This window comes from Tenrec ecaudatus, chromosome 14 (assembly GCF_050624435.1).
Source record: "Tenrec ecaudatus isolate mTenEca1 chromosome 14, mTenEca1.hap1, whole genome shotgun sequence".
Lineage (NCBI taxonomy): Eukaryota > Metazoa > Chordata > Mammalia > Afrosoricida > Tenrecidae > Tenrec > Tenrec ecaudatus.
Genome location: NC_134543.1, coordinates 96,943,340 through 97,231,697, shown reverse-complemented (window position 1 = coordinate 97,231,697; position 288,358 = coordinate 96,943,340). Strand labels below are relative to the sequence as shown.

Sequence of the window (288,358 nt, the reverse complement as noted above, 5' to 3'; positions counted from 1 at the left end):
TCGTACCGGCCGCCAGCTGCGAGGATTTCGGGCAGAGCCCTCTGGCGTCGTCTGATGAAAGCCACAAACTGGAAGATGACGCCGCTGTGCTGCTGCACCTTGTAAACCAAGCCCAGGTTGACTAAGACCTGCCAAGGGAAAGCCACAGACTCAAGACGGGCTGGGACCTGTGGACTGCGGTGCTGGATGCAGAACACGCCCTCCAGCGAGCACACACAACACGTCCAGTCCAGGTCCGGCTCCGCCCGCCCGCCAGGTCAGAGAAACCCACCCGCCTCTTGCGGACAGCCCCCTCGGACGCTCAGGTACGCAGCACGAATGGCCGCACAACGGGAGTCGTGATTTGTCACGGCACAGAAAAATCCTGAATGTAGGCCCGAATTCTGACTTAGATAGCAAGTACTCTGGAATGGAGGGAGCAGAGTGTTTGTGGGAGAAATCAAGGACGCACCAGCCATAGAAAAACAAAACTCCTTTCCCGCTAGCGTTCTCATGGATGCTCTACCCTTACTGAGCCAGAACCCAAAGGGTCGCCAAACCTGTAACTTTATGCCGAGTTTCTTCATCAGTCCAACCACGTCTTCGAGATCTTTTACACCGTATTTCACTAACTGGGCAACGCCTGTTTTCTGCTTTATTAACAAATTTATTGTTGGTGTTAGGTCTTGCAAGTCTCCCTTCTGCTCAATAAACTTGTAGAGCCGACACAGCTGGAAAGCAAAAGGCACAGTTAGCTTCCAGAACGTGGTAGGGGGAGCTGTGCTTCCCACCCGGTTTTGTACACATAAGGGGTGGGCAGAGCTTTTACACCTCCACGAGGGGGATCTCGTGGTCTAAAGTCACCCGATCCCTTGCACAATCCCGGCTGAGGATAATTTGTTCCAATAACCACGGAGGACCTCCCCGAAGTGCGTTAGATGCGCGCCCACAGGCTATGCTGACCCCAGGACAGCAAACCTCGGAGCCAGCAGAGCCCCTCCCACCCATTTCCAAGCCCGTGCCGTGCCTCTGTAACCTTCTCGTCCCACTGCGTGGTCACGCGCTGCTGCTAGTAGAGCCATTGCCAGTACTGCATGTGAGGGCCGGAAGGCAAGGCCTGACGCATTCCAACACTACACCCAATGTGTCGGGAGCACCCTCTTCCCTATTTGTAGCTGTCTGTGTGATGCGCCTCACTGTCCGCCTGCAGCCAGCCTCCTGACCAGGCTTTCCCCGGCTCAGGGCTCCACCCCAGAGCCCAGCTCTGACCCGCTGGGCCCAGCCTCTTGCCTGGAACAGGGCAAGGGCGAGGGAGGCTCTCTCTGTGGGCCTGGCCCATTCCTTGGGAAGAACTAAATCAATGACACAATTAATCTTCACATCACAGCGAGGAGAACTGGGCCAAATGCAAAACAGTTGGCACTCAGCAACGGATGCAGCTGGAGCATGTGCAACTGTCTACATGCTTGGGGGACTGGTTGAAACGTCAAATGAGGTCAACAGAGCCTTTGGGGCTGGCGCCTTCAAGCATCCAACGCAGTCATGGTAGTGGAGAACTGTCCTGGGTTAAAATGGTACCGCCATACATTCAAGCTTTCCCTGTACCCGCGTCAAATCTCCGTGCTCTTTACGAACGGGACTTCTGCTACACAGATGTGTGTGCGTGTCAACAACACGAGTCCCTGGAGAACCAGTGCAGAGAGTTCTTCCTATCTGACTGTCTACCACTGGGCTACCTCGCAGGTCCCTAATGCCCACGATTAAATACTTAAGTTTAACCTGGCACAATGCGCAAGACTCCTCGCGCCAGGCGTCTTGTTTAGGTTCCCCACCTGTAAGCGGAATGGGAGGTGTCTGTGGACTGTGGCTGGGCCTGGCCCTGGGAAAGCTGGCCTAGAGCTGAGGGTCAGCATCTGCTGCATGCATCTTCTCCCGGCTGCCTGTGGGCCACCAGCCATTGAGACAGTGAATTCAGCCTGTGGTCCCAACGCATTCCTCTTTGCCTGCCTGCCCCACCGCAGGTGTCTGAGACGCCAAATGACAGCCTCACCTATGTACAATCACATGGTGATCCAACCCGTCTGTGGATTTTGCTGATCACCACGGGACCATGGGCTTGTGTGACAGAGCAGGGGCTAGAATGGTTCTTGGAAAGTTAGGGGGAAAACAAAAAACCCTTCTTATATGTAAACAGGCAGGAAGGAAGTAATCCCCCATGGTCTTCCCCTGCTCAATAAAGTGCGGGTTACCTTGCCAAAGATTTGGGACCAATCCTTTGCCTGTAGAAGGAATGCAACAAGCTTGTTCCCCCATTGGCCTTTCCATATTGCCAATGGGCTCAAATGCAAAATTTTAGGAGTAGGAAATGGGCCAGGGTGGTAAGAGCTCTAGTTCAAGTCGGAGGAGCCAGGGGACCAAGAGTAATACCCGAATGGATTTGCTGAGCTTCACTCCTGTCCCCAAGGGCCGATTTCAGGAGAAGACAGCTAGTTCTGGATTAGCTCCATGGGGGCTCTGCAGCCTTTACCACGGTATCTGGTGACCACGAGCAACCAGGGCGATTACAGCAGGTTAGGAGACATCCTGTCATCACCCGCGTAGGTGCGTTCTTCTCCTAACCCCGGAGGAGGTTGCCATGGCACCTACCAACATTCAAGGGGGAACAAGACCCGACTGCGGAGTGGTGGGAAGGGCTGCTTTCTCCCCACGGGAAGGATCTGGGCTCACGACAGTACAGAGAAAGCTGCACCAGCACCGCTGGGAGGCACTTACGCTGTTAGAAGACAAAGACAGATTACAAAATTTAGCTTCCACTTCTCTTCTCGTCAGCTTTTCCGTCTAAAGGAGAAGAAAAGGGGGCACTGAGTGTCACCACACCTGACTGGAAGAAGACACCATTGCCAGGGCAATTTAGACAGTCATCCAGCATCTTGAACAAACTGCTCCTGAACTTACAGGATGCATCCTGCAATTCAGAGAACCTTATTATTCAATTCCTCAAAAATCTTGCTTTAGAAGTCACCATGACTGCAGTTGTTTCAAAAATGTGAATTCAGTCACACACACACACACACACACACACACACACACACACACACACACGAAAGAGGAGGATGACGGCCTTGTTGGATGACCTGGCCATCGTGATCTGAGTGGGCTCAGTCGGGGGCGTTTCTGTTGGGCAGGAGGGAACAACTCTGAAGCACTGAGAGCCTCTGGGCACGTCATCCCACACTGGCACACGGCGCCACGGGTGGGGTCAGGACAGGGCAGCGCCAGAGGCCCTCTACAGAAGCCTTGGTGTCTCTGCCAGCGTTGTGACTGGCAGATGATGCTGTGTCTGCCACCGCCAAAGCAGCAGCCACCCTTTGGGGGAGGGGAGGCCCATTCGGAAACTGTCAAGCCAGGGTCCGCCAGTCGGAAGACAAGGCAGGTGAGCCTCTGGCGCATGAACAAGCCACAATGGACTTCCACTTGAGTTCTGCCTGAGCAGAGGCGGTCTGACATGGTTGGGCACTGCATCTCCTGAATGTCTCTCAGCTTCTTTGTGTAAAATGATACTGAACATAAAGGGAAGCTGGGAAAAGATAAACACCTGCGTCCCAGCACCATAAGCGAGTGGTGATTTCAAACGCTCACTGTCCCCCTGTGGGTTCTGTGTGTGCAAACACATTATAAGGCGTGCTACCTCAGTAATGGCTAAAGCAGGGGAGAGCAACTGGAGGTGCCACTGCCTCAGCCACGCAGGAAAGGGACGACAAATGAAGCTGCAAGAGGGGCCCAGCCATTTCAGCCGACCCAGAGCTCTAACTCGATCAAGTGATGCGCTCAGGCAGGTTGCCAGAGTCACGGGGAGTGCACGCACACGAACACTCTCACGGCCTCTGTGCAGGACAGAAGTTGAAAGAGCTTTGAACACGACCTGGCCCATGGAGGTGTCCAACGAATGCTAACTTTTTTATGACTGGCACGTGTCAGGACCAATTACTGAGCTTTTGCCTTAAGAAGTAGGTTCATGAATAATGTACAAATTAGAGGAGTCAATCCTTTTCTGCAGGAAGGTACTCCTTAAAAACCACCCTAGAGGACCTTAGAAACAGAAGAGTTCAACCAACATTTGTTAATCAAGCAAATATCTGTGAAAAGAACCAGTAGGCTCTTTTACTTTGAAGCGATGAGGGAAGAAGTTAAAAGCTCTCAACGCATCAACTTCTGCCGTTCGTTTTGAATTCTGGCCCTGTTCATGGTCTCGAGCAATTTTCTCGTAGGTGACACACGTCGACTGTGCTCAAATAAAAGCCGCTTGTTGTCGTTAGGGGCTGCTGAGTCGGTTCTGCCTCACTGCGACCCCCTGGGCAATACAAGGAAACACTGCCTGGTCCCGAGTCACCCTCACAATCGTTGTGTGGCAGCCAGGGCCACTCCATGTCCTGGCACATCAGGTGCACCAAAGCAAGCCGACAACCACTGCCGCTGGCTTGTTTCTGACTCACAGTGGGCCTGGGACAGAGTAGCCCTGCTCCAGAGGGCCTCTGAACTGTAAATCTTTCCAGAGGCAGACTGCTTCATCTTCCTGCCGTGGACTCACGGGTGGTTGAACCAGGGACCCTGTGGTTGACAGCCCAATGCTTAACCCACTGTGCCACGAGCTCCCTTCATTTCCATTTCTGCATAAACACATCAGTGCGACGAGTCAAGACATCTTAAAGTAACTCGCAAAACAGATGAGGCCAAGGGAGAGTGCTGCTCTCTGTAGCAGTGATTAGCGTGTCTGCTAAATTCCATGCCAGACAGTGCTTGTGCACTAAGGGCCCTGCGGGCAGAGTGGTTAAGGACCTGCCCATCAGAGGCTGGAGGTCAAGTCCACCACCAGCAGGTCCGTGGGAGAAAGTTGTGGCAGTCGGCTTCCACAAAGGTCACAGGCTCGGAAACCCCCTGGGCCAGCTCTACTCTGTCTTCCAGGGTTGCTGAGAGTTGGACTGGCCCAACGGTAATGGGTTTTGGTTTTATTAGGTAGCCGAGTACTGACAGCTTATCCATTTCCTGCGTTCCAGTGCGATACCGAGAGAAGATTTCCTTTGTTCTTGGGGTGAGGGTGTCAAATCAACCTAGAATTGACCACCAGTTTCATGGTTCTATCATTATGGAAATGACCATGAATCACCACCATCCTCCCCTATGAGTCCAAGTAACGCCATGCTTACCACGACATCATACAAAATAATGTAGACTTGACCGAGCTTATCCTCCGGGATCCCACAGTGCAGCAGGATGGCTTTCAACAACGCGGTGTGGTTCAAGTGAATGCTGTAGTTTCTCTCCTAGGACACAGAGAAGGTGACACGGGGACTTGCATCACGAAGGCAGCACAGTCACACGAGCAGCCCTCCGCTGCACCCCGATGCTCTGCAAGGCTGCACGGGAGCACACGCCTGTGACTCAGTGCAGGCACGCTGGTCTGCACTGGCACCCCGCTGCTTTTGTCCATCTCATCAGGAGCACTGCGTACGAGACACAGAGTTCAGGGAGACCTGTACATTTGGGGTACGATTTCCAGGCCCAATGACAAATAAAGGTCAGATTGCTTAAAATACAGACAATAAAAGGCAGGAATAACGAAAGCTTAAAAAAAAAAAAGAGGTGCGTAACTTACACCAGAACTGGTTCCTAAAGGAACCGGTGGTATGTTAGGGATGACCTATGCTTTCTTGTAGTTTATTTTTCCACAGGCATTCTTTTTACGCTGTAGTCTAAGGGAAGCAGAGCACCTGACACTTCCTTATGTGCATCAGCCAGGCGCTGACCGGCCGTCAGCCATCTAAGAAAGCGGGGATTGAAGCAGGGGTCTGAGTACGAGGATCGGGCTCGGCAGTAACTGACCTAGAAGCACAGGTGTTGGGATGGCCATGCCTGCTATTTTTGCCCACCCAAGCCGGTGAACACTTGTGCGCAGTAGTGTGGTGCGGAGGGCTACACACAAAGAATGACCACGCGGGCTCTGCCCTGAGAGAGCACGCACTTGGATTTGGGGAAGCCAACGCATAGAACTCAGGGTGAACAACGGGGAGGAGTCCCTTCAGGTGCTGTGGGCGTTGAGAGGAAAGGGCGCCAATAAAGCAGCGAGGGGCAGGGGCTCAGAGCAATGGCCACCTGGAGAGCAGGCTTTCCAGACAAAGCCACGCTGTGATCGGCAGGACAGGCGTGGGAGTAAACCGTGTGTGTGTGTGTGTGTGTGTGTGTGTGTGTGTAGGGGAGGCCCGACTAGAGTAAACCAGTGAGCCAGAAGTGGTGCCCACTGGCCCCAGGAGTGTGCAAGCACCCGAGGAGCCGTGAAGCTGAGGAGCTACAAGATGAGGAGCAGTAGGAGGCAGCCATGAGGGTGCCGCAGAGCACAGGAACATGCTGAGAGCATCCAGAGTGGAAGCATAGCCCGGCTTCTGGCAGTGGGACGTGTGGGTACAGACAGAAACAACGCCCTCCCCTCCAAGCCAGACAACACAAATCGGTTCCTGTCGAAGCAGAGGCAGGAGCCGGAGATGAACTGCAAGGGCCACGCCACCCAATTGTTCTCAGTGACTTCACTACGAACAAGAAGCAGTTCTGTAGCTTCTCCCAGGTCGGTGAAGGACTGGGGCCCGGGGGGCAGGGCGGGGAACTGGAGGTGGTGGTGACGGATCTTAGACTAGAAACCATGGGCAGGAACCTGGAGCACGGGGAACTCTTGGATGATTTCATAGATGGTGTAGATGGCCTCAGCAGTGGGCAGAGAGCTGTTGGTGGTAGACGTGATGATATCAAAGGCACATTCCAGAAGCTCTTTGGGATGACATCGGTCTAACTTGCGAGGCCTGAACACACGTTCTATACAGTATCTGGAGAGAGAGAGATTTACTGGAAGCAAATCTAGGTAAGCGACCTACTATCAGACAAAAGAAGAGAAACAAAGATGGAAACCATGACTGGTATGATCTGCAAGGGCGTAGTGACAGACTGCACTCTTGCTCTGTGATCTAGGTTCTTTTAGTTAATTAATTGTTTAATAATCTTACTGGGGCTTTACAACTCTTAACACACTCCATACATACATCCATTGTGCCAAGCATATCTGTACATTTGTTGCCATCATCATTTTCAAAACATTTTCTTGCTACTTGAGCCCTTGGTATCAGCTCCTCATTCTCCCACTCCCACCTCCTCCCTCCCTCATGAACCCTTGATAATTTATAAATTATTATTATTTTGTCATGTCTTACACTGACTGATGTCTCCCTTCACCCGCTTTTCTGTTGTCCATCCCCCTGGGAGGGGGTTATAGGTAGATCATTGTGATGGGTTCCCTCTTTCTCCCCCTACCTTCCCCTTATCCTCCTGGCAAGAATGTTTTAATTAAAAAAAAAAAAGTCTGAAGGAGAAAGGAAGCGACCATCACCTACCTAAAGTGCTTACTTTCTACACAGGGAATACCCAGACCTTAAGACCAGAGCTACTAGCTGAGTGCTTTGTGGCTACAACAAAAGCAGTCCACAAAGAGCCGATTTCACGGGAGAAAAGAGCTTGGGAGTTAGAGTGCCTTGTTGACAGCAACTGCCCCGTGTAGGAAGGTGGAGGGTTTTAAATGTGCAGGAAAGCATTTGGCAATGCTAAGTGCTCAGAGGCGGTCCTGAGCGGCCCTCCTGCTGGTTCCACTCCTCTACAAAGAGCCTTTGTTCACTCCCCTGGGTAGGCAGTGTTCACACAGAGCCCATGGGCCACTTGTCCCTCCAATTAAATTTTAAAAGGGGCCATCTGTGATCAAGAACAGCCAGATGTTTTTGCAAGGAACCTTTTGTGAGAATGATTAAGGCGGCTGCCTGGAGGGAGGCCTTTTCAAAGCCTGGGGCAGAGAGAACCCAACTGAGACCGTTCTTCCAAAGAGGGAGAGCTTGACTCCAGATCACCCACGAATGGCAGGTGGTACTGGAGATGGACACTGAAGCTCAGAATCTTCACTGTGCAAGGATCACTCGAGATCAACCATCAGTCCTTGGGTTCTTTCCCACGGCCACTGAACGAGAGCCACCCCCGCGCCAGTCATTTCTTACCGTTTTAAATTCACTATGTTATTTCGTGCCACATATCTTGCAAAAGGAATCTGAAAGATAAAGATAAAGGCAGATCAACGCCAAGTGATGCCAGTCACCACACTCTTCAATTCACATACCATAACTTTCACCCTGTTCAATTGAGGACTAAGAGACATTGGTCCCAAGCCTAGGGCCTTTCTAACCACCTCATATGCATGTGAAAGTTGGACAAGGAACACGGCAGGCTGCCAATCGATGCACCTGAATTACGGTGCTGGTGAAGACCATGGGACGCACCGCCAATCTGGGAAGCGCAACCAGAAAGCTCCTTAGAAGGGATGTGGGCGCGGGGAGGGAGGGGGAGAGGAAAAAGGGAAACCGAGCTGATTCCAGGAACCCAAGTGGAAGGCGAATTTTGAGAATGACCAGGGCAACGAATGTATAAGGGTGCTTTGCTCAATTGATGTATGTATGGATTGTGATAAGAGTTGTATGAGCCCCAATAAAAAGATTTATTAATAAAAAATGACAAAAAATAAATGAATAAATAAAAATTAAAAAAAGAAGTGACATGGGAGGGCGACTTTAGGTAAGTTGTCGGGGGAGTAGAGAGTCTGTGAAAAAGGAGACCCCCAATGACAGGGCTCGAGACAGTGGCTGCAACAGTGGATCTAAACAGCAATTGTGAGGATGACGCAGGACCGGGCGGTGTTTTGTTCTGTTGTACAGATGGGCCGCTACGGCTAGGAGCCGACTCAACAGCAACCAACCACAACGTGTATAACAGAGTGGCTTCCAGCGCATCCTTGTGGTGGTGCACCGAGCACCACTCACGCGCTTTGGAACGAGCGCATGAAGCTTTAATCAGCGTTGGAGACTCAATCGCCCAAACTCACTCACTGTGACATTTCATAAGAGCCCTGGTGGCCATAGTAGGTTATGTGTTGGGCTGCCGACTGCCGCGTCAGCTGTTCAAAACCACCCACTGCTCTGAAGAAGGAGGCTTTCTATTCCCATGGAGATTTGCCACCTAGGATACCCACACGGGCCGTCCTATATAACCTGTCCTATAGGGCCACTGTGCGTCACAACTGACTCAAAGGCAGTGAGTTTGGTTAGGTGTTTGCTGATATTTCCTAGGTTTTTGGATTTGAGAAAAGTTTACTTTTGAAATTGAAGCTGTAGGAGGTTCCCTACTTAAAGCTCTTTCTCTGCCAACATTTGCTATGCAAATCAAAACCAGTACAAATAAAAATTTAAATCTTTTGTGACAAATTTTTCAGAGTATCACTTAAAGCAGTAAAATAAAATGGTTATCATTTTTCATGGTGGATTTCCTGATTCTCCTACAGCTCTTTTAAGAACTCTAAGCAAAATCCTTAATAATACAACTTATTAAACTATTGTCAGATTACCTCCAAGAGAGCATGTAGAACAGTATTAACTAATGGGTCAAAATCTCCAAGTGCGTTCTATTTGTTTCTATTGCTTTTGTGTAACTCACAGAAAGGTTGGTGATATTGATAAACTTGCACTTTGGCCTGCCAATGTTTTAAGGAATAAGAACTCAATTTTAAGTCTAAAACTACGCAAATGCTTATGTTTTATCCTTCCTTTTATACAGTTGCTATGTCCGATACACGATTCACCTCTGAAATATTGTACTTCCTGGGTGGTACAAATGGATAAGCCAGGCCATAGGTTCCTAACAGACTTGGCCTACTGCAAAAAAAAAAAAATTAATAAAAAGAATGCTCTCCAGGCAGTGAAACACATTTGTACTATCGCCCATCACCTGGGATAAAGTACAGCTGTCTGCTTCGGCAGTTCCTAAGACTCCCAGGGAGTGCGATCTCCCGCTTTGGGAAGCCCTGGCTAGATGACTACCAGACGAAAGGCTGGTGATTTGAACCTGCTCCCGTCTTTCTTGGAGTAAGGCCTGGAGACCCGCTTCTGGAAAGGTCACAGACTTGAAATTCCATTGGAGCACCTATACTCTGCGCACCACGCGACCAAATCCATTCAGCCACACGCAGCAACTTCCTCACAAGTCACTTTACTTTCTACAGAAGAACATGGAGGAGCCTTCTTAAACAATGAAGGCAAATTACGTTACCGCCATAAGCCACGCACACAGAACATATTAAAAAGGACGACTCTGATCCCACTCGTTGCCAGCCCAGAAACTCAGGTGAAAGGCCTGTGTACCTTCTTAGCCACTGTACTCTGCAGCCAGACAAATGAGCCGGTGCACAGTCATTCCCACCTGCAAGGGAGCGGTCAGCCCTGCAAGTGTGCAATGGCCCTGATGTGTACACACACGTTTTTAAAAAAGCTCTTCACTTCCTTTCTTTAGAAATGGGATACTAGGTATTCTTGGAAATGTGTTTTTTCCTAGCTGCTGGAGAAATTACTAAAGATCAAACATAACTAAGAATTTATATGCATTATTTAATTACACATATAACAAATGTGTATATGTATATATATCATATATACCCCCAAAACCTGGAATCGCCCCCTCCAAAGCTATGCAGTATTTAAATTTTTTAACAAAATATTCTTGTCACCTGCAAAGTACTCTCCATTGCACTTAATACATTTGTCAAATCCACTCTTGGAAACATTTTTCAAACTCATCTGTTTGGATGGCTGACAGCACGTCCCTGGCTTTGTTCTTCACCTCTTCTACAAAGTCCTATCGCTGTCCTTTCATGTCCCTCCTGATTTGTGGCAGCAAAATGAAGTCTAGTGGAGCAAGGTCAGGTGAGTCAGGTGCATGGGCATGCTGTTTTTTGCCAAACACTGCTGCACTGAGATGGCAGCATGAGCAGGTGGGTGGCAAAACCAGTCCTGTCTGCCACAATCAGGCCTTTTTTGTTGCACACTGTTATGCCATCTTTTCAGGACCTCTAAATAGAAAGCTTGATTAACTGTCTAGCCTGGTGGAACGAGCTCCAAATGCACTACAAGTCAACATTTTCGTCCATTCAGGAAGGTGATTGCCGTCCAGAATGCAGTTTGTCATCAATCAACATTTCACCATTTTTGAAATGAGAAAACCACTCATATACTCAGGTGTTTCCCATAGGCTGTCCTGTTCAACATCACAACAGTTACTGAGGCATATTTACCGAGCAGGAAACAAAGTTTCACAGCTGCACACTGTTCTCTTAAATTAGCCATTAAAAAAAAAAGAGGTTTGAGAAAAACTGCTTTTATGAAAAAATTCACTGTGATTAGAGAGACTCTTCCCAGGTGACGCCACTGGGTGCACTAACTCAGAGCAAGTTGCTTGATGCTCACCTAGTGAGAAAAATGTGTACTATGCAAGCTCCACTCTGCCCAGCACAATACTGTTTTGGGGGGGGTAGCCCTCGAATATTTGGTCTCTATAAAACACAGATGGTTTCTTTTTAGTAGCTAATATTCTCGATGCACTCTAATTACTTAGCTGTTTTTCGCCTGGAGAGCATGCCACATTTTCAGTTTTGACCCCCACAACTTTGCAACAAGTATCCTCTGACACCTGTGCCCCAACGTGCTTTCCTTCTTTGGATAAACTCAAGTTGGGATTGTTGGTCCAAAGCATACACAGTATGTACACTTACAATGGTTTCATCTCATTAAGTGCTCTTAGGTTGCCTTTCTAAATGTTTGGCAATTTACATTTCCACCAGCAACGCATGAAAGCACCCAGTTCCCGGTGCCCTGCTGCCCCATGGGCGTTATTAAATAGGTTTGCCAGTCTGCTGGGGGAAGTTGGTAGAGTTCTGATTTGCATTTCCTTCTTAGTGAGGCGGGCCATCTTTTCTGATGTTTATCGGTTTTGTGTTTCTCCTCTTCTCACGACTGCCTGTTTGTACCCTCTGTTCACTGATCCACAGGCTTCTACCCTTAAGGAAAAATTAAAAAGAGACGGGGCGGGCATTTGTAAGCGCTTTGTCCATCAGGGGAGTTAAACTCGGCCCCTCCTGCGCATTGCATTTTCCTTCCAGTCTACCGTGGGACTCACAGAGGAACGGCTGGCAGCCAGCACTTAGAGAGGCTGCCAGGGGGCCCCGAGAGGTCAGGGGAAAGCAAGCAGGAGGAGGGTCCTGTGCTAGAACAAGAATTTAATTGTTCTAGATGCTAACAAGCCACGAACTGGATGGAGCCAACTCCCAGCCTCGGCGGACAGTAGCCCCTTAAAGATGACACTGAAGATGTGGCCCAGATGTGAAGACGCAAAGGACATGTCCAGGTGAACCTGCAGGACCACCTGACGCTGAGCGCGCAGGGCTCCGGCCTGTAGAGTCAGAAGCACGTGTGCACAGCTCGGTGGGTCCTCACAGGGTCACAAGTGCTTACTACATTCTAGATCTGTAGGCAGTCTGAGAACACTCTTCAGAGTCGTTTCTTTTCTTTTTTTTTTTTTCAGCCAGTTTGTTTTATTGATGCGCACCGCTCAGGCCTTGACTGCGTACTTGCGCAGTGGGTACAGCCGCTCCTTCTGTTGCTGCTTCCTGGTCTTCAGGCTCTCCTCATGCTTGTTGAGGCGGCGGCGCATGGCTCGCGTTTTCTTGGGCCGCAGATCCAGGGGCTTGTACCTCTTACCCTTGTAAAACTTCCTGAGGTTCTCCTTCTGAGTCTGGTTGATGACGGTGAGAACTCAAGCAATGGATTTGCGGACAACTCGGATTTTGGAGAGCTTGGACGCCGCGCCGCCTGTCACTTTGGCAACGCGCAGCTGCGACAACTCCACCTTCAGATCGTCGAGCTGTTTGAGCAGCTCTTCTTTCTTCTTGCCGCGAAGGTCCCGGGCTTTAATCTTGGCCATGGCTGAGCTTTAGAATCCTGCCGCCGCCTGCTCGGAGGCCGAGGGAAAGAGTCAGAGTCGTTTCTTAAAGGGGCATGTCGAGGAGTAAGTGCTTAGAGAAAGGGCTGACGGGGGGGTGGGGGGGAGGTCCTCCTTTAACATCGACACCCGCACTGTGACCAGACATGGTGCCCGTGGGCCAGCAGAGTGTCCCCAGCCTCACCCGCAGGTCGAAAGGGAGCATCACCAGCATCCCACTGTGGTCCATGAAGAAGGCGGCTTCGTTGTGCTCGTACATCAGCCGATTTCGGGGGAGCAGAAGTGGGGTGCACACTTCGACAGCCCCTACACCAAATTAAGAAACAAGAATAAAAAAAAGTATCATCGTGTCGTCAGCTTAAAATGAACACAACCCTGACCGCTAAGTAAGCGGGGAACACGGAATTCAACCTCTGTGCATCTCCCATTGCGAGGGGCAGCAACTCTCTGGATAAGCCTGCTAGTTAGGGGTAGCTGTGACTCACAAACCCCACTGAATTTCAGGAGCAAGGTTGTCACCTTCAAATGAGCTTTCCCCATCAAGCTGACTTGGGGAAAGCAGCGTGAACGTCACATGATCCCCTTGCGTACAGCCGAATCTAGCGCGCCAATCCACTAATGGCACATTCGGGTCGCGAGAAGAGAAGCAATAACACCTATTGAGAAGAAACGAGCTCGTTTCCAAAGGACGTACCGTGTCTCTTAAAGATGCGGACAATGGTTTCACACACGTGCTGCTGCATCTTGGCTGTGCGGATGGAGAAGTTCCCCTAAAAACACGAACAATGACAATGTCATCCCGCCGCCTAATCAAAGAGATTGCCTGAAACTTTCATACATGGCTTGCGGCAGGCAGGCCACTGCGGAGTCCCAGGATCTCAAAAGAAGCTCACTAAGTCTCGAAACAAGGTCAGGGAAGGGGAAGCCATGTCTTGCGGTGGATCCACTTTGCCACGGGACAGTCCGCTTCCCAGCCAGGGCAAGACCGCCAGGGCTTAGGAGTCCACACTCTCAGCCACTTGGATGTGTGCCTTCAGTGAGCTCCTCACACGTGCATGTGTGCTCTTGGGACTCTTGGGGACACGGTGCTGAGGTCATGCAGACCAGAGGGCACCAGGCCAACTGTTACTCCCACATGCCGTAGGAAATCTGGTGGAAGCTGTGTGGCATCACACATTCTATAAAGAAGTGCTTGCTCCCCCACCCCCCACCCCTTGTCAAAGAACACAATTACACATTTACAAACAACAGAGAAGTAAAATGGTAGAAAAAAAAATTTTTTTAAGTAGCCTGTAATTTTCCTATATTCAGACAGTTGTTTGGCCTCTAAAATCTAAACTGATACTCTCATTTTTTCACAAATGTTACCACCACTCTCTCGTACTCTTCTAATACTGGCACCCTAGTTAAGCACACAGAAACACGGCAAAGAGAGCATCTGCAGTGCTTCAATAGAACACGCAATTATGCTTCATCAGAAGTTCACATTTCGTTATATTGCTACCGGCCTTTCATGGTTTGTTTTGCTCTCAAGGAAAATAACATGCTGCCTGCCTGGGCTTTCAAGCACCGGACACTTGTCAAGAGCCCCTCCTGCAGGTTCAGGTACTCCCACTGCTGGGTGGGCCAGCCTCTGCGTGGCCAGGTGCGTGCATGTGCAGCCGGCACCGAAAGCTCCTGCAGACCTGACTGCAATCGGAATGGCTGCAGGTGATGGGCTCGGGGGGCTAAAAGTGTCGCTCTTCGACACAAATTAAGAAGCGGACGCCTAGCTTCTGCCTATCCTTGTCATGGCTTCATGGACTTTCTGTTACGGATTTAGGTCGAATTTGATGTGACCCTCTTTCGCACACATCTCAAAGTACCGGCAATTTAAAAACAAAACAAAACAAATGTGGATGAAGCTTCTGGCGAGATCCCGATCCTACAGCAGGGACATGAACAGCGTTGCTGTCTACAGGACGCATTGGCAGGCGGACTCTGATAGAGGCAACTCAGTTAAAATCCAATACTTTCTCACATGACACCTCCCCTTGGATACACTTTAGAGTTTTCCCCAGTTTAACATTTGTTCTGTCTTCTTTCTAACTGGGGGTTGGCCCTGTTGTAGTTTGTTATTGCTGGGAGCCCTCTTGACTCGCGGTTATGTATTTTTCTACATCTTCCGGTACATGAAACCCAGGATGGGTGAATCTATAGAGACAATAACTGGATGAAGGGTTTGGGGCAGGGAGTCGGGGTGGGAGGGATAGCAGGGAGGTTGGGGTCAAATGGGGAGCTAAGAACAACAGAAACCGTGGGGGGAAGGGAGACAGGTCGGTGGGTGATATGAAAACAATAACCCGCAGTCTATCAAGGGGTCACGAGGGTGGGCAGAAGGTTGGGAGGGAAAACAGAGGAGCTGATAACAAGGGCTCAATAGAAAATAGATGTCTAGAAAATAATGATGGCAACCAAAGAATAAATATGTTTGGTACAATGATGTATGGATTATTATTAAGAGCTGTAAGAGCCCCTAATAAAATGATCTTTGAATTAAAAAACATACAATCAAGGAGTACAAGAAGGAAGAAAATGGCCACCAACAAAATGACTTAAATAAAAAGAAGAAGAAGAAAGAAAGGCAAAGCCCAGTGAGCAGATCTAGGGGCAAGGCTAAAAATAAATGAACCAAAGATTGTCTTTTGGAAAAACAAAAAACCGAAAGAGGGAAGAAAACGTTCTCAACATGCCTGTGGTCGCGATTATCCAACGCGTGTTGACCTGCCTGAACTACGGAGGGGATGCTTGCTGTCAGTCAGAATCAAAACTACATGTGAATGGAAGATACGCCATGTGAGAACAAGCCATTTCTTAACGATACGTTCAACTTGCTTGCTGCCTGAACTAGGGAGCTGTGTGCTGTCTGGGTGGTGCCCTATATGTACGGAGAGATCGTAGGTTGAAGGCCCGAAGAAAAGGCCCATCAGGAAGAGGGCCTGGCCTGGTCCTCTGGTGGGCCAGGTGAGGCTTGCTTGGTGCAGCCTGGCTTCGGCGCACCTTGAGGATGTCGCTGTCGTAGGTGAAGTCGGCAGCAGGCGAGATGTGCTGGGAGAAGATGTGGCCCATCATGGTGCGGTAGGCCTTCCCGTCCACGTTGGCCAGGGTGTGGTGCAGGACCTCGTGCAGCTCGGACTCCTCCATCTGGGGCGGGGGCAGCAGCTCGCTCTTCAGCAGCTCCGTGGCTGTGGGCCGCTTGGCTGGGTCATGGTTCAGCAGCCAGGAGATGACGGATTTCTGGAGGGAAAGGCAGGCACAGCGTTGATGGGGGCAGTGGTTGGTCCGGGCCAAGCAAAAGATACCCTGTGTATTAGCGGCCCCGGGGGCATTTTAACTGGTACTTCAGAGGCCTCTAGACTTCCTTATGGCCAGAGTCACATGACAAGGCTGTATAGTGTCACGTAAAAGGTGAGGCTTGTGTTTACATCTTATTGCCACAACCCAGACAAGTTCAACTCAACCACTCTGTCGAACCAGAACACACACAGCATCGGGCAAAAAACGAACATAAAACAAGTAGTTTTAGATGTTTCCTTTTGGTAGAAATGACGATGCGACGATGCATATAGCTGGAAATCCTTCCAATGACATAAACCACTTTGCTTTTGCGTTTTCATCATCATTCTCTTGACTTGCTACTCATTTGTTTTACGTGTACCAACACCGGAGTAAGCGGGGAGCCATTGGAAGACCATCTAAACCCCTGAAAGCTTGCCAATTCTCTTGTTTATAACAAGGCGTTATAAGGAGTTAGGGGACCATTTAAGAGATCAGAAAACTTTGGTTTCTAGAGGCTTATTCAGTTTCTAATGATCTCTTTAAAGATTATTCCCCCTGCCCCCATCCCCTGGCCTGGTCTCAGCTGAAATAAAAACACAAATGCTCTCATGTTAGCAGTTTGCAGTTTTTAAAAGTTCCCGAGCCACAGTGGCTTTCAAAAACCCACTGTGGTCAACTCCACTGGGCCTCCGAGGGCAGAGCAGCGCTGCCCCGTCTTTCTGAGAGCGACAGCTTTCCTTCTCCGCTCACAGCCCGCTGGCATCCGGATTGGGACCGCCTGTGGGCAGCAGTCCAACATTTACCCAAACGCACTGCCTGTGCAAAGCCAGCACCGAGGGAAATAGAGCTGGGACTTACGCCCTGACTGGTACGGAGGGACTCTGGAAGACCAGTGTTCCACGGCAGGAAGACCACCACTGGTAGTTGGAGATCAGTCCAGGTACATGTTCCTGCGGTTGTCTATCGCTTCCAGTTTCTCCCTTAAAGCTGTGCTGCCTTAAAGCAAGCCCGTGGTTGGTTCTATCTCCCCATAGAAGCAGACATTCCTATTGGCTCTATTTCTTCCCGCCGCGGCACCCAACTCCTCTCAAATCTTCCCCAGAGAGTAGATGGGCACGGGAAGACTTTATCCCCCATTGTCTGCATTCAAATATGTGCCATAAACCTGAGTGTTGGGCTGAGTTATATTAATTTGGTCATTAAATGTGCCTTGACAGCTTTTAAAGTATAGAACAGAGCCACGTCGCCCCACAGCTGCCCACTGCCATGGAGGAGACTCTGATCGGAGCTGTTTAGAGCTGGAAATTAATGAGGAAGACGACTCTTGTTAGAGATGGAAGCCATGAAATGAACAATTAACTTATGACATCTAGAAACCCAGAAAGGACTCTCTTTATTTTAAGGATTCTGTATAAGTGATCATTGTGAACAGAAGCTGTAGAAACATGATTCATTATGCTTTCTGGGGTTTAGATAACGAGGGAAAAATGGTGCAGAGTGCCATGAACGCAGTGCAGAGTTGGTGCTGCGACCAAGGAAGAAACCCCGGGCTCCCTGCCACGGAGTCCACCTGGCTCCCAGCGACCCTACAGGGCAGGGTACACCTGTTAGTGTGGGCCCTTGACACTGTAACCACTGACGGGAGTAGAAAGCCTCATCTTTCCCCCAACGAGTGGCTGGTGGTTTTGAACTGCATAACTCCTGGCTGTTGCTTGGTGTCACAGTGGTTACGAGTTGGGCTGTTAATCTCAAAGTCAATCACCCCTGAGATGGGACACCAGCCACACAATGCACATTCACTTTATCCTTAGTGAGAGGGCAGTGTCAGCAGCAGGATTCACACACACACACGTTTGTGGTGTGGAGGAGGACTTTCATGCCACAAGCATGGCGATACCAGACTGTGCAGACATTGCGGCCTCCCCTTTGACAGACTGAGCCACTGCAGCGGAGTGCACACAGTTTCCTTCTCCAAGTCCCACGCTGTTTCTTTTCCTTTCTTTTTCACACAGTGAACTGCATTCTCTTTTTCACAACGGAGAAGCCACAGGCCAAATAGTTCTTCAAGAGCACCACCATAAGCCACACACAGGAACCCTGAAGTTTGCTGTCATTTTCTACATTAGCCCTTGACGTTTTTTATGGTCTATTGCGACTCTAATACCCCTTAGGAGATTCATCTTTTCATATTTCCCCCCACCTTGCTCCCAGGACACAAGAGGAAGCGAGGCGAAGGGCAGTCATTGAAAGAGAAGCGGGGTGAAGGGACGGCAGGTAAAGCACCGGCAGCTACCTGTTTCGAGTGCTCTCCATCATTGAAGTCTTCTGGAAACCTGGGCGAAGTGGCCTACAAGGACATGACATTCAGGTTAGCAAACGCTGGCCAGCTGGCCACAATGCAAGCACTGACCAACCAGCAGCCAGAAAAGCCAATACAGAAGCGAAGTCCCGCGGACCCAGACAGGGCGGACCCCGATGTCCATTCTTCCAAAATACGGAGAGTAAGTCAAAAAGTATTGCTACGGGGGGGGGGGGGTTCAGTTCCCACACGCCTGGGCTTTATTCATTTTAAAATTGGGATTTAATACATATATCATACATTCCAAGCAGAGTGTGCAATTGCTATCACCGTTTCCAGACACTGCTTCTACATGGGGAGCATTCTAAAGCAGACGTGTTTGAACACAGCTCTGTGATCAGCAGTCACACCTTTGTCTCAGGGTCACGAGGACGCCTTTGGAAGAGGCACTGTCAGAACGGTGCCTTCCCCGGGCATCTAGTGGGCTAGTTAGTCAAGGAAGAGTCAGCTCCGAAGGTTACAGTGTCTGTTTCTCAGGAGGATTTCTCAGAGGACACAGGTCAGTCATGGGCCTTGCTGTGAAGACGTCTTAAGGGAATTGAAACTGCGTGGGGAGACGATGACTAGGGAAGTTGTAAGGAGGCATTTTCCCATCACGACAAAGCACCTTCTCGCTCGCTGAGAGCAGAGCTGGCGCCGTCTTGTTTGGAAACCGCCCCCCCTCCCCCCGACCTACAGCCTGGTCTTCACATCTTTTCTGCTCCCCAGACGCAAAGAATATTCTAGAGGGACAGGACTTGAGTCCTTCGAGGATGTCAGCACTGCCACTGTATAAATCAAAGGGCACAGAATTCTTCAGGGAAGGCTACCAGGGAGGGACACACTGTCTTCACAAGTATGTAGATGTAGAGGGCATGCCAAGAAATAACAGCGTCCCATTTGGATATTTCTGCTTCGTCAAGGCTTCTATGATTTTTGCAGCAATGCCTTTTGACTTGCCTCTGAATGTGAATGCAGCTGCTCACATTGCTTGGGCACTAAAATAAGTGCTTATTAAAATATCTAGAGGCACGCACGGTTTAACCTAACGGGTCCTCCTGCTTGGGTCTGCTCAGCAAGGAAGAGATGTGCTCTGCAGTCTTCTCGCTGCTCACGGACTTCTGAATCTTAGCCATCCTCACCCAAACCTTCCTCTCCTCTTAAACCCCGATGTCATGCTCCAATGCCCACTCTTAACGCATAGACTGCCATCTTACTTTGTTCCTGCTGGTTCAGGCAATGACAGGCAAGATTAATCCCAAGGACACAAATGAAAATTGCACTTGGTGAACAAACAAACAAGCCAAAGCCCAGTTCAAGGGACTGACATTCTCCCAGGGCCCCGTTTACTTCCGCTCAAGGTCTACTTTAGGTGCTACTACCTCAAGTCTGGCCAGCTGTAGCGTTTCATTTCTAGAAAGAAGTGTTCATTGTCTTTATGGCCCACCCTCCCTGCTGTAAGTGTATCGACACAGTAGTTTTTGGTTTGCTAGTTTGGATTCCTTCTCAGTTTAGAAATCAAGAGTAACTCTGACAGATCGCCAGGCCTTTCCTCTGTTGCACCACGAGGGGATATTCAAATGCCAACCTTTAGGCTAGCAGACAACTGCAAACCACTTTCACCACCCAGGGACCCCTTCTGCAAGTAAGATTTCCAGAAACAGACAAAACCAGGGGCTGTTTCTAATCATTGGCGGCAAGTAGCAGTGGGAGATTTCCACTGACAGGCACACAGAGAGCCCAGATGAGCCCTTCTAAGTAGGGACAGTCTTTGGCCAACAAAACCGCTGCTGCTCAGACGTGAAGACAGATGACTTCCCCTGCTTAGACAATGTTTTACGGCAAAAGGGCGACCTGGTTAGCCTGGCGAGTAAGTCACTGAAACTAGAGTGGAGCGGCCTCTTCTCTAGAAGACACCCTGCCTTCAGTTCTGACTTCCCTGGTGAGATCCACATCAGTGGAAATGCAGACGGTCACACACCTGATACCTACATCTCTGAGCTGGTTGAGAACCAAGATCCTCTCCGAGGCTGTGACCATGGGGTGATAGGACATCTCAAAGAAGATGATACCCAGGCTGAAGAGGTCCACTTTCTGAGGGGGAAAAAAAAAATCGTATCTAATGAGCCTTGATACGGAATCACAACTTACCACAGACGGGGGGATGCTTGCTGTTAGTTGGAATGAAAACTACACGTAAATGGAAGATACGCCATGTGAGAAAAAGCCATTTCTTAATGATACATTTAACGTCTAGTGAGACATCTTACATTTAAATGGTGATAAAATATGTGGCCTCAATTGTCGCAACATTTTCCTTGAAAATGAATTGCAAGTGCTTTAGCTGAATACAGACTTGGTTGAACACTGGTGTCACTGAAAATCATGGCTACGGAGAGAGGACAACTACGATTTGCCATTAGATTTTGCTTTGTTTGGCATCTTAAATGCAAAACACAAAGTTGCAGCTCAGAGCAAAGGTCAGCTGCTGACAGCAGTCACCCCAGGGAGGGCAGAAAGAGGACACACTGGATAATTTCCCAGGAAAACTCTTGACATGAATTTGGACTCAAGGTCTAGCGGGAGAGCCCCTGGAATGATCACCACCGAGTGACCACTGAAGTCTTAGAAGCAAACCCGCACCCAGCATTTTCTGTGCATGCTGGCTATAGAAAGTCAGAACAAGAATCGAGTCACCAGAACCCCACGACTCAGGGATCCTTCTAATGGTGCTTACTGCCTACCCACTCTGGTTTCCATCCGTTTACACACGCACGTGCGTCTATCACAAGATAGAACTGCACTGCTATTTATAACTCTCAGTCACTTAATAGGCTATTGTTCAATATTATTAATTCCATCGTTTTCCCAAAATAACATCTTAATTATATATGGCACTCAGTTATAAGAGTGTTCCTTAACTTATTTAACCATTTTCTGTTTTTAAACAAGCAAGCGATTTCTCACTATTAGAATGTTGAGATACTGCTCTTTTTGTTGTTGTTGCTGCTGTGATTGTAAAAATACAGGTACAACGAAGGCCCCAGGGAATAGAAATATAGACTTTGGGGCCAGGGCTTGTGCCCCATCAGACTGGGCTGGAAAACACTCCTAAAGGCCAAAAACCAGTCCTTGAACTAACTACAAGCTTTTCTCTTTTTTTAGGGGTTTCCCGGGAAAACCAGAAAACCTGCTGGACAAATTCTAAAAGAGCTGTAACACTCTACAAGCTTTTCTTTTGGTTGTTGCTGTGTTGTGCGCTTTGTCATTAGTTTTGTTTTCTTTTGTTGCTTGATTTTGCTCTGCCTTGTTTTTGTAAATGTTATTATCTCCGCAGGTCTGTCTAAATAAAATAGGCTGGATGAACAATCTGGAGGACAAAAAAATGGGACCGGCAGTCCCGGGGGGATATGGGAGAGGGGGAGGTTGGGGGAAAGGAAGTGGTGTTAACAAACTCAGGGTCAAGGGAACAACAAGTGACCCAAATCAGTGGTGAGGAGGGTGTGGGAGGCCTGGCTTGATCAAGGGTAATGTAACCAAGAGGAATAGCTGAAACCAGGTGGGGACTGAGCATGATAGTGGGACAGGAAGAAAGCCAAAGGAAATAGAGGAAAGATCTAGGAGGCAAAGGGTATTTATAGACGTCTAAATAAAGGCATGTAAATATGTAAATATATTTATATATAAAGATGTGGAAATAGATCTATGTGCATATATGTATAGGTTTCATATTAAAGGAACAGATGGACATTGGGCCTTCACTCAAGTACTCTCTCAATTCAAGAATACTTTGTTCTATTAAACTGGCACTCCATGATGCTCACCTTCCAGACACAGTTGCTGAAGATAAAGCGGGTGCATAAGCAAATGTGGCAAAGAAAGCTGATGGTGCCCGGATATCAAAAGATATAGCATCTGGGGTCTCAAAGGCTTGAAGGTAAACAAGCGGCCATCTAGCTCAGAAGCTACAAAGCCCACATGGAAGAAGCACATCAGCCTGTGTGATCACGAGGTGTCGAAGGCATGAGATATCAGGCACCGAAGAACAAAAAAATCATATCACTGTGAATGAGTGGGAGTGCGGAGTGGAGACCCAAAGCCCATCTGTAGGCAACTGAACATCCCCTTATAAAAGGGTCGTAGGGAGGAGATGAGCCAGTCAGGGTACAGTGTAGCAATGATGGAACATACAATTTTCCTCTAGTTCCTAAATGCTTCCTCCCCACCCACTATTATGATCCTAATTCTACTTTACAAATCTGGCCAGACCAGAGAATGTACACTGGTACAGATAGAAACTGGAAACACAGGGAATCTAGGACGGATGATCCCTTCAGGATCAGTGGTGAGAGTAGTGATATTGGGAGGATGGTGGGAGAGTGGGGTGGAAAGGGGGAACTGATTACAGGAATCTACATGTGACCTCCTTCCTGGGGGACAGACAACAGAAAAGTGGGTGAAGGGAGACTTTGGATAGGGCAAGATATGACAAAATAATAATTTATAAATTATCACGGGTTGATGAGGGAGGAGGGAGCAGGGAGGGGGAAAATATGAGGAGCTGATGCCAGAGGCTTATGTGGAGAGCAAATGTTTTGAAAATGAGGGTAATGAATGTATAAATATGCTTTATACAATTGATGTATGTATGGATTGTGATAAGAGTTGTATGAGTCCCCAATAAAATGATTAAAAAAATACAGGTAACATTTTCCAATTGAACATTTTCTGTTTATATTGCTTGGTGACATCAATTATGGAGTGAGTGAGTGACAAACCCCTAAGGCCTTGATTGTGTGACGTCCTTCCTACTAAGCTCCCCTTGAGACCTCCACAGCCCCCTACAGGCTTCTCCTTTACCTGGTTGTACGCAGACCTGGTGCTTCCTTGGACCTCGGGGCTCACGTACAAAGCGGTGCCAACCATTCCAGTCAAATGACCTACATGGAGGAATGAAAAAGGACAGTTTCCCGGGAATATGCTCTGTGGATGAGACGGCTTTTTATTTTATTTTTTAAAGAACCCCAGGAGTGGAGCAGGTCACAAAACATGATGTGCCATTTGTAACAGGATTAGCTGTAAACCACATGTGACCACACACTCTGTTCCACCCAAAGAATCTTCCCTGGTGCAGAAGAGGGCAGTGCCTGATGAAGATGATTCTGGCCTGGCCCGGCCACAGGGCGGGCTACATTAGCCCTGCGGTGAGACAAAGTATGACTGCCTACCTACGGGAGACAGTGACCTTCCACCTTCAGCTCCCAGTTCCTGAGGGCGCCGAAGGACAATTAACAGAGTGTGGGGAGAGTGAGGCCATTTTAATAATGCTGCAAATTTAATACATAACTACAATTTGCTTTGATGAGAATCTTTACAAATGCAAAGCAGAGCTCTGGTTGAGAAGTTCGTGGCCTGGCTTTTAATGTGTGAGTCAAGTAGCCAGCGTTCTGGACTTACCGGAAGGGTCTGAGTTAATCAAGCGCTCTCCGGCTGGATCGTCTGGCTTACCCTCAGCCTACAAATAAACCAAATGCCACATAAACATGCTGTGCTATTTCTTAGGAACGGCGTATTCATTTCTAAATGAAGGCTCAGTAAAAACATGACCCCGAAATAAAGGAATGACAAACAGTGCTATTGTATGAGTTTGAAAATTTTGCTTGTTTTGTTAACTCACTTATCTAAGGCTCACAGCAAATGCAACGGAATCGAGAGAGGCTCATTCCCCATCTAACTGTTTTCAGTGGAGGAACACTTGAAAGTTTACAGACAAATTTATTTTCAAATACCAAAGTAAAATCTATGTGCTAAGGAGATTATTTCTATGAAACAACTACAACAACAAGCAAACAAAATATCAACAGAGTCCTTTCTATTTTCCCCATTGTTGTCACTTTCTTTGGAACAATTTTTCTTTTTCTTTCCTAGAGGCTGGTCCCTAATTCTGTAGGGAGCCTTCTCTCTTCCTCCACTGTGGTTGTACTCTAACCCACTATTTCATGACGTCATCACACAGTTCCCTTTAGCAAAGGCAGCTTCCCCATCGCTTCAGGCGTTTACCTGTATGTGGGCGATCGAAAGAGGTAGAAACTAGCAGGTAATTAAAATTGCCCAAGGGCACACCGGAGATAAGTGGTAGGGCTGGGATTCTAGTGGTTTTTGAGTCAACCTATGATGAGAATTTGCATGTCCACTCCAGATGTATGGAATCAGAACTACAGAGGTGGCGATATTGTTAAAATGGTGCTTTTTATTCCATCTCTCTGGGATGGAGAGGGTGGCGGTGTGGTAAGCGTTGGGCTGCAGACTGTGCGGTCTTTGTTCAAACTCACCAGCTGCTTAGAGAGAAAGGTGAGGCTGTTTTCCACCACCCATCACCCCCCAAAGATTGACACAGCCTCAGAAACCCTATGCAGGGTGGCTATGAATCAGGTGGGCTTACTGGCAATGTGCTTGTGTTTGGTTTAGGGGTGGAAATGCAAATTCTCAGCCCGAGGCTCCACAGGAATAGACGGTTAGAAGCTCTGCTTACTAAAGCCTCCTGGAGCTAGCCAACTTCATTACTCTGGGGACTAAGAACACGCCATTAGCTTTCTCTGGTCCTAGGGCTGCTTCAACACCAGCTGCACTTCTGGTCAGAGACACATCCTTACTGTACCCCCTCCCTTCTACCGCCTCCCTTCCCACCTTCTAATTTCGCCTCTATGGTGGTTCTCAAAATGAATCCAAAACCTGTTTCCCTTCTTTGCTCTTAACTGTACTTACTACTGCCTTTTGTTGTCAAGTGATGCTAAGCAAAGTTCATCCTCTGGTGCCTAAGGCCCGCCACCTCCATGAACGCCCCTTCCACCTTCCTCCCTGCCTGCTACCCTACACACTCTCGCTCCACCAACCAGCCGGATACTGTCCTCTCTGGGTGTCTGTCCTGCAGCATGCTGAGCTTCAACAGCCCGGATACTGTCCTCTCTGGGTGTCTGTCCTGCAGCATGCTGGGCTTCAACAGCCCGGATACTGTCCTCTCTGGGTGTCTGTCCTGCAGCATGCTGGGCTTCAACACCCCGGATACTGTCCTCTCTGGAGTGTCTGTCCTGCAGCACGCTGGACTTCAACAGCCCGGATACTGTCCTCTCTGGTGTCTGTCCTGCAGCATGCTGGGCTTCAACAGCCCGGATACTGTCCTCTCTGGGTGTCTGTCCTGCAGCATGCTGGGCTTCAACACCCCGGATACTGTCCTCTCTGGAGTGTCTGTCCTGCAGCACGCTGGACTTCAACAGCCCGGATACTGTCCTCTCTGGTGTCTGTCCTGCAGCATGCTGGGCTTCAACACCCCGGATACTGTCCTCTCTGGGTGTCTGTCCTGAATCTCCGCCCTGAGCTCCCCACCCCCCTCTTTTTCAAGGCCCATCTGAAATGCAGTTTTCTTTGTATAATCATTCTTGGTTCCTCCAGCCACATCAAATGTTCTCTCATCTTCCAATTCTTCTATCGCTAATGAGCTCACCTCACTCTATGTAGCCGTGCATGGTAAGCATTATACAAGGTTGTGAAGGACAGCTACTTCCCAAACCAGGTCCTCTAGAATGGATTCTGGTATTTCGTTTTTCCCTAAACCAACTGAAACCCCTTCAAGTGTAGAGCTTCTAAATCTTAGTGCCTGCCATGGTAGACCAAAAGGTCACATCAGATATAGCGTGTCTCTGACCCAAAGATCAACCAAAATTCAATCATTTTATTACACACACACACACACACACACACACACACACACACACACACTCCCAATCTAAAGCCTAAAAGATCATTTGCAGCTTGTTCCTTCCAACTTGCTAAGTCATGGAGAATGACACAGCGGTGCAATGAGTGCATAAACACCCTGTCCTTGCACACGTTCATGATGTTCAAGGTGTGAGCCCTCTTTCGACTGCAGTCTAATTTAAAAAACACTCACGGCAAAGGCTAGATGATCGGTCGCCAAGCCAAAATCACCTATTTTCACATGGTCATCAGAATCCAAAAAAATGTTGACGGGCTTCAAATCCCGGTGAATCATTCCCTGTTGGGAGACAGCAAGGAAACCAGTGATTATTTCCCAAGCAAAATTTGTACTTACACAGCGGAGGCCTTTCCCCACAGACCTCCAGGGTGCAGGCAATCTGACATCTGCAATGTCTCACTGTCAGCTGTGATAGTTGGATTTGTGTCAACGTGGCTGGGCCGGGATTCTCAGTGGCTTGGAAGTTAAGGCCTAGCAATCCCGTGACATGATCGAACACAAAGATTAGGGTAGGGCACAATACCCTAACTCAGATCACAGCTCTGATGCAATCAACTGACAGGTAATTTCCTGGGTGGGGGTGGTACGTATGTGCTTCTTGTTTCCAATATAAGTGGGCCCTGTGGGAAAGCGTGTTTGATATTTTGTTGTTGCTGAGTCTGGATGCTGCATCTGGATCATCAATGTCTGGTTATTTGGATTTGGGTCCATAGCCTGCCATATTGCCTGCGGTTCTGGGAATCATCAGCAGCTTACAATCTGACCTTGGATTCTTTGTCTCTGCCTGGCAATCCTCTCATCAGCTCTAGCTGCTACTTGAGTCAGGAGAAGCCTCCAACCTAATATCTGACCCACGGACTTAGAACCTGCCCAGACTAGGACTTGCCTGCTTCTACAACTGTGAGCCATTTTCTTGATATACATTTCTCTATATGCATATGTGTGTACACACACATGTGCAGATACGTATTAAATTTCACTGGTTTATGGTACTTCTTTAGAGAACCCAGCTTAAGATAGTAGAAAATTACCTTTCCACCTTCTCCTACTTCTACCTGGCGGTGGTCCCAATCGGGTCACATCCAGATGGATTCCTGCGACACCAAGGACCCCCGTCGTGTTTGCACAGCCCCCTCTCTCTGCTGCAGCGCACAGTTCTGGCTTTCTTTAGGGGTACACTCATACCATTTTTTGTTCTTCATAGTCCCTTATTCCCACAGTTTCCCCTGCCTAGGCTTTTCTCCAACATACATGCTAGGCACTGACTCACTGATGAAATTAAATCAATACACCTTCCGTCGTGGATTCGCTTGGCTCACAGTGAGTCTACAGGGCAGAGCAGAACTGCTCCTGGGGGTCCCCGGGGTGGTCACTCTTTACAGAGCAGACAGCCCATTGTCTCCCTACAGAGTGGATGGCTGGTGGGTTGATCATTTTTTCAATTTCTTATTTCAACCTTACAAAATCTGCTTTCACAACATCTTTTTTTCTTTCCCACAGCTAGACATGTAAACATTATAGTCCTGAGGTCTCAGTATATATATGGCATGGCATAAACATTTTAAAGTCACAGAAAGTGCTCGCTTTGGCAGCACACACACTAAAACGGAAGTTCAAGCTCAGGAGCCCACTGGAGTCACCCTGAGCCAGCAAAGGCAGCTTGGTTTGGGTGTATAGGCCATATGGTCTCTGTCACACTTACTCCACTCTGCGGTTGTAGCATGACCACAGCCACAGACAGTGTGTAAACAATCATATGTGTCCCAATAAAACTATTTATGGATGCGGAAATCGGATTTTTTTTATGTGCATAAAAGTCTTCTTCATCTGAGTCTTTTCCCCAAACATTACAAAGGGTAAAGCCATCCTTCAGCTCACAGGTCATACATACCATGCATACCCACACAGGGGCAAGCGGGATTTGACCCGTGAGCCAGCTTGCCAATCCGTGTCCTAACCTTCAATGTTTTCTCTGAACTTGGGTAATTGCACTATTTTTCAATCTTTTGACAATTTGTTCTATTCTCCACCAAAACGGATTAGCGCAGTAGATGCAGGCCTTCTCGCTGTTTTCCCCTCTACGCCTGCACTGGATTGCTTGTTCGGTCATCGATTTCCTATCAACTTGCTTCCAGCTAACAAGGCAACGCTTACTTTCTCGTGGATGTAAGCTAATCCATCGAGGATCTCTCGGAGCAGCCTCCAGAGGCGCACGGTGTCTCGGCACAGGCCCTGGTCGATGGTGTCCCGCAGTGTGCTCTTCTCGCAGTACTCCATCTGCGCACAGCAACAGGCCGTCAGGGCTGCTTCGACCAGAGGCCAAGCATGGCAACTGCGGCCGATGTTAGCCTCCCCTGAAAACCTCCCCGCGGACTCCACACCCTGCGGGAAAGCTTTGGCATGTGTCCACTGAGAAAAGAAAGCCAACACTATTCAAAGACAATGGGGGATGTAGCATCATCTCAGCACCCTAATAAGACCACTTTTAATTGTTACAGGACTGTTCCTTCTAGTAAGAAAACTTACTTAAGCTCCTTGTCACAAATAATAGGGAGGGAGGATTTAAAAAAAAAAGAAAATTAGGTAAAATTTTGTTTTGCAAGGTTGCTTCCACACTCAAATTTCCAAGGACAATGACAATGGCCCGTCTGAACTGTACATGAAATTCATGACAAACGACCTTCGAGGCTAGAACAAAACATTACAAATAGGGGGCTTTGTCTGAACCCTTTCAAGTCTATTAACGTGTGAGGAAAACAAAGCAGTATCATTCAAATATCAAACCACTTGATTTATGAAATTAGCTGACATCTTTCAAACCAGTGCCAGAGCTGATTACTCATAAAGAAATGCCTGAATAGTTTTTGAAGAGAGGGATATCTACATTAGCTCTCTTTCTTGTCCTTGGGACACCATCTGCATCTCGGGGCTCAGCGAGGGCCTCACCAAGCCTTCTCTGACGCTTCCTCCCTAATCCCACTCAGCCTGCCTGTCCCTCCCTGGGGTCGCAGTCCACCTCACTCTAGGTGGAACGCACACAGCAGACACGCAGGAGAAGCTACTTGGAGCACAAGTGCCTTCTTAGACCTCTCATCTGTCCACCGTGGGCGACCTTGCTCGTGTCTGACATCAGTCGTGGTAGCACTGCTTCCAGCATCCCACAGGCCACCACCGGGTGACTGACTGACAGATGACAGGCGGCTGGTATTTACAAGGGGGCTTCCAAAAGTGTGTGTGGGGGGTAAAGTTCTGTTCCTCTTGGAATTCTGTCTTCCCATGAGCTTTTTGAAGCCTTTTGGCATAAGGGACACCTCCAAATGATTCATGATAGGGAACATCTCAGACCAATGACAACCCCAGGAAAGCAACCATGTACCTGGCATCTTTGAAAAAACGACATCTGGTCTGAAGGCAAATGCTTCCACCCAGCGCTGTGGCTCCTATGTAAAGGTCTGCCTGCTCGCAGATGGCTAATTGAAAATCCTAATAAGGACCCACAGATCCTGCTCGCAGAGGGCTAACTGGAAATCCTGATAAGGACCCACAGATCCTGGTTACCCACAGATCCTGGTTACTTGGGACAGAGGCCAGAACAGCTCCCACTGCTCCAGTTGCTGCCTGTCACCTGGTCAGCAGGCCAGTGTTGAGGCCTCTTGGAATAACGCCTCATTGGAACTGCCCCCTCCCACCCCCAGTGCCTCTTCTTTCTCAGGGTCACGGACATATCACTCTGGCGAAAGCCACGCCAGAGCTTCTTCTGCATGTACAAGAGTGTAGGGGCCTCAGGCTTTACTGGTCCCAACCCTGCTGCTGTACAACATAGGCTTTGTAAACACACAGCCTTCAGCATTTACTGGGGCAGGGTCTAAGCACGTCACACGTCATTTATTCCTCACAGCAGGTCTGAGATGGGGGTGATTACTTAATTTGCAGAGGAGGAATTTGCAGGGTTCACGAAACTTCCTTGCGTCCACACAGCTGTCCCTGGTGAGGCCAGGATGCCAACTTCAGTAGCTTAAGCCCAGGCCCATGCCAACCACTGCCTCACGCAGCCACATGCAATGAGATGCACTGACAGTGGTTGCAGTCTTGGGCTCAACACAGCACGGTTAATGAATCAGGTGGAGGCCCAAGCGCTGCTTTGTTCTGTTACCCACAGAGTTGCTGAGTCAGAGGTGATTCAGCAACCCTGAACCATAACCCCGTGCTGCTTCCTAATGTGGGATCGGAAAGCACGAGGTCAAGGTCGGGGGGGAAAGGGCCTTTGGTGCTTCCATTCTATCAGGCCAATTCATCAGGCCAGCAGGTCCTCTTCTTATGACTAGCACATACAAGGGGTGGCCGGGCCTCACCTGGATATAGAGGTAGTGCACTGCCTCGGTTGTCCCTGAGGCCTCCCTGTGCTGCTGGCAGCCACTCTTCTCACTGCGGTCTTCACCCTAACCCAAGAGGAACACAGAGAACTCAGTAGGAGCTGGAAGAAACAAGATCACCGCCATCACTGAGTGTTTGGGTTCTCGCCCCCTACCTGGGCAATCCTTTGGCCTTAGGACCGTGGTTCTCCACCTTCCCAGTGCCGAGACCCTCTCATACAGCTCCTCATGTGGTGGTGACCCCCAAAACCATAATATTATTTTAGTTTCTACTTCATCACTGTTATTTTGCTACTGTCAAGAACCGGGCGACCCCTGTGAAAGGGTCATTCGATCCCCAAAGGAGTCGCGACCTACAGGTTGAGAACCACTGCCTTAGGAGAAGGCCAAGTAAGCAGGACATGCCACTGCCCTTCCGAAGATTTTAGCATTTCTACAGCAATGTTGCTACGACCCTAACCTGCTCTAGCTTACAGGTCTGTGGCTATACAGTTGGGGACAATGAGAGGGCAGATATGAAAAACAAGTGATTTACTGAAAGACTCCATGCCAATTCGTTCTTACTACGAGATCCTTGTACGGTTAAAACGGGCAGAGTGTACACACCGGCAGGTATTTGAGGGCTCCAGCTTGACGGGAGACCTTCCTTTGGTGGTGGGCTTATTTTGGAAACGGAAGACGAAGAATCTAGCTATAGCTAGAACATAGATGTGGCCATATTACCAAAGGGCTGCCATCGGAATGAAGGAGAGAGCACTCAGCTGTCACTTGACCCTCAAGTCGACGTCTCCACACAGCTGGCCTGCTTCCCCAGCTCACTTGCTCTCTAACCTACCAACACCAAGCTCACTGCCATTGAGTTGCTTCTGATGTGCAGCGAGCCTACAAGACAGACGAGGACTGTCCCCGGGAGCTACGGAGGCTGTGTCTTTACAGGAACAGAAAGTCTCATCATTCTCCTGTGGAAGGCTGGTGGCCTCGAACTGCTGGCCTTGAGGTGAGCAGACCAACATGTAACTCACTAAGCCACCAAGACTCCATTTCTCATGAACACTACCTTTTCTTTTGTTTTTAATGTACAGTACCTTTCCCAAAAATTCCTTTTTTTTCTTTCAGTAGATTTATTTCTGTACTGTTCCCCTAAATAAGGAAACAGCAGGATTTACCATTTGACTACTTCTGATCGACAGTTTTGCCTGAGGAAATACTTCTCAATATATTTTTAAAAACAGAAAACCCACAACCCAACCCCAGACTCTGCCCTAAAAACATTAACGTTCTGTTCTCGAATCAGTTCCACACCCTGACAAACATCTTCAGCAAACCGTCATCCTGTGGAGGCAACTGCTCTTCGAGGAGAAGGCGCTCTGAGTAAGTGCAACCCTGGCACAGAGAGGGCAAGTTGGTGCCCTCACTGTAACTTTATCCTAAAGCCAAACACAAATATGGTGACTTTTGCTTTGCCGGAAGTTTAGGTGGTTTGTGTTATTATTCCTGGTGAGGTTTGATCACTTGCGAATTTTTAACTGTGAGAAGTTTCAGGGAGGCCTTAAAACAGCCGTGAAATCCACTGACCTGCTTATCTAACATAGTCTACACACGGGCTTTTCTCTAGCCACTGGGAATGTATCCTTAGACGGCCTGCAATTATTTTTAGTCCTGGTAATAAAGTCATGGCATTAACTGCATCCCCCCAACCTCCCCACAGAATATTCCTCTGCAGCCACAACTGCCAGCTTAGCAGCTAACAAGCTTCAACCACTGGCTCAAAGCACCACTCTGCATCCTAGTTTACACGGCACCCTTCTACATGCTCAGGAGAGAGGGAAACTACAAACAGGGCACATCTTTGAGCGTGCACGTGGGATGCATTTGGGAGTCCTCCAGTCCTCTCCAGGGTCTTAACCATGAAATAAAGCAGCGTGACAATAAACTGATGTCGTAACTCATTACTGGGTCGTGTTTCACACTTTGCAAATTATGTGCTCGAAGATGGTCTCTGACAAGAAGCCAGCGGGATGAACTGATAGAGGGCGAGCTCAAGGTAAAGCCAGGGTGAATTTTCTAGCCAGTCAGTTTGTTTACATCCAACCTGCACCCCCCACCCTGTGGAAACTTCTCCCCATTCCTCTAGGAATCTGTTACTATTAGAAATAGTCCTCAAAGAAGAGGAAAGCACAGTTGTCTCAGTTTGCTCCTCTCAAAGCGGGCACATTTCATTACATGGAATAAATTAAACCTTGAAGTCAGTGGTTCTCAACCTGAGGGTCAAGACCCCTTTGGGGGTTGAACTACCCTTTTACAGGGGCCGCCTAAGACCATCAGAAAACACACAAATATATAATTACATATTGCTTTGTGATTAATAAACTATGCTTTACTTATGTTTAATTACGTTTAATCTATAACGATGAAAATACATCCTGCGTATCAGATATTTACATGAGGATTCATAGCAGTAGCAAAATGACAGTGATGGAAGTAGCAATGACAATAATTTAAGGGTTGGGGTCACCACCACACGAGGAATGGCATTAAAGGGCCGTGGCATTAGGAAGGTTGAGAACCACTGCTGTAAGTAAATATTTTGTGGAAAATGGACCTTGAGAAAATTGTGGCATTTCCCCACTGACTTTCTGAAGCCCCCTTGTATGAGTGGCGTATCATTTGAATGACCGATCCAGGTTTACAATCGATGGCTTCCAAATCCGCAGGCCGGGCACACGGCTCTAACGCTTTTCCTGAGTTTGAGAACATCGAAGGTTCGTTTTCCTACACACCCACCTTATAAAAGGGTGTCACCTCCGTATTTACCTGATGCCGACTCTTAGTGTTCTCATCTTCATTGTCAAAGATGATATCACTGTCCGAGTCTGAAGCGGGTCTGAGAGAGAGGGAGAGAGATGATGCTGGAGAAAGCAGCTCTGGGTGGAAGCAGCGACAGGCTTGTCACCACTAGGGGCCAAGAGGCTAGAGGCTATACCTTCACTTGGCCGCATGCATCTACACACACCAGGCAGATTTTTTCCTGCCTAACACACAAAATGGGAACTCTCATTTTAAATAAAAATCTGCCTAGTTTACCAGGAGGGGGGAAAAAAAGTGAATGGCTAGGAACTATGTCCAATTCTGTCCAACTGGGCCCAATGAACTCGAGCCAGGCCACCACCATGAGGGTGGACTGAGGGCCACAGCTTTGGCTTAGGAGCACAATGGGTCCCTCTGCTCATCTTTGCTGGAACTGCGGAGGGCTCTTCCTAACAGGCCTTCCAGCCTCTTATCTAAAAGGAAAGTCGCGTAACAAATGCTATCAAGGCCACTAAGTAAGATCAGATAATGGAAGGAAGTTCTCTTTTGTCCTTCTCCAGGACTTGATTTTCGAGTGAGATTGTGAAACTGAAACAACTTCAAATTGCACTTGGACACTTTCTCAAAGTGGATTTCTTGTTTGCTGCTTTGCCATGTTTAACCGAACAACAGCCTGGATTTCTAAATAAATCACCTCTCCCCTGGTGGGGGTGGCGCTGGGATTAAAGAAGGGGTGTCTGACATGGGAGGAGAGCCAGCCCGGTGACCGCCCTGCCCAGCGCTCATACAGGAAGGACTGCGAGAAGACGCCGTCAGCGTCATCTTCCTCGTCCTCCTCGTCGCTGCTGGAGCCCGTGCCCGTGGCCGGGAAGCGGGCGCTGGCCGAGCGCTCGCAGGACGTGCTCCACTCCACCGAGCTGCTGAGGATGGGGGGCGGCGCGGCGGCCTCCACGCTGTCCACACTCGAGTCGCCCGCAGGTGGCCCCGGCGCGCCTCGCCCGTTCCGGGCCGGGGGCCTCGAGTCAAGGGGCGGCGTTCCGGGGCCAGCAGGGCGTTCGTGCCGCTCGATCCAGGCGTTGTAGTAGCGCACGATGTTCTCATGGTGCAGGCGCGACAGCAGGGTCACCTCGCCCTTGATCCTGCGGAAGTGCTTGCTGGCTGGGTTGATGGGGATGCGCTTCACCGCATAGCAGCAACCGTCTAACTTGTTCTGCACCTGCCGCAGGGGAGGGGGGAGAAGGGACGGGTACCATCATCCACGTGAGCCACGCGCAGGCAGGCGTGATGCCCACTTCCCAGGAGACCACCAAATTCTAGGTGAAAGCCAACAACAGTTGCCAGTTTAGAACCATATGTCTGAAGCTTTTACATTGGGCAAAGTCTCCATTTCAAAAAAAAAAAAAGAGGAAATGTCTTCCTGCTGTCTCGATGGAGTCAACCTGACAAGAGACCCTAGGCACACAAACTCTCCATCTGTCGTAAAATTGGACCTATATTTTCTGCCCTACCTTTCCAGTCCTGTATCTGCTATCTAAATTTCAAAGTCAATCTGGTTTTAAAGTGAATTATAATGATGAAGAATGAGACTTTTAAGTCTTTCAGATGATTTCTGCTTTTCTGTTTCCGGTTTTTGTTTGTTTGCACGCACTTAAAAGTCATTAAAAACAAAACACCAAAAATTTTAACAGGTGAATGCAAACTCTAATTCTTCCATTCACAAGGCTAAGAAGGATTTGAAAAGTTATTTAATTTCTACGAGACTCCATTTTCTTACCTAAAATAATGGCACTTATACCACTTCCCTTACCCCAAAGGGTGACTGTCAGGGTTAAATGAGATAAGGTGGGTTAAGTGTTTATCAAGGTGCTCAACAATACTGCTCATTGATTTTATCCCTGAGCCTGAAGACAGATGACTGACGTATATACTGAACTGTGTGGTTTTAGTTGCTGTCCAGTCAATTCCAACTCTTGGTGGCCCGTGCGCACAGTGAACTGCTCCAAGCGGGGGGAGGGAAGGAGGAGAAGCTAGCTGACTACGCAAGGCAAAGCCAAGCATCACTGTCTTGGTTGGCTCATAAGCTTGCCATTCGGTTACTAAAGACCGGCCTCCAGGAATGAGAAAGCAGTGCTGTAGAGTTAAGTGAGATTCACATTACTTGCTTTTGTGTGGCGGCAGCAGCAAGACCACTCTTCTTTGAAGTGAACAAATACACAGGCTTGAATGTTGGTTTCATCTCTTTATAGCGCGGTGCGGTGAACTCACACAAATAATGCAGCTCCCTGGGGCTTCCATTCCCTTGTCCAGAAAATGAGGCTAATGTCTAGCTCCCGAGAATGTCGGAGGATGGGAAGACAGTGTTTGTGGGACAGCAGGCGCATGACCCGCAACTCGGAATGCGCTCTCTGTTCATGCATTTATCCTCCCTGTCTCAAAGTTCGCTATCACCGTTATCACGCTGCGAGTCACGGACAGGGGTGTAGTCCAGCTACACTGGAAACTGTCATTCAAATGACAAGGCACACAAATAAATATGTGGAAGATCCAACTGCCTACAACACACCAGGTCACTATGCAGCCCTACCCTGCCTTAACCTGGAAACACAGGGAGGAGAGGTGTAACGAGTGAAAAAAACTTGGAGCTAAAAATTCTTACTAAGATATTTTACTGTGTGAAGTCCCAGGGGTGGGGTGGAAAACAAACAGCCACAGCACTGAGCTGCACCGCCCCCAACCTAATTCACAACAAGGATTTATTCAAAAACAAACAAACATAAAGCATGTGGTTGCTAACCAAAAGGTTCACGTTCATCCAAAAGTGCCTCCGAAGGGCTGGTGCTCGACTTCGGGAAAACCAGCCTTTGAAAACCCCGTGAAGCGCAGTTCGCACTGGACGCACGCTGGTCATCATGAGCAGGGACTGGGGGAGGGAAGTGCGGTGGCTGCGTTCCTGTTCACGGACATCCTTCAAGTACGTCCAAGGAAGGAACAGTGCTAATGGTCTTGTTTTCTTAGTGTTCATGTCTGACTACAGGACTCTGACGTATACAGAAGCTAAGGATGTGCTCACAATGACACTGTGAGCTAGCTAACTACGACCATCCTGATGGGGATAAAGATCTGTCTGCCCTCAGCAAACCCATGTTGGCACCTAACAGTGATATCTACACTTTAAAGAAAAAGATGAAAATTCCCCACGACACCGTAACTTCCTTTACGTGATCTGATTGCTGCAGAAAAATTAATTCTTTTTTCAGTGTCACACATAATACTAGCAAGCACCTCCTAGCCATCATCTCAGAATCCTATACGCACACCTACCCTATTAAAGGCGGATCACCTTCATGTGAAAGATGTCACATACTTTATATGGATTTAATAATAAGCTATTAATCTGGGTGTCCTACACTCAGTAAAAATACTTCCAGTATAAGAGAGCATTTGGAACCCCTTTCTGTGAGGGGCAGATAATAATGATCATTTTAAAAGTCAGCCAAATAGGCGGGGGTGGAGCAAGGGAGACGTGAAAACAGGGCACGCTAATCATCACCACTCATTCCCCAGCTGAGTAACGGCGCAGCAATAAGAGGCATCAAAAGCATGTGGGCCGTTTCCCGGGTAGAGTCCATCTCGGGGCTAACCTTGGAGTCTTGTCTATGCACGGCTGCTCTAACAGCAACAGGAGGGGCAAAGGAGACTACATTTCCTCTGAACCACAGCGCACACCACTGAGACGTCCTGACTCCACTGAAGTGCTATGATAAGCATTTTATATTTAATCTTTCATTCAAGTGCTCTGCATCAAGTAAGGGGAGAGGAATGATATGGCCTGGATGTGTCCAGAGCAGGGCTCCTCAAACGTTTTAAACAGGGGGCCAGTTCACTGTCCCTCAGACCCGCTGGAGGGCCGGACTATAGTTTAAAAAAAAACTATGAACAAATTCCTATGCACACTGCAAGTATCTTATTTTGAAGTAAAAAAACAAAAGGGGGAAAAACACCCAGCGGGCTGGATAACTGTCCTCGGGGGGCCGCATGTGGCCCGTGGGCCGTAGTTTGAGGACACCTGGTCCAGAGTAACTTTAAATAAAGCCTTTTACTCCCAGAAGGTGAAGATGATCTTCGTTCCCAATGGTGGCATTCAAATCTCCTTGCCCGCCCCAAAGGCCCCTCCCAGTCCCTCCAAGTGCACGCGTCTCTGGGGAAACGGAAGCGAGAAGGAGCTCAAGCAGGAAGTGGGGGCAGCTCTGCACCACACCTTAATGACCGCGCCAAAGGCCCCCTTGCCAAGGAGTTGTAGCTCTTCGAACTCAATGAAGTAGCGTGAGAACTGTCTGTGGGTCTCACTGAACAAGGCGGTGCTGGGTAGCTGGCTGCTCGGGATCACAGTCTCAACATAATCTTGTCCTCCGGAGTCTGAGGGGACACACAGGGCGAGAGGCAAATAAGGTACAAAAACCTTGCAAGAGCTACAATCCCCTGCAAAGCCGTAAGACTGTACCCAACAAGGGGCGCGCACTGGGAGAGAGGCCTCAACCAGTAGTTGGAAAAGGATCCCGTACTTGGCAGACCCTTTCCTCATCGCCACATGCCATTCATTCCTAACGTACGCCTCGCTGTCATCGCGGCCACTCGGGCTCACAGCGACCCTGTAAACAGGGTAGAACTGCCCCTGTGGGCTTCTGACACTAACTTAAAAAAAAATCATTTTATTGGGGGCTCGTACAATTCTTATCATTATCCATATATACATCCATTGTGTCAAGCACATATGTACATTTGTTGCCATCATCATTTTCAAGATATTTGCCTTCCACTTGAGCCCTGGGTATTAGCTCATTTTCCCCCAACTTCTCTGCTCCCCCCTACCTCATGAACCCTTCATAATTCATAAATTGTTATTATTTTGTCATATGTTACACTGTCCAACGCCCCTCCCTGCGTCCTTCTCTGCTGTCCATTCCCCAGGGAGGAGGCTATACGTACATTCTTGTAATCAGTTCCCCCTTTCTATCCCATGTTCCCTCCACCTTCCAGGCATCACCACGAAACTAACTTTTTATAGGATCAGAGAGCCTCGTTTTTCTCCTGTGGAGACGCTAGTGGTTTCAAACTGTTGACCTTGTGGCTAGCAGACCATTATGGAACCCACTACACCACAGGTGGGGGTACCTGAGCCAGAGAGTATGTGACTAGCACCGGAAACCAAATCCAGATCCCCTAACCCATCCCTGGCTTCCACTGGGCTCCTTAATCTGCTGGGTCACAGTGAAGGGTGGCCATCAAAGAGGAATTGAAGTAGCGGCTGAGAAATCTGCTGTTGCCAGTGGCCACTGAGTCGACTCCCGACTGGGAGCAACCCCCGCGGGAGAACTGCTCCCTGGAGCTTTGTGTCTCTGCATGGAGGCGGATGGCCAGGATTCTCTTCCAGGGGGCCTCGGGTGGGTTTGAACAGCCAACTGCTTTGGTTAGCAGCAGTTTGCAGATGGCTTTCGCCATCGAGGCTCCTTAGGGGGACCTGGTTACATCCAGTCAGGGTGGCATGACTATGAGATACTCAACACGCGGCTACAGCATGGACACTCCATCCACAGAGGCTGGAGAAAAGCAGGCTGTCCCAACAGTTCGACCATACCCCCCAAAACCTAAACCCAACCCACTGCCAACGACTCAACTCCCAGTCCGAGCGACCCTGTAGGAGGAAGTTGAATGGTTCCTTAGGGTTTCCGTGGCTAAAAATCTTGATGGGAGCACCCAGCCTCATCTCTCTCTTGAGGAGGGCTGACCTTGCATCCACAGCCCGATGGCTACACCACAGCAACACCAGGGCTGTGCCATTCCAGCTACACTGTACCTATCAAATCAGTGGATTTACGGACAGCTGTGCACACTCATTGTGGCCAGACTCACAGCTACCCCACAGGACCGAGGAGAACTGCCCCACCCCAGCATTTTCATGGCCGTTAACCTTTACAGAAGAAGAGGGCCACATGTCTCCCCTGGGGAGCGGCTAGTGGGTTCAAATGGTGGATCCTTTCTGGTGAGTCGCTGTGCACAGGAGCCACTGTGCTGTTTAAACAGCTGAAACGGATAATCCAAGCAGCCCCTTTCCATTTTAGGCCTCTGTATAATTTCAACATAATTTACTGTCCAAAGAGAATGGTACCAGACTCACCTTCAGGACTTTGATCCAGCAAAGGCGGTTTTGGCTGGGGATTTATGAAGCTGTGTCTCAGCAGCTGTTGAGGACTCCACCTCTCCTTGTCATCCAGGCAAACACACCTAAGGGTGAGGAAAGGGAGAATCTCAGCAACAAAACACGCGAGAGCTGCGGAACTCGTTCAGCCACGGGGCAGCTAACGACGGGCTCATTTGGTAAGCTACACAGTGGAGTGTTCACGCTACTCAGGGGCCAAAAAGCACTCAAGAGGCAATTTCAATTGGCGAGCATTTCTGCAGGCTTTAAGGGGATGACCTCTAGACTGGGCACAAGCAGAGGCAGGAAGGCCTGCTTTCTTCCTTTGTTTCTTTCTGTTTTTCAAGACTTGCTTTCATAGAACTTTCTTTTGTAAACTCTAAAGACATGCTCCTCAACTGGAGAGTTTTGCTCCCCTGAACAGTGTAATGTCTTGTCATGCTACACCAAGCCTGTCCTGGGGCTAATTCTCAAGACAGCTCTCAAAAGGGGAGAGTAAACCGGTGGCCAGCGCAGGCCTTAGGTACAGGTGGTAGAATAAGGTAAGGAATCATGTTTTAAAAGTCCTAGATTAAAAGAAAAAGTCCTAGATTTTATTGCTTACATTCTTTTAACTCTTGTTCCTTGAGTCTATTTACTATTTAACTTCCTGATATACAGTTTCTGCTTAAAATATTTATTTATTTATATTATTACCTTTTTTTACTTAAAAATAATTTTTTTACGGATTTATTTTATTCTTTGTGTTGTTGCTAATATGAACCCCACCCTGGAAGTGTGTGCCACAGAGGACACTAGACCTTCTGGTGGGGGAAAGGAACCGACCTACCATACCCAGACGGAAGCAAACCAAGAAGGAAAAAGAGAAAGGGGCAGTCGGCCTAGACTCCATACGGGCACACCAAGCCCAGAGGATGAGCTCCCTGCATGGAGCTGCTGGGGCTCAGAGAGGGTTGTGGGACTGCCAACAACTCAAGATACGGTGTCCCCTAACTGGAGCAAACAGAGACAGGGGACAATAATGGGGACACATTTGGGGAGACGGTGTGGGAATGGAGCACAAAAGACCTGCAATTGGAATAAAGCTAATCCACCGAGCCCCTGAGGAGCCCCAAGAATGGACTCTGGGCTACGAGGGGCAGCCCCTGATCTCCCTCAGGACCAGGGGGTAGGGTCTCACTCATGGGCACCAGCAAACAGACCTGGACCTATGTAGAGTTTTTTTTCTTTTCTTTTTTCTCATCTTTTTCTCTTTCCTTTTATTTCCTCAACCATATGTTTTCTTATTGTTCAGACTAGGACATGGATGGTTTGCCTAATTACATGGGTTGGAGTACGGGAAGGAAGCCCGGGGAGAAGGCAATGGGCCCAATGGCCCTGGAAAGTAGAGGGGGAAGAAGGAGGTGGGGAGAAGGGTGTGGTAAATGAACAGTGTCATGGACAAGGAAAATCTAGGGAAATGGAACCAGCATCTAGGAGAGGGTAGAGATCCTGTGAGTATTAGAGCAACACCAAGCTAGTGGGGAGGAAGCACTAAGAAGTGAAAGAAGGGGGAAAGTGATGGCGGGGCAGGAGGAGGCAAAAGGAAACAGAGGCAAGCTCTAGGAAGCAAAGGCACAGATAGGGAGATTTACAGAGGTGTGCACTTATGTAAATACATTAATCGATAACAATAGTGGTATTGACCTATGCATATATATAAGAATACATTGAAGCTGCAGACGGGCCTCGGGCCTCGGCTCATACCTTCCCTCAATACAAGAATACTTTGTTCTAACAAATTGGCATTCTGTGATGCGTGCGCGGGCGCATGATCACTGAAGACAAAATGGGTGCATAAGCAGATGTGGTGAAGACAGAGGATGGTGCCTATTAAAAGATTTGGGGTCTTAAAGGCTTGAAGTTAAACAAGCAGCCATCCAAGAGTGAAGCAACAAGCCCACATGGAAGAAGCACACCAGCTGGTGCGATCGTGAGGTGTCATCAAAACTGGGCAACAGGAATCAGAAGATTCACAACAAACAGTAAACAAACAAACAGAAATGCATTGGTAAGAATGGAGGGGGGTTGGAGCAGCGACCCAAAGCCCATCTGTGGACAATGGAGCATCCCCCCACAGAGGGGTCGCAGGGAGGGGGTGAGTCAATCAGGGTGCAGCAGAGCTCTTATGGGTCATGCAATAGACCTCCGCTCCCTGGAGGTCTCCTCTGAGCTCAGCACCACTTCCCAGTCTACACTAGACAGGAGCATGTACACAGGTACAGGCAAGAGAGAAAACTCACAGTGCATGGAACCCAGGAACAGGAATGGGAATAGAGATACCAAACGGGTAGGGGTAAGGCAGGAAGAGGTGGGGAGGAAGGGGGGTACCGATCACAATGAATGGCACATAACCACACACCCTCAGCCGGGGGGAAGAACAACAGAAACCAGAGGGAAGGGAGACAGCAGTCAGTGTGAGATTTGAAAATAATTAACAATCTACAATCTATCAGGGAGCCATGAGGGTTGGGGTGGGGAGGAAAAAAAAGAGGAGCTGAGCCCAAGGGCTCAATGGAAAGTAAATGTCTAGAAAAGAATGATGGAATATATGTATGGATATGTTGGATACAATTGATGTACAGTTTGTAACAAGAATTATAAGAACCCCCAATAAAATGATATTTTTTTTAAAAAAGAAGAAGTGAAGAAAAATTCAAACTTTGAGTTGAAATATTGAAAAGTTCTCCTGGTAAGGTATTGAATGCCTCAGGAATCATCAAAACAAGGTGACAGGACTACACAGTCACTACACCAAGAAAGAGCTAGTTGACTAAATAAACCTTTTCCAGAGACAGTGCATGACCACGAGCAGACAGCACTGAAGGAAGAAGCCCAAGCTACGCGGAAGCCATTAGTGAAAAGCAAGATTCCAAGAATCGATGAACCACTAGTTGAAGTGTTTCAACCAGCTGTGGAAACACTGGAGGCACTCGCTTGTCTATCCAGGAAATGTTGAAGACAGCTACTTGGAAAACCAACCTGAAGAGATCCACCTTTGTGCCCACTCCAAAGGAAGGTGGCCCACCAGATTTAAAACAATACCATGAAGACCAAATGCAAGCGAGACTCTGAGGCTAATTCAGAGCTGTTACCGCAGTCCATTGTCAGGGAGTTGTAAGAAATTCAGAAGGGGTTCAGCCGAGGGCATGGCATGAAGGCTGTCATTGCTGATGCAGGTGGAGCCTGGCTGAACGCAGAGAGCTCCAGGAGGCTAGTCATTTGTGCTTTATGACTATGTGAAGGTATCCAACTGTATCCACAGGTATCATAACAAATTATGGGGAGCATTGTGAAGAATGGGAATTCCAGAACAATTAATTTTGCTCATGGACATCTTGTAAATACACGAGGCAGAGTTGTCAATAAATGGAGAAAAGATTGAACTGATCATGAAGACATTATGAACAAGTTTCAAGAAAAAGGAAAACCCATAAGTGAGAAAAAGACCAGGAAAGTTGTGTGCTGGAAATGAAAAAATATCATAAATATTTTTTCACTTAAAAATTTTTCCTGATTTATTCTTGTTGTTGTTGCCAATATATATCTGTCTATAGCGCAAACCAGACACTGCTTTAACAATTTCACGAGTACGAGTTCGATCACCTCATATGCCTGTGAAGGAGCACCGACATGACCAGGGACTGCCAGAGAACACACAGATAGAGCCAGGGCGCTCCGCGGAGGCAATGGTGGCGAGACTCGGTCTCAGCTGTTCTGGACACGCGGTCAGGAGACCAGTCCTGGAGAAGGGCAGTATACTCGGTGAAGTGGGGGGGCAGCGACAAGGGGAAGGCCCTCAACAGAATGGATCCACCCAGTGGCTGTGACCATGGGCCGGGCTGTGTTTAACTCCGTTGCACACAGGACCGCTGAGCTGGAACCCACTCGATGGCAGCGAGCAACACCCCCAACTGCACCCCTGCATAACTGAGTGTCGGTGACGGCGTCCTGCACTCTCCCGCACGGGAAGGGTGCCTCAGACATGAACTGAAACTCACTGCCTGATGACCTTTCCAGCCGTCAATCGGACCCCACGTGGACAGCTGGTTAAAAGAGTCCAATGCTTATGGTAGGCATTTCGTAGTAATTGGGTGAAATTACTGTTTAAATGAACAACTTTCAGGGATATTTTTGGTTAAAGGCTTAAGGATTATCTGTCAATAATCGTTTTGGGGGTTCATCCAAAACAATAACATGGATCCCTGCTCACGGCCATCTAGCTAGTGCTGCCTCGCACTCAGCTTAGAGGACACAGTAGAACTGCCCCCACGAGTCAAGGAGACCGTCGCTCTTGACAGGAGTAGAAAACCCCATCTTCCTCCCTGGCAGGAAGCAGTTCAATGAGTCACCCCTTTGCCACCGGGGCTCCTTTGGGGTTCATCCAGTGGCTCCCAAAGTTCTGGATTCCAGGAGAATCTGAAATTCTGTTTTACATTTTACGCCTTTTCAACAGGACTCTTGTGCAGAATCTTTGACCCAGACCTTCAGTAATGGCAGCCGGAAGCACCTGGTCCGGGGCTCATGGCCAGAGACGGCTGCTCATGGAGGCAAATTAGCCGCATCCTTCCTGCCGTTAGTCCTGGCTTTCTTTCTGGTTTGGTTTGTTCTGAAGGATTGAAAGCACACTTAATGCCACCTCAGACAAGGCCTGGTTCCCAAACGGGATCCCTGGCCAGCAGCACACCTGGGGGATTTGCTCCCCTGCACATTCTACCCCGCCTCCACCTACCAGCCAAGTTTCAACCCGTCCTCCGTTGACTCCAACCTGAATGCAGGCTGAGGCTCCCCGTGCGAGCCTGCTTAGGCCTCACCACGACAGCCCTAGGAGGACCACTTGGTAGCACCGAGTGTGTTTTTTAAAGCAGCACCCGCCTGCTGGGAGTTCTGGACTTAAAAACCACTCTGTCCAAGCCAGGCTTTGAACGGGCATATTCTGAGACTGCACGTGCACCCAGATATGTGATTCACTGCCCTTCGAGATTCTGACTCAGAGCAGCCCAACGGAACAGGGGACTGTCCCTCAGCCTCGCACGGCTGTAAGTCTCGACAGAAGCAGACTGCCACGCCTTTCGCGCACGGAGCAGCTGGTGGGTTCTAAAAGCACCCAAGCACTGAGCCACCGAAGCTCCTTGCCCCAGATACTGATCAGAATCTATGCTTTCACAAGGTCCCCCAAAATCACCTGGAAACTCCTGTTAAAATGTAGATTCGAATCCAGTAGATGGGGGGTGGGAACAAACAAACAGAAATCTCAGCGGGGGCAGAACTGAAATGAACCAGGGCAAGTGCTCCAGTGGGGGCGGCAACCACCACAAAGGGGGATGCTGTTCTTGCTTCTTGGGGGTCCCGAGGTAAGAAAGCAGAGAAACGGCTACTTTCCCATCTTGAAAGGGAAGAAAAGGCTCCAGTAAAAGCATTGGCATGGCACTGTAGGTTTCCCTGCTTTAAAGTGACCTTTGAGTTTTCACAGGAAGGCATGAGCTCCCTTCCGGTCTGCGAATTTACACATCACGGACACTGTGAAATTCTTGCTTTTGGTAAGTGGGGGCGGGAAAACACAGAGAATAACTGCCCCGTGCTACATCAGAGCACCAGGAAAAAGAGTGTGTGGAACATTCTCCAGGGCAAGCAGCTCCACGGAATACAAAGCAGCGCTGATCTCAGGTTAAAAAGGGCAGTGGGCAGTTATTTTCTGCAGGGGAGAATCAGGAACTCTGGAGCTACTGGGGGGTTAGGTGTGATGTCATCTCAATGGCACCTGTGTGGAGGTGGGGCGGAGGCCGACCTATTCATCTGCCAGGTCGTAGTCTGGCGATGCCTCCTGGGGGTGTGGCTTTCTTCTAAGACAGGTTTGCACACTTCTTTGCTTCCTGCTTGCCTGGGTCACACACCTGGCTCTGGGGTAGACAACCATGTGACCTGCTGACCCTGGGTGTGCTGGGGCCTTGCCATGTCCTTGTGGACCTTGAATCCACATGACCTTGCACCAATGGGCCCGTGATCTCCTAGCTTCCCACTCCTCCTTTCTGTTTCACTCCCAAGGGCTCAGGCTAGCATCAGACCCATGAACGGAAGTTTCACTGGTGGGCACACTTTTAATATGAGATAGTTTGCGTCGTCCTGTAAAGTCCTTTTGTGTGTGTGTGTTTTTTTTCTCACTGATTTTTTTTCTCCCTAGAAAACAGCCTAACACAGCGACTGAGCCAGTCATTAAATGTGAAAAACAGGTTCTCCCAAACATCCTAGCACTATTTAAAATAATACAGAATGCTATACCAAAACCAACCTCATGGCCATCAAGTCAGTGCGGACTCAGGGTGCCCCTGTGGGCTTCGGCAACTGAAACTGATAACGGGGTAGAAAGTCAGTCTTTCTCCCACGGGGCTGCTGGGGTCTCCAACTGCTGAACGCGGGGATCGCAGAACAAGGAGTAACCACTACGCGACCAGGACGCCTCACATAGTGCTGTAGCTAACTGAACACTGGACCAGTGAAGAAGGGCAGAGAGGGAAAGGCGACGTTTTGAAGCCTAAATTTAGTTTTTACATCAGATCTCTCATTACATTTCCTTTGCTGTCATTTTAGCTGCTGTGGGTAGTTACCTAATTTCATGTCAACCTGATAAATCAGTGTAGGGGTGGAGTCTAGTCTGTCAGTCAGGTCACAGCCTGATGATGCCTCCTTGTGGGTGTGGCCTTCTCATGAGGATCCTGGGAACTTCCTCTCTCTCTCTCTCTCTCTCTCTCTCTCTCTCTCTCTCTCTCTCTCTCTCTCTCTCGCTGCCTCGGTCCTCCTGTTGACAAGCCTCATGGAGCCACGCTGATGGCAGCCAAAGACTTGGTGATGGGTCCACTGTCATTGGATCCACAAGATTTTGTAACCACCAGCCTATGATCTTTCTGAATTTTGTGTCACTGCATGTGACTATGAGAGTCTGAAGAGTGATTTATAGACTAGTGTCGAACATATGGACCAATATTGAACTAATGGACTTGATCCAGACTGGGCTGGGATGTTTTCCTAATCTGTAATTACTCTTTGAGAGAAAGCTCTTTCTTATACATATATGAGTGTCTCTGGATTTGTTTCTCTAGTCTATCCAGACTAACGCAGCCGGCTTTATTGTTAGTGTGCAGCTAAATACATATATTAAAGTTCTATTGCATTTAAAAGAAACCATAAGCGATTTCTTTGGAAGTCTTTATATTTTGCTATATTTTAAGGAAGGACATCGCATTAAAAAATAAAATATCAAGGCGAACCCCTTTCCACAATGTATGCATGTCACATTTATTTTGTGGTACACAGAAATGATTAATGTAGCTACTTGCCTATCTGTGATGGGTGAGACAATGAATGGCAGGCGTAACGGCAGGGAGGAGGGTAAATGGAGGCTGGGTAAATGGAGGTAGGGAGAGAAATGTGAGAGAGTGGGTCAGAATGAAAGGCTGGGAGAAAGAAGGTGGGAAACCAGACAGCGTCTCACAAAGAGAAGGAACTCTCGCAAAGGATTACACATGGGTGGATCCAGCAGTGCTTCTCCTAGGGTAACCCCAAGAGACTTGAATGTAGTGATACAAACAGACACGTGTGTAGCACAGGTCACACCTCTACAAGGGAGAAACAACCTGAACGTCCACCAACAGATGAGTGGCCAGACCGGAAGATTCCCCAGCCATAAGGAGGAAAGACTCCCTGAACACGTCACAGCTGGCTGAACCCGGAAAACTCTCTGCTGAGCCAAGGAAGTCCATCACAAAGAGGCATAGTGTGTGGCGTCACACAAACCAGTGGCTCTCAACCTTCCTCATGCCGCGGCCCTTTCATAATACAGTTCCTCATGTGGTGGAGATCCTCAAACCATAACATTATTTTCGTTGCTGCTTCATCACTGCAATTTTGCTACTGTGATGAATTGGGCGACTCCTGTCAAAGGGCCATTCGACCCCCAAAGGGGTCACGACCCACAGGTTGAGAACCGCCGACATAGCTGAACTATCTAGAAGAGGTAAATGGATAGAGCCTCAAGTTTATTAGTGGCTCCCAGGGCAGGAGTGAGGGGGAAGAGGTGTCTGTTCCCTGTGAACTAAAGTTCCTGCTTATGGTGATGGGCAATGTGGCCAGTGAGTGGTGAGTGGTACAACATGATTAACGAAACTCCTGGCAGCAAAACTTTAAATCGGCAAATGTTGTGTCGTATGTTAAAAATAGTCTCTTTTTAATTTTCATAAAGAAAATCAGTGATCAGTCTGTTAAATATGTGGTAAAACATGACCAGTTAGGATTCTTCTCTTTAAATAAGATTCGCACTTTGGACATGTTGTCAGGACAGACTACTGATAATTCCCGAGCCAGGCTTCCTGCTTGGTAGCAGTTCATGAAAAGGAGGGAGTGTCTGTCTGCGAGATGGATCGACGCGGCTGGAACACTGGCCTCCAGGGTAGGAACCATTCAAAAAGGATGGTGCCGGGCTAGGCCGTCTTTCTCTGTTACACACAGGGCCCCTGCGAGTCAGGACCGACTCGACAGCACCTGACAACACTGTGCTTTCTGATCATTACAACTTTTCTATCTCTCTATATTCTCATAGGTTTTCATTTCTATTATGCGTTTTTTCATTACTTAAAAAAATTCCAACTTTGAAAGATAAATATGCAAGTATTCAAAAAAAAAATAAAAGGATGTAGGGAGGGATAAAGTCCGTCCAAGTCGGCTTTTGGGTGAAGGCTAGGCCAGGGGAGCGTATCTGGAAAACCAGCGGCAGGGTTTCATTTCCCACGGACAGAGGAACTGACAACAGTTCTGGGGTGGACTGAGAACAGAGGCCGGGCGGACTAGAAAAGACTGAGTGCGTGAAAGACTCGCTCAAACGGAACAAACCTTGGGGCACATGCATTTGTAATTCATAGGCACTCTCCCTGGAGTCCAGAAGCCACTGGTCAGAAAGGATGGTGAAGAAGTCAGGCCATGATCGCACTCCTACAGCCACTTTCTAAACAGAAGACCTTGGCGGTGACCCCTAAGGCACCAGCAGCAGAAGCAAATGGGAAGGGTCTTCCATTTGGAATACCCAGGCATTTGTCACCAGACTGATCCCTGTGAACACCCTCCAGGCAGCCACCAAAAGTGCAGTCTGAGTGACTCTGGGGCACTGTGGGTCTTAGGGGGCAAACGTGAAGTGGGAGGAAAAAGGGCAAAGAGTGAACTCTCACTCTGCCCCTCGCCAACACACGCATCATTTTAGCACTCGGCACACCCCACACGTCAACGTACAGGTGTAAACTTCCATCTGAGCTTCTCAGCAGTACTCACTTTTTCAGAAAGTCTTGAAAGTCGGCCGGTAAGTCACTAGGGATGACCACGGGGTACTCCTCACACTCTTGGCCTTGGCTGAGGGAGAGCAGTAGAAGGCCAAGGCGCCAGACGTCCCCTTTCTTCCCTGTTTTGTAGGGCAGGGCACTGTCACTAAAACGGACTCGTGTTTGCTCGAAAACATCCTCCTTGCAGATATCGGCCAGGCGCTTCGAGATGCTGTAGTCTGTGATCTTGACGGTGCCCTCTGCATCCACTAAGACACTGGACGCCCGGAGGACCTTGTGCACCACAGAGTTGCTATGAAGGTACTCCAGGCCGGCCAGGAGCTGGCACGCATACTTGCGGAGCTGGTGCATGGAGACGGGGCCCGCGTGGCTTAGGTGCGTGGCGAGGGACACGCCAGCGATGTGCTCCACTACAATGTCCACCGTGATAGAATGGTCCCGCTCGCGAAGGTTCATGGCGATGTAGCGAACTACGTTTGGATGGCTCAGCTTCACCAGAGAGCTGAATTCAGCTTCTGCCCCTTGAATCTGACAGGGTGGAAAACAGTTCAGGTAAACCTGAATTGATCGACTTACCTGCGGTTTCCCTTCAAAAGTGAAGCATTTGAAGCAGATGTATTTTCAAAGGAGAGTGGGTGAACATGAGCCACCTCTAAGTCTAGAGTCAAACCAATAGCTCTTAACGACAGTGTTGGTGGGGGCCTGTGGTTGGGGCAGGAAGAATCAGTGAATTCTCGACTTTTTTTAATCATAAAACTTAGTTTTAAAATACTGGAAAAAATACTGAAAATTAATGAACAGTTTTTAAAAGCAATGTATTTTGAGATACAGCCACCGTGAAAAAGAAAAAAAAACATTACTTTAAAAATAAACTGTTCTGATTACAGGCTTACTATCAAAATTCTAAAGAATACTAATGAAAAGAAGAAAGAGACTCCAAATTACCTCTATTGCTACAACTTAAAGATAACTGTTACAATTTCATTGTTGGTATTTCCAGTTTTTCTTTCTATGCATAAATACACAAAAACAAACAAATCCTGCACTGTCGTTGAATCGATGCTGACTTACGGCAACCCCATAGGGCAGAGTGGAACTGCCCCCGTGGGTTTCCAAGGCTGAAAGCACCATGGCTAGTGGATTCAATCAGCTAACTGCTGATGTTGCAGGTAGCAATATGACCCAGTGTTTTACCTACTGTTTTATAAGCTCATTATTACATAACACTGCAATATGCACCATTACATGTTTCCTTAAACTCTTTATTATAAGTGCACTTTCAGTTTCTGCAGTCTTCCCAAATGGTTTTGAAGCAATATTTCACACGAGTGGAAAAGCAAACAGAAATGAGTGCAGAAAGCACCTTCATTGAAAACAGATTAGATTAGTCCCGGGATGAGGTTGCTGCTAATGCCATAGAGGCAGAGGTGAAGAGGTACAGTGGTCCAAGTGTGAGTTCAAAATCACCACCAGCTCCGTGGGAGAAAGATACAGTGGTCTGTTCTTGTAAAGAATCTACAGTCTCAGAAATGGTGGTAGTCACATAATCTGTTGTCAATTTGAGACTTATGAGTGAAGGGGTGGAGGTTAGCCTGTCAATCAGGTCACCGCTTGATGACTTCATTTTGAGATGCTAAGTAGATAAATTGCTCCCTAGGGGCGGGGCACATGCTTACACCCTGGGAGACATTGCGGCTGACAAGACACATGGAGCTATGCTAGTGTCCTGAGCTGGAGGAGCCACGTGGAGACCCCTGCCAGCGCTGAGATGCTTATACCGCCAATGGATCCACAAGACTTCCCACTCACTGGCTTGGTTCTTCCTGCATTCAGCATCATTGCATGTGTTTCCTGAGTCTGAAGAGGATTTTATAGATTGGTATCAGACATATGGGCTAATATCGCACTTATGGACTTGATCTGGACTGGAATATTTTCTCAATACTCTATTACTCTTGTATATAAAGTTCTTTCTTATAAACATCTGAGTGTCTATGAATTTGTTTCTCAGTCCACCCAGACAAACACAGGAACCCAGAGGGTCACAAAGAACCGGAAGCGATGTGGTGACAGTGCGTGCAAAAGAGTCAGTGCTGGGCCGTTGGCTTAGTCATGTAACACCCACCTGCTTTTTGCACTTCTCAATCTTCTCTTGCTCTTGGCTGGTAAGGAAGGGGCCCATTTTCTTCTGCCACTGAAGGACCCATTCATACAGCAAGACAAAGCTGCCAGCACCCGTTTCCAAGCCATTGTAGATGAACTTTCCAAGCTGTTCGTCACTGCCTGCACATTCAACAGAAAACACAATTGAATCCTCATGGGTATATCTTCAATAAGAAAAAAGGGAGGAAACAAACACTTATTCATTCAACAATGGGTATCATGTGCCAACGCTGAGAATACTTCATGTAGCATATGCTCTCTTACAACCACTTTTATATTTAACATTATGATCTAATGTCTCATTCATCCCCCCTCCAAACGTTAATTTTTACAAAGGGACAAGAATCAGTGAGATCTATGTATTAGACCAAATGTAGATTAGTGTGTACAGTAGAAACAGGTACCTAGTAGTTTGGAAATTTGAATACATGAATGGTTTTCTAAGAACACAATGTGAGCCTGCTCAGTAACTGCACACCGGCCATGGTTTTGAAAGAATTGGAAATGACCGTTCAAATTTGAAGCTAAAAAGACAGGCAGTTTTTTTTTAGTGACGGCCATACGGTCCCCACACGTTTCTGGGAGAGCTAACCTGTTGTAACATAAAAAGTGCTCTTTTAAACATCTCTTCTTTCATCAGACTATAACAGAAAATTACAAAGACAAAAACCAAACCAAAACCCCCCTGGGGACTAGAGGAAAAACATTGCCTATAATCCCACCATCTCGTGCTACTTTTCTGCCAGTGTCCGCTCCACTCCCCTGGCACACCACCCTGACTCACTGGGTCAGGGGACGTGCAGCAGTTTCGCATCTGGGCACAGCGGCCGTCCACACCAGCAGTGCTCAGAAGGCTATTTCACAGCACTAGCTCTTTCCTGCCCACACCGTGATGAGCAAATACCTCCAGGCAGAAAGAAGGCAATGGTGCTTTGAACCAAGAAAGCCTTTTTGTGTCCTTTCTTATTCACATGACTTTATATCCGCCAATCATCTGAAACCGATGGCGAGGGACCGATAGTTTTCCTTATTTTCCTCTGTCCTCGCTCACCAGTTAAGGACCCGAGCGGACAGAATCACTGAAAACCACCGTCGTCTGCTTTCTTTCTCTTGGCAAAAAAATAAGTTTCTCATCCACCATATTGCTTTCAGATCATCTCTTGTAAAGACACACTGACCACTCCTTTTTCCATTGGGAAAATTAAAAGGGAAGTAATTTATCTAATAAGAAAAGTAGTCTTGGGGCGGGCGGAAAAAAAAAAGTAGTCTTAGCAAAAGTACTTTGGAGAAAGATGGAGGAATAAACTCAGCTTGAGTTTGTGTCGAAGCAGTTTCTTACTTCACAGAGATGCTCACATTTTATAGATTTGAATTAAAGTGATTTCGCATGCTTGTCACAAATAACACCCAACATTCTTAATCAAAACCAACAAAAAATACCTTTTGCCATGAAGTTGCTTTCGCCTCAGAATGACACCTTAGGGCAGAGTAGAATAGCCCCAGAGGGTCTGCAAAGCTGTGAATCTTTGCGGAACTAGATGGCCTCATCTTTCTCCTGAGGAGCAGCTAGTGTGTTTGAACCACTGACCTTTTGGTTCGGAGCCAAGCACTTAACCACTGCACCACCAGGGCACCTTCATTCTGAAACCAACCAACCACTGCCATGGAGTCAATTCCAACACACAGCGCTCTGAAAGGGCAAAACAGAACTGTTCCCTAGAGGTTCCAAGGGGACTTCATCTTTCTTTCCGGTAGGTAGGTTTGAACCAACCAACCTGGAGGCTAGCAGCCCAACATGTAACCCACTCTGCCAGCCACCAAAGATCCTCTTCCTAGGCAAAGGCGATGTGTGTGGGGGCGGTACCTCAGTATTTGAAGATTTGTCGAGCAAAAGAAGCAACCGATATGGAGTATGAAATCTAAGTGGCTGCAGTTGGGGGAAACACGATTATAAAATGCTTATGGAACGGAGTGCGATCCTATTTGCATAAAGCCTAACACGATGTGTTCTGCAGACAGCGTGAGGTCTTACAATATCTCTTTCTCCACGTGGGAGTGCGTAGGCGTCTCATAGTTGCTAGGTTTGGGGGCTACGATAGTTTTTCATTGCTATTCTTCTTCTTGCCACTTTTGTGTGAGGGGATAAAAAAGAAAATAAGTGAATACACTGTAAGGAGGCTCAATGAAAATGTGCTACCACAAAAGAACTCGCCCTGAGAATCTACTGCATATTTTCACAGTGATCATTTACAAAGACGTTCTCTGTGGTGCTTTATCCCCAGCAAAATGCAGGTTCCCTCTTCCTCTCTCTGCTTCCAATAGCTATAAAAGGAAAATAATAAATTAACTAGTCGGCTTTTTATTTAAAAAATGTTGCTTACAAAATTAGGGCATATTTATAAAATGAGGGAAAAAAACAAATTTACTTGGAGATTTTAAAATGGATTCTCAAATTGCAAATATATCCCCTGATGAGAGTATTAGCTAAGGAAAATCCGCTAATGAGTACCAGTGAGAATAAGAGACCGAGTCAAGGTAATAAGTAGCTAGATTCATTTGCCTGCCTCATTTCCCCAGAGGACTGTACAGGAGGGAGCTCTGTGTTGTCAATTCCAGGAATCTGAAATATCCCCAAGCCAAGGATGGTCTCTGGTCTAAAGAAAGCATCACCTCCACCAAGGCCTTAAACCTGCCTGCCTGCATGACTGCCTTGTCCCAATATGGCTGTCTCTGTGCACCTGCCTGGACTGTCCAGGCATCTTGTCCTCTGTCAGGGTCCAGTGTCCAAATCAGAGACGATTCAGACTCTTGGGTTTGTCTTCCCTCTACCAGCCAACTGCCTGCTCCCTGATGGTATGCATGCCATGAAGTAGCAAGGGAAAAGGATGCCGAAAGAAAGCCAACTCACTCTCAAGAATGTGGCTACCTGTTCATGCTGGCAAAAATACTCATAGGACTGAAAATGAAAACTCATTATACAAAACTTAATATATGCAAGTGACCTCTACCAACTGGTGGCTATATCTGTGTGGTAGATAAAGGCAATGTACACTTAGGGCAAAGGAAGTAGATACAGAAAACTTGGCTTTAATAAATATGTAGAGAAAGCTGCCACATAAAACCTGAACAACATACAAAATGGGATGAGAATGCCCAAGCAGATGTAGATCAATTTAAGATGAGATTTGGGTGTTAAAGATCACAGGCATTAGAACCCACTGTATTATACATCATCAACAACACATGTACAAAACAACATTCTACTGATTCCTAATGTTTCTACTATTTTGTTTCAAAAGTTTTTGGAAAATTATCTCAAACTCACTGGCCTTGGGTTGACTGTGATGCACAGTGGCCCTAAAAGACAGGGCCGAACTGCCCCTGTGGGGAATCCAAGACTGTAGCTCTTTACAGGAGTAGAAAGCCTCCTCTTTCTCCTACAGAGCAGCTAGTGGCTTTGAACTGCTGACCTTGTGGTTAGCAGCCCAAGGTGTAACCACAATGCTAGCAGAGTTTCTTTGGATAATTATAATGACAACAATTTATAAAATTGTGGTACGTATACAGGTAACCAAACCAGGGCCCTATCTACAATATTCACATATATGGTTCCGTGACATGAATTCTGTTAACCAGGCTGTGCTCTCATCGCCGATTTTCCCCTCATCATTCAGGGTCTCTGAAGCCTGTGATGATGAAGTTAAATAACCCCTGTGCTAACAGCGCTCCCAGGCACACAGGCATTTATTTCCACCTTACACCTGGGGAAGCCTTAGTGACTTCTTGCTCTGGTCTCTAGGGAGAGGGGGCAGCAAGCCTGACTATTAGTTTAGCAGTCTTCCTGGGACTGTGCTGGTCTAGCTGACACAATCCTTCACGATTAATTTTACGATTAGAATAATGTAAATACATTTGGCTAGTTCACTCACCAATACATTTGCCTTTGTGCACCGTGAGTTGGTCAGGGTTACCCACAGAGAAACACAGGGTTTCATAAGAGCCTGGTGAATCTTCACCACTACACGTAGAATACTGACGTTCTCGCCTTAAAAAGAAATTTGGACAACATGTTTTTTAAAAATTTAAGATTAACATAGGAAATCCTTGCCTCTCCATTTCCACATAGGGAGTTAGCCCATTCATAGCCTTAATATCAGCCTCCACTGGGAATTCAGTTAGTCGAAAGTGTTCATGAGAGCAGTGTTTAACTCCCTGACTCCTCCAAGTCTTTCTCAGACTATCCCTGTAAACCCAACTCTAGATCTGTACTGTCTCATGGAGTAGCCACTAGCCATATGGTGTCATTTATCAGTTAATAAATATTAAATAAAAGTAATTCAGGAAATGCCAGCAAGAAGGCAGGGTCTATCGGAAAGTTGTTTACTTGTGTTTTATTGGCTATGCTAAGGCATTGGACTGTGTGTATCCTAATACACGATAGAAGACTTTTGAGAAGAATGGGAATTGTAGAACACTCCACGGTGCTTAGGTGGAACCTTTACACGGACAAGACACGGCCGTTCAAATAGAACATGGGGTCGCTATGTGGTCTAAAATTCAGGAAAGGTGCACCATATGCATTCAAACCGAGTGCTGAGCAACTAATCCGCGGACCTGGAAGGAGGAGGAGGAGGAGGAGGAGGAAGAGGGGGAGGGGGGAGGGGGAGGAAGAGAATGTGGCATCAGAGTGGAGGAAGGCTTATGAACAACCTTCAAGAGGCAGATGACACAACCTTGCTCCCTGAAAGTGAGGAGGACCTGAAGCCCTTGTTGATGAAAATCAAGGGTCACAGCCTGCAGTATGGATCACAACTCAATGTGAAGAAAGTCGAATCCCTCACAATTGGACCAACAGACAAGACCATACTAATTGGGAAAAAGATCAATGTTATCAAGGTTTTCCCCTTGCTTGGATTCACAATCAATTCTTGTGACAGTAACGGTCAAGAAATTAGAAGGCGTATTGCAGTGGGCAAGTCTGCTACATACGGCCTCTTTAAACTGTTGAAAAGCAAGAATATCACTTTGCAGACTACAGAGGGCTGGTCCCAAGCCATGGTATCTTCAATTGCCTCTGATGCATGTGAAAGTCGAACGCCAAATGAAGAGGACCGAGGAAGAAGGGATGTATTTGGATTGTGGTGCTGGTAAAGAATCCAGAACGTACCGGGGCCTGCCAGAACACAGAAAGCTGTCTGGGAAGCAGGGTAGCCAGAATGCCCCTTACAAGGGAAGATGGGCATGTTATTAGGAGACCAATCCCTGGAGCAGGAGATCAAAACTGAGACCACCACCTCTTTCCCACCTACACTTGGCTGATTCCCCCCACCCGCCGGGTCTCTCTTGCTTTGGTTGATAGACTCATTCATTCCATCTCAGTGTGAGTCACCCTGGGCTCCTCACATTCAGTGTCCTTCACCTAATTGACCCCCAAGTTATCATCATCTTTTTTATTTTCCCTGCTCCCATGCAACACTTGATTATGTATTAATTGGCCTCTCCACTGTCAAGCCTGTACATCTTCCCTTCTTCGTGACCACTCCCAGATTGACAAGATCTCTTATGAAAGGGGTCTCTCGTATTTAACACATACGTGTATCTGCACAAGCATCACCAGGGGATGACAAATGCATGGCGGTCTATGTCAATTTGTCTATGCCAATTTCTACTTCTCAAGTCATTTGTATGACCAAGGGGAAATTTCAACATATGGAGCAAAGAATAAAAGCCAACGATGGCTTAGAATGATAATGGTAGACTTATTGACATGTACTATGCGGAAGCACCTCTACATCAGGACATAGAATCATTTTAAGCTATCATTTTATCCTTTGGTTTACAGTGCGTTAACACAAACAAACAAACAAACAAAACCACCTCTTCATTGTGGGTTGGATGAGTTTTCCATTCAAAATGACTCATGCAAATTTTGTTTTATGACACTCCTTGCAGTCCCTCACATGACAGTACCCTTCCCTCATCCTCCCTGGGTTCCCTTTCCTTCTGTCCTGCCCCTTCCTGTCTCCGAACCTTGGGTTTGGGGCAAATGCTGCCCTTTGAATCTCATTTGGTTAGCTGTACTAAGGAGTGCATTCCATCTGCTGACACTTGATTCCAGGTATTTTTTTAATTCATTCATGACTGACAAGTATGGAGATAAGCAGAGTGTTGAGTGGGTTAGAAAAGATAATATATTAGGCAAGAAAATGACAAATGTGGTACATGCCACATGGACTAGATGATTCAACAACTGGAACACTTTTGTGATGAAGGAATAAATAGGCAAACTCCAGTGTCATCCATGGCTGCTGTTTTCACCACAAGTGAGTCTTATACAGATAGGCATACGTTGGTCACTCAGATTGCCTAACTCTTCAACAACTGGGTTTATGACAATCCTTTGGTACTGTGTTAGACAGGGTTCTCTAGAGAGACAAAACCAGATTGCTAGTAATTTTATATTATCGCAGGTACCTAACCGGTTTATAAGTCATGCAGCTTCTGAACTCCAGGAGAAATGCCATCCTGACTGGTGCTTAGAAACCGTGGCACGGACGGTTTCATCTCCAGTGATCACTTCTAGGGCTGTGGAGTGGTCACAGGAGTTTGCAGAATAATGAAAAGCATCACCATGTTTGACCAGGGGTGCAGAGAGGTAGTATGCAGCCCACATCCAGCAGCATTACACTGCCTGTGTCCAGGAGGCAGCAGACAGGATGCTTTCAGCAAAACGGAATACAATTAACTGGAATGGAGAATTCGAGGCAATCCACCTTTGAAGAGTAACTTAGGCACATAGGATCTTGGGACACCAAGAAGAAGAAGGGTGACAAAGAAAAGGCCCAGGGGCAAGAAGAGAGAGAGGTGGTGGAGAAACTGAGAACCGGGAAGAGAGTGCGGTTCGGACAATTTCTCCATGCTCATCATTACGACTCTGGGAGGCAGGCTCTGGTGGAGGAAGGCCTTCAGGCTCATGAGCTGGAGATGAATCCCAGTCACATTCTCCTACCTAAAAGTTATTCCCCACAACCCGCCCCCCTAAGAATGCCAACCTTAAGATGCTTCTTCAAGCTCATGGATGCTTACTGTGCACTTGATGGTGATCTGCTTGAAGGCTGTCTGGCTGGCGAGCAATCAGACCCAAGCTCACTCTGAGGATGGCCCACTCCCTTCTGATAAGGATCACAGATAGCTCCCCTGGAGAAGAGCTCAGGACACTGGAGGTCAAGTTAGCTCAAGGAGGACCACGGTGAAGCGGGCAGCTTAAGTCTAGGACCTGCCCGTCATGTGTACGCCTTCCTATTACGTGTTGGCCGTCAGCACATGCCCATCCGGTTACACATGTGTATGGTGTGACCTGCATGCTCCGAGATTCTATAAGCCTGTTAGAGACTATGTCTGCACTCGCTGGTTCCAGACTCCATGGAAGAAATGAGCACTAGCATGTCTTGTCTGTTGTCTCTTTAATTTCCCCTTTCAATTACACAACCACTCCTTAGGACCCTACTGGCTGTGGAGGCGGGTCCCCCACAAGGTGGGGATTGGTTCTTGTCAACTGTGTAGTGGCACTATGGGTGTAAGTACAATAATCCTGTCTAGAATTGTGGGTGTTCACAAACACACATGGTTGGGGCAGGATAGACACAGGATATTTCCACCAGAGATGCCCAGGAACAAGACAGTCTCACCTTCCAGTCTAAGTCACCAAGATAATAGAAAACTCCAGTGCTTGATCTCTCCGTTAGAAACTCTGTACAGTTTTGTGGAAATAAATTAACAAGATTTCCTGATGCAACTTAATTGGAGGTGAAGAGTCTATGGTTTCCCACAACTAACTAGGGAAACAGGACACAATGGAGAGGACAGGCTTAGAGACACCAATTAAGGACTCCTCTATCGCTCACCACCTACATCCTTTCCACTTTAAGTGGTTTCCTTGTTTTTGGGGGGGTGGGGGTGGGGGTGGGGGTGGGGGTGGGGAGGGAAGCATGGAAGGAAGTCCACATCCTGTACTTATTCGCTTTCTGTCAGGATGAGAAGTCAGCAGTCACCATAGCCTGGGTTTAGGTCAGGGAAAACCAAATAGGAGATCACCTGATCTGGAAAGATGGTGGAAGCAGCAGAGCCAGGGTGCATATGCCAGACTCCAGGTGACACAAGTTAATTTTGGGCTCCACAGCTGCTCAAGAGAATCGCCGACCAAGAAGGCAAGTCTGGATATGTAAACTTAATTCTCTACCATGATCAACACGATGTATTTCACAGAGATCTTGTTTTGTTTCCCTGAAAAGCTTCAAGTGTCCCCTGTATAAAGTACAACAAAGGCACACCTTGCAAAAGAAAACTGGGAAGACCCAGAAAATCAGGCTCTTCAATCATGGCAGATGCATCAGTGAAAAGTTGAGCCAACAAGCCCTGCTAATAAGCACTTTCCACCAGAATGGGGAGTACCGCCCCACTCCACTCCAGCCGCTACCCCTGTTCCCATCTCTGGTTTTCAGCAGTGGAAACCTATGGTTACATTAAACCTTACTAAGGCCTGATAAAGAAAAGCAGAGTGGCCTGGTTAAAGAGGCTGTAGGCCTTAAAGGCACCCAAAACAGCGCTTCACACACTCCGGTCGCAGGAAAGGAGAGGGCCATGACCAAGCAAGCAGGTGCATCTGCATTTCAGTTCCTGGTGAGCGCTATGGAGAGAGACAAACTCAAGAACTGAGCGGTGAATGACCAAGAGAGGGAAGGAGGCCGCGAGGGAGCGCTCGCGGGGATGTCTCTGAGGAGCTGTCCCTTAAGGGCGACTTGAGTGACAAGAGCAAGCTGTCTGAGCTTTCCAAGCACAAGGGTCTCAAGGATTACGTGTGACTGGAATGCTGCGAGGCTGAGGGAGGAGGGGAGAGAAGTAGAAAATGAGATGTGAAGACCACCCTCCTCTCCCCTCCCCATGCCTCCAGGAGGATCTTTATGACGTGGGCCAGAAGGGATCCAATTCCTGCTGTAAATCTTGAAGGCTTCTCATTCCAGCTGAATTCTGGGTACTGCTTCTGTCTGTCCTCTGAACCACCCTCCCACGCTCACCGATCCGAGCTACGCTGGTAGTGAGCCTTGCACATATCAAGCCTGCGCTGTGGCAAGTCTGCCGCACCAGCTTTTGTCTGAACGAGGATCTTCCTCCTCTACTCCTCAACGGCTGGCTCCTTCCCTTACTCCAGATCCTGCACAGCCCTCACCCATCTAAAGCCACTCTGCCTTGGTCGCTCCACAGCCAGGATTTTTCCTCCGCCCCTACTCTAAAGTCGTCACTAGGCTCTCGGGACACAATCTATTTTACTTCCCTGCATAGCACAAATCACTATCTGATATTTGTGCACCATTAGAATATAAACTTCAGGAAAGCAGTTTTCTTGATCTCATTTACTGCATCTCCAAGACTCAGAGCAGTGACTGGCATGGAGCACATTCTATCTATCTATAAAAAAAGTTTTATTGACATGAAATTCACCTATCATACAATAAGCCACATTCAGTGGTTTAAACATATTTAAAAATGTGTACTCATCATCACAACCAAATTTAGAACCTTTTCTCCATTCTTTTTTTTTCTATTAGATACTTTATTGGGGCTTTTACATCTCCCATCACAATCCATACATTCATTCATTGTGTCAAGCACATTTGTACATATGCTGCCATCATCGTTTTAAAAGCATTTTCTTTCTACTTGAGCCCTTGATATCAACTCCTCATTTTGCTCCCTTCCTCCCCCACCCTCCCTCCCTCATGAACCCTTGATAAGTTATAGATTATTATTTCATTTTCTCCATTCTTGTACTCATTGTTATTAGCTCCCCATTTCCCCCCAGCCTCTCCTACCATAACCCTAAGAAACTATTAATCCAGTTACTCTGTCTATAGATCTGCCTATCCTGGATTTCATATCACACCCCAACAAAAATAACAAACTAAAACGGAAAAACTTCAATAGAAAAAGTAGAAAATAATAAAAAGTAGAACAAATTTAAAATTGGCCAAAAGGGAGAACAATTGATATGGTGTTAGATTTTAACCAAACTGCATCTGCATTTATCTAGTTTCCAGTGCACTCTGCCTGCTAGCAAGGCGATTCTCATCCCTGACCAATGGCCAGAGGGGATTCATCAGAAGTCTAATCCACAACTCAATAAATATTTGTTGAATGAATGAGCCATGGTTCTACATTTTGCTACTTTTAGGTAGAGTTACGGAGCCCTGGTGGCACAATGATTAAGTGCTTGGCTGCTTACCAGCAGGTCAGGGGTTCAAACCCACAACCACTCTGTGGGAGAAAAGACCTGGCGGTTGGCTCCTGCAAAGGCTGCAGCCTAGCAAGCTCTACAGCGTGGTTCTATCCTACCAGTGGCTATGAGTCAGAACCCACTTGTTGTACACAGGACAGTCGCAGCCAATTCGAATTCCGCTACTGACCCTAAGGCCATCTACGTCAGTGTGACCTGTACTTACCAGGTCAAAGAACATGGACCACTTTGCTTATGGCCCGACCTTTCAAGCCCACTGAAAAACAGAAACAAGAGCATTCAAGGACCTTCTCTTTCTCGGCCAGAGGCACTGCAAGCACGATTCAGGTTTCCCTCGTCAGCCGCCCACACACTTAGCATCCGTACACAGCTCTCTGAGGGATGTGCAGCGAGCTGGGCACACAGAGAAAAGCGATGGGAACCGCTTCTTCCAGTCTTCCTACTTGGATGTTCAGGGCACACGGTCCACTCCCAGACCCACAAATGCCACTCTACAGATGGTCCCCAACACGTCGTTCTTCTCACACCAGGCAGAAGGCTCGCTTCTCCCCTTTTGAGGAAACTTTCTTTTAATCTCAAAAGAAAGCTACCCTTAGATCCACTTACTGTAATGTTGTGAGATTTTAAAATTTCCCCATCTACTTGAAAAAGCTTATTTGCATCATTGATTTATTTACACTAGGTTTCTAACACATTAAGAGTTTTACTGGATAATTTCCTAGTGAAACCCTGGCAATTTCAAGCATACTGAGAAAGCCTAATAATATAGTAGGAGTAGAAATGGTCTACACCGGCTAGGAGTTACCACCTTAAAAAGGCATGTCCCCATCCGCAGTATTCAAACATATTTAGTTCATCTCACAGTAGGACGTTATGCACTCGCGTCTAAGCTACTCTCTAGACAGTTTTATTTTTAAAATAAGTACCGTATATACTCGACTATAAGCCTGCCCGAATAACAGCAGAGGCACCTAATTTTACCATAAAACTGCATGAAAAATGTGCTGGAAAACTCGGCGTATCCACGAGTATAAACGGTTGATAAGTAGGAGCTAAAAGGAATGGTTTCTTCTGATGAACAGGCTGCATCTCAAAGGTTCTTGTAGATCGTTAGTGAGTTCCTGAAAGCTCTTCACAGAGGCCATGGGAGTGGGGGTCCCAGTGCTGCTCAGAGAGGCGACAGGTGAAGTGAAGTTGGCTTATGATGCCTCCACTGTTGACTGACTGCCCACGCATGGCACTGGTTTGCTCTCAGACTCATTTCTGACCCTCAAGACCCCTGAAGAGTCGCGGCTCTTGAGTGGAAAAGGATTTGGAGGAAGGGGTAGTGGGTTTCTGTGGCCTCTGGCAACAGGGATAGCACGGCTGCCTGGATGGAGATGACACGTGTGCTCACAGCAGCAGGGAGGGAGATCTGGCACCCAACGGGGCTCCTGCTCCCATAGGAAGAAGGCTCCTAGGCCGAGGACCAGTTAGGAGCCTTCCTGACATCTGTGGTGGGGCCCAGGAGCCTCCGGGAGCACAATGTGACATTTAATTGATGGTGAATAGCCTGTTATCAGTCAATTATGGATGAGGTAGCATCTTAGCATCTGATCTCCCTTTGGACCCATTTTAAAATTGTTCCAGTTTTTAATATTTTCTGCTTTCTTTTTGATTGAGGTTTTTCTCTGTGATTTTTTTTGTTGTTCTTTACTTTTGTTTGAATGATTTTCTGCATATGAAATCCAGAATCGGTCAAACTAAAAGTAATGGGGTGAATAATTACCTAGAGGCATGGTAAGAGAAGTTTCGGGGGAAATGGGGAGACAACAATGAGTATGAAAAGAAAATATCAAGATAATCAAACGGCCATCTAGCTCAGAAGCAACAAAGCCCACATGGAAGAAACACACCAGCCTCTGTGACCACGAGCTGTTGAAGGGATCAGGTATCAAGCATCAAAGAACAAAAAATCATATCATTGTAAATGAGGTGAGTGCAAAGTGGAGGCTCAAAGCCCATCAGTAGGGAACTGGACACCCTTACTGAAGGGTTGTGGTGAGGAGATGAGCCAGTCAGGGTGCAGGGTAGCAACGATGAAACATACAACTTTCCTTTAATTCTTAAATGCTTCCTCCCCTACACTATCATGATCTCAATTCTACCTAACAATCTGGCTAGACCAGAGGATGTACATCGGTACAGATAGGAACTAGAAACACAGGGAATCCTGGACAAATGACCCCTTCAGGACCAGTGTTGAGAGTGGCAATGCCTGGAGGGTGGAGAGAATGTGGGGTAAAAAGGGGGAACCGATTATAAGAATCTAGGTATCGCCTCCTCCCTGGGGGATGGACAGCAGAGAAGAAGGTGGGGGGGGAGACGTTGGACAGTGTAACATATGACAAAATAATAATAATTTATGAATGATGAAGGGTTCATGAGGGAGGAGGAGTGGGGAGGGAGGGGGAAAATGAGGAGCCGATACTAAGGGCTCAAGTAGAAGGTACATGTTTTGAGAATGAGCACATAAGTACATGACAACAAATGTACTTATGTGCTTGACACAATGGATGCACGTATGGATTGTGATAAGAGTTGTATGAGCCCCCAATAAAATGATTTAAAAAAAAAAGATCTGTAATTAACTGCGGTGATGAGTGCACAACTCTTCTTAATATAGTGAATGATATGTGAATTATATATCAAACTATTAAAAGCCAAAAAACTTCATCGGATGATGATGACATAAATGGAAGAATTTTTTTTTCACATCACTTGCTAAATAGTTGGGCTATTAAAAGTCAGATCAAATTCTACTTAAGACAAGACTGTGAAGTGGCAAAGGCTGTATAGAGAATGAGCTACAAAACTGGTCTTATGAAGGATATTTAGAGTGGTATTATTATTGTACTGCCATCTAACATTGAGATAATAAAATAAATCTTTTTGAAAAATGCATTAAAATTCTTACTTTGGAATTCCATCCAATTTTCCACTACAAGTTGTTTTAATCCTACTTCATCCTCTCAGATGAGAAATCCCCAGAACTTACCTGGACCTTCCCGAAGAGATGGCCCGTTGTTTACCATTCCCTACGAGTTCGGGAGACCGGAGGCCAGCGGCTGTTTTGTGTACCCCTGGGTCTTTCCTAGGGGTAAGATCTTGGTTTGCCAAACTCCCAATTTCCAAGCGTTCCTACGAAGAGACAAGTAAACCCTACCTTAGCTGTGAGTCACAGATGACACAAATCAAGGACACTCTGTGATCATCAATTCAGTGAAGGTTATACATTTCATTTAAACTGAATGCTTGCAAATGTAATTAAAGTCAAATCTGGCTTTCAAAAATGGGATTTTAACATGCCTTCCAGGTCATGAGGCCATCGATTGAGGAGCAAGTTATAGTTTCAAGAGAATGTGACTCTCAAAATTTAGAAAAGCTTAGACTCGGGCTCTGCAGGCAAAGTCAGAGAGAAGAGCAGGAGAAACGAGGGGGGGACGGGGGCCTTCAGAGCAAGGTGAGGAGTGGCTGGCGGGAGGCAGATCAAACAGGAGACGGGAGATTTCACCGAAACAGGAGCATTATCTGACTTCCCTGTTAGACTAGGCACTGTCACAGAGGCGGCCCATTTGTCCATGGGAATCATTGCAGGAGGCATTGCCAGTCCATTTTAAGGGAGCAGGGAAGGTGTCACAGTCACACAGAGATGCAGTGGAAAGGCACAGCGAAGCCACCCTGCTTAGGGCCGTGCTGTCTCCTGCCACATGCCCATTTCCTGACGGGACACATCTCTATACAAAAAGAATAAGTACCGTTTTCTCTGGGTTTCTCCAAACACCTAACTGGTGTTGTGATTGAGCAGGATTCAGGAAAGATAGAGGAGGAGGGCTTTGGTTCTTTCTACTCCTTTTTAAAACTGCTCTGTTGGCTCCCTTGTCTCCACCAGTGATTGACATCTCAGGCAGGTCAGTATCACCCTTCCAAAAACCAAGCTCACTGCCTCTGAGGATGCTGACCATAGCGACCCAGCGGCAGGGCAGCACCGTCCCTGTGGGTTGGTTTCCCAGACTAACTCTTTGACTAAATAGTGCTCCTTTCCAATTACTGAAACCACCAAAGCTTCACTCTCTAATCTAGCCTGTCCTCCACAGAAACCTGAGTAATCTATAGAGATGAAACACTCTGCTCTATGCTTTGATACCTATTTGGGGAATTCTAACATACACAATCGTGTTTTTTTTTTCATTTTACCACTTCATTTTAAGTGGTAGTGCGAATAACAACATGAAACGGAAACTATTACCAACGGCAATGAAAACGTTTTACATTTTATACAATACAATAATTTTTTGTATACTGAAAAATAAAATAAAACAAAAACAACCCACTTCAAGTGGATTCTGAATCAGCGACCCTATAGGGCAGGGTAGAACTGTCCCCGTGGGTTTCCCAGACTGTACCTCTTGAGGGCAGTAGGGACCCTCTCCCTTCTCCCACAGAGCGGCTGGTGGTTTCAAACTGCTGGCCTTGTGATCAGCAGCCCAGTGGGTAACTCACTGTCACCCGGGCTCCTTCTTATGCATAATGGTAGAATACCTGCTTAGCCATCTCTTTTCTTTTTTTCTCTTCTTTGATCTCTTCTTTCCTTCTCTGAATTTCATGAAGGAGTTCACGTTGCTGAAACAAATCACACCATCATCATGCCTCTCACTGAAACCCACACCCGCTACGTCTTCCACCAAGTCCATTCTGATCCCTCCAGAGTCCAGCGGTCAGAATGGAACTGCCCCACAGGGTTCCCAAGGTTCTCATCTTTGGGGGAGCCGACTGGCATATCGCCCTCCTGCACAGCAGAGTGGCTGGTGCGCCCAAACCACCCACCTTGTGCTTAGCAGCTTGCTACCTGGGTGCACAACACACACATCTGGAACCTCAGGAAATCTTGTGGGTTTCAGTAATTCAAGCCCTCCTTTCCTAAGAGACCTGACTATCAAGCCCAGCGGTTCTCAATCTTCCTCAGGCCGCGACCCCTTAATACAGTTCCTCATGTTGCGGTGACTCGCAACCATAAAATTATTTTCATTGCCACTTCATCACTGTCCTTTTGTTACTGTTATGAATCGGGTGACTCCTGTGAAAGGGTCATTTGACCCCAAAAGGGGTCGCAACCCACAGGTTGAGAACCGCTGGTCTAGACCCTGGTGCAAACACAGCCAGGCCAATTTGATCAGAGTTCTTTTGCGACTGGTCTTCCCTGCGTGGGGTGCGAGGGTCGTGGAAAGAGCATGCCTTCCTTGCTCCTCAGGCTTCACTCTCTCCACACTGCACCAGGGCCCTCCCTGGACATCTGCCTGTCTGCAGAGCCGTGCACCTGCATCTAAGGCGCCATGGGCCAGGGCTGGCTTCTCCTGGTCACGCCACAAGTACCAGCTCCACATGCCACAGCCCTCCAGCTGCAGTCGCTGTCCACACAGACTGCTCGGGATGCAAAGTGTACTCTGCATCCACCCACTGGACTTAGGTGTCTGGTTGCTCAGTCGGTTCTGAATTGAGGTAGGGAAAAGTCGAGTCTTTCAGTATTAGCCCTGTAAAATTCTGGGTTTTTCTCATGTAACTTACGAAGAGACTCCAAAAACTAAGAGCAGTAAGGCAAATGGTGAAAATCATACTCCACATGTACAGGTAGTGATAGCAACATACCCAAAGAGGACGGTTAGCCACATAGTCATTATCTTCTCATAAACAATGTGTCTTCCTATAAACAACGAGGGCAATATTAGGCGCCTTAAATTCTACAGGATAAGTGGTCGCCACAGTTCATTTGGAAACCCACCACTACTCACTGCCTTTGAGCTGATTCTGACTCACAGCGACCCCTAGCGGGCAGGTAAGAACTGCTCCCCAGGGTTTCTGCGACTGCAGATATTGATGGGAGCAGGCAGCCTCGCCTTTCCCCTGATTGAGTGGCGGTGATTTTGAATTGCTGGCTTCACACCTAGAGGCCCAATGCCTACCCCACTCTGCCCCCAGCGAGAACGCAGTGGGACTCCCACGGTTCGATCTCTGGCTTCTGCTGCATCTTAGGTAGCAGTTGTCTGAAGACCTTCAAGACACATGCCTTTCTGTGCAGCTTTACAAGCGCGGAAAGACCACAGAAAGCTTGTTAAGTCGCCTCCTGCTTGACAAAAGAAGCAAAGGTGGGGCGACTAGCCAGCCCTGAGAGCCGGCATCCCTGACTGCAGAGGTGCCTTTCGGATGGCATGATGTCTCCGTCCCCCTAGGCCCTCCTCTCGCACGGACGGACCTATGGTCCTTGAGTCAATGCTGTGACGATGGCGAGCTCAGCCCGGGCTCGGCCAAGAGGGAACGGGAACCTCGCCGCTGGGGGTCCCCCGGCAGGCCAGCCTGCTCACAGCCGCATCTCACCTCCTGCTCCTCTTTCTGCTTGGCCTCCAGCCGCCTCCGCTGCTCCTCCTGAGCTTGCCGTTGCAGCATTTCTTCATGGAAAGACTTCGGAGGGGGCTTGTTATGCTCGCTGAGAAATGACTGCACGTGGTACGCCAGTTCAAATATCATCACCTAAGCATGCACACCAGAATCAATCAACACAACAGATCAAATCACAGGAAGATACAGCTCCCCTCTCGCAGGGAAGAGGCCACAGGAGATCCAGGCCGACCAGCATGAAACCCACTTACAATGTGCCCGTCATGTTGTCACAGACACGCTCTGAATGGGGTACAGGGGGCAATCAGAGGCAGGAATGGCCTTGAAAGGGCTCGGCTCATTGTCTGCTATCAAGACCTAAAACGTCTCCCGCCTCTGTTGCAGGCCTATGCAATTGAATGGCAGTCTCTGCATAAAGAATGGGGGCAAAAAATGTCCCCCTGTACAAATAAGCCTGAAAAAATATTTAAGATTTATGGGGACCAAGGACTAGATCTGTCTCCATAATGAGGACTGTGCGGAGAACAATCACTGCTTGTACAGAGCTTTCCTGTCCACACAGCACGCGGCAGTGACCTGCTGGGTCCACAGGCAAGTAGTCGGAGGTCTTCCTATCACCCTGCCAGCAATGGGCCAGTAGGAGGCTGCTCAATCTTAACAAAGCTCTCCATGTCCCTTGCCAGAAGTGACCCCTCACCCCAGCAGACATCCTTTATAGGAATCTAGAAGCCCACTTTCCTCCAGCGCGAGGCCCATAAATAAATGGTACTTGGGCTGGCGACTCAATCAAGCAGGAGTTTCTAAGACCCCAGCTGGGTCACGAGGGCCAAGGTGAGGAAGCCCACAGCAAGGTTTCCTGCTTCTCAATGCTAACGAAGCCATGAACAATCTTGTATGTCAGTGGTCATGTTCGAAACCATTTGGAGAGGGGCCCAACAGGGTGGTCAATATGACGGCCATTGTTCAGAGATCCAGAAGTGGGTTCACGTGGCGCTGCACCTTCCTCCAGGGGGACCCCCCAAAAAATCACAGCTCTTGTCGGGAGGCACGAGTGTGCTCTGTGTTGCCCCTGAAGTTGTGGGGTTTACGGAACCTGTTTGGATTCAAAGTTGAGAAAAGGCTCTCCCGGGGGGTCGGAGAGGCAAGCTCTTTGAAGGAAAGCAAGAGGTTTCCGTTGTGTTGGGAGAAACTGCTTCTAAACCAGAAAGGAGCTAAGAGTAGCACTGTGAGGTTTGTTTTTTTAATATCTATTTAATTTTCTAGTGCTTTATGTACAAGTTAATCTGACAGTATCTACGAGGGGGCTTCAAAAACGCAGGGAAACCTCCCATTCTCCTTTATTTGCACAATAGAAGTAGGAACCGCTTTCTTTTAAAAATCATGTCATCGGGGCTCGTACAACTCATCACAATGTATACATCCATCCATGTGTCAAGCACATTTGTACATATGTTGCCATCATCATTCTCAAAACATTTGCTTCCTACTTGAACCCTTGGTATCAGTTCATTTTCCCCCTCCCTCCCTGCTCCCCACAGAACCGCTTTTCAAATCGACAATTGTCCCTTCTCCCTCCACCTACACTGTTCGTGTCCTTGCTTCCCAGAGGCCTCTACTCTAATGTTGCTCCATCAGGGGCTTCTCCTGACTTCCCTCCTGTAAAATGGCCACTCTGCCACTCTCCGGACCCCTTATCCTAATTATTCCTCATAGCACTTAAGCACCACCAGCCTGGTTTTAAAATTATCTGCTTGGTTTCTGCCCGTGGCCCTCACGATGTGGCTCAAACCGTGTGTTCACTGTGGCTACTTCAGCCAGAACAGAGCCTGGCACGTGGTGGGCATGCAGTAAATACTTACTGATGAAGGGGTGAATGAATACACCTGTCTTAATTAAAATTTTTAAAAAATCAAGTCTAAGAAGATGCATTTAGTTTTACGTTTATATTACTCACAAAAGTAGTTGACTTCAGCGGCAATAAGAAGTGCTTACGAACCATTGTCTTGTTTCCCGTGCTCATGATGAAATGATTCGTGATTTTATTATTTTGTTCTTTGAATGAATAGCGTTTACTTGGTATTTTGGTGTCGTTTATTTGGGTATACAACAGCAAATATTAAAGAACTTTTATTCTTTTTCTTTGCGTACGGAACAGAACCTGCCTGTACATGCTATGGCCACCTTTGGAACACAGATTTGATCGAGCATCAATGCACAGAATCTTACATATCGTGCCACCTCTTACGCCAAGGTTCCACCTTTCTTCCAGACAACAGATATGAAGATCTAAACGGAAACCTAGCTGAGTCTTAAATACGTTTCCAAGAACAAGTATAAATAGATGTTGTTTCGGGGTAACCAATCTTAGCATCTCCTTGTATCCAACAGGTAGGTGGCAAACCCACCGGCAGGAGGACTCGTGCACACACAGATACGACGTTTCTTCTTGGAAGAGCTCAGAAGACACCACAGTTCCACAGGGCCTCTCTTCATACACGTGATTCATGATTTCCAGTGAATGTAATAGCCCAGCGAATCCCCAAGTCACGCTGTAATTCTAATTATGCTCTAATGCACCGGAAAATACAATTCCTGAAGCAGATCTGAGAGCAGAACCCAGACGTGCGTTCCCGTGTTTACTGCCGTCTCACATCTCCGTCCAGGAGGCTGCCTCTGTGGAATACTAATACGTGCTTAACAACGGTGTGTGTTCCTTGCCATGACCAGACTGGGTCTACAGGCAGGGACAAGTTGTTGGGAACACAGGAATACAGAACACTGGTAACAGCGCTTGAGATTCCCACCTCCAGGGGGATGGGACAGAGATTTCTCCTATTCTTCCCACCAAGTACAGAGAGCTCTGCGCCCGCCCCGCCCTGGTGGAACGCTCCCGTGCGGCCCCTCAGCTGGCGAAGGCAGCACTGACCTACATGTACTCACTCAGGTGCGGCAGGGACATGGGAGTGGTAGAAGACAAATGATTCCTCCTTCTGCTATGGAAAGATGAGTGACGGCACTGTCTGCAAACTCTCTAACAAGCAGCTCAGGTCAAGATCAGGTCGCGGTCGCAGCGTCCACGTGAACAACCACAAGAAAGCATGGCCCGGCCCACGGTGACTGTTCTCAGAAAATCCTTCGCTCACTGCCACGAGTCAGTTCTGACTCACAGCGACCCACTAGGACAGGGAAGAGTTGTCCCTGTGGGTTTCTGAGACGGTAACTCTTTATGGGAATAGACAACTTGGCCTTTCTCCTGTGGAGAGACTGGTGGTTTTGAACTGCTAACCTCGATGATAGTGGCCCAAAGCATAACCCCTATGCCACCAGGGCTCCTCAGAAAAGTCTTTAAGTATCATTAACTGAAACCCAAAACACATTGCTGCCATCTTGATTCCAACCCACAGTAGCCCTGTAGGACAGAGTGGGACCGTCCCAACGGGTGTACAGGGTGGTAAATCCTACAGAAACAGCCTGCCACGTCTTTCTTCTGCAGAGCCGCTGGTCGCCTTGAACTGCTGACCTCCCAGTTAGTAGCCATGTGCCTTAACCACGTACCCCCATCATTACCCGGTACTGTGCATAATTACAAGGTTTAAAGTGCACATCGTTGGCACTAAGCAGAGCGAGTCTCATCCCAATGTCCTCTAAACCTTGTCATTCATAAGTACTGCAAGTCAAGATCACGGGAGAAAGATGAAGCTGCCAACTCTGTAACGATTTACCATCTTGGACACCCAAAGGGACAGGTCTACCCTGCCTACGGGGTTGCAAGGATTTGGAATTGACTCGACGGTCGTGAGTCTGATTTTTGGTGGGTGTGTCAAAGAAACACAAACAACCATGTTCTCCTGTGTTGTGACCAGTAAGAAACGTTACGTTCTAGCCCACACTGGTTTTGGAGTACCCGGGAAACAACCCCCAACCAGAGAAAAGGCAGGAGGCCAAGAGCGCGGAGCACGGGGGCGCTGCGGTCTCGCAGAACCTCCCCGTGAGCGCTGCTTACCTCCCCGCAGTGTTTTGTGGCCAGTTCTTCCAGGCGGGATCTTAACAAATTAACGCTTTCATTTGACAAGCCTTTGGCATTCTCTAACTCTATTTCAGGGACGCTGGAAAAGACAAGAAAGCAGAAATGAGGCACTTCAGGGCGTACAGCCCCTTTGTAGTAACATTTGCTAAGTTAGTGTGCTGGGCTTTACATTGGACTCTGTGTCCCAACAACATCCCCTTCCATCCGACAGATTTCAGCTACGTCCCAGGCACACACAGAACCTCTCCTGCAGGAGGAAGAAAACCAGTCAATGGCTTCCCTCTGAGCTTGTCAGGGTCCCCGCTCCCGCAGGCTCACTGGGTTTAAGCCTTGTATGACCCCAGCACCTGTTCATGACCTCAACTTGAGACTGACTACATTGACCTGTGTTCCCAACATCAGTTATAATCTATTGGCTTTGTTTTTCCCCAGGTCCCCAACTCTGGGTTTCTGCTCATTCTTAAAAAATGATTCCAGCTCTGTCTGACCCCAGTCTTGTAACTTCACCATGCACTCACTCCCTTGTAAGGCAATTCTTTGACCCTGGCTAGCACCCCAACATTGATGACCCAGCTCAGACAGTTCACCAATGTTCTGCACATGCTCAAATACTCTAGCACAAAGCAAGACATGAACAACTAGGCACGATGGAGCTCCATGGAGCCACCTAGTATTCCCACATGCGCTATGTCCCATCCTATAATCTATGATTGGAAATGCTCACTCAGACACACTGAGACACACTCTGCTGACGTCCACTACTCCCAGCATTCCTGAGCCGCACTCCCCTCCGTTCCTGCAGAGCCTGCCTTAGAGGCAACATTTTCTAGCCAAGGCAATAACACACAGGCAACCTTGAAGCTTCTTTTTATTCCCAACCAATAAGCATCTGCTAGCACCTGGCAGAGCTTCCATAGGGTCTATGAGAACCTGGGCAATTCCCCTTAGAGAAGCCATTACTTATTGGCGTGCTCTCCCAAGACTTCAGAACGACAGGTTCCTCGAGCCATTACCTCGTTGGAGAGCTGGAAATTGGTGATAAAGTAATTTATGTGAGGCATCTGTTAATGCTGCTCTCTGCCGGTGATTTATCTAATTAAAAATAAAACTATGTAAGGCCTATCTGGGAGTGTGAGCGGAACGGTCTTTACTTCTGTGGAACACCATTATGCAGAGCTTTGTTTTTCTGCAAAATCGCCTTGGTGCCTGTGTGAGAGATGGAAGCCCGGGCTGGACAGGTCACGCCTGGTCTCCAGTCTGCATGGTGTTTCTATTATTGTTCCCTCGTATAAATTTTCCAGCCATGGAAATATTGGAAAATAAAATTTAATCAATTAGTATGATATCCTTTTCCCTTAGATATTTCCTCTTCCCAGTTGACTCAATGACTGTGAGTCTGTTTGTTTGTTCTTCGAGTTTATAGAGAACTACACAAACCAATGCCAACCCAGTAGAGGACACGACCTGCTAGAGAGTACACAACGAAACCTACATCATTTCCACACTCCTCCTGGGGCTGATACCACCTCTGGCTGGAGCAAATAGGACTCCGGAGTTCTTTTCTGTGATGACCATCTGACAAGGCACAACAAGGAAAACCCACTGTCCTTGAGTTGATTCTGACCCACAGTGACCCAGTAGGACGGAGTGGAACTGCCCCTGTGGGTGTCTTTATGAGAACAGAAGGCCACATAGTCCTCCCTGGGAGCAGCTGGTGGGTCCGAACTGCTGACCTTGTGGTCAGCAGCCCAAAGCATAGTCCACTATTCCACCATAGCCCCTTTAGGGCTCCTGAGGCAGAGTTAAGACAAGATCGGCTTCATGAAAATTTCTATTGTTGATGTGTTTTTATGAATTAAAGGGGTTAGGAAATAAAATTGTACATGGAGTGGAAGGAAGGAGAAAAGAACTCCAATTTCCATGAGTTTCTGAGTTGGCAAAATGGAAAACTAAAAGAGCATCAAAGCTAATCAAAATGCACTCACACATCTGGATAGGTGGGTGGGCATTTAACCCTCAAATCGACTTTCACATACACTTCTTCACCAGTCAGGCCCCGAGGGGACAGAACTAAACTTATTTCTGGAGGCTCTTTGACCTGAAAGAGGAAAAGAAAGAATTATGTCCCCCTGTCTGGACACCCCAATCAATCAAGCAATCAAAAAAAGGACAAAGAAAACCTTTGTTCAAAAGTTCTGCTTTTAAAATACTATGTATGTGACCATACTTTATGGAGTTATCTGGTACGTTGTCATAGGACGTGATTTAAAACCAAGCCTGTGCCAGAGAGAATGCCTTTCCCTTGATGATCTCAGCAGTGGTTAGCGTCCATTCATTCCAATGCACCTGACTCCCTGCCCCATGTGAGGGATGCCCTTGCTCTCAGATGTGGAAGGGGCTTTGGCAGAGAGCTCCAAACAGACTGGGAAATACTAAGTAGGTAGATGGATACATGAGCCTCAAAGTCAGAGATGCATTGTCTTTTAAGATTCCCCCCCTCCTTATACAAATACATCTTCATTCACAGGAGTCTGCATTTAATTTTCTCATTTTGCTGGGGAGCAGGGAAAACTGTATTTCAGAGCAGTAAATGGAAAAAAGTGTCCTAAATCCATTATCAACTTATACAGCTTAAGAAAGGTATAAAAAGTTAGGGGGTAAGAAAACACTGGAAATGCCATATGGATTGGCCTTTGTAAAATCAGATACGTAAGACCCCGCCAGTCCAATATGATGGAGCTAAATGGAGCCATTAAAACACAAGCAACTAGAGTAGTTCTCTACCGTCGGCACCTCTGAAGAAAAGACCTGGCAATGTACTTGCAAACAGCCAGCTGTTGGAAACCCGGGGAGCACACTGCTCCTGTGACACACAGGGGCCGAGGGAGTCGCAGCAGAGGCTTTGCTATGCTGGACAGAGCCCAAGAAGTGTACGAATGTAAGTAGTAAAAATATGATCAGCAGCAATCTGCACATGTAAAAACTGCATATGCAAACCAAAGGATAGTTTTCTTGGGCCCAACTCAGAAATGAACTTGTTACACACAGGTAACATGGCCAAAAGAAGTGAATTATCTGTGTAGACAAATCTGGCATAACATTTGCTATGGTCAGTAGGAAGTGAAATGCAGATCTATTGTAACTAAGCTCTGGGGAAACTGAGGCTGAGAACAAACTTTAGAGATGAGAGGTCTGTTGGGGGCTATACACTGGGAAGGTATTCTTCATGGAAGGGAAAGGTTTAAGCACCGGGAGTCCAGAGAAGGGGCCCATCAGTGCCCAGCTCTGCCCTGGTGGGAAGGACACTGGTGTGTAACAGCACACTGGCGCAGCTCGAAGGGGCCCGAGTGTGAAGAGTGAAGACTGCGGGAACACTCCTGGGTGGGACCAGCCTTAGATTGGCATTCAGGCTCAGTGTGATGGTAACGTCTGTGGCAGAGTAACACTGACAGCACAGCAGGGCTAAGGGCAGCGAATCCAAGTCGGGTCAAAACCAACTTCTAGCAGAGTTTTGGGGTAAAGTGAAGCATAAAAAAGCACAGCTTTGAAGACAAATGGGTGCATAGCAAATGTGATGAAGAAAGCTGATGGTGCCCAGCTATAAAAAAATATAGCCAGCAGAGAAGGGGGGGAAGGGAGACTCCGGATAGAGCAAGATATGACAAAATAACGATGTATAAATTACCAAGGGCACATGAGGGAGGGGAGAAAGGGGAGGGAGGGAAAAAAAAAAAGAGGACCTGATGCAAAGGGCTTAAGTGGAGAGCAAATGCTTTGAGAATAATTGGGGCAGGGAATGTATGGATGTGCTTTATACAATTGATGTATGTATATGTATGAACTGTGATAAGAATTGTATGAGCCCCAATTGTTAAAAAAATTAAATTAAATTAAAAATATATATATATAGCGTCTGGGATCCTAAAGGCTTGAAGGTAAGCAAGCAGCCATTCAGATCAGAAGCAACAACGCCCACATGGAAGAAGCACACCAGCCGGTGCGATCACGAGGTGTCGAAGGAATCGGGTATCAGACATCAAAGAACAAAAAACCGTATCATTGTGAATGAGGGGTAGTACGGAGTGGAAACCCAAAGCCTACCTGTAGGTCACTGGACATCCTCTTACGGAAAGGTCTTGGGGAGGAGATAAGCCTGTCAGGGTGCAGTGCAGCAACGATGAAACATACAACTTTCCTCTAGTCCCTAAATGCTTCCTCCTCGCCCACTATCATGATCCCAATTCTACCTTACAAATCTGGCTGGACCAGGGGATGTACACTGGTACAAACAGGAACTGGAAACACAGGGAGTCCAGGGTGGATGACCCCTTTAGGACCAGTGGTGAGAGTGGCGATGCTAGGAGGGTGGAGGGAGGATTGGGGGGGGGGAGGGGGAACCGATTACAAGGATCTACATATAACCTCCTCCCTGGGGAATGGACAACAGAAAAGTGGGTGAAGGGAGACGTCGACATGGCAAGAGATGACAAAAAAATAATTTATAAATTATCAAGGGTTCATGAGGGAGTGGGAGCGGGGAGGGAGGGGTAAAAATAAGGAGCTGATGCCAGGGGCTTACGTGGAGAGCAAATGTTTTGAGAATGATGAGAGCAATGAATGTACAAATGTGCTTTATACAAATGGTGTATGTATGGATTGTGATAAGAATTGTATGTCCCCCTGATAAAATGATTAAAAAAATTTTTTTTAAAGCACAGCTTTAAGAGGCACACAGGTCTAGTGTGGGGGCTTGGAAGGAAAGGCCCAAGCGCCAAGGAATGAGAAACGGTTGGATTCAAACCCAACTCTCTGTCCAGATGCTAGTATCAAGAGTGGGCCAGCTCAAAGCAACAACAGCTGGATCAGGCTGCCGGGCTACTTTCAAGACTTAGCTTTGTTGGGCCAATGGTTAACTGAACCTGTAATATTCCTGCCCGTAAGACACGGGGTACTTCTCAGCACAGTATAGTAACTGTTCTCCAATACCTAACACCTATTTTCCACCTTATATCCTCACTAGCCAGGCCCCTTATTCTTAGCAATGGCACCCCTGATTTTTTTTAGCTGGATTCATTTCCCAGGCCCCTTGGCAGCTAGGCCACTGGATTCCTTTCTAGCCAACAGGACAAATGAAGAAATAGCAGATGTCGATTCCAGGAAATGACCTTCCTGGGAAAGGATACAACTTAAAGAAATTTTTTTTCCATCATTTTATGGGGGACTCATACAATTCGTATCACTATCCATACATACATGCATTATGTCAAGCACATTTGTACATTTGTTGCCATCATCATTCTCAAGAACTTTAAAAAAAAATTAATCATTTTATTGGGGGCTCTTACACATCTTATAATAAGCCATCGTTCAATTGTATGAAGCACACTTGTACATAGGTTGCCCTCAACATCTCCAAGCATTTTCTTTCTACGTGAGCCCTTGTTAGGATGCAAATTCTTTCTCTTTTCTCCTTCTCGTTGGCTGACAAGGCGGCATGTTGGCTGGGATTGAGACAGCCCCCAACCGGCTGGTTGGGACCCTGAAGGCTTAATGAGGATGGAGAACAGCAAGAGCTAAGTGGAAATTCAGACTTCTGCCTAGGAGAGGTGCAGGGTGGGAGGGTAGAACTCTGTTAAGTGTTCGTCATATGCAACTAAACTTAGCCTAGTCAAAAGGCTCACTTAAAAAAAGACTCGCAGGGAATCGTGTCCACAGAAACAAGAGTAGACTTTGCCAGGCCTTTCTGAAGGAAAGTGATAGGTCCCCGAGCACCTACGCAACAGGGCTTTCTATCAGACATGCGTAGGACACCAAGCATTCACTGACCGTAAGTCATTCATGCAAGGGTTCCTGGAACTGAGCCGGTCTCGATGAAAAGAAGTTTCACTGGGAGTGGAGCCAGTGAGGGAGGCTGGGTCTCGGACATGCATTAGAATTTGTGGTTGATAAAATCTATTACTTATCCTGCACAAGAACGAGTTCCTAGAATATTTTTGGGCCAGTAAACCAAGTAAAGTGTAGCCAAAATATATCTGATTGCATCAGTGGAGAAGAAAACACACAACCCTGCGGACTGATGGTGCAAGTGACATGAGCTCAGACTCACTGCCTTGAAGTCAATGCGGACTCACAGTGGATGCCCCTGTAGGACCAGCCCCGTGGCTTTCCAAGCCTGTTGACTCTACGGGAGTAGAAGGCTCTGTCTCTCAGCAACACCTGGCGAGAAGGCTGCAGGGAGAGACTCTCCTGAACTGTTGTGCTAACCCTCCAGCGCGTAAAAGCAAGCAGCGATGGGCGGGGAGGGACCGCTCAGCTGCTGTGCATCAGAACCCAAAGCAAAGCGCCTGCTGCTCTTCAGGAAGGAGAAACAGTCAAGGATCTGAAGCACCCCCAAAAGATGGGGACCACAGAGTTGCGGACCCTCCTCTCAGCGCAGCACCCACCGCCTGGAGGAGCTGGCAGAAGTTAATGGCACCAGAACCCCCAGGGCTTGGGTTGAGGGTGCTTTTGTCGGACACTTCCTCCCACCGGAGCCAACAAAGCATACTGCTTGAAGTTCAAGCGCAATGGGCGAAATCATGAAAAACAGACTTTTGTCAGCCATTTTCACGCAGCTTGGATCCCCGTTTAATGGCTGAAGGTCATGGGGCCGCCATTAAGTGCCGTGATTTAAACTCTGGCTTACAAAGCAAGCAGCAGAGGCAGGGACGAGATTTAGCAAGCTAACTGCAAGTGTGACACCGTTGAAATCATTCTGTAGGTGCTTGGTCTCGAAGTCTACCTAGCATCTAGCTAATCATGGATGGTACTCAACAGGGCCTTTGCTTCCCACCTGTTGGTTCAGAGCTCCCAGCCGTCTCTGTGACGTGGGGAAGATTGACTGAAAATACAAACAACCTCGGAGAAATGAAGTAACATGTGCACACTACATAATGTGGGTCAGCCTTTGGGAAGACGCCAAAAATAAAGAAGCTGGTAGGAAAAGTAGAACATGGACATGAGAAGCCAGCCCTCTAGTGTCTGTTAAATGCCTTCATTACTGACTCCCCCACCCCTCAAAACGAGTGTTTTCTGCAGCTGGCCTTGCGGAATCACTATGCCCATTCATCTTCAGCTCTCACCTATTAGCCTATTCGTCCAGCTGGTCAGGATCAAGAACCGCTAGGTTCTTTAAACCTTAGTAATTGACAGCTTTGTTTTAAATAAACATGAGGGAATATCATTAAGTAAATGTGAATTCTTCTCAAAGGAAATGCTCTTCCAATAAAAATGCCAGCGGATTGCTTGCTTGACTGATTTAAACTTAGCAAGCTGATTCTAACGTTCACATGGAAAACGAATGCACAATCCGACAGGAGAGTTCGGTGAAAAGCTAACTACACTAAATATTATGGCTTGGCATACAAGTGCAGCAGCGGGGAGGGAGGGGAAGTGAGGAGCTGATACCAAGGGCTCAAGTAGAAAGCACATGTTTTGAGAATAATGAAGGAAACAAATGTACAAAAGTGCTTGACACAATGGATGTATGTGTGGATTGTGATAAGAGTTGTATAAGCCCCCAATAAAATGATTTAATTATTAAAAACAAACAACAAAAAAACTATGTGGAGGTTGTGGGGGGGGGCCATCAAGTCAACTTCTCCACTCATGACCCCGTGTGACAGCAGGACTGTCCCAAAGGGATTTCTTGGCAGGAATAGCTCTCCCATGGATCCTACTGGGGGTTTCAAACTGCCAAGCTTTCAATTAGCATGTGCGTACTTATACCCCTGTACCAACAGGGTTCCTAACATCCGGTGACTCAGTCTCATAGCAGCCTTCTAGGGCGGAGCAGAACAGCTCCTCTAAGTTTTAGAGACTAAATCTTTACGGGCATGGACAATCTCATCTTTCTCTGGTTTGACTCGCTGATCTTGCAGTCCAACACTTAACCCACAGTGCCACCAAGGCTCCTTGTGGTGCTAAAATAGTAACAGGATGAAATAAAGGAGCTTAAAATAAATTTAAAGAGGGCAGGAATTATTTCGTTCAGTGACAATGTTTGAAAGCTTCATACTAGGTTTGAGTATGTAGGAGTACATACACCTTTGCAGCTAGCAGTCTCAATCAATGTAAAGGTGGGATTTTCAAATTAGCACCAGAAAAACCCTGAAAACACAAACAACCATGCTTGTCTGATTTGCTAGGGGTAGGGCAACAGATGCAAATTTAGTGGAGCTGTTAGTCCTGGCGCAGTGGGTGAAGCATTGGACTACTAACCACAAGGTTGGCAGCTCAAATGCACTGGCCCTTCTCAGGGGAACGATCAGTCTGTCTGCTCCCCTCAAAGATGTACAGTCTCAGAAACCTTATGGAGCAGTTCCACTTGGTCCCACAGGGTTCCTGAGTTGGAATCAACTTGATTGCACTGGGTTTGTGGCTGCTGATGTTAGGGGTTAGATGCTGCCACGTCGCTCCAACTCGGAGAAGAAAACACTGCCTGGTCCTGTACAACCTTCACAATCGTCGCGATATTTGAGCCCTTTGTTGCAACCACTGGATCAGTCGACCTCATCCCGGACCTTCCTGTACATTAACAAGCCCAATGACCTTCTCCAGGAACTGGTCCTTTTAGCATGTCAGAAGCATGTGGGACCAAAGCCTCACCATCCTCACATCTAAGGAGCATTCTGGCTGTAATTCTTCCAAGACTGGTTTGTTCTTTCTTCCGGTAGCCCGCGGTACATTCACGATTCCCCACCAACACTCTAATTAAGATGCAGCAGTTCTTCTTTGGTTTCCTTATTCAGACGAGAAAATGAAATTAGCTGGAGTCCGGCGCGGGCACAGTGACATCTTTGCTTCTTACCACTTCAGGAAGTTTTTTTTTTTTGGCGGCGGCGGCGGCGGCAGCGGCAGCAGCAGAATCTGCCCGATACAGCACTTGATTTTCTTGAACGTTGCTTCCATGGGAGGGTTGTTGAGCTAAGTAGAAGTGGAATCCTCGACAACTTCAACGTTTTCTCTGTTTATCATGATGTTGCCTCTTGGGTCAGTGCTTCCAAAATGAAGCGATGAAAGAATTGAAAGAAAATATCTTGGGTCAGTGGTGAGCATGTTTGCTTTCTTTATGGTGAGGTGTAACCTATACTGAAGGCTGCAGGCTTTCAGCTTCATCTGCACATGTTTCAAAGTTGTGTCATCTGCATAATTTAAGTTGTTGATGAGGCTTCTATCTAATCTTGCATGTTCTTCATGTAGGCCAGCTTCCCAGATGATTTGCTCAGCATACAGACTGAATATGGTGGAAGGATACAACCATGATGCACATCTCTCCTGATTTAAAACCATACAACATGCCCTGGGTCAATCTGAACAAATGCCTCTTGGTTTATAGACAGGTGCACCATGAGCACAGTGAAGTTGAAGTAACCATTGCCTTCATGAAAATTAGCACAAGATTGGTCTCAAGAGGGTGGAAATTCAATATATTCCAAAGGTCCCACCTTTCCACCCTGCCATACTACTCCATCATCTCTGCCATCAGCCACCACCTCCTTCCCTAAGTATAATCCCTTACACCCCAGGACTCGGCCATTGTAGCAATGGCCACTCGGAACCCAACTTAACCCAAAGTGGCTCACGTCTTGTGGGGGCTGGTATGACCCAAATATAATTCAGATGTCTGTCTGAACGGGCCTCCTTATCCCCCAGGCTCTGGAAGCTGGTGCAATCAGGCCCAAGATCTGTAAGGTCTCTCTCTCCTGGCTAGATTTCAGCCTCGGTCCTTGGCTCCACACGAGAAAGATTTCACGCCGAAGCCGGGCTCGTGATCCAAGTGAATTTAATGAGAGTTAAAAGAAGCTTCAGGTTTTATGCGGCACCCATAGGATTCCTTTGACCATGCGGCCTGGCAGAGGCTGCTCAGGGCCACGCAAGGATCTCTCTCCTCCCACGAAGATGACCAGACAAGCCAAGCCAAGACAAGCCCCCTCTCCCCTTCGGTTCCTGCCTTTTCAAGGATTCCTGGGGGGAGGGGTGGTGAATGACCCCAGGTCGCTCCCATTGACTGAATTGCAATCACCTGGCCCAGGTGGGCTGCTCCAGGTGTAACGCCCATCTGCGCCCACCGGCGGGAAAATCCAGCTTTGTCCTATGCTGGGGGCATGCGTGAATGGACTTCCCAATTCCCAAGGCTAAGCTGCCTAACAGATCCAGATGCAGGATCCATAGGATGTGCCCCACTCAGGCCCTCCCTGGTAATGAGATCCTCCCTCCTCCTCCTCCTCCTCCTCCGAGGGCTCATTTTCTACCCAGCAGGCAGGAAAGAGCAAAGGAGCCTGTTAACAGTAGTTAACAGTTAATCACAGGTGAATCCTATCAGTGTCTCCTGCCCCACTCCCAAACACCTTTTCACCCGGCCCATGCAAGAAAAGGTCTTTTAGTAGAAATTAATGTAACTGGCTAGAAAAGCCACATTACATAATTCACTGCTCCTCCCTAAGGGCTCTGGAATTCCGATTCTTCACAATGTGATCCATAATTTGTGGTGATGAACACAGAGGATTTTGCACAGTCAGTAATACACGGGTGCACATCCTTCTAGAATTCTCTGCTTTCAGCCAAGATCCACCAGACTATGAGAATGATAGTCCTTATTCCATGCCCTCTTCTGAATCCAGCTTGAATTTCTGGCAGTTCCCTGTCAAAGTACTGCTGCAATGGTTAATAATTATCCTCAGCAAAAACTTACCTGCAGGTTATATTAGTAATGTTCAATAACTTCAGCATTCCATTCATTGCATTACCTTTCTTTGGGAGGGGCCCAAAGTTGATTGGTCAGGAAGTTATCTTCCAATTTTTTTCCCATTTGCCTTAGCAACTCTTAGTTCAAGAGCAAGTTTCAGAGTCTCTTCTGACATCACTCTGGTCTTCTCTTTCTTTCTGACGACCTTTGCTTTCTTCGTGCTTTTGATGATATCCCACAATAAGAACAAATGGTTTCTGGTCATTAATGTTCAATGCTTCAATTCTGTTCGTCAGATAATCTTTAACACAGGGAGGATACATTCAAGGTCATATTTTGACTCGTCAGGACTTCTAACTTGGACTTGCTTCTGAGCAGTTCAGTCTTTTCCACAGGCAGTCTTGGACCTGTCCTAATAGTATTGAGTTTCTCCACAGCCTCTTCCACAAATGTAGTCAGTCTACTTGATTCCTGTGTATTCGAACCCTCCAGGTCCATGTGCAAAGTTGTTTACGTTGCTGAACAGAGGTATTTGCAATGAATAAACAATCAGAGCATAATTTCTATCACCAAGGTCATATTTTCCAGCTTCCGATTCGTCTTTGGTTCTAACTTTTGTAATTATCAATGCATTGTGACTACATTTGATCAATTTCAGGTTATATAAGTTTTGTAGAAAACTTTAATTTCTTCAATTTTGGCATTAGTTGTTGGTGCATAAATTTGAGTAATAGTTGTATTAATTGGTCTTCCATGAAGGCACATGGAAATTGTCCTATCATTGACAGTTGTACTTCAGGATAGATCTTGGAATGTTCTGTTTGATACCATTCCATTTCAGTATCATTCCCAATAGTAGACGCTGTCATCTGTTTCAAAACGGCCAAGACCAGTACATTTCAGCTCAGTAGTGCTTAGGATCTCAATGTTCATGTGCTCCATTGAGTTTCTGATGACTTCTAATTCTCCCAATCCCTACTTTGTACATTCCATGTTCCAATTATTAATGGATGTTTGCGGCTATTTCTTCTCAATTTGAGTTGTGCCCTATCAAGTACATGAATGACTCAAAAGTTCTGTTCCATTCACATCATTAAAGGGAACTCTACTTTGACTGACTTTATGACTAGCTAAGTATTGCCTATCTAACATGGTGCTAGGAGGTTGGAAAGCATTCCAAACATAACTGAGGTAGGGCAATTTCCTCCAAGGAGGAAAAAAAAAGGGAGTCTTGGTAGCATAGTGGTTGTCGACTAGGCAGGTAACTGCAAGGTCAGCGCAACACCAGCAGCAGCTCCCAGAGAGAAAGGAGGCTCTCTACTCCTGTTAAGCGCGACAGTCTCAGAAACTTAGAGTAGTTCCACTCGGTCCTGCTCAGGTCACTGTGAGGCCTAGCTGACTCGGTGGAAGTGATAAAAAAAATCTTTGGAAGATTCCTTCTTAAAAATAACATGATAAGGAAGTCTTCTAGAAAGAAGACTGCATGGACGATCAAACAGGAAATAGTCCAATTTGATACATTAAAAAAACATATCTATACGCACATGGCAAATTAGAGGAAATGTTGGCAATGTATAGCTCCAAATGCTCATTTCCTTAATATGTAAAGTCCTTACAAATGAATAAGAAAACTCAAAACAGTAGAAAAAGAGACAAAGAATATGAAAGAGGGTACAGAGAAAAAAACATGAAAGAAATCACAAAGAAAAATTCACAACTTAGAAAGATGTTCTGCATGATTTATTATAACTGAAGAAATATATCAAGCAGAGACGCGTCTCGTCTATCTTTTGGCGACAGTGAAAAACAGTGACATATACAATGTTAGTAAAGTTAAGGGAAAACAAATCCTCTCAGAGTCTACTGCTGGGTCCAGAGACAGAGCAGGTTTTTTGGAGGGCGATTTGCACATCACCAAATATAAAAGACCAGACCCTCTGCTCGGTGCCTAGCCAAGATCATTCCACTAATAATCACGTGGTAACTATAGAGAAAATCATTGACCAGTGGTCTCCAAATGTCTAGATATTTAGTAATAATACACCTGTGCTACTAAACTAAAATCAATATGATAACACATCGCCACTCTTTCCCCCAAAAGTTACAAAGATACAAAGATCCTGGCAGGAAAATTGGCTTGAACCTGACAGGCTATATACAGGCAGGCTTAATTTTTCCAGCTCAGTGTAAATATTGGAACATTCATGTGTTTCTTTATTGTGTTTGATTTATGGGTGATGCTCCAGACACCCAGAGAAGTATTATGTAACCTGTGGGACAAGCTCCCATGAACATGAGCAGGGAAACTTCTGAATTCTGAAGGCATCAGGGGCGTGGGGTAAGGGATTCATGGGCCTATAGACTGGCAACTGTCAGGTGACGGATATTAAGTACCTGAGTGATGAAATTCTGATTCATCCTTATGACTGACCATCAGTTATGTGCCTCAGGGGCCTAATAAAAGTGTTTAGTCATTTGCCCTGTGCAGGACAAGCCATAGACAGATGGAATTGTACCTTCTGTAGCTTATTTTTTGGAAGGGTGGGATGGGCAGTAGGAAGGGATTTTATCTTGTTATTAAGGGCACCAGCTGTAACGTCTCAAGATTGCCAGTAGCCCCACCTTCAGCAGCTCCTTTTCTCTCCATTTTTCCTGTAACCTTGGGCCAATTAAGTGTGTATAAAATGCACTGACTGAACAAAGTCTTAGGGGCTCTTGCCTTAGGCATGGGTGGATACTTTATGATGTTTCTTTTGGGTGGCTTGTTTAATGGGCCTACTTCCTGATTCTCAATCCTGTTTTGGAATGAACAGTGAAGTTGCCAGCTCACTAGAAAATTGTTACAATTGTTACAATTTCAGGCTAATTTTTCCAATTAATCACTGGAAGAGCTGGGCCAGGGTTTTTGCTGTAGTCCCAAGGCCCAGAAGAATAGATTGAATGAAGGAATGCAGCACACACTGAGAGGTCTGGAAGATCCCACTGGGATGTGGGGTGTGTGTGGAATCCAGGATGTGTCGATGAAGCAGGTGCTGTGGAATGATAGAATCAAAGGCAGATGAAGGAAGGTAGTACTTTTCAAATAACATCTATAGAAGTAACTGTTTGGTAGAGCAGCATCATGTCAAAGATCAGGAAACGCTGCCAGGCACTGGCAGCTTGTCATATGCCCTAACTTACTTCCAGACCACAAGGAAAATCATATTTTAAACCAAATTTGGAGACGTAGAACACTCCCTTCTCCAAGACAGCTAAGAAGAACGCGTGAAGGGCATGGTCAGAAGGTTCCTCCAAGGCCGACAGGCACAGCCATGCAGCGTGGGGAGGAAGAGGGGGTCGTGTGGCTTATCGGTTTGAATACACCGGCGAAAGGGTGAGCCTCAGACCCGGTCCTGACGACGAGTCATCCAGGTCTGCAGTAGCGCCCCCAAAGCGTTCCCCGAGCCAAGTTGTAAGGGGTTCACTCTCAGTAGGTGGGATCATCCTCCAGGGCTTTCAGGAAAAGCCGGGCAAGGGTGGTGGGCATGCTTTGGGGTACACGTCATTGGGATTCTAAGAAACAGGACAGGTGAGAGCCCACTTGAGGGAAAGGATGTAGAATCGGGCCCAGGTGGCAGTTCCGGGGACCTGGCCCCGTGGCTGCGGGGAAGGAACCACAAGTAAACGTAGGCGGAATGGGAGGGCCAGGAAGGGCTGCAGGGTCCCCAAAGGTCAGCCCAATCAGGAAGCGTCTCAGCGCGGCCCAGGGCCCGGGAGGCTGGGCCCGGCGCGCCAGCCTGGCCCCGACGGGCCACGTTCTTACCCGTGCGCGCGCGTCCGGCCGCAGGTCCTGGAACTCGGCGCCGTAGATGGCCTCCAGCGCCTGCAGCTCGTGCTCCTGCCGCTGCAGGTAGCTCTCCGGCGGCTCGTCGCGCCCGCGCCCGGGGGCTCCGCGGCTCCCGGCCATGGCAGCGCCGCGGCCCCCGCAGGGAGGCCTGGACGCTGAGGCAACGCCACCCGGTGGGCCCAGGGGGCGTATCCGGGGCGGGCTCGGGGGCGGGGCTCCGAGCAGGGGCGGGGCTTCGTCCGGGGCGGGCTTGGGGGCGGGGCCCAGCGCGGGGAGGGCTTTGCCACTCCGCAGTGTCTTGTCGCTGGAGTAAAAAGACCCTTTCTACTGCAGAGAAGAGTTACATTCTTGAATGTCCCTTCCTATAGGGTCACTATGGGTCGGGTTTAACTCGATGGCAGCGAGTGCGGATTTTTTGGAGACGTGGGCGGTGTTCATGGGGGTTCAAGGGCACCTGACCACAACTGCGAGCCGAGGGCTTTGCACACCACTGCGCGGGAACCTGCAGGAACGTGGGAGATCAAATCACGCAGAACGCCGCTTTTTGTGTGTCCCCCTCCCCTCTCCGTTTTTTGTTTTTTTTAAAGAGAAGCACTTAGTATTTTACCTTGGCACAGATAGTGAGAGGCAGCCTTTGATTGGCTCTCAAATCTCTACCTTACCATGGCCCCTCCCAGTGGCATCACTCCTGGGGTTGTGCAGACCACACCAGGGACACTGACGGAGGGGTGACACCAAAATTACGTCTATAAGGTTTTTTTCTGTGCAGTGTTTCAGCGGAAATTTACAAGTTTAATAAAAATATTCGCGTAGTTATAAAAGCGAAAACATTTCATCAATATACCTATAAGGTTAAAACTGCTAATTTTCGTCTTGAACCTGCTAATGCTTAGGGCTGAGCTGTCATTCTCTCTCAATTCCCATGCTTTGAATCACACATTTCCTCTGCACACACTGCAGGCACCCACAATTGTTTGGGCCAGTGTATGCATAGATTCTGATAGTAAATTTCTCCTGTGTTTTAGCTATAATATTGTGGTAATTAGCATTTGTGAACTTACACATCAGCAACTTTAAAAACATCATTTTATTGGGGGCTCATACAACTCATCACAATCCATACATATATCAGTTGTGTAAAGCACATTTGGACATTCGTTGCCCTCATCATTCTCAAAACATTTGCTCTCCACTTAAGCCCCTGGCATCAGCTCCTCGTTTTCCCCCCTCCCTTCCTTTCCCCCCCTCCCTTCCTGTTCCCCCCTCCCTCATGAGCCCTTGATAATTTATAAATGATTATTTTGTCATATCTTACGCTATCTGACATCTGCCTTCATCTACTTTTCTGCTGTCCGTCCCCCAGGGAGGAGGTTATATGTAGATCCCTGTAATTGGCTCCCCCTTTCCACTCCACATCAACAAATTTTTTAAGATTGAAGCAGCATATTTTAAAAACAGAGAAAGAAAATTATAGACTTTTATCAGTTAGCTCACAATGTTGGCAACTAACAATGTTAGTTGTATACATTGAATTACAGAACAATGTGGTTTGTGTCATCTATGGAAAATTATTATATATAATTATATATCATAATATATACGATATATATTATTGTATGATTAAAATCGATAACAAGCAGTACTTAGGATTCTGTATGGTCTGATATGAAAGGAAGGCCATGATGGGGATAACACCATGAGTTACTGGACTGGTGACACCAACCCTCTTAATACGCATGGTACTTTTCCACAAGATTTATTGTTGTTAGTTGCACATTAGGTGCTTGCATGTGACAGATTAGAACTGTGCTATAGAGTTTTCCAGTTCTCCTTTTCCTCTTCCTAGTTCCAAAAACCAAACTCTCTGTCACTGCGTCAATCATCCCACCTCCAACCATGCTATTCAAATATAACAACCTAAAGAGCAGAGTAGGAGCCTTGGTGGTGTAGTAGGTTAGGCTTTGGGCTGCTAACCAAAAAGATCAGAAGTTTGAAACCACCCAGGTGCACCACGGCAGAAAGATGAAGTTTTCTATTCCCGTAAAGAGTTAGAGTCTTGGAAACCAACCCCACAGGGGCAGTTCTACTCTTTCCTATAGGGTCATTATGAGTCAGAATCGACTCGATGGCAGTGCAGATTTCGTTTGTTTGTTTCGTTTGGGTTTTTGGTTACAGGAGGGAATAGAACTGCCCCTTTGGGTTTCCAAGCCCTTTAAAAACTTGACTAGAGCAGACTGTGTTAGCAGACACAAATTCATAGAGCCACTCAAATGTGTATGAGAAAGAGCTTTATTTTTTATTATTTTAAAAATCATTTTATTAGGGGCTCATACAACTCTTTTCACAATCCATACATACATCATTTGTGTCCAGCACACTAGTACATATATTGCCATCATCATTCTCAAAACACCTGCTTTCAACTTGAGCCCTTGGTATCAGCTCCTCATTTCCCCCCTCCCTCCCCATTCTCCCCTGCCCCTGAACCCTTGATAATTTATAACTTATTATTATTTTATCATATCTTACATCATCTGATGTCTCTCTCACCTACTTCTCTGCTGTCCGTTCCCCAGGGAGTAGATTATATATAGAACTTGTTATCTGGTCCCCCTTTCTCCCTCACCTTCCCGATATCGACACTCTCACCACTGGTCCTGAAGGGATCATCTGTCCTGGATTCCCTGTATTTCCAGTTACAATCTGTGCCAGTGTACATCCTCCGGTCCAGCCGGGTATGTAAGGTAGAATTGGGATCATGATAGTGGGGGGGGGGGGGAGAAAGCACTTAAGAACTAGAGGAAAATTGTATATTTCATCGTTGCTATACTACACTCTGACTGGTTAGTCACCTCCCCGCAGCCCTTCTGCAAGGGGATGTCCAATTTTCCACAGATGGGCCCTGGGTCCCCACTCTGCACTCTCCCTCATTCACAATGCTATGATTTATTTTTGTCTTTGATGCCTGATACCTGATCCCTGTCATCTCACAGGCTGGTGTGCATTTTCCATTTGGGCTTTGTTATTTCTCAGTTAGATGGCTCCTTGTTTATCTTCCAGCCTATGGGACCCCAGATTCTATATATTTTGACAACTGGGCACCCTCAGCTTTCTTCACCGTATTTGTCTATGCACCCACTTTGTCTTCAGCGTTCGTGTCAGGGTAGACTGGTGTGCTTATTCCAGGTGGGCTTTCTTGTTTCTTAGCTAGATGGCCGCCTGATTGTTTTCAAGCCTTTAAGACCCCAGATGCTATCTCATTTGATAGCTGGTCACCATCAGCTAAGAAAGAGCTTTAGATACAAGAGTAATTGGATATTGAGAAAACATCCCAGCCCAGTCCAGATCAAGTCCATAAGTCCAATATTAGCCCATATGTCTAATATCAATCTATAAAGTCCTCTTTAGACTCATGAGACACATGCAATGATGCTGGATGCAGGAGGATTACAGGCCAATGGATGCAAAGTCTTGTGGATCCAGTGGCGGTGTAAGCATCTCAGTGCTGGCAGGGGTTTCCACATGGCTCCTCCAGTTCCCAGGGCACAGGCTTTATCAGCGTAGGAAAATATGTCTTGTCAGTAGTGTCTCAGGGAGTGAGCCAAGAGAGAGAGAGAGACTCCCACCTCCAAGGAGAAAATACAGGAATTCCCAGAATGCTCAGGAGAAGGTCACGCCCACACAGAAGCCTCATTGGCTATGATCTGATTAATGGACTAGAGTCCACCCCTTCGCTCTTAATCCTTTCAAGACCCAAATTAACACCAGATTATGTAACTACCACACAGACTGGGGAGTGACTGGCGTTTTGCTAACCCTATTTCATTTCTCCTAGAAGTATATTTTAAAGAAAAATCTCAGACATCATTATAAGGTAATATAGAGACTGGATCTTATCTTACAGATAAAACAGGTTCAGGAGGATATAATCTACAAGGAGAAAACTTATATGCAAAAGGGATAGCCAAAAGCTGAGACATGGGGGAACCCTGCAGTATAGAAACTCCAGGGTCTCATACTTAAACACCTTTCTGCACATGGCCTGTAACTTATGACAGGGTTACGCAAAGGACAGTTCACTATTCTTCGAAGGTTTACATAGAAGCATGAACACATCAGCCAAATTATTCACAGATGGGAGGGGAGGATAATATTGGGAACATGAAATGACTCTACAGTTTTAGTCAGGGAACAGAAGGCAAGTGTCCATTTATCTCAGGTGCTTCATCATCTCCCATGGCTGAGCCACCAGCATGCTCACACAGGCCATGAGCCTGGAAGGTGGTGGTCTTGTCCCGTTTTTCTAAGGAGAAAACAACTTTACCTTCACACATCATGTCATTTTTATAAATATTTAATTATGAATTTCTGATAAGGACTTTTTTCCAAACATAATGTCATTTTTAAACCTTAAAATCATAACTTTTGTGCTCCCTTCTGCACATATACTACAAACAAAACAGCTTGTTTATATCACTTAATAACCAATCTGTGCTCAAATTCGTCCATCTGTTTAAAATAAAGGACTATAAAAAATACTGGCCTAGAGAGAACATAGTTATAATAATCAGCAAAATTAAAAAGGACTCTGTGGATTGCGAGAAGTATTGTATCAGCGTGGTCATGTGGAAGAGTGTTCTCCATAGTAGGAAACATCCATTGTAGTATCAAGGGATAACAGGGCATTGCATCTATAGCTGGCTCCCAATGGATTCCGAATAAACAGTAGACATAATATGATGATAGGATGAAGCACACATAGGAGTTGATCATGGATTCCCTAGTGGCACAGTGGTTATACTGTTTCACATCTTTGCCAATAATTGATATTTTCAGTTTTAAAAAAGTTGTAATAAGCGTGCTGCAGTATCTCACTGTGTCTTAATTTGAATTTCCTTGATGATGTTTCTCAAGGAGACCTGATGGCACAGTAAGCATAGGGTCACTGTGTGTCAGCATCAACTCAGTGGCAGTGGACTTCAATGACATGGCCCAACATGAGTTGGCCAGTTTGTATTACTGTGGTTGCTTACATTTTGCTGTGATACCAGTATTTCAAATACCAGCAGGGTCACCTTTGGTAGACAAATTTCAGCAGATCTTCCTGACAAAGTTTTAAGTTTTATGAACAGCAACAGAGCATTGCCTGACAGAGTGCCAGGAGATGAGCATCTCAGAGTGAAAGGCATTTAAGGTATAGCAGACTGGGCAGGAGCTGCCTCCTCTAAGGAAAACCAAAAAACCAAACTCACTGCCACCAAGTCAATGCTGACTCATAGCAAACCTTTTGTGGCTTTCTAAGATGGTAACTGTTTACTGGAGGAGAAACCCAGTCTTTCTCCTGAGGCATTGCTGGCGGTTTTGAACGGCTGACCATGTGGACTGCAGCCCAACACGCAACCACTACACAAAATAGACTTTAATAATGTGAATGGAGTAAAGCTTTCAGGACCATCACCCGATGGTGAGGCTCAACCTAAAATGAGAAGAAACAGCTTCAAACATGTATTAATAATTGGAATGTGGAATTACAAAGTATGACTATAGGGAAGTTGGAACACATAAAGATTGATATCCTAAACATTAGTGAACTGAAATGGAATGTATTGTTCATTTTGAATTGCACAATCATATGGTCAGCTATGCCAGGATGACAAGTTGAAGAGGAATCCCAGCACAATTTATCATCAAAAAGAACATTTCAAGATCAACCTGAAGTACATATGCTGTCAGTGATAGGATAATGTGAAGGAAGACCATTAATGTGTTCCTCAAATTTATATGCCAACCACTAATGCCAAAGTTAAGGAACTGAAGATTTTTACCAGTCTGAAATTGATCAAACACTAAATAAAGCTGCACTGATAGTGGATGATGTTTGGAATGTGAAGGTTGGACACAAATAAGAAAGATGAGTAGCTGGAAAATATTACTTTGGTGATAGAAATGATGCTGTACAAAACCAACAATTCATTGCAAATACTTTTTCTAACAACATAACCAGCAACTATACACATGGACCTTGCTGCCTGGAATAGACAGGAATCAAGTAGACTATCTATGGAAAGACTACAAAGAAACCAAGTATCATCTGTTAGAATAAGATAGACTCCATGTAAAATAGAAGACAACGCCCTTGGCATCACTTAAAAAATCAGAAAAAAAGAATGAAGAAAGCCTACAAATTTATGGGGCAGTGTTAATCCCAGACAGGATGCACAAAAAGCAAACAGGTAAGTAAAAAACACGCAGAGAGATTTATAGATTTACTGGCAGAAAACTTCCATAATATCATAAAAATGAGAAGATATTCATCCAAATAGCTCAACGAAAAGCAAACAAAATAGTTCTAAAAAGAAAGTAACTAGGACACATCAAATCAAACCTGCCAAAACTAAAGACAGAGAGAGCAGCTTGGGAAAAAATGAAAAGTCACCTGCAAAGAAAACCAATAAACTCATCTCTGATTACTTAGCAGAAACCATGCAGGCAAGAAGGTAATGGGACGACATCTATAAAACCTTGAGAGAAAAACATATTGCAAATAAAGAATTATATAAGAGGATATCCCCCTAAATGGAACTTTAAAAAATTTATGTATTTAAAAAATTTTTACAAAACATTATCACCTTCAAAGTACTCTCCATTACACTTAAAACACTTGTCAAATCTGAAATTCCATTCTTTGAAACATTTTTCAAACTCATCTGTTTGAACTCATTTGACAACACCTCCCTCATTTTTTTCTTCACCTCTTCTATGTTGTCAAATTGCTGTCCTTTCATGTTCCTCTGAATTCACGAGGAAACAAAAAGAAGTCACATGGTGCAAGGTCAGGTGAGTAAGGTGCATGGGGCAAGAAAGGATGCTGTTTTGCCAAAAACCGGCGCACTGAGATGGCTTCATGAGCAGGTACATTGTCATGGTGGCACAATCAGTCCCCCCTCTGTCACAAATCAGACCTTTTTTGTCGTACACAGTTATGCAATCTTTTCAGAACCTCTAAATAGAAAGCTTGATAAACAGTCTGGCCTAGTGGAATGAATTCCAAATGCACTACAAGTCGATATTTTCATCCGACGGGCATCCAGAACAAAGTTTGTCTTCATCGACATTTCACTTTTTTTTAATGAGAAAACCACGCACACACTTGGGTTTTCCCCATAGAGCTGTCCTTGTAAGCTGTGTTCAACATCACAACAGTTTCTCTGGCATTATTCCCAAGCAGGAAACAAAAATTCACAGCCACATGCTGTTCTTTTAAATCAGCCGTCATAAAAAACAAAGTTTGAGCAAAACTGCTTTTATGAAAAAATTCACTGTGACCAGAGAGAACCTTCCCAGGTGCACTAACTTAGTGAGTTGCTGACTGCTCACCTCGTGGGAAAAATGTGTACTATAAAAGCTCAGTTCAACCCAGCAATTCCAGGGTTTGGGGAGTACCCGCTTGTAAATCCAGCAAAATTGTCTCTCAAATATGATGGTAGAATTAAGACATTTCTATGTTAACAGAAATTAAGGGTATTTTTAAAAGCCAGATCAACCTTTCAAAAATTATTAATGGGGTCCTGTGGAATAGAGATTTAACAATATCAGATAACAACATATGATTAGGGGAGAGGACAGCACCAGACAGATACCAATCCAGATAAAGTATTCTTGAAAACAAAGCAAAGTAAATGAAAACAGAGACATCAATTATCCAGTGACAACAACATCAAAACAAAAAGGGCGATAAGTGATATAGCAATATGGAACTTTAAAATGGAGGAAGTCAAGATGATAGCAAAAAATCCAAGGGTAAATTTAAAAGTATTGCTAAGAGATCATGTACTGTTAGGTGCAGTCTAGTTAGTTCCAACTCAATGCAACCCTATGTACAACAGAATGAAACACTGCCCTGGTCCTGTGCCATCCTCACAATTGTTCTTATGTTTGAGTCCCTTAATGCAGCCACTGTGTCAATTTACCTTGTTGAAGGTTTTCCTCTTTCTCGCTGCCCCTCTATTTACCAAGTTTGATGTCCTTCTCCAGGAACTGTTCTCTCTTGAGATTTAAAGGTCAACCAACCAAGAGGCTATAATCACAATAAATAAATATTCACCCAGTGATAGGGCTCCAAAATACATGAAAGAAACAAAACAGCACTCTAACAGCATCAAAAAGAAAAACCACTCTACAATAACAGCAGAAGACTTCTGCACATGACTTTCTGTGAAGGACAAAATTAACTACTAGAAAGAAACTTAACAAAGATGCAGAAGACCTTAACACTCCACTCAAGAGTAGCCAAGTATGCATCATTTTCCTATGCACATGGATGATTCTGAAAAATAGGCTGCATTTTAGATCACAAAGCAAGCCTCAATAACACCCAAATCATTAAAATAAAACATCTGCTCTGATTGCAAAGGAAAAATGCATGGAAACAGAATAACACTTTTCTTAAAAACCACTAGGCAAACAAAAAGAATTAGAAAAAAACCCACTAGGTAATAGGGAAAAAAAGATGAAATTTTAAAATTTCTAAAATCAAATGAGAATGGAAACACATAATACCAAAAACTTTGGAACACCACAAAAGTAGTGTTTAGAGGTCAGTTAATAGCATTGAATTCATAAACAACAAAGAAATATATTAACCCTACAACGTGAACAAAGAGAGCAGTAACGGAAGCCCACAGTCACTGGAAGAAAATAAACAATAGAGACAGAGCAGAAATAAATGGAAGCGAGAACAGAAAAACAATAGGAATCAACAAGATCAGAAGTTGGTTCTTTGTAAGAATCAATAAAATCGACAACCCACTGTCCAAATTGACAAGGCAAAAGCAGTAGAAGAAGCAAATACCCCAAATAAGAAATGAGATGGGTGGTATTAGAATAGAACCTCCCCCCACCAAGCTTAACAGAATACTATTAACAATTACATTCCAACAAATTTGAAAACTGGACAAATTTCTAGAAACACACTAACTGAAGCATGAACCTTAAATAAACTCTTAACAAAATAGAAATTGAAGAAGGAATGTGAAACTGCTCCCCCCAACCATCCCTAAAAAGTCATGGCCTACATGGCTTCACTTGAGAATTCTACAAAATATTCAAAGATAGATACATACCAACATAGCTGAAACTATGTCAGAGCATAGAAAGGGAAGGAATGACCATGAAGTCAACATGATCTTGATACCAAAGTCAGGCAAAGACAGTCTTGCATCCAGATGAATATCCCTCATGAATAAAAACACTCAAATACTCAAACAACAACAACAACAAAATCTAGGCAATAGAATTGATATAAAAACAAAACTGGACTTCCGGGAAGATGGCGACTGAGTAACACACACCAGAGGGACTCTGCAGAATTCAGTCCAGGAGAGTTACTTAGAGGGAAATTCAACACGGCTGGAACACAGGAGGAGCATCATAAAGATAAGTAGGCACAGACCCACAAGGTTTGAGGGTCTGGGGGCTTTTGGCTTACTACAGTGGAGGCCGGCTAGCGCTTGACCTTAGCCCTGCCACTGTCTCTGCTTGAGCTGGGACCATTTGGAGCCTGTGTGGGAGCTTAATCTCAACACAGCTGCAGTTTGCTGCTGCCTGCCTCAGGGCAGGGACTAAACCCTTACAGCTCCACAGGCAGGGCTCAGGGCTCAGCTACATTGTTACTTTTGTCTCCCTCTCTTCTCTATATCTTCCCCCCTCCCCCACAGTCTCAGGGGACTTACTTAAAAATTTTTTTCTCCTTTGTCTCTTTCCTGTTCGCTCACACTCCACTGCTGGCCTCCAGACTACTCCCCTTAGCCAAGGGCATTTATGCCTGTGCCACACCCAGCTAGGTGAGCTCCACCCTGTGCAGCTGGCCCTAGGCTGAGGAAAGCCCTCCCAACCTCCACCAGGGGATACTCTGCCTAACTTCTTACCAGGGAATTCCTGCCTGTGTGCCTGGGGGCCTAAGGCAGTTTAGCCAACACTCATCAACATTCCAAGCTGTTGCAGGAACCTCTGCCCAACCTCCGCAACACCAAAGCAGGCAACCCTTCTGGGTCACTCCCCTGAGAGGAAAGCCACAGGAGGATAAAGTGGTAGGTTAATTCCATAGTGAAATTAGCTGTAGGCAGTTCGAGGAAGCATTCCTACGAGTCTCCAGAGAGAGCCAGTGCTCATTGACTCCCTGGAAAATGGCAACTGACTCCTCTAAAACAACCCAACACAAACAGCCATCAGCCCAACGACCTCAACGAAAAAACGGAGGGAGGAAGCAAAAGGCAATGGCAGAAGATGTCCTGAACATAACGACATGCACAGAAGAAGCAGACATTGAGCTGCCACAGAAATAAATGTTCAGAATGCTGCTTGAAGTCATACAGGATATGAGGGAAACAATACAGAAAAAGGATGAAATGATAGAAGAGATAAAGTGCATACACCAAAGGGAAATGCAGGAGCTTAAAAAAAAAAAACCCCAGTAGCATAAACATGGACCTCTAGAATCAACTGGAGAAAGCAGAGAACCAATTGGATGACAGCCAACCAGACTTTAACAAATGTGAACAAAAATCTAATAAGATCATCAGAGCTATGTCTGATGCTATGAACCGGAACAACATTAGAATTGGCTTACCAGAGGAAGAAACAACAAAGAAGTCATCTGCAACAATAGAGAGAGAATTCTTGGAGGAAAACTTCCCCAGCTTAATGAATGAATGAAAATCAGGCAACCATTCAGGAGGCTGAAAGAACACCAGCTATACAGAAGTAACCAAGGCACATAATAGTTAAACTATCCAACTTTGAGAAAAAGGAGAAATTCATGAGAGCAGCTAGCAATCACATATAAAGGTTCCCAAATAAGAATATGCTGAGACCTATCAGCAGTAACTATGAAGAAGAGGAGAGAGTGGATTAACATATTCCAAAAATTGAAGGAAAACAATGCAAACCAAAGAATACTCTACCCAGATAACTTATTGATCAAAATAGATGGAGAAGTAAGAGTCTTTTTGGACAAGGAAAAACTCAAAGAATATGTTAGTAGAAACCCAGCCCTACAAAAGATTCTTGCCAAACCAGTATGGGCAGAAGAACAACACTCACCAATCATAAATAAGACACTGCCACATAGAACAACCTTACCCAGCGGGCAACAAAGAGAAAACAGACCCCAAGATAGGATTGGTTTAAGGATGGAAAGAAGTCAAGAATGATACACACACACATGCACAAAAGGCTAATGAGAAAGAAAGTAGGAAAACACCCAACGCAAAAGGTATAGATGACATCACGGAGTCTGCAGATGGAGATAAAAATGCTGAAATCAATGGCCTGAACTGAGGCATTAAAAGACTGAGACTAGCAGACTGGCTTAGAATACACAACCCATCAATCTGCTGCCTACAGGAGACACATCTCAAGGCTACAGACAAAAATAGGCTGAGAATCAAAGACTATTTTTGCTTGGTATGCAGAAAGGCGTACTAAGCAAATCGCAATTCAAAAAAAGCAAGGGTTGCAATCCTAATCTCGGATAAAATTGACCTCAAAGTGCAACCCATAAAATGAGATAAGGAGGGACACTATATAATGCTGAAGAGAATGATAGACAAAGAACCACTTAGCATTGTAAACATATATTCCTCAAATGAGAGACCCACTGAATACGTCAACCAAACACTCCAAAAGATGAAAAAAGAAATGACAGCCTCAACAATTATAGTGGGTGACTTCAACACACGACTCAGATCATAGGGAAAGAAACTGAACAAGGAGGCTAGAGCTCTAAACACTACAATTAGACACTTTGACCTAAAAAATATTCAGAGCTTTTCATCTAAAAACAAACAAATTTACATTCTTTTCAAGCCCACCTGGCACATATTCGAAGATAGACCACATGTTGGGGCATAAGGCGAATATACATAAATTTAAGCACATTGATATCATACAGACCTCTCTTTGACACTGTGCCATAAGGCTGGAAATCAACAAAAGGAAGACAAAGAAAACAAGAGCAAACTATTGGAGGATGAATAACTTGCTACTGCAAAAGGAATGCATACTGGCACAGATCAGAGATGAAATTAGGAAATTTCGAGAAACCAATGAGAACGAGAACACGACATACCAAAACTTTTGGAACACAGCGAAGGCAGTTATCAGAGGAACTTTCATAGCAATACATGTACACCTGAGAAAGGAAGATGGACTCATGATTGATATGCTGGCACAAAATTTAACACAACTAGAGCAGAGTCCGCAGGACAATCTTACTAATAGCAAAAGAAAAGAAATAATAAAAATCAGGGCTGACATTCAGGAGAGGGAAAATAAGAAAACTATGGAAAAAATTGAATGCTGCTAAAAGTTGGTTCTTTGAAAGGATAAACAGAATCGACAGACCGCTGGCAAACCCAATCAAAGAAAGGAGGGAACAAATTTCAATAGCAAGAATAAGGGGTGAAATAGGGGACATTACAACAGACCCTAATAAAATCAAAAGGGTAGTTACACAGTACTACAAAGGATTGTACGTCAATGAATTCAACAACTTGGAAGATATGGACAAATTCTTGGAAAAACAATTCCTCCCTAGACTATCCTCGATGGATGTCAAGAATGTTAACAGACCCATAGCAATTTAAGATATCGGCAAGGTTATCAAGGGATTTCCAACAAAAAATCCCCTGGACCAGAGAATTCTACCAAGACATCAAAGGTAATACTTACCTGGCAGGAGAGATACCATGATCACAAAGGTGGTTTTCCCAGGGCGAGGCTTCTCCATTGCACTCCGGATGTGCTGACCCCTGCGATTTCCCCAAATGTGGGAAATTCGACTGCATAATTTGTGATAGTGGGGGGACTGCATTAACACTCTCCTCTGCTAAAAAAGAAAAAGAGACATCAAAGGTATTTGTCTGGGGAAGGAAGAGGTGAAACTATCATTATGTTCAGATTATATGATTTAATATATGGAAAATCCCAAAAGCAATAGAGGAGTTTGGCAGTGTGGCAGGATACAAGATCAACAAACAGAATTCACCAGATTGTTACACATCGGATAAGACCACAAAAGAGGAGATCAACAAGGTGGTCCCCTTCACAATAGCCAAACACAAATTGAAATATCTAGGGATATACCCGACTAAAAGAACAAAAGATCTATATGGGGAAAACTACAAAACACTATTACAAGAAACCAAGAGCAACCTCAACAAATGGAAGGATATCCCATGCTTGTGGATTCGAAGACTCAATATAGTTAAGATGTCAGTTCTGCCTAAGGCACTATATAAGTTTAATGGAAACCCAATACAGTTACCCTCATCTTTCTTCAAAGAATTCGAAAAACCGATTACCAACTTCATATGGAGAGGGAAGAAGCCCAGAATTAGCAGAGAACTCCTCAAGAAGAAGGACACAGTGGGAGGGCTTGCTTTACCTGACTTTAGCACATACGATACAGCCACAGCTGTAAAAACTGCATGGTTTTGGTACAATGACAGATACCCAGACCAATGGAAAAGAACTGAAAATCCAGAAATAAAATCATCAGCTGAGAGACAACTGATCTTTGATAAGGGCAAAAAATATCCAATGGGAAGCAGATGCCTTGTTTAACAATTGGTGCTTGAAAAAATGGATATTTAACTGCAGAAAATGAAGCAAGACCCTTATCTCACTCCATGCACAAGAATAAACACAAGGTGGATCACAGATTTTGAAGTTAAACCCCAAACTATTAGGGCCATCAATGAGGGATCTGGGGCCAACTTGAGAACTTTGGCACAGGAAATACATAGGCTATCAGAAATAGGGAAGGACACAAACACAGAGGAGGCACAAATTTACAAATGGCATACACTGAAGATAAAACCTTTGGATATCTAAAGAATTCACCAAGAGAGTGCACGGATTGGGAAAACATCTTTAGCAATGACACATCAGACAAAGGCCTTATTACTAAAATCTACAATACTCTGCTAGCTTCCAAAAAGAAAAAAACAAAACAAAAACAAGTTGCCCACTGAAGAGGTGGGCAAATGACCTGAACAGAAGTTTCACAGGGACAGAAATCCGAATGGCCAACAAACATATGAGAAAATGTTCCCAATCTTTAGCAATAAGAGAAATGCAGATTAAAACAACAACAAGGTACCACCTAAAACCCTCAAAGGTAGCCCAATTCAAAACTCAGAAAGCAACAAGTGTTGGAGGGGCTGTGGGGAGACAGGAACTCTCATCCACTGCTGGTGGACTTGTAGGTATGTACAGCCACTATGGAAATCGATCTGGCGATATCTAAAACAGATGGAAATAGAGTTCCCATATGACCCAGCAATCCCCCTACTGGGCATATTCCCAGAAGAGGCAAGAAACAAACCAAGATCAGACATCTGTGCTCCAATGTTCATTGCGGCACAGTTCACAATTGCAAGAAGTTGGAACAACCCAAATTTCCATCAACTGGCGAGTGGGTTAAAAAGCAGTGGTACATACATACAATGCAGTACTACACATCGCTAAAAAGCAGTGACGAACTCATGAAGCACATCGCTGCAATGGAAGGACTGAAGGAAATCATGCTAAGCAAAGTAAGCCAAGCACAAACGGACAAGTACAACATGAGTCCACTGAGGTAAACTTTAAAAAAAAATTCAAAAGGGGCATAGGGAAAAAGCTACTGTATACAAACATTCCTGGGTTGAGGACCAGGTAGTAAGTCAGGGACCAGACCAAATACAGGGATACATATGGTAGCCAACTAAAAAGGAGGTGGGAAGGAAAATAATAATAATAATAAAGAAATGGGTAGCGGGGGCATGGGGCGCTAACCCACACAAGGGGAGGGTATTGTTTATATCTCTCAGGGAAAGAGGGACCAGACTACAACCCAGTGCTCCAAGATGTGAGCAACATGCCGGCCTGGAGTAGGAAACTAGTGGAGAGGTCTGAAGGGCCAGCCCCAGTCCCAACTACTATGTGGACACCTGCCACTCCCCACAGAATAATTTATTTCAAAGGATGGCACTGAATCTGCAGCTCCAGGAGAGGAACATATCTCACCGGAGCACATGGGAGCAGATGAAGGGGGGCAGGCAGGAGAGAGTGGAGCACATCATGGCCCACCAGGCCTTTAGGATGATGTTTCCGATTAGAGCAGCCAGTCCAAAGAGAGGACCACATGGCCGGCTCCACTATGAGACATGATGTCCCTCACTGCCTCATAGCCCTACAGGGCACAACACTGGAGACACTCTGTGGGAATTGCACCCTATCTGATCCTGCCACACTGAAGCAAAACACTAAGGGGGTGCAACAGAACAAAAAGGGAACAGAGCGGTGAGGTCCCCAGGGAATGCTGAAAGTGGACTTTGGGGCCAGGGCGTGGTGCCCCAACAAACTAGACTGGAATATACTCCTAAAGGCCAACAAATAGTCCTTGAACTAACTACAAGCTTTTCTCTCATTTTTTCTTTTTGTCATTGGTTTGTTGTGGTTGTTGTTTTGTTGTACATTGTTGCTTGGATTTACTCTGTCTTGCTTTTGTGCATGTTATTATCTCCACAGGTCTGTCTAAATAAGATAGGCTGGATGACAATTGGAGGAGAAAACAATGGGACCAACAGTTCTGGGGGGACATGGGAGAGGGGGAAATGGGGGCCAAGGTAGTGGTGTTAACCAACCCAGGGACAAGGGAACAACAAGTGATCCAAATCGGTGGTGAAAAGGGCATAGGAGGCCTGATAGGGCATGATCAACGTTAATGTAACCAAGAGGAATTACTGAAACCCAAATGAAGACTGAGCATGATAGTGGGACAAGAGGAAAGTCAAAGAAATAGAGGAAAGAGCTAGGAGGCAAAGGGCATTTATAGACGTCTAAAAAAAGGCATGTACATATGCAAATATATTTATATATGAGGATGGGGAAATAGATCTATGTGCATGTATTTATAGGTTTAGTATTAAGGTAGCAGAAAGACATTGGGCTTCCACCCAAATACTCTCTCAATGCAAGAGTACTTTTTTCAATTAAATTGGCATTCCATGATGCTCACCTTCCTGACACAACCACTGAAGACAAAGTGGGTGAATAACCAAATGTGGTGAAAGAAGCTGATGGTGCCCAGCTATCAAAAGGTATAGCATCTGGGGTTTTAAAGGCTGAAGGTGAACAAGCGGCCATCTAGCTTTGAAGCAACAAAGCCCACATGGAAGAAGCACACTATCCTGTGTGATCACGAGGTGCCAAAGGGATCAGTTATCAGGCATCAAAGAACAAAAATTCATATCATTGTGTGTTCACCTACCTGATACGATCGCTGAAGACAAATGGGTGCATAAGCAAATGTGGCGAAGAAAGTTGATGGTGCCCGGCTATCAAAAGATAAAGTATCTGGGGTCTTAAAGACTTGAAGGTAAACAAGGGGTTATGTAGCTCAGAAGCAACAAAAACCACATGGAAGAAGCACACCAGTCTGTGCGATCAAGAGGTGTCAAAAAGATCAGGGATCAGGCACCATCAGAACAAAAAATCATATCGTGAATAAGGGGGTAGTGCGGAACGGAGACCCAAAGCCTATTTGTAGGCAATTGGACATCCCCTTACAGAAGGGTCTCAGGGAGGAGATGAGCCAGTCAGGGTGCAATGTAGCAACGATGAAACATACAACTTTCCTCTAGTTCCTAAATGCTTCCTCCTCCCCCACTACCATGATCCCAATTCTACCTTACAAATCAGGCTAGACCAGAGATGTACACTGGTACAGATAGGAACTAGAAACGCAGGGAATACAGGGCGGATGATACCTTCAGGACCAGTGGTCTGAGTGGCGATACTGGGAGGATAGAGGGAGGGTGGGTTGCAAAGGGGGAAATGATTACAAGGATCTACATATAACCTCCTCCCTGGGGGATGGACAACAGAGAAGTGGGTGAAGGGAGACATTGGACAGGGCAAGATATGACAAAATAATAATTTACAATTCATCTAGGATTCATGAGGGAGACGGGAGCAGGGAGGGAGGGGAAAATGAGCTGATGCCAGGGGCTTAAGTGGAGAGCAAATGTTTAGAGAATGATGAGGGCAATGAATGTACAAATGTGCCTTACACAATTGATGTCTGTATGGATTGTTATAAGAGTTGTATGAGCTTCTAATGAAATGATTAAAACAAAAACTAAACCTAAACGTCCATCATGATCAAGTGGGATTCATACCAGGTACCCGGTGTGGGTACATTAGAAAAGCAATCAATGCAACCCACTACTTCAGTAAAACAAAAGAATCACATGATCTTTTCAATTAGTGCAGAACAGGCAGTTGATAATGTCCAACAATTATTCCTGATAAAAACTCTTAGTAACATAGGAATAGAAGAGAAATTCTTCAACATAATGAACGGCATTTAAACAAAACTAACAGCCAACATTTTCCTTAACAGATTAAAAGCATTCCATGTGAGAATGGAACCAGAAAAGGATGCACTTTATCCCCACTTTTAGTCAACATTGTACTGCAAGTCCTAGCTAGAACAGTAAGGTAAGAAAAGGAAATAAGAGGTATTCAAATTGGCTAGGAAGCAGTAAAACCGTCCCTTTTGGTAGATAATATGATCCTATACAATCTTTCAGTGGTTCTCAAGCTTCCTGATGCTGCAACTGTTTAATAACAGTTCCTCATGTTGTGGTGACCCCTCAACCATAAAATTACTGTCGTTGCTTCTTTATAACTGTAATTTTGCTACCGTTAAGAATCAGGCGACCCCTGTGAAAGTGTCATTTGACACCCCCAAAGGGGTCGCAGCCCATAGGCTGAGAACCACTGCTATACATAGAAACCCCAAAGCTACAGGAACTAGTAAAAGGATTCAGGCATACAGCAGGATACAAGGTAAACACACATAACAAATCAGTTGGAGCCCTTTATACCATGTATTAGTTATATAATCTGTTGTCAATTTTGAGAGGATTAAGAGTGCAAGGGGTGGAATTTAGCCTGTCGTTCAGGTCGTAGCTTCACGACCTCATTTGGAGGCACTAAGGAGGTAAATAGCTCGCTGGAGACAGGATGCAGGATGACTCCCTGGGAGACATTCCAGCTGAGAAGACACACGGGCTATACTAGTACCCTGAGCTGGAGGAGCCAAGTAGAGACCCCTGCAAGCGCTGAGATGCTTACACCACCACTGGATCCACAAGATTTTCCAGATCTTCCTGCATTTGACATCATTGCATTGTCTCGTGAGTTTCAAGAGGATTTTATAGATTGATATCTGACACATGGGCTAATATAGGACTTATGGACTTGATCTGGACTGGGCTGGTATGTTTTCTCAATATTCAATTGCTCTTGTATATAAAGCTTTTTAAAGCTTATACACATATGAGTGTCTATGAATTTGTTTCTCTAGTCAACCTGGACTAACACATACTAATAAAGAGAACTTCAGCAAGGAAGTCAGGAAAACTCTACTATTTATTATAACCACCCCCAAATATGTAAAATAAATAAAACCAGGGACATAAAATGCCTAAAAAGAAAACTATGGAAAAAATACCCGCAAACTGTAAGAAACAAAAAGTGAACTACAAGACATCAAAAGAGAACTACTTCAAACAAAATAACCCAAAACTTATCCTCATGGATCAGAAGATTTAACATCATGAAAATATCAATATTATCACGCATCATCAGAACAAAAAATCATATCATTGTGAATGAGGGGGTGTGAGGAGTGGAGACCCAAAGCCCATCTGTAGGCAATTGGACATCCCCTTACAGAAGAGGAGAAGAGCCAGTTAGGTTGCAGTGTAGCAATGATGAAACATACAACTTACCTCTAGTTCCTAAATGCTTCCTCTCCCCTCCCCCACTGTCATGATCCCAATTCTACCTTACAAATCTGTTTAGACGAGAGAATGTACACTGTTACAGATAGGAACTGGAAACACAGGGAATCCAGGATGGATGATCCCTTCAGGACCAGTGGTGTGAGTGGCGATACCGGGAGAGTGGAGGGAGGGTAGGGTGGAAAGGAGGAACCGATTACAAGGATCTACATATAACCTCCTCCATGGGGGACGGACAACAGAAAAGTGGGTGAAGGGAGACATCGGACAGTGCACAATATGACAAAACAATAATTTATAAATTATCTAGGGTTCATGAGGGAGGGAAAAAATGAGGAACTGATGCAAGTAGAGAGCAAATGTTTTGAGAATGATGAGGGCAATGAATGTACAAATGTGCTTTACACAATTGCTATGTGTATGGATTGTGTAAGAGTTGTATGAGCCCCTAAAATGATTTAAAAAAGAAAATATCAATATTACCCAAAATGATCTTTAGATATAAGTCAATCCCAATCCAAGAATAGGGCCTGCCTATCCTATTACATATGTGCCTTCCTGTCACATGTATGCCCCTTCTACCTTCCATTTCTATTACATGTATGCCCTTCCTGGTTTGTATGTGTATGATGTGGTGATGATTGTACAACTCTTCTTGATGTGACAAAATGAATTGTATGATGTATGAATTATATGCCAATAAAACTGTTAAAAAAAAAGGCAAAGGATATGTATAGGCACCTCGCCAAAGGAGACATTCAAGTAGCTAACAAAAACATGAAGAAATGCTTGTGATCATTAGTCATCAATGTAAACCAAAACGACAATGAGACATCTTATCCCCCAAATAATGGCACTAATAAGAAAAATTAAAATATAATAAATGTTGGTGAGCTTGTGGGGTGGCTGGAATTCTCATGAACTATTGGTGGGGATGTAAAATTATACACTCTATGGAAAATGGTATGGTGCTTCTTTGAAAACTAGAAATCAAAATACCATATGACATAGCAATACAATTTCTATGTACATATCCTAAACGAACAAGCTCTGTTATATTACATTTCCACTCATGTCCACTGCAGCATATTCACAATAGGGATAAGATAGAAACACCTGTTACCATCAATGTATGAATGGATAAACTGGTACATACACACATGGAATCCTATACAAGGTTTAATAATAATAATAAATCCATGAAGCAAACATAGATGAATTAGGAGGACTTTATGCTGAGTGAAATAAGTCAATTACACAAGGACAATTACTTAATGAGATTATTATTACCAAAGAAAAGAAATAAAAGATCTACACCTAGGGTAGAGAAAGTTCTTTGGTGGTTACCAGTGATAGAATGGGGAGGTTGGGGAAATTACAAACCAATAGAAGACATGTTAATTTTTAAAATATCATTTTATTGGGGATCATACAGCTCTTATCACAATACATACATGCATCCAGTGTGCCAAGCACATTTGTACATTTGTTGCCATCATTTTCCAAACATCTCTTGCTACTTGAGCCCTTGGTATCAGCTTCTCATTTTCCCCACCTCCCTCCCCCATTCCCTCCCTCCCGAGCCCCTGATAATTTATAAATCATTTTTTCATTTTCTTATACTGACTGATGTTTTCCTTCACCCACTTTTCTGTTGTCCATCTCCCAGGGAGGGGGTTATATGTAGATCATTATGATCAGTTCTCCCTTTCTCCCCTTACCTTACCCTTACCCTCCTGGTATCACTACTCTCATTATCTGTCCTGGAGTCCTTGTTTTTCCAGCTCTTATCTCTACCCTTGTACATGTTCTGGTCTAGCTGGATTTTTAAGTTAGAATTGGGTTCATTACAGTGGGGAGTAGGAAGCATTAAAGAACTAGAGTAAAGTTGTATGTTTCATCGGTGCTATATTGCACCCTGACTGGCTCGTCTCTTCCTTGTGACCCTTTTGTAAGTGGGTGTCCAATTGTCTACAGATGGGCTTTGGGTCTCCATGCTGCACTCGCCCTTATTCACATTGATATGATTTTTTGTTCTAGGTCTTTGATGCCTCATACCTGATCCCATTGACACCTCATGATCACACGGGCTGGTGTGCTTCTTCCATATGAACTTTGTTGCTTTTCAGCTAGATAGCCATTTGTTTATCTTCAAGCTGTTAAGACCCAAGATGCTGTATCTTTTGCTAGCCAGGCACCATCACCTTTCTTCACATTTGCTTATGTTCCCATTTTGTCTTCAGAGATCATATAGAGAAGGTGAGCATCATGGATTATCAGGTAATTAGAACAGAGTGTTCTTGCATTGAGGGAGTACTTGAGTAGAAGCCCAATGTCCGTCTGCTACCTTGATACTTAACATATACATATATGTACATAGATCTATTTCCCTATCATTATATATATATTTATATATATATGTACATGCCTGTATTTAGACCTCTATAAATGCCCTTTGCCTCCTAGTTCTTCCCTCTATTTCCTTTGATTTTCCTCTTGTCCCACTATCATGTTCAGCCTTCTTTCAGGTTTCAGTAATTCTTTTTGGTTTCATTGCTCTTGATCAAGCCCTCCCAGACATCTTATGCCCTCCTTGCCATCAATTTTAGATCACTTGTTCCCTTGTCCCTCCCCACAACCATCAATTCCATTGTTTTATCTCCTGGATTATTTATTCCGCCTATCTTATCTAGATAGACATGCAGAGACAATAATAAGCATAAAAACAAGACAGAGCAAAACAACAAAAGAAAACAACAACAACAACAAATGCTATAAACAGTTCCAGGTCTGTTTGTTGACCTTTAGGAGTGTTTTCCAGGTCAGTCTGCTGGGGTGCCATGCCCTGGTCCCAAAGTCTATTTTTGGTATTCCCTGGGGACTTCATTGCTTTGCTCCCCTTATTACTCTGTTGCCCGGCCTTAGCATTTCGCCCCAATGTGGTGGGGTCAGATCAGGCACAATTCCTATACTGTGCCTCCAGTGTTGTTCCTCATAACAATATGGGTCAATAAGGGATGTCTTGTCTCGTGGTGAGGCTGGCCCTATGGTCCTCTCTGTGCATTGGCTGCTCTGAGCAGGAATATTGTCCTCGGGGTTGGTGGGCCAGAATGAAGACACGTTAATAATGATGATGGGAAAGGCATGGATAATACGGAGAAAGTCAGCACAAAATAACCAAGGCAGAGGAAGCCACGGAGAGGGAGGGAAGAATAAAGGGTGGCTACAGTAATTACGGTAACAGAAAACCCTGTAATAGTATTAGCAAACAACTTACAAATAGATAACAGGTATAGGCATACTAAAGAGGTGTGAGAGGGTGTAATGAGGCACATGATGAGATATAATTTAGTTGTGAATATTTGTATAGAATTGTAATTGCTACATATATAGAAATACAAAGGACCTTCAAAAAGATCATGGGAAAATTCCAAGATCTTTTAAACAAAGTTTTATTGGGACATAAACCACATAGCTCAATCATGTCAAGAAGAGTTGCACAATCTTTTTAGAACAGTTTTAGGACAATATTACAACGAAATTCCATTATTTTAAAATTTCATTTTCCGTGACTTTTAAAATTTTCTCCTACAGACAATAGAGCAAACCAGGGGCTTGGTTATGGAAACTTCTTAGGTGTAGTTAAACACCTCACAGGCTTGAAGGTGAAGGACAATAGTCTCAGGGGACATCTACATCAGTCAGCACAACATAGTTCATAAAGGCAATGTTCTGCGTCTTACTTTGGTGAATAGTGCCTGGGGTCTTAAAAGATTGCTAGCAGCCACCAAGAGGAGTCTTTTGAGTTTTCACATCTGGAGCAAAAGAGTGAAGGAAACCAGACTCAAGGGAACAATTAATCCAAGGGACCGAAGGATCACATGAACTGCCGTCAACATAACCCTGACACCAAAAGAACTAGATGGTGCCTAGCTACTAACTTCCCTGACTGGTCACAACGAAGAATTCTGGACATAGAGAAAATGTTAGAACAAAAAGTGAAATTAACAAAAAGGTCTGACAGCAATTAGAGGCACCTCCAGGGATCCCTGGTGGTGCAGTGGTTACACCACATTGCGCTGTGATGTGCATCGTCGGCAGTTTGAAACCACCAGCAGCAGCTCGCGCAACGACTAGGGTCTCGCCTCTTGCAGTCAGTCAGTCAGTTAGTCAGTCAGTCAGTCAGTCCCGGGAACCCAGGCGGGGGCATTTGAGTTGGTATTAACCGGATGGCAGCAAGTTTGGTTTTTGGTTCCAGACTACAGACCAGTGTTTTCCCCACGGGTGGGACACTGGAATGCTTCAGGGGTACAGCAGAAGCAGATACTTAAACTCTATCTTGGATTATGGGCTATATGCTACAAAAGTTTTAAATCGTCAAGGGGGCGCTGAGTACTCTTTTTCTCCTGTGAAAAGGGGCGTAGGTCGAATCAGTCTGGGAACCTATGCTGTAGACCTCAAACTTCCTTCTGACCGGGAACTGAAGCCATTCCCAGAGACCCCCTTTCAGCCAAACAATAGATGGGCTCATAAAATTTCAACACGTGAGCGGAACAAGTTCTATAGAACAATCAATAACAAACACTTTATGGACAAACTATTGAATGGAAAATGAATTTGATCCACAAACGTTCACCTAAAGCGCATTGAACAAATTAGGTTGCTCATCAGTATCGAGTGTGTATGTGGTTCTGCGTGACTATGAAGGCCACCTGGGTGTGGGCTGGGAAGAAGCACTCAAACATTTTTGATGATTTAAGGGCAAGGCCGTAGGTATGAGGACTACCTGGCAAACTGCATTAGAATATATATTCACTTCCCAAACCACATATTGGGAAGATTTGGAACACATGGAGGGCTTTTTCATGTCTTTTAAATACTTTGATGATAATTAAAAAAATAATTTTATTTTGGGCTCACAACTCAACACAACCAATTCATTGTGTCAAGCACATCTGTACATTTGTTGCCATCATCATTTTCAAAATATTTTCTTGCTGCTTGAGCCCTTGGTATTAGATCATTTTCCCCCTCTTCCCCATCCTCCCTCTCTCACAAACCCTGGATAATTTATAAATTATATTTTCATGTCTTACACTGACCGATGTCTCCCTTCACCCACTTTTCTGTTGTCTGTCCCCCAGGGAGGGGCCATATGTAGATCATTGTGATTGGTTCCCTCTTTCTCCCCCCATCTTCCCCTATCCCTCCTGGTATCATTACTCTCACTATTGGTCCCGAGGGGTTTATCTGTCCTGGATTCCCTGTGTTTCCAGCTCTTATCTGCATCAGTGTACATGCTCTGGTCTAGCTGAATTTGTAAGGTAGAATTGGGGTACTTTGATGAGAATTTAATATATCAAAAAACTAAGAAGAATAATGCAAACAAATTTAGACTCATAATGTGAGGGTTAAACTCTAGACCTCTAAACTTGCAAGTACAGTGCTCAGGTGGTGGTCAGCAGTTCAAAGCCACTGGCTATTACATGGCAGAAAGATGAGGCTTTCTGCTCCTATAAAGATTTACAGTGTCAGAAACCCAAAGGGATGGTTCTGCTCTGTCTATAGGGTCACTATGAGTCAGAATAAACTTGAAGGCTATGGGTAGTATTTCCCCCGAGCCATTCTATCCTTTGGTAATTGGAAAGTAACTGGGTAACTGGATCTGTTTAAAATTCAAGGCTTGTTAGGTAGTAATTTATTTAAATCTATGAGTATGAAGAGAGAGATTTAAAAAAATGTTAGATGAGCCCTCTCTCTCCACCAACTTTGGTACTTGTTTTCTTTAAACTTCAATAAGCAATCAATCTAACATACTTAATATTGTCTCTTTTTTGGGGGGGGGTAGCATATTTATCTTAAATTCTACATCTTGATGTGTACTTATTCTTTTTAGAGTTTCTATAATGTGCCAGACACGATAGTACTGAGTCAATATTTCATTGGCCTTAAAATAGCCTGGCAAAATAGGTATCTTTCTCTCCATTTGGTGGAGGAGTAAAGTGAACTTAGAAAAGTCCAGTAACTGCCCACTGTCCCAGGAGAGCAGGCATTGACATTCAGACCCAACGGACATTATCATCCATGCCCTTTTCCTTTTTGCTATTCTAAATTCTTTCATCTTGAGGGATTTGGTAGGTTTGCCCATATAGAATTTGGGCAAATAATTGTCAAAAGAAACACAAGCACACTTTTCCCTTTCCTTTTATAATCATACAGTGAAACCCATCCCCAGCTGCCACAGAGTCAATCCCAACTCACAGCAACATTTTTCGGACAGAGTAGAATGGTCCTACAGTGATTCCAAGACTGTATATCTTTACAGGAGCAGACAGCCTCATCTTTCTCTCCCCGAGTGACTGGTGGGCTTCAGTTGACATTTCAGTTAGCAGCTCGATACTTAACTCAGTATGCCACCAGGGCGCCGTCTACAGTGTGGTGATGGGCAAAATCTGACGTAGACGCTAATAACGAGTCTTTTCCTATCTATAGCATGTAATAGGATCTATTTATATCCAGATTCCGTGTTGGACACTTAATGACGAGCAGGAAGGGATCTTGGTGGATTGGAGGACCAGACCAGATGGCTTCAGAAAACAGAGGACTGATTTCAAAACTTGAGAGTTAGTGTAAATTGATTGGTTGGGGCTTGGAGATGCTTGGTGACTGTTTATCCCTTCCCTCCCTCTAATTTCTAATGTGAATACCTGCCTTTGGATGTTTGTACTTTGGAAACGCTCCAGTGTTGTACTTTGGAATCAGCTAATTTATAGTTTGGACTTCATAGATTTACAGATGAAAAGAAATTTTGCCCCAGGATGGAATACGCCCCAAGCCCCACCCTTATTTGACTTAAATGATTCAAAAGATGAGATTGGACTTGTTATGCCTTTAAGGTGATGTGATAAAAAATGTTTGCATCTGGGCAGGATCAATTGGGGGTGGGGTGTCATAATGTGTTGTTAAACATTGTGTCCCCCCCCAAAAAATGTGTTGTTAAATCCTAACCTCTATGCTGGTGACTATGATCCCATTTAGGAATGAGTTGTCTTGTTCAGGGGCAGGATTAGTATAGTGTGAAAGTTAGGTTTATTGTGCCAACCTAGCCAATAAGTTCAGAATCAGGCCATAGTTTGATTGGAGGGCATAGAAGTAAATGGCTCTAAGGCCTGCTCCTTTCTTTCTTGTGATTGGAACAGCATGTTGCTGCTTTAGCTAGTTCTCTGCCTCAACCTGTGTGCTTCGCTACCTGTGGGCCAAGCCAAGCCAGGGATCGTGTCCCTATCACTAGAGGCTCCTTTGAGACCTGCTTCACCAGGCTGCTAGTGTGTACCCTGCTTGAGCTTGAGGCTGGTGGATTCTGTCGCCTTGCATTGCGATGGGCCTGCTTTGCTAAGCTCCTGAGCTAGTGACTGTTGATGACCCACACTGCTGTTTGCTGCCTGCCGGCAGACTCTGCCTGCCTTACCTGAAGGAGGATGTCTGTTTCCTTGACCATAGACCTAGCAGCCCATGTGAGTTGAAGGACTTCCAATATATTAACTGTTCCACTAAAATGAGTTGAACTGATTCCTCTGTACTGCGGTGTGGACTAATTTGCTGCTACATTCCTTCTCGCAGTATCTATCTATCTATCTATCTATCTATCTATCTATCTATCTATCTATCTATCTATCTATCTAAATAATAAGTGTCCTGGTTTTGTTTCTTTAGAGAAGCCTAACACAGAAAGAGGACCTTTCCCCAGAGCTGACAAAGAAAGGCTTCCCCTAAACCTGGCACCTGGTTTTAGACTAGCCTTGTAAACGGTGAGACAATAACCATCTGTGTGTTAAAGCTCCCTGCTTGTGGTGCTCCTGTGATAGCAGCACGGGATAGCTAAGGTAAGGTGGACAGATTTTTCACAACTTTACCAAACAACTCCATTTCTCCAACCCTTACGTGACTAAAGGAGTGTGCCGCTTGGATACCCAGAAGTATTGTAACCACTGGAAATGATGTATTAAATTGAAAACGTTATGGTGCAATGAGTCATTCCCCCACCCTCCTCCTTTTTCTGATCTCCAAACTCGAAACTAAACCCAATGCTGTCTATTAGGGTTCATACCAACCCTCGAGGGCAGAGTAGCCCTGTTTAACCGTAACCAGGTGTGCCAACAGGGCTCCTTATTGACATCCAAATGTTTACAATAACTGACTGCTTGTATACAGTATTACTGGGTGCATATTTCATGAGACACTGTATCTGTTCAAGACATGGATTTTCACTCTTTTATGAAGAGTAATTCAGGGGTTTACCCATGAAAGCAAAGTATCCATATTGTAGCAGGAATCATCCATGAGACAATCACGAAGTAGCTGTAATTTTAATCCAAGGGCTAGTGTTTAGAACAGCAGTTCTCAATCTGTGGGTTATGACCCCTTTGGGGGTCGAACAACCCTTTTGCAGGGGTGGTCTAATTCATAACAGTAGCAAAATGACAGTTATGAAGTAGCAATGAAAGTAATTTTATGGTTTGGCGGTCATCACAACACGAGGAACTGTATTAAAGGGTCGCGGCATTAGGAAGGTTGAGAACCACTGGTTTAGACAGAAACACAATCGGAAATACTTAGTCCCAACGGACTAATGGATCTTGTGAGCCTTGAAACTAGAAATAGTGCCCAACTGCTCCGAAAGAGATCACACTAGAAAGTCCTGGACAGGGGGGTGGGGTGGGGATGGGGGGTTGGGTTTATAAAACAAGACTCAATTATTAAAAAAAAGCAGGCTAACTAGTCAGATGGAGACTTTGGTGAACCCCTTAACCATGGCCGTGAGCCACCCTGTAAGCCTAGAACCGAAGCCACTCACAAGGCTCAAGTTCACATGCCACTACGGTGCGGAAGTTAGCACTCTTGAGAACAAACACACCAGACCAACAGGCTTCTTCTGCTCAGGGACAAAGCTGAGAGGCTAGAAGGGGTAGGGGAGATGGGCAAACCCGAACAGGAGAGAGGATGTGGGATGAATTCTGTTACCGTTAAGGGGATTCCAACCAACATCATGAAATAAAATGTATATGAACGTTTGAATGAATTTGGCTGAACTGAATTCACCTGCCCTAGGTGGGCCAATCCAGGTACAGCGCCCACCCAGGTGTACCTTCCTTCCTGGCCGGAAACCTGAACCTCTGAGCATGTGCAGTGTACCACTCCTTCAAGGGCCGGTAGCTCAAACCTCTGGGCATGCGTAATGGACGCCCCAGCCCCTAAGCTAAGACTACGTAGCAAATCCCGTTTTCAGAAAGTCAAACCAAGAAACTTTTGTTTTCCCTTGTCACGACACCCTTTCTCCACCTTGTTCTCGATGCCCTACACTCGACTGTCTTCCTTTTGAGAATCGTTTTTTTGGGGGGTTTACTGGGCAATCCCAGTTTCACACCTTGGACATCAGTCTTCCGGCAGTTGCTTCCTCCCCCGAAATGTCTACCAGGTGATGTCTCCAAGTTAGAACTGCGACGCATGAGGGCCCAGGAAACCCTGCCCCGGGTCCCTATCTTCCCGGCGTCTCGGGGTGTCCGCAAGGCCCGGCCAGCCTGCCTCCCTGCCCAGTCGCCGGAGGCCGACGGAGACGGCGCGGTGCCGGCGGCAGTCCATCACGAGCGTGTCCCTGGCAGCCAGGCTGCGGTCCACTCCGCCTCCCTCGCCGCCCCCGCAGAAGCAGTCACGCTCGCCGGGCCAAGATGGCGCCGTGCCCGCGGCGGGCCGGCCGCGCGCGTCACGTGGCGTCCCCGCCGGTCGCGCGCCCCGCGCCCGCTAGGGGGCGTCCTCCCGTTCCCGCGCTCTCGCGGCGGCCGGGAAGCGGAGCCGGCCGGGGCAGGCGGCGTCCGGCAGCGCCCCGGGGCGGCCGGCTGGGACCTGCCGCGGCCCGCGCCGAGGTCGGAGCGCCAGCCCGGGGACTCCCGAGCCTCTGGGGTTTCGCCCAGGCCATGGGCGCCGTCGGGGGCTCGGACCCCTGGGCTTGGGCATCTGGGCGGTCTCCGGCGGCCCGAGCGGGGACTCGCCTCAGCCAGACGTCCCGGCCGCGCCGGCGCCGGGGGCCGGGCGCGGTAGCCCGCGGGCGCTCGCTGGGGATGCCCGGTCCCGCAGGGGCGGAGAGAGCGGGCGCTGACGGGGGGCGGTGACGCGGCGAGCGCCCTCGCTGCCCCGCCCCCCATGCCCCCGCCGCGGCCCCGAGTCCGCCGCCGAGCGGGCTGGGCGGCGTCGGCCCCCGGGAGGAGGGCCCCGCGGAGCCCGGCGGGCTCTGACCGCGCCGCTCGCCGGGGGCTGCCCATGGGGCGCGGCCGCGCCTCCCTCGCCCCCCGCCTCCGGGGCGTCGGGGCTGGCGATGTGCAGTCGTGAGCGGACCCGCCGGCGCCCGCAGAACTCCGCCAGGCACCCGCGGGTCCCGCCGAGTCCGGGGAGGGCGGGCAGCGAGCGGCGCCGGAGCCCCAGCCTCGCCATGGGGCACAACGCCAGCTGGGTTTTCCCGAACGCCAGCGAGCCGCTCAACGCGTCGGGCGCCCACCGCAGCGCCCTCGGGGAGTTGGGCGAGGCGCCCCGCTACCGGCAGTTCACCACCACCGTCCAGGTCGTCATCTTCATCGGCTCGCTGCTCGGTAAGAACACCCGCGGGGGCGCCTCCCGGGCGGGGTCCCCGCCGGGGCACCGGGGTCGCTGGAGCCCCGTGGGTTTGGGGTGCTTGGCAAAGTGTGGACACTTGAAGGAGGCTTAGGGTTCCCGGGATGACAGCCGGGAAGTTAAGCAGGACGGTCGCCTCCAGCCCCGAGACTGGAAGCCCAAGAGTTCCAGTAGGACTTCGCTAGGCTTGAAGGTGGGTGCCCGGAGCAGGCGGACAGCAGCCTCCCTAGGGGCACCTTTCGGAACGCCCTGGGATGGGTGCAAGCTTTGCCCATCGTTCATTACACCCTGGGTGGCACGGTGGAGCACTGGCCCGAGCTCTTGCTGACAATGCTCCAGGAACGAAGCTTCTGTGGGAATTCGTTGCTGATGGGCGCATGCTACTCAGTCTGTTAAGGGTGGGTTTTGTGCCTACGTATAAAATGATTTTGGGAAAAAAAATCCCATTTCATTTGTGTTTTATGGCTTGCTGCTTCGAAAACACCGACCTGCTGGTAGACAACCTTGTGAAGTTAAACACTAGATTGCCTTCAGGTATTAAAAAATCCCAACAGAAAGCAAAGCCCGCTCCCCGTCTGCACTTTTTTTGAAGTGTGTGTGTATACATACACACACGGAAAGAACGGACCGAAATGAGAGTGGTGAAAACGTTTATCCACGAGTGTGAGGATTACAGGTACTCCTGGTAGCTACTCCGTAAATATTACAGGATACCATTAGTATTCCTTCGTACGGAGATTTGTTGAACGTGCATTATACTATTTGTGAATATGTGGCTTCCCTTTAAATGTAAGTTTTGTGGTGCAGCATTTATAAGGAAGTAAACAAATCGTATGGGAGATTATATGTTATATCGGGGGAGCCTTAAAGTTTCAAAGTAGGAATGGATAACTTTTTGTAGACGCATGTGAATTTCCTGGGAAACCAAAGTTACTGGTATTAAAAAGTCTATATTTGGAAGAATTCTAACTGTTTGGAATTTCCCTTCATTTTTCTCTATTGTATCATCAGTCTTTCACAATTTTTGTCTACCACTTGTGTAAGAGGGCATGTTTAAAAATAGATATCAATTCAGTGATGTCTAAGGGTGTGTGTGTGTGTAAAAGTATGTTTTTATGAGTGTCGTGTTACATAAACAATAACAAAGTAAGAGTCCAAATGCTGTGATTATTCACTTAAACCTTGATTGATCATCTCCTAGGTACTTGGTACAAGGCATTATAGATTATATAGTGGTAATTAAATTCCAGCAAGGTAGTCCTTGACTTATTTAGGACACTGCTCTGAGGTTCCTCTTGATGTAATTCAGATATATATATATACACACACACACACATATATAATGAAAACTATATATATATATATATATATAGTTTTCATTATTATTTCCTTTTATTATCAGTATCTTTATAGAGCTTATCATTGTCTTTGGAGGCAGGAGAGTGATAACACCAGCAAATTATGTGCTGCAATGCTTATGTTACATATTATTAACAATAAGAGTGGTCTTAAGGACCTTTAATGGTAAGTTGAAAAACTCGTACATCAGGGACTATCTGTATTGTCATGTGTCATAGATAGGGGAAAATATTATAGCACATTTGAAACTAGAATAAATTGGGTCCTGCTGTTTATGTGTCTACTCTTAATGAATGTTTAAGAAGGTTATGCAACTATATTGAGCTTGCCACTTTGAGTCCTAAGTAAATAGAAGCATTTTCCCTGTCCCACCTAAATCTTGTATCAGGTGCTAAGATTAGCATTGAAATGAAATCTTGAAAGCTGGGTCATAAGACTCAGAGAATAGCTCATACAGGTGCCTGAGCCCCCAAGACAAAGAAAAAGACACAAAACCACCAAACAAGGCAATAATTGCGACTTCAGATACTAGAATAGGGAAGAAGACCCTCAGTTGTTTCTGAATGGTTTAAGGCTTTTCTTTGGGAAAGATGCTGTCTACCCAATATGATAACCCCTCACCCCTATTTAAAATCAAATTAATGAAAAGATTACTTTCCTCTATCCATCACCAGGTGCTCCTCCCACATGCAGATGTGCTGACCTGGTGAGAAAGAAGCTATCTCAGCCTTTGCACTGACATTGACTTTTTACCCATACTGTCGCACAATGTAGCAATGTACTTTACTGTTGTTATAGTAAGACTGTTGTTACCCATGCTATGCCATGCTTCAGGACAAAATTTCATTTATTTGTCATTAGAAATCAATATTTCACATTATTTGATTACATATTGTTTTTGTGATTAATCACTGTGCTTCATTTTTTTAAATTGTTTCATTAGGGGCTCATACAACTCTTATCACAATCCATACAGACATCAATTGTGTAAAGCACATTTATACATTCATTGCCCTCATCATTCTCAAAACATTTGTTCTCCACCTAAGCCCCTGGCATCAGCTCCTCATTTTTTCCCCTCCCTCCCCGCTCCACTCCCTCCTCCTTCATGAACCCTTGATAATTTATAAATTATTATTTTGTCATATCTTGCCCTGTCCAACTTCTCCCTTCACCCACTTTTCTGTTATCCGTCTCCCAGGGAGGAGGTCACATGTAGATCCTTGTAATCGGTTTCCCATTTCCACCCCACCCCACCCTCCCTCTACTCTGCGGGTATCCCCACTCACACCACTGGTCCTGAAGGGATCATTTGCCCTGGATTCCCTGTGTTTCCAGTTCCTAGCTATACCAGTGTACATCCGCTGGTCTAGCCAGATTTGTAAGGTAGAATTGGGATCATGATAGTGGGCGGGGGGTGGAGGTATGTGGAAGCATTTAGGAACTAGAGGAAAGTTTCATCGTTGCTACATTGCACCCTGACTGGCTCGTCTCCTCCCGGAGACCCTTCTGTAAAGGGATGTCCAATTGTCTACAGATGGGCTTTGAGTCTTCACTCCACACTCCCTCTCATTCACAATGATAGGATTTTTTTTTGTTCTGATGATGCCTGTTACCTGAACCCTTTGACACCTCTTGATCACACAGGCTGGTGTGCTTCTTCCATGTGGGCTTTGTTGCTTCTGAACTAAATGGCCGCTTGTTTACCTTCAAGCCTTTAAGACCCCAGACACTATGTCTTTGATAGCCGGGCACCATCAGCTTTCTTCACATTTGCTTATGCACCCTATATTCAATTTGTAACAATGAAAATATAGCCTCTATTTCAGATATTTAAATTACTATGCATAACAGTAGCAAAATTACAGTTATGAAGTAACAACAAAAATAATTTTATGGTTGGGGGTCACCACAACATGAGGAACTGTATTAAAGGGTCTCAGCATTAAGAAGGTTGAACAAACCACTGTTTCTAGGGAATAGCACTGGTCTAGGTTCTAGACTTGAGAACTTTCTGAGTAGGAGCTAATCTTCTAGTTTTGACCTCTTTGGTTCTGGGAGGAAAGGAAGGCATAATATTCCTTAAGAATTTGTAGTGACTTTGGAGACCCTTCAAGTCATCAACCACTTCTGCATCTAAACTCACCCTTCATTCGAGTCCCTGGATATGGTGAAAGCAGTTAAGTGCTTGTCTACTAACCAAAAGGTTGATGATTCTAACTCACCCAGAGATGCTTTGTGAGGCAAGTCTGGCAGCCTGCTTCTAAAGACTGCAGCCTTGAATGTTCCCTGGAGCAGTTCTTCTCTGCACATATGGGGTCACCAGGAGCCATGACTGCTACCACCAGCAGCTAATAGGTACATAATAGGCCTCACATTTTTCTAAGTGATTTAGCTGAAATGATTATTGAATCCTTTCAATAACTATGAGTTTATACATCGTTAGATTCTGACTGAGGCAGAAAGAAGCGAAGTGACATGCCCAAGGTCTCTGAACAAATAAGTAGCAGACTCTTTTTGTTACCTAGCACATCTCGCCATAAGAGCTTGCACTATGCAAATAAAGATATTTTTTGTTTACACTGTTATTTGATGTTCTTGAAATGCAGAGTTGAATTTTTATTTTTGTTAATATTGTTACTCTTTAAAAACACTCAGTTTTCCTTCTTTCTGGACTCAATTTGTAAACCCTTGGCAAGATGGGTTTCTGAATTCTTCAAAACAATGAAACATGTAGATTTTACATTGATTCTTGTGAATCAAACTGGTAATCAGTAGCACATATGATTATATAGTGCTACTGTTATGACTCGGGGACCTCTGTGAAAGGGTTGTTCAACCCCCAAAGGGGTCGTGACCCACAGGTTGAGAACTGCTGAACAGTGATTATTGCTACAGTCTACTTGGCTCACGGGGTGTAGCTATGGTAACCCTAGGTCCAGTAAGAATCATAGAAGAGGAAAACTGGCACAGCATTATTTAATTATGAACAGCCATACTTGAGATAAAAGGCCGAAAAATATAGGAGACCATTGATAGCTTTAATCCTGAAGAAAGATATTGTGGAGTTTCCCTATAGTTTGGTTCTAAATCTTTGGGTATTGTGTTATTCCGGGTAGACTAAAGAAGCAAATTCCGGGATACTCATATGTATAAGAAAGAGCTTTATATAAAGAGTAAGTGATCCCAGCCTAGTCCACATCAAGTCCATAAGTCCGATACTAGCCCATATGCCTGATACCAGTCTATAAATTCCTCTTCAGACTCACTCAACACATGCAATGACATCGAATGCAGGAGGATCACAGACCAGTGGGTGGAAAGTCTTGTTCCCGTGGTGGCAAAAGCATCTCAGCGCTGGCGTGGGCCTGCACGTGGTTCTTCCAGCTCCAGGGCTCTCGCTTTATCAGTGTAGCTCTCTGTGGCTTGTCAGCAGGAAGACCAAGCAGAGAATGTGCTTCTGGCCTCCAGTGAGCTATTGATTTCCATGGCGCCTCCAAATGAGGCCATCAAGCTGCGACCTGATTGACAAGCTAGACTTCATCCCTTCGCAAGTTCACAGGAGAGTACATATGTAACTACCACAGGTACTGTTGAAATAGAAAGGAGCCCTGGTGGCCTAGTGGGTTAAGAACTGGGCTGGTAACTGAAAGATCCAAGATTAAAATCCACCAGCTTCTCTGATGACAGGTGCTGCTCTTGTAAAGATTTTGTGTTAGGCTGGGTTCTCTAGAGAAGCAATACCAGTGACACATAGAGGTATATAACGAGAGACATTTTTATCAAGAAAAATGTCTCATACAGTTGTAGGAGCAAATAAAGACCAGTCTGGTTCAAGTTCATGGGTTACATGTTAAGCTAAAGGCTCTTCCTGAACTGTGCAGCTGGTGGGGCTGGTGGACTAGGGAGTAGGAAGATAAAGAAGGAAAACCACAGGCTTGTGGATGCCAGCAGATCGGGCCTGTGGCTGGCAGGCTCGGATGACTCCTAGGGCCAGCAGGCAATGGGGTGGACCATTGTCTCAATGGAGCTGGAGATCTATGCTACAGATGTAGGACCCAGGTCAACGAGAAAAGTGAAGCTCTCTCCAGTATCTACTCACATATCAAGTAGACCCGGCCCCGGAGGGGACACCATCAGGGCTATAACCTCAGTAAGTGCTTGACTTTCAGCAGATTCCCATCATGGAGTTGATGTCATTATGTTAGATTGCATTATGGGAGAGGCCTCAGCTGCTAAGCCACTGGGAATCTTGGCCCAGCCACGTTGACAGAAAACCTAGCACAGTCCACTCTTTGGCAGCTCGACACTCACGTAGCTCACATCTCCTTACACTATAAACAGAGATGCTAATAAACTTATATTTGCACCTAACATGATACCTGTAACACATCAGCACCAGTTACATCTTGGGTTTTATGTGAGCAGAACAGAAGTATTTGATGAATACATACGAAGAGGAACTACTCATAACAAATACAGTCTTAATTTCTGAAACTGGTCATGTGCCCATAACATATTTAGAACTACTTTCTTCCACTATCCATTTTGTATTCTGGTTGCCCTCAGCTGGCCAGGGTTCTTTACCTGGGCGGGTGACCCAAAATTTCCTTTTGGAGTCTGGGCCGTTAGCAGTCATGTATGAATTGTGTTGCTGTAGTTTCCCATGGACTTTGGGTGGTTCTTTGAAACAGGAGTGGAGAAGAAGGCATTGACCAGATCAGTGGCTGCACTCTAGGTACCAGGAGAAGCTTCCATTTGCTCAAGCGATGAAACCACATCCGGAACAGCAGTTGCGGTAATCTGCCTTGCTCCACGCGCCACAGGTTTTTTGGTTGTTGTCGCACAGGCCAAATAGACAAGTTAAATTGGGATGTGGTGGGGCTCCCTATCCCTGCATCCTTCAAGTCCTTGATGGCCTCACTAATCTCTGCAATCCTCCAGGTATACGGCATTGCTTTTGAATTATTATCCTTTAGGCAGAGGCAGTTCTAATGACTCCTAGTGTCAGCAGGCAGTCTCCCGGGTCATTAGCCCAAGAATCGGAGATTTACGTGACAGATACGGTATCCAGGCATGCAGGAAGAGTCAAGCTCTCCACAGTAGCTGCTTACATACCAAGTAGGCCCCTTCCACCAGGAGATGTCATCCGGACTATAATGTGATAGTAACTGCTTAGTTCTCAGCAGATCCCATTGTCCAGTTGATTACGCTATGCCAGATCACATTGTGGGGATGCACTTAGAATCCTGGCCCAGCCAAGTTGACACAAAACATGACACAGATTTATGGTTTCCAAAACTCTAAGGGACTCTACTTTATCCTCTAGTGTTTCCATGTGTCTGCGTCAATTGTATGACCATAGGGTTTAGTTTTTTGGTATTGAGATAAAAGGCAGCGCACGTGTGTAGAGTGCATAGGAAAAACATGCTGCTTTCCATTCCAACTCATAGTCACCCTGTATTGTTTTCCAAGGCTGCATTGTAAATCTTTATGGGATCAGACAGCCTCATCTTTTCCCCATGGGGCAGCTGGTAGGGTTGAACTGACAACCAGGCTGTTAGCAACTCAACACTTACCTGACAGTGCTAAGTAGGCAGTGTATGTTAGTTTTACTTTCTATAGCCTTTCTCTTCTTGAAATATACATTGGATTTAGGAGTTTCTAGGTGAATCAGCATCTATTTCAGCTCATTTTTGCAAGACATGCTAAGTGACGTGCAGAAAACTGCTTTTGTGGATGTCTCCAAAGAAACGACTCGTTTTCTCCTTTATCTTTGGTAATGCTTGCTTTGACTTTTAGGATATATAAATTTTCCCTCTCACATTCCTTGGGTCTCCTAAGAGGAAATTCCACTTATTCCCTGGATAAATCTCTAGAAATCAAGTCAGAGGTCTTAGAAAGAAATGAAAAGCACTTTTGACTCCATGAAAAGCTTCGCTGAATCACGGCATCGCCCTCGATGCTTGTATTCTTGATTTACCGTTCTCTAGGAATTTACATTCTTCTGATAATTCCAGTTGAGGCTCAGAGCTTAAGTTGCAAAGTTATGTGCAGTCAGTTGCAGGGCTAGAAATAAGCTTCAGAAGCATTGTGTCATGAAGCCTAAACATACAGAAACACTACAGATTATGAATGAAGAAAAACGATAATTATATTATTGAAGAAGGCTCTTCAGAAAGTCAACCTGTGTTTCCTTTTGAAGTTTTATTGGCATATGCTTCACATTTCAACCATGTTATCAGATTAAGAGGATTTGTGCAAAAACCACCACAATCAATTTCACATTTTCTTCTCATATTCATTGTGGTTAACTCCCCTTTCCCCCTCTTCCCTTGCTGTGCTTCTAGGCAGTGATGAATCCAGTGACCACCTCTATATATCTCCCAATCCTGGATTTCATGTACAGATAATCACACAAAATACAGACAGGAAGCAAGCAAGCAAACAAAGACAAAGACATCCCTACCGCCACCACAAACCCAACCCAACCCAACAACAATGACCAGACACAACATAGAAAAACCTCGACCAAAAAGAGCAGAACACATTAAAAACCAGAACAACTTTAAAATGGGTCAAAAGGCAACATCAAGTGATGAGGTAATACATTTGAACCTAGCTGTAGCTGCTGTGATCAGCTTTGCAGTGCTCTCTGTCTGACAGCGAGGCTGTGCACATCCCTGGACTGTGGTCAGAGGGGATTCACCGGAGGTTTCATCCACGCGGGGACCCTGCTAATGGACGTTGGGCTTCCACTGTCATCCACAGCCTTCTGAACACTGGGTGTTCACAAAGAAGGATACCCTTCCCTTCTTTGGCTTTGGGTTTTATGAATGGCAATTTTTTGATCATACAGGTTGGTGTGCTTTTTCCATGCAATCTTAGTTGATGCCTAACTTAGATGATTGCTTGCTTTAAGACAAGCCATAAGACCTCAGATGATATTCTTTATGATGGCCAGTCACCACCTTGGATTTTTCATCACACTTAGCTACGTATTTCAGTGACCTGTTCATGAGGGTGAGCGTTCAGCAGGACCATGTGATAACAACTAATAATTCTTAGATTGTGACTAGAGGTAAGTGTGGGCCCCAAATCCATTCACACATCTATGATTTGAATATATGTCCGGTTCATTTTAGAGGCAGCGTTATTACTTTATGATAGAGACCATTATGAATCATCCACCAGGGCATAAGGTAATTCAATTGATAGTGTCATTAATTAGCCAATAATACAAAATTTAAAATGCTGTTGAGAAAAAGGTATAGGTCAGTTTCAGACTGCAACACAAGAATTGTTGCTTGTATAGGTTAAACTCATGACTGGACACTATTTACACAAACATTGGGGGTTGGTGATAGGACAAAACTTTTAATAACATTCATAAAGGCAGAATCATGCCTACCAGACTAGTACATGGCATAAGAAAGAAAGGAGAGCATTAACCTAGTAAATACATGGTAGTCCCAGGCCACCAGTCTGTGGGCACCCTAAAGCAAGTCCAATAACTGCCCGTTCCACAACCTTGGGATAGCAGTCATCTGCTTCTGCTCACACTAGGGTATTTTAGTCGTAAATCATGGGAGTATGTCAGTTCCCGCTCCAGGTGGGTTTGAATTGAAGCCTGCTTCAGTTGGTGGTGTTTCCACATAGAGCCCTGTGGTGTGGCCTGTGAAGGATGCTGTATACCTTGAAAGGACAGCGTTTAAAGTCTCAGTATTCTATAGCACATGGCCTGGGTCACCAAGGACTGATTAAAAACTAGGCCGCGGGGAGGAGACGAGCCAGTCAGGGTGCAGTGTAGCAATGATGAAGCATACAATTTTCCTCTAGTTCTTGAATGCTTCCTCCCCCACACTATCATGATCCCAGTTCTACCTTACAAATCCAGCTGCTAGAGGAAGTACACTGGTACAGATAGTAACTGGAAACACAGGGAATCCAGGGCAGATGATTCCTTCAGGACCAATGGTGAGAGTGATGATACTGGGAGAGTGGAAGGAAGGTGAGGGAGAAAGGGGGAACAGATTACAAGGATCTACAAGGATTACCAGGATCTCCTCCCTGGGGGAAGGACAGTGGAGAAGTGGGTGAAGGGCGATGTCGGACGGTTTCAGATATGAAAAAATTAAAATAATTTATAAATTATCAAGGGTTCATAGGAAGAGAGTGTGGGGGCGGGAAAAATGAGCTGATACCAAGGGCTCAAGTAGAAAGCAAATGTTTTGAGAATGATGAGGTAAACAAATGTACAAAAGTGCTTGACACAATGGATGGATGTATGGATTGTGATAAGAGTTGTACAAGCCCCCAATAAAATGATTTTTTAAAGAAGTGCTCAGGAAAATAGTGTCTGACATATTCTCCTTTGTGTTCTATATAATTACTACTAAGTTTTTTTCCTGAGGGGTGGTGGTTCCACCTGACATACCGACCACTAGACGTGTAATCATCTTCTCCAAGACATACATGTCCCTCTCCTGCATGTTGACTTGAGTTTCCAGTAAGGTTTGCTTATCACTCTCTTAGGAATGTCTACTGATGTGCGCTGACCTTAGCACAATGCTGTACACAGCAACTGAGTGGTCTTGTCCCTCTCCCCTAAGTGGGTTTAAGATGTGTCTATATCTGGCTCATGGGCTACAGGCAGGCTTTCAACCTCGTTTTTAGGAGACCGGATTAGATTACCTGACCTGAAAGCAGAGCCTGCCTGCTTGGTGTTTATCCTTACCGTAATGGACTCATACAATCTCCTTTCATGACTGACCAACTTCACTTAGGATAATGGGTTCCAGGCCCATCCATGTCACGGGGGTGTTTCATGGTTTTATCATTGTGCCCAATTGTACATAGTGTTCCTTGTATGTATGTAACATAGTTTCTTTAGTCAGTCTTCTACTGATGGGCATTTTGGCTATTTTCCAGCTTTTTGCTCTCGTGAAATGTGCTGCAATGAACATGTGACAGCATACCTGTTTGTCTTCTGTCTCTTAGTTCTATGGGGTAGATGCCCAGCAACATGTGGTATGTCTATTCCCCAATGTCTTTATTGTTATATTGCTTCCCACAATGGTTGTACATATTTACAAGCCCACCAGCAGTGTATAAGAGTTCCAATCTCTTCACACCTTCTCCAGCATTTTTGTTCTCTCTCTCTCTCTTTTAAAATTTAGCTATCATTGTGGGAGTTGATTGTGTCTTGCATGTAAGATCATACTGGTAAAGCCATGTTTCATCTCCTGTTAAAATTCTTCCTCAGAATACTTCAGAATCTTGATCCCACTTGATTAGTGTTCCCATGAAACAATTTTGGAACTCCCTGAGCAGAAAGTTTGATCACCTTAATGTTTCCGTCACAATGGTGTCAGCTGAGGGGTCTACGTTATTGACTATTGTTTCTGCTGTCTATCACCAAGCTTTTTAAATTAAGATGAATTGTTTGCAAATTGATGTGGATGAGCTGCAGCTTTGGGCTTCCATATCCCTTTGTCCTTTCTAAAACAGGTTATATATCATTTGTAAACTGCCGATTTCTTTGAGCTATTGTCTGCCCTAAACTTTTCATAAAGCATTGATGATTTCACATTTCTTCCATATTCAACTCCCTCATGGCAAGCCTAGCTAACCGCCCTGTGGGTTTCTGAGACTGTCTGTGTTTAGGAGGGGCCTCACCTTTCCACAGTTGAGTGGCTGGGGTTTTGAACTGCTGACTTGGTGGTTTTCACATACTTCACCATAAATTTGATGTTTGTTCTTGTTTTGACTTTACCAGAATTCATGTTGCTCTGATAACTTATCTTCCTTAATTCCTCAACTAGGTCCTGTTCAGGCATATTATAACAAGTAAGTATGAGTTTGTTTTGGTGCAAAAAAAAGAAATCCGTACACAGTTTTTCCCACATTATACATTTTTCATAAACTTTTTAAAAGTCATATTTGTTTCCTTACCCTGCAGCATAAACAAATGATTTAATTTTCCCCCCTTGGAAATAAATTCAGATGTGCCTTCCATATTCTCTCTAGAATTTCTTCTTCATTGGAATTTCACTATTATGTGAAAACAATTCCTTTGTGTTATTGATATCCTGCAGATCTTTTTTTGAAAACTGTTTTGGTACTGTAGTATAAGAGAATCCCCAACAAATTGGAATGACTATAATTTCCCAACAATGGGCAATATGATTCCCAGTGTTGAAAAGGAATTCACAGACTGTATGTCATACCGTTCAAACAATGCGGTGTCCCCGCCTTCTCTGTGCAGCATGGTGGGGCAGCTTCAGAGAGCCCTGGCTCTTGAGAAGGGATTAAATCATGTAAACATCATTTGGCACCCCTCGTAGTGGCTATAGAGTGGAGCGAAAGACTCGAAAAGATCTGGCATCACTAGTTCCAACCTGTGTCTCATGTCTAGCGCCCTTCTCTTTTCTCTCCTAAGTGCCTGTGGAGCCGGGCTCCTCTCTGGAGCTTTGACTTGAGAAAAGCGGCAGTGATTGTGAGTTGGCGCTCTCCGAGCTCCGCCAGGACACATCGCTTCTGTCTGTGTTAGCGCAGAGCCGCTCATCATTTGCACGCATATTGCTTCTATCTGTATTAGCATAGAACCGCTCATCATTCGAGGGGGTTGGGAGATTTTTAGAAATCTGTTTGTTCCAGTTTTAAAGAATACTAGCGTGGTAGACAAGAGCCAACCAGTGCGTGTCCTATTCTGATACCCCAGTGTCTACTCTAAAAGCTCCCAGGCCAAACCCATGGTTATTGAAGTGATTCCAGCTCATCATGACCTTGTATTTGGTTTCCAAGACGATAAAGCTGTACAGGAGTAAATAGCCTCATCTTTCTCCTACAGAATGGCTGGAGGATTTGAACCGCGGACCTCATGGCTAACACCCCAACACTGAATGCACACTGCCACGGTGGCACCTTTTCTCTAGTAAAATATCTTAAAATAGAGAAAGCAGCCTCCATTCCTCTTGCCAGGCCACTACGTGGGCGGTTCTTATTTTTAAGCTCTATTCTCTTTCAAACTAAGCCCCCTACTGTTTAGTCAATTCCTACTAATAGTGATCCTATAGAATGGAGGAGAGCTGCTCTCCAGGAGATGGTCAGGCTGTCTGGGAGCAGACGGCTTCATCTTTATCCCACAGAGCAGTTGGTGAGTGTGAACCGCTGATCTTGTGATGAGCAGTTCAGTGCTTACGCTACCACACCACCTGGACGGCTCCCCAAGAGTCTTTACCCCAAACCCATGGCCACGTCATCCGTGCGGACTCAGAGGGACCCTGGACAGGGTTTCTGAGATTGTACATCTTTTTGATACTGGGGGAGACTAACCAGATAAAAATGCAATCATCCTGCAATTCCTTCATTAAATGATTGAAAATTTTAACTAGTCTAGGGTCGCTGTGAGTCAGAATGGACTTAGTAGCAGTGAGTTTGATTTGGTTATATGTTAATACTAGTTTATGCTGATAATTCATATTTACACTGGATTATTTTATTTTTAAAATTATTTATTTTAAACACCTTTTATTGATACAGGATTATTTTGGTTAGCCATGATTATAAACAATGAGAATATATCATCAGCAGGTTTAACTCTACCTACTGCATCTATTTTTGGTATCCTTAAAAATGTAACAGATTACATCAAAAATAAAGTGTCCTGAATTCACCTTGTTGTTGTGAAGTACCCTTGATTCCGTGTTGATTCAAGAATGACACATTGCCCGGTCTTGTGCATCCTTATTATTAATGCGACTTTCAAGCTTGTTATTGCAGTCATTGTTATCAATCCACCCTTACAAGGCATGCTGTCCTGCTTCCTGGATTGGTCCCTCCTGATAACACATCCAAAGGATATGAGAGGAAGTCCCACCATCCTTCCTTCTAAGGAGCATTCTGGCTGTACATTTTCTTTTTTCTTTCTTTCTGACTTGTCAGAACATTTTAATTTATTTTATTTCAATGTATTTTAAAAAATTGGCCTATAATTCACATCTCACATAATTCAATAGTGTAACCATACTAAGAAGAGCTATTTTAGAATATTTTATTCTTTCTTGTAATTATTGTTGCTAGCTACCCTGCCATGTTCCTGGCTATCCTTTCGCCAGGACAAGATTTATTCATACTTCTGGCAACCCATGGTATATTAAATATTTATTGCTAGTTCTTTTCAAAAGCATCCATTCCTTTCCAGTTGTCCTTATTCATGGTCCAGGTTTCACACGTATAATGAAGTGATTGAACATATCATGGCTTGGGTTAGGTATACCCTAGCTTCCAAGGGGCCCGCTTGCTTTTTAATACTTTAAAGAGGTCTCGTGTGGCAGATTTGGCCAATTCACTATGTGGTTGGATTCTTGACTGCTGCTTTCATTGGGGTTGACTATGGGTGAAGGTAAAAGCAGCTACTGATTACATCAATGTTTTTTTCATTTGTCATGATGCGTTGATGCGGCTTTTTGTTTCCCTTATGTTGAGGGGTAATCTATACTGAAGACTGTAGTCTTTGATCTTCATCAATACGGGCTGCACGTCCTCTACACTTTTAGTAAGTGACATTGTGTCATCTGCATGTGACAGGTGTTTCACTAGCCCCATCCTACTGCCACATTCTTTTTCGTGTTGTCTAAGATGTGTCTCATATTATGTCCTCAGCATACACACCGAGCACGCATAGTGAAAGGATGTCCTCAGCATACACATTGAGCACGTATAGTGAAAGATGTCCTCAGCATACACACCAAGCACGTATAGCGAAAGGATGTCCTCAGCATACACACCGAGCATGCATAGTGAAAGATGTCCTCAGCATACACACCGAGCACGTATAGCGAAAGGATGTCCTCAGCATACACACCGAGCACATATAGTGAAAGCATGTCCTCAGCATACACACTGAACACACATAGTGAAAGGATGTCCTCAGCATACACACTGAGCACGTACAGTGAAAGGATGTCCTCAGCATACACACCGAGCACATATAGTGAAAGATGTCCTCCGCATACACCCCAAGTATGTATAGCGAAAGGATGTCCTCAGCATACACACCAAGCACGTATAGTGAAAGGATGCAACCCCGAGGCACACCTTTTCTGATTTCATTTTTATTTATTTTATTGAAAGATCCTTTTATTGGAGGTGCTCCTCCTGATTTAAACTGTGCACTACTCATTTGTTCCAAGGCTGTCTTGGTTAATGTCAAGGTTCTGCACGAGCATAATTAGATGGTTGCTTGTGGCGTTCCCATTCTTGGCAATGTCATCGTACCTTTTTAATAAGCCACACAGTGGCTTAGTCAATAAAACAAAGGTAAACATCTAGTATTTTTCTGCTGTCCGCCAAGATACCAATGGCATCAGCAATGGGTTCCTCATTTCACTTCCTCTTCTTAATTGGCTTGAATTTCTAGCAGTTCTTCACTGACGGTCTGTTCAGACCTTTAAAAAAAACAGTTTTATTGACATATAAAGCACATACCATATATTTTAATAGTCAGTTATATTCAAAAGAGTTGTATAATCATGGCCACAATCGATTTAGGACATTTGTCTTCCTTGTACTAATTGTTGTTAGCTCCCCGTTTCATACCAACCTTCACCACATTCCTAGGAAACCATGAATCCAGTTGCTGTTGCTTTAGATTTATCTATCTATCTTGGATTTGTTACACAGAAAAGCATACAACATCTAGAGAAAAACAACCAACCTAGCGACAGTGATAGAATAAAACAGAGAGAAAGTAGAAAGTATTAAAACCGGAATTAGTACACATTGAATCAAAAGGGAGATCAAATGAGAGGGTGCCACATTTTAACCTAGCTACAACTACGGTGGTCCACCGTACGGTGCACTCTCTCAGGGACAAGGCCTTTCTCGTCCCTGGGCTGTAGTTGGAGGGGACTCACCTGAGGCTTCATCCCTTGGGGAACCCTGCAAATGGGTTTTGGGTTTTCACTGTTACCCATAACCTTCTGCAATCGGGTGTTCACAACTTAAGCTCTAGCATTGTTCTCTCCTGTTGATTTGGATTTTATTATTTATAGGCCTTGGAACACATAGGCTGATGTGCTCCTTCTGTGTGAATTTAGCTTATGCCTTACTTTGATGGTTTAAGACAAGTCTTTAAGACCAGACACTATTTTTCCTGCTACCCGGCCTCATCTGGTTTCTTCACCACCCTTATCTATAGCGCTAAATCTTCAGTGATCTCTCCATGAGGGTAAATATTGACTGCTGCCACCGTTACACATTTATTTTAAACATAACTATACTTGCATGTGATATGAATGCGATTGCTTGATCACATTCACATTTTGTTGGGTCACTTTTCTTTGGAATGTGCACAAATACAGATTTCTTTCAATTCCATCTGTCTTCCAAATTTCTTGGTTTAGGCAAATGAGTATTTCCAGAGTTGTATCTGTTTATTGAAACATTTCAGTTGGTATTCTCTTAATTCCTGGAAGCTTGTTTTTCACCATTGCCTTTAGTGAAGGTTGAATATCTTTCTTCAATACTACCAGTTTTTTAAAATTTTGTTTTATTGGGGGCTCATACAGCTATTATCACAATCCATACATATATTAATTGTGTCAAACACATCTGTACATATGTTGTCATCTTTTTCAAAACATTTTCTTTCTACTTGAGCCCTTGGTATCAGCTCCTCATTTCCCCCCCTTTCTTTCCCCTCCCTCCCCCACAGTTTTTGTTTTTATAGCAGTTTTATTTACACATAATTTACATATACAATTCATTAGTTCAGTCATATTAAGGGAGAATTGTACAATCATTACCATTTGAATTTCAGAACATTACCCTCCCCCATGGTTAAATCGCCTTTAAAATGAGTTGTTCAATCACAGTCAATTCTAGTGCTCCCTCTTCCCTCCCACTTTAATTTTTTATTTCTGAAGTATCCTTGCCCTCCCTATCACTCAACCCCACCCCTGCATCCCCTATCAACCCCTGTACCAGTTATTATCATGGTCCATTACAAACTGGGAAACCCAACAGAAACAATGAAAACAAAATTGAAATAAGGTGATAAGAATAAAGTAATAATATAAAGACCAATAGAAAAATAATGAGTAAGAAAGGATGCCCATCAACATTCAGAAAACCAGGGAAGAAATTTATGTCATGGCACAAGTAAGAGAGAGATGCTTGCACCCAGAGCCAATTCAGGTCAGGTCTATAGGGAGGTCATCTGGCCAACTACTGAGTTTGATTCAACATCCTCAAGATTACAATGGTCTCTGCCTGATAGTAGGCTGTTCTAGACTCATGCCTGTAGCTAGAGTGTATGTGCGAGCGTCTCAGTCTTATTAGATGCTCTGCAGATGGGTTTTGGGCTCCCACTACCCTCTGTAGCCTTCTACAAATTGTGTGTTCAGAATTTTAGCTCTGATACTTTTCCCTTTGCCATATTCAAAATTTGTAATCGTCATATTGCTTCTTCCATGTGGACTTAGTTGGCTCCTCACTTAGATGGCTGCTTGCTTGAATACAAGCCTTTCAGACCCCAGACACTGTTCTGATTGATAGCTGGGCACCATCTACTTTCGTCACCCCTTTGCTTTAGCCCCGGTATCTTCAGTGCACCTTTCATGAAGGTGAGGATCGAGCAGGGCCATCCTATCAGAACGAACTGTTCTTGAATTGTAGCTAGAGTTAAGTAGTTGCTCAGACTCCATCTGCTGTTCATGGAGTTTGCACTCTCAGGTTTACTTTGGCGATGCGAATATGATAGAATCACAACCCTTTAAGATCAACGGCATCAATAGTAGCCATAAACCAATCAGCAACCAAACAAACAGAACACACACACCTAAAAAGAAGGGAAAAAGAAGAGAGAAAAAGAAAACAACCCAAAAGCAACCTACAAGCAGGAAAGCAAAAAACCCATACAAACAAAGAAGTACAGCATTGTCAATCAATCCTCTGGGGCATAAGTCCAATGCACTATTATCATAATCAGTTTTCCCAGTGACCCAGCACTGCAGCCACTGTCAGTGTGAAGAGTCTGTGAGAGTATAGTTCCACCTTGAGCTGCAACCCACGAGTTTCTGCCCTGCACAGTTCCAGCTCTCATTTGATTTGGCTCTGCTGGCTCTAAGTATGGAGATTGATGCCAGTGGAGGCCTTCTTGTGCCAGTTCCCCAAGTGTAGATCTCTGCCCAATGGATCCCAACCTGCTGTGTCACTGTAGGGTAGGTCTTGAGGTCCTCCGTGTATGGTGATCCTGGGCCCCTTTTCATTGGACACCACAGAGCCAGGGGTTCCTTCCAAGGACAAATGACCGCTACTTCCGCAATCTGGAGTGGCCATTCTCTGCTTCCTCTCATCCAAGTACCCAGCCCTCAGTACCACCAGCTTTTGATCTTATGCTGCCTTGTGAAGTTGAATGGTGAAAAAAATTTCTTTTTTAATATATTGACTTTTTGTATCCTTCCATTGTCCTTTATAATTCAATATTTTGCCCATAAAATCCTTCATAATTGCACTTTGAGGCTTTAATTGTTTTCCTAAGTTTTTCAGGTTGAGGAATGCCAAGCATATTCTCTCCTCTTGATTTTCTAATCTTTGCACATATTACTATAATTCTTTACTTTGTCTTTTTAGGCCACCGTTGAAATATTTTGTTTAGTCCTTTTCTTCATTTTCTTCCACTTGTATAAGCTTCTCTTTGTTCAAGAGCAAGCTTCTCTTTCCTTTCTTTCTTGTCTTTGTAATGACCCTTAACTTTCTCCATGTATGATGTTCTTTGAAAAGAAAAACAGGTTTATTGACCTATGATTCACGTGCCATATGATTCACGTGCCATATGATTCAAAGGTTAACTATATTAAACCGAGTTGTGGAATCATCACCACAATCAATTTTAGAATATTTTATTCATTCTTGTGTTCATTGTTATTCGTCCTAGTCCGTTCCCCCCCAACCTCCCCTAATATACTAGCAATGTAGTACTTACTGTCTATGTAGGCTTACTGGTCCTGGTTCCATATAAAAAAATCATTAAAAAGCCTTGACAACAATAACAACATCAAAGGAAAACACAGAAACATCCTCAGTTCAAAACAAAGTAGAAAATAATAGCTAGAATAATTTAAAAATTGGTCAAAAAGACCCACACTGATAGCCCAATTTAAAAAAACCAAAAAAATGCAGAGAGGGTGTGGAGAAATTGATACTCTTATGCACCTGGTGGTGGGCATGGAAATATGTACAACTGTTGTGGAAAGCAATATAGAAATAGCTAAAACAACTGCAATAGAAATGCCACACGAGCTAGCAATCCCATTGCTGGGCATATACTCCAAAGAAATGAGGTGAGCTTGAGCGGAGGCATGTCTCCCATATTCGCTGCAGCACAGGTCACAGGAGCAAGAAGCTGGAACCAGCCTAGATGCCCATCAGTAGAAGACTCGATAAAGAAATGATGGTACATGCACAAAGTAGAATACAACGCATCCCTTCAAAACCACGATGCAACCATGAAGCACCTCATGATGCGATGGACCTGGAAACCAGTGAGTGAAGTTAGTCAGTCACAAAAAGACACGTATTGTTACTGAGTTAAGTGATGAGTCCATTACTATGAGATACACACCGAGGCAGACTTCTGCTCTCAGGTCAGGTAATCTGATTCTGTCTCTCAAGGAATAAGGTAGAGAGCCTGTCCAATGCCCATGAACCATACATCACCCCCTTTCTCTGTACACTGTAAACACCACTGAGAGAAGACCTCACCTCAGCTGGGGTCAGTTTTTCTTTTTATTCTTTTATTACTTTTTGGTCAGTTTTTCGAGATGGAGGGAGAAAGAGGAGACCATTCAGTTGCTGCCATATAACATTGTGCTTAGGTCGCCCCAAATCATCGGGCATTCCACAAGAGTGAAAAGCAAACCTTACTGGGAATTCAATTCACGATAGTGAGAGGGGGCATATATATCTTGGAGAAGTTGATTGTCCTTTGGTTGCTAGGTAAACTGGGTAGAACAACCTCCCATTGGGGGTGGGGGGGACACTTAATACTTACACAGAATGAAAGGGGCAAATATGACAGGCACTGTGCTCCTCACTGGACATTTTTGATGTAGTTTTTATCCAGCCCTTGGTGTTACAGACTACTGGGATCTCAGACTGTGCCCTTCTGAAGCACACGCATCCATCATAGACCACACCAGAAGGATTTGATGTGGAAATCCCACGAAAGGAACCTGGTTTTACCTCAACCTCACCTGTAGCAGATGCAGGAACTGACATACACCCCTGGACTTACGATTGAAATATTCCACTGTGAGAAGACGCAGATGACTGTTCTCCCAGCTTATGGAATTGCTGGGGGTTGGACTTTGCTTCAGATCCCTGGCTTTGATGGTGCCCAATGAATGGTGGCCTGGGACTACCATATATTTACTAGCTTCATGCTCTGCTTGCTTTCTTATGACCTGTATTAGTCTGGCAGGCATGGTTATGCCTTTGAGAATGGGTGTTAAGGGAAGTTTTGCCCTATCACCATCCCCCATTGTGTAAATAGTGTCCAGTCACTTAAGAGTTTAACCTGTACAAGTTAACAATTCATGTATTACAGTCTGAAAAGCCAACTTATATATGTTTAATTTCCTTTTTTCATCAGTCTGTAAAATTCTATATCATTGGCTAACTTAATGAGATTATCGCCATAATTACCTTATGTACCATGGGGATGATTTATAATATATCCATTGTGTTAAGGCAGAATTTGGGTGAGATATATCTTACTAGAAATGTGACTCCAGGTACCAATCTTACTTCAGTGCCCACTCATAGGCTCTTATTCAAGCTTCACCCTTTCATTGCTTTGTTCACGTAAAGGGGGTTTCCTTGGTTTTCAGCCAATATATAGGAAAGCTCTGGCAAACATCTCTCCTTTGCTTTGGCTTTTGCATCGTTTGTCATCATATGACTTCTGGCTCTTGGAATTGAGTCAGTGACTTATTGTGTGACCAAATTTGCCTTGTGAGCCACCAGCCTGTCATGTGAACTGCCAATTTGGGCTTGTCAGCCTCTGTCATCACCAGGGTCAGAAGAAACCACTAGCATGTCTCATGGATTTGGGACTTGCCAGCCTCTGCCGCTGCGTGAGGTATTTCCTTGACTGCTTGTTTCCATAATTCACCGAAACATCACACCGGGAGACTCCTCGGAGGAGGAAAGGTAGAGATATGTTAGAGAGAGCGGAATGGTTCCGCAGTTGGAAAAGTTGGACACTGGGGATCTTTAATTTCTTCCTCCTATGAATCAGATTTGTGCTGATTCTTATTAAAGAAATGGATCATTCAAGGGGAAATAGGAACTGACTTCTAATGGGCGCCTGTTTTCTTCTTAGGGTATTGAAAGTGTGTAGGAATTGTAGTTATGGAAAGAAAGTGTTACAGTTGTGGAGTGGGTTACGGATTAGGCTTCTAACTGTAAGCTCTTTGCTTCGAACCCACCAGCTCCTTTGTGGGAGAAGATGATGCTATCTGCTCCCAGAATGAGTTGTCATCTTGGAAACCCTGGGGAGCAGTTCCCCTCTGTCCGACAGGGCCTTGACGAGTCAGAAGTGCTATGTCACTGGGCAATGGCTACACTGGCCTATGGAAATAGCAGTCAAGAAATCAAATGATGCATATTGATACAGCTAAAGTTCATTGTGTCAACCTGGCCAAGAAACATGTGGGGTTAATTGAAGGGCGGAAAGATAAATGGTTCAGTGAGCCTCGCTTTTCTAGTTCTTGGGTCTCTTGCTTTGTGATGGTCGTACCAGGTGCAGCTGCCTTAGCCAGTTCGCTGCTTCAGCTGGCAAGGCTCACTTCCTGCAAGACATTCCTGAGGAAAAGCCCCAGGGACCTACCCTGATGCAGCCCTGGGTGCTGGAGCAGCCTTGTGGAGACGCCTGCCAGCACTGAGATGCTTACACATTCACTGACTCGGCTCTCCTCCTGCAGTCGGCGTCATAGTGTGTGTTTTGTGAGATGGAGGAGGACTTTGTGGATTGGTGTCAGGCATATGGGCTAATGTTGGGCTTGTGGGCTTGGGCAGCACTGGGTTGGGATGTTTTCTTGATGCGCACTTAACCTTTTAAAAAAACTCTCTCTTATACATGAGTTTCTGTGGATTTGTTTCTCTAAAGCACCCAGAGTAACACACAGCGCCTTGGGAAAATATTCTGCAAGAGCTATAACTGTTTGCTTTTTTAACTTTCTGGAAGTCTACAAGCCTCTGAAAATATCTCCAGTAAAGATAGTTTGTTGACGTGCTTCCTCATGCCATTTTCCTGAATAATTCATTTAGATTGAATAGTGACTGTAGGCTTGTAAAAGTGGTTTCATTGTAAAAGCACTTCTAGGTTGGCTTGGTGAATAATCCTTAGTAGTCATATAGCGTGAACACTTGGAGAATGTTTAGATTAGACTGGAAGGTAGGAGTGCGTATAGCTATGATCCTATGCAAAAATAAAGTGTAAGAACACTTTGTCTTCGGAAAATCAAGCCCCATTTTCTAGGTTTGTATATTTCTGTTTTTGCCTCTCTTCTCAGATGTTGCTTGTTTTCTTGTCCTTTTAGATGCCAGTTGGAATTTATTCTGAATTGTTTACTTGTATAAATGTCTTCTCTCTTCCAAATCTAACAGGATTGTGTTTCATTCCACCATGGTGACCTACTAAATAAATAGTAGTAGTTGCAGTACTGAGTTTAGATGTTAATAGAGTTGGTGCATTATATATTGGTCTTTTTGGATACTTGACAGAGGTTGGAAAGATCTTTTTTGTTTTTAAAATCATTTTATTGGGGGTTCATACAACTCTTATCACAAACCATACATACATCCGTGTGTCAAGCACATTTGTACATTTGTTGCCATCATCATTCTCAAAACATTTGCTTTCTACTTGAGCCCTTGGCATCAGCTCCTCATGTTTTCCCTCTCCCCACCCCCCCATGAACCCTTGATAATTTATAATTATTTTGTCATATCTTACGCTGTCTGACATCTCCCTTCACCCACTTTTCTGTTGTCTGTCCCCCAGGGGCGGGGGGTTACATATAGATCCTTGTAATTGGTTCCCCCTTTCCAACCCACCCTCCCTCTATCCTCCCAATATCACCAGAGCTTCTCAGGAGGTCATTGAGAAGGGATGGGCCCATCCTGGAAACACAATCTTCAGGACCATCAGTTTGTGTCTAATAGCCTATGGGTCAGGTAGTGGACATCAGCTAGATAAAAGGTCAAGGTTAAAGAGCTGCTCTGTGTTTTCTGCTTGTAGTTGCACGTGGCCAGTGTCTGGTTCTCTGGATGGCCATGGAAGAACACTGCTGTGGGGGTAAGTGAGGGTCCTTAGCTGATTCAAGCCCAGGGCATGGAGAGGGGAGTAGGAGCTTCATCAGCACAGAGCTCAGGCATGCCAAGTACAGATGAGACCCTGGACAAGAGCCATCTGGGCATCGTGAAGTTAAATAAACTGGAATGCAGAAGGCACAGAGCAGCAAGAGGAGAGAATGGAGAGGAGTGAACCAAAGATATCCAGCACAGCCTCCAGACCACCTTTCAGTGTCTACCATGGGAAGCACAGTGCCTTGCAAAGCCACCACCCTGGCTTCTCCTTCCTGTGCTCTGGAGTGTCCTTCCTTTGCCCATCAGCTGACTGAAGCGTGCTTACCTTTTAAACTGCAGCTCATAGAGATATGCAAATCAAAACCACAGTCAGAGACCAGTTCACTCCCGCTAGGATGGAGAAGACAAAAGCAAATTAGAAAAGGAAAGTTACAAATATTGACCAGAATGTGGAGAAATTGGAATGCTCCTCCACTGCTGGTGATAATGCAAAATGGCACCATTGCTATGGAAGCATTTTGGCTGTGCTCCCCAAGTTACAGATAGTCCTACCCTATAACCTAGCAATTCCACTTGTCCCTACTCTCCCCACAGACCCAAGAGATAGGAAAGCGGCGATGCAAAGAGAAACATGCACACCCACGCTCCTGGCTGCACTATGCACAAAAAGGTGGACGCGAACACAACGTGGAACAGAAGCGAACACAACGTGGTACATCCCCTTGTAGAATGGAGTAACACTCAGCCATAAGGAGAAATGAAATCCTGACCCAGGCTAAATTCACATGGAGCAATCTTGAAAACACCATGTTAAGTAAATAAGTCAATTGCAAAAGGACATACACTAGCAAGCCTATGGAACAATTCCATCATTTTTGAATTCCATTCTCCTACAAACATTCTGAAGCCCCCTCCTATTGCATGATCTCACTTATATGAAGTTACAGGAATAGGCAAATGTATAGCGACCAAAGCTTGTCAGTGGTTAACGGGTGGGAAGGACGGGAAGGAAGAGGAAGCAGTGAATTTCTGTATGACATTTCTGTACGGTCATGGGAAATTTGGCAGGGAGTGTGGGTGCTGGCTATCCAACAGGATTAAGGTAATTTATGTTACTAAGTTGTGTACTGGAAAAGCATTGAATTGGCAAATGCGACATAGTGTATGTTTTTACAGCAATAAGGGGAAAAATTACAGCTAAACTATCACTTCTTCTAAGAGTGCTCCCCTGACTACTAACTCGTCTGAATAATCCCCCTCCACTTCTGCCTCATGAGATAGTTTATTTCCTTGGGAACAGTTACCACCCTAGACATAACCCCGTTTCTTTATTTGAAGCCCAGTACCTCTCTAGTAGAACCCAGACCCCATGAAATGATGGACTTTATTTCATGCACTGCTGGATCCCCAACATCTGCAACAGTGCCTGCTTGAATGAATGCGGGCTTGGGGACAATGGAGCGGACGATTAACCATACTCCTGATTTGCATAAGAACGAAGAGTGGAAACGATCACATCCTTGTCCTTAGCCAGGATTGAGACACATACAGACATACCCACTGGACTGGAGTGGTACTTAGAAAAGTCACAGAGCAGCTGGTGGTTTGAACCACTAACTTTTCAGTTCAAAGTTGAGTGCTTAATCACTGGGGCACCTGTAGAAAAGGTTTTGTCTGACTGATAGTTTTATTTAAAACCAATTTAAATGGTTTTATTGTCTTGTATTTTACATATACAATTCAATAGTTCAAATATATTCATAAGAAGTGTACAGTCATCTCCACAATCAACTTTAGAACATTTACTCCCCTCTTTTATCTCCCACCCCGCATCCTTCCCCATCATTTCCCTCCCAAATCATCAGTGTCTCTAGGCTCTACTCATCCTGGGTTTCTTTCTTTTTCCTCCTGTATTTCATATACAGAAAAAAAAAAAGCTAAAACCCAGCCCTCTGCATGATAGCGGGGCTATTTACACCCCTGGTCTGTGGTCCTGGGGGGTCGCTGGAAGCCCAGTCCTTGTGTGGACCCTGGGAATGGATTTGGCCTCCCACTGGTATCTGTAGCCTTCCCCAAACCGGATACTCACACTTTAAGCTCTGATCCCATTCCCTCCTTGGAGTTTGTGTTTTATTATTCACAATCCGTAGATCACACAGACTGGTGTGCTTCTTCCCAGGGGACGTCTCACTCAGATGATTTCTTGTTCAAAGACAAGCCTTTAAGACCCAAACATTATTCTTTCTAATAGTCAGACATCATCTAGTTTCTTTGCCACACTTTGCTATGGCATCTATATTTTCAGCGATCTCTTGAGGGCAAGCTTTTAGCAGGACCATGTCATAAGAACTAATTGTTCTTATTTTATTGGGGGCTCATAACATCCCATACTAGAAGGGAGCCCCAAATCCATTCATATAGCTACAGTTTTTATATGTCTTGGTTCACTTTAGAGCAGTGGTTCTCAACCTGTGGGTCGTGACCCCTGGGGGGGGTGTCAAACGATCCTTTCACAGGGGTCGCCCGATTCATAACAGTAGCAAAATGACAGTTATGAAGTAGCAATGAAAATAATTTTATGGTTCGGGGGGTCACCTCAACATGAGGAACTGTATGAAAAGTCATGGAATTAGGAAGGTTGAGAACCATTGCTTTAGAGACATAGTTACCAATTTATGTTAGAGAACACGATTGCCCATCCTCCTGTGGCCTGCCTGATAGTTCTAGGTGACCCCATGCCCCTAGATTCACCTGGTTCCTTGGTGCGGCCGTTCACACTGGTGATGCTATTGACCTCCAGCTTCTCTGATGGGCCCATCCTCTCAGATGCTGAGATCTGCATCTGACTCTGCACTGACACTCTTACAGGCCTTAACATAACCCTAAGCTATTGTTCTCACAGCCAGGTCTTCTCTGGGTCTACAGAACAAACGTGCCTCCGTTTTCCTGATTCCTTCTAAGAGTGCAGGCTGCCCACAGTAGCCTCTTTCCTTTTAGATTTACTGCCCAGACCCAGTCACAGGTTCACTGTGAATGCCAATCGCCAGGAACAAGTGGAAGGAATGGACTTAGTGAAGCCCCTGACTAGCCTTTCCTGCTTGGGTGGGTAAGACTCTCAGTTCACTCATTGCTCCCCAATTTTATGCCCTCTAGTTGGGTGAATTTCAAACCTTAGAGCCACCTGACTTGAAAAACTTGCATTTTAATATGACAATATACTTTGATATGCTCTAACGATTGAAACCATCAGCCACCCTGAGATGTAGCACGAGGATGCTTTCTACGCCTGTAGAGAGTTAGCACCTCCGAAATCCCACAGGGGCAGTTCTACCCTGTCCTATCGGGTCACTAGGAGTTGGAATAGACTGGATAACAGTGAGTTTGGCTTAATGACAAAAACGATATTATTTTAGGGATGCTTTTCACTTAAATTCATGAGGAAACTTCATTCACACTCTTCACAGCCATCTTCTATGTCAACATCTGCTTTGCTGGAAGCGCTTTCAGAGTGAATGCCACTGTAGGCCCCTCATTATCACTGGCTCAGCGGTCTGCTAACTGAAAGCTTGGGGGTTTGAATCCACCACCCACACTGGACGAGAACAATGAGGCTGTCTGCTTCTGGAGAGATCCACAGCAGTGTGACCCTGGAGACTAATGGGTCTTGTTACTTTTGAATTGTGGGAATGATACACTGCCCTTTTTCTCTTTTTAAACTCATGTAGGACCTGCCATTAAAAATTTCACATTAAGCCACAAGTAAACATTGTGATGTCTTATTAAAAAAAAGTTTCATTAATAGATAATACAAATATCAGATTAAAGTATTTAATCAGATTAAAACGAGTTGTGCAGTCATCACCACAATTTTAGAACTTCTTCTTCTTTTGGACTTATTATTAACTCCCCATTTCTCCCTCACTTCCCGGCCAGGAGCCTAAGAAAGCACTAATCCAGTCACGGACTCTCTAGATCCACCCCTTCTGGACTTAGTGTCATCTGATTGCTTTAGGACAGTTTTTATTTTCCTGGTCTGCTTACCATTCACAGACTCCATGACATCACTGTGCATGGCTTTTAAAAGACTCTTCTTAACTTCAAGTTGTGAGCTCATTTAGAAAACGATGACAACATATGTACAAATCTGCATTTTTTAATACAATTGTTGTAGGGGATGTTATGAGCCCCCAATAAAATGAATTTTTTAAAAAGTTGTGAGCTCACACCCCTGATTGTACTGATACAGTTGCCTGCCTATTGTTTTATTCCATCAAATGACTTACAGGGAGTCCTGAGTAGCCCTGTTGAAGGTCATGTCAGGTCGCTGTGTCTTCTCCAAGTAGTATCTCTTTTGTTAAAGTAACTGAGAGAGGGCCCTGTATTAGGAGTGACTTTGTATTTTCGTAGAGGTAACTTGAGAAAAAAAACCTGTGTGTTACCTTGGATGGTATGTGCTTGTCACTCCGGCACTCCTTTCCGCAGACAGCCCTGGCGTGCTTATTTTCACCTTTAATTACAGCTACTTTGGGCGGGGGTGGGGTGGGGTGGGCAGGTAGGGGAGCTTCCCATGCAGTTTCTTAGGACAAGAAACTCGTCCAGAGGCTGCTAAATAGGAAGGAAAGAATACCTCTCTGAAGTCAACCCGAGTGTGAATTTAATTTCCAGGAACACAGAGTTCAAAGGAGACTCAAGCAGAGACAAAGTAATCAAATTTTGGTTTCAGACCCTCTCATCGATTGGGGAGAATAGCACTTTTTGTATTTGTCCTGTCGTTTCTGCTGTTGCTCCCAAGGCTGCAAATCTTTAGTAGGGATGGATCCACAAATTACAGTAAGCTCTAAAAGGAAGCCTCCTACCTCTGCAACATGAAAGGCAGTGCAGGGACTGGCAGGTTAACTGCCTCTTTCTCCACGGGAGGCTGTTATTGTGAAGATTGGACGGGACTGTTCTTTGAAGAGAGCCACACCATTTTTCTTGTTAGTAATAAATCAAAGAGCTCTCGCTGGTAAGGATCACACCAGGTGCCTGGGCAGGGTGAATGCCAGCCTGGCCTTGCTGCTGGGCAGGGGCTTGACTGCTGGTTCATCACTTTGCCTTTCTTCCCTGTTGTAACTCAAGGCAAGGATTCTCAAGGGCTGGAAAATCCCTTGTTAAAAATGCAGAGACTGTGTCAGTGGCCTGACTCGGGGTCTTGGAGTCTGTATTCTAAATGAAGGCTCTACCTGGTTGTGAAGCATGTGCCTCGGGCTCTACCATCTAAGGGATGTCTGGCTAACTTCTCAGTATCTGAGGAGCTGACAAGTGGACATCCTGCAGGCTTCTAAGCTGCGGCCCTGAGGGTCAAACAAATGAGAGTAGAGGTCAGGAGGACAGAGAGGGAGGGGGAGGATGGATATTTTAGGCAAGTGTTAGGATCACCAGGAACCTTTCCCTCCCCACTCTGGAGAAGTAATAGCAGTGCCAATAGCCACATTTTCTTAAAGAGGGAGTGGTTGGAATGGGGAGTGTAGCAATTTAATTTGGGGGCTCTTGGCATTACGTCTACATATCTTTTAATAACTGTTGATTCTTAAAGTCTGAGGGTAATATAGAACAAATGGAGACACTGAATATGAATAAGAGGTGCTCCTCTTTGGATCTCACTTAGAGAAGACAAAAACAAAAATCCACCACCATCAAGGCAATTCTGACTCCTGGCGACCCCATAGGACAAGTAGGACTCCCCCTTTGGATTTCTGAAGCTGTAAATCTTTATGGAAGTAGAAATATGCATTTTTCTCCCGTGAAGCAGCTAGGGGATTTGAACTGCTGATCTCAAGGTTAGGATCCCAACAGGGCTCCTTTAAAAAAGGGAAATTACACCAAATTAAAAAAAAATCATTTTATTGGGGCTTGTAAAGCTCTTTTTACAATCCATCCATCCATCCATCCATTGTGTCAAGCACATTTGTATATAAGTTGCCATAATCATTTTAAAAATATTTTCTACTTGAGACGTTGGTGTCACCTAATCTCCGCCCCCCCATGAACTCTTGATAATTTATAATTTATTATTTTTCATGTCTTACACTCACTGATGTCTCCCTTTACCCACTTTTCTGTTGTCTGTTCCCTTGGGAGGGGGTTATATATATGTTGATCATTATGATCAGTTCCCCCTTTCTCTCCCCACCTTCCTCTTCCCCTCCTGGTATCACTACTCTCATTGTTGGTTCTGAGGGGTTTATCTGTCCTGGATTCCCTGTGTTTCGAGTTCTTATCTGTACCAGTGTACATGCTCTGGTCTAGCCAGATTTGTAAGGTAGGATTGAGGTCATGATGATAAGGGGGAAGGAAGCATTAGAGAACTAGAGGAAAGTATGTTTCATCAGTGCTATACTGCACCCTGACTGGCTCATCTCTTCCTTGTGACCCTTCTGTAAGGGGATGTCCAGTTGTCTACAGATGGGTTTTGGGTCTCCACTCTGCACTCCCCCTCGTTCACATTGATAAGAGTTTTTGTTCTGGGTCTTTGATGCCTGATACCTGATCCCATCAACACCTCATGATCACACAGGCTGGTGTGCTTCTTCCTTGTGGGCTTTGTTGCTTCTCAGCTAGATGGCTGTTTGTTTATCTTCAAGCCTTTTAGACCTCAGACACTATATCTTTTGATAGCTAGGTACCATCAGCTTTCTTCACCACATTTGTTTATGCACCCATTTTGTCTTCAGCGATCGATCGTATCAGGAAGGTGAGCATCATGGAATGCCAGTTTAATAGAACAGAGTATTCTTGCATTGAAGGAGTACTTGAGTAGAGGCCCAATGTCCGTCTGCTAGCTTATATGTTCATAGATCTATTTCCCTAACATTATATAAAAATATATTTATATATGTACATGTCTGTATTTAGAGCTCTGTAAGTGCCCTTTGCCTCCTAGTTCTTTTCTCTATTTCATTTTACTTTCCTCTTGTCCCACTTTCATGCTCAGCTTTCATTCGGGTTTCAGTAATTCCTCTCAGCTACATTACCTTTGATTAAGCCCCACCAGGCATCCTATGCCCTTTTCACCACCGATTTGGATCACTTGTTGTTCCCTTGTCCCTGGGTTGGTTAACATCACTACCTTTGCCCCTATTTCCCCCTCTCCCATGTCCCCCTGGAACTGTCGGTCCTTTTGTTTTCTCCTCTGGATTGCTTATCCCGCCTATCTTATCTAGATAGACACGCAGAGACAATAATAAGCACAAAAACAAGACAGAGAAAAACAAAACAACAAAAGGAAAAAACCCAACAAAAACCAATGACGACAACAAAAAAAGCCTATAAATAGTTCCAGGCCTGCTGTTGACTTTTAGGAGTATTTTCCAGTTGAGTCTGATGGGGTGCCATTCCCTGACTCCAAAGTCTTTTTGGTGTTCCCCAGGGACTTCATTGCTTTGCTTTCCTTGCTGCTCTGTTGCATACCCTTAGTGTTTTGCCCTGGTGTGGTGGGACCAGATCAGGTACAATTCCCAAAGTGTGTCTTCAGTGTTGTCTTACACAGCGCTGTGAGTCAGTGAAGGACATCGTGTCTTGTGGTGGGGCTGGCCCTATGGTCCTCTCTGTACATTGGCTGCTCTAAGCAGGAATATTGTCCTCAGGGCTTGGTGGGCCAGGATGTGTTCCACTCTCTATTGAGATCAGCCAATTTCCCGATTTGGTCCTCCCTACCAATCTATACCCTATAACTAGCACATAAAATTACTTATTAAAAAAACAAGAGGGAGGAATCTCACCTTTACTTAATGCATTAAATCCTCTTATATAAATAACTTTGGGGTTATGGGACTGTCCCCACCATCTTAATGTGCTCATCTCTACCACTTAACCAATATGGCGGATCAGCTAGATTCCTGAGCTGATGGAAACTTGACAGAATGATCTGTGGATACATCAGTTGGACAATGTCGAATAGCTTCTTTTCGTTCTGTGTATGAGTTTTTAAAAAAATGAAAATTTTCATTAAAAATGAAATTAAACACTTGGATGATGTGTGCCACCTCCCTGTGGCACTTTACCATACACATTCCTGGTGTTTGGAGCTCCTCGCCAGGTATTCTTGATACCTGAAGTGTTAAAGCCTTCAAATTGCACTCACCTGCCACGAGTCCAGACTTCCAGTGGTCCTGAAATAGTTGAAGTCCATGTGTGTTCTCAAAATATCCAGTATGTATCCAGTGACAGTCTCAGACCAAGAAGTGAAAAGGCTTTACAAAAAGAGCCACACGTCATGTAGATGTTGAACATGCATGATACAGCCATGCTCATCTTTAATTGGAAAAAAAGAGAACAGAGAGTAAGTGAGGGATCAAAAGGACTGGATAAGGGGCCAATTGTACGGTTTGGGGAAGAATTGTGACTGATTTGGCATGCAAACATCTTGCTAGGATACGAACAACAAGGAGGATATGGGCCGTTTTAAAAGTCCCCCTCATTCACCTTGTTGATAGGAAGTCACAGAGAAAGGAGGGACAGGAATTGGAGGGGGAAATGGAAAGTGCATCTGGTTGCCTCTTTAGCCTGTTGCCTTCTGTGTTGAGACCAGAAGAGCTGGATGGATGGTGTTTAATATCTATTCCTGAATGTTTTGATCTAAGATTCTGTAGATGAATCCTGATCAAATGGGGGAATAAGTGGAACAGAGTTCTAAATTATTTTAGGACAATAGTTTCATCCAGCCTCAGTGGTTCCAGAATGTCTGGATTCTGTTGATAATTTGTAACTCTGTTTAAGGTTTAAAGATTATCCCAAGACAATAGTTTCATTCAGCTCCAATGTTGCTTGAAGGTCTGAATTTTGTTAATAATCTTTAAACTTCAAACGAAAACCAAGCCAGCGTTGACCCACACAATGTGAGTGGTTTAGCTTAATTATTAAAGTGTGTCCCTTTGAACATTGTGCTCTTTCAAAGAATGATCTCTGTATGATCAAATTGACAACAGCATCTTGAAAGGTTAGATGAGAAGCTTAGGAGGCAATGAGGTTATTTCAATCATGGTGGAATAATATGGAAAAGGATATTGAGAAGTTACACAACATGAAGAACGTAAACAGTGGCCTGTGAAATCTGTTGAAATGGTGTATCTTTTGGTGAGGATATTTATACCCAAACAAAAGACATTTTGCCAAATCCAATGTCATCAATAATTATCCCTAGGCTTTCTTCTGAGTTTTATAGCTAAGTCTATGCCTTTATATGATATATGACTTATATGAGTCTTTCATTTATGTATATATTTCTTTAAAATGTTATTTTGGTAAATATATAATGAAAGCTTTTTATATGAACAATTTTGGGTATGCAACTTAATAAATTTAATTATATTCACTATGTTGTACTGCCATCATCAAAAGTTGTATATTACTTAAAACTCTATAGCCATTCAGCCATAACTCCCATTCCCTCTGCCATCTCTCCCAGCCACGGGTGACCACTAATAACTTTTGTCTCTTTGGAAACAAAGCAAACAAAACAAAACAAAGCATAGGACTATCTGAAAGCAGTGCACTCTACTTACATTTTATTTATTAGAGCTCCTTACTACTAATATCAGGCATCTTTCACTGTGACAGATAGGACCTTTGTGTACTATCTAACTGAATTATGCATCCAAAATGATTAACAAGAAAAACCTTTATATCCTTTACCAAGTTATAAAACGCAAAAGGCAGTGTAAGTCTCGGTTGCTCCCTTTAAATCTTAAGATACTTCATGTGATGTGTGATGAACTGTCGGGGACTTAGGAATAGAGGTTTGACTGAGCCCATATCTCATCCTGTTGACTGAATGTTAACTTCAAGATGTTGACGCATGTTGAATTTCCCATCTATTGAAACTCACAAGTCTTTCATTTCATACTTATTTCATCCTTGTCCTTATTTAACTTTAGATGCCAGGTTAACACTTTAATCCTTATAATTAACCTAAATTTAACAAAAATGTCTTAGTTCTTTGTAGCAACCAGTTAAAACTCTTTGGAAATAATTTTATATTAGTTATAAACATATTGAATAAAAGCATCTTTATCTTGAATATAAAAACGTTTGCGACATCTTGTCAGATACTTTTAGGAAAAGTCATATACTGTATAAGCTGACTTGTGGCACCTAATTTTACCACAAAACTGCATAAGAAATAGGCCGTAAAACTCAGCTTATACAGGAGATACACGGTATATTACCTCTATCGCATCTCCTTAAAAACAAACACGCCCGCGTAAGAATGTGCGGGCAGTGCAGTCCGGGCAGTGCTTGTTCTATGTCCATGGTGGCGATGAGTCGGGATTGACCCGACAGCACCTCGCAGAGACATTGGCTGTCTTGGGCTTACTGATAAAGGAGAGCAGGAGACACTGATGCGCTTTATTCCCCGTGCATCCTTGCTGATTCCTGGTGGTTCCTTCTTGCCTTCTGTCAAGAATCCATGCCAACATCAGACTGACCAATGTGAATTTTGTTGTCTGTTATCTCCCCTTTTGTGGATCCTTTCCTCTTCTCCACGATTCTTTAAATGGGCAGAGCAACGCTTCTCAAACTGTAATGTGGACATGAACTTGCTAGAGCTCTTGTCACAATGCTGATTCTGATTAGGGGACTTGGAGAGGGGACCTGCATTCTGCAGTTCTGGCAAACTTCCTGGCAGTGTCACTCTTTGTGGGTTGCACTTAAAAAAAACATTTTATTGGGGGCTCATACAGCTCTTTTCACAATCCATCCATCCATGCATTGTGTCAAGCACATATGTCGGCATTATCATTTTAAAAACATTTTCTTTCTACTTGAGCCCTTGGTATCAGCTCCTCATTTCCCCCCCTCCCTCATGAATCCTTGATAATTGATAAAGTATTATTTTCTTCATATCTTACACTGACCAATGTCTCCCTTCACCCCCTTTTCTGTTGTTAGTCCCCCGGGAGGGTGGGGTGTTTACGTGTAGATCATTGTGGTGGGTTCCCCTTTTCTCTCCCCACCTTCCCCCTATCCTCCTGGCATCGCTGCTCTCTTAATTAGTCGCGAGGGGTTTGTCTGTCCTGGAGTCCCTGTGTGGTGAGCTCTTATCTGCACCCGTGTACATGCTCTGGTCCGGCCGGATTTGGTGCTCTAGATAGGGTGCCCCTCTAGAGCCAGAATGGGGTCTCTGGTGGGTAGTGTTGGTCCCACATCCACAAACTCCCTGGCATCTTTGTCCTCCAACAGTGACACCTGCCATCCTCTTATTATCAGCTCCGATGCCCATGGACTCGTTGGCCTTGTCTTATGCCTAAGCACTCTTCCCCATCCGGATTTCCACTTTTGTCCTGAAAGTATGTCGCGGAATGCTACTTTAACAGAGACACCACAAGTGCATGGCTTTCCCAAGCAGAATTTGATTCCCTCACAGTTTAGCATGCTAGATGTCCAAATTCACCATTCCAGCACGGAGGGAAGACTTACCCGCTTTCTTGGCTCAAGGCGAAAAAGCTTCTTGTCTGCGTTCAGTATCCGTGGGCCCCTTTATCCTTCGAGAATCGTTCTAGGAATTTCTCAGGGCAGGGATCCCTGGTCTGCCTTCCTCCTTGTATTGCTTGTCAAACGAAAGGGGATAGGGGCTGGACCTTAGAAAGACTGCCTCTCGCCAGTCAAGGCTGTGACCAGAGTAAGGGCGTTGCCGCCCATCCTAAGCCACTTACAACTGACGCCTTCCCATTCCCAGTGTTAGGCTTCAGGGACGGTTTTCCCCGGTTGCGCTTTCAACGCTCAAAGACTCCATGCAGCAGAAGCACGTTGGGAATCCAGTCCACTTTTATGCCGTCAAGGGAAGTCTTGGGTAACGCAGCCTCAGGTAGCGCATCTGCCTCTGGAAAGCGTGCACGGCCACGGGGGAGGGGCCACGCAGGAGCTGGTGATGACAGAGGGCCACTGCCCCAGGGAGGGCATGTGCGAGGAGGAGTTCCAGAACCAGAGGAGGCGTGGCGCCCGAAGAAGGCCTGGACCGAGAGGGAAGGAGCATGCGCAGGCACCCCCTGCACCCAGCGATCGATCCAGCCCCCAATCTGAGAGCCAGCGGGGCCCTGAGCGTGACTTTTCAGCCCCTCTTCCCCCACGTGGCGGGGCGGAGCGTGGCCGGGGCCTTGGCTGAGTTTAGGCGCATGTTGCTGGCGCCCAGTGTGCGTGCGTGCCCAGATTCACCTTCACCAGGGCCTAGGTGACCTGGGTCTGCGCATGCCCAGCTAATGCTCTCTTATAATTCAGAAGTGGATGGAAAGAGAAGGACCATTTTAGGCTACGGTTCTAACTGTAAGATGATTGTAAGGAGGTATTATATTGACATGGTGGTTTTATACCTTTTTGGAGGGTCTCAAGTATATGAAGACACTGCCTGACCACCAAAGCAAGCTCACTGCTATAAAGCCATTCTGACTCCGAGCGACTCTGTTAGAGTAGAGCTGCCTCTTGGGTGTTCCAGACGAAATCTAGATTCTCCCGAGCAAGGACTGATGGGCTCCAATGGCCGACTTTCAGTTAGCAGCTTCATGACGTCCCCTACACCATCAGGGACTTTAGTCAAGTAAATCTGGTTTTTTAGAGGAAAACTAAGAGGAGAAGAATATTTGAGCTAGCTTATTGTATGACCCATTCCAGCTGATTGTACATAATATTCATTGACATTATAGTTTTGTGAGAATGAAGCAGCAAAATAATTTTTATTGTGGTTAATATATCTGTAACAAAATGTTTGCCATTCAGCGTTATTCACCATCAGTTACTAATCTCTCCTATTATTGTTAACCAAAGCTTAGTGTTCCCTAAGCATTAAACTAAACTCTCTTTCCCCTTTCCTCCCTCCTGCCCTGGTAACCACTAATAAATCTTGATTTATTGCCTAGTATAGTTATTTCATGTAAGTCAGACCGTATAGATTTATCCTTTTGTGCTTGACTTATTTCACTCAGCAGTATGTTTTCAGATTTATCCATGTTGTAGCATGTGTTGCTCAAGGAGACACCACCTGGTCCCGCCCCCTCCTCACAATTGTTACGTTTGAGCCCTTTGTTGCAGCCTCTATGTCCATCCGTCTGGTCACGGTCTTCCTCTTTTTCGCCGCCCCACTACTTTACCAAGCATGATGTCCTTTTCCAGGGGCTAGTCTCTCCTGATGACATGTTCAGATTCCATGAAACGAAGTGTCACCATCCTTGCTTTTAAGGAGCATTCTGGCTGTACTTCTTCCAAGACAGATTTGTTTGTCTGTTCTGCAGCCGGTGGTATTTTCAATGTTCTTTGCCAGTTCCCTTGATCATAACTGTTTGGTAATATTCTATTGTATGTATGTACCACATCTTGTTTTTCTAGTCATTTGCTGTGATACACAGAGACAGTGATGCGTGAATGCTAGGGCAATATCTTAATGAATTCTGGCAGAATCTTGCACTGGCCCCCGCTGGGAGGATAGCAGTAGGGTCACATTACTAGTTTAGAGAGAACTTCATGGAAGGGTGCCTGGAAAGACTCAGGCACTGAGGCCTTGATGGATTATTAGCGGATTATTCAAGCTCTATGGGGTCAGGACCCACAATAAATTAAATTAAGTCTAAAAGAAGGCTGTGACCAAATAAGAATTTTAGTAAAATTTAAAAATATACCCCATAGCTGTGGTCATGATCTCTCTGGAAACAAATGTAATGTGTTATCAGATGCCTTGTTGCTATGGCGCTTGCAGATATGAGAAGAGTTGGTGAAAGGTGGAGGTTGAAGGGCTAATAAACTTACGTCTTTATTTGCAAAATGGTCTTAATGAATGTGCTTCAGAGATCAGCCATAATCTCTTGTGCACAATAGGTATCCTGTAAGTGCATGTGGAATGATATGAACGATGTATTGTATTTAAAATTAAATGGAGGCAATCCCTTTAGAGTGTGGCTTTGTGCCTGCTGGCTCATGTTATAGCATAGATTTCCATTAGAATCTCTATAGAAGGAGGCAGGCAAAAGAGAATAGGAATTGCCAGCTTCATTAAGGGTAGAACATATATTGATACAATTTCCTTTCCCCCTGGAGAAATAGAACGGTTGACAGTTTATTTTCCAGCTGAAATGTCCGGAGTGGGAGCTCTGACCTCTCTTCTCTCCACTGATTTCCCTACCTCTGTGCGTCTGGGTAATGGATGTCTTGGCTTATGTTGCTTTTCAGAATAATAGTTATTCAGACTGCCTCTGGTAAGTTGGGCCAGAAAACAAAACAAAATAAACAAGCAAACAAAACCGCCCCCCAGAACTAGAAGCAATATTTTAATTTGTGGAAGTTCATAACGATGAGCCTATTTCGTAAAACAGTACTTGGCTATACCAAACTTCTTTTGAGGACAATGTTCTTGGGATGAAAACAAGCCTTTTGTAGAGCCTTCTGCCATAGGGTACTGGGTTTCAGGCCCTGGAATCAGATAGTTCTCAGTTTAAGTTCAGGCTCCAACACTTATTAGCATTTTGTTCTTGAGTGAGCATTTATTATTTATTTTTAAAGTAGCCTTTTTTTCCATTAGAAAATTGCATGCAATTTAGAAAACACAGTTATAAAGAAGAAAAGCATATTCACATATGAGATGAGAATTTTCTCATATTGTTAAATATTCCTTGAAAGCATAATTTCATATATTTATAAGGCATTGGAGTCAACCATTCATGTATACTTGAATATTGAGGGTGTGTTTTAGTTGTGCTGTGTATGAGGGAGCTCAGAATGAGGTGCTTGGCAGAAAGAGAAGCTCTGTCAAAGATACAGGCCAGACTCCCATCTTTTATTTATTTGTTATTTATTTTTGAATGTTTGTGTTTACTGCTTATTTTTTTTAGTTTTGTGATAATCTTTTAAAAATATTATTTTATTGGGGGCTCATACAGCTCTTATCACAATCCATACATCCATTCATTGGGTCACGCACATGTGTACATATGTTGCCATCATCATTTTCAAAACATTTTCTTTCTACTTGAGCCCTTGGTATCAATTCCTCATTGTATCCCTCCCTCCCCACTCCTGTCTCCCTCATGAACCCTTGATAATTTATAAATTATTATTATTTTTCATGTCTTACATTGACTGATATCTCCTTTCACCCACTTTTCTGTTGTCTGCCCACCTGGGAGGGGGTTATATATAGATCATTGTGATTGGTTCCCCCTTTCTTCCCCCACCTTCTCCTTCCCCTCCTGGTATCGCTACTCTCATTATTGGCCTTGAGGGGTTTATCTGTCTTGGATTCCCGGTGTTTCCAGCTCTTATTTATACTCGTGTACATGCTCTGGTCTAGCCAGATTTGTAAGGTAGAATTGGGGTCATGATAGTGGGGGGGGGAGGAAGCATTAAAGAACTAGAGGAAAGTTGTATGTTTCATCGGTGCTACACTGCACTCTGTCTGGCTTGTTCTCTTCCTTCTGACCCTTCTGTAAGAGGATGTCCAATTGTCTACAAATGGGCTTTGGGTCTCCAATCCACACTCCCCTTCATTCTCATTGATACGATTTTTTCTTCTGGGTCTTAGATGCCTGATAGCTGATCCCGTTGACACCTCATGATCACAGAGGTTGGTGTGCTTCTTCCATGTGGGCTTTGTTGCGTCTCAGCTAGATGGCCACTTCTTTACCTTCAAGGCTTTAAAACTCCAGATGCTATATCTTTTGATAGCCGGGCACTGTCAGCTTTCTTTACCACATTTGCTTATGCACCCATTTGTCTTCCGCAATCGTGTCAGGAAGATGAGCATCATGGAACGCCAGGTTATTAGAACAAAGTGTTCTTGCATTGAGGGAGTATTTGAATAGAGGCCCAATATTCGTCTGCTACCTTAATACTTTACATATAAATATGTGTACATAGATCTATTTCCCTATCCTTATATAAAAACATATTTACATATGTACATGCCTATATTTAGACCTCTATAAATGTCCTTTGCCTCCTAGTTCTTTCCTCTATTTTCTTTTTTTTTTTTAAGTTGAGAAAGATTTTATTGAGGGAGGGAAAGAACTCCCGCGAGGGAAGGGAGAGCAGAGAAGGACGAGGGCATCTTGACCCACCCCAGGCGGGTTCCGAGGCCCAGTGAGTTAGATCAGGGAAATCACCTCTTTCCTCAATTTCCTTTACTTGTCTCTTGTCCCACTACCATGTTGAGCCTTCATTCGGGTATACTGCTTATGCTAAGCTGACTTTCAGAAATCAGTGGACTTCAGGAAGCCCTCAAGACCTTCTTCCTTTTCCTCTATTTCTCTCACAGCAAGCTGCTGGGAACAACATTCATTCAGAGTGCCCCTTGAAACACTCAGAAGGAAAAATGTACATAGAAGAAGCTGTAATGTTTGAGAGAGTTGGTGTCGCCTTCTAAAAAGAAACGTCTCTTTTTCCATCTCTAATGTGGAGCTAGAGAATTGGCTTGGCTGCTCCAGGGTATGAACTGGAACAAGCAGTAATGCTGGATACCTGGGGGACCAAATGTGGAACCAAAATTGAATAAAAAAGGCAGGTTTAACGGTCTGGTAAAGATAGGCAGACCCGTGAAACTATGGTCCTTGGTCACTCTTTAGGATTGGAACTGAACTGAACACCATTGCTCAATGTACAGCTAAACAATCAATATATCGTCCAATAGGGTGAGTCTTATCACCAGGGAGACACTTCTCCTTGTAACAGAGCACTCAACTTTATGAAACCAAAGGGCAGCATTTGCTCTTGAATGTGTGTCCTGGGACCAACCTCGGAAGGCAGGAATGGACAGGAAAGGATGCTGTAAACACAGGAAGGAAGTGGGGAGAGTGCTGTAACACAGTGTGCAGGTATTACAATCAGTCAGTGTCATGAAACTAAATATGTATCAATTGTTGAATGGAAAACCAATTTGCTCTATAAATCTTCACTGAAATCACAATTGAAAAAATGTGCTTAATAAATAATTAGGCAATTTTCTGGAAAGGCTATAGACAGGAAATTGGAAAGAAAATTAAACAATGGTTTTGTGTGCTTACATTGAGTTGAGTGAGAGTTCCCGAAGCTGTCCTGCTGGCTTCAAAGCATCCATGTGGACTGCCTGCCTCGCTCCGTTGCCCTCCAGACTCCACCTGAAGTGTTTATATTGCCCTTGTATGCTAGCCTCATCTTGGCTCTGTTGCCTGTTTTGACTCTAACACGACACCAACAGATGCTCTTGGCACCAAGTTTTTATTATTGACTGTCAACACTGACTTTAGTGACTAGAAGATAATTTATCAGTGGTGGGAAGCGTAAACATGACCCATGTTGTCCACCGTAGCTGGAGAGACGTAAGAGGGTTTTCTACTCAGATCTTCTGCCTCATCATAAAGGAGAATTCCCAGCATCAACACTGACTGCTTCCTCTACCTGGGCATGTCCTCTTCCATTAAACTCGTCATCTGTAAAATTTAAAAAATAATTTTATTAGGGACTCACACAACTCTTATCACAATCCACACATACATCAATTGTGTAAAGTACATTTGTACATTCATTACCCTCATCATTCTCAAAACATTTGCTTTCAACTTAAGCCCCTGACATCAGCTCCTAATTTTCCCCCTCCCTTCCTGCCTCTCCCCTCCCTCATGAACCCTTGATAATTTATAAATTGTTATTTTGTCATATCTTGCACTGTCTGATGTCTCCCTTCACCCACTTTTCTGTTGTCCATCCCCCAGGGAGGAGGCTATGTGTAGAACCTTGTAATTGGTTCCCCCTATCTACCCCACCTTCCCTCAACCCTCCCTGTATCGCCACTCACACCACTGGTCCTGAAGGGATCATCCATCCTGGATTCCCTGTGTTTCCAGTTCCTGTCTGTACCAGTGTACATCCTCTGGTCTAGCCAGATTTCATATTTGTAAATTTAAGAGGACAGAGTGCCCCGTTTAGCACGTGGCCTCTAAGGTGATCCATCCCTCCAAGCCCAGCTCATGAGTGGGCTGGTGGGCCTCAATTTGAATTCCGGTTTCTTATCATCTTAATGGGGTATGACAGCTGTGCTTTAGGAGAACCTGTGGAGATACTGGAAGTATTTCTTTTTAGCGTTTTCATTTATCCATTGATTCCTAAGCCATTACCTGCCTCATTAAATGTTTTGATGAGTGGATCAAAGTAGCTAATAGTTTACAGAGTGGATACACTTCTGTAAATTTGAAATCTGATCACGTCTAAGGCTTGCGAAAGGCCTCCTTGTCAAAAAGGCCGGAGAATGGCTGGCGAGGTTATTGCCCTTCCAGAGAAAAAGGATGACTTTGTCGAGGACTGGACGAGGATAAGCACAAAGATAGAGTTTGTGGGATTTCAGTTCATACATGCACAGTCTACTGCAACCAAAGGGCTGCAGACATCCTCTCAGTGATAGGTTTCTCTTCTTTCATTAGTGCCTTCAATAAAGAGGATCCAATAAAACAGTGGCTTCTACGGGCATCTGCTGGACCATTTAGATTCAAGACCGAGAAGTCAGCTCATAAGGTTTTGGCATGCTATCTCAAGGTTATCGAGTTGACGGTCATTGGACTTTGGTTGGATCTATCAAGATTGCACCTTTTGGATTCCACCCCCCTCAAAAAAAAAGACCAAAAAGAGAGTTGCTATAAGCTTTTAAAAATAGCTTTATTGGCATGAACTTCACATATCATGTAATTTAATCACTCAATCTTATTAAGAAGGTTTGTGCATCATCATCACAATCAGTTTCAGAACATTTTCTTCTCATACTCATTGCTGTTAGAGCTCCCCATGCCCGCCCACCCCCGTGCTCCCTGCCAAGGCCCTGTCCAGTCACTACAGCCGTTCTCAGCTTCTGGGGCACGACCCCTCTGGGGGGTGGACAACTCTTCCACAGGGCTCACCTGAGACCATATTTCCAGTGAACTTAGGAACCGAGACACCTCTCCTCTATCCGTCTCCAGGTGGGTCCGCCCACATGCAGATATGCCCACATACGGGGGTCACCACACATGAGGAACTGTATTAAAGGGTCACCGGCCTTAGGAAGGTTGAGAACCACTGAGTTACTGCTGCTATAGGTCTCCCTATCCTGGATTTCATATACAGAAAATCAATACAAAACACAAACAGGGAGCAAGTAAACAAACTCAACAACAATGACTAGGCAAAACAGAAAACCCTCACATTTCAGAAAAAGCAGACTATATTAAAAACAGAAACAACTTTAAAATGCATCAAAAGGGGGAATCCAATGACATAATTTTAACTTAACTCCAACTCAACTGCATCTGCCATAATCCACTCTACAATCCCTACTGTCTCCTAGCAAGGTTATTCCCATCCCTGGACTGTGGTCAGGGGTGCTTCACCAGAGATTTAATCCATCTGGGGACCCTGCAACTCTTTTCTTGGAATCCAAAAGGGGTAATCTTGATAGATTCCCTTTTAGTACACTGGTTGATCATAAGGCTTATTATGAAGAAGTTTTTTTAAAAAATTGAAAACCGCCTTGGTGAGAAAAAGGCCAGGACATTTCTGCCAAGGAATTTCCCCGCCATGACCGTGCCCCTGCTCCTCCTTTAAGGACGGTGAGGGCTGTCCCTGAGGATATTGTTGGGAAACCAGCCCTGTACGGCAGACCTGACCCCTTCAGATAAGAACACTTAAGAGGAAGATGATTGGAGTCCCTGAAGAGGCCCAAGCTGCCGTTCTGTTGTGGTTTAAACCAGGAGTGCTGGCTTCTTCAGGGCAGGGCTAGAGAGATGGAAACCCTGCTTTGAGCAGTGCAGAGGTCTGCATGAAGGCTACGTAGAGCAAATGATCGCTTCACATTTGCTAGTTTTCTCTAATAAAGATCTCCAGGATTCTGTCGCAATACTTTCTGACTCACCCCAATACTCCTTTGGGAGACCATTTAGAATTCTCAGTAAAGAACTTCAAATCTTCCCTGTTGAAAATCACTGAGCTAGGGTGGGCTTACTCTGGGTGCTGTAATTTGAGGGGGGTGAGATTTTCTTCCAAGAACGTGGAACCTCATGACAAAAAAAGTATAAACAGTGTTATTGGCACATATAAACATAGCATACACTTCAGTAGTTCAGTCATCAAGGAGAATTGTATAATAATTACCGTATATGTTTTAGAACATCCCCCCCATGATCAAATCGCCTTTAAAATGAGTTGTGCAATCACAGTTCTAGTGCTCCCCCCCGCCCCCCGGCTTCACTTGTCACTCCTGAAATCCCCCTTCCTTTCCTATTACCCATTCCCACCCTTGTGTCCCCTATCATCCCCTGTATCAGTTATTATCACTATGCATCCACTCCACCTGTGGGTTACAAACTGGTCAGAAACCCAACAGAAGCAACACAAATCAAATTCGAGGTAAGGAGATAAGGTTAAAATAATAATAATAATAAAAACCAAAATACAAATAAGGAGTAAGAAGGAAAAGACCCTCATCAACATTCCAAAAACCAGGGAAGCAATTTCTGTCGTGGAACAAGTAAGAGGTACTTGTACACAGAACCAACTCAGATGGGTCTAGAGGGAGGCCATCTGGCCACGTGTTGAGTTTGATTCAGCATATGCAAGGTTAGAATAGTCTCTGCATGATAGCAAGACCGTCGAGGTTCTTGCCTGTGGCTAGAGCGTATCCATCTGCCAGAGACTCGGTTTGACTAGATACTCTGCAGATGGGTTTTGGACTCCTGCTATCTTCTGTAGCCTTCTACAAATTGGGTGTTCATTATTTAGCTCTGATACTTTTCCCTTTGCCATATTCAAATTTTGTACTTGTGATCTTTGGATCACACAAGCTGAGGTGCTTCTTCCATGTGGACTTAGTTGACTCCTCATTTAGATGGCTGCTTGCTTGAATACAAGTCTTTCAGACCCCAGACACTGTTCTGATTGATAACCGGGCACCATCTACTTTCGTCACCCCTTTGCTTTAGCACCCTTATCTTCAGTGATCCTTTCATGAAGGTGAGGATTGAGTAGGGCCATGCTATCAGAACTAACTGTTCTTGAATTGGGGCTAGAGTTAAGTAGCAGCCCAGGCTCCTTCTGCTTGTTCATGAGGTTTGCATGTCTCAGGTTTACTTTTACAGTCAGAATATGACAAAATCTCAACCATATGAGATCAACTATGTCAATAGCAGCCATAAGCTAATCAGCAACCAAACAAACAGAACACACATACCCCAAAAGAACAACCCCCCCAAAAAGAAGGAAAAAACAAACAAAAACCACCAAAAAGCAAGCTATAAGCAGGAAAGCAAAACCCCATATAAACAAAGAAGAACAGCATTGTCAATCACCCCCCTCCCCAGGGAAGGGTGTAAAATGTCAATTGCACTTATTATCATAATCAATTTTCCCAATGACCCAGCAATCCAAACTGTCTGTGTGAGCAGTCTATGCAAGTACAGGTTCACCTTGAGCCGAAACTCAGGAGGTTTTTCCCTACACAGTTCCAGCTCTCATTTGATTGGGCTTTGTTGACCCTAAGTATGGGGATTGATGCCAGTGGGGGTCTTCCTGGGCCAAATCCCCCAAGGGTAGGTCCCTGCTCAATGGATGCCAACCTGTCCAGGGCGGGCACTGAAGGTGATCCTGGGTCCCCTTCCACAGAACAGCCAGGGTTCCCCCCCAAGATCCAATGACTACCACTTCCACAATCCCGGGGTGGCCCCTCTTTGCTTCTTCTCCCATCCAAGTGCTCCAGCCCTCAGTCCAGAAGTGCATGCCGCTTCGAGGTAGGGTTCTGGTCACTCAGCGGGGTCAGGACACTTAAAAGCAGAAAGAGACCCACTTTTTAATTTTTGCAGTTAACTCTTTGATGCAGAATGAGATGTACTGACAAAATGGCAGCAGAAATGAGCTCAACCTTAACAACTGTGAGGATGGCGTAGGACTGGGCAGTGTTGGTGTTGTGTACAGAGCTTCTGTGAATCAGTGCCAACTTGCCTGCCCTTCACCACCACCACCACCATCACCACCATGTGTCTTGCTCAGGGCTGTTGGGCTGCCCACAGATTCTGCTGAATGAATTCTAAGGAATGACTTGTCCATATGTGAACAGGTCTACAGCTGCCTCACTCAGCACCATCCTTCCAGCAGAGGCAGACGTGGTTTGTGTTATTCTGGAATATTCACTGCTCCATCCCTGCCCAAGCCATCTCGAGTTCAGAAGTTCTTCATTCTTACCCTGTTAGTTTGGCATTTAGTTCCAACTGTGCGGTCTTTAACCAAATGAAGAAAGCTCAGCCACGTTTCTAGCACTAAGCACACTCACTCCAAGCTTGCTTGGTGAGACCACTGTTCCCCCGAGCATGGATTATGAATTACCTGCATCAGCATCACCTTCCGATGCATATTGAAAATACCCAGGCTTGGGATGCTCCGTGAACCTGCTGAATCAGAGTCCCTGGACAAGGCTTGGGAATGTGCACTTTGAATAAATTTCTTACATGGTTCATAGGCACACTGAAGCTTGGGAACCACTGGTTTTGAATGTTAAGAGGAAGTAGCTCAGTATTTTCCTAGGCTCCCACCTGGATCCCATTGGAAGAAAGGCAGCCTACCTGGTCCTGGAGTTAATTAGGCTGGCAGAGGTGTTTCAGCCTGAAGTTTCATTTACATTAAGATGCCCACATGATCTGGTAAGCCAGTAGGGACAGAGCCCCTTCCTAAGAGCCACCATCATGTGTTATGTTGCTACTAGCAGGCCCAGGTCTCTTCATCATTTCAACTGATAGTAATTAATTGCCTCATTTTCCAGCTGTTAAAATTGATTTCTTCTAACATTATGACATCTATATCCATTTGGATAGCTGCCAAAAGGAAGCTCTGCATGAGTAAGCACTCTTTGTGCCCTTGACTCATGCTTGAGTCAGTCCTAGTATTTATGTGCCTGCTGTTGGTACTCTCAATTCATTACAAACCACAAAACCCCAAACTCACGGCCCTAGCAATCCTCGAGGACAGAGTGGAGCTGTCCCTGTGGGATTCTGAGACTGCCAATCTTTATAGAGTAGAGGGCTTCTTCGTTTTCCCTTGGCACCGCTGGTGGTTTTGCCTTTGTGGTTAGCAGCCCAACTCATAACCCAGTATGCCACTTGATCCACTACTGGGGAAACACTGACACGGCTACCTTCAGGTTAGTCCACTGCTGCCACTTTATAGATGTGAAAATCAGGATGCTGAGGGTAAAGTGACTTGTGCAGGCATGTCAAGACTAGACCAAGCACGTAGCCACCCGCCCTTGTTTTGCCACGTGCAGGTGAGTATTCTTTCCTTCACGGGGCTGCCTCTGAGCAGGAGGGAAGTGTCCTTGCAAAATTATCTGGCAAAGGAATGCAAACAGAAACCTGTACACCAGTGTTCATTGCAACACTATCCACTGTTAGGATAGATGCCACATGTGGATGGACCTGGAAGACATTATTCTAACTGAAATAAGTCAGACATAAAAGGAAGACTAGTGCAAGGTTCCACTTATGTGAAATAGGCAAATGTATAGTGGTTATAGGAGTGGAGGGAGGACAAAAGGGAAACCTAGTGTGTAGGGACTGACTGTATGTTAACGGTGAGGGAGTAGGTTAGAAAGCATAGGGCAATGGTGATTGCAAAATATGGAGATTGTCATCAATGTCACTAAATTATACCTATCGAGATTGTTGAATTGACACAAGTTTTTATGTGTATTTTTGCCACCACCACCACCACCACCACCACAACAGGCTTAACCAAAGAAAACATTCAGTTGACCAACAAACACTTGATGGAGTGCTTGCGATCATTAGCCATTAAAGAGATTGAAGCCAACACACTAGAGATCTTAGATTAACATCAATAGCAAAGTTCAAAAAACAAACCAGAAGACAACAAATGCTAGCAAGGGTGTGGAGAGACTGGAACGCTCTGCTGGTCGGGTTGTAAAATGGTACAACCACCGTGGAAAACAGTGTGATGCAATCTTAAAAAGAAATAGAAATACCATCTGATCCAGCAGTTCCGTTTCTGGGTATATGTCCGTCAGAGATAAGAGCTGTGACATAAGTATATGCACATCCATATTCATTGCAGCATTATTCACAATAGCAAAAAGACGGAAGCAACCTAAATGCCCATTAATAGATGAATGGATTTAAAAAATGGCTGAATGGATATACATACACACAAGGGAATACTATACAATGTTAAAGAATAAGATGTATCTGTGAAACACCTCATAACTTGGATGGATCTGGAGAACATGTTGAATAAAATTAGCCAATCACAATGGTGTGAGATCACTATACAAAAAAGTCAAGCAAAGACTTTTACAAATCAAAACGAAGACAACACTCTTTGATGTTACCGGGAGTGGGAAGGGAAGGAAGAGTAAGCTTCTCCTTAGAATGCAGGAACATAACAAGTTGGGTGGAAGGGGTGGGGGGTGGGGAATATACAATAAAAGAGGTTAGCAAGAAAACAATGATAAAGACAAAGGAAGACAATGTGAGTACAAGAGTTAAAGGCAACTATATGTACAAACAAATCTGTCTTGAAAGAAGTACAGCCAGATGCTCTTTAGAAGCAAAGATGGCGGGACTTCTTCTTCTGTACTTAGGACATGCTATTAGAAGAGACCAGTCCTTGGAGAAGGACATCATGCTTGGCAAAGTAGAGGCAGAGAAAAAAAGGCGGCCCTGAAGGAGATGGACTGACACAGTGGCCTCAACAATGGACTGAAACATAAGAACAATCATGAGGACAACGTGGACCAGACGGTGTTTTGTTTGATTATCAACGGCACCTAACAACAACAACAACAACAATATATACAATCCTGCAGTCACAGTAGTAACGATAATTTGTGGGTAGAAACACAGACATACATGCAAGCTGAGCAACTGTGGGAAGTAACATGGGACTATCCCCCAAACTACATGTAGGTTTGACAAAAGATATTTCTACATGTGCTGCAAATATATTCATGAATACAGTAGCGTATACAGGGTGCCAAGTTATGAAGACTTCTTAGATATAGACACACTCTTTGAGGGAGTAAGTCACTGGGTCTAGAGGATCAGGGCCATTGTCTTGGGAGACATCAAGATTAACTGGCACAATGTAATATACCCATGCATGCGTACCCCCCCCCCCCAAGTTCTACATTCTGCGTTGGTGAGTAGCAGCTGGAGTCTTAAGGTCTGTGAGCAGTCATCTTGGGTGCAACGCTTGGTCTTCTCCCATCCAGAGACAAGAAGACTGAAGAGAATCTAAGATGCTGTGTGTGTGTGGATTTGTGCAAAGGATTCATAGACCATGAGAACCTAAGCCTGTGACCATTTGACCAGAAGAACTAGTTCATACCTAGCCACCACTACCAACTGTTCTGAAGGGGATCATATTCGAAGGCCTGGGATAAAGTGCAAGAAAAATGTGCAGCAAAACTCAAAATCATAAAAAAAAAATCAGTCTTACTGGTGGACAGAAGAACCCCAAGACTGTGGCCCTGAGTCACCCTTCAGGCCTAAAACTGAACTCCCATCCAAAGTACTCTTTCTAGCCAAACAACGGACAGGTCTGTAAGGTGAACAGTAACACCAGGGAGGTCTGCACCCCTTAGAAAAATCAACCCACTGAACTCGAGTGTTTTCCGAAGGATGAAGTTTGGAAAGGAGTCATGGAAATGAAAAATAGGGAGGAGGAGAGGGGGATGAAGGATGTTATATTGTCAGGATGGCAGTCAATGATACAAAACGAAATGTGTATGTGTTGCTAAATGGAGAAGTGATTTGTTCTGTAGGCCTTCACTCAGTTCTCAATAACAAGGTCACATCAGGAAAAAACACAAACACCACAACTAAAGGACAATCCCTATTACTTCAGTAAAAACCTGATGGAAAATAACTGCGGCTATCCATTTTTACTACATACTGAATTTCAAATAAACCATTTTCTTGGAGAAGAGAGAGAAAGAAGTCTCCACTGAGTTTCATGGTTCTTGGCAAACAGTATTCTCATTTCCAAAGGCACGTATTATTTAGTGTATTCCTGTGAAAGCAGGGGAATTGGGTTGAATTTTCTGTTCAGTATGAAATTTGGACAAACTGTGTTTTCCCCTCTGTGCCTTGTTCGACATCAACCTTTTCCAAAAACATGGCTGAGATCATCTAAGCCAGGGGACTGCTCTCAGCACCTGTGAGGGCAGGTGTGCTGTAATTATCAATTCCTGTGATAATTCTGTCACAGTTAATTAATGGGAAGTCTTGTCTAATTTACTTTGGAGACCTACAGGTGATTCAATTAATGAGTTGGAGCTGCTGGCTAGGAGCAAGGGTGGATGGAGGATGGGTTTTTATTGCATTTCCTTCCCATCCTCTTCCCTCCTCTCAATCCAGTTTTCTTGGGAGATCATCTTGCCTTTCAGAAAGAGCACAAAGGCATTTCTTACTGTGGAATTAACAGCAACAACAACAAAAAAACGCATTCTTTTCGAACAGAGCAGTGCTGGAGGGCCAGGTTGATTTCCTCGGAGGATGTTTTTGATCTTTGCACCTTCTGCACAAATGCACATTGTGATAGTTGCCAATTTTTTGTTTGTTTCATCTCATTCTGGTTTATTAGTTATTGTTTCTTAGAGTCCTCCATTGCTGCTGCTGGTGGGTGTGGTTAAGCCAGTTCCGACTGAGCTATCCCACGCACAACTGCAAAACACGGCCTCGCCGAGCGCCGGCCTCACAGTCGTTCTTGTGTTTGAGCGCACTGTTGCAGCCTCTGTGTCAGCCCATTCCTGGAGGGCCTTCTTCTTCTCTTCCTCTGCTTGAGCAAGTGTGACGCCCTTCTCCGGGGACTGCTCTCTCCTGCCACCGTGTCCAAAGGCGGTGAGATGAAGCCTCTCCATCCTTGCCTGTAAGGAGCATTCTGGGTGCACTTTTCCCCAGATTTGTTGGTTCTTTTGGCGTCCATGGTACATTCAGTGTTCTTCGCCAACACCATAGTTCCACGGCATCGACTTTTCTTCTTTACTCAATGCCCAACTTTCACGTGCATATGAGAAAAATGAAAATACCCTGGCTTGGCTCAAGCATACCTTAGTTCTCAAGGAAGTACCCTTGCTTTACAACACGTTAAATAATTTGGTCTTGTGTAGCAGATTTATCCAAATGCAACATGTCATTTGATTTCTTGATTGCTGCTTCCAGGAGCATTGATTATGTATCCAAGCAAGGTGAAATCCTTGAGAACTTATCGAGGCTTGGAATTTCCCTCTTCACTGGGTATGTAAATGCTACAATAACAATGCAATTAATCTGTCTTACTTCACTTTGGTCTCCCTCCTAATATTTTAGTTTTTATTATTTTCTTTCAATTTTTTTATTCAAGAGGATTTAACTCTCTTAGAGCACTATCCAACCCATCCTTCTCTCTTTCCTTTCAATATATTATTTAGAAAATAATTTTATTGGGGTCTCTTACAGCTCTTATAACAATCCATACATCCATTGTGTCAAGCACATGTGTATATATGTTTCCATCTTCTTTTTCAAAACATTTTCTTTCTACTAATATTTTAGTTTTTGTTCCAATGTTTAGGCTAGTTTATAGGCTATGATGTAGGAGCCCTGGTGACAAGTGGGTGAAGTGTGGGGTTGCTAACTGAAAGGTCAGTGGTTCAAACCCATTAGCTACACCATGGGAGAAAGATGAGGCTGTTCGCTCTCATAAAGATCGAGTCTTAGAAATCCTATGGAGCAGATCCACTCTGTCCTAGAGAGTCACGATGAATCAGAATTGACCTGGTGGCAATAGTTTTAAATTTTCTTTGTAAATACTTTCATTGGCATATAATTTACCAAAAACCAAACCCAAACATACTAACGAAATTCATGACCATTGAGTTGATTCCAATTTATAGAGATCCTACCGGACAGACAGAACTGCCTCTGTGGATTTCCCAGAACATAACTTTTTATAGGAGTGGAAAGCCTCATCTTTCTCCCATACAATTTGCATATCATATAACTTAATCCTTCAGTTGTATTAAGAAGAGTTGTGCAATGATCGCCATAATCAATTTCAGAGCACTTTCTTGTCACACTCCTTGTTGTTACCTCCCCTTGTTTCCTAATCTCTCCTGCCAGGCCCATAGGTAATTATGAATCCAGTTACTGTCTTTACGGATTTACCTCTCCTAGATTTTCTATACAGGACACAAACAGGAAGCAAATAAACACCAATAACAAAACCAACAAAAACGACAAAATGAAACAGAAATACTTCAATCTAAAGGAAACCAGAAAATATTAAAAATGGGAACAATTTAAAAATGGATCAAAAGGGACATTAAATGATAAAGTGTCAGGGGGAACCGATTACAAGGATATACATGTGACCTCCTCCCTGGGAGACGGACAACAGAGAAGTGGGTGAAGGGACACTCTGGATAGGGAAAGATATGACAAAATAACAATCTATAAATTAGCAAGGGCTCATGAGGGAGGGGGGAGCGGGGAGGGAAGGAAAAAAAAAGAGGACCTGATGCAAAGGGCTTAAGTGGAGAGCAAATTCTTTGAAAATGATGAGGGCAAAGAATGTACAGATGTGCTTTATACAATTGATGTATGTATATGTATGGATTGTGATAAGAGTTGTATGAGCCCCTAATAAAATGTTAAAAAATGATAAACTAACTCCATCTGCCGTAATTGACTTTACAGTGTTGTCTGTGTGATAGGCCATTCACATCTCTAGATTCTTGGTTGCAGGGGTCCACTGGAGGCTCACGCTATGTGAGGACCCTGACAATGGATTTTGAGCTTCCATCGTCATTCGTAGCCTTCTGCAAGTTAAGCTCTGATACTGTTCTCTGCTTCAGATTTGTTTTATTATTTGCAATTTCGGATCACACAGGTTGGTGTGCTTCCTCCATGTCAACTTAATTGATGCCTCATTTAGATGGCTGTTTGTTTTAAGAAAGGGCTTTAAACCCCAGACATTATTCTTTTTGATAGCCTGGCACCATCGGTTTTCTTCAATACACTTTGCTACAGCACCCATGTCTTCAGTGATTGCTGCATGAGGACAAGCACCAAGTGGGGTCATGTCAGAGAAATAATTCTTTTAGATGGGGCTAGTTTAAGTTCAAGCTCCAAATCCATTCACGTATCCATGGATTATATGTCTCTGGTTTACTTTACAGACACCATTATTGTTTTATGACAGAGAACATTATAAATAATCCCCTCCCGAGGTATAAAGTAATTCTATTGATAGTGTCTTTAAGTTAGCCAGTGGTGTGGAATTTAGACATTGTTGAGAAAAGGAAATCGTACAAGTATCGACTGGCTTCAGACTAAAATACATGAACTGTTGACTTGTACAGATTAATTCTTAAAGGACTAGACACTATTTACATGAAAAAATGGGTGTTGCTGATAAGGCAAAACCTTCAATAATATTCATTCACAACGGCAGAACTATGCCTACCAGACTAATACATGTCATAAGAAAACAAGGAGAGTATTAAAATAGTAAATACATGGTAGTCCTAAGTCATCATTTATTGGGCACTCTAAAAGCCAGGAATCTGAACCAAAATCCAATGACCTTCAATTCCACAACTTTGGGCGTTACTAATGTTTTCTGGAGCATGTTTAACCCTCTTGAGGGAACATGGGTAATACTCATATATGTCAATCTTGAAGAGTAAGTTTGGTAGCAAGTGTTTGAGAATTTAGAGCCATTTAGGGGAGGAAAAAGAAAAGCAAGTTAACAGACAGTTTAAGATTTCAGACAGTGGCTTCTGACTTGTGAAATTGAGCAAAAATCTAAAATGTCCTCTCTTACTGGCAGCCACTGCCCATTGCCTACGTGGGCAGCCACTGCCCAAGCCTTCTTCTGTACCTTGGTTAGTTTAAGCTGCTGGATTGCTGCTACATACACTCAGCTGCAGCTTCAGGAAATTGTTTGTTAGGTGGTCTATATAGACAGGTGATGTAATCACACCTTCTCATTTACTCTCTTGTTATCTTCATTTCACATTTATGGCAATAGTAAAAAAATCTGATGAATATTTTGTTCATTTATGATGCACACTTGGCAGTAACGAATGCTGAGGCGAGAGAGTAATGCTGGCCGACATCGCTAAGGTTATGGGTCTGCTTGACTGGGTCATGATTCTTAGTGGTTTGACAATTATGTAATGGTATAGTCATGCTCCACTTAGTGGCCTGTTGTAGTTATCCTCCATTTTTGTATAATGTTGAATTTTTCATAATGACCTGGTCTTTGGAACCTAACCATGTAGATACATGAGGAGTGGGTATATAATATATTCCCAAGTGTATGTTATATAGAGTTGGGAATTTTAGATATATAAAGATTACTCTCTCCATTTAGCTTGTTTGGTTGGGAATTTCAGGACAACAAGATAGAGAAACTTTGCAGCATCTCCAGAAACTATTCTCTTTAAGGTAGGATGTAGTAGCAATCAGGAACTGTCTGCATTGGTTGTAGCCTTTAGCTGCAAGATACAGAATTCAATCCAAACCTGTTAAAATGGAGTCCATTTCAACTCATAAAGGCCGTAAGGGACAGAGTGAAACTTTTCTGTAGGGTGTCCACGGCTGTAAATCTTCTCGGAAATAGACTGCCACATCTTTCTTCTGGGCAGTGCCTTGTGGGTTTGAGCATCTTGCCTCTCAGTTCGTAGCCAAGCACTTTAACCATTGAACCACCAGGGAGAATTGCTTTTTGGTTAGAGAATTGCTTCAAAAGAAAGGAGTTGACAAGCTGTGTGACTCCCTTGTCTTGGAGGGTGGATTCGAAAGGGTTGTTTCTGTGTTGCTTTCTTCTGACCCTTTTTATTATAATTGTTGTAACAAATACATAATGGAACTTTGTGTAGTTCAGCACTTTTTCACTTGCACAATGTTGCGGCACAGTTACATTCATTGTCTGGCAATCATTACCCAGATCAGTTGCTCAATTTTCTCTTACCATAATCAGAAATTCAACCTGTCTGAACAATGATTCTCCTTCCCTTTCCCTCTATCCATCGGTAACCACAAGTAAAGGTTGTGTACCTAGACGTGTTTGCCTATAATCTACCACTAAGCCCTGTGGGCATGCCTGGTGAGTACTTCAAAGGGAGGCAAATGCTTTGATCTCTTATTTCTTCCTCTATGGTAGGAATGGTCCAGGGCTACACTCAGCCATAGCAATCTCAGTGATCAGGGTATCTCCAATAAATATATTAAACAGCAAATAACATAATTTCTAAACAAAGAGTCATCAAAGGAATTGTGTGGCTGCTAACCTCTTTTCTTGTTGATGTATGTATTATCTGGACTTACTGTTATTTGCTCAAAAATATGGCCACAGTGATACATTTCTAGTTCCATTTGTTTATGCCAAGAAATAATGGTAATTATGAGGCATTTTATTACTTCTAGACTTATGACAAGGAAATTTACCCAGGGGTCTCATAGGATATTGTTTATAGGATTTGTTTATGTGTCACCATGACATTTCTCAAGCTTTTGACAAGTATAGACCGATCTAGACGGGGCTTTACCCAGGGGTGAGCCATGTTTTGAAGTGAAATTTTTGAAAACCCATAAAAACTTAATAAAAATGTTCAAAAAGTCAATCACAAATGATTCTCATATCAGTGAAAAAGCTATTATCTATAATTTCTAAATAAAACATCTATTTAGTGACATGAAATTATTTGTTATAGCTTATCTCTCCGTAGTCTTTGTCACTCTCATCAAATAGCTGGGTGGGATTATGCCAAACTTGGGGATTGGCCAATTTTGCCATTCCACTGGATATAAAAGGAGCCATCTCAGCAGCAGGATCAGAGGTTCTTCAATGGTCAAAGAAGACCCACCAGTGGAGTGTGTGCAGTTGCAGAGTTTGTGGAGGTAGTGGAAGCAGCAGGAGCTGCAGCAACAAGACCATTAGACAGTGCTCAGGAGCAGCACTCACCAGGAGAAAGAGCCGAGGAGCAACACAGACCGTGAGGCAGAGCTGTGGTGGATTTCTGAATGAGGCAGAGGCCAAGGAACCATGTGGCTGAGAGGCCAACACCAGAGAGAGAGAGACGTGCCTACTAGCATATGGGGGGGTACCCCACCAAAAATGGATTTTTTCCAATGCTGTTTATTTAATATTTTTACAAAACAATCTTATCACCTTAAAAGCACTCTGCATTACACTCAGTACATTTGTCCAGTCTGATTCCACTCTTGGAAACATTTTCCAAACTCATCTGTTTGGGCGACTGACAGCACCTCCCTCGTTTCTCTCTTCACCTTTTCTATGTTCTCAAGTCACTGTCCTTTCATGTCCTTCTTCGTTCGCAGAAAACAAAATGAGGTCGGGTGAGTCAGGTACGAGGGACCTGAGGGTCATGCTGTTTTTCCCCAAACTGAGATGGCTGTGTGAGTGGGTGCATTGTCATGGTGGCAAAACAGTCCCCATCTGCCACAAATCAGACCTTTTTGGTCGCACACTGTTATGCAATCCTTTCAGCACCTCCAAATAGAAAGTTTGATTACCAGCTGATCTGGTGGTATGAACTCTAAATGCACTATACCCCTCACATGAAAAAAACACAAATGAGCATCATTAAAAAAAATCAATTTATTGGGGGCTCTTACAGCTTATAACATTCCACACATCATTTGTATCAAGCTTATTTGTACATGTTTCCATAATCATTTCCAAAATGTTTTCTACTTGAGCCTTTGTAGAAGCTCCTCCTTTTTCCCCTCCCTCCCTACCCTCCTACTCTCGTGAATCCTTGATCAATTATATATTGTTATTATTATTTCATATTGTACACTGTTCATTGTCTCCCTTCCCCCACATTTCTGTTATTTTTCCCCATGGGGGAGGGCTATATAGCCAACCTTATGATGGATTCCCCCTTTTTTCCCCTTCCCCCTCCCTGACCATCCCCCTACTCTCATGATATCATCATTAGTCCCACTACTGTTCCTGAGGGGCTTATCTGTTCTGAATTCCAAGTGTCAAGAGCTTTTATCTGTACCAATGTGTGTCCTCTGGTCTAGCCGGATTTGTAAGGTAGAACTGGGTCATGGTAGTGGGGGGGGGGGAGGAGGCATTAAAGAACTAGAGGAATGATGAGTGATTCATTGGTGCTACACTTACACCTTGGTCGAATCATCCATTTCTTATAACCCTTCTGTGTGTGGGGGTGGGGGTGGGGGGGAGTATCCAATTGTCTACAGATAGGCTTTGGGACGCCACTCCAACCCCCTTCATTCACATCAATATAGTTGTTTGTTTTGGATCTTCTGATACCTGATCCCATTGATACCTCATGATCACATAGGTTGGTGTGCTTCTTTCATGTGAGCTTTTTTTGCTTCCCTGCTCGATGGCTGCTTGTTGAACTTCAAGCCATTAAGACCCCAGACGCTATATCTTTTGATAGCCGTGCAACATCCACTCTCTTCACCACATTTGCTTATGCACCCATTTTGTCTTAAGCTTTCCTGTCATGAAAGAGTGCCAGACTTTGAGTATAGGCCCAAAGTCTGTCTGCTACCTTAATACTTAACCTATAAATATATGTTCATTATAAGTTAAAATATTTACATGTACACATGCCTATAGCTATACCTCTATAAATAGCTTTTGCTTCATATTTCTTTCCTTTATTTCCTTTCACCTTCCTTCTATCCCACTATCATGCTCACCCTCCATTCAGCTCGCAGTGTTTCCTCTCAGATACATTGCTCTTGATCAAACCCCACCTGGCATTATACGCTCTCCTTGCCATCAATTTTAGATCTCTTGTTGTTCCCTTATCTCTGAGTTTGTTGGCTCCCCACTCTCCCGCCCCACCCCCTCCTCTCCCATGTCCCCTGAAACTGTCGGTCCTATTGTTTTCTCCTCGGGATTGTTCATCTTATAAAGATAGACATAGGGCAGGAGAAAAAGAAAAACAAACAAAAATAAAAATATAAAACAAACAAAGCAAGAAAAAGACCACCAATAGATTGTTCCAGGCCTGGCTGCTGATCCTTGTGTATGTTTTCTGATCAAATCTGATGAGGTACCGAGCCCTGTCCCCCAAGTCACAAGTCTATTTTCGGGATTCCTTGGGGACTTGGTTACTTTGCTCCCCTTGCTGCCCAGTTGCACTCCCTCATGTTTCACCCCAGTGTGCATGGGACTGACCCGGCACACTTTCCATACAATGTCTCCTTGATGTCCTCGGTAGTGCTATGGGTCAGTGAGGGAACATTGTGTCTCCTGGTGGGGCCGGCCCCACAGTCTTCTCTGCATTGTCTGCTCTGAGCAGGGATGTCGTCCCCGGGGTTTAGTGGGCCATGATGAGGTTCTCTCTCTCTCTCTCTCTCTCTCCCTCTTAGTTTACTCCTGGATTGACCTGCCTATGAACATTGTCTTGATCTTAGATTTCACTTGACTAGCTTTTGGGCGGGGCGAGGTGACGATGGTGTCTGCTTGATTGATGCTTGCTTTCGGGGTTGTAAGAATAGCACGATGTTTTGTCACCAGTAAGGACCTTGGAAAAGAAAGTCTGGGTCGCTTTGGAGTTGTTCTTTCAAAACACGGCATGTTTTCATTTGACGCTCTTTTTGCCGGTCAGTCAGAACTCGAGGCAGAAATTTCACAGCGACTCTTTTTTTTTTTTACATTTTATTAGGGACTCATACAACTCTTATCACAATCCATACATATACATACATCAATTGTATAAAGCACATCCATACATTCTTTGCCCTAATCATTTTCAAAGCATTTGCTCTCCACTTAAGCCCTTTGCATCAGGTCTTCTTTTTTCCCCCCTCCCTCCCTGCTCCCCCTCCCTCATGAAACCTTGATATTTTATAGATTGTTATTTTGTCATATCTTGCCCTATCCGGAGTCTCCCCCCCCCTTCTCTGCCGTCCGTCTCCCAGGGAGGAGGTCACATGTGGATCCTTGTAAACAGTTCCCCCTTTCCAACCCACTCACCCTCTACTCTCCCAGTATCGCCCCTCACACCCCTGGTCCTGAAGGTATCGTCCAGCTCCATATGCACCAGTGTACAACCTCTGCCCTATCCAGTCCTGCTAGGTAGAATTCGGATCATGGTAGTTGTGGGGAGGAAGCATCCAGGATCTGGGGGAAAGCTGTGTTCTTCATCGGTACTACATCACAGCGACTCTTCTCATTCTCAAATTTTCTGTTAAAATTCACCGAACCAAGCTCCAAGATAGTCTAGATAACTTCCCTATACTTCAGTGGTCTGTTGTCAGTCTTTGAGCACAAGTGCATGAATTTTGTCAACATTTTCATCCATTTGGGAAGTTGACAGATGTTCAGAACCAGGTTTGTCATCAATCGACATTTCACCTTTTCAAAAGGCGAAAACCACTCATACACTTGAGTTTTTTCCATAGCACTGCCCTGGTAAGCTGTGTTCAACATCACAATAGTTTCTGCGGCATTTTTCCAGAACTGGAAACAAAATTTCACAGCTGCACACTGTTCTCTTAAGTTGGCCATCACAAAAAAATGAAATAATTCACTGTGACCAGAGAGACCCTTCCCAGGTGATTCCACTGGGTGCAGTAACTCATACTAACTCAGAATGAATTTCTGGATGCTCACCTAGTGGGGAATAATGTATACTATGGAAAGCTCCACCCAGCTGAGCTTTTTTCAGTTTTGGGGTTGTTGTTTTTTTTTTACCCCTTCGCAGTGAGAAGAGGTACTACAGACAAAGTAAGTGTATCCTTAACACGTTGTTACATATTGGCTTCCCTTATAAACTCTTTTGTTCAGAGTGTTGTCTGTGAGTTCTGTGTGGTCAATGCAATGGATTCTTGAACTCACCAGAAAAGTAGAATGCCGTGGAAGGGATGGTTGTGTCAGGATAGGATAAAGAAGGATGGGAGGCCTCCACTAGAAAGCAGGTCTGAGTTCTTTGGACAGATGTGGGGTTGGATTTTACTTCTCCTTTGTGTAACCAGAGGAGGTCAGGCATGGCTTCCACAGCTTTTCTTCATGGGTTCCATAGGCATTATTTCCCCCTTTTACTAAGCTAGAAAATACTTCTTCTTGATTAGAGTCAGCAGAAATGGCAGAAAACCAAACCAAACCAAACCTCCATCATTCTGGAATGTTTGGATAACTCAGATCGAATTTGCATTCAGAAATCATATGAGATTTCCATGTAAAGATCAGAGTTGGCATGTCAATGCTAAGGTTATAAGTACACCCACCTCAAACTCAACCTTGAGTCTCCCAAAGAATCTCTATGGCTTATTCTCCATATTCAAAATAAACATTTTGGTCCTAACTGAGAAAATCAAGGAACCCTGGTGGCATAATGGGTTACATGTTGGGCTGCCAACCTCAAGGTCAACAGTTCAAGCCCACTAGCCACACCACAAGAGAAGAGTGAGGCTCTCTGATTCTGTACACATTTACATACATTCATAAGGGCAGTTATACTCTGTCCTATAGGGTCATGTTGAGTCAGAATCAAATTGATGGCCGTGAGTGAAGAAATCAAGATACTCGACACATTGTTGATATTTTCCATCGGAAATTCTGGAGCTTCTCCCTCTTGACAGCATCTGTGTGGAATGAGGAGGCTCTCAGTTCATTCTACGGTTTCAGTGGTGCACCAGAGGACTTCTGGGTGGGACATGCCCATTCCTTTCCAGAGTAAGTGTACTTTTCAGAGCAACTTGGCTGGAAAAAATATACGCGGCAACTGAGTTTGATTACATTCCCACTGTTAGCTTTTTGCTGTAGCACTGCACGAGGATTAGGAGACATCTTGTTGGCATGTCCTGTGTTCTGGGTGAATAGCACAGAGGCAACATTCGTGTGTGGAGCAGCCTCCTCTGCTGCAACCATAGCTCCTGGATGCTTCTGTACTGCTCCGAGAGCACCTTTCCCAATTTATATGTTCGCTCACCAAAGAAATATTAATTAATGAAAAAAACCTCTCCCGCTGGTCAGGTCTTTGGTAATAGAAGAAGCTGAATTTGCTGTGTAGTTCTCTCTCAAATATGCCCCACTCCTGTGCCAATTGATGTGCATACTTCACACCCAGTGGATTCCATCTCGCTATACAGCAAAATAAATGCTAGTGCGCAGATGTGCTTGTTGCTGTTTTCCCATGTGGAAGCCATTGATATGTGATGAACAACAGAAACATGAATAATTTTTAATAATTTGCTTCCCCCTGAACAGATTATATTGGTTATTAACCTTGTGGCTGACTTCATGAGTTTCTCAGAAGCAATTTTTACCCGATTTTGTTATGAGGAACGCCACCTTTGAGTAGGTTTGTGCCCCTCGCTGCTTTCATGACAAAAATGAGCCAATTTCATTAGGAAAAAAGCATTCTTTTGCATGTTTAGGAAAAACGTTAGTTCAGGTTGCTGTGCACTATTTGAAGTGCGGTGTGGAAATGATGTGAAAACTTTCACCACGTCGGGCCGCTGTTTGATAAGGACTGTGTGACAGAAACCCACAGGCAAACCAAGGAATTGTCCAGCGTCATCTCATTACTGCTGGCTGGACTCTCCTCACTTGTGGGAAATCTCCACAGCACTACTCCTACCTTCACATTCGCGACTTACTGATTCTGAGTTCTAGTACTTTAAAAAAAAAACATTTTATTAGGGACTCATACAACTCTTATCACAATCCTTACATACATCACTTGTGTAAAGCACATCTTACGTTCTTTGCCCTCATCATTTTCAAAGCATTTGTTCTTCACTTAAGCCCTTTGCATCAGGTCCTCTTATTTTCCCCTCCCTCCCCGCTCCGCCCTACCACATGAGCCCTTGATAATTTATAAATTATTATTTTGTCATATCTTGCACTGTCCGGCGTCTCCCTTCACCCACTTTCCTGTTGTCCGTCTCCCAGGAAGGAGGTCACATGTAGATCCTTGTAATCGGTTCCCTCTTTCCAACCCACTCTGCCTCTACCCTCCCAGTATCGCCCCTCACACACCTAGTCCTGAAGGTATCATCCACCCTGTATTTCCTGTGCTTCCAGCTCCTATCTGCACCAGTGTACATCCTCTGCTCTATCCAGACTTGCAAGGTAGAATTCGGATCATGATAGTTGGGGGGTGGGGGGTGGAGAGTTCTAGTACTTTTGCTGCTGTTTCCATGGTGTCTTTTACACCTCACTGAACACTTCTGAGCTGTCTGTTCATTTGCATTGATGTGTCAGTCTGGTAGACTAGAGAAACAAATCTAGGGAGACTCGTGTATGAAAGAGAGAGTTTATATTCAATAGTAATTGTACATTAAGAAAACATCACAGCCCAGTCCAGATCAAGTCCATAAGTCTGATATTAGCCCATATGTCTGATACCAGAAGTCCTCTTCAGACTCATGCAACACATGCAATGATGCCAAATGCAGGAAAATCAGAGGCCAGTGGGTGGAAAATCTTGTGGATCCAGTGGTGATGGAAGCATCGCAGCACTGGTGTGGGTTTCCACATGGCTTCTCCAGCTCCAGGTTTCTGGCTCCATCAGTGTAGCTCCATCTGGCTTGTAAACAGGAAAATCTCTCAGGGAGAGTGTGTGTCCTGCCTCCAGAGAGGAGGACAGGAGTTCCCCAAATCCTCAGGAGAAGGCCATGTCCACACTAAGGCCTCATTGGCTATGACCTGATTGACAGGTTAGACCCCACCCCTTCCCTCAAGTTGACAATAGATTTTGTTAACTGCCCCACACGAACTGGGGATCAAACATAGCATCTTAGTAACAGTGAAGAATGCAGGTTTTAGAGCAAATAGAAACACAGAAAGGTGTCGAGCGAGATCTATGAGCAGGGACCAGCTGCACTAACGTCCTGCTTTTGGGAGCATGGTGAATATGTTGAACCTAACAGGATTGCTATGGAGATTCTAATCTGTATTTTTAAATATAGTTTTAGTGGCATATAGTTCATATATCGTACAACTTAGTAGTTCAGTCACATTAAGAAGAGTTGTACAATCACTACCCCAATCAGTTTTAGAATATTTTCTTAGATTTTGTACTCATCTTTATTAGCTCCCCATTTCCCCCCAACCTCCCCTGCCATCCCACCAAGGAACCAATAATACAGTTATAGTCACAGTAGATTTACCTATCTTGGATATACAAAAAATATTTTAAAAAACCCAAAACAAAACAAAAACCTAACAACAACAACAACAACAAAGTAAAACAGATAAAACCTCAATTGAAAAGCAAGCAGAAAATATGGAAAACTAGAATCAATTTAAAATGGATCACAGGGGAGATCAAATGATAAAGATGCCAAATTTTAACCTAGCTGTATCTATATTTCACTTTCCTATGCGTTCTGCATAAAAGCAAGGCTGTTCATACCCCTGTTCCATGGCCACAGAGGATTTACCAGAGGCTTAACCCACATGCATTTCTTCCCTTTTTTTTTAACGGAGACAGTTTTAAAACGGGTCAACAGGGAGACCCAATGATAATACATTTTTAATCTGACTACATGTGCCATAATGGACTTTACAATGCCCTCTGTCTGGCAACAAGGCTACCCACATCCCTCAACTATGCCGAATCTTTGTAACATTTCACATTTGTAATAAAACTTGCTTCCTAACTGGCGACTTGACTGATTGATTGCCTGAGAACCCTATACTGTTAGGTCCTACAATGACACAATGGATTATATTGTCATGCTTTTTAATAGGAACTTTCTAAGTTTAGCCAATCATTCATCAACATTAATTTAGTGCTAACTATATGTCAACCATTTTATTAGATACTGGAGATACAAAGATGAATGAGATACAGTTCTTCCCGTTAGGAACCAGTTCGTAGTCTATTGGGGAAGGCAGAAATATAAACAAGTAATTATAACTCATCGTGTTAAATGTAGTGCTGGACCTATTCCAGGAACCGCACAGCATGGTACATGGAAACCGTAAGGAGCTTGGAGTTGTTGGAGCATCAATTATAAGGTGAAAGGTGAGACTTGAGGAGTGGACAGAAACCAGATCCTTGAAGGCTGGGCATGACTACTTAGGAAACTTGGAATTTGTCCTCTGGGCCTTAGGGAGCCACCCTGAGCAGTTTAAAGCAAGGTGGAGATAGAATGGGGTTATGTTTTAGTAAGATGATTCTGTTTGCTTTGTGTGGACTTGCTAGAAGCTCACTCGACGCAGGGAGGCCGATAGTTAAGAGATAAAGAAGACTTAGCTCAGAACTGTGGTAATGAAGTTGAAGAACTAGTGGCAAATTCAAGAAATACAGAGGAGCGGTGATGGAGATTGCGGTGAGGAAGAGTTTTCAAACTTGGATTTCTGAGCGGGAAGGGGGGAACCTCCATACAGAAAAAGACTGAATTGAGGAAGACAGGTGGAGCTGGAGGGGTGAAGGGAGGACATGGAGTGTCTCAGAGATAGGCTAATCAGTTTGATAAACATCGGAACTTGAGGCATCTGTGGCACACCCACAGAGCTGTAGTGGTGCAGCAGGCTACACGATGGGCTGCCAACTACCCGGTCAGCAGTTCAATCCCCCCTCTGTCCCCGGCCCTTGTCGCTTCGTGGGAGGAAGATGAGACTATCCGCTTCTGTAAAGATTTATAGCCTCAGAAACCATTTGTACTCAGTATAAAGTTTATAGCGTCACTCTGAGTAGGAAGCGACTTGATTATAGTGTTATTCCCCTTTTTTGGGGGCCGGGGGCGGGGGGGAGTAGAATGCCCAGTTGGCTGTAAGAAGCTAAAGCTTGAGAGTATCAATGTGAAAGTCACCAGGACGTAGATGCCAGCTCAAACTTTGAAAGTGAATGAGTTCATCTAAGGAGAATGTGTTGAGAGGGCATTTACAAATGCCCATTGTCATGCTAGAAAAGTGAAGAGATGGCAGAGAGCGGGAGCAGAGCGATGGCATGCAAGGGCACATCAACAAGGGAAACCGCGTCTAGTGATCGATATTGTTTTTTGCATCTCTCCACCATCTGGCTCTTGTCCCATTTGAAAGAAATATTTAGAAGAGGGATACCATTAGAACCAAAGTCAGAGAAAAAGGTTTGAACAAGAAGGGTGAGTTTATTGAAGGGGCGGGGTGGGGGAGGGATACTTTAGAATGGAACTCTAAAGGACCCTTAGCGAGTCTAAAAGGCCTGGTGAAATGTAGAGCGGGACCTCTCATTCTGCGAATGTGACATTGCACCATCTGCCTGGATTACTGTGTCCTCTAGAGTCTATTCAGCCATTGTGGGGGCTGGTGTGAACATTTTGCCTTGCCCGTTCCCCCTACCCCCAGCCTTTTCAGTATCTCCAGTTTCTCTGCCCTTCATCCTCCTTTGTGCTGGAGAGGTATGCAGGAGAACTTGTCCTGACGCTGTCTTTTGTGTTAGGATTACTGCCATGGTCACCTCTTCTCCCTTTGCCCATTTCTGTACGGAACGCAACAGAGAAAGACTAGACAATGGACATGGATTGGCCCAAAGGAATGCAGGGAAGACAGGTATAAAAGGGCTGTGTGTGTAGACTGTTGTGATTTTAGAACTGAGTATGTTTCTTTTTTTAAGCCTTTGTAGGCAGTTTACAGTTTCCTAGGCAGAGAAGTTCTGAGTGAAGGCAAGGTTGAGGGTCTTCATTATATGGTGTTGAAGACAAGAGAAGGTGAATTTCTTTGGAGTTGGTACATACAGGCATTGTGGGTCGCCATATAATACCTGGAAATTATCCTAGAAAATAACAAGGTCTTTAGCGGTCAGAGACCAAGACGCGTACTGAAATCTTCAGCGAATGAGCAAGCCTGTTATAGAGGATGGTAGCTTTTAGAAACAGATGAAGTAGCTGTGATAAAGCCACATAGCAGGGGCCTTAACGGAGCCAGGGTTGTGCCTGAATATGAAAAGACAATATTGTAGAAATGGAATGGCAAGTGAGGAATCGGATGACGTGCTTTCTAACTACAAGGTGGGGGAGGTGGGGAACAGGAGAATGAACACTATCACGGTGGGGAACAGGGCTCTTGGGTTTGTGTAATGTCCATGGTTGCAAAGAGTAGTCTGTGAAGTGGTTCAGGATATTGTTAGTCCAAATCATGGAACAGTTTCCAGAGGCCACGATGGAGAGGTTAGAGAAGGAGGAGAAAAAAGGGAGGACAATCAGGGAGAGGAGACCTGAGCAGTGTTGGGATGACGTGTGAGAGAGGGTACACATTTGGATATATGAGGGGGCTCCAAAAAAGTTCATGGAGAAATGGAATTAAAATATAATGGAAAATTTCCACCAACATTTTGAAGCTTTCTTATACGAAAAAAGATGTGAAATGTGGAAGTAACTAGTCTTGAGATTTTAATAGCTCTTTGGGCTGAAGTTGCTCCAGATGTTCAAAGAGCATCTCACACTCAACCGTTGGTCACTGCTCAGTTAGAGAGGGATGCGGCTTTTACCATAGTCTTCATCCGACTTCACTTAATCAGGTTGGGTAGGCTTTCCCATGAAGCAGCATTCAAATTATCTAAAGTTTCAACATTGGAGAGAGTTAAGAGATGGACTTTTAGTTCTAGCTCGGCCGCGGACCTGCTTTGTGGTGTTAGGAATATGTTTAGCCTTTACAGGCATCTCTCTTCAATTTTTTAAAGTGAAGGAGGTGAGCATGACAGGCTCTTAAGTCCCTTTAGGTCTAAAGTGATAAGCTCACCCTATTTATGCCTACGATTTTCTCCATCCGATGTGGTGTGTATAGTCCCATTGCAGCACCCGATAACCTCTCTCAATCTCCACAGAGGTGGACCCTCTCGCAGGGCACACTCACCTGCACACATACACACGCGCGTGCAGGTGTGACCCCCATTATTTTTACCACATCTGCGACATACTTAGCATGATCCTACAGCCCAAACACGTAGGACATTCTTAAATGTTTGACTAATCTGACTTAAAAGGATGGCTTTTAGATAGACAGTTCTCTTGTATTATAATTTACTAACTTTCTTTTAAAAAATCATTTTATTGGGGGCTCGTACAATTCTTACCACAATCCATACATCTATCCATTGTGTCAAGCACATTTGTACATTTGTTGCCATCATCATTTTCAAAACATTTGCTTTCTATTTGAGCCCTTAATATCAGCTCCTCCTTTTACCTCCTTTCTCCCCCTCCCCCATGAACCCTTGATAATTTATAAATTATTATTATTTTGTCATATCTTACACTGTCTGATGTCTTCCTTCAGTAATTTTCTTTTTGTCTTATTTTCTTCTTTGATGTAATAGTGAACTTTATTATCCAAAGAGCTTTAAAATGGTTGCATAACCAAAGGCAAGATGCATCAAGACGCAGCTTCAGAGAAGGAAAACGTGGCTGTCTCATTTGAACATCTCAGTCAGGACAATGCTGCATGTGCAGTGGAAGGAAATGGACTTGGGGACCAGGATCCTGAGTTTAGTGCACCTGTAACAGCGTTCATAGGTGGATGCTTCATTGATAAAGGAGAATCATATTGAGAAGAGAATTTGTATACATTTGGCTTTGGGTGAATCTGGGTGAACATGTAAATGGGTTTGTGTTCAGGGTGTTCACTTGACTATATCAGTGTGATTGGGTAGCAGAGAAGAGAAACGTATTGTGTTCCTAGCAGAATATCATTCGGATAGTCCCTGGCAATAAGAACCACGATGAAAGGAATCTAAGATGAGTGGGAAGACAAACTAAAGAGTTAAAGAAGAGCGAACATAAATAGCACTCGAGGACAAACATGGATTTCCATTAGGAGTTCTCAGAGCTGCCAGACTTAGTAATTGGATTTTCTTGTGAGACTTTTAATTGCTTTATTGAGAAAAATTAGGTAAAATAAAATTAACCAGGTAGGAACTGGAAAAGAAGGCTCCACTTGTGAGTCAGAGAAGTAACTTTCCCTTGCTTCTACATTCTAAGGCCATTTTGAAGGGATGAAAGATTCTGTAGGCTACTTATCCCTAGAGCAACCATGTGGCCACTGAAAAAATTCTTGCCATAATAAAATTTAAGGAAAATATTAGTTTTCATGAGGTGCTAGATAGCTCTTTCCATAATATTAGTGGCAGAAAGAAAAAAGAATCGAACACCATTAACACAGACATCATTCACATTTATGCCCTTTCCTCTGGGATCAACATTTTGAGAACTGTATCCTACTTCTCATCTGCGTATTGAAGATTGTTAATACACCTTCTCCAGTCCTCATGCCACATTCTTCTTCAGATAGTCTAGCTCCTCTGATGATTGGCTCAGCATCCAGATTAAACAAGCACAGTGAGAGGATACAACCCTGATGTACACCTTTGCTGATTTAAACCTGTGGTAGTCCCTTGTTCTCCTCACACAACTGCCTCTTAGTTCATGTACAAGTTACACATGGGTATGAGGAAGTGTTCTGGAATTCCTATTCTTCTCAAGACTGTCCATCTGCAGATGACACACCTTTGCTTGCTGAAAGTGAGGAGGACTTGAAGCACTTGCTGATGAAGATCAAGGATTGCAGCCTTCAGTGTGGATTACAACTCAGTGTAAAGAAGACTCAAATCCTCACAACTGGACCAATAAGTAACATCATAATAAATGGAGAAAACGTTGAAGTTGTCAAGGATTTTGTCTTGCTTGGGTCCACAATCAATGCTCATGGAAGCAGCAGTCAAGCGATCAAAAATACACATTGATTTGGGTAAATCTGCAGCACAAGATCTCTCTAGAGTATTGAAAAGCAAGGATGTTACTTTGAGGACCAAGGTGCGCCTGATCCCAGTCATGTTATTTTCAGTTGTTTCATATGCATGTGAAAGTTGGACATTTAATAAGGAAGACAGAAGAAAAACCGACGCATTTGAATTGTAGTGCTGGTAAGGGATATTGAAAGGACCATGGACTGCTGAAAGGACCAACAAATCTGTCTCGGAACAAATAGGGCCAGAATGTTGCAGCGAGGCAAGGATGGTGAGACTTTTGCATATTTGGGGCATGTTGTCAGGAGAGCCCAGTCCTTGGAGAAGGACATCGTGCTTGGGAAAGTAGAAGGCAGCACACAAGAGGACGGCTGTCAAGGGGAGAGATGGACACAGCAGCTGCAACAAGAGGCTCAGGCACAGGAGCCGTTGTGAGGATGGCGCAGGATTGGGTAGTGTTTCCTTCTGTTGAGCAAAGGGTTGCTGTGGGTGGGGACCAACTCGGGGGAACCTAACGACAGCAACAGCATCCTACATTGAGTCAGATCCCAGAAGAGCAGGAAGACGTAAGCCCCGCGACACTGAGTCTGCTGTCTTTGTGCACAAGAGAATGCCAACATTGAGATTTCCTAGGTTCAACAGGAAAAGAGATGCTCTCATCTCCTCCTTTTTGGAGTGTGGAGTCTATTTTTCTTATGTTTAATATCAATTTTACATGCGTGCTGGTAAGACCAAGAAAGGGAGTGCAGTTTTATGACATTGAAATACGTATTTTTATCCGACTGTTGAATCCTGTATTTTAAAAAATACTCTTTTAAAAACTCCAACTTTTGAAGGAATGTAGAATAGATTTAGATTCCTGCAAACAATTCTGCAGATAAATCAGTTGCTCATTTTGAGTGTTTATGTATGTATGTATGAGAAACTTTGAGTTAAGCATGATGATAAGGAGAGTATTTAAAATTTTAATTTATACTTGAGTTTTCAAAACGTTTTCCCATGTTATCTTATGTGCCCCCATCGTCGTCATCCACCCCCCACGCCCAACAGACTAATTTGGTAATAAGGGTTGGCATTATAATTTCTTTTTCTGTGTGAAGTAACTGAGAATCAGGATTTGGTCCGGGCTATAGAGGTGATGAGGTGTGGAGACTGTATGCGAAACTTCTGTTGCTGACTCCCATTAGTCTTCATAACTTAATAACCCCAAACAAACTCCCTGCCACCAAGTCAATGCCAAATCACAGCGACCCTACAGGACAGAGCAGAACTGTGCCTGTGGGTTTCTGAGACTGTAACTCTTTACAGGAGTTGAAAGCCTCCTCTTTCTCCCCGGAGTACGGAGATTTTGAACAGGGTTAACTCCCAACATGTACCCACTATGCCACCGGGCTCAGTTAATACTTGATACTCTCTATAAACATATAGCAGTGGAAAGCTCAACGTATACAAATGAATCAATTTTGTGTGGAAGAACATGCACATCTCTCCAGGAATGCCATTTTAAAATGGCAGCCCTGAGGAATGAAATAAAAATATGTGCTCTTCATGGACGTTGGGCCTCCACTCAAGTACTCCCTCAATGCAAGAACAGTTTGTTTTATTAAACTGGCACTCCATGATGCTCACCTTCCCGACATAATCGCTGAAGACAAAGCAGGTGCATAAGCAAATGTGGTGAAGAAAGCTGATGGTGCCAGGCTATCAAAATATATAGCGTCTGGTGTCTTAAAGGCTTGAAGGTAAACAAGCGGCATGTAGCTCAGAAGCAACAAAGCCTACATGGAAGAAGCACACCAGCCTGTGTGATCATGAAGTGTCGAAGGAATCAGCTATCAGGCATCATCAGAACAAAAAGATCATGTCATTATGAATGAGGGGGAGTGTGGAGTAGAGACCCAAAGCCCATCGGTAGGCAATTGGACATCCCCTTACAGAAGGGTCTCGGGGAGGAGATGAGCCAGTCAGGGTGCAGTGTAGCAATGATGAAACATACAATTTTCCTCTAGTTCCTAAGTGCTTCCTCCCCCGCCCCCACTATCATGATCCCAATTCTACCTTACAAATATGGCTAGCCCAGAGGATGTACACTGGTACAGTTAGGAACTGGAAACACAGGGAATCCAGGGAGGATGATCCCTTCAGGACCAGTGGTGAGAGTGGCGACACCGGCAGGGTGGAGGGAGGGTGAGTTGGAAAGGGAAAACCCATTACAAGGATCCTTCCTGGGGGATGGACAACAGAAGAGTGGGTGAAGACAGACATTGGACAGTGTAAGATATGACAAAATAATAATTTATAAATTATCGAGGGTTCATGAGGGGGTTAACGGGGATGGAGGGGGAAAAATGAGGAGCTGATGCCAGGGGCTTAAGTGGAAAGCAAATGTTTTGAGAATGATGAGGGCAATGAATATACAAATATGCTTTTACATAATTGATGCATGTATGGATTGTGCTAACAGTTGTATGATCCCCTAATAAAATTATTTTTTTAAATATTTGCTCTTCTAGTATGGATTCTGTAAAGACAAATTTTTCTTAGGAAATAAATCACACCAAACAAATTGTGAACCAGAATCGACTTTCAGGGCAGTGGGTGGGTTGTTTTTGTAGTCAAAGAAGTAATATATACAGACATTTATATTGGTCATGGTAATCTGAGATGTTTTAAGAAATGGCTGATTTTACTTTTACCACGCTCAAGAAATGATAGCAGCTTTTATAATTAGGAGTATAAAAAATTACTAACAAAGCCACAACTCAAACACCAAAGCGAGTCAACCATCTGTCACCAACAGATGGCAGTATTGGTTGAGAACTTGTTTCTGTTTTCTGTGGTTAGTCCGTGAGCATGATTAATCTCACTCTGGTTGATCCGGCCAAAATTAGTGACAATGTTGAAAGTTATGGGAAAAGGAATTTTATTACTTCATTTATGTTGACTTAAGTAAAGATGATGAGACATTGATGAATCTTGCCGGAGGTGAATCAGGTGGCAACAGAATGTTTCTGAAAGACAAATAGTAAATCATGTAGCACATGTAAATGATGGAGTCTGTGCAGAGCCCACATTCAGGTGGTACTGTCGAGTGTATGCGAGCCTACTAACCACAGGTTGGTGGTTCAAAACAAGGGAGAAAGTTGAAGTTACCTGCGCCCTTAAAAATTTAGTCTCAGAAACCCCATATAGGGTTTCTATGAGTCAGAATCAATGTGATAGCAGTGAGATTGGCTTTTTAGATCTATTTATACTTATGCAATTAATGATACACAGCCAGAATGAAAGAAAAATGATGAAGGAAATGGGAAAAAAATTGAGTTTGTTACTCATGGAGTTAGTTCCAAAAATGGAAGCCAATTAGCCTAATATTAATTAAACCGAAGGTTTAGTCTGTTGAAAAGGCTGCTGATGAGATGTTTATGTCAAATTCTGGATGGTTCCAACGGCTTTCATCAGTAAATCATCCATGTAGAGAATCTTCGGTACGTGTCTGATGTGGCTCCCCAGGGCCTGCCAACCCTGGGGGATTGGCCCAGAGGGTCAGAATTTTAGGAAAAGACCTTCACTTCTGAGGAAGACCAGTAAAGACCGAGGAAAATGACTGGCGGTGAAGCCATGGAGACACTTTGAACGATCACCCCCTTACTGTGTGGAAATGCATTTGTTGTTGTTAGTGGTCATTAGTTCCGAGTCACGGTGGAATTGTCCCATAGGACTTTCAAGGCTGTGGCCTTTGAGAAGGAGATTGCCAGTTCTTGGCACCTTCTTGATGTCCTAGTCACCTCTGGGCGGGTTCTGTCAAACTTGTGTCTAGTGATCGAGCCTTTCACCAGTGGCACCACCCAGGGACATTCCGGAAACACATCTAGAGAGGGCAGAATTAAATAAGTCACTTGTTATCCGCCTTTTGGTGCTTAATCATGACATAGTGTTGAATTCTTTATGTTGCTAGGTTTGGGGAAAGTATGGTCAGTTGATGTCATTTGGACAGAATTGGGAGACTGCATGGTTCAGAATCGGGGTGGTGTGCAGCAGGGTTGTATCCTTTCACTGTATGCCTTCCATCTGTCTACTGAACCAATAATTTGAGAAGCTGGGCTAGTTGAAGAAGAAAGTGGCGTCAGGACTGGAGGAAGGCACAGCCTGGGATATGCAGATGACACAACCTTGCTTGCCGAAAGTGAGGAGGACTTGAAGCGCTTGCTGATGAAGATCAGGATTTTAGTTGTCAGTATGGATTGCAACCCGATGTAACAAAGATTAAAATCTTCATCACTGGACCAATAGGTAACATTGTGATAACTGGAGAAAAGGTTGATGTTGTCAAGGATTTCCTCTGGCTTGGATCCATAAGTAATGCTCATGGAAGCCCCAGCCAGGAGCTCGAACAATGCATTGCATTGGGCACACCTGCTGCACAAGGCCTCTTTCCAGTGTTGAAAAGCAAGGATGTGACTTCGAGGACCAAGGTGCACTGACCTGAGTCGTGATATTTTCAATGGCCTCATATAGTTGGACTTGGAATAAGGAAGACTGAAGAAGAATTTTTCTATTTAAATTACGGTGCTGGGGGAAGCATATTGAAGGTACTATGGACTACAAACAAAACAAAACCCAAACAGATCTGTCTTGGAAGAAGTGCAGCCAGAAAGCTCCTTAGAAATGAGGACTTCAGGGCCTCAGAGCCAGTGGGAGATTCCAGTCTTCTTTCTCCCCAGGAGCAGAGCAGACACACCTTGGAGGTGGCTCCCGGCAACATGGCCCACACCCTCAGGGAAGGCGGACTGAAGCAGGCCCCCGTGCCACAGAAGGAGAAGGCGCCCATGGGCTTCTACTACGGGGTCATGGACTCGATCCTGGAACAGATGTGGACAAAGACCACGAATCAGGGCTTTGAGTTCAACATCATGGTGGTCTGGCAGAGCGGCTTGGGGAAATCCACCTTAATCAACATGCTCTTCAAATCCAAAATCGCATCCCCCAAACCATCGAGATCCAGTCCATCCCACAGGATATTGAGGAGAAGGGCATCTGGATGAAGCTGACGGTGATTGACACTCCGGGTTTCGGGGATGACATCAACAATGATAATTGCTGGCAGCCCATCGTGAAGTTCATCAATGACCAGGAGGAGAAGTCCCTGCAGGAAGAGGTCAACATCAACCTCAAGAAGCGCATCCCGGACATGCGTGTGCACTGCTGCCTCTACTTTATCCCGGCTACAGGCCACGCCCTCCGGCCACAGGCCATTGAGTTCATGAAGCGCCTGAGCAAAGTGGTCCATGCTGACCCTGGACGAGAGGGTCTACTTCAAATAGTGGATCTCGGCGGCTCTCCTGTCTCATGGCATCGACGTGCACCCCCAGAAGGAGTGCGACGAGGACTCCGAGGACCGGCTGGTGAATGAAGTTCTGAGGGATGATTCCGTTCGCCGTGGAGGGCAGTGACCATGAGTACCGGTCAATGGGAAGAGGATTCTGGGCAGGATGACCAAGTGGGGCATCATCGAAGTGGAGAATGCCCGCACTGCGAGTCTGCCTACCTGCGACATCTCATCAGGACCCACAAACACATCAAGGACATCACCAGCAGCATCCACTTTGAATCGTACGCGGTGAAGCGCCTCCACGAGGACAACAGCCTCGGTGCCAACGGTGTCGAGGACAAAGACCCGCATGCGCAGGAGAGGTAGCCCCAACCGCCACGCCCACCTGCCCCACCCTCCCCAGGCTGCCCGCCCGGCAGCCCACTCTGTGTGTTTTATTTTATGCAATTTCTCCACTTGTCATCGCCCTGCCCTTACACGCTGCCCAGGAACAAGATCGCCTGTCTCATCCTGCAGCCTGGGCTGGCAAGATTGGGCACGCGTGGGGACCAGTTGCCTCAGCAAATTTCAAACCGCTGCTCCCAGGCTGTGTGGAGATGAGACGGAGACAGGCCTCGGATGCAGGTGTGTGTGTGTGTGTGTGTGCATGTGTGTGCCATCTGCATTGCATATTTCACTCCTACCTAGCGGTGGGGGCCCCAAACTCTAGGGAACGTTTACTAGCTGACTTGCCATGTGTTTGCCCAAACCACCCATTGGAAGGAAATGGCCATCACCGGGGCCCGGGCGTGGGCAGCCTTCCCTGCAGGGGGAAATGGAGCCCAGCTTGGTTCTGGGGTGTCTCAGCGCCCCAGCCCAGTGAGGGTGTGTCTCAGTTTTCCCTCCTAGCAATAGATGCGGAGAGAATGTCCGTTTCATCGCAGCCTCTTCCACCATGGCCTTCTGCTCTGTGCCTCCTGAGAAACTTGTTTCTTTTTTGTATAAACAACAAAGTATTGAAAATGTATTTCCTGAAATAATTATTTTGAATGCAAACAAAAAAAAGAAAGAATAAGATATGAGGACTTCATCTCACATACTTTGGACATCTTAACACGAGAGACCAGACCCTGGAAAAGGCCACCATGCGTGATCAAGTAGAAGGCAGGGAAAGAGGAAGCCCCTTGCTGAGGTGGATTGACACAGTGGCTCCGACGATGAGCTCAAACGTTGCAACAGTTGTGAGGTTGGCGCAAGAGCAGGCTGTTTCATTCAGTTGTCCACAGGTAGCGAGGTCTTGGAAGGGACTTGATGGCCCCTACGACAACAATTGATGCCACCGATTTCATTTTGCCTAGTAGTTTTTAATTCTGTCCTTGAAAACCTTTCATCAGAATCACCTTCTGACTTTGTACTTTTCTACTTGGGGATGAAGATGTGATCGATTCAGAGCCTGGCCCAAGGAGGCTGATATAGTTTATTGTGCCAACCTGGCTGATAAACACATGTGGGGTTAATTGAAGGAAAGGCGGAGGGATAAATGATTCGTTGAGCCTTGCCTTTCTAGTAGTCAGGTCTCTTGCTTTCTGATGGTCGGACCAGGGTGCAGCTGCCTTAGCAGTTCCCAGCTTCGGCTGGCAAGGCTCACATCCTACAAGACTTCTCCAAGGAGAAGCCACATGGACCTACCCCAATGCAGCTCTGGGTGCTGAAGCAGCTATGTGAAGACCCCTGCCAGCGCTGAGATGTTTACACATTCACTGATTTGGCTTTCCTTCTGCAGTCGCGTCAGAGTGTGTAGTTTTGTGAGATGGAGGAGGACTGTGGATTGGTGTCAAATATATCGGTTAATGTTGGACTTGTGGGCTTGGGCAGCACTGCCTTGGGATGTTTTCTTGATGTGTACTTAACCTTTATATAAAACTCTCTTTTATACATGAGTTTCTGTGGATTTGTTTCTCTAAAGTCCCCAGACTAACACAGAGGCCAAAGAAGAGAATAAGATGTCAAGTCCGTGATCTGAATGGCCATTGTGGAGTGGGGGGTTGGCTGCTGCTGCTGGGGGTAAGGGTGTCGGGCACTGTCAGGGGTGACTTGGCAGGCCTCCTCGCTGGGTACTTCACATGCCATTCCATTAATGTGAGGACTTAGTCCCTGCCTTGCTGGCGCCTCATTGAGAAGGAGATGTTGGTGAATGTGTCCAGATCATCCATGAGATTCAGAGGTTCAGTAACTCTGCAGATGCTGCCACCAGTGTTGGTGTTTTCAGGCTTAATCTGTCATCTTCTTGGGCCTTGACAGTCTCACCTTCAGACATCTGGTTGATCTCATTTCCCCCAGTTCCCCCAAAATATCTAGCACCAAGTCCAGCTGTGTCTATCTCTGAAATGTTTACCATATCGGGTCATTGTTTTCCGCCCTGCAGAGTAGTGAGAGCTTGGGCACAGGACTCAGCCCTGACTTGGAAACCAGGTACTGGCACTCATTAGCTATGTGACTTTGAGTACATTATTGAACGTTTCTAAGTCTCATTTTAGTCCGTCGGAAAGTAAGCTTGATGATGCTACCTACGTGTGGAAACTAAATGAGAGGAACAGGATTTGTTGAAATAAATGGCCATTATCAAAGCCTGCATTACTGTAATAGATTCCTAACTGGTTTTCACTATCTAATCTTTTGCTTCTACCCGCCATTTTTCCTATTGCTGTTAGAGTTGTTTTCTTAAAACACTGGATGCTCTCACTCCAAAGAGCACACACATCACCACCACCAACACCATTAGCAGCAGCAGCAACAAAACCTTTCAGGACACCTCTGTGGGCTTCATCCTCCCCTTCCTGTTTCATGTCCTGTTGTGCTCAGACTGTCAGCCTATGCTCCTCCAACCATCCTCCTCACCCTCCCTGTGCACATCATGCATGTGGTGCTTTTGTCTGCCATTGACTGTGCTGTGCCTTCAATTTGGAAGAAACATCTCATTGGTTCTTCCCTATTCATTCTGTCAGGTTCATTAAGTTAGATTCCACACTTTCTTCCTCCTCACTCATCCCTAATTTTGTTTGTCTCCCTACTATCCAATTTATTTCATCCTGCTTTTACCGAGCTGTTTCCATGCCCCTGTCACCATCATATTCTAATCTTGGCAAAGTAGAAAACTTATTTTAGAAATCATTGTGCCCTCCGTAGAGTTATCTCAGTGGGTTGCATATTTGCAAGTGCTCAGGAAATAAATGCTGAATGGGATAAAATAATTATAGCTTCATTAGCCTTCGCCCACTTAACAGCAGTCTCATTTGCAGTGCTTCTCCAGGGCTTATTTCTAAGTGTCTCTCTCTTTTAACTTTTGAGTCACTCAGCAGGAATCAGTACATAGCATGGTGTCGACATTAGATGAATGTAGGTCCTTTGAATTTAAAGCACAGTAGGGTAGATTCCTAGGCAGATTGACGTATTTGCTGCTAGGAAATCATGTTATGACAAGAAGCTATCACTCCACTCAGCACTGGCCATCAGAGTGGGCAAAGAATTTGTGCAAGACATCCCTTGAGGTAAAGGGAGATGACTTTGTGTTCATTCAGGGAAGCTTGGAAAAGAATTGTGAAACATTTCCCCACAGAACAACGAGAAATCAGGAAGGTGGTATCAAGTCAAATGACAATTGAGGAAAATGTTAGCATTAGGTGGACAATGGCCGTTGGGTCTCTCTACCATTAAGAACTGTGTGCCCAGTGTTGGAGGGGTAAACCCCAAGCCCCCAGACTCACTGCCACTGAGGTGATTCTGACTCATAGCGACCCTATGGGGCAGGATAATACCCTTGTGGGTTTCTGAGACTATAACTCTTTATGGGACTAGAAAACTGTCTTTCTCTTGAGAACAGTTGGTGATTTTGAATAGTTAAGCTTTCGATGAACGGACCAATGTGTAACCACTATGCCACCAGGGCTCCAAATGGAGGCATCAGGAGCTTTCACATGGCCTTTCCAGCCAGGCTCTTGTAAGTCCCACCAAATAATCAGCTGAGACTGTACAAACTGAGTGACATATGGCCTACCAAAGGGATTGATCAGTTTTGTGGTCCTGCTGAAAGGACCGTACTTTGAAGTTGACGAGGCATAGGCTTCTAAGGGCCAGCCTTACACAGGTTTGGGAGGGCCCCACTACCATCAAGTTGAAGCTAGAATGGAATATGCCCTTTATGCATGAAGTCTCTATTACTTAGAAGTCCCTAGGCCCAGAAGAGAGACCGTGAGAGCATGAAAGAATGCAGTGATAGGCTTGCTGGACTGCGGGATGGGAGTTGAGTGCCTTCAGGTGGGAGGCTTGCTAGCAGGGCTAAAAGACTTGTAATATTTATCCATTCAGGGAAGAAGCCTGAGTATGCTTTGTGAGAGGGTTGTATGGTGCTTCCCTCCCCACAACCCAGGCAGTGTGGGTCTGCTTACATGGTGGCAGAACTGGGTAGTGTGGTGGGAGCCAAAAAAGAGACCAGCTCGACCCAGTGACAGACCAGCAGCTATGGGAGCCATACCGGTTCCCTGAACAGCACTGTGGCAGCTGCAGGCAGTGGTGATGTGAGCAGAGCAGAGCATGGTGCCTGGAAGTGTGGTGCCCAATGATGTAAGAATGGACCTGGATTATTGGGGGAAAAGCAAATCTTTCCCCTTTGGAAATCTGTGATTATTTATTATTTGATATCTCTATATAATATTAATGGCGTTTACTTTGCCAACATTGTGTGTCCAAGGCAATCTCAGATGAACGTAGCACCCAAAGAGTGGGTGGTGCCAGTGGGTGTATGTGTGTCATTCCTAACAGCCGTATAGCGCCGCCTATACGAGGCAGGGTGCACGTGCAATGAAGACGGACAGGAAGAGCACAGAGGGACAGAAATGCTTTGCAGTAGAGGACCCACCACCGTCTTCACTCTCCACCTGAACCTGGATGGTAACAAATGAAAGGATATTAACAAGGAATGGCTTATTTGTGTCGAGTTTTTCTTTATAGCATCTCCCTACTCTTCAGTATCAGACCAGATGGGGAGCTCAAAGGAAACATTTCAGAAAACAATTTTTGACTGTTAATAGCTGAAGTTTGTTAGAAACTTAACTTAGTATTATCCTCTTTTATGAGACCTCCTGAGAATCTGATGCAAGTATGGATCCATACCTTAGTTAGATACTCACATGTATGGACACTCTAATCTTTAAATATAATTTCAGATAGTTCATTTGATTCCCCTCAATCTATTCATATCATCCGCTGTTCAAATCCTATGTTTTACAACTGTATTAGTTTTGTACTACTGCATAACAAAGGGCTACAACAGGAGTCCTCAAGTTTTTTAAACAGGGGGCCAGTTCACTGTCCCTCAGACTGTTGGAGGGCTGGACTATAGTTTAAAAAAAAACTATGAACAAACTCCTATGCACAGTGGACAAGTTGGCTGCAAGGCAGGACAGGCAGTGGTGTCAAAAACACCCGGCAGGCTGGATAAATGTCCTCAGCGGGCCACATGTGGCCTGTGGGCTGTAGTTTGAGGACCCGTGGGCTACAAACTAAGTGGCTTAAAACGACCCAGTTTTACTATCTTGTGGTTTTTCATGGTTCATGCGTCTGGGCACAGGTGAGTTTGGTCGTCTGCTCATAATCTGACCAGATTGGAATCAAGGTACCATTTGGGGCATCTGTCTCATCTCAGCTATTTAGTCTTCTTCACCTTCATTTGGATTGCTGGAAAAATTTATTTCTTTGCAGCTGTAGGATGGGGACTACTGCTCTCTTGCCAGCAATTTGCTGGGGATCAGTCTTACTCATGTTCTAGGGCTATAGCTGTTTTACGGCCGGGAAGCTTACTTAAGCAGGAGGACCTCACACCTCTCTGCTACCCAAATCAAGGTAGTGACTATTTCATTACATCCACAGGTTTCACTCACCCTTAAGGCAGGAAGAAGGTACCCCGGGAGCAGGGAATCATGGGATTCAGCCTGCCAAACGGACTCTCCATTTAGTTAGTTCTGTAAGTTTTCTAGTTTGAATATACTGGTGAGTCAAGGGAAAGTGTGAATGCCGCAAATAATTTGTTGTCAATAGCATACTGGAATTTTCCAGTTTCCTTCTGGTAAGAACATATTCATGGTTACCCCAAAGTGCTGTCACTCCCGGCCACTTGTTCTCTCGAAAGGAATGGAAATGGGAGGAGTTATGTTAGCCCCGTGTTGTAAGCTGGATAGTGAGCCCCGAGATCTTTATGGACTAATTTCGCTGAAGGTCACCTTACATGGCATAAGAGAATTTGCAGATGGAAGAAAGCTAAGACTCTTGAAAGGGGGAGATTATCCTGGCTTGCCTAGGTGGACTCTAAATGTTATCAAAATTGTTCCCATAAGAGGGACGCAGAGGGAGATGTGACTATAAAAGGAGATGTAATCATGAAAGCAGCTGGTCGAAGTGATGTGAAAAGGGGTCACAAACCCAGAATGCACGTGGTCTCTGGAAGCTAGCAAAGCAAGAGCACAGATTCTCTGCTAGAGTCTAAAGCATCCGGCCCTACTAACACCTCAACTTCAGCTGTTGAACTTCTGGGCCGAGCTGTTGTGAGGTGCCCGCCAGCAACTCTGACTCCTAGTGACCCTGCTCAGGAGAGAAGGAAACCCCGTCCCGCCCGGCACTCTCCTTGCACTTGTTGCTGTGTGTGAGCTCACTGACGCAGCCACCATCGTTCCATGTCGTGGAAGGTCATCCTCTTTTTCACGGACCCTCACGTTACCAAGCATGCTGCCCTTTTCCAGGGACTCGTCCCTCCTGATAACGCGTCCGAAGTGTGTGAGATGGAATATTGACAACTTGGCTTCGAAGGGGGCATTCTGGTTGTACTTCTGACCGATTTACTATAAGAGAATGAATTTGTGTTGTGTCAGAATGACAGATTCATCACCGAAGCCACAGGAAACAAAGACAGCTCTAATACCTGTACGTAATTCTAGGCACACCAATGGACCATCATTGCCTATATATTTGTCACCCAGCTAAGAGGCCCATTTTTCTTTTTAAACAATGCCCTGGTATTTGCAGGTGAAGATAGAAGAAGAGAAAATGAGCTAGTTCAAGAACCAAATGGTGCATATTGTGTGTTTGCAGTGAGGCAGTAGGCCTTTGAGTAAGAGTTGATCAGGGTCATTAAAGGACTAAGAAAGAAAGTAAGGGAACGAAGCAGGGTAGGTAAGGATGGAGGGAATGAGGATGAAGGGAAGCAAGGTAAGAAAGAAGGGAGCAGAAGTACAGTTTGGCCCAGCCGCCATGCTTGGCTGTAATCGCTGTGACAGTGGCTTCTGTTGGGGAGGATGGGTGACTGCAGGAGCTGAGGGAGTTGCCAGAGATCAACGTCGCAAGAGGGCTGCTTCTCCTCCCAAACGGGGCAGGTCTGTCACGTGCCCGGCTGCTGCAGCTGCGCCTGGCTTCAACTGCTGAGTTACTGGGGATTCCAGAGCTCAGGATCTTCACTTCTCTGTAAAGGTTTTTATGGTGGAAGAGGTATAAAGTATTTTTTTATTTCACTAGACTTAAGTATTCCTGCCCCCCATATTCTCATATAAAGTACAAGGATGGGTCCTAGCACCAGGATGACAAAAACAAAAGGACAAGCCCCCCACCTTAATTTTTACTTGCAAAAATCAAGTAGGGAGGGTGGCGAAGGGCAGTGCTTTTGTGGAACAGCACAAAGAGGGCACTTATGTCTTGATTTTGGGGGGTGGTGGGGTTTTAGATGTCTCAGAAAATGGTCTGTAAGCCTTGGGGAAGAAATCTCTGGCTAATGGTTCATGTGGTCAGCTGCCAACAGAAGGGTTGGTGGTTCAAGGCCACCCAGAGGTGTCTGGGGAAAAAATCGGGTGATCCACTTCTGAAAGCCCAGCCACGGAGAACCCTAGGAGCACAGTCCTACTCTGACCCACACAGGTCACCCCGAGTTGGAGCAACTGGGTTCCCAGTCAATCAACTCCACCTCGTCTCCATTTCCACAGGCCTCAGCTGCGTCCACCAGCTGAATCTGTTCCATGACTAATACCTCCGGTGAAGGCCAAGCATGTGAAGAGGGGGAGGCCCTGACCCGGTTCCTTTTACTCCTTCCTGTGGACACAAACACTGGAGGATGGGCAGGCGGCCTGATAACTGAGATTTTGGTCTTGCCCCACATTTAATTGTAGCTACTGGGATAATGCAAGGTTAGGATCGATGTTTCAAATAAAGTTGCTGTCTTAAGAGTCCTTACAAACCCAATGCAGAATCACAGCAGGCTTTTTGGAGAAGTAGTGGGTACAGTCAACCGTGATTTTGGGTGACCTCCTTGCCTGCCCTACATTTAAGATTGAGTGCATCAGCTCTGGAGAAGAACCTTCCATGCTGTTAATTAATTCTGTTTTAGTATCTCTTTGGCTGTTACATTAAAACCCCCTGATCCCACCTGCCCCACTGCTTTCAATATAGAAGGTTCCTTGTATCCAGAGTCAGCACTGGATGTCTGCTTGTTCGTAAGCTGTCTTAATGGTTATCTTTGCTGAGAAAAACCGTTTTTGCAGCTTGTGTTCTTACTGTCTATTTTTTTGATTGTTGTACTTTTATTTATTATGTGTTGATATAGTTAAAGTTTATTGTGCCAACCTGGCCGATAAACACATGTGAGGTTAATTGAAGGGTGGAGAGATAAATGGCTTGGTGAGCCTCGCCTTTCTAGTTCTCAGGTCTCTTGCTCTCTGATGGTCAGACCAGGGTGCAGCTGCCTTAGCCAGTTCCCTGTTTTAGCTGGCAAGGCTCACGTCCTACAGGATATCCCCGAGGAGAAGACCTAGGAGGACTTTGTGAATTGGTGTTGGACATTTGTGTTAATGTTGGACTTGTGGGCTTGGGCAGCACTGGGTTGGAATGATTCCTTGATGTGCACTTAACCTTTATATAAAACTCTCTCTTGTACATGAGTTTCTGTGGATTTGGTTCTCTAAAGTACCCAGACTAACACACATATATATATTTCTTTTTTTAAAGATCATTTTATTGGGTGTTCTTACAGCTCTTATAAAAATTCATACATCAGTTGTTGCCATCATCATTTTATAAACATTTAATTTTTATTTGAACCCTGGTACCATCTCCTCTCCATCCCCCTAGTGACACCTTGATAAATTATTATTATTTTTATATCTTAAACTGACCGCTATCTCCCTTCACCCACATTTCTGTTGTTCATTCTCCCTCAGTCGGGTAGAGGGGTTATGCTTAGAACATTTCAATCGGTTTACCCCTTCTCCCCTCCTCCCCACATCTTCCCCCTACCCACCTGGTATCGCGACTCCCATTTCTGCTCCTGAGGGGTTTAACTGACCAGGATTCTGTGTTGTGAGCTCTTATCTGTATCAGTGCACATGCTCCAGTCTAGCCAGAACTGAAAGGCAGGGCAGAGGTGATGGTATTGGGGGGTGTCGAAGAAGCCTCAAAGAAACAGGAAGACTGTGTGTGTCCTCATTGCCGTAGGATACCCTGGCTGACTCATCCTTCCTTGTGATCTTTCTGTGAGGGATGTCCTGTTTTCTACAGATGGGTTTTGGGTCTCTGCTCAGACCCTCCCTTGTTCTCAACAATGTTTTTCTTTGTTTTGTTTTGGGTCTGATGCCTGTTACCCGATCCCGTCAACACTTCATGATTGCACAGGCTGGTGTGTTTCTTCCATGTGGGTTTCTTGCTTCTCTGCTAGATGGCTGCTTGTTAACTTCAAACCTTTGAGACCTCAGGCATTGTATCTTTTGATAGTCAGACACCATCAGCTTTCTTCACCACATTTGCTTATGCATCCGTTTTGTCTTCAGCGATTGGGCTGGGAGGTTGAGTATCACAGAGTGCCAGGTTGTTAGAACAAAGTGTTCTTGCATTGAGGGAGGGCTCGAACAGAGACCCAAAGTTCCTCCATTTCCTCAATGTATTTTCAATGCCTCTCTTTACGAATTACTATATTTACATTGTGCACACCTATGTTTATACCTCTATCCTTAGCTTTGCTTCCTAGGTCTTTCCTCTGTTTCCTTTTACCTCCCCCCTGCCCCACTATTACTCTCACCCTTCTGCCTCTTAGTGGTTCCTCTCAGCTAGATTGCTGTTGCTCTAACACCACCAGGACCTCTAGGCCCTCCTCGTTGTTGATTTTAATTCCCTAATTGTTCCCCTGTCTATGGTGTTGTTTGCTCACCTCTCTCCCCTCCCCACCTTCTTCTCCTCCCCAATCCCTCTGGAACCATCGGTCCCATTGCTTGTCTCCTCAGGCTTGTTTCCCATGTCTATATTATAGAAGTAGGCAAAACAACTATAATGGAGACCAAAAAAAGAAAACAGAATATTGATTAAAAAGAGAGGGAGATGATGGCACTGGGATAGCAGGGCACTAATCCTTCCAGGCAGAGGGTATTGTTTGTGTCTCCACACAAATGGGAGCATGAGTGCAGACTCCACTACAGGGCACCAAACCTTGAGGGCAACGTAACCACATGGAGCAACCCCTGAACAGAGAGGTCTACAGGGCGGGCCCCCATCAGAGCCAAACTGACGCCCCCCTAGAAGTCTGTGCTACAGAGGACCACGCTAAGCCGACAGGGTGGGGAGAGGGAATGGCCCGCATGCCCACATGGAAGCCAACCAAGAAGGAAAAAGACAGTGAGGGTCTACACTCTATATCAGCACACCACGCCCAGAGAATTATATCCCTGCTGTGGGGCCAAGAACAGCTGGAGACACGATGTCCTCTCGCTGGAGTGTACCATGATGAGGTCAATACTGGGGACACATGGCAGGGAGTGAGTCCAGTCTGAACCCCACCCCCATAGCAGGGTGAACAAATAAGGGAACATAACACATCCATAATGGAGCAAAGAAAAGCCACAAAGCCCCTGAGGAGCCCCCAAAATAGACTTCAGGCTAAGGGGGGCAGTTCCCGGGACCCCCCCAGGACCGGTGGAAAGATAGCGAACATAAAGGTTAGCGAACAGATCGTTGTACTTTTCAAGAGAAAAACAACAGCAAATCAACCTACTGCCATTGAGTCGGTTGTGCCTCACGGTGACCCATGTACTCCTGAAGCACAGCCAGGCTTCGTCAAACAAGTGACTGGTGGGGCTGGCGACTCATCTTCCCAGATGGGCGTTCTGCTGGTTTCTTCTTTCTCTTGCTTGCTCCTTGGGGCCGTTGGTGGTTGAAGGTCCCTTGTGAGTTCAGTCAGCCTCTCTAGTGAGGTGTTACTGACTCAGCAGGCAGCATCATGACCTGAGCAAGTTGCTCAAAAAAACCCTCCAAACTCCTTGCCCTTGATCAACACCGACTCATAGCAATCCTACAGGACACGGTAGAACTGCGCCTGTGGGGTTAAGAGGCTGTAACTCACTCTTTGGGAATAGAAAGTCCTTTCTCCTGCAGAGTGGCTCATTGTTTGAAACTGCTCATCTTGCAATTAGCAGCCCAATGCGTGAGCACTGCAATAGCTAGGATCCAGTTAATAGGAAGATTCCGTTTAGAAAGAAAAGGAAGGAAGGAAGGAAGGAAGGAAGAAAGGAAGGAAGGAAGGAAGGAAGGAAGAACAGGCTGCTGTGGATTCAGCGTCAACTCTTGGCTAGACCTTGCATGGCAGAGTAGAACTACACTCCATAGAGTTTCAAATTGATGCTTTCTTCGAAGCAGATCGCCAGGCCTTTCTTCCTCGGCATCTTTTGGGCAGACCCAGGCATCAAACAGCACTTTCTCTGTTTGTACTCCTGCTGAGAAACGCCTGCTCACTGATCCTAGTTCTTATCTGCAGTTACGGGCCGGATGTACCAGGAGAGTGATCTGGGTACTGTGAGCACCTCTTTGCAGCTTTCAGGTCTCACTGGGAATCTTCCCCACTGTCAGCTGGACCTCGGAAAGCGTCCTCCAGGTGGGCTCTCACCACCGTCTTTGTCATCCCTCATAAAGCGGGATGGTGGCTGTGTTAACCTCATTTCTCTGCTTACTGTCTTGGCCCCTCCAACCCGTCTATTCCCGAAGATTCCACTCAAAGTCCTTCTGCACCTCCTGCAGCTTCCTTGGCCTAGGGGAACTTTTTACATCAATCTCAAGGTGGGACGGGGGCAGGGCTGCCCTTTGATGTTCCCTGGCAGGCCTTGCTTTTCCTAGGTCTAAGCACGTGCTGTCTCCTCTCCCCATCCTTCTCTGCCTCTTCTCACCTGAAAACCTGAAGCCTGAATCTGGTCCTCCTTTCCACGGTCCTATTGCACCTTCTAGTGGAGTACATGAAACACACACTGCGCTCTGGTGGTGGGTTTACTTATCCTTGGTCCCTGATAGAAAGCCAACTCATGTTATGAGGTCAGCAGACATGAGCACCTAACAAGAAGCTTCCATCTTCACCTCAGTATCACCCCCACCACCTTCCCTTCCAGTCTCAGGTGGAGAACTATCTTTCTAAATGGAATCTTTTGCCTTTGTCCGGGACTCTTCAGGACCTGGTTCTTTTTGCTCTTTCCCTTCCAGTCCCTTCACCTCTGTCTTACCCTGATTTTCTGCCTTAGATCTTCATTCACGGCCCTCTGTGCCCTTCCTCCTCCCCCTCCATCCTGTATAGATTTTCATTTTCATTAGTTTTGGGGTTCTTGCTTTGCAAACATAAGCATACATATATTTGCATTCTTTCTTATGCAAAAGGTAGCATAATTTATATTCTCTTCTGCAGTTTGGTTTTTTACTTAACAATATATCTTGGGGGGAAAATCATTCCATGTTTGCTTATAGAGATTTTTCTTTCTTTTTTATACTTCCAAATATTTTTATATGGAATTAATTCACCAGGTCTCTATTAGGAAAATTTTAACTGTTATAAATAATGCAGCAATGAATAACCATTGCATGTGTTGTTACCTATTTGGGGAAATGCACCTTTTGGATGGATTCAGAAAAGTGAGATTGCTAGGTCCAAGTGTACATGCACATGTAATGCTCCTAGATGTTGTAAAGGTGTATATGCATGTGCTAGGCATTCCTTCCTGGGGGTTCAAAGCAGTTTGCATTTCCAACAGCAAGGCACTGACGTGTTGCAATACAATGCGTTGTCCACATGGTGGGTGAGCACTGTCACCTGAGTGTAGTTTGATTTGCCATTCTCTGGTGATGAGATTGAGTATTTCCTCCGTACTGCAGGACGATTGGCCTCTCTTTAGAGCTGCTTTTTCTTTTCATTGTGTACAACTTTAAAATTTTAATTTTCTGTCTCAGGTTTTTCCTGTATGTATTTTAACAGTTTTCTTAATTGCCCAACTCATTAAAAATTGCCCAACTCATTTCTTTTTTTTAAAACAATTTATTAGGGGCTCATACAACTCTTATCACAGTTCATACATATACATACATCAATTGTGTAAAGCACATCTGTACATTCTTTACCCTAATCATTTTTTTCTCCTCTTTTCTTTTTTTACATTTTACTAGGCACTCATACAACTCTTTTTTTTTTATTCTTTTGCCCAACTCATTTCTTAATTGCCCAACTCATTAAAATTTAATCCACTGAATTGTATGGTATGTGAATTACAAGACTTAAAATGGTTAAAAAATTTGTTTACAGACACAAAAAGAAAAGCCAGGAGCCAACATTATACATAATGCAGATAGAGTGACTGAGAGCACCTCTCGAAGTTAAAGCAGGCACCTCTCTGATTGTGGTAAACACTACAGTCGAAATCCTACAAGAGAAACGTGGTAGCAGTTGTACAACAACTTCTTGATAGGACTTAACTATTGATTTGTATGATATCTGGATTGTGTCCAACTAAAATGGTTTATATTTTAAACAGATAATATTTGAATAGTTTTATTGGCATGTAGTGCACGTATCATACAATTCAATAGTTTAATCATGTTAAAAAGAATTGCACAATCATCACCACAATGAATTTTAAAATATATTCTTCTTTCTTGTACTGATTGCTGTTGCTCCCATTTCCCCATCACAATCCATCCATCTACCCATTGTGTCAAGCACATTTGTACTTCTGTTATCATCTTCATTTTCAAAATTTTCTTTCTACTTGAGCTCTTGATATCAGCTAATTTCTCTCCTCCCCTCATGAACCCTTGATAATTTATAAATTATTATTTGTTCATGTTTCTCCCATTGGTTCTTTATAAGTACTGTACAGGGTTTTTTCCCTTTAGGAGGTTGCTTCTCCGCATTTACCCACATGAAATATAATCCCTTTCCTTGGTTTGAAGACTCTATACACTAGAGGAATTAATCCTGTCAGAAATGAATTTAGATATTTTCTTACAAGTAGTCAAATTTGTCAATCTTACCTTTCATTGCTTCTGGATTTTGAACCACTTTTAGAACTATTTTCCACTTCTAGATTATACAATAATTTACCATCATTGCTTTTGGTACTTGTGGACTTTTGTTTTTTTTGTTTAAATCTAGGATACAGTTAAATTATATTCTAGTGTATATTCTGAAGTAGGAAACTAAGTTGATTTAGTTGACTACCTGCAATTATTAAAAAAAATCCAACTTTTGCCCAGTGTTAAGGTTTTTATGTCAACTTGACCGGGCCAGATTCTCAGTTTTGGGCAGTGAAGGCCTAGAAACCCCCGATAATGAGATCACCTGAAGGGTGTGACCTGCTTCCAATATAAGTGGGAGGCTTGCTTGCCTTTTGCTGTGTCTGGAGCTTGCATCTGGATCCTCAACCCCGGCTTCTTTGGACTTGAATCAGTTGCCTTCTGTTTTTGCCTGCCAGTCCTAGGTGTCCTCACTAGTCTGCCCTCTCATCTGTCAACTTTGGATTCAGTTGCCTCTGCGGCTAGAAGCCTCTCACCTACCTACCTAGCTTGAGTTCATTAACCCCTATAGCTATTGAGTTATCTGACTCATGGACTTGGGACTTACTTATCTCTACAACTCTGTGAGCCATATCCTTGATATAAATCAATCAATCAATCTATCTATCTATCTATCTACATATGAGCCCTGATGGCATAGTGGTTACCTATTGCATACAGCACCCATTGGGCTGTTAACAGTCAAGGACAAGGACAGCAGTTTGAAACCACCGGCCACTCTTCAAAGAAAGATGAGACTTGCTTTCTACTCCAGTAAAGGATTGCGGTCTCAGAAACGCACCTGGAGCAGTCCTACACGTCCCATAGGGTCACTATGAGTTGGAATCAACTCACTGGCAATGAGTTTTTCTGTATGGAAACTTCATGTGTACGTGTGTCTAGAGAACCCGACCTAGAATACCCACTGAGTTGACATGCTATTTTTATCATGTTCTGCATTTCCAAATACACTTGTTATGTTTTTGACTTCCTGTTCTATCTGTCTGTTCTCAATATCACTGTTTTAATCAGAGACACTTCGCAAAATGTTTTGATGGCAGTGGGACTATTCTTCCCACATTGCTCTTTCTTTTCAGGGTTTTCCTAATCAGGATTGCTCATTTATTAAAAATATGAATTGTGTTTGTGGACCTTAAACCTTAAAACTGAAGTGTTGGCATAACCGAAATGGGTGGCTTCTGGCCTAAAATGAAACTCCTAAATGAAACAAAATTAAGACAGGTCTGAGTTAAACTGAAATCTTCACTTCTGCTGATCTGAAGAAGCAATTCAACCTTTCTGTCAACACTTCATCGCTGTGGCATAAAGAGACTAAGAATCGGGATTCTGGCTGCGCTGAGGGATGACTGAGAGTGTCCGCCAGGAATGTTTACTCAGCTAGGTTAGAAAGGAATTCCCTGCCTGCCCCTGGAGGGTTAGAATTAGACATTTTAAGATGGAGCTTATAACTGTCTCATAACTGTAACCCAGATAAGGTCAATGCTAATTAACCAAGTCTTAATCACAGTCCATTCCCCACCTCCCCTTTCTCTCCCCTTTCAAGTCTCCTTCGCTCTTCATCCAATGTTTCATCTTGTGCAGGGCGTTCATGGTGACTGAGAACAGTTTCAGGAGTCCTTTTCACATCTCCTTAATGTAAAATCTCATTCCATCAGTTGTTTTCGCTTGACATTGTCAATGTTATTAAATCAGTCATCCAAGTGAGTCCACATTGTGTCAAATACCTTCTCAAAAGAGACATTGAATAACAGGTGCCTCTAGGTGCATATGACAAAATGTACACATAGAGGTTAGCTTTTTAACAGGTCAAATTTCTAGTCTACATCAGCACACTGAGAAAGACAAGTATGCATCTGCACTTATCATCAAATGGCAAGTTTGTGGTTTTTCCCCAAAACTATTTTTATAGGCGCGAATGCAGACATACCATTCCATAGTTCAATCATATCAAGCAGTATCGTACAATTGCTACCCCAAATCAGTTTCAGAACATTTTTAAAAATCATTTTATCAGGAGCTCATATAGCTCTTACCACAATCCATACACACATCCATTGTGTCAAGCACATTTGTACATATATTGCCCTCATCATTCCAAAAACATTTTCTTTCCACTTGAGCCTTTGATATCAGCTCCTCATTTTCCCCTCCCTCCTCACTCCTCCCTCCCTCATGAACCCTTGATAATTTATGAATTATTATTTTGTCATATTTTACACTGTATGATATCTCCCTTCACCCACTTTTCTGTTGTCCATCCCTCAGGGAGGAGGTTATATGTAGATCCTTGTAATCGGTTTCCCCTTTCTACCCCACCTTCCCTCCACCCTCCAGGTGTAGCCACTCTCACCACTTGGCCTGAAGAGATAATCTGCCCTGGATTCCCTGTTTCCAGTTCCTATCTGTATCAGTGTACATCTTCTGGTCTAGCCGGATTTGTAAGGTAGAATTGGGATCATAGTAGTGGTGGTGGGGAGGAAGCATTTAAGAACTAGAGGCAGAAGCTCGGGAGTTTGGGGAAGCCCGAGGTGGCACAGTGGTTAGTAGTTCGAAATCTCCAGGACGCTGTGCGGGAGGACGAATCGTCCTACTCGGAACCCCTGTCCTATAGGCTCGCTAGGAGTTGGCATCAACTGATGGCAGCCACCATGGAGCAGTGCGCATGTGTGGAGAGAGAGCTGGACAAGGTGCTCACCTACGGGCAGCACTGCGAGCTGAGCCTGGAGGAGCTGCTGCACTACGTGGGCCAGCTGAGGGCGGAGCTGGCCAGCGCAGCCCTCCAGGGGACCCCTCTCTCAGCCACTCTCTCCTTGGTGATGTCCCAGTGCTGCCGGAAGATCAAAGACACCGCCCAGAAGCTGGCTTTGAACCACAAGGACATTCACAGCAGCGTGTCCCGCGTGGGCAAAGCCATAGACAGGAACTTCGACTCGGAGATCTGCGGCATGGTTTCCGATGCGGTGTGGGACTCGCGGGAGAAGCAGCAGCAGATCCTGCAGATGGCCATCGTGGAGCACCTGTACCAGCAGGGCCTGCTCAGCGTTGCCGAGGAGCTGTGCCAGGAGTCAACGCTGAGTGTGGACTTGGACTTCAAACAGCCTTTCCTGGAGTTGAATTGCATCCTGGAAGCTCTGCATGAACAGGACTTGGGCCCTGCCTTGGAATGGGCCGTCTCCCACAGGCAGCACCTACTGGAACTCAACAGCTCACTGGAGTTCAAGCTGCACCACTTGCACTTCATCCGCCTCCTGGCAGGCGGCCCGGAGAAGCAGCTGGAGGCCCTCATCTACGCTGGGCACTTCCAGCCCTTTGCTCGGCTGCACCAGCGTGAGATCCAGGTGATGATGGGCAGCCTGGTGTACCTGCGGCTGGGCTTGGAGAAGTCACCCTACTGCCACCTCCTGGACAACAGTCACTGGGCTGAGATCTGCGAGACCTTCACCCGGGACGCCTGTTCCCTGCTGAGGCTTTCTGTGGAGTCCCCTCTGAGCGTCAGCTTTGCCTCTGGCTGTGTGGCCCTGCCCGTGCTGATGAACATCAAAGCCGTGATCGAACAGCGCCAGTGCACTGGAGTCTGGAGTCACAAGGATGAGTTGCCGATCGAGATTGAACTTGGCATGAAGTGCTGGTATCACTCGGTGTTTGCTTGCCCTATCCTCCGCCAGCAGACGTCAGACTCCAACCCTCCCATTAAGCTCATCTGTGGCCACGTGATCTCCCGAGATGCGCTCAACAAGCTCATTAACGGAGGGAAGCGCAAGTGTCTGTACTGTCCGATGGAGCAGAACCCGGCAGATGGGAAATGCATCATCTTCTGATTCCTGCTGCAAGGAACTTTGTTGAAGGCCTTCAGTGTCTGAGCCTTGTCAGGTGGTTGGCCCAGAGGCTCTGATCATTGCAGAGCAGCCGGCTGATGGGGCTCCCTCCAGGAACCGAGGAAGAGAACCACCTGTCCTGGGCAGGCAGCTGGCTCCTCTGCTGGCAGGGATGGACTGCACCAGCCTGTTCTCAAGTCCATTGTAGCTGCTGTTGGCTTCGTAGCAACTGAGTAGCTAAGGACTTGGCCTTCAGCAGACATCTGCCCATCCCTGCCTTCAGCCAGGGCTCTTAACTGCCACACCATGTCCAATGGCTGGCAGCCCACAGGTCCCAACTGTGGCCATCTCCCTCCCACTGTACAATAAACTCTATGTATCTACTTCCTACTGTAAATAGTCTGAGTGAAAAAAAAAAAGAACTAGAGGAAAGTTGTATGTTTCATCGTTGATAACCTGCACCCTGACTGGCTCATCTCCTCCCCATGACCCTTCTATAAGGGGATATCCAGTTGTCTACAGATGGGCTTTGGGTTCCCACGCCGCATACCCCCTCATTCACAATGGTATGATTTTTTGTTCTTTGATGTCTGATACCTGATCCCTTTGAATCTTGTGATCGCACAGGCTGCTGTGCTTCTTCCATGTGTGCTTTGTTGCTTCTGAGCTAGATGACTGCTTGTTTACCTGAAAGCCTTTAAGACCCCAAACGCTGTATCTTTTGGTAGCCAGGCACTATCAGCTTTCTTCACCACATTTGCTTGTGCACCCATTTGTATCTGGGAGGTGAACACACAATGATAAGATTGTTTGATCTTTGATGCCTGATACCTGGTCCTTTTTACACCCATGGTCCCACAGTCTGGTGTGTTTGTTCCATGTGGGCTTTGTTGCTTCTAAGCTAGATGGCTGCTTGTTTACCTGCAAGCCTGAACAGAACCCTCTCTAACTAACCATACAGCCATACATTCTTACTATAATTGCAAAAACCTACTTCAGAACAAAGGTACAGTTATAAATTTTGAAGAAACTTGTATGGTTATCTGTATATGAAATCCTGGATACATAAATCTTTTGCGACAGTAACTAATAATTAACCTTGGGGCATGGCAGAGGAGATTGGGAAGATATGGGGAGGTAACAACAATGAGAACTAGAAAGAACACAATGTTCTGAAATTGACTGGTGAGGATTGTACAACTCTTCTTAATATGATGGAACTATTAAATTGTACATGAGAATTAAATGCCAATAAAACTTAAAATTTCCAAAAAAAGAATGAAGAAATTATTCCAAAACTAATTGAGATGATGACTGCACTGTTTAAAAAATATGCTTAAACCAATGAATTATATCGTATATGAATTATATCTCAATGAAACTGATAAAATTTAAAATAAAGCAGTCAACTTGCTGCCTTCAACTTAAAGCCAACTTACAGCGACCCCATAGGGCAGCCTAGAACTGTTCCCCTGAGCTTCTGAGACCATAACTGTTTATGGGAATAAAAAGTCCTGTCTTTCTCCCAGAGCAGGTAGTGGTTTTGAACTGCTGACCTAGTGGACCACAGGCCCAAACATGACCACTTGTTAATTCCTGATGAACTGGACTGAACTCTTTAATGAATTTCTAACCCAGAGTCACTGTATTCTTAAAAACATTTTATTAGGGGCTCATACAACTCTTATCACAATCCATACATATACATACATCAATTGTATAAAGTACATCCATACATTCTTTGCCCTAATCATTTTCAAAGCATTTGCTCTCCACTTAAGCCCTTTGCATCAGGTCCTCTTTTTTCCCCCTCCCTCCCTGCTCCCCCCTCCCTCATGAGCCCTTGATAATTTATAGATTATTATTTTGTCATATCTTGCCCCATCCGGCGTCTCCCTTCACCCCCTTCTCTGTTGTCTGTCCCCCAGGGAGGAAGTCACATGTAGATCCTTGTAATCAGTTCCCCGTTTCCAAACCACTCACCCTCTACTCTCCCAGTATCGCCCCTCACCCCCTGGTTCTGAAGGTATCATCCACCCTGGATTCCCTGTGCCTCCAGCTCCTATATGCACCAGTGTACAACCTCTGCTCTATCCAGACTTGCAAGGTAGAATTCGTATCATGGTAGTTGGTGGGGAGGAAGCATCCAGGATCTGGGGGAAAGCTGTATTCTTCATCGGTGCTACATCGCACCCTGACTGCAGAGTCACTGTTTTTTGAAAGCTTAAAAAAATCAAGTTATAGTCTTATCCGTTTGTGGGTCCATGTTAGTAATGAGAACTCTTTACGGTACACACATAAGCATTCAAGCCTGGAGCGTTGGAGTGATCTGCTTTAAGGTCTCAAGAAAGCTGTTGACTTCTTATGGCAGGACATTGTCACTGCCCCTGTGCAGTGGAGACCAATTTCCATGTTTAAGTATAAAGGAAACTTCAGAGATTTTTCAGGCTTAGATTATAAGGCCTTGTTAACAGGAATGCCAAAATTCCATGTTGCTCACCTTCCCACCACGATCACTGTAGACCAATATCTTCAGCTTATGTACAAAAACAAATGTGGTGCAGAAAGCTGATGGTACCCGGTTATCAAAAGATACAGCATCTGGGGTCTTAAAGGCTTGAAGGTAAGCAAGCGGCCATCTAGCTCAGAAGCAACAAAGCCCACATGGAAGAAGCACACCAGCCTGTGTGACCACGAAGTGCCAAAAGGATCACGTATCAGGCATCAAAGAACAAAAGCTCATATCATTGTCAATGAAGGGGAGTGCAGATTGGGGACTCAAAGCCCATCTGTAGGCAACTGGACATTCCCTTACCGAAGGGTCGCCGGGAGGAGACGAGCCAGTCGGTGCAGTATAGCAACAATGAAACATACAATTTTCCTCTAGTTCTTAAGTGCTTCCTCACCCCCACCACCTTTATCATGATCCCAATTCTACCTTACAAATCTTGCTAGACCAGAGGATGTACCTTAGTATAGATAGGAACCAGAAACACAGGGAATCCAGGACAGATGATCCCTTCAGGACCAGTGGTGAGAGTGGCAATACCAGGAGGGTAAAGGGAGGGTTGGGTGGAAAGGGGGAACCAATTATAAGGATCTACATATAACCTCCTCCCTGGGGGACGGACAACAGAAAAATGGATGAAGGGAGACATTAGGCAGTGTAAAATATGACAAAATAATAATTAAAAATTTATCAGGGGTTCATTAGGGAAGTGGGAACGCAGAGGAAGGGGAAAAATGAGGAGGTGATGCCGGGGGCTCACTCAGGTTGAAAGTGAATGTTTTGAGACTGATGAGGGCAATAGATGTACAAATGTGCTTGGCATACAATGGATGTATGTATGGATTGTGATAAGAGTTGTACCAGCCCCCAATAAAGTGATTTTTAAAAAGGGGAATGCCAATTATATATAGGTTATTTTTCCTGAAATTGAACATAAAATATGAAACAAAGGAAACAAATGAATTCAAGCCAAGAATACTTGTTGAGAATGAATGAGACATGTGATGCAATATATTAAGACATGACATACTTATCACTCATCATCAAAAACTTCAATTTCCTGCCTGAAACAGACTTGAAAAATAGTACAAGATAGCTTATATTTTAAAAAGCCTATATAACACCTTTAAGACCTAGTTTACATTCAAAACTAATATGTGGAGCCCCTTTCCTTCCATATAATAGTGCCCTTATATATTTTGAAGCCGATTTTACTTTAAGTAATTTATACTATCATGGAGACAGCTAGAGTCTTTTTATATCTTGCATGCTTTAGGAAATTCTTAAAGTCTTAAAATGATTTATTATGAATGGTTTATAATGAGTTGGAAGAGCCCCCAATAAAATGAAAAAAGATATTCATTAAATGTTTACTCTTAATATGAAAGTCTTCCAACATAGTTTCTGACCAATAAAGAAATGTTTCTTAGGTGCTTTGCGGTATGTGAACTATGGAGCATTAACCAAGGTTGAACGGTAAAATTTGATTCTAGCTACCAATAGTTGAGTATTATTTTCAGACAGCAAGAAATACCTACACCCCACTATCCTTGAAATTCCTGTTTTAAGAGGAAACCAATTTTGCAGACAATATTATAAAGAATATAAGAACTACATAGAGAGGGTATTAAGAAAGATATTCTCCTTTTGTAAGGTATAAATTACAAATGCATAGAATGTGTATCTAACATGGGATGGCTAACACTTGAAATCATAAAACCATTTCTCTTTTAAACCTCTCCAATTCCTGCAATTTTTGCTAGCGTAAACAAGAAAAGAAGGCTCCTTGGCCTAATCAAATGTAGTTACCAAAAAAACCTGAAATGGATCTGAAACTATTGGCACATGAAAGGTACAGTTTTTATATAATTCAAAGTTCCCATTGTAAAGGATAGAGGAGTTAAGACCTGACACTTGATGTATATGGAACTGGAGAGATCATTCACTAAATTCAACTTTCACATTTCTAGTCAAACTGAAAGTCTTATAGTAAATATTCAAACATTCCATATGTGTTAGGCTGGGTTGACTAGAGAAGCAAAGCCAGTGGCTCATATGTGTAAGAGAAAGCTTTACATTAAGAAGTAATTGTTTATCAGGGAAACATCCCAACCCGGTTCAACTCCAGTCTGTAAGTCTGGTACTAGTCCATTAGTCCCTCTTCAGGCTCATGCAGTTACAAGCAATGATGCTGAATGCAGGAATATTACTGGCCCTTGGATGCAAAGTCTTATGGATCCCATGGCGGTGCCCATGTGTCTCCAGGACTGTGACATGTCTCAGAATGACTCTCCGCCATGATCATGAAGGCAGACAGAGGCGGGGAGGTTCCCAGGACCTTCTTTATGAGAAGACCATGCCCACAAGGAGGCACCATCAGGCTGTGACCTGATTGACAGGCTAGACTCCACCTCTATACTTTTATATATCAACACTTGACATGAAATTATGTAACTCTAAAACTGAATCTTCAGTTACAATTGAATAAATGTAAGATTTTAGTAACCCTAAACCTAACCCTAACCCCAACCCTAACATTAATCCTAACCTCTAACCCCTAATCCTACCCCCTAACCCTAACCCATAAACATAACCCTAACAGTAACCCCTAACCCTAAACCTAACTCTTAACCCCTAATCCCTAACCCCTAAACCTAACCCTAACCCTAAAAAAAAAAAAAAGAAGATTCTACCAGATGAAAAGCTGGAATTGAAGTATGAGTAAACTTCATACTCTGTGCTACTAATTGGACCCTTCTTTTGGGACGCAGCCAATCATCAGTCCTTTCACCAACACAGCATGGAAGAAGATAAAAGTCCAAATGAGGTGACTTGCTGTAGTCCAAAATTTAGTAATCCACGGTCGCTGACATGACATTGCTGTGGAGATCAAGTGTGTGTCTCCATATTTTAATTTGTCTGCTGTCTTTCTTGTTAAGGGCACCCTGCTTACAAAGGAGACCCATGAACTCTCACACCTCAGCCACCACAGACACTGCCTTTGCACTAACCTGCTTCTGATGGGTAGCTGCCCTGGTGGCGCTGTCAGCTAAGCTTTTGACTGCTAACTGCAAGGTCAGTGGTTCAAACCTCCCAGATGCTCCAAGGGAGAAAGATGAGTTTATCTCCTTCTTTGAAGCTTTACAACTTCAAAAACACTGTATCGAGTCACTATGCGTTGGAAGTGCCTGGACAGCGGTGTCTGTTGTTGGCTGTTTTATTCTCTCATAAGTGGTTGGCCTTGTCATCACCACGCCTTTCTCTGTCCAGTAAACGCCAACGGTTTTCACTAGTTTTAGAAATGTTAACTGTTGGCCGTTTCCTTTTCCTTTGTCTAGATTTGGCTTGTGCCTCTCTCTTCCCTTTCTGGAACTAGTACATTCCTTATTTTCAGACAAAATTACCCCCTTTCCTTAAATAATGTCCATTCTATAATATCCAATTTAAGTTACTTGGGAAAGATTTTGCTTTCAAGGCTGCAACAATGCAGTGAGCTGCTTACTATGGACCTCCTAACCATAGTCATTGTGTTTCCCACACCGTGATGGGGTGGGACCATGCAGAGAAGGCAAATGGAACCTGTGACGATTTGGGTTTGTGCCACCTTGGCTAGATCATGATTCTCAGTATTGTGGTTGACCTCCATGTTGTGACTTGATATACGTCTCTTCCACCATGTGCTTTGTAAATCCTGACTTCTGTGTTTGTTTTGTTAATGAGTCAGGTTAAGGGGAGGGTATCCTCAAGTTACTGCCCATATTGGTGTCAACAGCCTTGCTTGAGTCATGCCTTTACTTTGCAAAAGAAAAAAGGAGAGAGAAGTAAGCAGAGAGAGGGGATCTTGTCTACCACCAAAAGAGAAGGAGTAGAGTGTACCTTTTCGACCCAGGGTCCCTGTGAAATTCTTAGACCTTTGAAATAGAGTTGTAACAAAGATGGTGGGAAGCAATGGGGGAGAAATGGAAGTAACAGAAGCAGCAGACTCCAGATACCAGCAGGAAACGACATGCAGGCCTTCTGACCCATGGAACAGAGAGGTGAGCACTTTTGAGCCAAGACTAGCTGATGGAGTGCGGTACTTCTGGCACCAATCAGTGAAGCTGAAGAGTCTGCTGCTTCCCTGATAAACCTACCATCGTGTGCATTGCCTGTGAATTAGTGAACGCAGCAAAGAAGTCAAGCGTGCCATAGGACGGACGGCTGTGCCAGCATTGGCACAAAGGCTAGGGGGAGGAAGTATATCCACACTCCCCTGCTTCCTAGGCTATTGATCTTTATAATGACACCTCCCAATTGGTGATGTTAGTGGAGGTTTGTGGAGACACGCTGCCATGCCATTTTTCACTGTTGTTAAAGACAGAAAATTTTGTCAAAATGAGTTCATTTTCATTAACTCCTTAGATTATTAAGATTATCTCCTTTACATTAATACTTATTTATCATTAAATAAATCACACCAAGTTCCCTGAAGAAATCGTATCTAACTTAAGCATACCACCTGGAGGTAGGAATCATTAGCTTTCCATAAGGTTGTCTTTTTGCTCGCCTTATAGCACCCTATGAAAAAGAAAGTTTTAGACTGACTTGAAGGCCGTGTTATACCAATTAAATTGTGTATTATATATTTTCCATGTAATTTTCAAATGGATCCATTTATATTAAGGTATTTCAGAGTAGCTACTGAAAGCCTAATTCATAAAATAGAAACCAGTAGCAAGGTCTCTTGGAATTGAGGCTTAGGGCAACTGCGTGTGGCACAGCTGGGGGGTGGGGGCGGTATACGTAGGGGTGGGGGGTGGGGGAGAAACCTAGATCTAATGATGGATCTTTCTATTAAACTGAAGTCGTCAAGATAGATTCCCATCTCCCTTTATAGGCAACTCAACATAGATTTCATTCAAGTAGACACCATCTCAGGTGAGATTCACACACTCCCTGGGGGTCTGGAGCCCTTTCAAACAACAGGTTCATAGGATCTCTCCCTGTGCGTTTCTTTATGGTTTGATGACACTCATCAGCTGCATACCACTTCCAAAACAGCACAATACAACAACAACAAAACCAACACAGACATGTGGAATTGGCTGCATAATTCCAGGCTGTTTCCATTAGATTGAACAATATTAAAATGATTGGGGATCTCCCTTAGATCTAGTCTGAGGACCTTTGTCTCAAAACTTGGGGCATAGAACCCCTGCCCCCAAACTTGGGACAAGTAACCCTTACAATTTTTTAGTATTAATCTTCTGGGGCAAGGGTTTTAATAAATAAGTGGTGTTAGTGGTAGATAAAATGACTTCCTTATTGATTAAAGCATTTAAAAGTTTCTTCATTAATCTCTATGATAGTTTTTCTCAGTACGTTTCTTGCCTTTGAAGGAGAGGAAGGACCCATGTTGGACTCTTTGGCACTGATGTGGCTGTGTGACTTTCTTTAAATCCCTGCTTTTCATGGTGGGCCAAGGTATTTGGGCCACCCCTGGGCTCATTCTGGGGGTTGGGGGCATGGGAACTTGGAAGGTAGAAGAAACTTTAATAACTGAGTTACGTCATTGCCTTTGCTTTCCACTGTTTGAGAGGCCTCTTAGGTTGGTGAGCTTGGATTTTAATAGTGGCAGTGGTAGGGGAAGAAGCAAAGCTGAAGGGCAGTAGGCCTTAGAGGACTGCTTTTAATTTGGGTCCTGGGTGAAATAAGAAGCCCTGGATGCCTTCAGAGTATCTCTTAAGACACAGCTGAGTCAGTAAAATGTTTATAGAACATCCTTAAGCTAGTCTGCAGGTTCTGGCAAGTGCGATGAATTCAGTTTGTTGGACAGAAACGTCAGGATTAGTGCCACACTTGGAAATAGAGGTGGGAAAGTCAGTGTGTCCTCCTTGGTAATGAGAACTAGTGAACTAGAGGCAGTAGGTTTAAAGTTAAATATGAGCCATCGGTGATGTTAGAGTAGACCAGCCTCTAGCATCCACGGGGGTTCATAGGAGCAATTGTACGGTTATAGTATACGAAGATCATAGTAAAGTCATGGAAGCTGGATAGATAGGAGAGAGAGTGAAATAAAGGAGTCAGACACATTTTATGGTAGCATGCTCACCTTCGGATGGCCATGAGCTCAGCAGCCAGGTCCAAAAAGAGAGCGGGTGGGGCGGAGGGGTGGAGTCGGGGGAGAAGGAGAGAGGTCTCTTCTTTATTTCTGACCAAGGCCTGTATATACTTAGGGGCGTGATTGCAGGTAACCACAGAAAGGGGCTGTACAATAGGCATAAGTGTGACAGGAAGGGGATGAGCTAGGGATTTAGCTGTACACAAAATAGGAAGGGGAGGGACTAGGGGTACACATGTGACAAGATGGGTGGACCCTTGACTCGATGGCAGCCTAACCTTGGTCACCCTTGAGTGGGCTTGACCTCCCGGGGCTCTTCTTCAGGGAAACAATCTATTATCCTTATCAGAAGGGAGTGGACCCTACTTAGGGTGGGACAGACTAGACAGTCTGGTTGCTGTAGGTGGCTGATAACCCTTAGGGAGAATAACCTCTAAGCCACTTGCATTGACCTCCAAGTGTACAGTCATTTACCATGTATAGCAAGCAGCATCTTAGGTTTGGCATGTATTTGAGAGAGACAACCTGGGGAGAAATCTTTTTGTATCCCACATGATTAATTGGTTAAATCTGGACTAGCAAGGAGCCTAGATCCCAAACTAGCATCCCTGTAGGGGAAAATTTATTTATCAAGGGTGTTTTAAAAGCTTTTAAAAGTTAAATTTATGTCTACCTTAGAGGAGTTATTTAAGGTCCCCCCCACACCCCCGACAAGGCTGCTCAGTATAAGTTTGTCTTGAAGGGCTTTTCGTTTTGTTTCTCTTGAATTCTCTTATTTCTGGGGAGCTAGAAAGCTGTTATATTAGTCTCCCTCCCCCCCAGTCATTTTTGTTTCTTTTCTAAAATTTCATTTTATTTTTTAATCGTGTTTTTAGGGACTCATAAAACTCTTATCACAGTCCATACATACATCAATTGTGTAAAGCACATCTGTGCATTCATTGCCCTCACCATTCTCAAAACATTTGTTCTCCACCTAAGCCCCTGGCATCAGCTCCTCATTTTTCCCCTCCCTCCCCGCTACCCCCTCCCTTTCCCCTCCCTCATGAGCCTTTGATAATTTATAAATTATTATTTTGTCATATCTTGCCCTGTCCGACGTCTCCCTTCACCCACTCTTGTGTTGTCCGTCCTCCAGGGAGGAGGTCACATGTAGATCCTTGTAATCGGTCCCCCTTTATGTTTTGTTTCTTTATGGCTCAGATCAGCTCTTTTGTTTTCAGATTAAAGAGACCTCTCTTTCCTTGATTATTGTAGGGACTACTACTTAGTATGAACCAGTTTAATAAAAATTCTGACTTCTTCCTCAATAAATCCTTTAGCGAAGAAGAAAAAGGGAAATTGTAAAAAGGAAGTTCAGCTGGAGGAAGCTGCTGTAAAACCCTGACAAGCTCAGGAAGGGTGAGCTGTTGGGTGGGGGTGGGAGGTGAGAAAGGGACAGGCCCTGAAATTGCAGTTCTTCATGTAGTTTAGTAAATCTTGAGATTGCATGTTGCAGGGAGAGAAGCATTTCTTTACTGTCCTGTTGTCGCTTGGACACCTCTTGGTATGGATCAGAAAAGGATCGTATTGTTTTTAGAGTAGATGATTTTTGATGCATATGACTTTTGTTAAAACTTGCCCAAGAGCCTGGGAAGTGTGTGAAAAACAAAACAAATATCTCGATGTATTTAAAAAACAAAAGATTGAGCTTTCCTAGTTGCTTATGGCTGGAAAGTGGAAGTTGAGTTCTGCTGGCCACTTTGGCCTAGCAAAGCAGAAGTTACAAAGGAGGAAAACTGTTGCATACTGCAAAATGAAGTGATTAGTGCCAGCAGCCGCACACTAGCTCGGAAGATTCAGACGCTGACGTTCTAGCTCTGAGCATCTCCGCTTCTGAAAACAAAGAGATGGCAGCCGTGAACAGACAAACTCCAGTTCCCATAGTTCCCAGGGTCTGAACATCTTCAGACTTAAAAACCCAGTTGGATGTATAGATACTGGAGCAAAAGCAAAAGAAATTAAGAAGTTGTTAATAAACTCAAAAGACCTAGAAACCAAAGAAAACTAGAGTTCTGGTTGAGAGATGACCCTGTGGAGAGGATTTGAGCTCAAAGCTTTGAGCAGACACCCCAGGGCTCTGTTTCCATAGTCTTTGGGGTTTGCTAGAGGCAAGATCCCTGTAATCCCCCCACTGCCACCCAGATGTCAGTGAGCTAAACTATGTGGACTCTGAAATTAAAGGACTGAGAATTCTTTAAAGAAAAAAAATCTGTGCATCCATTTCCTTCTAGTAGGCTCCAACCCGTGGCACTCCCGTACACAGCAGACACACACAGACGCAGGCAATAACGATTCTGAGTCATGGGAACGCCATGTGCTACAGGGTACACCTGTCCCATAGGATTTTCAAAAGGAGCCCTGGCGGTGCAGGGGTTAAGTACTTGACTGCTAACAGGAAGTCTGACCCTTCAAACCTGCCGGTGACTCTGGGAGAAAGCTCAGAGGGTTTATTTCTGTAAGGGTCAAACCTCAAAAAATCCTGTGGAACAGTCCTACTGGGTCTCTTGAAGCCACTGTGCGTGGAGATGCACTTGGTGGCACATCACAGCAACGACCTTTACAGATGCACAGTGCCAGTTCTGGGGTGGAGCTCTTTGTCAGCTTTCATTAGCAGCCGTGCACTTAACCATTGCCTCACCAGCGTGCCTGGTCCTCAAGCTCAGCGGAATCTACTCTAGCTAGTTGAAAGGCATTTATTATGGGCTATTTGGCAGCTCAAGGACTCTCAGAAGTGTCCAGAGAGCTAAGGCTTGGAGCTAAATAAGAACGTTGCAGCTTTGCCCTGGGCATCATAAAGTACGATGGGGAATATAGAAAGAGTTCCTAAGGACGTAAACTCATAGATATTAGCAGAAATCTCAGATAATACCTTTGGAGTTTTCTTCATTATGAAATTAAGGTGGTCAGAGCAATTCACTTAGTTGCGGTGTTAAAGAGACCTGGCTGCAATCCTGGTTACACAATCTCCTCAAAGGACCTGATCTAAACAGCTCTATGGCTTAGAATGGTCTTTTGAAGAAGACATTCAGGAAGGGCCGCAACTTGGGAAGATCACTTGAGATTTTCTTTTGGGCGAGAGTTTAGACCACAGGTTCTGATTGGCTCTAGGAGAGCCCTATTGGGTGAGGAAGGGGTCTCTGGCAACTCAGAGAGTTATTCCTAGCTGCCCCTTGGGACTGGCTTGGCCAGGTGGTGCCAGAGACATTTGACTGGTCTGTGGACTCCCTCTCTCAAAAGTTTTCTGACAGTAAATGCAGGAGAGCATGTAGTAGGTCATCATTTTGTAAGTATTTTGATTTCAGTGTGTAATACCAAAGGCAAGTCAGTGAAATAAAAATTTAGCTAAGATTAAAATTATGTCCGATGAGGATAATAATAATTACAAAAGCAAATATGTTTGTGGTCCTCACTAAGCATCTTATATGGATAATTTTAGTTAGTAGAAAGCTCTAGAGCATGAATTCTCAACCTTTAGATGATTGCCATTTTGGACAGGACAGTATTGTAGAGGAACTCGGGGTCACTTTAGCATTGGATTGGTAACCACAAGATGTGTGGTTTCGACTCACCCACTGATTTGTAGGAGAAAAGTGAGACTGTTTATTCCCTTAAAGACTTCCAGCACTCTGGAACCTCTTTATAGGCTCTCTATAAGTCAGAGTCGACTCGGCATGCATGTAAGGGGTATTCAATAGCATGCATGTAAGGGGTACTCAATAGCATGCATGTAAGGGATATTCAATGGCATGCATATAAAGGGTATTCAATAGCATGCATGTAAGGGTTATTCAATGGCAGGCATGTAAGGGGTATTCAATGGCATGCATGTAATCGGTATTCAATGGCATGCATGTAATCGGTATCCAATAGCATGCATGTAAGCGGTAATCAATAGCATGCATGTAAGCGGTATTCAATAGCATGCATGTAAGGGGTACTCAATAGCATGCATGTAAGGAGTATTCAATAGCATGCATGTAAGGGGTATTCAATGGCATGCATGTAAGGGGTATTCAATAGCATCCCTACCTTCTACTTCCTAGATGCCAATAACACATCCCTCTTCCTAGTTGTGGCAATGAAAAATGTCTCCCATCTTTGATAAATGTCACCGGGACGCAAAATTGGGGGATAAATGTCACTACGTGTGTGTGCGCGCGCGCAAAAAAAGATAATGACTGCAGTAGAGCAGGAAGAAGATATTTGTTCATTGATTCAGTGGAAATTTATTGTAGGCCTGTAATATATCAAGCATTGGACTTAGGGATACTATTGGCTATAAGACAGACAAGCGATACTTACCTGGCAGGGGAGATACCATGATCACGAAGGTGGTTTTCCCAGGGCGAGGCTTATCCATTGCACTCCGGATGTGCTGACCCCTGCGATTTCCCCAAATGTGGGAAACTCGATTGCATAATTTGTGGTAGTGGGGGACTGCGTTTGCACTCTCCCCTGGGGGGGGGGAAGACAGACAAGCTTTGTTTCTAAGGAACATTTCAAATTGATCTGTGCCTCAAGTTGTTTTTCCATTAGTAATGATAGTTCTGAGCTAATACGTGTTAGTTAATACTACAATCTATATTTGGGCAAAAGATAAAAGCTAGTAGGTCCATGTGGGATTTATTCTATGACCTAGTTTATCATATTGTAACTGCCTGAATTCATAGGTATGGACTAGTTCACTTTGCAAACGACTTTAACTAAAAAACCATCTCCTGTCATGAAGTCAATTCCAATGCATAGTGACCTATAAGGATAGGAGAGGACTGCCCCTGTGGGTCTCTGAGACTTCAACTCTTTACAGGAGTAGAAAGTATCATCTTTCTCCTGTTGAAGGGCTGGTGGTTTCAAACTGCTGACCTTGTGGTTAGCAGCCCAACATATAACCATTATACCACCAAGGTTCCCTAAAAAAATTAACAAAAAGTGAAAAACTAGCTTACAGTTATTTCCAACTTCAGTTATCATTTTAATCACCTAACTTGAGTTATACACTTGGATATAATTGTCGGCTAGTTTTGTGCTTGTTTTAAAAGTACCTTAATTCTCATATTATAGTTCCTTTTTGACCTTACAGTCGAAAAGAGCCCTGGATTTAACTTTTGGAAACATTGGTCATGATTTTAGTCCCCGCTGGCAGTAGGATTGAAGTTCAGTCCAGTAGCTTGGTAGCAGCTTCCCCGAGTACAGTGTCGAGAAGGATTCTGAGGTCTTCCACCGGGCTCAGGGCAAGAAGGCTGTAGGACGTTACAGCATTTGCCAAGGTAGAGACCGGGGGGCGAGGGAGCTGGGTGGGGGGCGGCGCCTGGGGATGGTAGTATATGTACCTTAGATCGCTTCTTGGGCCTTTGGGAAACTGTTCTCAAATAAGAAACCATTGCCTTCATGAATCTTTCCCCTGTTTCTCATAAGTGTATAGTCAAACTACTTCATCATCCTTTCATTTCTGGGCCAGCAGGACATACTAGACCAGAAGACTAAGAACAGCAGGACATAAAGGAATATGCAGGCCTTTCCTTCAGGACACATGTCAGCGGATTACTGTGGCCTGGTGGGTTGGAGCTGATTACATGGCTTGAGGATATCCTTGGGCCCCAGTCCCAAAAGACTGTTCAGGGGCAGATAGCAGCCCAGGGAGCAATTACAATCAAAAGTCTAATTAAGGGACAATGCTGGAAATCCTTTTGTGCCCTTGGTCTTCAGTCACCGTGACATTTTCAGAAACAACCCGTGGCTGAGACAAAGGAGATGCCTGGAAATGGCACCAAACCCTTCATGTTCTAAGCGAACACATGCTCCAAAACCAAAAAGAAAAGGGAAAAAAGCAACTTTCAGTCTGTGCTCTGAGAAAATCATTTTGGCTTGTGAAATTGCAGTTACTATGACAACAGGGGGCAGCAGCCCACTGACTTGCTCTTCTTTAGAAAACAAGAGTTGATGCTGCTGGATGAGAACCAAGCGTTCGCTGCCTTACAGGCTTGGAGGTTCATTAAAGTGCCAGACCCTCATCTTGTATCTCGGAGGAAGTAAGTTTTTTTAATACCCCATGATCATCTGCATTAAATGTAGGCCATTCAGTTATTTTTTAAACAAAAATGGCGCATTCGTGTCTGACATCAGGAAGAAACCACTCAACAAGAAGGGACCAGTTTGACAATAGACAGGCCTAGGAAGTGAACAGTAACATCCATGGGACCCCCAAAGGGCAGGATACGCCCAGAAACAAAGTGCAGAAGGTGGGAAGAGGCAGGAAAACTGGCGCAGGGTCATGAAGGGACGCTGGGAGGAAGTGAGGAGAATGCTATTACACTGAAGGGATCACAACTAATACCATGAAACAAAATAGGTATCAACTGTTGAATGGGAAAATAATTTTCTCTGTAAAATCTCACCCAAATCACAATAAAATGTCTTTTAAAAAAGAGATCAGTTGGGGTGTAAACATTTGTTTCATCAGAAGGTTAATCTAAAATAGTGCGTTTGAGTTGATTTGGACCCATAACAACCCCAAAAGGACAAAGTAGAACTGTCCCAAGTGCACATAAACCTATGATTTCAGAATTCTCAATGTTATTTAAAAGTACACCATTTAACCAACATCAACAAAATAAATTGTCCTAATTACTATGAGAACACACTATGGGCAAAATCCAGGAGTGGTGAGACAAGTTGCTGATTCCCAGGGTCTCCAGGCAATACATTAAGCTGTTGTCTTAAGTCCAGAGAACCAGAGGTAGATAAGCCAGTTGCAGGAGCTGTATCCAAAAGACGTAAACAAGCTCTCTAGTGCCTACTTATATAGAGATTAGGCCACACACCCAGGAAAACTCATCAGGGATGTGACCGGAATAAAGGCTTTGCACTCTGAATAAAGGGAATACTGCATGGTTTAAAATCAGGAGAGGTGTGTATCATGGTTGTATCTTCTCATCATGCTTACTCAGTCTGCATGCTGAGAAAATCAGAGAAGCTGGATTATGTGAAGAAGAATGTGGCATCAGGATTGGAGGAAGGTTTATCAACAACCTGCGATATGCAGATGATGCAACCTTGCTTGCTGAAAGTAAGGAGAACTTGAAGCCCTTGCTAATGAAGATCCAACAATTGTAGCTTTTAGCGTGGATTATGACTCCATGTAAAGAAAACCAAAATCTTCACAACTGGACCAATAGGTAACATGATAATGGAGAAGAAAATTGAAGTTGTCAAGGATGTTGTCTTGTTTGGACCCACGTCAATACTCATTGAAGCTGTATCCAAGAGATCAAGAGACAAGTTGCATTAGAAATCTGTTGTGTTAGGCAGGGTTATCTAGAGAAACAAAATCGGGACACTTATGATTATATATGTATAAAAGGATAGGTTTCTATAGCCAGAAGGAATCTAACAGCTAATTAGTCCACACAGCAGTACAGAGGCTCAGTTCAACTCACTTTCGTGGAGCAGTTAATATATAATATACTCAAACTCATGCTGGCTGCTGGTCCAAGGTCAAGGAAACAGATAACGGAATCTGCCCTCAGGCAAGACAAGAAGAGTCAGCCCTACAGGCAGCAGGCAGCAGGGTGGGGCACCAATACTCAGTAGGGTGGGAGCTTAGCAAAGCAGGCCCGAATGGAGCCTCAAGCTCTAGTGATGCACGCCAAGGCTACAGGACCCATGGGTTGGCTCAGCCCACAGGTAGTGCAGCACACATTTGAGGCAGAGGATAGCTCAAGCAGCAGCATGCTGGTCTGATCACCAGAGAGTAAGTGGAAGGAGGCTGGCCTCAGAAAGCACTTATCTCAGTCTCCCTCCAATCAAGCTGCAACCTGATTAAACTCTGCCCACATGTTCCTACAGTAGCCTAGTTGGCACAATAAACCTATCACACTATCATGAGCTTCAATATGGAAACATTCTAAGGGTAAGATATTAAAGCATGGTGATGCCAGGAGCGTAAAGGATATATGGAAGGACTACATAGTGTTACTATACAAAAATTGGTCAACATTCAGCCATTTCAGGAGGTAGTAGTATATGATCAAGAACCAATGGTGCTGACAGAAGAATCCCAAGCTGTACTGAAGGCCTTAGTGAGAAACAAGACTCCAGCAAGTGCTGAAATGCCAGTTGAGGTGTTTGCGTAAAAAGATGTAACAATCCTGGGAGCACTCACTGGTCTGTGCAGAGAAATCTAGAGGATAGCAATTAGCCATATGACTCAAAAATTTCATATGTAAACCAAGTGGGGAGTACAACCAAGTGGGGAGTACAACAGACCAGCGATAGGAGGAACCCCAATTATAGACTTCTGACCAGAATATGGAACTTGGCACCTCATCTGAACTACTGGGGGTTACCCACAAGGGGAATCACACTGAAAGTCTAAAGGTGTAATGGGGTGGGGTCACCAGATCGCTCCTTCCCTGACTGCACGAAGAGCAATGGGGACTTGTAGGAGGCACGCCTCTTGGTCACGAATGCTGAGGACTAGAAGGGTGTAAGTGCTGTTAGGTAAGTGGGTCCTGGGATGTGAAACCCTGAGAGAAATAGGGACTGGACTGATGGTTTACAACATGTCCTCCTTGCAACTTAGCAGAGAGATACCCATTAACGTCGGGGCTTGGAGCTCTATGCTTGGTCTTTTTACCCCTTCTTATTTTCTTTTGGTCTCTATTTAAGATAGGCAGGATAAGCATGCCGAAGGAGACAGTGGGACCAATGGCTGGGCGGGGCCGGGGAGGAGGCAGGATAAAGGGAGTGGTGAGCCAATAACAATAGGGACAGGGTGTATAGCAAGGGTACTAAAATTGATGGTGAGGAGGGTGTAATGGTCCTGGTTGTGTTTCATCAATTGAAACGTATCTGAGAGGTGAACAATGATGGTGGGGGAGGAGGAAAGAAATGAGACAAAGAGGAAAGAACAAGAAAGTAGAAAAGTATATCTATAGGTATAAATATACCATATACACTATAGGTATAAATATACCATATACACTCGAGTGTAAGCTGACCCGAATATCAATCGAGGCACCTAATTTTACCACAAAAACTGCATTAAAATGTGCTGAAAAACTCGGCTTATACCTGAATATATACGGTATGCATATATGTGAATATATAAGTACATAAAATAGGTGTATTTATCCTCACATATGTAAATACAAAAATACAACAAGGAAGCAGATGGACTTTGGGCCTCTACTTAAATCTTACTTCAGTACAAGAACAGTTTGTTCTAATAATGTGATACTGTATGATGCCCACTTTCCTGACACTATCACTGAAGACAAAATGGGCGCATAAGCAATGGTGAAGAAAGCTGATGGTGCCTGGCTATTAAAAGGTATAGCATCTGGGGTCTTAACATGTAGTCAAACAAGAGGCCATCTAGTAGGGAAGCAACAAAGTTCACATGGAAGAAGCACACCTTCCTGTGTGATCATGAGGTGTTGATGGGAGTGGGTATCAGAAGTTCAATAATAAGCAATAAAATTGATGGGAAGGAGCATGGACAAATTGGAGACCCAAAACCCACTTGTAAGATAATTGGACAGCCCCTCATAGGACCACCCAGAAGGTATGATATATCTAGGGTGTGATATAGCAATGATGAAATGCATAACTATTCTCTAGTTCTTTAATATTTCTTCCCTTTACCATTATGGTCTTAGTTTTATCTCATAAATCTTGTCAGACCTGTGTAGGTCCATCTGTATCATTAAGATTGTTTGCTGCATGAAAGCCAAGATAGATAACCCCTTCAGAAGCAGTATCGGGAGTACTGATTCCCTGAGGTTATGGGAAAAGAGTGGGGGAGGGGAAGGGAGGGAATGGGGAATTGATAGTCATGATGATTGTGTCACACCACTCAAGCGGAAAGAACCGATTTGAAGGTGAACGGATACATTGGTTGATGTAAGATGTGGCAAAAACAGACAAAAATCAATAATAATAATAACAGTAAAACAAACAAAAAATTCCCAAATTTCATATTTATGTCTGTTCCAAAGAAAGGTGGTCCAAGAATTGTACAACTCTTCTTGATTGAATTATCCTATTATATGACATGTGGATGAAATGCTTATATATGGAACTTGTACTTTTATTTATTTAGAGGAGTAATATTGCACAAGTATTTATCCCTTTCTGGAATGTCTCCAGTTCACCCCACGATTTTTTTTTTTTACTTTAAACATTTTATTGTAGTTTTGGCGAAACTTTGCACCCGTTAGTTTTCCATTCAATCATTTACACACAGTTTGTTTTGTGACATCAGTTGCAGTCTCCTTAATGTAAGAGTGTTCTCCCCACTTTCTCCACGGGTTCCCTATTTCCCTGTGCCTAGCTTTCCTGCCCCTTCCCTTTCTGAATTGTGTGTGTGTGTGTGTGTGTGTGTGTGTATGTGTGTGTGTGAAGTTCTATTCTTTTGGTCTCCTGTTCTGAAGAGCGCATTCTAGAGAGGTGTTACTCATCACCTTATTGGCTAATCTATTGTTTTGCTGAAAGATAATCTTTGGGAGTGGGTTCTGTTCCAGGTTTGCAGAGTGTCCAAGGGCCACAGTTTTGGATAGCCTACCAGTCTCCGTCAGACCAGTAAGTCTGGTCTTTTCAATGATTTTGAATTTTGTTCAATATTTATTTCCTTAAAAGACACAGATCCCTATAAGCAATGACTCCCTTCATGTTTAATTTTTTTTTGTTTTGAAGAAACTGCTGAGCTCCTTTTTTCAGATTGACTGTACCATTTTATGTTTCTACCAGGAATGGATTGAGTAGATTGCTTGCATACTTGCTAGCAGTTGATGTTGTTATTTTTATTCATTTTACAAAATGTGTTTTAAAATTTGACTTTAATTTGCATTTCCCGGAGGAGTAATAATTCTGGATATTTTTCATGTGTTCATTTGCCAATTGTTTATTCTACTTCCAAATCTTTGGCTTTTTAAACTTTTTAATTAAAAAAATCCTTTGTGTATTCTAGATACTAGTCCTTTGTCACTTATGTGGTTTATAAATATGTTCTCCCACTTTGTAGTTTATCTTTTCATCCTCTTCATCTTTCACAGAGCAAAAGTTTTACATTTTGACTAAGTTCAGTGTTTTAAAAACCCTCAGAAATAGCAATGGCAGTGGCGATTCCATGAGAGCATGGAGGCGTAAGGGGGAAAGGGAGAACTGATAACAATGATGGGTGTATAATCCCCCTCGAGGGGGATGAATAACAGAAATGTGGGTAAAGGGATACGGTGGTCTGTGTAAGATATGAAAAAAATTATTAAGGGTTCACGAGGGTGGTAGGGTGGGGAGGGAGGGAAAAAGGAGCTGATATCTAAGGGCTCAAGTAGAAAGATAATGTTTTGGAAATAATGATGGCATCATATGTACACGTTCGCTTGCTATAATTGATTTATGGATTGTTCTTATATCTGCAAGAGCCCCCAATAAAATGATTATCATCAGTGTTTTGTAGTTTTGAGCATAAATGTTCTTTATGTGGTCTGTTAGATTACACTAAGTATAGTTTTTTAGCATTGAAAATGGCACTGTATTTGAAGATTTTTGTGTCTAGATAGAGGAGATTTTTGTATGTCTATTTTGTACACAGGAATCTGGCTGGATTCACTTAATTGTTGTTAAAAACAAAACAAACTGTAAGCTCCCACACAATCATGTCATGAAATAGGGACGCGTTTACCTCTTCCTAACAATCTACATGTCTTTTCTTTCCTCCTCTTCTTCTCCCTCTGCCAACCCCAGTGGTGAATAAGGTAAAGGAACCCCAGTTAGGTTGCCGGGATCCGGTTGAAAGATGATTTCCTGGCCTGTATTCATTGCCCCTTGACTATGGTGAGGGCCAGAAGCACCGTGCTGCCCTGGCGTGCAGCTTGTGGTAGGCAAGCAGCTAAATAACAGCCACACAGTGTTAATTGGGGTCAAATACACATTTTATAGCAGCATTTGCCAAAGTGTAGTGTGAAACTACCTTTTCCAAGACCACTGGGGGATCCTTATTAAAGATGAGCTCTTAGGCCCCAACCCCATTGTGAGTCAGTAAAGGGAGCCAGGAAACTACATGTTTCCAAGCACGCATGAAACATTCATGAGTCACAGTATTTCAGAACCACTGTTCTGTTCCTTGATACTGTTTAGGTGATGTCCAGGGGACATGAGGGGATGGACGCCTGCATCTGATCTCATTTTTTTGTTTGAAATTCTATGAAAGAATAGAAAGAAAGACACTTTGAGGGACTGACTGTTGTCATTATGCTGTCTATGTGGTAGGAATGCTTGAGCAGAACTTAAAGAACAATGACAGCAATGCTCCCAAGATGTCACACTGACCTGGCCGAAGTAGCTGACCTCCTCCAACCTCACTGGAGGGAGACACAATCGCTGTGGCATCAGGTCAGACGTGCCTCCACCCTGCAGCCTTGATCCTGACATCAACTGTCCTTCCCGTGGCACTTTCAACTTCCCTGCTGGCCCAGAGACTTTGTTGCCATGGCTGCACAGAACTCAGAGATCATACTTACCGTTAGGGGGCTATTAGCACTGGCCATAGTACTCACAGGCGCCCTGGTGGCATAGTGGTTATGTGTTGGGCTGTGATTGGCAGGGTCAGCAGTTTGAAACCACCAGCCATTCTGCAGGAGAAAGATGGGGCTTTCTACTCCTGGGAAGAGCTGTGGTCCCAGAAACCCACAAGGGGCAGTTCTACCTTGTCCTATAGCGTCTCTATGAGTCAGCATTGACTCAATGGCAGTGAGTGCTAAGTACCCAGAGGCACCCTTCTCTTCCAGTAAGCCTTGGCCAGAAGGTGCATAGCTCTAATTAATTCTGGGGCTGGGGCTGGCAAACTAAGTGCCAGAAGCATCACACTTTGCCAGCAAGCCTACTGCCTGACGGCACTCGGCTTTCTTGCTCTGTGGGCCAGAAAGTCCACCTTGCTGTCCGCTGCTACTCTCCTGGCTCTCCTGATGCTGTTTCTCTGCTGTTGCTTCTCACTGTCTCTTATCCCTAGTAGAACAGCCGTTTCTCTCTGTCTCTGTCCTTTGATTGTGGGAGGTCCATAACACAGGGGTCCCAGGTCCAAAGGACACACTCGGCTCCTGGCTGTCTTTTCTGGTGGTGAGGGATGGCAAAGCTGACCAATCCCCTCATTAGAGTTTCCTACACCTTATTTGCATCGTCCCACCCTCATAAGGGTGCCACACACCTTTTTTTCATGAGTGCACACAGTCCAGTCTTGTTGGCCACAAGCACTGCATTTGCATCGTGGCACTCAATCATTTTTGGCAGGACTTCCAAAGACTGTGGCTAGAAGGCCCTTATTAAGTAATTCACTGCACTGCACTGCACCGCACAGCCCTTGTTGGATGCGATTCTTTCCATTTTTCACGTTGGAAAGAGAGAACTCTGGTGGACAGTGGCAGACTATGATCTTCATAGCAGTTGAACAACCTTTCCTGTCCACCTTACAGGCCTCCTAAAGGTCGAAAGGAAAATGAGTTGAGGGAAGAGTCAACACCACACAGAAAAGAAGATAGCATTCGCTGCTCTGGAAGTGGGCTAAATTCCCAGAGGTGTTTCGGCTATATATTTGGGCGGGGGGGCTAGTCAGCATTTTCCCCCACTGTGAACTGCACCTGCAGCCATGGACTAATATTTAAAAAATAATACCTGCTCTAGTGGGAGACTTATTGTGGTTTAAATCCAGATGAAGCCCTACGTGGGAACTGGTTTTACTTCTCACTTCAGGCCGAGCTGTGCTTATCAAATAGTCCCTGCACCAGCAGGGCGTGCTGCCGTTTGTTCCAGTAGCTGAAGCTGGACTAACTTGCAAAATGTGACTGGGAGTGGATGCTGGCGTCACTGCTAATGGGGGCTCTTGGGGCTCTTCTGAAAGGTAGCACTCTCCTGGAGGCCAGCAATGGTGCATGGAGCGGGAATGACTGGACAGCCATGGGGCCTGCTTTTAATATTCTGCCTTACATTGTATCAGTAGGTTAGTCTAGTAATGGCCCAAATGACAATAACAAATAATGATTTAGAAATTATTGTTTTAGAATTGTTGTATATACATATGTGTGTATGGTGTCTATGTGGGTGTGTGTAATATACCTTTAATATACCTATATCTATATGCCTATCAATATCATCTAAAGCTATATCTACCCTTTTTAGGACTTTACAGATTGTAAATTTATATGGGAGCAGACAGCTTCGTCTTTCTTCTGAGGAGCTGCTGGTGGGTTTGGATCCACAACCCTGTGGCTAGCATCCCAATGCCTAACTAACCCACAGCACCACCAGCTCTTTCTCTTTCACATACATACACACACAAACACAGCATCGACTTTTTTGTGCCCTGCTTGCAGAATATAAGCTCTCTTCAAATTCTTCACACTGAATGCATGCTTAGGCTCCACATGGGCTAGTCCACACATGCTCTCAAACACCTGATGCCCATCTGGCAGTCAGTTTTATTTTCTCTTCCCACTGGACTCTGTCTGATTCCACATCTACTGGCCACAATAGCTCCTCATTCCTGTCCAGTACTTACTTACGAAGTATAGGTTAGTCTTTTTGGTTTTGTGTTACTTTTTGACAAGGTGGACATAAGGGCTGCTTTCAGTGTTTTTTGTTGATAGCCCCTTCCTGTCCCCTTTAGGTGTAATGTCACGGAGTTGCTGAGCTAGGGAGCTAGGGATTTCATGGGCTGGCAGCTTTCTGTATTCAGAATCCAGGGCCTTGTTCCTGGGGGACACTCATCCTGCCCGACTTGCTCCTCTTCCGGGATGAGTCCTCCCTCAGCCCCCTGTGCAAACAGACTTGTAGTGAAGCTACCTCATCGTGAGTGAGGTACACACAAGGGGGTGTGTAGTATATTCTTGAGCTCCACTTAGGCTCCAGCTGAGAACCCTGCTACAGAGGGGCTTAATGTCAATGTATTAAATTGCTAAGATACTATGTTTTTAGGATTATAAATACTCTATGTTTGAGATAAACATAGCCATTGTAATATTTCTCTCCAAAATGTGTGAGTAGACCATGCCTCGTTGTGTAGCTTCTTAAGCCTATTATTGTGTCAAAATTATTAGGAGTGTCCCTGACGTGTTCAGCACAGCCCTTGGCGCCTAAAAGTCATCAATAGATGTAGCAGCTTTTATTGCCACCATCAGTCCTTTAGGGAGTGAGGAACAACCAACTCACCTTTTACTAAGTCATCTACACTCACAGGGATAATCTATAAAGCAGTAGCTCTTGTCCTCTGAAGTCCTGAGATACAGCCCAATGCGTGCTCACTGGAGCTCCTGTGGGAAGAGCAGAGCTGTGGAGGAAGCCCACCCAGCAGGACAAGGCCATCACTGGAGCCCTGGAGAGGAGGCTTTTTGGTTTCATGATCAGTTTTAATAAACGGCAACATTTTTTGGAGAAAGGCCTTTGCTTCTTCGTTGGCACCTTTCATTCATGACTCTCTCCTGGGTTTAATTGCATCCTTTCCTCTCCCCTCAAAAAGCTAAGGTGAAGTCCTCCCCCTTGCACCATGAAACGTGACCTTGTTTAGGGGAAAGAGGGCTTTCTTTCATAGATGTTTTAAATTGGATTAACAAATTCATACTGGATTTCAGGGCATCCTTTGCCTCCCTGAAATACCTGCGCTTGGGGCTCTTTAGCTTTTCTCGCCTGGGCAGGAGCTCGGGGAGCCCTGGTGGCTCCGTGGACCAGACGCTGGGCTGCGAGCCACAGAGAGTACCATCATTCCCGCAGTGCACTTCAGTTTTCTCTCCTTCGGGGCTCTGAAGTTAGAGAGAAATTGGCTCACTCTTTCCTCATGAAAATCTTAGTGGAATATGCATTTTGTTTTTGCTTTCATTTTATAGTTTTTTGGTCAATCAGTAGATTAAGAATTTTTAAAAAATCAAACTTTTATTGTGAGATACCTCTAGATGCACATGCAGTCGTGAAGATTTAGATCAGGATTGAAAATAGTGATCATTGGTTTTAAAGGAATATTAAAAACTAGACTTCATACACATGCATGTACATAAATATTTTAATAAGATAATTGGCAGTGCTATGCTTGAGGTTCTAATTATGCATATGATTTGCTCTCAGTGGTTTATAGCAAACTTAGTCTTAGCAAAATAAGCATGATGCTTGCTGAACTGTGAAAAGAGGAACTACAGAGAGAAAGTGCTGTTAAGGTACTATATGGGAAGAATGAGTAGAAGTGGGATTTGCACGTGTGTGTGAGAGCTAGAGACATGGAGAAAGGTAGAGATAGAGAGAGAGAGAATATCCTAAACAAAACACTCCCTATGTTTAATTGCTGCCTTACTCTGATGGCTTCCTGGAGGCTCATCCCAGTGAGGGAGCAACGCCAAGTTCCTCTGGTGCATGAAATTGAGGCTGCTGTCTGAGATGCCAGACACATTTCTATGCCAGCTGTCTGTATACCCTGACTTATTCAGGAGATTGTGTTCTCTGAAACACACACACACACACACACACACACACTTTAAAGACAATGTAATTGATTAAGTATTAAAACTTCTTTCAGTTCTGTGACTCACACCTTCAGGCTTGCCTTTTTTTTAGCAACTTTATAAGGATATAATTAACCATTCAGTTCACCCTTTAAAGCATCCAATTCCATGGTTTTAAGTACATTTAAAGGGTTGTGCAACCACCATCAGCACCATCCATTTTAGAACATTTTCCTCACTTCAAAAAGAAATCTTGTACGCTCTGTCTCTATGGATTTATCCGTCCTGAGAAGTTCATGTAAATTGGATTATATATTATTCCATTGTATGTACATACCACATTGTATTGATCCACTCACCAGTTGATGGGCATTTGGGATCTATCTGCTGAATAATGCGGCTATGAATATTCACATGCAGGTTGTGGTGTCGACCTATGTTTTCATATCTCTTCGTTATGTACCTCTTAGTGAGGTTTTTGGATGTGGTAGGCAGAACAGTGCCATCCCCAGCCCCCTCAAGAAGTCTGCATTCTAACCCTGGGAACCTGTAATGTTTGAAGCTAGCTGGCACGAGGCAGACGAGTGTGGGCATCAATAGAACGGAGGGTGAACTTTAATTGACCGTGGGAGAGATGAACTGCAAAGACTGGGCACACTAAGAGAGCAGGGTTACGGCTAGAACTATTTCTTGAGGAAAGGAGGGGGAGGAGAGGAGATTCAGAGAGCTAAGCAACAGGCTTTTTCATCTGTTGGGGTTTTCCAGAGAGGAATCCTATAGGACACTTGTCAATGGAGTCCCAGTGACTCAATGGCATAGAACAAGGAGTTCAGCCTTAAAAGGCCCTGGTGGAACAGTGGTCAAAGTGCTCAGCTGCTAAGTGAAGGATCAGTGGTTTGAACCCACCACCAGCTCCATGGAAGAAAAGACTTGGCCATGTGCCAAGGAAACTTGTGAAGCAGTCTTACCAGGCCACATGAGACCACCCTGAGTCAAAACCACCTGGACGGCCCACCCACACCAACAATGGTTCAACATCCAGGTGAACATAATTATTTTAAATTGTAAATGATTCCAAATGAATGTAGCTGGAAAATGAATAAGGAAGGCCGGACAGTGGTGATGAAGAATGGTGGCCATCCTGTGGGCCGGCAGAAGGAACAAATCTGTCTTGAGAGAGGTGCGGCCAGAATACTGCTTGGAAGCGAGGATGGAGAGCCTTCACGTTGTGTGTTTTGGATGTGTGATCAGGAGAAAGCAGTCCTGGGAGGAGAACATCAGGCTTGGTATGGTAGAGTGGTCTCCGGAAAAGAGGAGGCCCCTCACTGAGCTGGGCGGACTCCGTGGCTGCAACAATGGGCTGGAATATAGCAAAGTTGCCATAGCAAAGGATGCACTAGGAGCAGGCAGGGAGTGCTTCGTTCAGTTGCACCCAGGGTCGCTGTGAGCCAGAGCTTAATCACAGCACCACGCTTGTTTAATCAACTAAAAGGTAATGCTCTTCAGTCTTGAACAGCTTGAAAACTAGCTTCTAAACCTGGGATGTACTGGAAAATGTTAATTTTGCTCATCTTGACCCTGAGGCAAGGCAGCAGCCCACAGAAAGCACTTTTATTCTGTGCCCAAATTTTCCAGGATGAGGCATTAGAGCCAGTGGTTCTCAACCTTCCTCATGCCGCCACACTTTCATACAGTTCCTCGTGTTGTGGTGACATCCCCCAACTGTAATTTTGCTATTGTTATGAATCATCATGTAAATATCTGATATGCAGGATGTATTATTTTAAACATTTTATTAGGGGCTCATACAACTTTTATCACAATCCATACATATACATACATCAATTGTGTAAAGCACATCTGTACATTCTTTGCCCTCATCATTTTCAAAGCATTTGCTCTCCACTTAAGCCCTTTGTATCAGATCCTCTTTTGTTTACCCCTCCCTCCCTGCTCCCCCTTCCTCATGAGCCCTTGATAATTTATAAATTATTATTTTGTCATATCTTGCCCTGTCCGACATCTCCTTTCACCCCCTTTTCTGTTGTCCGTCCCCCAGGGAGGAGGTCACATGTAGATCCTTGTAATTGGTTCCCTCTTTCCAACCCCCTCTCCCTCTACCCTCCCAGTATCTCCACTCACACCCCTGGTCCTGAAGGTATCATCCGCCCTGGATTCCCTGTGCCTCCAGCTCCTATCTGCACCAGTGTACATCCTCTGCTCTATCCAGACTTTCAAGGTAGAATTTGGATCATGATAGTTCCGGGGAGGAAGCATTGAAGAACTGGGGGAAAGTGGTATTCTTCATCAGAGCTACATCGCACCCTGACTGACTCATCTCTTCCCCGAGACCACTCTGAGAGGGGATCTCCAGCTGCCGACAAATGGGCTTTGGGTCTGCACGCTGCACTTCCCCCTTCATTCACTCTGGAAAGAATTTTTTTGTTCTGATGATGCCTTATACCTGGTCCCTTTGGCACCTTGTGATCGCACAGGCTGGTGTGTTTCTTCCATGTGGGCTTTGTTGCTTCTGAGCTAGATGGCCGCTTGTTTACCATCAAGCCTTTAAGACCCCAGATGCTATCTCTTTTGATAGCTGGGCAACAGCAGCTTTCTTTGCCACATTTGCTTATGCACTCATTTGTCTTCAGTGATTGTATCATGGAGGTGTGCACCCAATGATATGATTTTTTGTTCTTTGATGCCTGATAACTGATCCCTTCGGAACCACGTGATCACACAGACTGGTGTGTTTTTCCATGTGGGCTTTGTTGCTTCTGAGCTAGATGGCCGCTTGTTTATCTTCAAGCCTTTAAGACCCCAGACGCTATATCTTTTGATAGCCAGGCACCAGCAGCTTTCTTCACTACATTTGCTTGTTTACCCACTTTGTCTTCAGCGGTTTTGTCGGAAGGGTGAGCATCATTGAATGCCAATTTAATAGAAGAAAGTATTCTTGCATTAAGGGAGTACTTGAGTGGAGGCCCAATGTCCTTCCGCCACCTTAATACTAAACCTATAAATATAGGCACATAGATCTATTTCCCTAACCTCATATATACATTTGCATGTGTACATGTCTTTGTCTAGACCTCTATAAATGCCCTTTGCCTCCCAGCTCTTTTCTCTATTTTCCTTGACTTTCCTCCTGTCCCACTATCATGCTCCGTCCCCACCTGGGTTTCAGCTATACCTCTTAGTTACATTACCCTTGCTCATGCCCTACCAGGCCTGCCACACCCACCTCTCCACTAATTTGGATCACTTGTTGTTCCCTTGTCCCTGGGTTTGTTAACACCACTTCCTTTCCCCCCACCTCCTCCTATCCCATGTCCCCCCGGAACTGTCAGTCCCATTGTTTTTCCTCCAGAGCAGGATGTATTTTCATTATTACAAATTGCACATAATTAAAGCATAGCAAAAATAATTAAAGCATTGAATAATTGCGCATAATTAAAGCATAACCACAAAACAGTCTGTAATTATATCTCGTGAAATATTTATTTCTAATGACAAATAAATGACATTTTGTCTTGAAGCATGGTGTAGCATAGGTAACAGTCTTACTGTATGTGGCTTTACTTGTATGTGGGCATATGGAGATGGGTAGAGGAGCAGTGTCTTGGTTCCTAAGACCATTGGAAATATATGTTTTCCAATGGTCTTGGGTCGTTGGACCCCCAGGTTGAGAACCGCTACATTAGAGTCTTTGTTAGAGCCTTTTTTTCTTTTTTACAATTCAAGCATTTCTTAACTTGAGTTTTGCTTAACAGTCAGCTTGTTGTTAAGTCAGTGTGGTTTCTAAGAGTAAGAAAACAACCCAAAACACCCCATTTAAATCTCATGTCATTGATGGACAATTTTGCCTTTTCTATTTTGTGCAACTTCAGCTCTTGGCATTTAGCATGAGGAGTGAAGGCACTGGTAAATGGGCGCCTCCTTGCTCTTGCCTTAGTCAGCTGTGTCGTCTGACTGAATGCCTGGAGTGCCGTTGCTTCTCCTATCCCTTCTTCAACCCATGGCCCGAACCCCCTTTCAAGACTCAGTTCAAGGGTATCCTTCTCTGATGCCTTCCTTCTCCATCCTCGGCCTATTGAGTCTCTCTTTCTCACTGCTCCCAAGTTGCCTCTTCTGTCCCCCTATCCTACATTCGATAATCACTTTCCAGCTTACGCACTCTACTCATCTGTGAATTTTTTGTGGCTCTGTCTTGCTTATTTTGGTAATCCTTATGCTTAGCTTAGCACCTTCTTAGCATTCTAGCTCAAGGACTGTGTCTTGAATAAGTAACATTTAAAAAAATTGGCATGAAATTCATACAATTCAATAGTTCAATCATATTAAGAAGGGTTGTGCAATCAGCACCCAAAACAATTTTAGAACATTTTATTCCTTCTTGTAGTTATTGTTGTTAGTTCCCAATTTCCTTCCAGTCTACCCTGTCATCTCCCTATGTATTTGATCCAGTCATTGGGAAGCCTTGGCCTGGTGGCACAGTGGTTACGTGTTAGGCTCTGTGATCCATCACCGGTTGGTAGTGTGAAACCACCGGCAGCTCCGAGGAAGAAACACTGGGCTTTCTACTCCTGTCAACATTGCCGGTCTCAGTACCCCACAGGAGGTTGCTATGAGTTGGCATTGGCTTGATGGCTATGCATATGGTTTTGGTTTTTGTCTTTCTAGATTTACCTATCCTGGAGTTCACATACAGAAAAAACATTCAAAACCCAAACCAGAAACAAATAAACAAACAATCCAACAACAATGACTAAATAAAAAAACAACTGTAATTGAAAAGAAAAAAGATTAAAATTGAAACAGATTTAAAAGAGGGAGATCAAATGATAAGGTGCTGCATTTTAACCTTACTGCATTGGCCATCAACACCTCTACAGTGCTCTCTGTCTGACAGCAAGGCGTTTCACACCCCTGGGCTCTGATCAGAGGGGTCTCGCCAGAGGATAAGTCCACATGGGGAGCCTGTAAATAGATTTTGAGCCTCCGCTGTCATTCATAGCCCTCTGCAAACTGGGTGTTTAGAATTTAAGTTCTCATACCTTTCACTTTTGCAGATTTGGGCTTTATTATTTATAATCCTTGGATCACACAGGCTGGGCTGTTCCTTCCATGTGGACTTAGTTGATGCCTTACTAGAGAGCGCTGCTTGCTTGTAAGATTCCAGACACCATTTTTTTCTGAGCTGGGTACCATCTGATTTCTTCTCACTTTTCCTGTAGCACCCATATGTTCAGTGATTTGTATACAAGGGTGTCAAGTAGGGCCATGTCATAAGAAATAGTTTTTGTTAGATTAGCCCATATGTCCCTGGTTCACTTTAGAGACAGCACTATCATTTTATTGGAGAACATTAGAAAGCATCCTCATGGGCATAAGGTAATTCTATTGATAGTATCATTAGTTTAACCAATGGTATAGAATTTAAAACACTGTTGAGAAAAGGAGATTATACATTTATAGACCAGCATTTTAGGCCCCAATACGTGAATTGTTGACTTATACAGATTAAAAGCTTAAGTGACTGGACACGACTTATGCAGTGAGGATTGAAGATAGGGCAAAACTTTCCATAACATTCATTCACAAAGGCAGAACCAAGCCTGGTAGACTAACACATGTCCTAACATAAAGCAGAGAGAGCATGAAAATAGTCTATGTATGATAGTCCCAGGCCATCAAACATTGGGCACCCTCAGAGGTAGAGATCTGAACCAAAGTCCCGTGACCGCCTGTAAGAGAACGTGGAGACTGGCTCTTATCTAACTAATTGAACCGGTTTGAGGGTATGATTTTCAAGAGAAAACGTATATACAAAAGAGACAGCCAAAAAAATTGGGCATGGGAGTCCCTGCAGTAAGCCACTCTAAGGTCCAGAGCTTTATTAGGGGTGAGCTTATATAGTCCTTCCGTTACGTATCCAGCATGCTCATGCCAGGGCTTTACAAAGGGGGGTTTCAGTTCTTGAGGCACACAAAGAAGCAGTAGCTCATTAGTTCAGGCTGTTCAAAGACAAAGGGGAGGATGAGGCTGGAAACATGAAGTAACTGATAAGCTTGCACGTGGCTGCTTTCTGCAGTCTCTGGCAGGAAAGAAGGGGCAGAGTGTCCATTTATGTCAGGCAGAGAGATAGACCAACCATAGCTTCATAAGCTCTTAAGACTGAGCTATGAGCTCTCTCCCATGGGCCTTGAAACCACGGAAGGTGGTGATCCTGTCCTGTTTGCCTAAGGAGTAAACAGCTTTCCTCCACAACTACCAAGGAGTAAACAGTTTTCCTGACAACCACCAATTCCATCACCTTGGCTTAGCGGTCATCTACTTCTTCTCATAGTAGGGCATTTCAGCCTTAAGTCCAAGGGAGTATGTCAGTGCCTTAAATCTGCTACCAGTGAATTTAAGGTAGAGTCCAGTTCACTTGGTCATTGTTTCCACATCAGTTCCTTCTGGTGTGGCTGGTAAAGGGTGGTGTGCATTGTCTCTATTATGTGTCCAGGGTCACCAAGGTCTTGATAGAAACTAGTTCAAAAGTGTCCAATTAGTAACATTATGTCAAGTGCATTCATCCTTTGGGGTCTATAGAATAAGGCTAAGCATGTTTCGTCATGTCATTTAGTGCCACCCATTTTACCCACCAACAGAAGGGTTAATCGCTTTCTCCAGGAAAAGCATGTCCACCCCTTACCTCTTGACTTGAGTTTCCCGGGAGGTTCACTAATCACTTTTGTAGGAGTGTGTTGATTTGGGTGACCTCGGAACAATGAAGTACCATTTTTTAATGTATTAGCATAGCTCAGTTATTCAATAGCACCAAAGAGTCAAAGTCAATAACTTCTTATTAAAAGTTGGGAAAATGACCAAATGATGATATGCTCTTAGTAACACCTTATGATTTTTCTTCATATAGCTAGTGGCTTTATGATGTAAACACTCACTGTCATTTTCATCCTATGAAATGATTCACACCATTAGTAATAACAAAATATCTATTCATCTGACTGCTAAGGAGTACAGATAACTATAATAACATTAATATGTATTAACAATATATAAGTGATTTGATTTGTTGCAGATAGAGAAAATCAAATATATCCCTAATGAACCTTTACTGCCTGTCCTTGTGTTAACATTGCAGACAAAGGTATTATAATAACGTGCAATGGTAAGAGAAAAATAACCACTAGGTAAGCAGATCATAATCCAAAACTCAGAAGCAGAGGTCATTCAGTTTGGGGTTGCCTTGGATCTGGTTCCCCACTCACAGGGAGACACGGGGACTGAGGAATGGGTCAACTTAATCCTGAAGGGGATAGTTCAAGTTTTAATGTTGGAGCTCTGTGTTAGTCCGGATAGACTAGAAAAACAAATCCAGAGACACTCTTATGTTTGTATGAGAGAACTTTATGTCAAGAAGTAATCATGCATCCACAAAACATCCCAGCCCGGTTCAGATCAAGTTCATAAGTTCGATATTAGCCCATAAGTCCAACACTAGCACAAGAATTCCTCTTCAGACTCACGTAGCACATGCAATGATGCCGAATGCAGGAAGATCACAGGCTAGTGGGTGGAAAGTCTTCTGGGTCCAATGGCAGTGGATGCATCTCCAGGGCTCTGGCTGCCATCAGTGTGGCTCCATGTGGCTTTTCAATAGGAGGGTTAAGCAGAGTGAGAGTGTGTCCCACCTTCAGGGAGGAAGAGAGGAAAACACCCAGAATCCTCATGCAAATGCCACGCCCACAAGGAGGCGTCAATCAGCTTGTGACTTGATTGACAGGCTAGGCTCAACCTATTTATAAACCTTATAACCTATTTTCAAGTTGACATGAAATTACGTAACTACCACAAGCTCTAGAACCAAGTAGTCAGATTTCCAGATGAGGTAGGGATAGTGATTATAAAGCCATAGTAATAAGCATTTATGTTTTATAATAGAGAAACTAACCAAATAGTTTAAGCAAAAGGTTAAGCACTCAATTACTAACCAAAAGGTGGGTCGTTCAGACCCATCCAGAAGTGCCTCAGAAGATAAAGTATGATAGGTTTTGTGTCAGCCTTCCTGGGCCAGGATTCTAAGTGGTTTGCCAGTTGAGACCTCCTCCCCCATGTAATTAACTCCATGATAACATCGGCTGTGAGCTGCCAAGCAGCTGTGGGAAGATTAAGGTGGAATGCAATTGAAAGGAAGTTTCAGTGGGTTCTGTAGTGGGAAGGTTTGGCTGTTCTTGCTGGCCTGGATGCTGCATCTAATCTACCTCTGGTTCTTTGGACTTAAGCCAATGGCCTGCCATAATGCCTGTTGACCTTGGATTCTTTAGCCACTATCTCCACTGGCCTGTGCTCCTCTTGCTTTTGGTTTGTCATCCCTGTGGAGCTATGTGAGTTAGGAAAAGTCTGCAGCTTAATATCTGATCCACAAACTTGAACCAGACCAGACTTAATTACTTTTAAAATGGCCTTCATCTAAACACACACACACACACACACACACACACACACACACGCGCGCGCGCGCACATCAGTGGCTTTGCTTGTCCAGAGAATTAAACCTAACCTAACACAACAGGCCTGACTATGTTGGAAAGGTCACAACCTTGATAACACTACTCTGTACACATGGGGTTCCCTTGAGTCAGAATAACAATACCAACAATAACAAGCAATCATTTTGACCTGCCTTAAGTTATCATTCTCACTTTTATCTGTGAATAGAATTTTAGAAAATATTCAATCTCTCAGTGCTTCAATTTTATCATCTATACAATGAGCTTAAATAGTACCTATCTGGGCTTTCCAGGTTGTGAAGCGCAGAAGGAGCAGAGGTTTAGAGCTAAGAACTGATGCAAGGGTTTACAGGGGAGGCAGGGGTGGGGGGAGAGACTCTGAGGGTGAGGGGAGATCAAACAATGTATGTGGGAGCGGGGAGGAACACTAGCACTCATGGCGATTACACAACTCATTTAAAAAGTGATTTAATCATGGTGGGGGGGGCAGAGAAAGTGTTCTAAAATTGATTGTGATAATGATTGACAATTCTTGATATGATTGAACTATTGAATTGTGTGACATGCGGATTAAGTGCCAATGAAACTTCAAAAAATAATAACTATCCTGGGATTTTTGCAAGGATCACATGGCAGGTGGGTTTAAAGCCTTGGCAGTTAGTAATTGCTCACTAAATTCTGGCTAGCTGTATATTCCTGATAGCATCAGCATAGTAAATTTGTCTACACTACATTTCCACCGGTCTGGTGAATCAGGTTCTCCTGGTTCTTAATATTCAGGGCAAAGCTTTTTACTTCATTGGAGCAAGAGCAAATTGCACTTTTCTGATTATGTGCTCTGCTCTCTGAGTTAATTGCAAGAAACCCTGTCTGGCACCTTCGATCCCTATGCTCTCTCTGCTCATGCTGACTCAATGGCTCCACTGTGGTCCCTGTGCCCGTCCTTCCAGCTGACAGAGGGCCACCTCAGGGTCTATCTAAACCTCAGACCTTGGGCGGCAGCTTGAGTGGCTTCGTCATGAGCACTGACTTAGGCAAAGATGCTTGCACCCCCTCAGCCCCTTCATTCTGCCTTTTCCTCTCCTTGGCGTACCTCCCCAGACAAGATGTTGACGTCAGCAAGATCCTGTCAGTGGGGCCATAAGCGGAGGGCTTTCCCTCCCAGCTCTGCGATACAGAAACCCGCCCATCCTCGTGAAGGCAATTCTGTGGGAAAACTCGCCCCACAGACACATGTCCAGGTACTGAGCAGGGGGTAAAGAAGACAAAACAAGTAAAGACATACTGTATTTGCTCATGTATAAGCCGAGTTTCTCAGCACAAAAACTGCTGAAAAACTGGGTTTATGCATATACACGGGTGAGTGGTACCCCAGTGAGGTGTAACATTTCGCTGCCCCCACCCCTCCAGGAAACAGGACGAGCGCCCATTATCTCATGGGTGATTGCTGTTTCTCCGCTGTTCATTCAAAGCCCCGCTGACACTGCAGAACTTTGAATGTTTGTTTACTCACATCTAACCAATCAGAGCCCTCCTATGAATGCATCTTTGAATAAGCCTTTTAAAGACCGTGTGCGAAGGATGTGGAATGAATGGATGTCCTCTGGTCAAGCCTGACTAACAAAAGGAGGAAATCTCATGAAGCCTGACATAGAGTTAATAGCAAAGTGGGTTCGAGATGCATGGGAAGATATTCCAGAAGACACGGTGCGGCGTGCCTTCCAGAAATGTAGTATTAGCAATGCTATGGATGGCAGTGAAGACTGCGCTTTGTATGAAAATGACAGCAGTGATGGTGATGACGGCGATCTCAGTGAGGACAGCGTCTATGATGACCTCACACCAGCTGAAGCTCTGCATTGGGATACGGATGATGATGAGGAATCCAGTTTTGAAGGATTTTAACTCTTTACATTTTAGCTTGGTTGCTGATTGAGCTCAGGGAATAGTACTCTTAAGGTATCATTGTTGATACCTCATTGTTTTTGTTGAACCTATTTTCCACTTACTGAGCTGGTTTACTAATATTAGATGACTTGTTGTCCTTTTGTTTATGTTTTTAATTTAAAATAAATATTTAAATACATTACCCCACTGATGTCTCAATTTTTAGTAATTTTATTTTCATTTGTTTTGATTATTGAAGCTCACCAATAGCTACTGCATTTTCCACCCTAGGCTTATACTCGAGTCAATCAGTTTTTCTGGTTTCCCAGGTAATAATTAGATACCTCAGCTTATATTTAGTTCGGCTTATATTCGAGTATATGTGGTATTTGTCTTCTGACAGCAGACTTTAGGAAACAGAAAAAAATCTCACAGAGACGGGTCTGTATTTTTGTTCTAGCATCCTACTTGGCTGGCTAGGAGTGGAGAGAATGTTCTAAGATGGGCCTATTTCCTGTGTCATGTTTTAAAAAAAATCATTTTAGTAGGGGCTCATACAACTCCTATCATAATCCAGACATACATAAATCGTGTAAAGCACATTTGTACATTCATTGCCCTCATCATTCTCAAAACATTTGCTCTCCACCCAAGCCCCTGGCATCAGATCCTCATATTCCCCCTCCCTCCCCACTCCCTCATGAACCCTTGATAATTTATAAATTATTAGTCATATCTTGCTCTGTCTCATGACTCCCTTCACCCCATTTTTCTGTTGTATGTCCCCCAGGGAGGAGGTCACATGTAGACCCTTGAAATTGGTTCCCCCTTTCCAAGCCACCCTCCCTATGCCCTCCCAGTATCACCACTCACACCACTGGTCCTAAAGAGATCATCCACCCTGGATTCCCTGTGCTTCCAGTTCCCATCTGTACCAGTGTACCTCCTCTGGTCTAGTCAGACTTTCAAGGTACGATTCGGATCATGACAGTGGGAGTGGGGAAAGGAAGCATTTAGGAACTAGAGGAAAGTTGCATATTTAACCATTGCTACATCGCACCCCGACTGTCTTGTCTCCTCCACAAGACCCTTCTGTAAGGGGATCTCCAGTGGCCTACAAATGGGTTTTGAGTCTCCACTCCATGCTCCCCCGCTCATTCACTATGGTAAGGTTTTTTGTTCTGATGATGCCTGATACCTGATCCCTTCAGCACCTTGTGGTCACACGGCTGGTGTGCTTCTTCCATGTGCGTTTTATTGCTTCTGAGCCAGGTGCCGCTTGTTTACCTTCAAGTCTTTAAGACCCGAGACACTATATCTTTTGATAGCTGGGCACCATCAGCTTTCTTAACCACATTTAGTTGTTCACCCTCTTTGTCTTCAACAGTTGTGTCGGGAAGGTGAGCATCAAAGAATGCCAATTTAATAGAATAAAGTATTTTTGCATTGAAGGAGTACTTGAGTGGAGGCCTAATGTCCTTCTGCTACTTTCATACTAAACCTATGAATATATGCACATAGATCTATTTCCCCATCCTCATGTATAAATATATTTGCATATGTACATGTCTTTATCTAGACCTCTATAAATGCCCTCTGCCTCCCAGCTCTTTCCTCTCTTTCCTTTGACTTTCCTCCTGTCCCACTATTATGCTCAGTCCCCACCTAGGTTTCAGCAATTTCTCTTAGTTATATTACCCTTGATCATGCCCAACCAGACCTCCCACACCCTCCTCATCACCGATTTGGGTCACTTTTTCCCTTGTCCCTGGGTTTATTAACAGCACTACCTTTCCCCCCACCTCCCCCCTCTCCCATGTCCCCATGGAGCTATTGGTCCCATTGTTCATCCAGCCTATCTTATTTAGACAGACATGTGGAGATAAAATAAGACAGAGCAAAACCAAGCAACAATATACAACAAAACAATGACCAAAACAAAACACAACAAGAAAGAAAAGCTTGTAGTTAGTTCAAGGATTGTTTGTTGGCCTCTAGGAGTGTTTTCCAGTCCAGTCTGTTGGGACACCACGCTCTGGCCCCAAAGTCCATCTTCAGCATTCCCTGGGGACCTCACCAATCCGTTCCCTTGCTGTTCTGTTGCACCCCCTTAGTGTTTTGCCTTGGTGTCGTGGGATCTGATCAGGTGCAATTCCCACACTGTGTCTCCTGTGTTGTCCCCCATAGGGCTATGCGTCAGTCAGGGACATTATGTCTCATAGTGGGACCGGCCATTTGGTCCTCTCTGTCAACTGGCTGCTCTAATTGGGAACATTGGCCTCCTGGCCTGGTGGGCCATGATGTGCTCCACTCTCTCCTCCAACCCCCTTCAACTGCTCCTCTGTACTCGGATCAGATATGTCCCTCTTCTGGACCTGTAGATTCAGTGCCGTCCTTTGAAATAAATTCTTCTGAGGGGAGGGGCAGGTGTCCACTTAGTAGCTTGCGTTGGGGCTGGTCCCCAGACCTCTCCACTGGTTCTCTACTCCATGCCGGCATGTTGCATTCACATCTTGGAGCACCAGGTTGAAGTCTGGCCCCACTTTCCCTGTGGCGACATAAAGAATACCCTCCCCTTGGGTGGATAAGTGCCCTGTGCCCCCGCTACCCTTTTCTTTTTAGGTTTTTATGTTTTTCCTTTCCCCACCTCCTTTTTAGTTGCCTGTCATGTGTATCCCTGTATTTGGTCTGGTCCCTTTACCTGGTCCTTACCACAGGAATGTTTGTATACTGTAGCTTTCTCCCTATGCCCCTTTTGCCTTTTTTTAAAAAGCTTACCTCAGCAGCCTTTGAAGTCTTCCTATATTTAAATCAATGCTATCTTGAAGTCTGTTTTCTTTTTTTTGCCCTCTGTTTGAGGTTGTTCTATGTGGCAGTCCCTTATTTATGCTTGGTGAGTGTTGTTTTTCTGCCCATAATGAGTCGGCAAGGATCTTTTGTAGGGCTGGGTTTCTTCTAACATTTTCTTTGAGTTTTTCCTTGTCTGGAAAGACTCTTACTTCTCCATCTATCTTGATCAGTAATTTGTCTGCCTCTTCTTCATAGTTTTTGCTGATGGGTCTGAGCATATTCTTATTTGGGAACCTTTATATGTGATTGCTTGTTTTTCCCTAGCTGCTCTCATGATTTTCTCCTTTTCCTCAAATTTGGATAATTTAACTTGGTGACTTCTTGGTATTCAGTCTAGCTGGTGTTTCTTTCAGCCTCCTGAATGGTTACCTGGTTTTCATTCATTAAGTTGGGGAAGCTTTCCTCCAAGAATTCTCTCACTATTGTTGCAGATGACTTCTTTGTTGTGTCTTCCTCTGGTAAGCCAATAATTCTAAGGTTGTTCTGCATCATAGCATCAGACATAGTTCGTAAGTTTTCTTCCGCTTCTCTGATGATCTTATTAGATTTTTGTTTGCATTTGTTAAAGTCTGCTTGGCTGTCCTCCAAGTCACTGATGCGGTTCTCTGCTTCCTCCAGTCGCTTCTCGCCGTCCATGAGTCTGCTACTGTTTTTTGTTATTGCCTCCCTAAGCTCCTGTATTTCTCTTTGGTGTATGGGTTTTACCTCTTCTATAATTTCATCCTTTTTCTGTATTGTTTCCCTCATATTCTGTATGACTCCAAGTAGCATTCTGAAAATTTCGTTCTGTGGCAGCTCAATGTCTGCTTCCTCTATGCATGTCATTATGTTCAGGACATCTTCTGGCATTGCCTTTTGTTTCTCCCGTTTTTTCGTTGAGGTCGTTGGGGCTGATGGCTGTTTGCTTTGTTTTAGAGGAGCCCGGTGCTATTTTCCTGGGAGTCGAAGAGCATTGGCTCTCTCTGGGAGACTTGTAGGAGTGCTTCTTCGAACTACCTGTAGCTTATTTCACTATGGAATTAACCTACCACTTTATCCTCCTGTGGCTTCCCTCTCAGCGGAGTGACCCAGAAGGCTGTTGGGTTGCCTTCTTTGGTGTTGCAGAGGTTGGGCAGAGGTTCCTGCAACACCTTGGAACGTTGAAGAGTGTTGGCTGACTACCTTAGGACCCCAGGCACACAGGCAGGAATTCCCCTGTAAGATATTGAACAGAGTATCCCCTAGTGGAGGTCTGTAGGCAGGGCCTTTGCAAACCTTGGGCTAGCTATATAGGGTGGAGCTCACCTAGCTGGGTGTGGTACAGGCGTAAATGCCCTAGGCTAAGGGGAGTGGTCTGGAGGCTGGCAGTAGTATGTGAGAGACCAAGAAAGAAACAAAAAGGAGGAAAAAATGTTAAAAAGCAAGCTCGCTGAGCCTGTGGAGGAGGGGGGATATAGTGAAGAGATGGAAACAAAGTAACAGTGTAGCTGAGTTGCAATCCCTGAGAGTGGAGCTGCAAGGGTTTAGTCCCTGCTCCCAGGAGGCAGTGGCAAGCTATGGCTGTGTTGAGAAAAGGCCCCTGCCCAGCCCTCCAAGACCGAGGGGGGGACAGAGAGGAGCTGCAAGATTCCAGTCCCTTCCCCGAGGCGGGTGGCGCAAACTATGGATGTGTTGAGACTAAGCCACCCTACAGGCTCCAAATGGTCCTGGGCTCTGACAGAGACAGTGATGGGGCCAAGGTCAAGCCCCAGCCAGCCTCCACTGAGGTAAGCCAAAAGCCCCCAACCCCTCATAACTCTGTGGGTCTGTGGCTACTTATCTTTATGATGCTCCTCCTACATTCCAGCAATGTTGAATTTCCCTCAAAGCAACTCTCCTGGGCTGAATTCTGCAGAGTCCCTCTGGTGTGTGTCACTCCGTCGCCATCTTGCCGGAAGTCCCGTGTCATGTTTTTATATTACAAAGCAATTAAGTGTTACACACATTTATTATGACATTATCCCAGATTTCATTTGACATGATGTTATCAATGTTGACAGCCTGGGATATATCCTTCTGTATATTTCTTTAGGCTCATATGGGAAGATATCATAATTTCTTTGCACACATCTAAAATGATGGACATTTAGGTTGCTTTTATGTTGGGGTCCCTGTGAACAATCCTTCAACAACCTCATTTGAAGTTTGAGCACGCGGGTATTTCTGCTGTTAGGGTAGTAGGACTGCGGGTTTAAACCACGTGCATTTAATAGCCACTGCCAGGGGAGTTCAGTTTGTGTTTGAAATACCAGGGTGGCATAGCTCCCAATATCATAGCAATGCACAAACCACCACAGTAAACAAACTGCTTCCTTTTGTTTTTCTCAGACAACTTGCTCTTAATCATAGTGTAAGGTAAATGGAAGAAAAAGTCAAAGAGCTGAACAGACATTTTCAAAGGGCAGCTTGAGAAGACAGTGTAAAATATTATGGCAAATATACAAAGACCTAGAGTTAGAAAACCCAAATGGAAGAACATGCTATACGGAAAGAACTCATGAAAAAAAACCAATCCTTGAGTTGAAATATTGAAAGATTCTATGGGAAAAATATGGAATGATGCAGGGAGCATCCAAAGAAGATGGACAGAATGCACAGTTACTTTTCCTAAAAGAACTAGTTGACATTCATCCATTTCAAGAAGTAGCTTATGAGCAAGAACCAATGGAACCGAAAGAAGAAGTCCAGGCTGCACTGAAAGCATTAGCCAAAAACAAGACTTTGGGAATTAGTGGAATGTCAATTGAATGAATGCTTCCAGTGTCTTGTCAGCTTTCTGAAACATTTCAACTGGCCAGGAAATTTGGAAGACAGCTACATGGCCAACTGATTGGAAGGGATCCATATTTGTGCCCATTCCAAAGAAAAGTGACTGAACAGGATGCCCAAATTATAGAACAATATCACTGATTTCACTGATGGAAGTAAAATTTTGCTGAACACAACAATGATTGCAGCAGTACAGGGCTCTCTCAGATTTCAAGGCCGGATTCAGTGTAGAACATAGAATAAGAGATATCATTGCTGATGTCAGATGGAATTCCAGAAAGATTCATACTTGTACTTCTTTCACCAGAAAAAGACATTAGACTTATGGATTATGACAAATTACAGACAGCCTTGAGAAGAATGGGAATTCTAGAGCTCTTCACCGTACTCGTGTAGAACCTGTATGTGGATCAAGAATCAGTTATTCAAACAGAACAAGGGACTGCTGCATGGTTTAGAATCAGGAAAGGTGTGTGTCAGAGTTGTATACTCTCATGATACTTATTTAATCTTTCTACTGAGCAAAGAACCAGAGGCCGAATTATATGAAGAGAATGCAGTATCAGCATTGGAGGAAGGCTTATTAGCAGCCGGTGATATGCAGATGACACAACCTGGCATGCTGAAAGTGAGGAGGATGTAAAACACTTGCTGATTAACATCACCCTCCATTATGGATTATAGCTCAGTATTACAACTGGACCCATCTGTAACATTATGATAAATGGAGAAAAGATTGAAGTTGTTAAAGATTTCTTCTTGCTTGGATCGCAACCAGTCCTCATGGAAGCAGCAGTCAGGAGATCAAAGGACGTATTGCATTGGGTAAATCTGCTGCAAAAGACCTCTTCAGAGTATCGAAAATCAAGGATGTTATTACCTTGAGGACTAAGGTAAGTCTGACCCCAGCTATGTTATTTTCAATTGCCTCATATACATGTGAAAGTTGGATATTTATAGATCTGTCTTGGAAGAAGTACAGAAAGAAGACTCCTTAAAGGCACAGATGACGAGGCTTTATTTCACATGTTTGGACATGTTGTCTGGAGAGATCAGGCCCTGGAGAAGGACATCATCCTTGGTAAAGTGGAGAGGCAGTGGAAAAGAGAAAGGCTTTCAACAAGATGAATCGATGCTGTGGCTCCAACTGTCAGTGCAAACAAGAATCATTGTGAGGATGGCACAGGACCAGGGGGATTTCGCTCTCTTATGCATAATGTTCCTATGAGCTGGCGCCAACTCGACATAATAACAGCCAAGTTATTGTCCAGAGACACTCATCAAAACCGATAAGGAGGCTTCTGTTTCCACACCCTTGTTAACACTAAGTCTTTTCGATTTTATTTGTCCCCAGACAATTGTGCAACATAACCTCTCCTTTTTATTTGACTGTATGTGTTTACCGTCTCCTTAGAGGCCTTGACCAGCATTCTTTCCTAAAGGCTGACCTGACCTGGATGACACCTTTGGGATCGTTTTCACAGTACTCTGGCTCCCCACTGACTTTAGTTTTTTGCAGGCAAGAGCAGAAGTAGCAGCTTCAGTGAGCACGATGGGTTTTAATCATAGAGGCTGATGCATACTGCAAGAATTTAAAATCATCAGAAAGATAGATTTTATGAAAATGCCATTTGGAAAGGTTACAAGAATATGCTTGTGCGCAGACGCTGTGGGCACCAGGTTTGCCCTGTCTTGACTTCACCCCCACTCTCTGCAGTGCTCACGCTGCCCTGCCCTACCTTGCTCTCTGCAGATCCAGCAAGGGGTGCAGGGGAGGGCCTTCAACTCTGCTAGCATGGCAGATCTGGAGGGAGGAGCACATTGGGAGTTATGTCTCCCCCCCCACCCCCCCACACTCAGGTTGAGCAGCTTGTAAACTTTTCTTCTCCCCTTCTGGTAAAAGAAGGTCCAGCTTCCTGTATGAATCGCCTTAGGTTTGGCATATATTATGGGAGACAGCCTGGGGAATAACTTTTCTATTTCCCATAAGGAGGTTGTGCCTGACCAATTTAATCCTGTTTCTGAGCATGCAGTGGATGAAAACCATTTTCAACCCCGCACCAACAATGTCTTTCTGAGATGTTGTAATGACCTATGCTGAAACATATATGATGATGAGTTATGGTGAGTTACCGGGACTACTCCTTCAGGGTCCTGGGATGACTTCTCACCCGGTGACTGGTAAGAATCAATGAGATTTGCAGGCGGGGATTTGGGGAAGAAGGTTTCATAAATATGGCTGGTGGTAAGACAGAGATCAATATCACAAAAATGAAAACAGTACAAAATAAACATATGCACAGTTATATTTATTAAAGTCTGGTTTATTAAAAGTTTATCCAAAAGAATGAGAATATTACTGAACAGTGTTGTTCATACAACACACTAGCATACTTTTGCTAAAGATAATTTTATTATTTATTTATTTAACTTTTTTTTTTAAAGATAATTTTTAAATGGCCACAGTCTTAACTCTACAGGGAGCTATCAGAAATGCAAGCTGGATTCCGAAAGGATTTAGAGTGAGGTATGTTATTGTTGATGTCAGATGACTCTTGGGTGAAAGCAGAGAATAACAGAAAGATGCTACGTGTGTTTTAGTCACTAGGCAAAGGTACTAGATGGTGTGGAGCATAACAACCTATGGATAACATTGTGAAAAAATGGGAATTCCAGAACACTTAATTATGCAAATGAGGAACTTGTACATAGACCAAGAGGCAGTTGTTCAAACAGAACAAAGTAATACTACATGGTTTCAAACAGGAAAGGTGTGCATCAGGGTTGTATCCTCCAACCATACCTAGTCATTCTTCTTTCCAAATAATCAGAGCAGCTGGATTATGTGAAGAAGAATTTAACACCAGAATGAGAGGAAAACTCATTAACAACCTGTAGTACCCAGGTGACATAACCTTGCTTGCTGAAAGTAAAAAGAACTTGGGAGCACCGATGGATGAACATCACAGAGTACAGCCCGCAGTATGGATTACACCAGGATGTAAAGAAAACAAAAAATACCCACATCTGGACCGATCAGCAACATCATAATCGATGGGGGGAAATTTGAAATGATCAAGAATTTGATTTTACTTGGGTCCACTCTCAAAGCCCATGGGAGGAAGCGGCTGTCAGGAAGTTAAGCAGTGCAGTGCAGTGGGTAAGCCTGCTGCAAAGGGCCTCTTTAATGTGTGAGAAAATGAAGAGATCACTGTGAGGACTGACCCATGGCATTTTCAGGTGTCTTATATGCATGTCAGGATGGACAGTGAATAAGAAAGAAGCTTCGAGTTTGTGTGTTGATGAAGACGATTGGGTCGGCAGAAGAACAGACAAATCTGGTTTAGAACAAGTACAGTCAGAATGCTCCTTAGAAGTAATTATGGCAAGACTTCATCTCATGCACTTTGTTTTAGTTTTAGCTTTTAAAATTTTCAATATTTTATTTTAAAAATATTTGTGTGTGTGTGAATTGAGTGAAGAGTAAAAGAATGGATCATCAGTTTCTCTCTTTTTAAGGTTGTAAACCTTTATTTTTATTTATTTTAAAATAATTTTATTAGGGGCTCATACACCTCTTATCACAATCCATACATACATCAATTGTGTAAATCACATTTATGCATTCATTACCCTCATCATTCTCAAAACATGTGCTCTCCACGTAAATCCCTGGCATCTGCTCCTCATTTTCCCCTCCCTCCCCGCTCCCCACTCCCTCATGAACCCTTGATAGTTTATAAATTATTATTGTCATATCTTGCCCTGTCCAGCGCCTTCTTTTTCATTCATTCCAATCCCCTCAGTGTAATATCATCCATCTCGCCTCCTCCTTGTTTTCTTATTTCCATTCTTCCTTTCCCAATACTTCTGAAACTTGTCCTTGGGTAAATGCTGCCCCTTTGGTCCCATGTCAAGATTCTAAGGTGTGCACGATCAAGAGTGTTATTATTCCTCATAGAAACTTATCTACTGTTTGGCTGAAAATTGTGCCGCAGAATTCAGTTCTAGATGCAAAGGGTGACCAAGGACTATAGTCTCAAGGGTTTCTCCAGTGTCTATCCAACCAACAGACCTGATTTCTTTTATGAGAGTGAATTTTGTTTCACATCTTTCTTCCATTCTATCCAGGAGTTTCTAGTGCAATCCCTCTTAGAGAAATGGGTACAGGTAGCTGGATTCTCTCTAGTTTTTCTAGTCTCGGACTCATTGGGACTGATATTTGAATGCTCCATTAGTCTGTGGGCTACTTGTTTCCATGTATCTTTGACTTCCGTCTGTCTTATTTCCTTTGGACAGGGAGATACAATACATGACAGCCCATAAGCCTTTAAGGCTATAGCCTATACCAGCAGATAGAATATAGATTTTGTGGACTATGCTGCACCTCATGTACTTTGGACATGTAACCAGGAGGTACATGTCCCTGGAAAAGGACATTATGCTCGGTAAAGTAGAGGATGAATAAATTTTAAAAAGACCCTCAATGAGATGGATTAATTCAGTGACTTCAACAATGGCCTCGAAGCTAGCCACAATTGTGAGGACAGTGCAAGAGCAGACTGTGTTGTTCTGCTGTACAGAGGGGGGCTGTGTTTCTAATGCTGACAACCTGTACACAGAGCAATACTCATCTGTAAGGCAAATGCTGTCTATTTTGACACCATTCAATACTCGTTACTTGGACAAATAGAATGAAAAGAGAATGAAAAGTGGAACGTGATGATGGGTGCAAGGAAGTTCACGAACAGTGGCAGATACATGCGAGTTATTTATTGCTGGTGTGAGTCCACCAGCCTCTCTGGGGAACAAAGTGTAACAGTCTGCTCCTGCAAGGACTGACAGCCTTGAGTGTAACAGTCTGCTTCTGAACCGACTAACAGCCTTGAGTGTAACATTTGCTTCTGTAAAGACTGACAGCCTTGAGTGTAACAGTCTGCTTCTGTGGCAACTGACAGCCTTGGAAACCTCTTGGCAAAATTTTTTTTCACCCTATAGGGTTGCTAATGAGTCCAAAATGACTTGACATCATAGGGTTTGGTTTTATGGGCAAGATAACAGAGCCCTGGTGGTACAGCGGTTAGGTTCTCAGTTGCTAGCCAAGAGGAGTCAGTGAGCTTGAACCCCTCAGCTGTTCCGAAGGCCAACTATATGGCAATTGGCTTCTTAAAGGTGCACAGCCTTGGAAACCCTATGGTGCAGTACCATTTTGTTCTATGGGCTTGCTGTGACTTGGAATCGACTTAAGAGCAGTGGGTTTTGATATGGGTAAAATAATGTTTGTCGTGCCTGTATACAAAGATCAGTACAAACACACTGCTACAAAAGCATAGAAACCTCTATTAAACAAGCATCGCCAATTGTGAAGCCACCGTTTCTCGACATGATCCCCCATCTGAGTTCACACACTTCTGAAGGGGGTGCTCCCATTTCTTGTTCCCAAATACTTCTCCACGTTTCCACTTCCGCCACATTAAAATGGCAAGCTTGGCATCGACCAGATACTCAAATCATCTTCCTCAGAAATATTCTTTGAGTTTGGGGAACAAAAAGAAGTCTGAGGGGGCAGTGTCCAGGCTGCTAAGTAGATGGGGTCAAATTTGCCAATGAAATTTTTGTAGAACAGCTGTTATTACCCTCAACGAATGAGCAGGTGTATTGTCAGGATAGAAACAAATTCATTGGCACAACTTTCCCAATATTTCCCTCAGCAATGCAATGTCCTTTCCTTAAAACTTCTTCATAATAAACCCTGTCATCATCCTGGTACTTCAGGAACATCTATCAAGACTACTTTTCTTGGAGCCCCAAACAACAGTGACCATAATCTTCTGAGTTAACGCCTCTACTTTGAATTTAACTGGCCCAGCAAATCCCCATGGAAGCGACTGTTGTGATTGGACTTTTTTTGTGGATGGGTGGAAGGCATCTTAATGAAACTAGGATACATATATTGCTGAGGAAACCCATCTGCAGACGGATCAATTGCAGAGTCATGTTTGATCATGGTTTACTTAGAATAAACCCATGCATGTATGCGCTGAAATCCTAGTAATACCATTTTTGACTTAGCCATGTAGTGTCTCATTTAACGCAACAGTCTTGCAAGGGAAACTGTACCATCCTATAAGGAAAAGAAGGCAGAGTTTATGCAATGTGTCCAATTTGGCGGATCCCAACCTACAGTGACTCACAACAGACACTTCTAATCACACGGTGTCTATAGATCAGGAATTTGGGAGCATCATAGCGATAGGGTCACTATGAACCAGAGTCGACTGAATGGAGGTGAGCTTGGTTTTAGTTTTATAGTTGTATGTTTTCTGGCTCAAGATTTCTTGTAAGGTTGCAGTGAAGGAGTGGCCACTAGCAGGAGGCTTCAATTCCTCTTCAACTGCATCCCTCCATAGAGCTGAAAATATCATGGGTCAGGCCTCCACAGGGTTTCCTTCTTTAAAAAATCATTTTATTGGGGACTTGTTCAACTCTTATCACAATCCATCCATCCATCCATTGTGTCAAGCACATTTGTATATTTGTTGCCATCATCATTCTCCAAACATTTGCTTTCTACTGGAGTCCTTGGTATCAGCTCCTCATTTTTCCTCTCCCTCCCCACCCCTCCCTCACATACCCTTGATAATTTATAAATTATTATTATTTTGTCATATCTTACACTGTCCGATGTCTCCCTTCACCCACTTTTTGTTGTCCTTCCCCTAGGGAGGGGGGTTATATGTAGATCCTTGTGATCGGTTCCCCCTTTCTACCCCAACTTTTCTCCACCCTTCCAGTATCACCACTCTCACCACTGGTCCTGAAGGGATCATCCATTCTGGATTCTCTGTGTTTCCAGTTCCTATCTGTACCAGTGTCTAGCCGGATTTGTAAGGTACAATTGGGGTCATGATAGTGGGGCGGGCGGAGAGGAAGCATTTAAGAACTAGAGGAAAGTTGTATGTTTCATCGTTGCTACACTGCACCCTGACTGGCTCATCTCCTCCTTGCAACCCTTCTGTAAGGGGATGTCTAGTTGCCTACAGATGGGCTTTGGATCCCCACTCCCCCTCACTTCCAATGATACGATTTTTTTGCCATCGACACCTCGTGATCACACAGGCTGATGTGCTTCTTCCATGTGGACTTTGTTGCTTCTGAGCTAGATGGCCACCTATTTACCCTCAAGTCTTTAAGACCCCAGACGCTATATCTTTTGATAGCTGGGCACCATCAGCTTTCTTCACAACATTTGCTTATGCACACATTTGTCTTCAGCGATCTTGTCTGGAAGGTGAGCATCATGGAATGCCATGTTAATAGAACAAAGTGTTCTTGTATTGAGGGAGTACTTGAGTGGAGGCCCAATGTCCATCTGCTACCTTAATACTAAACCTATAAATATATGCACATAGATCTACTTCCCCATCATCCTATATAAACATATTTACATATGTGCATGCCTGTATTTAGACCTCTATAAATGCCCTTTGCCTCTTAGTTCTTTCCTCTATTTCCTTTTCCTTTCCTCTTGTCCCACTGTCATGTTCAGCCTTCCTTTGGGTTTCAGTGATTCCTCTAGGTTACATTGCCCTTGACCATGCCCTGCCAGGCCTCTTACACTGTTCTCACCACCGATTTTGGATCATTTGTTCCCTTATCCCTGGGTTTATTAACACCACTTCCTTTCCTCCCCCTCCCCCTCTCCCATATGCCTCCAGAACCATCAGTCCCGTTGTTTTCTCCTCCAGATTGTTTATCCAGGCTATCTTATTTAGATAGACCTCCAGAGATAATATGCACAAAACAAGATAACAAAACAAAGCAACAAAAGAAAAAACAAAACAACAACAATAAACCAATGATAAAAAAAAGGAAAGCCTATAAATAGTTCAATGTCTGTTTGTTGACCTTTAGGAGTGTTTTCTGGTGAGTTTAATAGAGTGCCATACCCTGGCCCAAAGTGCATTTTTGGTACTTCATAGGGACTTCCTTGCTCTGCTCCCCTTGCTGTTCTGTTGCACGCCCTTAGCGTTTTTTGCTTCAGTGTGGCGGGGTCAGATTGGGCGCAATTCCCATACTGTGTCTCTAGTGTTGTCCCTGTAGGGCTATGGATCAGTGAGGGATGTTGTGTCTCATAGTGAGGCAGCCATATGGTCCTCTCTGCATTGGCTGCTCTGAGCAGGGATATCGTCCTCAAGGCTTGGTGGGCCAGCATGTGCTGCACTCTCCCTCTCCCTGAGCTGTAGTTTCAGTGCTGTCCTCTGTAGTGAATTTTTCGGGGGGGGGGGGCGGTGGGGAGGCTGTCTATATATTTGGGATTGGGGCCAGCATGCCAGACCTCTCTACTGGTTCCCTGCTTCATCCTGGTTTGTTGCATTTACATCTTGGAGCACCGGGTTGAAGTTTGTCCCCTCTTTCCCTGCCTCCACAGGGTTCTCAGTGGCTGATTTTTCAGAAGTAGATTGCCAGGTCTTTCCTCTGAGGTGCCTCTAAAATGGTCTCAAACTTTTAACTGACCTTTTGGTTAGCAGCCAAGTACATTCACTTCGCATATATACTCACTTTGATTTCCTTACACGTGGTAACATTAAAATGTGTTTGTTAATATTTATTAACCAATGTTCTGTTTTCAGCCATGGTATTTTGTACTCATTTATAAGAATAGTGTTAAGGGCAATACTAATGTAAATCGTGGTTTAATGAGCAGGAACAGATTTTATGTGTTATCTTATTTACCTCATCCACATTGAATTAGTGGCATTGATTGCATTGTGAAAGCCAGTAATTTATAAATTCACAAAGTGGAACATCGTTATCTCACAGGATAGACTATCCTTCCCTCTGCCTTTTGTTTTATAATGTGAAAATAAGAGGTCATATCTCCTCTTTGATCTTAGTGCTTTAAGCAGGCTAATAGCATTTCATGCTGATTTTATTTTGAGCCAGCAGGAAAATTACATGGTAAATAACTCCGTGTTATTCAGATAAGATGAGGGAAATGCAGGCATTGGAAACAGATTATTCATGAGATGCTAACAAGTTGGAAGAAGTGTCACAGTTTCGTTTTCAGCAATGTGACTAATGAAGATTTAGACACAGGAAGCCTTGCTTGCCTTAAACAGTCAGTGGGATAGTCACAGCAAAATAGGGCTTAACTGGAAGTGAAATGACTCTTTTGATTATGCTGCTCTTGATTTTTTCCCCTCCCCCCTTCCCATCCCCTATTACTGTGTGAGGGAGGGCAGACAGGAAGACAGAGAGTCTTAGGATTTGTTGTGCTGCCCACCCACACCCCACACCCCAAACCCATTGCAATTGTGTTGATTCAGACTTACAGTGATCCTATAGGGCAGAGGAGAACTGCCTCTGTGGGTTTCTGAGACTATAAATCTTAACAGGAGCAGACAGCCTCATCTTTCTCCTCTGGAGCGTGGGTAGGTTTGATCCTCCAACTTTGTGGTTCAATCTGTGGTGCCACCATGATTCCTTTACCACAGACAGGGACTCCCCAAATCATGTTATACTTGTGAAGCCCTTACATACGCTTACTGGTTTAGTTCTTGCCTCCGAGAAATGGTAACCATGTTCTGGGTGCAGATGGAGCTTATCTCTATTCTATGCCTGTAAACACACAGGGCGGCCCTACTCTGCCCTATGAAGTTGCTCTCGGGCAGAATTGACTTGAGGGCAGGGAATCTTTTGAAAGATACTTGTTCCTTGTTACTAATGTACCAGTCTGTTCTTTTGTTTACTTTGACCTAGCCCTCTTTCCTACAGACCATTTCTGAGCTCTCGGTCTTTTGTTAGTTGGTCTTGAAAGGTTATGTGCTGTAGCTCGTCCTTTTGATGCCTCTTGTATTCTACACTTGGCCTTGCTGTAGCCTGCAGATCTGTTCCTTCCTTCCTGTTTCCCCCCTACCGCCACCATCTGTCTCTGTTTGGCCACCACTGGCTCTCATCCCATTAGCTGTTCTGATTCTTCTAGTCCCAGGCCTTCGCTCTACCATCACCCCACGGCTGCAGGGTTTCACCCAGCTGCAGGGACAGGAGACCGCGCATGTGTGCTCCAGAGCACATTTAACCTCCCACTAGTGTGACACTGGCCCAAAGTCTGTTAGAAGAAGAATTGGAATACCATTCCTTGCATCTTGCTCTCCAGCCTCTCCTGCCTTTCCCCCAAAACTCATCCATGGATAAAGGAATGGGTTTTCCAACGTTAAATTAGTGTAATTGGCAGATCGTGCCAGATTATAACGAATCAGAGGCGTCCCTCACCTCCAACTCTGACATCAGTCATGCTGGGTCCCAGTGGATGGAGCAGACTCAAGCTCCCTTCCCTTTCATAGGCCTTTAATTATCTTACCCTCCGGGTTTGGGGAAGTATTTTCAACATAATTTCCCCCTTCAGATGTGTAATTATAGTTACTGGAACAGAGGGAATAGGAGAATAGAGTGTATGTTCACTAGACTAATTACAGTTTAGCATGATGTCCCCGTGTTGACGACATTCTTCCCACGCTGCTCTGATACTGGATGTTGGTACTGGGGACATGGGAACATGCAGCTTGCTGATTAGAGGCGGTCCCCATCAATGAAAACGTCTATATTAAGCTTCAGGCTTAAAGATATGCATTTACATATCTTTGTGGAGCAGCTCGAGCATACAACCATGACTGGTCTAATGAGGGTCAACAGAATTTCCAGATGAGGTGTTCTCAGGGTTTGCAGTCTGATATGCGAGGGGAGGAACAGAACCCTTCTGCTCTACATGCAGGGTGAGTGGTGGAGACGACAGGAACCTCGCCTTTGAAAATCGCCTGAACAATTTCGTGTAGGCCCATGTAGTAGATGGGGTAGCGAACTCCTTCTCCTCCAATAGACCAGGGAGGCTTTGGGTGTCGTCCGACTGGGCGTGTTTCCTCCTTCACTCTGAAAGTCTTCTCTGCGTATCTGTTGGGGAGGACACGGCTGTTGTCAGTTGCCGCCAACCTGGTGGCTACGGATGGTGACCCCACATACAGCAAAGCAACATTTGTCTAGGCCTGAGCCTCCCCATGAACATTAGTGTGCTCAAGTTCCTTGTTGTGGTCACTGTGTATTTTGAATGAGTTCCAAACTATGAAGTTCCTCTCCCATCACCATACTGGATAATATTTCGTTTTGACTGTTAGGTTTCCAGTGGCTGATTTTCAGCAGTGGATCACTGGGCCTTTCTTCTTACAGTGTCTTCACCTGGAAACTCCGTGGACCGCACTGGTGTTTGACATACTGGTGGGCATGGCTTCCGGTGGCATAGCTACATGGACGCCCCCACGGCTGACAGCTGGGTGGAGGACATGGAACATATGGTTAGTAAGGGTGTCAGTTCTGTCCCAGGTACATGGGGCCCGTGATCCTGCAGCCCTGGCCATCACTATTCAGGGAGATCGGTAGACTTGATGTGAGAGACTGGAGAGCAAGGCGCCTTGTGAAGCCGTGGACATGTTACAGTTGACGTGCCTGGAGAAGTTCACGTCACTGAAGGAGCAGGGAGTAGACTTCCTGACTTCAGACTCCGGAGGGTGTGTCTTCTCTTGGACCTTCTGCACCCGTGTCGATGGATGTGGAGGGAAGTGAGGCGCAGGCTAATTTCAGGGGCTTTATGACTTCAGGTAAGCATGAAGTTGCTACCTGAAGTCTGAAGTTCAAACCCACCAGTCATTCTAAGGGGGGAGGACGAGGCCTTCTGCTCCCATAAAGATGGACAGTCTCAGAAACCCTGTAGAAGGTCATTCTAAGTCTGAATCCACCCATGGCTGTGAGCATGACTTCCGGGGAATTGCTGCGGAGATGGGGTATGTTTAGCAATAGCCGCTGCAAGTATTCTTATTTTCTAAAAATAAATTTGTATCGTGTTTTAGGTGAAAGTTTACGCAACAAATTCGGTTCCCATTTGGCAATATAGAAATTGTTCTATGACTTTGTTACATTTCAGCCCTTTCTTGATTTCCATTTGGTTCTCACTCCATTATTCTGGCGTCCCCGCACTGCCTTATCTTCTCATCTTTGCTTTGGGGTAAATCTTTGGTCTCACAAAGTTACTTAACGGAGCACAGTACTCACAGTAATATGATTTATTTATAAGCCAGTCTCTCTTTTTCGGATGAACTTCCACCAGTGACCTCCAGGAGTGGCCTCAGTCCCACGTGCCTCTCTTTTTTCCTGTTGGGAATAAGGCCACAGTGAACATGGGTGTGCCAGAGTCTATTTGTGCTACCATTGATGTCCAGAAGTGGGACCACTGGATCGGAAAGCATTTCTATTTCTAGCTTTCTGAGGGAGCTCTGTCACCTTTTCCACAGTGGCGGTACCGTTCACCGTCCCATCAACAGCGCAGTTTCAGTCTCCCCATAACCTCACCAGCATGTGTTGTCGGCTGTTTGTTTTGGACCAGTACCATTTTGCTGGTGTGAGATTGTAGCTCTTTGTGGTTTGGATTGGCACCTCTTTGATGGCTAACGATCACAGGCATCTTTTCTTATGCTCTTTGGTAATGATTCTGTTCATGTCCTTTGCCCCCTGTTGTCAAAACATAAATGCATTTGTTGTAGATTCACCTCACTGAGAGTGAGTGGGAGAGACCATTCTCCGCATCGTTCTTTATTACAAACAGGGGCGCATTACAAAAGGAGGCCCTGTTACCATTTCACCTCTCTGAATCTCATTTCAAAGAAATATTCTGCACAGAAATTGCCCAACGTTAAACTAGTAACCCACCGCCATTCAGTTGATTCAGACTCCCAGCAACTTAGATGGATACATTTCACAAAATAATTTCCAGTTGGTGTAATCACTTAAAATCACTTAAATCACCATGAATTTAATAAATGTGCTGCATAGCTTTTCTTGTTAGCTCAACTCCTGTTTAATTTGAACTTCCTGTATCATTTTGGAAAAACTCCTAAAGTCAAATTATAGCTAGAATAACATAATTTTCTCATCCTAATAGTGATCAGCTTACCTAGAGTAGACAGGCATTAGAAAGTTTAATCAAAGGCTACAGCAAATTGACACTTCATTAATGAGAAAGGACCTTGGGTTTTTATAGTGGGAGAAAGAGCAAATTGCATTGAAAACCTGCTGGCACCACCTCTAGCTTCGAGCAGATCCCCCCTCCTCCCTTTCTTGTTGATGGCGGTAATTCTAATACCAGTAGCAAAATAGCTACTGGTCACCTAGCCTGTGTTGCCTCTCTCTCAGTAGCTGGGCTATTTGAGAGAGAGGCAGAGAGAGAGAGACAGAGAGAGAGACAGAGAGAGAGAGAGAGATTGATTGATTGATTTAACTCAGAATAATTTAGAATGACTTAAGCTTTCTCTGAGCTATGTGAACTTTCGCAACTCAATTTGCAACTCAATTGTTCATTACTGGTGACATCCACCTTCACAGAGCTAACTGGTATCTTTTAAACCACATGAGCTTTCCAATGGTGATTATATTTTCCTATTTTGATTATAGTTTCTAATGGTTTATCTTGTGAGCCTAAATTGGCAAGGGTGCGTAGGGGTTCCCTACTGGGAAGATGGTACTACTACTATTCACTACCATCCATCGAGTTGATGCTGACCTATAGTAACTGTATAGGACAGGGTAGAACTGCCCCTATGGGTTTCTCAGACTGTAAGTCTTTCCAAGAGTAGAAAGCCCACTCTTTCTCCTAGAAGATGGTAGATCATAATGAATGCTCTAAGAGTTCATTGTTTAAAAAAATGAAAGTAAATAACATAATAATACAAAGTCATTTTTGTGTTATTTAGTTTTATTATGATTAATATTTAGTTTTTGTTTTTTATTATACATAACCTTGGTCAGATATGTATTTTTAAAAAAAGCAAAAATAAGGCAAACTGACTGCTATCGAGTTAGTATCAACTCATAGCAACCCCGTAGGATGGGGAAGAACTGCTCTTGTGCGTTTCTGAAACGAATTATTTATGGGAGTAGAAAGCCCGTCTTTCTCTCCAGAAGCTGTTGGCGATTCAAACTGCTGTCTTTGCCCTTAACAAACAGTCCCATGCATAACTACGACACCACCGGGCAGATGGAGTTTGAAAGCTTCCCACAATGATATAAATAATCTCTTGGTAGTTTCAAGCTTTTTAGTTAATTGAATGTGAAACACTTTGTGTAGTCATCATTGCTTTTGGAATTTTTCCTTTTTATTGATGCCAATCGATTCTCTTGAAAATCGCGTTGATGCTTTGCAGTGTTTAATTTACTCCCGTGGCTTTGTTCCGGTGCGTCATGTTTGTATGTGACTGGAAGATGACTGCAGGGTGTTTTCAATGGTTTCAGGTAAATTCAGTGGATTCTAGGATTGAGACTCCCTTTGGAGAAGAGATGTTCTTGATCTGAGAGCACTCATGTGGGCTGCAAGCTGGCTGCTTCAGGAACGAGCAGGCCATGTCCCAGCTGCTGCCTTCTCTGCTGGAGAGACAAGGCCCGAGCCGTCATGGAAAATAAGCCACAGCAGAGAGAGAGAAGACAAGCTGTGTGTTTCCCAGGCTGGTGGAGAGGACATTGAATTTGCACAGCTCCTATGTAAAAATTATAGCAGTGCTTCTATACATTTATAATACATGGCATATCTAAACCTAGTTGATTGCATATGTAAATATGTATATATATTTATAAGGTTAGATAAGAAGCCAAACCCACTACTTATGAGTTGACTCCAATTTTTTAATAGTTTTATTGACATATAAGTCACTTATCATACAATTCAATAGTTCAATCAAATGAAGAAGGGTTGTCCAATCATCACCACAATCAATTTTGGAACATTTTTTTCCTGGTACTTGCCAGCAGTGGGCATAAAAACGCTGCCAGTATTGTATCCCCGGCGCCGCTTCAATAGCTCAATACCCTGAGTTGTTGAACCCGCCCACAAGCTTCTCAATAAAACCTGCTTCTAAATCTTTGCCAGTTGGATCTTTGGTTCCGTTTCGCACCCAATAAACCTTACAGTACTCTTATTTGTTGGTTTTCAATTTCTCCCCAACCTCCCCTGCCCCTAGGAAATTATTAACTCTATTTCTATAGTTTTACCTATCCTGGAATTCCTGTACAGAAAAATATACAGACCAAAGACCACAAAACAAAACAAAACCGATAAAATCCTCAAACAATGATGACAAAATAAAACAGTAAAATATCAATTGGAAAGAAAGGAGAAAATGTTAAAAATTAGAACAAATTTAAAATGGGTCAGTGGAGAGCAAATGCTTTGAGAATGATTGGGGCAGGGAATGTATGGATGTGCTTTATACAATTGATGTATGTATATGTATGGATTGGGATAAGAGTTGTATGAGTCCCTAATAAAATGTAAAAAAAGAAAAGAGGAGAAAAAATGATTAGGGCAGACTGTACAGATGTGCTTTATACAATTGATGTATGTATATGTATGAACTGTGATAAGATTTGTATGAGCCCCAATAAATTGTTAAAAAAATAATAATTTCAACACAATTAAAAAAATGGGTCAAAAGGGAGTTCAAATATAACCTAACTAAACCTTTAACCTAAATATGACCTCACAGACTGTGTAATGCTCTCTGCCTGACAGCAGGGCTGTTCCCACCCCTGCACTGTGGTCAGAGGGATTCCCTGGAGGCTTACTCGGTACGGAGCCCCTGCGGATGAATTTGGGGCTCCACTGTCAGTAGCTCTCTGCAAACCAGGTGTTCAGAATTGAAGCACTAATGCCATTTCTTCCTCTGGATTTGGATTTTATTCTTTTCAATCCTTGGCTCACACAGGCTGGCCTGCTTCCTCCATGTGGTCTTGCTGAGACCTCACTGGATGGCTGCTTGTTGGAAGACAAGCCTTTAAGGCCCAGATGCAGTTCTTTCTGACAGCTGGGCACCCTCGTTTCTTCATGACATTTTGCTACAGCACCCGTATCTTCAGTGATCTCTTTTTGAGGGTCAGGAAAGTCGATTCTCATTTACATCAGCCCTACTTGGGGTTTGCGTAGCTATGAATCTTTACTGGAGTGGACAGCCTCATGTCTCCCCACTCAGATCTGGTGGTTTGCAGTCAAACACTTACCCTGAAGCCAGGCCACTTTTCTTCTGAAGTTAGTGGGGAGGAAGTGGAAGTGTTTTATAAAATCCCAACCTACCTGTGAAGTGGTATAATCTTACTTGAAACCACACTATGAATGTCTGGTAAACTTAGAAAACCCCAACCAATCCCACTGCTGTTGGGTTACAGCAACTCGGTGGGGAAGACTCAAACTGTCTCCTTCAGCCTGAAGCTGAAATATTTCCAGAAGCCAACTGCTACACCTTTCTCCCGCAGAGAGACAGTTGACCACTTAACCACGGTGCCTCCAGGACTCCTGGACAAACAGAGCAACCATTAAATATTTTAAAGGATAGATAAACAATAAGCCAATCATGGATAAAAAATGAATTCCAAGGCAGGAAGGCCTGGTGAAAAAGGAACAGAACAGCGAGGACAAGTGGGGAACCTGACACATTTTAGGCATGAATTACATTGAATGTAAATGATAGACAAACCATTAGAAGACGGATTTTCAGATTGGTTAAAAAAGCAAGAGCTATCTGTAAGAAGCCCAAAGAACCAGAACCCACTGCCATCTAAGTGACGCCTCCTGCTCCCTAGCGTTTCTGAGACGGCATGTGTTAACCTCATCTGTCGCCCCCAGAGTGGCTGGTGAGTTTGAATCGCTGACCTTGGCCATGGAAGTCCAGTGTGAAAGCCCCTGGTCCATCAGAAAGCGGTTCTCAATAGAAAGGCCCAAGAAGGCCAGGAGTAATTCCAGCGGCTACCAAGTCTGTCGGAGGAATGAAATAAAAGAGCATCTCCTAATGGCGTCTGCACACAATCGAGGAAAACTTTACAGTTGCAGACTGAAGCCGCAAGGAATGAAAAAGCTCTTCCTATTCAGAGCAGTTGTTAGTTCTTTATGTGTTCACGATGACGGTAATACTTTCTCTTGCGTCCCCCCCACCCCGTGGTTGCGGACTGGGAAGATTCCTTTGCTCATCTAACCCTTCTTGATCCGGATGTACTTTGCCCTCCCCCCTCCCCTCCACAGCGCCCCCAGCCCCACCTCACCCCACAGTTTGCCCTCTTAATGGTTTTCCTTGTAACAGCACATCTCAGTTTGCATTACCTCCTTTCAAGCTTCCGCTTTTAGCAGGTTCTGAGTGGTTGGTTTCATAAAGCATCATCGGTGATCTTTTTACTATTCTAAGTCTCTGGGGAAGCAGACAGCTTTTAAGGGAAGCACGTCTGAATTGATGAGGGTGCACAGGCACACTGTTATTTCCACTTTCCCACTTTGCTCACACGCCTCCTTAGCACGCCCACGATGTTGAAAACGCAACCCTGTAAGCCAGGTGAGAAGGACAGACATGACAAGGCTTTGCAGAGGCCAACTTCGCTGGAAACCCTTTTTGGATTCTTAGCCCCTGAAACCTGACTTACTACATACAAATCGTAGTTCATTCATATCATATGGCTCTGTTCTCTCATATCAATGACCCTTGGACTATTCTTGATGGTATACAAAAGAACTCTTTCCTTGAATTTTGGATTAGGAGAACAGCAGGGTTAAAGCAGCCTCAGGGAAAGTAGGACGGTGTCTGGATTCATGGTGCCCACCTTGCTGGTGCTCAGTGCTGTCATGGAATCCAGCATTAGACACTTCAGTGTCATGTGCCAAAGCCAAACCTCTTCCACGGAGTGGATTTCGACCGCAGTGCGTGCACACAGAGGGAGAATGGGTACAGATCTCAAGACATTGCCAAAGGGGATTAAGGGATTCAAAACATTATCTCTTCTTATTTAAAAAATCTAATTATTAGTTTAGTTTTAGCAATTTCACCAAAACAATTTGCAGAGCATAATTTTCAGTAGTTCGGCCACATTTATAGGAGTTGGGCAGCCATCACCTCCATCAATTCCAGGACATTTTTTCCCCCTTGGACTCTTTTGTGAGCTCCCGTTTCCTGCCAGTTTCACCTGTCGTGTCCCTTTGAATTGAGTGATCCAGTTGGGGTTGTCTCTAGGTTTATTAAATCTGACTTTCAGATACAGCAAACGATGCAAAATCAAGACAGAATACAAACAAATGGCCCAGCAACAATGGCATAATGAAACAACGAAAAACTTTAATCCACAACAAAGAAAAGATTAAAAGCTGGTGCCTGACCTCCAGATTTCTGGATTCACCAATTCTCTCAACACTGTCAGCCAACAGCCTACTGCCTCGACTGAAGATTTGGGTTTTGTCAGTCCGTGTGAGTCAGGAAAACTGACTGCCTGGCCCATGGATTTTAGTTCTTGCCAGCACCCACAATTATATGAGCCATTTCCTTGAAATAAACCACTATCTATATACTTATACGCGAAGTTCGCTGGTTTTGCTCCTCGGGAGGAACCCAGCCTACGACACCAACTTCACCGACTTTGAGGAGGTAGAGGGGCATATAGGCGAGTAGAGCATGAAAGTAATGGTGGACGTTTGTTTTAAATTCCAAGGAAAATGACTGTGTAGGCGGGGGACCCCTGACCCATAACCTCTTCCCTCCTTTGTAATGGACTGTCTTGTTCTCCAAGTCATAACTTCCCCTAAATTGCGGTGATGAGAGAAAAAGAAAACACGTTCCAGCCAGGAAGGGTTGCATTGTGGGAAGTGACTCACTGGCCTGGCGGTGCTCCCAGTGTTTGACAAGATGCTGTGATGTGAGCGTTCTCGTCCCGACAGATTTCTTCAGGGACCACTGCATGGTTCGAAGGAGAGTAGAGCGCAAACCTGTGTGTAAAATGAAAGTGAGGAGAGATGCTTCAGCTTGACGAGGCCTGCGGTGGAGGTAGCCGCGAAGCAGTGCTGAAACGAATGGAATAAATGTGTGTGTATAAATATGTCTAGAAATGCAGTGCCAGTCGAAGCTCAGCAAGTCAGCCTCGAAATACGAAGGGAGTTTGGGGAGGAGATTCTTGGCATCAGTCTCCATGCCTAAGCTTAGAGATCGTTCCTCCACCTTTTCTGTAAGAGGCAGTTAGTTGGTCCTCCTTTTTCGTGGATTTGGTATTTGCGAATTTGCCTACTTGCTAAAAGCTCTTTCTAACCCCCAAATCAACACTTGCGATGCACTCATGGTTAGCCACGGATATGCGCCAAGTGAAAAACAAACAAGTATGTTTCCTGATGCACATGTTCCCAGGTGCGATCCAGCAACGTACCTTCCTCCTTTATTTCAGTAAGAAACAATAAGCAAATGCCCTTTTAATGGTGTACTTAGTACCACACGTTTGTGCTTTTTGCTGATGATTCCCCTGTTTTGAAATCCCTCCTCCCCCCCGCCCCAAGCAGGGCTGAAGTGCTGTCTAGGGCTCCTAAGCTCAAGAAGACCTTGGTCTGCTGTATGGGGAAATAGACGTTCAATTAAGCTTAGTTCAGGCGTGAGTTCGGGTGATCTTGGCTGTAAGATAGGGCTAACGAATCTATAACACACATTAAAGAAGGTGTCTTTAAACAGAAGCACACAGGAAACAAGCACCTGGCATGGATCTGTTGACAACAATGTGAGCAGAGCCCTGCAGACTGTCAGGGCGGAAGCCTGTGTCTTGGAAGCAATGTGTCTGCACTTTTGTTCTGGGTGCTCACTTCAGACAGAGGCTCCACTTCCATCCGGGTGCGCTCTCACTTGGAGTGTTTGGGATGATAAGGCAACTGCTGACTTAGACTCTTCTCCCAAAGCAGACACTCTATAACAGGGGTTATCTTATTTCAGGGACTTCCTATTATTGTTCATCCCTTTGTTTTACAAATTCACTTATCAACACATTGTATCAAGGGCCTAGTCTGTGCCAGGATTGAACTAGGCAGTGAGATGAAAACAGGGAACAGGACTGGCATGGGTTTTGTCCTCATGAAGTGGGGGGAGCTCAGCAAACAAGTTAAAAAACTTTAGAAGAACTATGTGGGACAGACACAGCAGGATACTCTGATGGAGAATCATGGGCATGGGAAGAATAGTGAATATTTAAAATAAAAAAGATGGTTACAGATCGTCTCTTCAGGGAGGCAGCATTGAAACCAAGACCAGCATTAAAAGTAACCAGATGTTTGAAGCGCATCCTGCCCACACATCTGTTTATTCTTAATCCTGGTCTTAGTTTCAGTGCTGCTTCCCCCAAAGAGATTATCTGTAGCCATCTTTTTTGTTTTAAATGGTCACTCTCTTTCTTACCCCAGTCTTACCAAGAGCGATGTTCTTCAAGGACTGATCCCTCCTGATAGATGTCCACAGTATGGGAGCTAAAGTCTCATTCGCTTCCCTTCCAAGGGGCATTCTGGTTATGCATATTCCAAGACAGGTTTGTTCATTCTTCTGCCAGTCTGTTTTCCTGGCCAACACCACAGGTCAGATGAATTAGTACTGCTCCAGTCTCCCTTGAGCGTAGGAGGTGCTTGAAAATATCATGACTTGGGTCAGGCCACCTCTGTCCTCAAAGTGACTTCTTTCAAGAGGAGTTTGGCAGCGTATTTTCCCAATGCAGCCTGTCCTTTCGTTTTTGACTGATGTTTCCATGCACACTGATTATGGACCCAAGTTAAATGAAATCTTTGACAACTTCCCTCCTTTCTCCATTTATCACCATGCTGTTTGTTGTAAATGCTTCAAGTCCTCTTCATGGCCACAAGCAAGGTCGTCTGCGTATTACAAGTCCTTAGTGAGGTTCCCCCAATCCTGATGCTACCTTCTTTTCCATAGAGTCCAGCTCTGCGATGCTTTGTTCGTACCCAGATTGAGCATGGTGAAAGGATACAACCTTGAGGCACCTCTTTCCAGATTTGAAACCTTTCAGTATCCCTCCTTCCCCCCGTTTCTTTGTAAGCAACTGCCTCTGTGGAATTCCTATTCTTTTCAATGTTATTCATAGTTTATGAGGATATACAGTTGTCAATAAAACACAAATAAGCATCTTTCAGGTATTCTCTGCTTTCAGCCAAGACCTATCTGAAGTCAAGAGTGATATCTCTCATATCATATCCTCTTCTGCATTCACCTTGAACTTTTGGCAGCTCCATGTAGATGTCGTTCTGCAGACAACTTTGAATTATCTTCAGCAAAACTGTATTGGCATAATATTGCAAATCATACTTAACGATACTGTTTTATACCTTCAAGAGTCTGTTGGATTCTTCTTCTTTGGAATGGGTGTCAGTTGGGTCTCTTCGAGGTGGCTAGAGAGCTAATTGCTAAATCTCATGGCACAGGTGAGTAAGTGCCACAAGTGCTGCATCACGTTGTTGAAACACACCGGTTGGTATGCTGTCACTTCCTAGAGCCTTGATTCCTGCCGGTGCCTTCAGTGCAGCATGGACGTCTTCCTTCAACTCCGTCAGGTCTTCATTGTAGGCCACCTCTTGAGATTGCTGAATGTCGACCTTTTTTTTTTTCTTTCCCATACAGCAACTCTGTGTACCCCTTACATCTTCTTTAGAAGTTTCCTGCGTGGTTCAGTGTTTTGCCCATCCAGTCCTTCAGTATTGCCATTAGAAATGTGGGTTTTTTTCTTAAGTTCTTTCAGCCTGAGAACTTATGCGTGTGTTCTTTCCTGTTGGTCTCTAACTTTAGGTCTCTCTGTAATGCTCTGTCTCCTCAAGCTGTTCTTGGAGACAGTCCATTTCAGAGTCTCTTCTGACACCTACTTTGGCCGTTTCTTTTCTGGCTTGTAAATGACCTCTTTGTTTGTTCATATATAACATCGTGATGCCATTCCTCAATCCCTCTGTCTTTGCTCATCAGGGTTCAGTGCTCAGATCTACTTTCAGGATGGCCTCTAAATTCAGGGGGGATACACTCAAGGTTATATTTTGGCTCTGGTGAACTCATTTTCATTTTCTTCAGCATCAACCTGAACTGTATTGTCAGTTCCATCATACCATATACTAAAGATCTAGTACAAAAAAGATCTAGTCAATCTTTGACCTTGTTTTTTAAAATTTTTTTAAAAAATATTTTATTAGGGGCTCATACAACTCTTATCACAATCTATACATACATACATCAATTGTATAAAGCACATCTGTACACTCTTTGCCCTAATCATTTTCAAAGCATTTGCTCTCCACTTAAGCCCTTTGCATCAGGTCCTCTTTTTTCCCCCTCCCTCCCTGCTTCCCCCTCCCTCATGAGCCCTTGATAATTTATAGATTATTATTTTGTCATATCTTGCCCTATCTGGCGTCTCCCTTCACCCCCTTCTCTGCTGTCCATCCCCCAGGGAGGAGGTCACATGTAGATCCTTGTAATCGGTTCCCCCTTTCCAACCCACTCACCCTCTACTCTCCCAGTATCGCCCCTCACACCCCTGGTCCTGAAGGTATCGTCCACCCTGGATTCCCTGTGCCTCCAGCTCCTATATACACCAGTGTACAACCTCTGCTCTATCCAGCCCTGCAAGGTAGAATTCGGATCATGGTAGTTGGGGGGAAGAAGCATCCAGGATCTGGGGGAAAGCTGTGTTCTTCATCGGTACTACATTGCACCCTGACTGACTCATCTCCTCCCCTAAACCCCTCTGTGAGGGGATCTCCAGCTGCCGACAAATGGACTTTGGGTCTCCACTCTGCACTTCCCCCGTCATTCACTATGGTATATATATATTTTTGGATGATGCCTTATACCTGGTCCCTTTGGCACTTCGTGATTGCACAGGCTGGTGTGCTTCTTCCATGTGGGCTTTGTTGCTTCTGAGCTAGATGGCCGCTTGTTCACCTTCAAGCCTTTAAGACCCCAGACACTATCTCTTTTGATAGTCGGGCACCATCAGCTTTCTTTGCCACATTTGCTTATACACCGTTTGTCTTTGGCGATCGTATCATGGAGGTGTGCAGCCAATGATACGATTTTTTGTTCTTTGATGCCTGATAACTGATCCCTTCGGGACCATGTGATCACACACAGGCTGGTGTGTTCTTCCATGTGGGCTTTGTTGCTTCTGAGCTAGATGGCTGCTTATTCATCTTCAAGCCTTTAAGACCCCAGACGCTATCTCTTTTGATAGTCGGGCACCATCAGCTTTCTTCACCACATTTACTTGTTCACCCGCTTTGACTTCAGCAGTTGTGTCGGGAGGGTGAGCATTGCAGAGTGCCAATTTAATAAAAGAAAGTATTCAAGCATTGAGGGAGTGTTTGAGTAGAGGCCCAATTAACCTTGTTTTTGCTGATGAGTTTGCTTTTCTTTCACCCCTCCCCATAGATGTAGTCAGGCTGATTGCTGTGGATTCCATATTACTAGGTCTGTGCATTGAGTTACCATGTATGTTGTTGAAAACTAGTATTTGCCACAAATAAGTTGCTGCTCTTGCAAAGTTTGATCAAGTGCTCCCTTCAGTGTCATTGCTGTCACCAAGGTCATATTTCCCAGCCAGCTGTTGATAAAAGTCTTCAGTGTCTTCTTCATCACTGGCTTTACTGTCGATGCATAAGTGTGACCAGTAGTCATCTTACCTAGTTTTGCTTGTAGCCTTATGGATATTACCCTGTCACCGACACCATTGTACTTCACGATAGATCTGGAAATGGTTTGTGACGCCAGATGTGATCCATTCCTCGTCTGTTGGCTTTCGCCGTCATCAGAAACCACAGGCTTGTCCAATTCAGAGGCCAGTGCGAGACTATGGCCGCTCACTGAAGCCGAGGCGCTTGATCTTGATGTGGCCCATTTGAATTTCGATGCCTTTCAGTGTTTCTAGATTTATTCTTCTTGGACTCCACATGGTGATGATGAATGGGTGTTTATAGTGGTTTCTCCTCACTTTGCGTTATGCTATGTCAACAAATGAATGTCCTGAAAGCTCTGCCTGGTCAACATCAGTATTTCCCAGTGTGGGCAATACTGGGGTGACCCCGGGGATAGGGCGCTGCACGAGCAGACATCTACACTTTGTCCTGGGTTATGAGCATCTATACAGACATTTTTAAATTCTGGGGGTGGAGGGGTGTGGCACTTTTAAATTCTGGGGGTGGAGGGGTATGGCACTGAATAATTGTCTTTTTTTTTTTCCTCTCTGAAAAGGGAGCAGTAGGCCGAAGACGGTTGGGAACCTATGATTTACAGTGCGATTAAAGTCAACTCCGCTTTGATAAGGCAGCGCTTCTCTCGTCACTTTTTCGAGTGCCTTTCAATCTAAGGGGTTCATCTTTTGGCACTACCTGAAACTAAATCAAGCAGCTTGCTGCTGTTGATAGTTTTCGGTGGCTAGATTTTCCGAAGTAGTTAGCTTTCTTCTTCTTCCCAGTCTGTCTTAGTCAGGAAGCGCTGCTGAAACCTGTCCACGCTGGGTGACCCTCCTGGTATTTGAAATACCAGCGTCAGAGCTTCCAGCATCGAAGCGACAGGCGAGCTAGCACAGCACAACAGCCTGGCACGTGGGTGATGGGAAAGGTATGCTGGCCAGTACACAGATCTTATACTGAGGCAAGAGTCATCTTGACGTCCTTGGAACCCAGAAAGAAGGCCGGGAGGGGCGGGGGGGAGAGGTGTGTGTTTCATCAGGTAAGGGCTAGATCATGGGGTCCCTTGTGAGCTGCAGTAAGCTGCAATGACTTAGATTTAGAGAGGGTGAGAAATGAAAAGCGGACTTCAGCACAGGAATCTGCAGTTGAGAAGAGAAGCCTAGTTTGGGACAGGGATATGGGAGCTAGTACCATATTGGTGGAAAGCCTTGGGAGTGAGTAACCTAAGGCAGGGAAAATGTGTAGCGACAGAACACAGGTGGGCCTCGTGAAGGAGACTCAGGAGGGGTGGGAAGAGTGGGAGGGCGTAAGAGGAAGAGCGGGCTCATGGAAGCCGCTAAGGCAGCATGGCCAAATTGAAAGCGGTCAATTGTGTCATCGTTGCTAGACCAGCACTGTCCAGTGCAATAGCCTCTAACTGGCATGTGACTTTTGAGCACGTGAAACAGGACTCGTCCAAACTGAGATGGCTTCTAGGCATAAAATCAAATGCACATAAGACTTTGAAGAGCTAGTGCAAGAGTGAATGTAAAATAGCTCCTGGATATCTTTTTATTAATTGTTACGTGTTGGTATGATCCTATTAGCATACATCGGATTGCATAGAATATATAATCAAAATTTCATCCGTTTTGTTTTACTTTGTAAAAATATGGTTACTGGAAAACTTAGATATACGTCCGTGACTGGTCTTGCATGTCTGTTGCCTGTCTGCCACCGCGGATGTCATTAGCAACCTTGGTCAGCGTGGGCTCCATGTGTACTAGTAGCCAGTCAATGAGTGAAGGAGTGTGGGAGACACACCGTCCAACACTAGGCGTCTGAACCCACGCCATGGCTCTGCAGCAGGAAGACCTGGTGATTTGTTCCTGCAGATCCCGTCCAGTCGGGGTATTAGAGCTCACATCCTGAACACCGGTTTGCAGAAGGCTGCAGACGAAACCCGTTGGCAGGGTCCCCCATGTAGAGTAAGCCTCTGGTGAATCCCCTCTGCCTATGACACAGAGACGGAGAAGGCCTTGCTACCAGACAGAGGACCCTGCCAGGTGGATTACTGCAATTTCAGTTAGGCCAAAATAGCACACCTTTCAGTCATCTCCCTTTTGCCCCAATATTTAATTACTCTAGTTTTCAATATTTTCTGGCTTTGCTTTTGATTGAGGGTTTTCTTTGGTTCATTGTGTCATTGTGTTGGGCCGTTTGTATGTATTATGTGTTGATTTCTTGTATATGAAATCCAGATTAGGTAAGCCTGTAAATACAACACTTGAATCAGTAGACTCAAAGGGGCGTGGCGGGGGTGGGAAATGGGAGCTAACAACAGTGAGTACAAGGAAGAAGCTGGGTCCCGGAACTGGTTGTGGTGATGGCAGCCCAACTCTCTTTTTTTAAAAAAATAAATCGTTTTATTGGGGTTTTTTTTGCAGCTCTTAGGACAAGCCACACAACGATTGCATCGAGCACATTTGTCCACATGTTGACATCATTTTCAAAACATTTTCTTTCTGCTTGAGCCCTTGCTATCAGCCCCTCTTTCCCCCCTCCCCACCCACACCCTGTGAACCCTTGATAAATTATAAATTATTATTGTTTTCATGGTCGCACAACTGTTAAGAATGTGATTGAACTACTGAAGTGTATGATATGTAAATTGTATGCCAGTGAAATTGTTAAAAGTAGACAAATTAATTTTAAAAAAGGATTCTCTCCAAAAGCTGAAACTAAGCCCAGCGTTGTGGTGTGATTGTGACTCAGCCCATCTGCTCTGTCGCATCGGGTTGCTACCAGTGAGAAATCGACTTGACAACGCCCCACAACAGCCAATTGTTTATACTCAGATGAGCTTGAATTGTTTAAGATTGTAGTGGTATGTGTTAAATGCAGTCAGAAGGCTTCCCACTAAGTCTTCTAGATTTTCTCATGTATACATAAGTGATGAAATAATTTCATATAAATTGATGATATAGTAATTTGTAAGCATTTAAATAATATCCTTAGCAATGGACTCTCATAGGTAGTTTTTAGAGATTTTTTTTAAGACAGCAGTTTTTTTCTTTCTTTCCCTCTTGTCTCCTTTCTTGTTATTAAAGTACTCTTATCTTTCTTTATATCCGGCCAGGAAACTTCATGGTGTTATGGTCAACTGGCCGCACAACCGTGTTCAAATCTGTCACCAGCAGGTTCATTAAGAACCTGGCCTGCGCGGGCATTTGTGCCAACCTGGCGTGCGTGCCCTTCGACATCCTCCTCAGCAGCAGCCCGCACTGTTGCTGGTGGGTCTACACTCTGCTCTTCTGCAAGGTCGTCAAATTTCTGCGCAGAGTCTTCTGTTCTGTGACTATCCTCAGCTTCCCTGCCATTGCTTTGGACAGGTAAGGCCAAGTAGCCCGAGGCGCTGCCTCTTGTTTTAAGATTTTTTCATAAAGGTGTATGCATATTAATAAACCGGCTTCACGAATGAATGGTCAGTGTTCCTCATAGTTTTCCAGTCAGCTTGTGGTCAACAGAAAGAGAACGCATGGCCACAACAGATTCTTCACAAAAGACAGGTTGACATAACAGAGCCCCCGGAAAACAGGGCCACCGGAAACACTGGGGAAGGGTGGGGGCTCACCTCACGAGGAAGCTACTCGATCCTGGTGCCGTTTCAGCGTGGTTGGAATCAGTGGCAATCTGGAGTAGACCGCTCATGTGATGTGGTCACTCTGCAGTTGGGGCTCGTTGAGGAAGGAGGGAAGCATTTCTGGGAGAGCCAGTGGGACTCAGCTGTCCAGTGAGACATGGCCAGATAGCACCTGAACTCCGCTGGGAGATGGATTTCTGCGGTCTCCCAGGGTGATGGTCCCTCCCCCGGCTGAGTTGCCGCTCACTCATCGAGACCTTATGTGAAACAGGTAAAGCACTGCCCGATCCTCTGTCGCCCTCACAGGCACTACTGGTTTTGAATCCCTTGTAATGGTCACTGGGCCAGTTCATCTCGTTGAGGATCTTTCTCTTTTGGGCGCACCAAGCACGGCGTCCTTCTGGAGAGGCTGGAGACCAGGTCTCCTCATCCTGGACTCTGAAGCGCATCCTGGCCCCCCATCTTTGTTCTTTCGGCAGTCGGTGATCTATTCAGGATTCTTCCTTGTGAAGCCACACTTCCCTCATCAAAATGATATCACTGCTTTCCACACTTCAAAGAGAGGTCTTTGCGGCAGGGTTGCCAGCGCTGCTTCCAAGGACATCGATTGATCCAAGGGGGATGAAATCCGTGACACCTTCAGTGTCTTCACCATCTGTCTGTTTGTCCGATTGAGCTGGTGATGCTGGAAGCTTTGTCACCGAATGCTAGTAGGTTACTTAGGGTGGCCAGGTGACAGTGGAGCTTCAGACTAAGACAGGCAAGCAGAAAGTCCTGGGTTCTGAAACTTAGCCGATGGAAACGTTATGGACATACATTATCATGTTACACATAGCATATAAACGCGTACACATTTTATGTTATTACATATTACGTGAAAGCGTCTCAGTGGCACAGCGAGTTAAGTGCTGAGCTGTGAGTTAAAAGGGCCGGCAGTTAGGACCCACTGACTGCTCCGTGGGGGTTAGTATATAAAGGTATGTCTGTAGTTTCATGTATCATAATCCATAGACACATTGCACAGTTACGTATCTTTATAAAGAACCCCGTAGCCCACCGTTTTTGGTCTCTCTCCCTTTGTCACTGTTACAGGAATACAGTCGAGGTGCTGGTGCCTTTTAGAGACTAGAGTTAAGTAAGCGAGCACCAGCTGAAAACCATTTCCTGCCCTCCGAGTACTTCTGATTTTAAGGTTTGCAGCCGGCGAGCATTGCTTAGTCTGACGTCTTAACCCTCGTTTACAATTTAAGTCCACTTCAGGTGTGTTTGGGATTTGTAGACACCTTGTCCACTGAAACATGGCTTCTGACGCCAGTGAGCGATGAGGGTATTGATTGGGGCTGTTGCCACCTCTCGGGCTGGCAGCCCCGGTTTCCTTGGTTGGAGCCCTGGCTGCTCAGTGTTGTCTGAGTCACTGAAAACCTCCAAGAGGTCCCCGACAGTGTGCCTATGAGCGGGCTCACGAGCCCGTGCCTGGCTGTGACTTCTGTCAGTGCTGCTCCAGCTGAGTGGCTTAGCAAAGTTTCTGGACCTCAGATTCTTTAGTTAGAAAAGATGAACGATTCATGACTCATGGTTGGTTTGTTTGTTGTTGTTCAGTGCTGAATAGTCAGCTCTTAATTCATACCGACTTACGTGCTTGGTTGTTAGGTGACATCAGGTCAGTTTCAGCTCAGGAGGACGCCATGCGTTGTGGAGGAGAGCTGCTTCATAGGCTTCTCGTGGCTGTGATGTGAAGAGCGCATATGCAGGGGAACTAGGTGTCACACCCTGCCATCTGCAGATGACACACCTGGCTTGCTGAAAGTGAAGAGGATTTGAAGCACTTGCTGATGAAGACCCAAGTCTTCAGCCTGTCACACGGATTACACCGAAACATAACGGAAAAAACAAAATCTCACCACTGGCCCAGGAAGCAATGCTGATAAGCGGAGAAAAGATTGAAGTTGTCAAGGATTTCATTTACTTGAATATACCATCCATGCTCAAGGAAGCTGCAGTCCAGAAATCAAACAACATCTTGCAATGGGGTCCCCTGCTGCCCAGGATCTCTGTAAAGTCATAAAGAGCCAAGCTACGAAGTGCGCATATGCCAAGCCCTAGTGTTTTCAAGTGCTTTAGATGCACTTGACAGCTGTCCACTGAACCGGGAAGGCTAGGGGATTGACTGCCTTGAATTTGGGTGTCAGTGCAGATTATGGACTATACCAGGAGTGCCAGGGAAGTGAACAAATCTGTCTGGGAGGAAGTAGAGAAGAAGGCTCTTTCAAGGAGATAGGGTGACACAGTGACTACCACAGTGGGCTCACATGTCACCATGGTGGTGAGAATGGCGGAGGGCCCCGTCGTGTTTCCTTCTGTTGTAGTGGGGTTGCTCGGACTTGGAACAAGTTCAGTGGCACCAAGCAGCCCTTGGAGGGGCTGCATATTGCTCACCGGGCCTTTGCATCCACGGTACTCCTGGGCGGTGGGGGCTTTGAACCAATAATCTTTAGGTTTTCAGTGGAGTAAAGATGTTTGTACCACCTCGGATAATTGGATAGGTAGAATAAACCTTTCCCCCTTTTCCTCAGATGGATGTGTTCTTCCTAGACACTAGCTACCGCGGTCAGTTGGTCACCCAGTCTTGCTGGGAGCCAGACTAACCCACCGTTTACGCGGTCAGTGAGGGCGGCAGACAGGCAGCAGGTGCAGCCACTTGCTGCGGTGTGACTGTCAGACTCCAGGGGGCAGGACTTGAAGACCTTTCCAAAGTCTAGACTGTGGTCATGAATTCTCATCAAAAACAGAAAAAGAGATGTGGGTTATCCACATCACTTGAGCAAGGTAATTGTGGGCCAAGAAATGCCAATTTGCCTTTTTAATACTGACTTTGCATGGTGTTCCATGAGAGGCCTTTGAAGGCCTCTAGGTGACGCTGCCAGGGCCAGGAAACCGCACAGCGAGGGAACGGGGCCCCTCTCCTCAAGCTTGCATCACAGTGGGTTTCGGACCCATTTGGTGTTAGACCATTGGGTGCTCACGCTGCTGTCCTCGCCTGCCTGTTACATCACCTACTCCGATGAGATGTTCAGGCTTTGATTTTACACTGTGACTGTTTCTTTCCTGGGGGAAAATGGAATGGCTATCATAACAGCCGCCCATGTGACACACAGTTTGGTGCTAGTGTACAGACAGAGCTGGGGAGCCATCACCGAAATGGAATTTTAGGACAGTCCCGTCACCTGCAGTAACCTCACCCCCTTCTGGAGCCATCCCCGTCTACCCGCAGACACCCTGCGCATCAAGCAGCCGTGTTCCCCGGGGTCTTCATGGGTACGGTCTTTCAGAAGCAGAGCCAGGTCCCTGTGACTGGGTTCAAACCACTAAGCTTCAGGATAGTAACTGAACATTCATGTTTCTGCCCCCCAACACCTACCCTAACCTCAGCCCTGGATAACCACGACTCTACTGACTGCCTCCAGACATTTGCCTCTTTTTGACTTTTCATGTAAATGATTTCATACAATACGTGTTCTTTGTGCCCGGCCCTTTCACCGAACTTAATGTGTTTGTGATTTATCCATGTTGTAATATTTACCAGTATTTAGCTGCTTTTTAAAAGCAAAACAATATTCCATTGTACGGGTAGATCCTATTTTCCTTCTCTGTTTATGAGATGATGGACATTTCATTTTTGCCCACTTTGGGGCTCCTGTGAATAATGCTGAAAGTCTTTTAATGGGATTCACCAGAATGGGAACACATTATTCCGAACACTTTGCTGCTGTACCTGGAAACAAAATGATCATGTCTGTGAGGTTATTTCTGGGCCCTTTAGTCTCAGACAAGAAAATATGCAAACAATTTAAAAAATTTATTTTCTGCCCATCAGAAAAACAACTCTGTTTTATCCATCACTGGAAAAAAAGTAACCAAATCCTCTTAATAGAAAAACCAGACTGATAAATTCCTACTTATTCCCAGATGCAAATTACTTGCAAGTATATGCCCATGAAGAAGAAGGAAAGAGAGTCTCTCGGTTAGTCTTCTTCCTCAGACGGCTTCCTGTGATATTCATCTCATGGCCCGGGGCTGTCAGTTCATTGACATTGTCAGTTAATTGAGAGGCTGGCTGTCCTACAGCATCTCCTGGAGGTGGACACACTACCCGGCAACTTGCAGTGAGCCTGCTGCATGGTTGCGCTCACATAGGCATGCGCTGATGTGCAGGTGCAGAGCCCCCTGCTGTATTGGTGCAGTGGGTCTTAGACAAGTCCATCTCCAGGAAAAAAGGATTGTTTTTGAGGGTGTGTTAGTCTGGCTAGACTAGAGAAACAGATCCAGGGAAACTCATATGTGTATAAGAAAGAGCTTTATATACAAGCGCAACCGTACATTAAGAAAACATCCCAGCCTAGTCCAGATCAAGTCCATATGTCCAATGTTAACCCATATGTCTGATATCAATCTATGAAGTTCTCTTCAGACTCACATAACACATACAAGGACGCCGAATGCAGGAAGATCACAGGCCAGTGGGTGCAGAGTCTTGAGGATCCAGTGGTGGTGGAAGCATCTCAGTGCTACAGGGGTCTCCATGTGGGTCTTCCACTTCCGAGGCCTCCAAGGAGGAAATCCAAGAGTTCCCAGAATTCTCAGGAGTCGGCCATGCCCACACAGAGGGTCATTAGCTATGATCTGAATGACAGACTAGACTCCACCCCCTCACTTTTAATCCTATCAAGTCCCAAATTGACACCAGATTATGCAACTACCACAGAGGGCATGCATAACGTCTCCGTGTCTCTCTCGTCTCCCCTCCCAGAGAGAGGTCTAGAGTAAGGTGACCAGATTTTAACATTGGTAAAGCTTGACACCAGCGGGACACCATTGATAAAACTCATATCCTGGTGAAATAGCCACATGGCAGCCGAAAACCATATACCCCAGCTTGTCGTGCATTCTTTCCAAAAATCGGGACTTCATTAAAACGCCATGGGACATGGGGAGAATTGTTAAAAATCAGGACTGTCCCTCCAAAAGCGGACAGGGGAGCTACCATCTCCTTGTTTATGACCATTTGCTTGCTCACCTCTGGCACTCAGAGACCTTCTTGTGCATCTTTACACTTGGCCTGGTACATGCCTTGTATTCAAATGCCCTTTCCGCCATCACAGTTGTTAGCAAGTCTTCCTTTTTCTATCTCTTCCCAGAGACCCTCTGAGATGACTTGTTTTTGAATGCAAGTGAGTGTCTCAAATCAAAGAGTGTTTCTTTGAGGGTGAAAACCTGGTGGTGCCGTAGTGAAATGCTCGTCTACTAACCTAAGGTTCTGTGGTTCGAACCCAATGGTGGCTGAGCAAGAAAGACGTGGCATCAGCTTTCCTAAAGGGGGCGGCTCTGGAAACCCTACGGAACCCAACAGGGTCTCTGCTGACTGCACGGCAGTGGGTTTTGTTTTGTGCTGACCTGGCTTCATGAGTGAAGAAATGCAAAAATAGAGTTGGAAAGTCCATTCCAGCCTTTGCTGACTGAAGACCCCGGGGCTGAGCTGATGTGAAGACACTCACCCTTGTTTGAGTTGGCCAGTGGCAGCCCTCCCCTAGAGGATGCAGTTCTTGGGGCTGAAGAGTCGCTCAGCTCCCTGAAATCACTGATGACATTGAAACAAGGTGCCTTTGGGATTCTTGTGAGGTAGTTACAGAATAAATGGAGGGGAAGCTTGAAATATTTGAACAAAAATCGATGTGTGTAAGCGTTTTAGACCTACCAATGCCTCTTAGCATGACTGAGTGAGGATCACGCAACACTGCCTCTTGAGCAGGCTGCTCCTTGTCAGCCAGACTGATTTTGTAGAAGGGCCGTGCAGAGTTCATCCTTCAACATTACGCTGAATGAAATGAGTCAGTCGCCACAGAACAACTATTGTCTGAGATCAACACTGTAAAAAGTCAAGAAAAGTTTTTTTCTCTAAAAGAAACGTTCTTGGATGTTTATGGAAAGGGAAGGAGGAGGGCACTGCGAGGGAAAAGCCACAGGCTAGAGGGTGGACAGGGTAAAGGAGGAAGCACTATACAAAAAGAAGGAAATCGACAAAATGATGGAGGCAGAGAGGACACTGGGAAGTTTGCAAGAGTTAAAGACAATAGAGGCCAATAGTGTTACTGACACAGTCTTCCGATAGTGCTGATCTACACGTGGGAAGGAGAGAGAGGATACCTGTGAGTATATGTCGATTTGACATCGACTATTTATATGAATTGCTGGGTTTGGGGGATCAGGGGTATAGAGTCAGGGGACAATGACTCAATAGCATAACAGTTCACAGAGGCCATGTTCTACATCCTCCTTTGGTGACTGGGGACTCAAAAGTTTGTGAGCAACCATGGAAGGTACAACGAGGATCTCTCCCCAACCAGAAGAAAGAAAACCAAAAGACAGAAACAAATAGTCCATCTCGTAGACTAATGTAAACATCAGTCTCTGAGATGGAAGAACTAGATGGTGCCCGGCTATCACTACCAATTGCTCTGGAAGGGAGCACATTGGAAGGGTCTGGGCAGAGTGGGAGAAAAATGTGGAACAAAATGCAAAATCATACGAGACCAAGCTTACTGGTCAGATAGAGACTGGTAGGAACCCCTTAGTCATCCTTCAGGTCTGGAACTGAATTCACTCCTGTGTTCAAATATTTGACCAAAAGGGCAGCATTGACCCAAGGATCAAGTTCAAGGTTAGGACAGAAGGGGGCATGGAAACAAATAGAGGGAGGGAGTGGGATAAATGTGATTCACTGAGGGGGCTGCAAAGGATGTGTTGAAACAAAATATGTATGAATTGCTGAATGTAAACTGTTCTGTAAACCTTTACCTAATTCACAATAAAAAGCTTAAAAAAAGAGTTCATACCAGATTCTTCTGCCTGTAAGAGTTTTAAATGCTAATATCTGGTGCATAAACTATGATATGAGTGTTGTTTGGATATGTGTGTAGACAAATTTTCTTTCTTTTTGTGGCTTTGAAAATCGCTCTAAAGTTTCTAATGCTGTGAACATCTCCCCCCACCCCAATAACCTTTTTCTGTAAACTGTAAAATAGATTTAAAAAAATATAGCAGATTGGACATTATTTTATTGAGGGCTCTTTTGAGATGTCACCTTGAAGACTAAGGTATGCTTGACCCAAGCTATGGTCGTTCCAATCACCTCCTATATGTAGGTGAGAGCTGGACGACGAAGACAGAAGATCGTAGAATTGGTGCATTTGCATTATGCTGTTGCTGAAGAATATTGAAAAAAAAACTGTGGACTTCCAGGAGAACAAGCGACTGTCTTGGAAGAAGTGTAACCTGAATAGTCCTTGGAAGTGAGGCTGGTGAGACATTGTCTCACTTCCTTTGGACATGCTATCAGGAGAGCCCAGTCCCTGGAAAACAACTTGGTATACGTGGAGGGCCAGTGAAAGAGAGGAAGCCCCCCCCCAAGATGGGATGAAAAAGAGGGTCAATTGCAATAATGGGCTCGGCCCTAGCCCTGACCGTGAGGCTGGCGCAGGACCGGGCAGTATTGCTTTCTGTCGTACACAGCGTTGCTCTGGGTGGGAACCCACTCCTTGCCACTTAACAAACACATCTTTGGAATATCATCCTGGTGGCAGTAATTGTAGTTAGATAGGAACTGAAATTATTTTCTTGGTTTCCTGGTAAAGAAAGATTCTTGAGAGTCTGGTGAAGACAGAGCTTTGTCTCTGCTTATTTGGAAAATGCTTCCCCCAATCTAATGATGTTTCTCAAATTGTGCAGCCAAGGCTCCAAACTTTAGGGTTGACTTCCTGAAGCTCTTGGCTCCATCTATCGTAGAATAAAAGCACCTGACATTTTTCTTTCCTCTCCGACTTTCGATCACACCCACATAGAAGTGGGCGCCATGTAGAATTGGACTCCTTGTGGAAGGAGATTGCCCGGATTTTCATCTGACGTGTCTCTGGGTGGATCTGAACCACCAACCTTTTGAAACTGATTTTGGTAAAGACATTTCAAAAACTAAACCTGTTTCCTTCAAATTGACACCAGCCCGTGGCCACCCCATGTGGTACAGAGTCCAACTGTGTTCCATAGCAATTTCCAAAAACAGTTTCATCAACGTATTATTCATGTACCGTACAATCCAGTGTTTCGGATGTGGTACAGAGTTACGTAATTGTCCACAGCCTTTTCCTTATTGTAATCTTCATGGAAACAGATAGCTCAGACCTTCCTTCTTTGCCGCCTTTAGGCTGTTTGAAGACCAATCATTAAGGTTCGTAATCTTGTGCAAACACTTTCACCCCTGGGGCACTTTCTGATAATATACTAAGAAAACCAAAATCCCCCAAGCAGCCAACTATTGTTGGGTCAGTTTGACACATCACCATCTTTTTGGAGAGAGCCGGGCTGCCCCACAGGGTTTCCTAGGCTGTCAATCTCTATGGACACACACTGCCATGTTTTTGCGGTTCCTAAGTACCATTCTGCCCTGTAATTTAAAGAATATTTTCTCCTGTGGAATGAATTTTTTGTCTGTCTATGTTTCAGATACTACTCAGTCCTCTATCCTCTGGAGAGAAAAATATCTGACGCCAGGTCTCGGGAACTGGTGATGTACATCTGGGTCCATGCAGTGGTGGCCAGCATCCCGGTGTTTGCGGTGACCAATGTGGCTGACATCTATGCCATGTCTACCTGCACGGATGTCTGGAGCCACTCCTGGGGCCACCTGGTCTACGTCCTGCTCTATAACATCACCACGGTCATTGTGCCAGTGGTGGCGGTCTTCCTCTTCTTGATCCTGATCCGACGGGCCCTGAGCGCCAGCCAGAAGAAGAAGGTCATCATCGCCGCGCTCCGCACCCCGCAGAACACCATCTCCATCCCCTATGCCTCCCAGCGGGAGGCCGAGCTGCATGCCACCCTGCTCTCCATGGTGATGGTCTTCATCCTCTGTAGTGTGCCCTACGTCACCCTGGTCGTCTACCAGACTGTGCTCCACGTTCCCAACACTTCCGTGTTCTTGCTGCTCACCGCCATTTGGTTGCCCAAGGTCTCTCTGCTGGCGAACCCCGTGCTCTTTCTGACTGTCAACAAATCCGTCCGCAAATGCTTGGTGGGGACCCTGGTGCAGCTGCACCACCGCTACAGCCGCCGGAACGTGATCAGCACGGGGAGTGGGGGGGCCGATGCCAGCCTGGAGACCAGCATGCGCTCAGGGAGCCAGCTCCTGGAGATGTTCCACATCGGGCAGCAGCAGATTTTTAAGCCCAGGGAGGATGAAGAGGAGAGTGAAGCCAAGTACAATGTAGGCTCAGCTGACCTCCAGGCCAAGGAGATACTGCCCACCTGCCCGGAAGCCCAGCAGGGCGCACAGCTCACCCTGCCTGCACCACCGCCGGGCACAGTGGATTCTACCTCCCAGGTGGCACCAGCAGTGTCTGGGGAATCTGAGATTGCCCCTGTCAAGTACTCCCTACAGTTTGGCTTTGGGCCTTTCGAGCTACCTCCACAGTGGCTCTCGGAGACACGGAACAGCAAGAAGCGGCTGCTTCCACCCTTGGGTAACACCCCAGAAGAATTGATCCAAACCAAGATGCCCAAGGTAGGCAGGGTGGAGCGGAAGATGAGCAGAAACAATAAAGTCAGCATTTTTCCAAAGGTGGATTCCTAGCCAGGACTGTACCTTCCTGGGAGCCACGGGGAGCTCCCATGCCCCTACGCTCCCTTCACTCCGGCCCCGAAGATGTGTTTGTTTGAATTGCAGGCCAGTACAGGCAGATGCCTTTTATGTGGGCCACATGCTTTCGCTTGAAAGGAAACTATAAGTGAAATCAAATTTCCTCTTTATTGAGGGAGCGTATATGTATATGAGGGGACTTCAAAAAGTCTGTGGACAAATTCCATTATCTTTCAATTCCATTCCCCCCATGAACTTTTTGAAGCCCCCTCTATCAGTCAGTGATCCGTGTCCTTTGTAAAGTTCCTGTTCCTCCAGTGGAGCCAAAGCCAAGCAGGTTGGAACAAGTTGCGGGGGGGGGGGGGGGGTAGGGTGCCTCAAGCACGTTTTCCCTAGACTCCTCAGCTTCCTGGCCCAGTGAAGAACACATAGAAGGAAGCAAGTCTGGGAGCTCGGGGGGAGCAGGACCACTCGATGGGAGTCCCCAGGAAACTGGAGTGGTGTGGGCGCAAAGACAATATGACAAGGCCCTTTCCAAGGGTGGTGCAATCATAGGACTGGCCGTTTGTCGCCATACCCTCCACCCCTCCCTCTGGGCTGAGAGAAGGGTGACCGACACCACGACTAGTGGGCCCAGAAAGGAAAGGCAGAGCTCACGCTCTCAATTAGCCTGGCGTTCTCCAAGCATCACCAAGGCACGCCTGCCCACCTGCTGCCCTACCTCCTCTAGCCAAGGTTGGAAACGTCACATGCTCGAGTCTCCCTCTTCAGTTTCTCTCCCTCCACAAACGAGAGAGAGAAGCAAAGAGATGGAGCAGGCCCGAGAAATGCCACCACGCCGCCGTCTCTCCTTGTCCCACATGAAGGGTGCAATGAAAAAATCAGTGGAGATTATTGAAAATCCCTCCTCTTGTTTTTTAATTAACACGTCATTTTACTGGGGGCTCTTACAGCTCTTATTACAATCCATACATCAGTTGTATCAGGCATATTGGTACATATGTTGCCATCATTCTTTTCTAGACTTTCTATTTTTTTTAATTACTTTCTATTGAGCCCTTGGTATCAGCTCCTCTTTTTTCCCTCCCCCACCGCCACATCATCCCTTGATAGATGATAAATTATTATCATTGTCATATCTTCCCCCCATGGTTTCTATTGTTCTTCCCCCTAGAGGGGGGGTGTGGTCATGTATTATCATGTCCCCCTCCCTCCCCTCTTCTGAAAAAGCCTTTCTTATGTTAGCTTTTGAAATGACAAGGGAATTGAAATGCAAAGTTAGCGGATCCAGGCTCTCCAGAACTGTCCAAGGAAACATGCTTCATGAGGGGTGGGGGTTTGCCCCTGACTGAGAAGACTCCAACCAGGACGCCTCTGTTCTGTCTGAGGAGGACTGCAGAGTGTAGGCACATCCAGTCTCCCCTCACAGCTGGGGTTCTCCCTCCATTTTGAATACGGAGGAGGACTAACACCCCCCCCCCCCAGTCATTGTGATGTGCCAAGGCGACACCGAGCTTTGTGGGAACTCTTGGCTTCCTCCTCTCCAGGCAAGTGTTGCGGGAGCCAGACTGAGTGGAAAGCGGGAGGACACAATCCCGTCTGGTTAGTCTCCTGGGGGTGCTCACAGTCATTCAATCCCATTGCAGGGGTGGATTTCACCCACGCTGAATCCAAACCACCGACAGCACTTCATCCTCCACCGGGCAGGCCCCGGGCCAGCTCTTCTCCTTCCTCTAAGTAGTGTGCTCTTGCTGATCATGATGACGGACAACGCCAGGGTCTTGAGCAGGCTGGAAAGGCCATGTGGGTATTCTCAGCAGCAGACTGCCACGTCCCAAAGGCAGTGGGAACGCAGACTATGTGTAGGCAGTCTCCTTTCCCTTTCTTCTCTGGGGTGTGATGTCTTGTGTTTCCGAATGTGACCCCAAAGACCTGACCCCCCAAAGAAGGAGCAGCCTGTTGTTTTGTCTTCCTCACCTGCGGCTGCCCTGCCACCTGCACCCCTCGTGCATGCCATCTGTAACCTTGCCCTGGTGGTTCATGTCGTCGTCCTTCACGCTTACCTGTGGAAACCTTCACAGTCCTTATTCTCAACAAGGGAAGCCAACCCATCAGACAGTCGCGTCCGCTTTAGAAGAACCTGCCAAATGTAGCCACCTTTGGTGTAACGATAACGTTTATGTACAACTTAATACATTCTGATGAGACAGAATTTTTGGCAGGTATATTTCCTATGTGTGTTTGCAGCAGATGCTTGACTTCCAACCGGTTATTGCCAGATGTATTTCTATATTCTTTGAAGAACAACATTTTAATAAAAAAATTGAAAAGTGTTTTCTGAACTCAAAAACAAGTTGCACGGGCTATCTTTTTTTTTTTTTTAAACTTCTTCTGTCCCTCAATGGACCTCTCCTGACGTGATCTCAAATGAAAGGTATCCGTCTCCTCACCCCCATACATATGGATGAAACATTGTACATTTTCGTTGCTGCAACTGAAAGAAAGTGAATTACCCAAAGAAAATCATCCATCCAAATTGAATTGGTGTCTAGGTGGAGGTACACAGGTAGGAGGCCATCACGTGGGAGCGATGGTAGAATAGTGGTTTGGGCCAGGGGCTTTGAAGTCAGATTGCCCCTGTTTGAGTCCTGGCTCCACCACTGACCAGCTGGGTGACCTTGGGCAGGTGAGGTGAACTAGTGGTGAAGCCCGCGTCACCCAGCCTCACAGTCTTTACCTCTGATCTAGGCTTACCTGCCTTGGCCAGTTTGAGTTGCCTGTGCTCACTGCCTGGGGAGCAAAGACCTAGGGTGAGAACTGTGCGCCGCTCCATCTCAGAGTCCTGGGAGTTCAAGGGTCAGATGCTTGGCCGCTAACTCGAACGCTGGCAGTTGGATACCATCAGCCACTCCATTGGGGAAAAAAGATGTGACCTTTTACATCCATAAGAGTTTATAGCCTTAGAAATCCTGAGGTTCTATTCTGTTCTATGGGGTCACTCTGAGCTGGGATCCAATGGACTTGACTGCAAACAGCTTTGGGCTCCGTCTCGAGTCTGGGCACTACTGGATGGACCTGCACTCGGTGGCCTGGCGCCGGTGCACACAGCTGCTACATCCTCTGGAACTGATGTGCTCAAAATGGGGAGAAGTTTAGTTCGGGTGGATTTTAGTGGGGAAGAGTTAACGCTTCCTTATTACAGTCTGCCAGTGTATCAACCCACCAGAACCAAATGATCAACTTCTCCCCAAATTGTTGTAAATATTTCGCAGGCTTGTATCACAACTAATGTGCTGAATTAGAGTTCTGTAGCCAAAAAATGAACCATGCGGAATGATCTGAGA

General features: G+C 44.9%; 2 protein-coding genes, 3 non-coding genes and 3 pseudogenes across 6 annotated transcripts in view; 5 read left to right on the top strand and 3 right to left on the bottom strand.

The window, feature by feature from the left end:
• The window catches only part of EIF2AK4 (eukaryotic translation initiation factor 2 alpha kinase 4), a 104,438-nt gene extending 17,742 nt beyond the window's left edge, over positions 1 to 86,696 (bottom strand). The window contains exons 1-29 of the mRNA XM_075531914.1: positions 86,490 to 86,696; positions 73,947 to 74,059; positions 71,938 to 72,040; positions 67,914 to 68,066; positions 66,084 to 66,164; positions 64,540 to 64,682; positions 55,141 to 55,256; positions 51,174 to 51,331; positions 49,041 to 49,576; positions 39,666 to 39,772; positions 37,749 to 37,906; positions 34,279 to 34,706; positions 33,497 to 33,566; positions 30,662 to 30,748; positions 28,464 to 28,586; positions 26,484 to 26,588; positions 23,993 to 24,050; positions 23,396 to 23,475; positions 20,528 to 20,629; positions 18,491 to 18,544; positions 15,919 to 16,155; positions 13,574 to 13,649; positions 13,064 to 13,185; positions 8,061 to 8,110; positions 6,683 to 6,851; positions 5,184 to 5,300; positions 2,752 to 2,817; positions 540 to 710; positions 1 to 128 (exon numbers count right to left, since the gene is read on the bottom strand). The exon at positions 1 to 128 is cut by the window's left edge and continues 7 nt beyond it. Of these exons, the coding sequence (XP_075388029.1) occupies positions 1 to 128; positions 540 to 710; positions 2,752 to 2,817; positions 5,184 to 5,300; positions 6,683 to 6,851; positions 8,061 to 8,110; positions 13,064 to 13,185; positions 13,574 to 13,649; positions 15,919 to 16,155; positions 18,491 to 18,544; positions 20,528 to 20,629; positions 23,396 to 23,475; positions 23,993 to 24,050; positions 26,484 to 26,588; positions 28,464 to 28,586; positions 30,662 to 30,748; positions 33,497 to 33,566; positions 34,279 to 34,706; positions 37,749 to 37,906; positions 39,666 to 39,772; positions 49,041 to 49,576; positions 51,174 to 51,331; positions 55,141 to 55,256; positions 64,540 to 64,682; positions 66,084 to 66,164; positions 67,914 to 68,066; positions 71,938 to 72,040; positions 73,947 to 74,059; positions 86,490 to 86,633 (4,055 nt within the window). The 5' untranslated portion in view covers positions 86,634 to 86,696. The remainder of the gene's footprint in view (positions 129 to 539; positions 711 to 2,751; positions 2,818 to 5,183; positions 5,301 to 6,682; positions 6,852 to 8,060; positions 8,111 to 13,063; positions 13,186 to 13,573; positions 13,650 to 15,918; positions 16,156 to 18,490; positions 18,545 to 20,527; positions 20,630 to 23,395; positions 23,476 to 23,992; positions 24,051 to 26,483; positions 26,589 to 28,463; positions 28,587 to 30,661; positions 30,749 to 33,496; positions 33,567 to 34,278; positions 34,707 to 37,748; positions 37,907 to 39,665; positions 39,773 to 49,040; positions 49,577 to 51,173; positions 51,332 to 55,140; positions 55,257 to 64,539; positions 64,683 to 66,083; positions 66,165 to 67,913; positions 68,067 to 71,937; positions 72,041 to 73,946; positions 74,060 to 86,489) is intronic.
• Positions 12,474 to 12,906, bottom strand: LOC142425899 (large ribosomal subunit protein uL29-like; annotated as a pseudogene).
• Positions 21,699 to 21,759, bottom strand: LOC142427051 (U7 small nuclear RNA). The gene has a single exon (XR_012779886.1). It is a non-coding gene; the product is annotated as a U7 small nuclear RNA (small nuclear RNA).
• A 12,538-nt stretch (positions 86,697 to 99,234) lies between the features above and the next one.
• On the top strand, positions 99,235 to 99,399 carry LOC142427205 (U1 spliceosomal RNA). Its single transcript, XR_012780016.1, has one exon. It is a non-coding gene; the product is annotated as a U1 spliceosomal RNA (small nuclear RNA).
• A 16,181-nt stretch (positions 99,400 to 115,580) lies between these two features.
• Positions 115,581 to 287,367, top strand: GPR176 (G protein-coupled receptor 176). Of its 2 annotated transcripts, XM_075531802.1 has the most exons (4): positions 115,581 to 116,010; positions 165,949 to 166,023; positions 274,826 to 275,078; positions 283,883 to 287,367. In XM_075531802.1, exons 1-4 carry the CDS (start codon positions 115,740 to 115,742, stop codon positions 285,006 to 285,008), a joined length of 1,725 nt encoding a protein of 574 aa, XP_075387917.1. In that variant the 5' UTR covers positions 115,581 to 115,739; the 3' UTR covers positions 285,009 to 287,367. The 2 variants fall into 2 exon arrangements, with proteins under 2 accessions (XP_075387917.1, XP_075387918.1); XM_075531803.1 differs by lacking the exon at positions 165,949 to 166,023 and having other exon boundaries at positions 115,585 to 116,010.
• LOC142426098 (septin-9 pseudogene) lies at positions 188,210 to 189,156 on the top strand (annotated as a pseudogene).
• Positions 205,818 to 207,274, top strand: LOC142425579 (E3 ubiquitin-protein transferase RMND5B pseudogene; annotated as a pseudogene).
• On the top strand, positions 219,930 to 220,093 carry LOC142427009 (U1 spliceosomal RNA). Its single transcript, XR_012779856.1, has one exon. It is a non-coding gene; the product is annotated as a U1 spliceosomal RNA (small nuclear RNA).
• Positions 287,368 to 288,358: the final 991 nt, after the last annotated feature.

Excerpts from the sequence above, each read along its gene's own strand:
- GPR176 (XM_075531802.1), top strand. The coding sequence starts at position 115,740 with ATGTGCAGTCGTGAGCGGACCCGCCGGCGCCCGCAGAACTCCGCCAGG. Across the intron at positions 116,011-165,948 it reads CTTCATCGGCTCGCTGCTCG|GAGCATTGATTATGTATCCA; the intron begins GTAAGAACACCC and ends TGCTGCTTCCAG. Across the intron at positions 166,024-274,825 it reads GGAATTTCCCTCTTCACTGG|GAAACTTCATGGTGTTATGG; the intron begins GTATGTAAATGC and ends ATATCCGGCCAG.